A 259,327-nucleotide genomic window follows, 5' to 3' on the forward strand; every position below is an offset into this window, starting at 1 on the left:
ACATACTTTATATTCTTCCACAATTTTAATTGCAGAATTTAGAAAGTATTCAAAAAATAGGAATCAAATTTTTAGATATTTATTAAGTATTCAAGTAACTTCTAATGGAAAAATTAAAAAAATTTTTTCTCATTAAGAGTTTAACATACGAAGCGTGTTTCCAAAATGTTACTTAACGTATTTTATGTTCTTCCACTAAAAATTCAAATCTTAATTTGATATTAGAAAGTTTTAAAAACATCCATTTACATGTAATTATTTTTTTCACAAAAAATATTTTCTTTTTAAACTAGAAATTAAAGTAGCATATATTCTTTCAACTATTAAACCCGGAAATTTCAACTATTGTTTTACTCAAAATAATCTACCTCTTCATTTCTTTGAAATAAAAGGACAATCAATTAATCGTAATAATTAATCAACACAAAAGTTTATTTTAGAATGAAAATTTATTTGGTATATTAATGGTACAGAACTGTAAACAATAACAAATTAAACTTTGAACTCCATCTTATCTATAAAGTTTAAACCAATATTTTAATTATAAAAAAAAGCATTTATTCAATCAAAACTATATAATAATTAAAAACAATACTGAAGACAAGCACATGCTTACATTTTAAAACTAATTGTTGGTAATTCAAACTACAATGAATAAAATATATACTTTCACAATAACAGAGTTTGACATGTAAGCTGATAACTATGGATATGACAAGTTTGAGCAGCTTTTGATAAAACAAATAAATAAAAAGAAATCTCACTTTTTTGATATTCCCTCTTCATACATTAGCAAATATTAAACAAAAGAATGAACTAGAATAAAACCTTTGATTTTCTTTCAATTAGTTACAGTTAGACAAGTTCACATTTTTATTCATTATAAAAAATAACAGTAAAAAACCGCTGTTTATGATTTTATTTTCGCTACTAAAGTATTTGCTGTTAGACTTTTATAAAAATTAGTCCGTAAATTCAAGAAGTTTTTTTGATAAAATATGAAAAAAGAACAAAAACACGTGAGTTATTTCTAGCACCCACTTAAAGCTGTATTCACGTTGTTAACTTCCGAACGGCATCAACTATTTATGTACAGTAAAGTGGCTATGTGCTGCAAGTTGATACCACTAACAGTGCCACCTGGTGGAAAGCAGCAGAGATAGAGATCCTATTTTATTAAACGCGGTACGGGATTAGAGGAAAAAATGAATTAAATTATAGGGCATCATTGATTTGGTCAAACCTTTGTATCGACTTACATTAATTGCTGAGTAATTTTGCTTTGCGACTAGGGCGAAAAATGGCTCAAAATGATCTTAAAGAGATATTATGGGGGGAAAAAACTAATTAGCGCAAGATACCTCTATTTCAATGTACAGAGTTTAAAGGAAGCTTGAACATCAAAAATAAAGGTATCATTTGATAACCGTATGCTTTGTAAATGCAATAGGCTCCTTAACGTTAAGCGATTTTCCCACTCTTCACACATTTCCGTTACCATGATTACGTGAAATCTTCCTTTTAGTAAGAAATAAGAATATACTGACGTGAGGAAAAAGCATGATTTGCAGATACCATAGTAAGGGAAAGAGGAAAAGTATGGAGAATGGGAAAATTGTGTAACCTTGTGAAGCAATTTTTGTTAACAAAGTGTTTAGTTTTCTATCTTTCTGTGATTATTTCGGCACGTAAGACATTGCGCGTTTTTATTTCACCTTTAAGATATACAAAGTGTCTATTTGAACTAAAACGATAATGTTAAACAATTAGTTGATTTACTTTTTCAAAAATCTCTAAGTACCATTTTATTAGACAGGGAAGCTAACTCTGAAGTTTTTCCCCAGGTTATTCAGAAAGTGGTGTTATATCTTGTAGTGCATAAGCCACTATAAAAAAACCGGGACATCTCATTTATAACCGCAGCTGAAGTCGTTAAAAAATTAAGTGTTACATTCTTTAAATTAAGTTACGACTCATGAACATTACTACATAAAAGGTACCTATCATCTATTTTTTTTTTTCTAGAACGAAATTAAAACTTTTATAAAACCTTTCTTTACCCACGGGAATTATTTTTTGGCGTAATTAATTATTATTTAGATAATATTTTAATCGATACCAATGCAAGAAAATATTTTATTATCTCATTGAAGTCTCGCATAATTTCAGATATTGGAAAATTCATGACAGTTTGCTCATTAGCCTAACATTTTACGAATTTTTCAAACAAAACATAACTTAGAAGGGAAAAAAATGCTATTTAGATACTTATGGCAAATTGTATTGTTTGATCAACAAATTTTAAGGCCTTAAAAAGAGGGAGAAGCTATTTGGGGAAAACTAGACAATCAAATCGCAGAGATGCCAACTTGCTCCGGACAGCGAATAAATATTTTCAAGTGGTAGTTTATTAATTGTGATTTTTGGTTTAATAAATTCAATTTAGTAGATTTTTATCCACCACTATTTTTAAATAATTCGTAGGCTTATATAATTCACCACTTATTAGTACATCATTCGCTCTATGCCTTTTAAAAAGTAAATAAAAAAAAATAGTCAAATAATTGCAAAATTTACTTTATAGTTATTTACCGTTTTTTTTTTAATTATTTTGTCGTGTCTGGAGCAGTTGGCATCTCTGAAATCGGTACAGAGGGAGAAATATTAAATAACTTCTGATCTAATAATTGATTTTATTCGGATGTTGTATTTTATTAATTAAAATAGCATAGCTTCAAAATTCTTACCGTACTAAATTTTGAATGAAATTATATAGAATTAAGTGAAGAAAGTTATCGATTCGTTTAAGAATTTTCCAAACTATGGTGAAAGTAAATTAACAATAAGAAGCCTAAACTTTTGTCCGATTTCTATTCGGATAACTTTTCATCTCAAATTTTTGATGGCTAAAAATCCGAATCAGTCGAAAATGAGTACATTTATCCTGACAAAGTGTGTTTTACTTTTTTCAGGGGTGATTGTGAGCCCAAGTCAAAATTCCGGAAAATTTCTTGAGTTAAAAAAAAACAAAAAACAGTTTAAATTGAAAAAAATTTAAACAAGGTTTTTTTCCTATATTTCTTAGTTTACTTAAAATATTACACATACTTATACCATTTACACATAGCTATGATGACCTGGAGAAGTAATTAAAATTTACAAATATGTCTTTCTTTCTTGAGTTTATGATTATAACAACTATTTACTGATAAAAAATGAATATTAATCATGAATATAAGCTTATAAAGTATCTCTCTGGCTCTCCCTTACAAACAAATAAAATAAACTGTGTTTTTAAGTTCCACCTTTGAAAATTTGATTTCCGGAAACTTCTGTGATAAATGATATTTTGAAACGTCTGGACCTTCGATCTCCGGAAACTTCCAGATCACTGTTAGCGAAAATTCCGGAAATCCGGATTTTTTCCGGAGCACAATCACCCCTGTTTATTAGTTATCAGCAATTAATTAGCATGTTTGAGAAGGTTAGGTCTACCAGAGGAGATCAGTTCCCTCGGCACTTTTAACACATGAAAATCCGATCATTATAACTAAAGTTATTTTGGGTGATTTTTCTTTTACTTACTGTTCATACAAAGATTCCTCAATAATATTGAGTTAATTTTTATGATGGCAAAATAAGCATACATTTTAACTTAATTTTAAATAGAAACTTTTTATCTCATTTTCTTAAAACTCAATGATTTTAATGCATTAATTCCTACTCCCATCTCATTTCTTTTTAACGCCATCATGATAATTTGTCGAAGCAGTTAGGCGTCGTATTGCGTAGCCCCTTAAGGGGCGTGGGGTTATGATTTGCTTATTTTTGCAGACCACGGAGAAAGAGTGGTATGAGCAATAGGTACATCAAATACTAAAATCCCCTTATTTATAATTTTTCAATGGAAAAAAATTATACTAGAATTAATTTCAATTTTGAAAATAAAAGCTTAATTTAAGGCAAGATTTTTAAATTTTTATAAAATAAATTAAAACAGTATCATTTTAAAGGGAAATTAAATATTTTATTTGAATTTAATCCTAAAATTTTAAAAAACTAGATCACCACAGTAAGGCCGGCCACACTCTGAGGAGGCAAGCTGGAAGCGAGAGGAATACTCGGAAGGTAAATTTGTTTCCTATAGGTTACCACTAGCAAGCGCACATTGAAGAATTGAAGAGTTTTCTTCCTCCAGGAGGCAAACAATTCCTATAGTTTGTCCATAGAAAGAACTCCCTTCGCCACGAAGTCTACGACTGTCTTCTGCTATGGACACAAGAAATAGTGCACTTCGAAGAAAGGAGCTTCTTTTTCCCCTAATTCCCTTTTTCTCCCCCAGTCAAAACCTATCTTCAATAATGACCCAACACCCCAATTTGAAATAGTTATACCTCATATCCATAGTAACCGCCACCCCCCCAAACGAATGGCAAGGGGAGCTCTTTACATAGACAAACTATATAAACCTCTCAAATAGGTCTGGAGCTATTTTCACCTCTCGTAAAATCTTATCTCCTCTTCGCACGGGATTTTGTTTTGCAAAAAATGAGGGATGATCACGAATTGAATTAACAATATTTGTTATGAATGTAATGCTATGAATATGAATGTAAGTATTTTGTATGTTCTTTCCATCCTCTAAAAAAAAAATTTTTTTTTTTTTAGATTATTTGCAAACAATTTTCTGCAACATTGTTAATCGAATAATAAATTAATAATAGTTTTATATAAGTCAAGAGAACAAAATTCGTTATTGAAAGAAAGTGAATATTTTTCTCTACGTTAATAATTTCAATTGTCGGTAATAAGAAATTCGTACTATTCGTGTATAAAATTGTCGGCAATTTTATTCCAGACATTATTCTAGAGAATATTGTCCTCGAAGTCCCTCACGTTAAAGACACACAAGGAATTTATTTTATATCATTTACAAAAACAAAACAAATACTATCTAGGAAATAAAATTAAGAAATTCGCACTATACTGAATAAAAACCCTAAAAATTGCTCCTTAGAACAATTTCAAGTGCACAAAATTGTTCTTAATTAATATTACATGCATAAATTATGTTATCAAAAATTTATTTTTCAAAATTGATTCTTTAAATTACAAAGAAGACGCTCTTTATTAATTTCAAATCTGAAGCAAAAAAAAAAAGAATAAGTAAATAAAGAGGAGGATTGAGACTTTCTTATGTAAGAGTCTGAAGGGGTTTCAGGGTTCCCACTCTATGATGAGATTGAAATTCAAGGACTTTCCAGGACTTTTCAAGGACCTCAACAAAATTTTCAAGGACCTTAATCTAAGACCAATTTTAAAAATTATTCTCTTCTATTTTACTAGAAGCAACAATGCTTGTTGTGGCAATAATTAATTTCAAATATAATACCTAAATGCTTTGCCTATATAGAGAGAGGAGAGTATATGTATTATGGACTAAAATTTATATTTTTTTAAAAACAACCCTACTGGTTTCACATATTAATTCACAAAATCATTTTCAGCACAATCTATAACTAATGGTAAAGAGGTGTTAATGGCAGGGTTGGGTTTTTGACGTCAAAAAGTGGTTTTTGACGTCAAAAAGTGGTTTTTGACATGACAAGGGTATAATACTGGTTTAAACCGTCAAAAATGTCAAAAACTAAAGTTTGCCAAAAAAATATATAAACTTCAAAACTACCAACAGTTGCCATGCATTATATTGAAATTTAATTATACTATAGGTAATAAGCAGGTTTTAAAATATTTTTTAATTAAAATTAAGGTAAAATAACAGATTTAAAATCTCAGAAATTTATATTCAAATGCATGTGCAGAAAAATTTTGCACAAAATTTTTTTAAATATTTATATTTTGAAAAAAAAATTTTTTTTTGATACTTAAGAAAAATAAAAGTTTATTACTATTCATTTTTGACATATAAGGAACATATAACTAATATTTATAAGGAACTTACAAGTTATGTTGTATAAATACAAACTTGATAAAGTGTATGAAAAAAACTTTTAATGTTATACCGAATATCTTTATTATCCAGATTGTTAATTTGAATTTAAAAGTAGTTATATTTGTGAATAATGATAAATATAATTCATATTGTTTATTATATTTATTTATAATTATTACACTTATCATTTTAAAACAATTTTTACCTCTTAATTTTTTTCCCTCACTTGTATTAAGAATACAAATAATGCATATCTTGAAAGCAAGAAGTAATTATTCAACAGCTGAATATTTAGATATTCAACAAAACTATGTATATAGTATTCAGCAAAATGAAATTCACAAGTATTTGGATAAACTAAATTTTCAGCATAGTAAATGAATAGGCTGAATATACTGTAAATCGACACTAACTATTCTGTGTATTTAACAGAAAGCACTTAAATTTGTATTGTCTTATGTTAAAAAGATTATTAAGAAGATTTAAAAGAATATTAAAAAGATTTTTCTTTAAAAGATGTCTAATGTGCAAAACTGCTAATGTTTATCTTTAAAAATGTCTAATTTTTAGTATAATCTTTACTATACACTAAATTTGGTTATAAATAAATTTCTTAATAATATCACTGAAGATTTTCAATAACACATGAAAATGAATACATAATATTACAAAAGATGTGAGCTTTCAAAAGTACAAGATTTTGGTCACTATTCAAAATATAAGTGTTTCTTCAAAATTTTAAATTTATTTTTTCTAGAACATATTTAGATTGTTGTTGTTGCTCATTTACGTCGCACTAGAGCTACACAATGGGCTATTGGCGACGATCTGGGAAACATCCCTGAGGATGATCCGAAGACATGCCATCACAATTTTGATCCTCTGCAGAGGGGATGGCACCCCCGCTTCGGTAGCCCGACGACCTGCACGCGAAGTCGAGCACCGAACATATTTAGAAACACTATCCTTTATAAAAAATATATAAATTTTATGTATTAATTAAATTTCACATATGAATATAGATTTTTGACATTTTCGACAGTGAGGTTTTTGACGTGACGGTTTAAACCATGGTTTAAACTGTCACATGTCAAAAACCTGCCAACCCTGGTTAATGGTGAAATCCTTTAATCCTGTGTATTTCCATGTGAAGGCTGCATGAAAGACAGAGCTAAATCTTAGGTATTCCATAACCCCCTCCTCTCCTCTATTAAACATCGTTTCTGAGATTATTCATCCATAATTTACACAACCTTCTCTAAATGTTATGCAGCAACAATTCTTTCTGAAAATAAAAATTAGAAGGAACATATCCGAGTTTCACCATGTTTAAAAGCATTATTCGTTATGTGTAATCCACAACTGTCAATGAATATGACCTGGTGGGAATATTTCTCTTTTAATTCACACTGAAGCTTCTAATAGAATTTCCAATTGACATAGGGTCCATCCATGGATAATTGAAGTATTTTAGAGAGCTTTTAATCATCATCCATGCATTTGTAAAAAGAGGACAAAATATTTTCTGCAGTTCCATGACCCATAAATTGGGAGGTAAGAAACTTAGTGCAAACTTTATTATCAATTCCTTACCATAATGTCCATCTGCTTTGATTGTAGAGACTGATTTAACGTCTCATCAAAGAGTACAGTGTAGCAATCAACATTCTGCAGCTCATTTATAAGAATCCCTCTGAAGTATAGTGCCAATCCAAAGGAGCCCAAATAGGCTCACTTTGTGGCACTACAAAAAACTTGTTTTGCTATACAGCTATCAGCAAACATTTTGGAGAACAATTTACTAATCCCTTCACAGGAGTTACATGAATAATTACTGGTGATGCACTTCAGACTCCAGAGAATTTCAGCATCAAGCACATTCCTTTTGACCAGACAATGTTACCTCGGCCACTAAAGTTTCTGTTTCACATGGGGCACACCGTGTTGAAGAAGTATTTACACCAGATGAATTAGATGTTGATGTCTTTGGAAAAAGAGAACTCAGGGCATGAGACTGCTTTTTTGTTTTACCTTTCTTTCATGTGTGATTTCAGAGCAGATTCTTCCATTTTCGCGATATCGATCTCCTTCATGCATAATCGGCACTTGGCTCTAAACTTCTTTTCGGGCATCGATAAAATCCATTCTTTATAAGCTTGATTATCCATCCATTGGGGATTAAAATAGCACTTCCCAGGCATAACTAGTCTAAACTACATAACACAAATACGAAGCCGTGCCTTTGCGAATACGCTTTACAATAAAGTTTTGAAATGACGCAAACGTAAGGACAAGTGCGGATGGTAAAACGGCAAATTTATTGAAAACTACAAGGTACATATTGTTACGAAATTCGAGAGTATTCCAGTTTCGATAAGAAAAAAGAAGATCTAAGCATATGCGACAGAAGATGAAGTGGAATCTCGCCCCGAACGCATTGATTGTCTGCTGTGCTCCGCGCGCTTGGCAAACACCAAGACGCTAGGCCCAGTTAGAAACGGTGGCGTTAAAAACCACGTGAGAGAGCTCGGGAACAAAACAGAAGGAACGAGAAAGATCCGCGGGTGTTTTATAAAAAGGGCCGCCGGCAGTATTGGACAAATTCAAGGACCTATCAAGTTTTTCAAGGACCTAAGACGTTTTTCAAGCACTTTCAAGGACCTAAATTTAGCAAAAAAAAATTCAAGGACTTTCAAGGACTCTCAAGGACCGTGGGAACCCTGGGTTTGTAATTTGCATATTTTTCCTAAGGAAGGATCCAAAATTGCCAAAAACATCTTGATGCAATATTTGAACGGCCCCTTATGTCATGTAAATCATACTTTCCAACTCTTACCCTTGTCAAAAAAAGTTTTTTCCTAAAATGGTAAAGAATTGCCATATCAACGAAGATCGTAAACTAGTGTTTCATCGTAATTTGGTCAACGCTTCATCAGAGAGCCAGCAGGCCTACAATAATTGTGCTTAAATTATGTAAATGGTAGTCAAAATCATTTTAAATCACATTTATTCCAATAAAGCATGAATATATTAAATTCTGCTACCACATTAAATAAGATATAAGCCCTTCCATAAAATCCGGAAGAGTTGGTTGGTATAATGTAATGAATACTTCAATGGTGTTACAAAGCTGCAATTCAACTCTTTTTTTTCCCCAGCTGGTAGAAATAACTTAAAATTTTGTTAAAGAAATTAAGTTTTATTTTTAAATAATATAAATAAGTAACAATCACATGAATTTGAACAAAAATCACATCATTACGCAAGCTTAATTATGAATGGCAAGCTTCTTTTTTTTCCAATAGAAAGTCAATAACATGTAACATTCAAATTTCATTCATTCAAAAATATACGCCATTTTTTTAACAAAGAAGAAAGAGATGGAAATTTGAGATCATTCGTTGATTGAATCAAGTAGTCATTCGTTTCTCATTTCCATGACAAACAAACATTAAAACATGTAGTAAAAATGTACAAAACATGTAATAAAAACACACACACAAAACATTAAATACTTGGAGATACTTTTATTGCTGAGATGTGAACTGAAAATGTAGAATAGTTAAACAACTTCGTTGGCAACAGATTCATTAAATTGGAATTCGACACCACTTATAATTTTTTAAATCTAAATTTTTTGGTGTCCGTTTTTATTCAATTTTATCTTTAATTATGTAAATGGCATAGATGTAATTACGGTTCAGATTTCACCAAAGCTTTCAAACTATTTTTTTATTTTTTTTTTAAATTTTAAACAATAAAATATTTTTTCAAGAAAAAAGAAACTAAAAAAAATTTCTGAAAAGAAACAAATATTTATATTCTTAACTTAGAAAAATTTTTCTGGGGGGGGGGAGGAAAGAACGCACAGAAATTTAATTATTTATGTTATGTATATTTTAATAAATACTTTTTATTTTGTCAATTTTAAATTTAGATTGTCTTTATAATATACATGTATTAATCAAGTTTCATGTTACGTATATTACACTAATATTTTTTTCTGATTTCATTTTTGAATATCTTTATAATTTACAAGTTAGTAATAAAACGCAACATTAGAATGTAATAAAATGAAATACACAAGGCGAACAACATAATTGTTCTTTTTCTTTCATGATTTGAAACATTATCAATATAGTACACATAATAGAATAGGGAAATTATGTCATATAAACAGTTCCAATTTCAATATTAACTCCTCGAATTTACTTCATTTCAAGATGAAATTTAATTTTCATTAACTATCTTAGTTGAATCTATTTTAGAATAATCAAAAATACTTTGTTTAATTATAAAAACTGTTACAAAGTAATGTTTAATACACATCTATAATAAACACAATTTTTAATTTACTTTTAATTTAAAATTTTAATCATTATAAAAGAGGTTTCATTCTTTAAAAAAGGTAATCGGAATATTATAAAACCAATAATAATAATTATCAATTATTTAAATATAATAAAATTTTAATTAGAAAAAAAAAATATTTTTAAAAAATATTTTAAATAAATTCAATAATTTATATAAATATCTAAAGTTTTATAACAGCAATAAATATCTTTAAAAATAAAACAATAACATAAAAGCAATTTAATTTAACTATTCTTTTTTTTATCACAGAAATTGAAAATTTTGTTTAGTTCACAAAATTGACTAGCTTTCTATAACTAAATATACATAAATTTCTAAATGAAAACCTATAATTCTAGCAACATTTACTCTATTAAGTTGTTAAGATGGCTAACTTTAATACTATAATTATTCCCTGTCTATATTTACATAATCAATTAATTAAATTCTATGATTAGTTAATACTTTATTTAAAGCAATCACACAGCTAAAGTGAAGGCCTTATCACTTTTTATCAGGATTCATTATTACATTGCAAAATATTTAAATATGTATCTCCTTCAGGATTGCATTATTAGAAAGTAAAAGTCATAAAAAGTATAAAGTAAATGTGAGCAAAAGGAATGTTGATTGTGAAAGCTAACTTGTAAAAATGTCAAAATTTAATTTATTGTTAATGCAGTAAAATTTATTAAATTTTACATCATAAACAGTTAAATTAAAGTCATAAGTTACAATTATGCTTTGTAACAGTGATGCACAAACTCTCAATCTTAAGCAAGGCATGAAATTAACGATTAGTTTGTAAGGGTCCACTAAAATTTGACTAGAACTACCATGGAATAATTATCAGTGATCTCTTGGATTAACAATCAGTATGGGACATGGTAGCCCTTCCGGCCTGGAGGGATCAGGTTTTGATTCTCGACTCTGCTAAGACCTACCATTTACATGCGATATACGTACTCGTAAAATTTGTGGAATAGAAAGTCCTGTGGTTGGTCGCTGAGCAACACCATGAGTACAAGGATCAGGCGAAAATCTTCTTCCCCTTCAGATCTATGTCTACATTTGAGTAAGGGACTTTGATTGAGTGGCGCTGCCCTCTACCCGTGGAGTTTTGAGCTAGGAAGTACTTTCACTGTTGTGGTGCTCTCTCATCAAACAGAAGGCGCACCTTCCTGACTTAATTCACAAAATGCCAAGGAGTAGCCAAGTGTCATTAGAAACAACATAATCTGTGTAAAGGAGGAGTATTCTGTTTTGGTTATTTGATTTTCAGTTTTGTGTTCTAATTTGCGTAATTGTCCGAAATTCTTTCATCCTAAATGTGAACATTTTATTCTTCGTATTGTAATTTTTCATTTGAATTCAGTTTATCAAAAAAAAAATGTCGAACAGATACACGTTAACAGAGCCATGAAAATGTATAAGGATTAATTATATCTTTCAGTTATTGGTTCTTTAAAATGGTTCTCAAATTTACTTAATTTATATTCCAGCTTTTAAATAATATGTTATGCCCCCTCTTATTTTTCTATTAGTGAGTGAATTAATTTTTCAATTAATAGAGTTGTCTGTCAGATGTCTATTTCAGTAATTTCACCTACTCATTACTCAAATTTTATGCAAGGAAGAAAAATTAGTTCTTTATCTGCATCATACAGTAATAATATAAAATAATTTTCTATAATCTAATATTTTTTACTAAAAAAAACTTATTTATTATTTTTTAAATTATGTTTTACGTTTAAACATCTTAAATTCAAGGAGGAAAGTAGTGCAAAATTTTTTTAAAAAAAATACTAACAGTTCTAGGCACTAAGCCAAAGAGGCATCTAATTTGATGCATAAAGACACTAACCTTAAATTTACAATATTAAATTCGATTTTTTAACAGATAAATATGATACTCAAAAGAAACAGTTGATGAAAAATAAAAGTCAATTTTAAAACGAATTTGATTATGAAGATTTAGGTCATTAAAACTTAAATATTCGTTAGATTCAAGAAAAAGGTAAGAATATTTTGGTGAAACTGAATATTTTTAAATCATAGATTAATTTTCAATTGTATTTACATTAAAAAAAAATGAATTTAAAAAAAGAATTAATTTAAAATAATTTATTTTTTTTCTTTTCTTTTATAATTTCTCCTCTTTCAGGGATAGGGATACATAAGTAAAGAATTTTTCTTCTACGTCATAACACGTCTGCACATTATTGGTTAAAATATTTGATCATTATAACTTAAAATTAATATTAATACAGTTTGATTAGAATAAATATTCATAAATATTCATAAATACACACTGTTGGCTAGATAATTCTGATTCTAATAAGAACAGGTGAGCAACTTTTTCAATAAATTTAATAATTTCATTAAACTTAATTTTATAATTTCATTAACTTTCATTCATTTAAAGTTTTTCAATAATTTTGAGTGGTTTTCAGCGTTAGAAGTTTGTGCATCACTGACTTAGATAATGTCACGTTATCATATCCCTGAGTAAAAGAATATAATGATATAATAGTGATTTGGAGTATTTGTTGCAACATCTATATAGCAAAAACCTTGATGCAATAAATAAATGTTTATATATATTGAAAAGTTCAAAAATCAAAACAAATACATAAGAAATGACTGTGAAAAAAATCAAAATTTCTTGTGGCATAAGGATAGCTAAAACAGCATAATGTTTAATTAAAGCAAAAATTCACAAGTAAAATTTAGTAATTTAGCTGATAAGAAGATAGATAGAAAGATAGATAAAAACTATCAAAATTCATAAAAAAAATTAATAGTTAAAAGAAATATCTAAAGTAATTTCATTTTAAAGGAAGAAATTAATATTATAGCTCTTATGCTTGATTTTTGTTTATCGTTATAATAGTGCAAATCTTTTATTACATTATTATTTTATACATTTAACTCTTTATTATACTTGGCAAAAAAATTTTACGTACAAAAAAAGCAAATATAGTCATTAAGCACTCATTCGAACTATAGCATCAAAGTTTTTGTTTTAAATGAGCTTTAAAGCTATACTTTAATTTCTAATGTATAATATAGAGTATTAGGCAACAAATGTGTACTAAAGATACTCGATATTAGTGATCAAAATTAGAAGGAAAAAGTTATGTCTAAATAATTTTAATTTAATTTTGAGTCACGATTTGTTTGCATTTATATAAGTTTGAAAACTGTGATAAGGTCTTAGTTTTTTTTCCTTATGCATCTAATGAACATCAATACACTGATTTCATTCCGACTTTTAGGTTCAAATCAAAGGAAGTACTTAATGTTTCTAAATGAGAACTAGATATAGTTAGTGCCAGTATATAGTTGGTGCAATGTGACAGAGCTTTAGATCTAGATTAATTAAAACTAATACTAGGTCAGCTATCAAAATAAAAATAGGTACTTGTGTTTTTAGGTATTGCAGTTGTGCTTGAAGCACTGGTTCAAATAACAAGAATAGGTACTAACTTTACCAAATGAGGGGAAAAAACAACGACAACAAGGCACTTAGTATTCATAGATAAAAGTATTAAGCAAGCAATGTGTGCAACAGTGAAACCAATTGAGTTGGACGCCAGGTTACATAGATTTTTTAAATTATTTTAAGCTTCTTTTTTTCTCTCCCCTAATAGTAAGCATAATTAAATGCACTTCACGTCATTCCAAGAAAACATTAAGATTAACAATTTAATTTCAAAATATAACTAAATTGTATTAATAAGTAACACATAAATAAAAGTGCATGTACAAAAGGTAGTGCAATATACAATCTCAGTAGCAATTATAAAACACCTAATGAATTGAAAAATTATCTAAAATATGACATATTTCGAAATAAGAACTTTAAAGCTACATTTTTTAGTAAATTTCTGATTTTTTCTGCAAAATAAATAGATACCGTATATTTTGGTATATAAGTTGACTTTTCAAAACTTCAAAATTTTATGAATATCAGGGGATCGATAGATACACTGGTAATAAAATTGGGCATTCGTTGACTGTGAAATATCGATGAATTATAAGCAGTGAGATATATATGAATGACTCTATCAATTTACCCATTAAAAAATCTATTGTTAATATGCTATATATATATTTAATTTTGTATTTTCCCTCATATTTTTTTACATATAAAGGTTTTTTTTAGAAACAATACTTTGCGTTCAGAAAAAATTATTCTGTTTCACTTGGGGCTTCATAATATCTCAATTTGTGAGCAAATGTATCATATCCAAAAAAAAAAACAAAAAAAAAAAAACATGAGAAATATTTTTAACTTAAGAATTTTTTTGTAGACTTGATAATTTTTTTTTAATTTTAGAAATATTCATACTTAGCTTTCTCAGCACTCGAGTAATACATCTGATGTACCACAGATTTGCTATATCGTAATTGAAAATAGGGGGTCGACTTACATAACAAAATTTACGGTATATTTCAGAATCAATACAGAAAATTTTTTTAAAACTAATATTAGAATTTTACAAATTTATTTAAAAATGCATAAATTATTGAATGAATTTGCATGTTTTGTGAAATATACATGATAGAAAGCTAAATTTTAAACAAGCAATCAATAAAAAATAAAACTAATGTTTTTAACGATGCTTGAGATGCCTTTGCAAAAAGCATGACATGAAACAAATTTAAAGTTTACAAAACAATGCCTCACTAATGTTCACAGCAATATTAAGATAAAAAAAATTACAACGTTTGTGTTTAAAAGTATATAAATAAATTCAACAATGTTAAACTAACAATAGAATTGTATCTCATTAGAAAACATATAAACAATGTAATAGCATGTTAATGTAATAATTCCAATCAAAATGCATAATAATTTTATTAATACAGTAGCCCCTTCTGCATTCAGGCGTGCCCCTTTTTCATCTCCCTAAACTTCTAAATACAATAAAATCAAGCCTTAATGGACCAATACTGCTATATAAGTGGCATAGCACTTCTGCTTACTGTTTGCAATGTTGCATTTCAAAAATCATTTTACAAGTTTTTTATTTATTATTGTTGTCAGATTTACAATGAATTCAATCATAATTAAATATAAAATTATGTTCACCATTATAAACAATTATCATAACTATACCTGGAAAACTTGAAATAGATAAACTTAAATTTTTTCCCGAGCCGTTAAGGGTTTAATGTAAGTCAATTAAAATAATTTTTTTCCAAATGAAAAATGATCAGCTGTACAAGATCCAAAAATGCAACAGTAATTGGATAATATCAGCTGCAATAATGATGAAATGAGAGTCGGAAATCTTTTATCGGATGTTAGAAGGGGTATCAAATAATCAGAGTTTCTCTGTATTGAGGTTTATTCTTGTCCATTGTTATAGAACGAGGGGCTACTGTAGTTTCACATTATCATTTTAACAAAACTTTGGTTATTAAGCATTTGAAAATAGAATGTACAGTAAAATATAAAACAGCAAATTAAAACAGAAAATATGTTTTAAAACAATACTTTTCTTAAGATTTCAAGAAATGAAAGGCATGATTGATATGGATAATAGAAGAAAATATATCTTTGAAAAATTTCATTTCTACTTTGATGTCAAAAAGCAGATCGTTAAAAAATAAAAATAAACAGATTTTTTTTTATTAACGGCTCAAATTTCGATGTATCATCCACACATACAGATAAGCCTATAAGGTAGCAAAATGCACAAAGTGAATGAACTATATACTTAAAAGGCACTTTCAAATTTATCATAACTATTTACAAGCACTGATTAAGAAGTAAAGATCATGTATCATTCAAGAGGAATTTCTTTTTCTTCTTTATACCAGTATTTCAATACAAATGACTTCATTAGGAGTTTGCTTATTTCATATTCCCAACAACACTTATCTTTACACAGTGCCATTTCATTCAAGGCATAATAATCAGGATTACTTCAAGATAAAACTATCTGTACATTATCAACCAAAATACAATAAATCTCATTAATTATAATCAGTTTAAGTGATGCATTATTTCTTACTATCATAGTATATGATTACATTCTTAACCATCCTTACCTTTTTTTGAAATTCTTTAATGTCATGCATATTAAATTGGTTCATTATTTCTTAATACATCCTTCTTTGAAATAATGGAAAAAAATTGAAAATGATGACCTAAAAGATTTTTTTCCTTCCTAATAGTTACTAAAGTGCTTTTTTCGTATCAATTCCGTTTCAAATACATTGAGGTTTGGAGTTAAAATTGCTACTTAGAAACAAAGTCAAAAGATAATAACATATTTTTCAATATTTTAACCCGGGTTAAATTTGAAGCGAAAACTAGAGTTAGAATGAAATGAAATGTAAAAATCCTTTGCCCTATAGTTTTGGCTTACAAAAGAGGTTGTATTTATAAAAACTGCTCACGTTTTTTATAAAAAGTTAAATTTACCACTCAAGTTAAGGGCATGTGAGCAAAAATAAATAAATTAAAAATTTAATAAAACAGTAATAATAAATAAATACTACGAAAAAAATAAATACATAAAATATAACAAAATAAATAACAAAAATAATAGTAACAAAAATAAATTTTGACATAACAAAAATTTAACAAATATTCTAGGGGAACAAAGGCTATTGATTTTCTGCGCTATTAATGTAGAATTGAATTAGATAAATAACTAATAATTGAGCCCAATATCTCAGCCAATTAAAATTATAATTAAATTTCAATTTGCTGAGTTTCATAAGTTCAACAAATTGAATTCATATAAGAAGCACATAGTTTTAAAAAATACATTAAACAGCTATCAATAAGCATATCTATTCAAAATTTCTACCTATTAAATAATTTCTAACATAATTAATGGACAAATGAGCCCATCGCCTTTGTTTTTCATAATAAAATAGATTTTGAGAATTCAGATAAACTGATATTGAAAAAGTTATTGTGAAAATCCTTTAATTATCAGTAGAAATAATGCAGCAACAATTATTTTATGAAAATTCATCCTAAAAAAATATCATACTCTCTTGCCACTTTTCATTGCAGATAACAAGCCTTAAACTGTTTCATTCCTATGCAACACTAGAAACTTTCAATATAGTCATAAAAATATTAACATTTCCCTGAACATTGACAACTTAATGTGCAACTGTATTACAGTGTGTTCACATGCAACGTTAAATAATATTAGCTTTAAATTAGGAATGCCAACCTCGTACAATTGCCATAAAAGCAAATTTCTTTTACAGTGCAGAAAAAAAAGAAAAAAATGTTTAATACATTTTTTAAAATGCTGTTGGTTATTTAAGCTACTTTTAAGTTATGCTTAGATAATTATAAAATGCTCAATATTCTATATGCCAATGATAATAATTTGTCACTGAGACTAGAAAGATGAAAATAAGACAAATAAAAACTATTTAAACTTTAAGGAATAATTTTCAACATTGTTCAAAATAAAACTGCTGACTGAGATAGGATAACAAATTTTTTCGATAACCAGAAAACGGTATCACTAACAGAAAAACAACTATTAATCCTTATGGCAATTGTTTAAAGATTCATTTCCATATTATTCTTTTCATATCATTTCAAGATTCAATTTTATACTATAATATTTCAACATCTAATAAGACTTTTAACGAAAATAAAAAGTTTCCAAACAACTTTTTACCTTTCTTTTTAAAAGAGGAAAAAGAAATACAAAATACATATAAACAAAATACAAACACAAACATATGTATGTAATTTAAATTAAAATTTTGAGTCAAAAATTAGTACCCAAAATAAAGTTTTGTTATTATTTTTAACAAAAATGCTCAATTTTAGAGATTACAATCTTTCTTCCAGCAAATTTAAAAAAATTCCAAGGTTGAAAGAAATCGCATAGTACGATAATTTAAAGAAATTAAAAAAAGCAAGTTATTTATGTAAATAAAATTTTATGAAATCTTCGTAAGTTGGCATTCCTTCAAAAAATCAAAAATAAAGTAACAGACAAAGACGTTAACTAACATAATGCTACAAGGTTATTTACATGATTTTATTAACGTGTTGGTCCATTAAAAAAAAAACACGTTTTTTTTTTAAACTTAACTTTTAAGTACAATCTTTACACTTTTCTTAACCCATATAAGCAGATTCAAAATCTTAACTAAGAATCCACTAAAGCACTTGTTATATAATTAAGAAAACAATACAATATCATTAGCCTGCTCTTTATTATTTTACTCTGTATATATTTAATTAGAGAAAACTGTACATTTTTAAAATTTTTTTTTTTAATTTGTCATGCTCTTGACACTAGTTGGAAATCTCTCATAACTAATGAAAATTAGTAAATACTAAATCTTTCTAAACGAATGAGATTTAAAATGTTTTTATAACTTTGAGTATTCTAGTTTGATTATGAATCAGATATATGCACTAATTCATGAAACAACTATTATTTAATGCAACTGCGCAATAAAAAATTCTATTCTTTCGCATAATGCCTTTTCAAATAGAAACATCATTGCATTATAACAAACAAACAAAAAAAAACAAGCAAACATGAATTATTTATTATTCTATTAATAGTATTTCTTTGATTCGGCAATAATTTGAATCAGTTCTATTCTACTCCTTAATAATTAAGAATACTTATTATTTAGTTGTTAGTTAGTGACAGATTTACTTTGTAAATGAATTTAAACAAATTCTATTACATAAAGATGCATTAAATGCTTTTTAAAAATAAAATAAAAAACTTTTCCCAACCAGAACTTAAAAATGGCAAATGATATTTTTTATTGAAAAAAGGCTAAATAAAAAAAAAAATTTGCAATTATACCAATAAGCTGATAAACAAGTTATCTATACTAGGCTTCTAATCAGGGTAACCTGTTTCATACTCATAGTTTTAATTGTTAAATTAAATTGATTTGCGATCAAGAAATGATTTTGTTGCATTATCATTGGAAAGTTCATTGCATTTTACACACTAGAAAGTTTGCATTAATTATGAAATAAATGCACTTTCTATCTGTTATCAGGTGTAAACTGTAGAGCCTGGTAAAGACAATGCCAAAATTAGGATTCAATCTGCATCTTTCGTCATTTATGATTAACCCTTTAACTGTAAAGCTACTGGAGCAAATTTGTATAAAATTTCCTAGCTTAGCATTTTTTTTTTCTATAGTACAGAGAAAAACTGGTTTGCTGTGCAAGACAGTAAGTATGTCTCACAGCTAAAGGGATCGCACAAATTAGATAACCAAACATCTCTAAAAACAATGCATTTATGGTATTTTGACTAGTCTGTCGCTACAATTAAAAATTGCATAGTCAAGAGCAGTAAGTGAGCACTTTTGCACCAAAAAAAAATTTGTAAAATTAATTATAAACCATCTTTTCATTTAGCCTCACCAAATTCATTAAGGCAAGACATTTCCTCCAATAAAATATACAATAATTATTGAGCTTTCTTAATTTAAGCATAGATCACACTTTACGAATATGTTTACTTGCTGTTAGCCTTTTCAGGCCAGAACAGTTGTCATGAAGACCTGGGATTGTCCCGATTAGGTGATCTTCTCTTTGGAGATGGTGGAGGTCCATATCTTCTACAAATTCCACCACATGGTTCTTTGGTTTTGGTTGTAGCATGATAAATGACGAGTAATTTCTTGCATTCCTTTTCATCGATTTGAAAGGTTTGTTTAGGGTACCGCTCTCTCAAGCGTCGCCTCTCCTTAAAATATAAGGGTTAAATTAAGGATTATATGTTAAAAGTTCAAATGGAATAAAATTTTATTTATTTTGAGGCATGAATGCAGAAAAGGCAAAAACAAAAATGATTTCTCTTTATTTATGTCTAAAAGACTTTATGTTAATAAAGCAAATATGTGAGGGTGACCATCAGCCAAGTTTTCTTCTTTTGGAAACAAAAATTCCTCTGCTATTTTTAGAAATCCTTTCAAACATAATAAAATGTGCCTTTCTTTGACAACATATCCATCAGGAGAGCTTACTGATGAAATCAACTTTTAGTGTTACAAATGCAGTACTTCATTTCATTTGCATTTTGGAAATACAATTTGGTGTTTCCAACATGTTCTGATGAGGGTCTGCAAATTTTAAAGAGGTAAATAGGTCTGTTTAATCTTTTGTGGCCTATGTGGGCAATTCCATACAAATATTATTTTGAGGTAGTTTTAACTTCTTTAAAAAGATCAGATGCTGGGAAGTCATCAGATTAAAAAATCTCAAACTATAGATTTTATACATGAAGTAACCAATACATATAAGACAGAAAATTGGCAAAAATATTTATTAAAAAAAATTGGCAATAATTTATCCAGATTACAGTCTGTATAAATGTAAGAACTCTCTTTTTCTACTATTCAAAAGAGGAAAATAGTTAAATTTTTTGAAAATAATGTTACTAAAATCCCATTAAATAAAATACAATACCTTTTACAATAAAATATGCATTATTTTATGAGTAATATGCTTGAATATAAAGGTCTCTAAAGAAAATGTACTTTCAGATTTTATGTTGCTACAACCTCCTTCTAATCATAATTATTTAATGAATTACTTTTATTTTACATTTGTTTAACTTCTAAGATCACAAACTAAAATGTAGCCAGGCATGAAACTTTTGACATTACATAATACACGACTTTTTTCTAACAATTTTTCTAATATATTAATTTTTAACATAGTAATGCCGATTTTTATTGATATATATTAGTCTGATATGTGCATTTGCTTAAAACGACAAACTGACTTTTGTGAATTGTCATTATAACGGTCTTCATTAAATAAAATAAGGAAAATTAATAAAATAAAAATACTACATGAAATAAGGGGCAGATAATAATAAAAAGTCAGTAAAAAAAATATATGTAAAGCAAAACCTCGGTTAGTCGCTGGAATTCAAACTGATGAAGTTGCTTTTGGAATCCACAATTTGGATTAGCAATGCTCCTCGCACCTCTCAAGATTTTTAAAGAATCCTTGCAAGACAGGGATGTGATGGACATAAGGTAAGCTGTAGCAATTGTCACACTGCGAGAGACACCAGCAAGGCTGTAAACATGAAATCAAAAGTTTATTAAGGATTGAAATAACTAAGTAAGCAGTTAGAAACACAATACTAATAAATAGTAAATAAAATGTTTTGGTGTGTTATACATTTAATTTCACTGACAAATTTTTAAACAAAAAATTATGACATTAAATTATATTTTTCTTTCAATTTCGTTAATCTTATCAACTAAATTTGATGCATTATAATAAAATAAAAAATAATAACATTTGATTACAAAATATTATTCAGCGAGAATGTTTAAAAGTAATGCTCTGAAAAAATAAATAGATTACTACTATAAATAAATTATTGCTACTATGAATAAATAATTAAAAAAAATAATAAATGGATGGAAATAATATCTTCTAATAATATATATATATATGTACAATAGGTTCATCGTTCATAATTTAAAAATGAAATATGTGACCAAATCTGTTTAACACTAACATTTTAATAAGAAAATTAACACAATGACTAGAAAAATAGGAATAAAAAAGTAACTAAGAATTAGAAAAATAAATGTATAACAAAATAATAATTAAAAGTATTAGGCCCTCAACACATCTTTATGACAAATTCATTTACTTTAAGATATGATCATTTTGCTATTAGAATTGTTTTAAAATTATATTCTTCTCTATTCCATATTTATAACTAAAATAAAAAAGAAATAATTGCTTAAAAGTAGCTACCAAGAAAAACTATTTTTAAGTGATTATGCATTTCCAAATATAAGTTCACCTATGTATAAGCCTAGAGTATGCAATTCACTCGAATTGATTTACAGTATACTCTCGGTTTTTCAACGTTGAAAGGACGCTAAAAGAATTTGAGATACCAAGTTTTTAAGGTAGGAAATTCTAAACTAAATATGTTCTAAAATATTACTCTAAAAAGTAGAGCCCTTAAACATAAGAATAACTACTATTAAATAAGTATATATACATATATATATATGTAATGATAGCTGACTATAAATCTAAATATAGAAATGATAATTTTATTTTTAAAAGACAAAAATAATTATGCATTAAATTGAAAAGAATTGGTTTACAATAAACTTACATTATGATTTTTTCGAAAAAATCTTGCATGAAAGAAATGTTCTAAATGCATTTAATAACAACTATTATCCTTTTTTTAGCAGCATATTAAAATACCAAAAGTGCTAAGACACAAACAATTTAAATCCTAGTTCAGGATTTTTTTTGAAATCATAATAAAATAATGAGAAATATCCCGTAATATAAATTTGATATTTTCATCTTATTATAAGTAGAAAAAAAATTCAGACAAGTAATTACATGAAAGTTGTGTTAAATTCAACTATCAGACTTGTTTTCTAGTGTAAAAGTATCAATAGGCAAAATTTTCTTTTCTACATGAAGTAATGGTCCCAAAGGTTTTAGAGTCTGTATTTATATATAGAAAATAAACATTCTGAGGGTTATTCACTCACGGAATGAGTCATTAATTTCATAGCCTCTTGTGAAAATTTAAGTAAAATGAAATACAAAAAAAATTGAATTCCAGACAGGTGAGGTCTCTAAAAAACACTCATTCAAATGCATATAAAAAGTAGAGTCCTAAAAATGGGGCCATGGATGGATGATGATGATAACTAAAAAAAATTTTTAAAAATCATGCACATAAGAAAACACAATTCATATAGCCTTTTATTGAAATTATTGCTCATAAATGTTTCTGTCGATCCAACAAAATGCACAAATATTATTTACAAAAATTAAACTAGATAAAATAATTACAATTAAGACAAAAAAAATATTCATTTACTCCAGTTCATTAGGGTCTTCATGAACTAGATTAAAGTGACGCTAAACACAAATATTATTTTTGGCATAGCTATCATATAAAATTTATTAATTATACTTGACTGAGGACTTAACTAAGAATTTCGATAAATGTAAATATTGTAATTCATTGATGAATTTAAATTTTAAGTTTTTTCTGGCAATATTTACTTAATTATGATTTGTTTGTTAAAACTCAATAACTTTTTATGTGATATTACGCATAAACATATTATTTCTAGTCTGTATTAAATAAAATATATCAATTTCAATTGAATAGAAAAATTTACAATGAAAAATAAATTGGCAAGCCACCAAGTGAGTTTGTTTACAAGTACCTAAGAGACTGTATCTGTCACTTAGTGATCATAAATAAGTTTTTATATCATAAATCTTAAATTTAAACTAAAAAGAAGATTTTATGAATAGAGCTAACTTTTCGCTTATTTCACAAAGAGGGCTGGCTTCAAATGTAAAAGGAATAGAAAATACATGAAAAAATGTTTGTAAAAAGAAAAAAAAAATTATAAGAACTTTTACTTTTGGTACGTGAACTAATAAAAACTACAAAAAGTGCATTTTGCAGAAGTTTTTTTTTCAATCAATGCGAAATAAATAAAAATAAAAGAACTGTGGATTTTGTACCAAAAAAAAAATTTAATGAAACATAATTTTTGAAATTTTTTTTTTAATTTATTAGTAGAATACTTCAAGCCAAAAAATTAAATATTTAAAGATATAAAATCAAATTTATTAATTAAATACTACAATGATAAAAAAGGGGGGGGGAGGAATAATTTAACAAGATTTACACAAGTGTTCAAAAATTAACCATACTTTAATGCTGGATATGTGTCAAAGTACACTTAAGATTTTAACACAAGAGTAATTAGTTTTAAACTTATATTTTATTTCTTAATGAAACTTTGGAGAGAATAAAATCTTTACTTCATTTTTCAATTGTTTATATAACATACCATAAGAGAGGGGGGGTGAAAAGAGGAATTTGCCAAGGACTCTGTTCCGACGACATTTAAAACTTTTTTACACATAGAATATTTATTTTACTATTTCTTTTTCATTTTATAGATAATATAGAAAAGCAATTAATAGTCTAAAGGCTTTGCACAAAAATATTTCCCATAAATCAAAACTACAAAAATTGGAAAATAAGATTTATTTTAACTTCTTTAAAGGGTTATTTATGTGGGCCCATAAAACACAATATTAGATGTTGTGCATATAAAATATAAAAATTAAATGATAGGAAAAATAAAAAGGGAAAAAAATGTTAGGTTAAAAACTGAGGATTTAAGATTCATTTTCTTAGTGATACTGTCGAAAAACATATTAAAAAAACCCAGAAAAAGTTTTAGCTTCAGACCTGAAAATTCAGAAAAACCACTCTGAATGCTAAAAAATATGAGGATCAAAAGTAAAGAGCATCTAAACATCATCTACTGATTCCCTTTGAGCTTTACTTGTTTCATTTACTTATTAATGCTTCATCTTTAGCTTTAATTAGGTTTTTAAATATCAACACCCTAACAACCACCTTGCAAAACAAGCTGATTTTTCTCTAATTGATGTTTTTGAAACTTTACTTGAGGTGTTGCATTTTTAGTTGCTAAATAAAAAATAATTTTTATCTCCAAATACAACAAAAAGGGGCCATGTTTGGGTGATGTTGATGCATAAAAAAAAACCATGCACATAAGAAAACACAATTCATATAGCCCCAAATAGCTCATCAAATTAGAAAACTGTCTGAATTTGTCAAATGTCAAAGTTTTTCCTGGATGGTAAAAATCTTTTGGAGGTCACAATGGTACTTTTTATTTATGCCGGTCGCACTAGAGTTGTACAATGGGCCATTGGCGACATTCTAGAAAGCATCCCTAAAGATGAACCAGAGACAACATACATACGTCACATCCTGTTCTACAGGGATGATGTACACGGACAGATTTTAGAGTGCACCAGCCACCATTTCGCACACAGGAAGTCTTTGGCCAGTGGGAATTGAACTCACGACTTCTTGATCATGGGTCCAACGCCCTACTAAGTCTGCTATCCCGGCCTCTCGAAGGTCACGATGATCCCTCAACATCACACCATGACTATACATAAATAATGATACCTAAAAGATATCAATATTGGTATTAAATTCAAAAGAAATGAATTATTACCAGTGAATGAGTACTCCACCACCATTTGTTCGAGCTCTGTGAATAAAATCATTGCATCGTGAAAAGAACTGCTTGAGATCTTGCCCTGGAGTATCAGCAGCTTGTATACATAGGTATTCTTTATCCTAATAAACACAAACCATATTAGTTTGAAAATAAAAACAAGTTTTATGTCACAGTAAAGTACAATTTTTAGAAGACAATATTTTTAAATAAAAAAAAACTGTATTTATAAAATATAAAACTTTTTTAGATTCAATTTTAATGGCCAAGGACATAACATATAACTAAAATGAAAAGTTTTCAAATAGTCATCTCTTACTATTATAAAACTTTAAGCATTAATTCAAAATAATATGTGAAATGTAGTAGCAGGGCCAGCATTTAACACCTTGCCAAATGCGATAAAATTTTAAATTTGGAGAATAAAATTGTGTTTTGGAAAATGATTTTCTCTACTGAAAAGAAATTAAAATAATGTCAAATCATTATTTTTTATTCAATTACAGTAATTTTTGGTAGATGTGCCGTGTAACCAATTACAATTTGGTCCAAATAATATAAGCCTGAAACAAACTATTGCAAAATAGTTTTCTATGGGAAAAAAAATTAATCATAAGAAATTTTTATGATTTGCATTTGGCAAAAACAGAGTGTGGAAAATTGGCAAATATTTTTGATATTAGGCTAATAATTTTAAATCCTTAACGTGGGCCCTGAGTAGGTAGATGCAATGCATTTAATGAGAAAAAATCAAAAAGATAATATCCTTATATCATAAACTGATGTTAATGATAAACTGATGAAAATAACTCTTGTTGGTTAAGTGTTGTAGACAGATCATTGTTTTCTTTCAATTTTAAAATTTAGTAGTAAGTATTTATCCAATCAAGTAACATTTGGGCAAGATTGAACAGACATTTCTTCTCAATTCATAACCTTCTCTTTAAATAAACAGAGAGAAAACTGATTCTTTTTACTTACTTTAACATTAAAATAGCTTTACTTGTAGTAAGTAACTCTTGCCTTAATAAGGTGAGCTTTTGTTTTTATCAAAAGAATTGTGCATTTTTAATATATAATATCTATTCATACTTTTTGAGACAAGTTGTGATGGATCAGTGGCAAAAAGCACAGAGATGTTATCGTGAAGGACTAGGGTTCGAAACTGAGTAGCGGTTTGAAGCCCACTCAGTTTCAGATCAATGGGTACCACCTTGTCAAGAATGTAAAAGCAGGTTGTTGACCACATCCTCACAGCCATGCTCAAAAAAATTGCGCAAACTTTAATATCCCTCCTACCCACAACGGGCTGTAAGGTGGATGCGTCGCTCTTACATTTTTAAATAATTAAAAAAAAAACAATGAATGATAAATTTTTGTCTTTGTAAAACACATTGCCATACCTTTAACATATGTTTTAGCAGATTTCTCTATGCCTTAGTCTAGTTTATAAAGAGTTAACTTCCTTTAAATAAATCTGAATCTTTAAGAAAGATTAGAAGGATAAAAAGGTAATGGAAGAACAAGCTACTTCCTTTTATAAAATGTAGAAACTATTTTATTATTTTTTAAATTTGTTTAAGATATAGAGGTTTATAACAAAAGTACTTCACAGTAAATAAAAAGAAAAACGCCCTCAAATTTCAAAAATTAAATTAATTTGGCTAGTAGGAAAAAAAAGAAGCAAATCACTTTTTTTTTAAAAAAGTTTATGAGTCAAATATCTTTCTTATAAAAATAAAAAAACTTATAAATATAAAGTTACAAATTCAAAAGTTATTAAAAAAATAGGTTGAATTATTATAAATAGTTTACTCAGAAATTGTAGACAGATATACAGTAGGGAACCGATTATCCGGAACGATCGGGACCATCGCTATTCCGGATAACTGATTTTTCCGGATTTCTGAATCGCAAAAAAAAGCCTTTTTTTTCATTGTCAAACTCAACTAAAAAAAAAAATATTTGGAAATAATCTTAAAAAGAAGAACGATGAAGTAATACACTAATGATTATTTCCAAAATGATGGTAAGGTAAACATCTTTCAAAAAAGAAAGAAAAATCCTAAAATCTTATGAGGAAAAAAAATTTTTTTTTCAAAAAAATAACGGGAATATTTATCGAATTTCGTTCCGGTTTTTTGGTTTTCCGGTTTTCTGATTTCCGGATAATGGGTTCTGTACTGTACTTAATAATTAAATCAATAATGCAATGTTAATATTTGTACTTTGCTCATTGATAGATAATTCATATTAGGAAAAAGAACAAGCTCAAATCACAACAAATCAAGGAGGTTATAATTTTATTCAAACTGAAAATTCTTTTTCATCCTTCTTTTTCTTATGAAAATTTTCACTTGAAATTAAATTACAAACTAGATTTCATATTTTAATATGATGCAACTACAATAGAATCCTAAGTATTAGGGATGACCATTTTCTGATTATACTTATAATATTGTATTTAACTCATTTAAAATCTACGCATATCAATAATGCCAGTGTGTAATGCATTAAGCTTGACTACTCTTAAATATGCATATTTTACAGCAATTCTGCTAGACTTTCGAAACTGCAAGTTCTTATGATCCAAGGACGTCCAAATTTCTTACTGAAAACAGATTCCGATCACTACAGACTGTTTTATCTCTTTATCCATCTATCAATATGCACATTCATAATTATTCTTTGCATTGATTGATAAAACAAAGAATCTTAAAAGAACAAAAACAAGGAGAGTTACATTTGTACAAACAAGGCATTCAATTAGGACCAAAACCACTGATCTAACACTTTCATCAATGATAAGTAACAATGTAATTTGATACTCAGAATTATTCAAATTGTATCCCTCAGCTATAAATAAAATTTCTATCTGGATATAGATTTAAAGTTTGGTTAAAATGTTGCCAACATAAATCTGCCAGTGCGCAATTCTTTTCTCCGAGACAGAGAAGTACTAGTAACAAAGGACTGATTTGATGACTTATTTTTCATTACTTATTTTTCTGGTCCACTCAAGGAATTTTTGCACATATTTGATGCATTATAAATTGTAAGCAGAATCACTGTTTTATGTTAATTGTTAAATCAATCGAAAAGATCAATTGTTAATTTTGAAATGTGAAACATGCTAAATTTAAATACTCTGATATCTAATCCCCCAATACGTACTATTGGTATTTTTACAAAAAAAAAAATTATACCAACTCCACAGTTATTTGACATGATTAGACATTAAAATTATTATGAAGAGATAGACAACCTGTAACTCTTGTTTCATGTTCCGAGCACCATCTAAAGACTCTTTTTTACATCAGACTGTTTCCAACATAAGAAAGTAAAATAAAATTTTAAAAAATATGCTACAGTAGCTTTTCTATAAATGGCACATCATGCCATTACTAATGTCAAAAATAATTCACAAATTACACAACAATACATCAACACAAGTATTATTTCTCCTATAATTTAGGACTGCAATAATCTGGCCTGCCCAAAAAAAATTCAGGTTTTCTAGTAGCATCAGAACAAAATGTAAAAAGAACTACTATCATATAAAATTACTGTTAAATCAAAGACAAATAAATCCCCCCCCCCGAATATTGTTTATGTGTGACTTATTGATTTTCATATATTTTGTGTTTTCTGCCATTAACTTATCAATACCTAATTGCATTTTAGTGGTTCAAAAATAGAATAAAACCTGCATAAATTGACCATTTGTATTGTCTTAGTGGTCAACTTACAAAGTGGGATGAGTCATTGTTGTTTTCTTATATCATGTTATTCTTGAGAGTCTTCATTAGAATAACATATAATAAGAATCTTAATTGTCTCCTCATGTGGTCAACTCACAAAAGGGTTTAGGTTAGCTCTTAACACCATAACATAAATACAATAGTGGTTTAAAAATAAAATAAAATCTGTTTAAATTAACCATTTGCATTGTCTTATTGGCAACTTACAAAGTGGGATGAGTCATTGTTGTTTTCTTATATCATGTTATTTTCGAGAGTCTTCATTAGAATAACATATAATAAGAATATACCTTAATTGCTTCCTTGTGTGATCAACTCACAAAAGGGTTTAGGTTAGCTCTTAACACCACAACATAAATACAATAATGGTTTAAAAATACAATAAAACCTGTATAAATTGACCATTTGCATTGTCTAAGTGGTCAAGTTATAAAGCGGGACGTGTCATTGTTTTTTTCTTATATCATGTTATTCTTGAGTGTCTTTATTAGAATAACATATACCTTAATTGTTTCCTCATGTGGTCAACTCACAAAAGGGTTTAGGTAAGCTCTTGACACCATAACATAAATATAGTATAAAATATTATAAACCTTTATAACATAAAAAACTTACTAAAAAGTTGTTGTTTTTTTCAGTCAACTTATGTAGAGTTTAGAATGGCATTTAATAAAATCCATGAATAGATTTGACTTACTTTACTGGTCAACGTACATGATAAACATGTGGTCAGGTTAAAAAAATGTTGCTCTCTTTTAATATATAGAATAAATTTGGTTCTTGATAAAAATGGTCAACTTAGGCAGACAGTCAACTTGACAGTTTTCACTGCATGTAATACATTACAAAATAATTAAAAAATTGTGATGTAGTATATTCAGTGATTCCGCTAGAGTTTGGAAAGAAAGAAAGATTAAAGAAATCAGGACTTTCATAATTCTAGATTTCCTTTTATTAAAAGCAAGTTCCTATTCATGAGTAAAATCTAAATTTTCAATCTCTTTATTCAACCATTTTTATTCACATTCACTATTCTTCTATCTATTGATAGAAAAAAAACAAAGAATTTAAAATGAAGATGGGTCATATTTGAACTATCATGGCTTTCATTTAGGACTAATCAAACATCTGCATCAAGGAAAGACAAAGATGTAATTTGATACTAAAAGCTATTACAATTTTCTCTTTCAACTATTAATAACAAAATACGATTTTTTTTCCTTTTTTTTTATCCTATATAAAGACACATTTTCATTTCGAATAAATTTTTCTTGTGTTAAAGAATTACACTCCCAGGGGATAGGTCATAACTCAATTTATTTGTCTCCTTTACAATTTTTGGCTTATATGACTTGTTATAACATCAGAGTATAAGAGTCTTATGTAATTACATCCAACTTTTAATACAAGTCTTCTTTTTTGTCTCAAGCATAAGGCGCCTCAAAAATTCTTTCTAGTTGGAAAGATATTTCATTACATATTAAAGATATTGTACTTCCAGGGATTGAAATATGATTGCCCCACTTTGTGTACTAGCCCCGAGAGTCTAGATACACTACTGTATCTTCCTCACATATAAGTCATACAAAAAACGTTTTTTTATTGTCCTAATGTCTTGTAATTTTTATATATCACCACAAATTCAATGCTGAATCAACAATAATATATAATTTAGTCTTTGCCTTAATAAAATGCACACAATTGCAAAGAAGTTTCAAAATTGGGTTTCTTTTGCTCTTGTAATTCATAAACTTCTATAAGTATATAGATTCAATCTCAAAAAAAAAAAAATAAAAAATGTTTATTAAAGACTAAAGCATATAATAATTTATAATAAAATTGGATTTAAAACTATTTTAAAATTGAAATATTTTTCAAGGCAAATAAATTTAAAGACAATATGATAATCATAAATTTAGTCACCAACAAATTTTTATCTTAGCTTTGGAAAAATTTTAGAATATCTAGTAATACATCCTTCTTAGATAAAACAGCACACTATAAAAAAAAATAACATTAAATTAATTTTAAGTGTACTTCTGTAATGTTTGGTTCAGCTTAAAGATTATAAAATACACAACATATAAAAATTGGTAAAATTAATTGTATGGTAAAATTAATTTCACAAAACGATCATGCAATATTTTTTATACCCCAAATGCTAAACATTAAGACAATGAACTGAAGATATATTTAAGTAAATAATTTTCTTACATCATGAACTTTTTTTGCATTGTCGTGGATGGATATAATGTGAGTAATGTTATTGGCTCGGAGTTGTTCCTGGTCTTTTGCATCTCTGAAGTTGCCAACATACAAACCAGGAAGAACCTAAAAATAAATAAAATAAGATAATTACAAATCATGCAGTAAATAATTCACTATTTGGAATTACAAAATATATATATAAGCTACAAAACATTGTTTCTCAAATAGCAACATTTTTAGATAAAATAATAAATTTAAATAAACAATTTGATATATTGAATAAGTTTTAGTATTTTGTATAATGAGTTTACAATAATGGCTGATAATTCTATTTATCACTTATTTTTTAAATGAAGTGAAGTACAGATAAAAAAATATTAAGATTTAATGCCAATTTTAAAAAAAAAATTAAAATAGTATTAAGCAAAATATCAGAATTTTTTTTTTTTTTTTTTTTTGTAAATTACAACTTTCATACTCTTTACACATTTTCTACTTTTCTAAATTAGAAACTTTCGAATATTTTTTTTTTCTTTAAGCATATTCCTTAAATCAAATCAGTGGAGTTAATATTTTAAGTGAAAAATTTACAGAAATTAATTAGCACAATTATCTAAATATTGTAACACATACTATTATTAATTCATCATGAAAAATTAAAGAATTCCTTTGAAATAAGGCATTAATTCCACCATGCATAATTTTGTCCCATGATATTAATAATTCTTTATTTTATTGTTAATACATTAAAATTCACTCATTATCAGTTCATAAGCTATATTCTCAGTTACTAAGTTTTATTTTAATTATTTTTCAACCTTACTCATTTTTTTTCTCTTCTTTTTAATCATTTTAATTGTTTGTGCCAGATAGAAAACAAAGAATTTCTATGCATAACTTTTAAAAATTTCAGCACATAAATATAAGAAGAAAAATGTTCGAATAATGCTTACTTTACATTTCATTCAAAAAGCTATGAGAATTTTTAAACTTTCTGATAACTATGTGATAATAAAAAAATAAAAGAATTTACACGCATATTTTAAAAAGAATTTCGTCTATGATATTATTTTTAATTCCAATCTCTAGATAAAAAATTTATGAAGTTAACACAAACTATCGATTCATATACTATTTGTGAGCCCTTTTATTTTCATTTAAACTGATTCTTATAATGTGTTTAATATTACATGAGGAAACAAAGAATTTCTATAGAAAACCGTACATATATGCCAACATCTCCCATTTAAATGAGACATATTTTAAAAATATTTATAAGTGTCAACATATACAGTAAAACTTACAATTTATAACTTTATTTTTAGTTAAATAGGTAAATTTGATTTACAGAGGTTTTAACCACCACTATATATAATAATTTAAAATAAATTTGTAAGACCTGCAAATCAGGCGATGAAGTTTTCAAATGCTGAGAAAATTAAACAAATTAAAATTATATTTTATTTCACTATCACTATAAACATTGTGAGGCATGACTTCTGTGTCACATCTAACTTTAAGTGCAAGAAAAAGTTGTTCAATTATTCTTACTTAGTATATTTTATTCCTATAGCCAAGGAAATTTTTTAATTTTCTAATGAAATTAAAATTAAAATAAGATTAATGAATAGGAGTGCTTAGTTTAATAAATAAAATTTAAATAAATTTACATGAACATTTTTCAGGGAATTTTGTCTAATAAGATTGATAACTGTTTAATCTATTCTCTAAATATATAATGAAAACAAAACATAAGAGAATTTTCAAGCAAATTTTGAAAGGATTTTTATCCAATAATGGTCAACCTATATTAAAATGCATTATGCTTAACTATCAGTTACTGGGCTATTCCTTAGCCATTAAATTTTACTTCAACTAATTTAAACCATTGCTCATTTTTTACAAACACATGATGAAACTAAGAATTTCTCAACAACTTTTATCTATTCTATAATAACAAAACATACAGGAATTTCCAAGCAAATTTTTATCTGTTAATTGTCAACCTATATTAGAATGAATTATGTCTTACTCTCAGTTATTAGGCTATTCCTTAGCCATTGAATTTTATTTAAACTAATTTAAACCATTGTTCATTATTACAAAACACATGATGAAACTAAGAATTTCTTAATAACTTTTATTTATTTTAAGATAACAAAACATAAAGGAATTTACAAGCAAATTTTTAAAGGATTTTTATCTAATGATTGTCAATCTATATCAAAATGCATCATGCTTTACTATCAGTTATTATGCTATTCCTTAGCCACTGAATTTCATTTAAACTAACTTAAATCATTGTTCATTTTTTACAAACACGTGATAAAACTAAGAATTTCTTAATAACTTAAAAAAAAAAAATCCAATGCATGAATGTATAAAAATGAATTGTCAGAAGTATGCTTACTTTGTTCATTCCATTTCCCATGGCCAATTGTTAGTAGGTTTGGACGTCAAATTCAGTATAGGAATTCTTAAAATAATTTGGCAGCTTAACTTATAGCTTTTAAATGGCAATTATCTTCGACAGATAACATCATTGACTACACTAATGATTGTTTCATACACATACTTTAAATATTTTTGTTTCCCAAACAAAAACAGCAAATGTGCTTTACCAACAGTGTGCTCAGCAAATTAAAAATTACTTTATTTCTTTTTAGGGTTGAGCAAAAATATTTGATTGTTTAGCTGACCATCTATTGAAGCCTGAATATTACCACGTAGGCGTTGGACGCAATATAAATCTGCACAAGCACAATATTTTCAACAACGAATATAATTTATAAACACTTAACAATAACTATTAACACTCACAACTGTGTAAATGACAGTTATGGTTTTTCTTTTTAAACTAGAGCACTAAAGCAAAAATGACACGGAACAGTGGAGGGATTTACATTGTTTGAGGTTCATTTTAAGTTTTAGGAAATATTATACTTAGTTTGAGTTCGGAGAGTTTAGAACCGTGACCATGTGACCCATCCTGATCTACGGATCGAGGAATCATTTTTTTATTTTAAATAAGGATAATATTTGTCCTTGCAGACGTTTTTAATCCACACATTCCAGCTTTTTCCACAGGTTTTCCATGCCGATACAAAAGCGAGAAACTTCAACGCCGATATTGATTAAACACAGCTCGCACGATTTAATATTGAAGATACAGAACCTAAACAAATTCCAAAGAAGCAGACGATTTCTTCTGATTGATATACAAAATAATCACTTCACTTCACGTCAATCATTCTCCACTAATGTTTCGAAATTGAAAAGTGACCTTGAAAATTAAAGACATTCCAAAGGATCGATGATCAGGCAGGTTTTGTCCCATGTGTTCTCCCCTAAACGGGCGTTAGCAAAGGCGCAGGAGTTCCAACGACTTTTCCTGATTTTCCTGAATCCCGGGACCAACCAGAAGGACATGCGCGTTCTCGACCAATGCGGACCTTCTGCGGAAGGGCTTCATGTTATGGAAGTTACTTTTTACTCCATTTTTCAAATTTTCATACAACTAAAAGTCCTTTCGTGTCAGTGCTTAATGATTGTTTTAGTCAACCATTCCGTTAGTCAGTCACACTCTAATGAACTGTTAAGGACCATATGTCATCCTACGAAATGTGAAATTTATTTTATTGAAGAAATGGCTTTTTTTTAAAATTTCATTATGGGCTAGAACTTTTTCCAGATCAAATTCTATGACCTTGATTTTTGTTCTCTTCGAATCTAAACAACTAAGTCTGTTTTCGAGAAATTTTACAAAAATAAAATGGATTTTTAGTATTTAATCTTTTCTGTTTACTGTAAGTAGGAAAAAATTGTTTAATATTTATTTTGGAAAAATAAAAGTGAAAGTTCATGAATATTTTCCAATCCCATGTAAAAATTTATGAAATAAGATTTTGAATTTGTATTAAATATAATAATAAATAAATAATCACTTTAGTTAACAAATTTTATACAGAAAGAGCACCGATATTCATATGAAATACATTTTTGTATGAATATCTCTTATTCATATAGATATCCATATAAAATATTTCTGTATATATCTATATGAATTATCGTTGCTTATCAAAATTATTTTTATTAATTAATTTTTTTTAAATGATTTTCAATCTTTCATGAATAATACGTTTCAAATTTACTTTCAATTTCTAAATTTAGAAAAATGAAATCATAGCTGAAATGAGAAAATATACACTGAATAAAATGACCATAGCGCTCCTCAAAAATTAAATAGCTGTCAAAATATGTTGAGAGATAAATACTGATATTTCATTTTTAACTCTATTTTAAAATCAATGTTATTGCTAGTTTTAGGACTAAATATAAACACTTAAATTATTACTTATATTATTATTTTTTTGGGATATCGAACAATATTAGAAATGGTATTCATTCTTATGTTATACAATATTTCACTACGATATCGAACGATGTTCGAAACTGCGTTTTTACGATATCGTTGTTGAGCTCCGTGCCACTGGGATCATATTCAATATTAGAATGAAAAAAAAATTAGTTATTATGTACTTCTAAATATTGATAAATGTATCCTTAATAATAATAAAATGGGTATTTTATTTGAATAAATAAATTCTTTTTTGAAGTAAATCCTCAAACGAAGACTCAAGATATTGAATAAAATTTCCTGCATGACTCATATTCATGTTCAGAACTTAATCTAAATATGACTTTTTTTAAAAAAAAGGTGAATAGCTAACTTTCTTTGCTCCGAGTATTTTTTTCAAGTTTCGTACGAATTTTTTTAAAAATAAATGTTAACAATGATCTTGAAAATTTTATAAACACTATCTATTAATGTTACGAATGATATAGTTAAATCACCAGATTCAATTATATTATATCATCATTTATCTCGTAAGAACAAGACATTCCTTATCACTATAATGTATTTATAAAGAATATACCTATATTATATCGATATGAGAAATTAGATAAATTATATATTTTTTTAAAAACTCGTAACACACACTAGAAAATATCAAATTATACTTACTATAAATGTGTTACCACTTTTTTTCACAAACGTACTTATCACAGCAAAATTCTGCGTATTCGCAACAGTTATCCAAAATTGGTTAAATCATGCGAACGAAACAAATTTAAGTATTTAAAATATTTGAATTTAAGGAATTCAATTTTTCCACTTTGACTTAAATGAAGTGTTAAGAAAATATCAAAGTATAAAAAATTTGTGAAACAATGGTGTACTTAGGGATTAAAAAACACAAAGACTCGGAGTCATAAACAAAGACAAAGTTTTTGAAATAAAAAATAATAACTAAAATTAAAATTTGAAGAGAATTATTTTAATTTTCTCATTTTAGCTACCAAAATTCTCTTGAAACAAGTATATATATATATATATATATATATATATATATATATATATATATATATATATATATATATATATATATATATATATATATATATATATATATATATATATATATATATATATATATATAATTTGCTGTGATGATCACAAATGCATAAATTCTTTCAAAAATCCACAAATTAAGAAATAAATTTGATGCCACTTTAAAAAAGAGAATTCATATACAATTTTAAAACCATATTTGTAAATTCTATTTTGCGTCTGTAACTATATCTGTTATCATGTAGGTTTTCCTTTATTTTTAAGATGAATGGGAAAAGGGCCGCAAGGCCTCAGATGCTCAATTCTCATGCAAATGATGATGATGATGAAATATTGTATAGAGTTTTTCATTTCTTTTTTGTACAGATTTTATATTTTTTACTGCTGATTTAGGACTTTGCTATCAATCTCCACCCCCCTCCCTATATACATCGAAGAGCCATTACATTATGACCACCCTCCATCTATAACAATGGACTTGCCCAGGTTTTCATGGTTTCTCGCTCAGGAACAATGTTTTCATGGGGCACATTAGGCCCCATAATCCTCATAGAACAATCCCTGACGTCTGCAAGCTACTTGAACATTAATGCAGACCAGGTTCACCCATTCATGGCAACAGTTTTTCCTGCGGGGGATGGTGTTTACCAACAGGATAATGCATGTCATAAGGGTCGAATCGTCGAGGAACATTCCAGTGACTTTCAAGTCATGTCTTGGCCCCCAAATTCACCTGACCTTAATCCAATAGAGTATTTGTGGTCCTACTTGGAAAACCAAATTCGTGCTGCCGCGCTACCCCCTCGCAATGTGAGGGAATTGCAGGAGCAGTTGGTGAGCGCTTGGTACCAGATACCTCAGACTACCTATCAGCACCTTGTGGAATCAATGTCACGGCGGGGTGCTAGCAGTTTTGAGGGCTAAAGGTGGTCCTACATGCTATTAGCAGGGTGGTCATAATGTAATAGCTCTTCGGTATATATATATATATATATATATATATATATATATATATATATATATATATATATATATATATATATATATATATATATATATATATATATATATATATAAACTTATTTTTTCTCAAAATGCTTAAATTACAAACAACATCCTACTTACCGTACAATAGCTCATGTATCAAGTAATGTATAATTTCGTAGGGGGTTTTGCCTCGATAACTACGCCACTAACAAGATTGATGCAAAAACCTTCTAAGAATCATTTTGTAATTACAAATCAAAACTGAAAATTTACAACTTAAGTTTTAAACTTTTGAAAACTTTAAACACAAAAAAAAGTCTGACCTACAACCTATTCTAGTACATTTTTTTTTTTTTTTTGTTAAATAAAAGAAGAGCGATAAATATTAGTACTAAACGAATATAAGCAATTTATTGCAACGAATTAACACGTATAATATGCGTCTTGTTTTTATTTACTTATAGTGTGAACAACTTTTTTAACTAATAATTCAATTATAAAGAAAAAGTGTTTCTGAACTTGCCCCAGACCAAATGCTATATCACAAAGCCCTAAAATAATTTTTTTTTCCTTTTTCCACTTTTGGGAAAGTACCAGAGTTTTCTTTATTGCCTAATTAACGGTAATTACTGAAATTTCTTACTATCGCCAACAACTTTAAAAGAATGTCATTTTTCATTCTGGGATTTTAATGAGGATGCCCGTCTCTTTTACTATTGTTACTGCATTTCTTAAAGACCAGCATAACATATTCCTGCTTTTCCTTAGCGTTAAATTGTAGGGAAAAAAATAATCTTAATTCATATTTTGTGCAAGAAACATGAATAAATTTTGTACAGCTTACAAACTTTTGACTGAAAATTATTCATTGTGGAAAAGCTTGTTGTTATGCTTTCCTTCATTTGAGCGCATTTTTTTAAATCTAAAAATAACGTGTACTACATTCATAGAATACTAGGGTTGTTGCCGATGTTGGATCGATCTTCACTTAAATATATACTTCCTGGAGTAGCGGGTTTTAAAAAACGTTTCTCGGTATCAGAGTTCCTTAGAATAGAGTTCTCAAGGGTTCCAAGAATTCACTTTTGTTTACCTGTACTATTTTTTAAACATGAACATATTTATATTCATATTATGTTTAATATTTCGACTATTTTAATGAACTTAAAACAAATCGCTATTAGAAAAAAAAATACCAATTTTTTTTTAACAAAAATAGTTTGGGTTGCTGTTATCGAGGGTTGGATAGATCTTCACTGCAATATATACTCCCTAGAGTAGCGGTTTCTAAAAGGTGCTCCTCGGTATCAGGGTTCCTTGGAATGAGTTCACAAAGGCTCCAAGAGTTCACTTTTGTTTACCTGTACTAATTTTTTTAAAACGTGAACATATTCACAATTTATTTAATATTGTTATTTTTTTTTAATAAACTTAAAATAAATTGCCTAGGGAAAAGAATAGCAATTTTTTAGAAAAAAATTTAGTGGGTTTGTTGTTCCCGTTGTTGGATATACCTTCCCTTAAATAAATATTTCCTGGAGTAGTGGTTTCTAAAAGGTGTTGCTTTTAATCGGTTCCTTTTAATAGGTTCGCAAGAGTTCACTTTTGTTTACCGGTACTTATTTTAGAAACATGAACATATTTATATTAATAATTTATTTTTTTGATTATTTTAATGTACTTAAAATAAATTGCCAATGGAAAAAATGGCATCTTTTTAAAAAAAAGTTATAAATGTATTAATTTACTTCCATTGTTAGAGACTCTTGACTTGATGTTATAGAATATTCCACGGGGAAGAAATATATAAAAATCTCTTATCTCCCTCTAAAACTCGATAATTGTTGAGCAATTATTTCCACTAAAGTTAAAATTATCCACTTAACATATATGTAGAAAAGGAAATTCTGTTTGCTTACACTTGTGCCTCTACTTCCCGCGTCCAAATATTATTATCTATTAGTAAACAGGGATACTACCCCAATTTCCAGTGCTCATCGACTTGTTAGCCTCATCAAAGAACTTCAAGAATTGATGAGAGATCAAGAAGTGCTAAACCTGCTCACGACTTTAATCAGGAGGTATACCCCTTCCAATTGATGTTTTACTGCCTGCAACGCATGATTCACATCATTAAGGACTTTTAATCTGAACTTTAAACTTAGAACTTTGAATCACATATGATCTTTTAGTTTTATGTCTCAACAGAATCGACGAATCGGTTAGAAGCGCTTCGCACTTAATGCCGAGATTTCACACATAACCATCCAGAGTTTCATAATTTTGATTGACTCAAACTTTCCTTTATTGAAGTATTTGCTAACTATTTTCAATGGTGGTAGGTACAATGAAAATAAAAGATATATATTTACACTTGATACTTTTAAAGTCTGATTAATTGATATACAACACGCTACAGGTGGGAAAAACTGCTACTTCTCCGTCACTGTTACTTCTGCTACTGTGATTCAAAAAGAGCAGTGACTGTGATTATATCAATATAATTACAGTCACTGGGTTTTCTATCAATCAATTCAACTAATCGTTATAATTCTTTTTAAATTTGATATAAATAAATCGATTAAATATTTTTGACAAATAATCGATATAATTAGTTTCTAGTAAAGTTAATCGATGTCATCAATATTTTATGCAATCGATTAAAAACAAGTCGTTATGCTTAATAGTCTTTTTTATTCTAAGTGTCGGGATAGTTCTTATCGGCAATTGATGAAAAGGTGGCAGTCAAAGGAAATCAAACTGTAAAGAAACAACATTTTCACTGTGATTTTTAAAGCAGAGACAGTAGCAGTGAAATTTATCATAGTGAAAGTAGCACTGAAATTTGCCACAGTGACAGTAGCACTGAAATTCGTCACAGTGACAGTATCAGTGATTTTTTTCACAGTGACAACTTTTTGGTTGGAGCAGTGACTTGAGCAGTCACTGTGACAAGTCACTGCTTCGTTACGTTCGACCCATCCCTACATCAAGCATGAATATTTAAATCAAACTGTACGAAATACATACTTATAAACACTTTCTGGTGCAGGAAAAGCTTAATCTAAACTTATTACAAACCATTAGAGTAGTAAATCTATTTTAAACAGTCACTAAATTTTAGCAACCATTATTCTTTTAGCAAAAAACAAATACATGTCTCTTCCCTTGTTGCAGAGTCACCAATTAAATACTACGCGATGAATGGGATACGGGTGTACGACTCCCAATGTACAACTCCGAAACCTTGTAATTTTGAGCCCAATATAGAAGACAAGGGAAATCCTGGATCAAATATTGAGAAGCATTTGCCTTCGCGGACCACTTTTTTTAATGATACTAATCAGAGTTACATGGAGAAAAAACGTTGAAAACTTCCCAAGGTTAAGCTCACGGCTAAGGAACTCTAACACAGGATCCGTCTACACTGAGAATATTTTACGTCAGCACTGTGGTCGGTGCGAGCCGGGTGCAGAACTCGTATCGACCAACCATCGCTAGGATTCAAATACAGTTTACATAATTGGGAGGCGAACACTTTCTGCCCTGAGCTACTACGGATCTGAACGAAATAATTAGGAATAAAATGCATATGTGGAGCTGGTGAAAAAGACCATGCATGTTGGAGCACCAAATTTCGCAACAGAGTGTGTTCTTGCCGTGAGACGCAGAAGCGAAAATACCACAGGCGAGGTCATAAAGAAGAAAATTTATCCGATGAGGCGCAGACTTGGATTGTAGAAGATTAAGAAAATTAGAAATGATGGTGAACTGTTAAAAGTTGAAAAAAAGAGCTTCAGAAAAAAAGTTGTTTGTAGAATTCCAAAAAAAAAAAAAAAAAAAAAATTAAGATCTGAGAACTGGTTATGTATGCGTAAAGCCAAAAAAAGAAACATCCCAAGGATATATACCATGTGGAAGGATTCGCTACAAAAGACCTAAAATCCCACCTTAGAGAAAGTAACAGGGAACTATAAAAGGTGCAGTTGGAAATTTCTTCCTCAAATGACCCTTTGCACTCGAAGTTATTTCAGCTGTTAAGAAGATGAACGCAACCGTTAACATTTTAAAAGTTTTTTTTACAAACTTACCTTACAGTACCCGGAAGTCACTGAATGAAGTGGTAACTAAACATTAGGGTGAAAAAAATTTAGCATTTAGAGTGGCGGGACAGGTGGCAGTGGTGACTGACAGTCACTTCCCGAGTCCAAAGGGTAGATAGTCAAAATAGTACGCACAGGGTCATAGATATAAATCCAAAGAGTTTTGTAAGGATTAGAAGGATCTCGACTGTAAAGTTTCAAACAGATTGCCTTATTTCTAATCAACAGAGAAGAAAATTGTATCAATAAAACTGAAAATTTAATGTAACGTCGAATTTAGATTATTTTTTTTTCTGGCGAAAGATAAAACCGTGTGTTAATAGTACAATGCAATTGGAAAAAAAGCAAATATAAATAAATACTTTGGAAAAAACGAATTCAAAAAACTACTATTTAACTCATAAAGAACATAAATATTTCAATTTAGATGATGAATAACAGTAAGAATTATTTATTGAAAAATACTTCTTTTTTATCAATTTTTATTTGAAGCAGTATTTGAATATATGTAGTTCTTTATTGAAAAAATAAAAATTCATGTTACAGTAAGTTATTAGCTTTAAATAAATCCAAACATATGTCATATTGTCAATTTCCATTTAAATAAATCTCTTAATGTTTTCCTGCACCATTTCTATACAATGCAATAAAGTCGTAAAACTACGCGAAAATTAATTTAATTTTTAAAAAGTAGCAATTTATTGATATATCAACTCATACGTCATTCCTTTGTCACAATTAATTTAAACGTACCCTCCAATGGTATACGTAATGCATATATATACATTTATGTGATTAAGTGCCTACCACCTTAAATTAAAACATATATGTATTATATTTATTTTTAAAACTTTGAATTACGAATGGCAACTCCATTGCCTGCTCACATCATTGCTCAACCAAAACTGTTATAAAATTCCAGATGAATGGGATAGGGGCCGCTTCGCGGCCCAGGTGCCCAATAAATTCAAAACACTAGGACTAGGAATTACGAAGTAGCAGATATTCTATCAAAATTTTATAAAAGTATTTACTAACCATTTTCCGTGGTGGTAGGTACAATGTAAATAAAAAAGACATTAAACTCGTAATGTTTGTTTTCTCGATTTACATCACACACGAATAGTTAAATCAAATGAAACGGAGATCCATATTTTTAGACAATTTCCAATCCAGGAAACGCTTAATATGAAATAATTCCAAACCATTAGAACAGTGAATCTATTTTATTTTAAACATTCACTAAGTTTTAGCAACCACTATTCTTTTAGCAAAAAACAAACGCAGAGTTGCCAACTTGGTCCGGACAGCGGTTAAATATTTTTTAGCCTTTGAATATGAAAGCATAATTTTTAGTTTAGGAAACTCAATTTATAGCATTTTTACCCACCACTGCTTATAAACAAATCATCATCATCTACAACGCCCCTCTATTACAGTTGTAACGTGTTGAACCTTTTGAAAAGTTACTGAAAATCTGCGATTTTTAATAGACTGTTTCTAAAAATGTCGCTGCAAGCTTTTACGGACTTAGAAAAATAGTTTTTTAATGGTAGCAACATTAGGGTTTCGACATAATCTTGCAGCTTGAATTTAAAAAAAAAAAATTTAACATGCCATGACAGTTTACCTCCCAATGAAGTTTATCAGGTTCAAATCCCAGCTGTGGCCTACCCCTGACTCGCGCTGACCACAGTGGTGACGTAAAATATTCCTCCTTGTTGACGAATCATGAGTGAAAATGCCCTTACCGTCGGGCTGACTGAGGAAGGTTGACCTCGCCATGTAAAGGCAGACAAGGGGGACTGTAGATCAAAGAAGACTCACGAAATAAGAACCTTGCGTACTTTTTGTTGTTGTTTTGAATATCATTTTAATTTGATTATTTCAAGCTATAAATTTTTACAGTTTTTAAGATGTGGATGAGAGAGGAAATAGAAGTTCCAGAGGATATATACTATCCTGTTGGGAAGAAGCCTCTCAGGACTGAGCCTGATCTTTGTCTTCCAGAGAGAAAAACTCTTCAAATTAGTAACGCAAAATCAAGAAAAGACAATGAACTTGATTGTGGTACATAGTTATAAAAAATTTCATCAGTGTTTCTTATAGATTTGTTTATTTAAAATAAAATAATTAAATCCAAGAATGTAAATGCTTCTTTGAGAAACTAATCTTAATAGTTTTTCTCCCCTTAAGCCTCAGCGTAAATAGTAGTTTAAGGTAGAGTGCATTCATTAAGACCAGTTAAAGTATAATGTATGGCCTAAAAGTTCTTGTCAAATTGAAGAAGAGATAGCATAACTTAGAGAAGGACATCACGAAGATGCTTTCGATTCTAATCCCCTCCCTTCACCTGTGGTGGGGAGGGGATTAGAATCGAAATTAAGAGGGGTGTCAGGGCTCCTTGGAATCTTAATCTTAATCGAAATCTTAATCGGAATCTTAATCGTCCCTCTTAATCTTAATCGAAATTAAGATTAAATACCGCATCAAATACCGCTTCCCTGCAATATTTGACGCGCTCCTCTTAAATTTAACACAATTTTTGTTTAAAAATTATAATATGAAACAAGAACACAATGAATTGACATTCGGGTATTTATAAATAATCTTTTTATATTAATTTTTATACTTTAATTTTCATATTTTAATTTAATATTAATTAGTAAACGCGATAGAATGGTGGAATTTCAATAAAGAACTAAATTTCAATACTGTATACACACTTACCGACTTACTACTTTGAAATGAAATTGATCTTAAAAGCATACAAAAATAACTCACTATCTTACAATAATTACAGTCAAAGCTTAATAAAGAGTTATTTTTATTTGTTAAGTGAATTAAAAAATACTTTCTTAAGAGAACAATTATTTCTGCACAACCTTTTTTAAACAAAGGGCTGAATGCCCGAATATTTAGACATGTTGACTGCAATTATGATAATTTTTATGTAAACATGAGTATTTCAGACACAATTATTTTTATCAGTCAACTCAGTAATATATTTGTATGAAATTAATACCTTTTTAATAATTATAACTTTTTTTATTAACTTAGTTCCTTTCATTTTCTTTTTTATCAGTCAACTTAGAAATATATTTGCATAAAATTTAATTCTTTTAAATATTATAATTCCTCCTAAACTGAAGAATATCAAACTGATACTTTTTAAAATAAAAACATTTCCTTTTCATCATGAAATATTTTTATCGAAAAAAATATAAATATTTAGAAAAGTGATGTTTTTTTTATCACATCTTGTAAAACAAAAGAGCATTTTAAAATAACCTAACTGTGATATTCTTGAATTAAAGTAAAGAATAAAAAAGGATAAATATTTAATTAAGCGACATAAATACAAATTAATTATTTCAATAAAAGGAATTGTATGAGTTTTAAAATGATTTAAAATAAAACAAACGTTTTATAGCTCAAAATACGATACAATACTCAACTTGGGATTTAATTGAGCTCATTTTTATCTTTAGGACATATATATGTAGTAAATTATGCGAGATTATATGGATGTTAAATCTTAAAACCCTTTTTTAAACTCTTTTTTTAGTCTTTGAAAAATTATAAGCGAAGTTCAAAAACAATAAGAAGTTTAAATAACCCACATTCGTTTTGTAATGATATTATACTAAAAATTTTAAAATTTAAAAAAAAATTAGAAAAAAGATTGAAAAATAATATAGATTGGTGATGAAATCTGAGTAATAAAGCACGTCAAAAGTGATGATTGAAATGTCTGATTCGAAAATTGTAAGTCTGTATAACACCAGGTTAAGATTACCAGGATTTTCGAAATCATGAAAAGCGTATAATTAACTGATAGAAAATGCTTCAAAAAAATACTTAGATTTGCGATGAAATCGCCGCAGGAGAGTAAGAAGGATCGGCGCGTTGAATGTCGATTATTATAAATATCGAGATTTTAAAAACCACGCGGAAATGGTGCCGGAAAAAAAACGATATAAAAATAGCTTGGATTTATGATAAAATTGACATAAATAGAAATAAATCACGTCAAAAGTGATTACTATTTACAAGATTCGAAGTTCGCGAGTCGTTATAATATCGTATAATAAAAATAGCTTGGATTTATGATAGAATTGACATAAATAGAAATAAATCACGTCAAAAGTGATTACTATTTAGAAGATTCGAAACTCGCCACTCGATATAATATCGTAAAAAGAGGATCGAGATTTTATAAGAAACTCGATAAAAGCCTTCCAAAACACGATCGAAAAGTCACTTCTTCACACAAATAAAGAACTTCAAAATTGTTTACTAAAATTCGAAATTCAATCATCATACATTTGTCATAGAAAAATTATTGAGATTTTTAACTTATGGAAATTCGTAGTGATAACAACAGGTCGAAAATCTACAGATATTTAGATTTGGCGCTTTCAAAACTTACAAGCGCAGTTCGAAATTTCCGACTTTTTCTTATTTTCCAAAAAAAGCTGTAATAGTTTTTTCTTCTGCCTATTATTGTAATGCTTAGGTGCACCGACCACAGTGCTCAACAGTTCGCATCCCAGCGATGGCTGGTCAATACGAATTCCGCATCCATCTCGCACCGATCACTGTGCTGATGTAAAATATCCTCAGTAGTTGAAGGATCATGGACTAGAGTCCTCTTGCCATTAGGCTAACCATGGGAGGTTTTCCTATCCATGTAATGCTGGTTAGTTCCATAAAAAAACCTACACGTAGGTAAATTTCTTCCAATACTCGATCCAGGAGTTCCCTTGTCTTCTGGATCGGGTTCAAAATTACAAGGTTACGGAGTTGAACATTAGTAGTCCTAAACCCAAAATTAGGTCAGCTTTTCAACGACGGTTCTAAATTTTTAGGTGCTGCTGCTGGCCGCACATCAAGAGCTGTTGGGCTGCAGGTTGTGCACCCCTATATAGTGTATTATTTCTGGATCAAGCACCCTCAAACCTGGACTGGGAATGTTATTTACTCCACTGCCCTCCACTTTGCAGAGCATATATTGATCTCACCAGACCGCTTGACCAGGGAAGCCCTGATATACATGGTAGTGGCAGTAGTTCATCTACGTTACTTTAGAGCTGCATAATGAGCTTTTGGCGAATTTACGACATGCCATCACAATTTTAACCCACTACAGAGAGGATGCTCCTCCGCCAATTTGGTAAACCATTGATGTGCTCGAAGTCAAGCACTTTATGGTAGAACAATTTAACGAAAACCGATATCACACATCATCGGTTCTATCACTGGATGATCAAAGTGTTCACCCACCCGCTCATTGACAGTTGCTAGCTGCTTGGTGATCTACTCCTGTGAACCGTGTCTTACGAACCTATGTACAAGATAGTGTATTATGTACACTGTCAGACCGATATAAAAGATAGTATTGTTAGAAGTTTACTGACTTCAAAATTCCAAATTAAATTTGGTAGCTATAATGCTAGAAAATATTAGATTTCTCTAAGCATAAAACTCAACTTCTATAACATTTAAGGATCCATCGTAATGTGAAATGATGCTTTTTTGCGAATAATATGTTATTTTTATAACTGCTGCCAGTTTTGCAACTGTTAATCATGACTGTCAGGTAAAGTTTAGCCTATCTGAAGCCAGCTCTGTCTACGCCTACTTTGAAAATGGCGCAAAACGTCGATTTGGAGAAATGCCACAGTTTTGTGAGAATGAAAAGCGCTTGTGGTCTTATTTTTTAATATTTAAAACCTCTACCAATGCTGTATCACCTGGGCTCATAAAAATTAGTAATAACTGAGAATTATGCAGTGACTGTGATAATTTTCTTCCAGGTGGGAGAATTAAGGAAAATATTTTTAGAAAATTTCAATAACTTTTAAAATATTTAAGTTATTTGTCTATTCTAAAGCCCAGATAATTCTTCACGGCAAGTTTAGATATATAGTTTAAAATCACCGCATTGCTTCAAGTATAAAGCACTTAAACTATAGCTTCTTTATTTTCCTTGACGACAGAGCTTCGTAAAACAGCATTAAGTACTTTTTACGTCGCAATAAGATGTTGCGTTTTGGATGATTTAAAAAAATACGATAAGATTAAATATAATTTAGTATTTGATCAAATATAATTTTGTTTGTTTCGACATTAAAATAAATAAAATGACATCTCGTTCTAAAAACAGTAGTGAAATGAAAAGAAATAGCGAAAGATCATCTCTGCTTTAGTAGATTTGAAAGATAGTATTTCGCTTGAAACAGTTTGCTGGATAGAATACTAACGATGCAACGACTTCCTCTGATTTTATTAAATTTATTTGCGAGAACACGATAGTCCAATCTTTATATGGAATATGCTTTGAAATGGGCTCAGCTCCATGCTAATATTTTATCTTGTCATCTTCAATTTGAAAACAGGAAAGACCAAAAGAACTTTCATTTTTATGGTGCGTTGGAATACAATAGCTTGTGATGTAAAGCGGTTCATTTTACATGAGTTTGATGCCGTCATAAAACATGATGACTTTATATGAATAAATAAATTTTAGAAAAACTACTTTCGAACTATTTTCGTTGCCAAACAGTCATTTTATTATTAATATTTGTTCAGGATGGATTTTTTATTTTTTTATCATAAATAAAATATATAACACGCTGATTAAAACATTTAAAATACATATTAGACATTGATTTAAAAAAAAAGTTATTTATTGTGACTTATATAAAATAATTTTAGATGTAGTTGTTGTTGTTGTAGTTACTTTACGTCGCACTAGAGCTGCACAATGGGCTATTGACGACGGTCTGGGAAACATCCCTGAGGATGATCCGAAGACAAGCCATCACAATTTTGATCCTCTGCAGAGGGAATGGCACCCCTGCTTCGGTAGCCCAACGACCTGCACGCGAAGTCGAGCACTTTACGGTAGAACAGTTTAACGAGGACCCATACCGCACACCCTCGGTCCCTACGCAGACTGATCCAAGTGGTCACCCACCCGCACACTTGACTTCGGTGATCTGCTGGGAACCGTGTCTTAACGATCAGTCCACTGCGGGACAATTTTAGATGTAAAAAAATATATCATTAATTACTTGGAAAATGTGTTGCAGAAAGCGCAGTATTTGTCAGATCTGCCAAAATGTGACTCTAATGTATTACGGTTAATAATTAAGAATAATTAGTATTTGTTAAATTATTTAAAAAATTTTTACTACACTTTAAGAGAAATGTTATTATTCTATTTATATACTGGAGAAAAGATAGGAATCCCTATGTTTTTCGCAATGTAGCTTACACATAATGGTTCTTACATTTTGGAAAAGGAAAAAGTGGTGGACATATTCAGTTGAATTGAAGTTATTTATCTAACTTATAACTATAAAAATTATTTGAAAATCAGAATTTAAAAAAAAAAATATGATAGAATTGAATGCTTAAAATCAAAGTGACTTGAAAACGAATGGAGTTAGAATTTATTATAATTTTTTTCTTCTACTGACGTAGCAACTTTTTTAGAAGTAAAAAAATACAAAATCTGAAATTAATGGATGTGTAGATTACTGACTACCAAAGGGATAAAATTTAATAAATCAATGTTTTCCAGCAAAAAAAAAAAAAAAAAAAAGCTTTTTCATAGTATATTATTGATTTACTAATTTAAACCTCCTCTTATTACTGCTATAATAGAAATATTGCTATTTCTGTAAGCTATACTGGAAAACATTTGAATGCTACCCATCAGATAATTTTAATTAAAACTTTTGCGGAATTATGTTCATTAGTTTTATGCGCGATAATGTATCTGTAAGCAACGCGATTTATAAGTAATTTCGACCAAGTAATTTTCTTTTGCAATATGCAACTAAAACAGTTATGCTTGAGGAAGTATTTTGCTGAGCTAAATTCCTTCGCCAAAAATACTTTTGTATTCTTTAGAAAATTCTTCAGCTCGGAACCAAATGACAGCAAACGATAAAATTCTCGTTTAATATCACAAAATTAATTATCTGTTGCGTTGCCAAATATTCAGCAGAAAATAAGCTTTATTTAGGGTTAGACTTACTTATTTCTCGTGTAGGAAAAAAGATAAAATTGAACCTGGGAAATATATAAACCTTAATTAGCAATCGAACAAAGAGTAGTTTAATTAACGTTAGATTGATTAAAAAAACATACATCTTGTCATTACAGATTTTCTTGAAGAAGCTACATAGCAACTATTGAATAGATTAAAGCAGAAACTTCAAACTACTTTAGGCTTTTAATAAGAGCTGGCAATCTATTGTGCATTAGAGATAATTTTTAAATCTATATATATATATAGTGAATGATATTGTAAAACATATTCTCACAATATATCGTTGATATCATGTTTTATTATAAAAATTGAGTACTAGCTGAATACCCGCTCCTCGCACGAGGTGAATAAAAAAAAGGAAAATATTTAGTAAATCAGTACAGAGAAACACTACGAAATCATGCTTTAAACTGAAAGGCAGATGCCGACCTAATTAAAGAGCTTGATGAATCAGAGAAAATTACACAAAATGGTTTCATCAATATGGATATGTTTAATGTAACAAAAAATTTTTTGCCTTCACGTTAACTTTAATATAACTAATCCACATTAGTTTTTAGTATGCTTGCATGATTTTTATTTCAAATTAGGCAGTGGTTTATAAAATAATGCAAAGAATTATCAGTCCAGTTTTCTAATAAATTGGTAATAAAATAGTTTGCATGCAACCTTTTTTTTAAACTCTAAATATGTCACTTACCTGATTCCTTCAGTAAGTTTATCAGTTAATATAACTAAAATAATTTAAATTTTTCAATTTAATATTATTTTTGCCCTTTTCGGTGGCTTTACGTAATTGATGTCAGGAAAATTCGATTGTTGTAGTTCATCCCATTAGATTAAAGATAAAATGTACATCACTCGACATGATTCAAATAGTTTTTTCCGTTACATATTTCTTTCGAGGGGAAGCAAAACACTTATTTTTAAAGTATCGGTATTAAAACTGCTGAGTATTGGAGCAGTATTAATAATCACCAAATTTCAATAAAATATTTTATACCTATTTTAGTATATTTGGAACTTATTACATAAACCTTAAACATTTAAATTTTGTGCGAAATATATTTGTCAGTGGCAGCCAATTAAAGCGCGCATTTCTTTCTGATGTCATAGGATACATGTGTGGGTATGAGTGATCTTCTTCTTCTTGAAGTGCAAGTATCCAATTACCATTGATCTTAAATAATTAATTTTTTTGGAAACACGTTTTAAGAGAATTAATATAAATAAAAAATGCTCATGCTGTCAAACAATTAGAATTTGGTGACGTCGACCACGCGTGCTACCACGTAACGTTGTTCACTGAATTATTCTGACATTTTTACATACTTAGGTTAGTCAGCAATGAATTTATGAGTAATTACATTGTGATCGTAAATATCAGTGACATTGATCAAATTAGGTAATATCTTGATAATTATTGAACATGGATTTTGGTTTTGTAGTTACCTAAAATTTATAAAACACCAATAGTAAAAAAAAATTATGGTGGTAACTAATAAAATAAATTATTATTAACACGTTCACGCCGGGGTGACCCACCGGTGGGTCACGTTAGATTGTCTCATCGGGCGGCGCACCGGAGTAAAAACTGTTAACAAATAAATTTCATTTTTTAGTTTTTTTCCGGGAATTATAAAAATCCATAACTACCAATTGTTTTTAACGGATGCAATTTTTGTATTGAATTGCTTCTTCGCCGTGATGAATTTCCTTACAGTGAATTGTTATTGTTGAGAATAGATTAACTCCTCCCGAATATTATCTAATATGGAAATAGTTCTTCTACCAGTATTTTCTCTTTTCCGTCCCGCTTTCAGGCGCAACACCCGGCGTGAACGTGTTAAGGTTAGTTAGGTTTTAGTGGTTTATTATGTTTCAGCCCATACGCAATATGTAATTTTTTTAATAGTAAAAACGCATATTATGCTTATCCCAACAACAAGAAGGAATTCATTCTTCGAATTTATAACGTACTTAAGACACTTAAAACATTAAGTTTAGCTTTACAGTTTCAAATTAATGAAAATAAAATAATCGATTTATAACATATTTGAGCTGTTCAAAAAATACTAGCATACACTCGAATTTAAAACTAATAAAATTAAAACAACCTATTAATTACGTATTTAAGAGCTCTATGAGAAAATATAATTAACGCACATTACAATTCAAGATTAATAAAAATAAAATAACTGAATTTTAATGTACTTCCAGCTTTTCTAAAATATAAAATAAAACAGAATCAATGTCCTCACATATATTAAAAAAAAATAATAAGATGCGTCAAATTAAGGACCAACGAACCGTGTTAAAGAGAGTTTCTTTATAATATTCTATAAATTCAATTTAATACAGAAGAAGTCTTAGTTTATCTATTTCCAGTGCAGTAACATTTACCCCAACAAAAAGCTCAGGAATCCCGAGACAAACTAATATTTCCGCGGAAATATGTTGGGTGTGGTTCTGTGAACCATGAAGTGAAATACCGTTGTTTTATTTTGGGAAGTAATTATTAATGACGTAATAAAAGGAATCTCATTAACTATTAGCGAACTGTTGAGTTAGATGACCGTACCTTCACAACATAGGAATAAGGAACGACTCCTCGGAATTGTTTTCGTCATTAATCTGCATAAATATTTTGCTGATATTTGAGAAAACACCATTAACAAAAAACTACTTCTAATTCATGAATAGTAAACTACGCGTGAGAGCACTCGTCCATATTTAATTATTCTTTTTCTAATATTTATTGTATCACAATTATTATCCGTAAAGTTAACTTGGTAATGGTCGAAGCTGTAGTTTATTTGTGTTGCAACTAAACATTATAGTATTTTGACATACCAATTTTAATTGTAAGTAATTTTTACTATATTTTTAGGAAAATTTAAAATTTCCATAATAAAACAAAAACGTCAAACTCATACCATAACAAAAGTTTGCCACGAACAACTAAAAATGCAAAAAGTGGTGACTAATCAGGGGTCAGTCCAGGCCGAATTTACTACCGTATAGCGGTACCTTCACAAATTCAACTTTAGGAAAAACGGTAAGGTAGTTTCACAAATTCAATTTTAGGAAAAACGGTAGTTTCACAAAATACTTTTTCTTAAAATTTTATTTTTGTATCCCTTGAGAAACGGTAAATCCATATTTTTGTGTTGATTTTTAAATATAATTTTTAATTTTTCACAAATTATGTCTAAATTTTCACAAAATAGGTACCTCTCAGAAAAACCTAGACAGACCTCTGCTAATAAAATTCAATGTTTTATTAGAAATAATTTAAATTAGCAACCTTTTATAACGTATTTTTTTCAGTTTAATATTGAAAGCAAACACAGAAATTTTTTTTGGTTTAAATTTGAATAGTTAGAAGTCCTAGTAGTAATAAATAAAAATGAGTTGAGTTTCTACCATTTTTTACATTTTTAATCGCCTTTTGCATCGTTGCTTAACACATTCATTACCAACCGAGTGCAGGTAGCTATATAATTACTATACATACCTGCCAACTACGACGGTTTTTGAAAAATATTTTATAGCGTGATAGACATTTAAAAACCAAAGCTTTCATAATTTTTCGTAAATTTGCTGATATTTTAAAACCACACCATGAGATAGCTACAACAAAATGGCGTTTTTATATGAACTTTTTAATCATTTAGATGTGGTGTGGAAAATAAGTTTAAATGAATTAAAAAAATTATACATTAAAACATAAGCACAACTACCACCAGAATAAATTATAGACATACATATTGAAGATCTACTAACAATCGTTAGGTGCATCTAAGAATATAACCACGTCCAGGCCAGCTGCAGACATACACCTAAATGCTTGAAGTGCGGTCAGGAGCACCTAACTCATCTCTGTCAGAAAACCAAAGATACTCCAGCAACATGTGCCAAATGTGGTGGACCACATCCGGCCAACTACAAACAGTGCCCAAAATATCCGACTCTCAAGATCAACAGCTTCAACAATCAAAACAACAGAATTACTCCTGGCAGCACAAACAGCTATGCAAAAATCGTAAAATCAGCATATCAACCAAATACCAGCAATAATCTACAAACAGACATAACCATCATCAATGAAGCAAAATCACTACTATCAGAGCTCAAGCTCTTTGTGAACTTTTTACAAAGCAACGAAAGCTTTAACATGTTCAAGAAAATCCAAAAAGCAGTTTACTCAGAAGAACAAGAAGCAATAGATTCAGAATACTAAGATCAACACTGAAACCAACCATCAATATTTATTTTTGGAACGCTAATGGTATAATCGAAAAACAGCATGAACTAAAAAACTTTATAATAGAACACAATCCTGATATATTCATAATAACAGAAACTCATTTAAATGCAACCCAAAATCTTAAAATAGCCAACTATACAATCTACAGATGTGATAGAAGGTACAGAGGGGGCGGCGTAGCACTTCTAGCAAAAACCAACTTATTAACAACAGAATATAACTCAAAAGATGATAATGGATATGAGCAAATTTCTATTTTATTAAGCTACAGAAACAAGAACATCAAAATCACAGGAATTTATAATTCTCCAAAAAATAAATTAACAGATAATGATATGAACCTCCTATTTCCAGCCACCCTAGATACAATAGTTGCAGGTGACTTTAATTCCAAACATCCAATATGGGGCTGCAACAACTTCAATCACAGTGGTTCGAAATTGAAAGATCTTATTAGCAAATATCAATTAACAGTAGTAGCACCAACAACTCCAAATTACATTCCAAATCGGATTAACCATAGTTCGGACATACTAGACTTCGCAATAACAAACATGCATGTTCCTATGCTCGCCTGCGCTCATAACCATTTGTCATCAGATCATCTGCCAGTTCAACTGCTCGTTGGGGAAACCATAGAACAATCTGAGAAACCAAATTATAAAACTGGCTGGAACCATTTTCAAAATACTCTTACAATCAATGGAATAGACCTACCATCCTTGGAAAACGAAACTGCAATAGAAAACTATATACAGCAAATCCAGAATGAAATAACAGATGCTTTTAAAAACGCTTCCACAGAAACCAAGTATATTGCCCATCATTACAGATTACCACCTGAAATAAAGAAGATAATAAGATTAAGGAACTCGCACAGGAAATGGTACCAAAGAACTTACGACCCAGCACACCTGGACGCAATAAAACAACTCAATAACCAGATTAAAAAACACAGTAAAAAATATAAAAAACAACTGTGGCAGGAAAAAATAGCCTCCCTCTGCACTACCAACAACTCTATATGGAAAATGGCCAAAAAACTGAAAACAACTCCTCAAATAGACAGACCAATAAATGGACCATCAGGCGCAGCTTACACAATATCAGAAAAAATCGAAATATTCGCCGATTCACTTCAAAATCAATTTTCACCAAATATCAACTCTGACCAAAATCATCACAATATCATCACAGAAGAAGTTAATAATTTTCAAACTGAACACCTCATCCCAGAAACAATAAATTCAACCAATAATCAAGAAGTTAGCTGCATCATACAAAAACTGAAAAACAATAAAGCTCCAGGTGAGGACGGGATAAAGAATAAGATGATAAAACTATTACCAAACAACTACATCTGCAAAATCACGCATATTTTTAATGTCTGTCTTGCTCATAATTACTACCCACAAATCTGGAAAAACGCATCAGTCATTCTATTTCTCAAGAAAAATAAGAACCCAAGCTGCCCTGAGAGTTATCGCCCAATCAGTCTATTTAACATACTTGGAAAAATATACGAAAAAATCATCAACAATAGAATAAAACCACTTACAGCCCTCCCCGACGAACAGTATGGATTCCGACAAAAACTAGATACCACCAAACAGTTACTCCGAATAATAGACTATACTGGCAGAGCAATCATAAATAAAGAAACAATAGCCTTCCTGATGATCGACATATCCAAAGCATTTGATAAAGTATGGCACACTGGTACAATATATAAACTCATACATCTGAATTTTCCACCCGCCATAATCAAACTCCTATCCTGCTATCTTTCTAATAGAACATTTCAAATCACCATCAAAAACAAAAAATCTACAAAGAGAAACATCACAGCCGGAGTACCACAGGGCAGCATTCTGGGACCGATATTATACATATTATACACTTATGATTTTCCTATAAACAAAGCCGATTATAACAGCATAACAGCCTATTACGCAGACGACACCGGTATTATTATTAAATCTAGAATACCAAATCATGCTCTTCAAAAACTACAAGACGAAATAGACGAAATAGAAGACCATATAGACGAAATAGAAGACTGGTGCTTAAAATGGAAAACTGCAGTAAATGCTGGAGAATCACAAATATTAATTATACAAAAAAGAAGAATTAAAATACTTCCACAACTTCAACCAAAAATGTTCAACATACCAATACCAATAGTTAAAAAAGCAAATTATCTTGGCCTTATAATCAATAGCAAACTCACCTGGAATGATCACATCAAAAGCACAATAGATAAAGCAAATGCAGCAATAATAGCCATACAACCATTAATATATAATCAGAATATGTCACTTAAACTAAAGAAGCTACTATATACAGCAATGATCCGCCCAATACTTACCTATACCTCACCTGCCTGGACAACGATACCTCAACTTCTACTGAAGAAATTAAACCAATGCCAAAACAAGATCCTTAGAAAAATAACCTGTGCAAGATGGTTCATCCGGAATACCAATATGCATGCAGACCTCAAAATACCAACTCTATCACAGCATATATGCAAGCTAAACGCAGATTTTTTCGATAAAGCCATAGAATGCAAAACAGCAAATTTTAATGAAATCTTTAAATTTGAAAATTATATCAAAGATGAAAACTACAGACCAATAGCTGCACATTTCACCTCCGACGCCTCATATCATAACTATCAAAACAAATAATTTCATCAACCTTTCTGAAAATAGCGTTTACTCATGCTGATACAATTCTGAACAACTCCAAAATCAAACAAACACAGTTTAGAGCAAGCTGCTCAATTTATTTTTGATTCCTTTTTAGTTATTCAAGCAAAGAGCTTGAAACATTCATAAAAGCAACTCCATTGCCTGCTTACCTCATTGCTCAACCAAAACTGTTCTAAAATTCCAGATGAATGGGATAGGGGCCGCTTCGCGGCCCAGGTGCCCAATAAAATCAAAACACTAGGACTAGGACTAGGTACATCTAAGAGGGGTCAAAATATTATTGAAGCGTCTGCTTACAGTGTCCATTCAATTTTTTTTTTTTTTTTTATTTTTTTTTTTACCAGTAGGTGTAAGCTGGCAGGTATGAATTTGCTAGAGTCATGAGGAAACGTCGTATCCTCTGCAAAAATAGTTGAATATGATACAACATATGATTCTGACTGACACCTAGCTGCAATTTAATGCTCATCAGCTCAACAAATGTTTAACTATGAAATAGATATGGTGAGTCTTACTTATCTTATGAGTCTTCATGATTCACCTATATGCCAGTTTGTTAAATAAAAGAATGTTTGTCTTTTTTTTTCACATGTTCTTTAAATTTCATCTTCGAGGCGTATTATGATGATTCTTACAAGGTTCTCGGGATCCTTGAAAAGTTTTAGCAGTGGTAATAAATTTAGGTTAATGCAAGAAGATATTTCTTATTTTAACACGTTCACGCCGGGGTGACCCACCGGTGGGTCACGCTACATTGTCTCATCGGGCTGCGCACCGGAGTAAAAACTGGTAACAAATAAATTTCATTTTTTTAGTTTTTTCCCGGGAATAATAGAAATCCATAACTACCAATTGTTTTTAACGGATGCAATTTTTATATTGAATTGCTTCTTCGCCGTGATAAATTTCCTTACAGTGAATTGTTATTGTTGAGAATAGATTAACTCCTCCCGAATATTATCTAATATTGAAAAAGTTCTTCTACCAGTATTTAATCTTTTTCGTCCCGCTTTCAGGCGCAACACCCGGCGTGAAAGTGTTAATAAACCACTTTATCGTAAAGAGGTTTAGAAGTGTTTTGATTTTTCTGAGCATCAGCTCCTACATCAGAAAGCCTCCACATTGTTTCTTATAAGTGGTTTAAAAAGTGAGCCAGTGGTGCGCATGAAACCAAATTCTTTTTTAAAAGTAATTGGGAGAAACTTATCATATATATTTGAGAATTAAATTTGTGGTGGTTGACAAGTAGATACGACAAATCAATCAAATTCATAAATTTAAAAAAAAATTTAGGCATACATTTATACCACTTTCTTAATTTTGCTAGATTTTCTATTAAGCGGCTCTTTTGTAAAATGGTTTACCCTCATAGTGGTCCGATCGGACTATCTACAGGAAGTCGTGTGGAACCTTTCAGTTATAGGAGGACTCATCATATTTTAGGTTGGACATAGAGGTGAGCAGGCAATGGGGTGGTTTATAACTGACTGATACAATTGTATCGAAGTGCCTAGTCAAGGGGGACATCTGATGCTTTATCGAAAAAAAGATTCAAAACTAACTAACTAATCAAGTTTTTCAGAGTACCTATCCATGAATGGATATCTGATCTTTCATCTAAATTGAATAATATGTGGTGGAAGGGAAGGGAGGCGTTAACATTAAGTTAAATCTCAGAATGAACAATAATTGATCAAGTCTGAGTCATACATAAAAATAAATTGCAAGTTGATACATAATAAAGGGAACAAATTGATGATAAAGATAAAGAAAGAATATTTTCACTATAAAGATTCAAAAGCTGGAACTTTCATGCATATATACTTTTTTTGAAAAAAAATATGAGTGGTGGTTTCACAGAAATTAAAATATCGACATTAGTTTAATTTTCGCTATCGCTTTTTAAAATTTACAAGGCATGCGGGAACCCTATTCTTGGTATTAAAATTCAATATTTAATTCTAACTTACAAAAGAACAAATCTCTGATTTATCTTAAAGTGACGTGTGTATTAATCTTCCCTTTTTATTTAAATAAAAAGAAGGAAAAAAACCAGCAGCCTCTTAAATTAATTTCACTTATTCAAAAGGCAAAAATTTATTTTCATTTTCTTTTCTCACGTAAATTAAGATTAACTTGAAAAAATGACATTATGAAAGGAAAAAAATGAAAATTAAAAAGAAATGAAACCTATTCTTTTATTGTTGAGAATTGGATTTGAAATTAAAAATAGTTTTTTTGACTAATACAATAAAAACAAGATGTTGTGAAATAAGCATTTCTTGTCGTTTTCAATTTTGAAATTTTTACAAATATCTATTTTAACACATTGCATGCCGTCGACTTTTCTAAAAAATGTATTTTAATTAGACTAAAATTTTAAATAAATGTTGGGAAAGATTTCATATAAGTTGGAGCAAACTTGTCACTATAGCTACAAAAAATACATTAAAAAAAATTTACTTCGAACGATTGCAGCACTGATTACATATATACTTATTGTTATCATTATTGTTGTAACTCTTAATGTTAGTTATTGTTGTATTCCTTATAAGTGTAAGTTACTGTTGTTAAAAACAGTTATAACAACTGTTGTTGATAATTAGATTTAGAAATAATTTTTGATAATTGGATTTGGAAGAAAAAATTGCTTTGCCTGATACAATAAAAAATTATGTTTTGAAATAAGTATTTCTTGTAATTTTCAATTCTAAAACTTTTACAAATGTATTTTTTAATTATTAACACGTTGACCGGCATTATTTTTTAATTATGACACCAGTGACCGGCGAAACCAAGATAACTAGAAACACGTAATTCGAGTAAATTTTTAAACTTTTTATATTATTATCGTTATTAAAATGGTTTGAAGAAATTAATGCAATATAGAATACACAAAAGTAGTTTTATTTATATACACAAAGATGCCAGCTTGCTCCGGACAGAACGAATAAATATTTTCTAGTGGTAGTTTATTAATTGTGATTCTTGGTTTAATAAGTTTAATTTGGTAGATTTTTATCCACCACTATATCTAAACAATTCGTAGATTTAGTTAATTCATCATTTTTTTTCAGATTTGTAATGATAAGCCTCTTAAAAAATAGCAAAATCTGTCTTATATATGCTATTTAGTTTGTAGTTATTTATCGAATGGCTAGACGGGCAAGCCATGTAAAATTAGTGTGGCATAACATTCAACGTGTTAAAAACATTGCTTAATGATGCAGGTTTAAAATTTTCAATGGATTATATTATTGCTAGTTATTATTGTAGCTCTTATTATTAGCTATTGTTGTTACCCCTATAAGTGCTAGTTAGTGTTGTTAGTTATAACTGTTAATAACAGCTATAACAAGTGTTGTTAAATGCTGATAATTAGATTTGAAAAAAAAAACTGTTTTTGTCTAATGTAATAAAAAAAGATGTTTTGAAATAAGTATTTCTAGTAATTTTTAATTCTGAAATTTTCACGAATGTGTTTTTTAAATTTTGATTTTTTGATGGAATATATTAGTGGCTGTAAACTGCTATTATTGTTAGCTATTCTAACTCTCATTATAATTAGTTATTTTTGTAACTCTTATAAGCGTCAGTTATTGCTGGCAGTTTTAACTGTTAATAACATCTATAATTAATTGTTGTAAACTGTTGATAATTGGATTTGAAATTTTTTTTGTCTAATGCAATAAAAAATTATGTTTTGAAAAAAGTATTTCTTTTAATTTTCAATTCTGAAATTTTCGCGAATATATTTTTTAAATATAAAAATTACTATATAATGATGCAGGGGTGAAATTTTTGATGGTATATATTTGTGATGGCAAACTTTTGATGCTGTTACTATTGCTAGTTACTGCCGTTTATAATTGTTAATAACAGCTATAACAAACTGTTATCGACAGTTGAGAATTAGATATAAGGGAAAAATATTATTTTATTTGCCTAATGGATTAGAAAATGTTTGTTTGAAAGAAGTATCTATATATATATTTCTCTTACACTGCGACAAAAAAAGCCTTATTACAACTCCCCGAATGGCAACGCTAGAAAATCGACCAATGATTGCCACTAAAAATGTCACATGCCAAATCTAGATGAGGTGGTTCAACATATTGCGCTTTTAAAAACGGAAACGGAAATAACCAGAGAGAGCATTCTCACCGATCTCTTCCGAAATTCACCCTATCAGGTTGTTCAATTCAGCTGCAGCAATCTCATACTATTCAGCTAGGCAGAAGTGAGTAGTCTTTGTCGATAGATCTCTATTTTAGTATTTTGTCGAAAGCGCTTTTTTTCACGAATTTATATCTTACGAATTTATTTGACGATTTTTAATTTATATCACGAATTTATTTGTTTTATTATTGTTATTAGTTACTCATTGAAAAATGAGTCTCAGTTAAATGGATTTGAATGATTGTTTTGAATTCTTAGAATTTTGTGCATTTGCAATGTACCTAAGTTAGTAGCGAGCGAAGCGAGCTTGATTTGCGAAGCAAACCATATAAGATTGCGTAGCAATTTTCGGGTGTTGACGAGCGTCAGCGAGCAGGGGCGCAGGCCCACTAGTTTTTTTATAATTTACAATTTTTAAACATTTACGACTGTATTTTTTAAACATTAGAATTGATCCATTTTCAATTGTTTAAAAATGAATCATTGAGCCTTATTGATTTAAACAGAGATTTGGAAACTCATTGCTCAAATTCTGACACATGCTAGACGAATATTATCTGAATTGAAGTGGTTGTGGTACCATTGAAAGCTGATTTGATGATAAGTTTGCTACCATTTCAATATTATTTTACGGACTTTAGGAAGCTTCGCCTATCGAAAATCGATACGAACGTTCCTTGAAGACTCAATAAAAAATTTTTTTGCCCACTTCTGAATATAATTTAAACAGATATAAAAAAAGGGCAGATTATCATATTCTTAACTTCTGACAAAAGTTTTTATAAAAAATACTCTTTTGTTTCAAAACTTTCTTCTTCAGTTTGCTACCACTTGCAAAATTATTTCGCATAAGTTTCAAATGTTGGGGGATATGTTAATATGTTTTCATGTTGTATATTTGCCCTTCCTTATTCGAATATTCTACGTTATGTTTTTACCACCTTCTATTGTTACTTTATGAGATGAATCGGTAAGGGCTTTCGTGCTCGTGCCAAGCAACAAGACAAAATCCATTGTCCAATTCTAATATTATGTTAGTCTTTCTTTTGCATAAATGGGTGTCTGCACAAATCTGATTAGAGTTTCCACCAAATTTTAGGTGGCAATTGACTTCTAGGAATTCATTCAATTCTAGGAATTGACTTCTAGGCCTATCAACTACTACTCCTTTTGTAAAATGTTTTATTGAATGGTAGACATTTAAGAACCAAAGCTCTCAAGATTCTCGATAATTTTGCCTGCATCTTAAATGGCCTCACCACAAAGGAGCTGGAAAAAGTTGGAGTTGCATATAAATTTTTAAATCATTTACCTGTGGGGGTACAGAAAATATAATTAAATGAATAAAAAAATTACACTAAAACATCCACATAGGTACCACTAGAAAATATTTTTACAAAAAGCGTAGCAAGCTGGCAGCCCGTATCACAGCAGAAGTAAGTACCAGTCGTGAGGATGACCAAATTGTCAGGCTACGAGATCTGCGTACTAATACGTTCCAAAAGTGTTCTACGTGATTTAGATTGTGGCTCAGCCTAGTATTGAACATCTATTTCGTCAAGCCATGGATTCGCAAGTCTTAATGTATGACTGTGAGTTGCACAGTTATTTTGCTGGATGAAATTTTCAGAATATTGTATAGACGTAAGAATCAGCATTGTCAAGAGTTCCTATATCTAATTTTGTTTATGTAGAACATAAACAAATTTATAATGCGTCGAAGTTGCCAGGTACACAAAACAAAAAATATCACGGTCACAATAAAATACACAAACAAATAATAAATCTAAGTTAAGTAAAAGAAGTAGACTAGAAAGAATTATATTTCAACAAATTCGATGTGCTATACAGCTTAGTATTTCATTAACTTAAAGTTAGTTAACATTCTAAGTTATGTTGAGAAACTTAGCTCAACTTTATTATTTCATATTGCTGATAAAGATTATGCTGGTGCTGACCTCATAGGTTACATGCGTAGGTGTGGGTTTTCTTCTTCTTGGAGTGCGAGTACCCAATTGAAAAATTGATAGAACAAAAAAATTATCTTTTGGCCAGAGTTCAAGTTCAACATAATGCTATGAGTTTTATGTAATAATACATATGTTTAATTTTTGCACATTTAGTTGTATTTAAAATCATTCTATATTAAATTTATAGATTCAAGAATGAAATGGAAAAACCTAAGTTTTGCTTTCAATTGAAATTTAAAAAATAAATCCTGAAAATCAAGTAGAATTGGCGGCTATGTCATGACTAGAGCCAAAAGAAGGTACATTTTTGCGTAAAAAATTAATACTCGTAATATTTTTTAACAAAAAGCTGTTTTTTGTGTAATTATTAATGATGTGTGAAATCTTCTATATTCTCCCGTGTACGGTTTTCCCTTTTAAGGGGAATAAGAATGATTTGAGGAAAACGGGAATTGAATTTTTCCTAAGCAAGCAATCGCTATGACATATAAACTATTAATTCGATCTTGTCGAGTTTGCTCTTATTCGATTCGAAGAAATACAACAGAGAATATGCCTTACTTCTTGTCTAGATGAAATTCAATTTTAACCATCCTCATTTCCCACAGAAAAAAGAGGAGGCTCAGAGTGGAGAATAAAGAGTTTTTATTAATCATTTATAACGACATAACAAAAAGCTTTATATGAAAACAAATCTTAAATTTACCTCAAATCTCTTAATTTGCCGCAGAAAGAGTCTAATTTTACTGAACAATATATGGGTGATTCTTTTTAAACATGACAATTCGGACCAAAAAATTTCTTCAAAATAATCTAAAATTTTTTTTGTATACTTCTTTAGTAACATTTATTAATATCTTACAGACAGCAGTGTAGTTTATTGACATTTACTCGAGAAAAAAAATAAAATAGAAATTCACCAAATCTTGAATGCCTGGAAAATGACATATTAGCTTAGAAGTTTAAAAAACAGTCATTTTAAGTTAATAGTAAGTAACTCAACTTATGCCTTTATTTTAGATCAGGGGTCTCCAAACCTTCCAGCCTTAGGGCCATACTGATTACTTCAGTAAGTTCCGAGGGCCAAAACCATATTATCATTGTTGCCGTTGGTAAAAAGTGAAATAGTCCACTGATGAAAAAAAAAAAGTCCGAAAAAGTACGCAACGTTTAAAAAAGGCTGCAAATCGGACTAAAGTCCGCAAAACGGCAACACTGCATATTATTAATTTTCCTGTCATTATCTGTAATTTCTAGATTAGTCGTAGAGTACGAACCATGAGGAGTAATGTGACACGACATTTGGTGGACACAAGCGGAAATAGGTAGTACCTTTTATCGCTAACAGATGGCGCTAATAGCACGTACAGAATAATCTCGTTGGTTCGAGAAAGTTCTGGTGTCTTCCACTCACTTCTAGATGGCAGTAATTGGAATATATAAGAAGGCTAGTGGCGCAACCACAAGTCAGTTCCTATGACACTGTTGTGAAATAAAATAGTGCGTTCCTCCTTAAAACGTGTTTGTGCGTGTTTAAGTTTAAGACATCTTTGTAACAGTATTTTGATTTGAATTGTTGCTTTTGTGTGTGATTTAGTAGTATGGAAAAAGAGCGAAAAATTGATAGTGAATGCAGAAAATTCAAACATCAGTGGAACATTCAGTATTTCGTAATTGAGTCCAGTAACAAGGCGCTATTTTTGATATGCAATGAAAGCATAGCCGTTCTCAAAGAATATAACATTAAACGTCATTATGAAGCAAAACATTTTCAAAATTACTCAAAATATACAGGAAGTTTGCGGACAGAAAAATTCGAAGCTATGAAGCGCGGATTGAAATCGCAGCAATCTTCATTTACAAAACTCAAAACTGAACAAGAGGCTGCAACTCGTGCCAGCTTTCGTGTGGCTCTTGAAATTGCAAAACGTGGAAAACCATTCACCGATGGAGAAATGATCAAAGAATGCATAATTGCAGTAGCCGAAGAAATGTGCCCTGAAAAGGTAAATTTATTAAAAACTGTCAGTATGTCAGCAAACACTGTGGCTCGAAGGGTAGAAAACATCGCTGAAAATATATCCTCTCAACTGTTCGACAAAAATGGACATGTTGAGTGGTTTTCTTTGGCCTTGGATGAGTCAACGGATGTGTCAGATACTGCTCAGGTGTTGATTTATATTCGAGGAGTAGATAAAAGCTAGGAAGTGCATGAAGAACTTCTTGATATGAATAGTATTCATGGCACAACTACTGGTACAGATATTTTTAAAGGAGTTGAAATGGCCATTAATCAAAAGAACCTTCGATGGAAAAACTTGAAATGTATTACAACTGATGGAGGCAAAAACATGAGTGGGAAAGATAAAGGAGTGGTCGCTCTTGTGTCAAAGGCTGTGGAAAATGACGGTGGTTCAAAACCATTAGTCTTACATTGTATCATTCATCAACAGTCTTTGTGCGGAAAATGTTTGGATATGTCTGAAGTTCTGAAACCAGTCATATCAACTGTTAATTTTATCAGATCTTTTGGGCTGAATCACCGACAATTCCGACAATTTATTGCAGAGATTGGAGAAAATGACTTACCTTATCATACTGCCGTACGTTGGCTTAGTTGTGGGAAAGTCCATCAGCGCTTTTTTGAACTTCGAGCAGTGATCGAAATTTTTTTGAATGAAAAGCATCGCCCTCTTACTGAATTACAAAACAACGCATGGCTGTGGAAGTTAGCATTCTATGTTGATTTGACAAAGCATGTGAACGAACTGAATTTGAGATTGCAAGGAGAAAACCAGCATCTTCCTGATTTATACACTAATATCAAATCATTCCGGAAGAAATTGATACTGTTTCAATCACAACTACGAAGTAAATGTTTTTCACATTTTAAATCATGTGAAATATTCAGCCACACCACTGAGATTGAGTTTCCTATCGATTTTGCAATCGAAACTTTGAGTGCTTTGAAAATAAATTTTGATACTCGTTTCTCGGACTTTGATGCCATTGCGAATCAAATTAAGATTTTTCAGAATCCTTTTGATACTGACATTGAAACCCTAGCCCCGGAACTTCAAATGGAAATGATTGATCTACAGTGCAGTGATATAATTAAGAACAAATATCAAAACTCATCTTTGTTGGAATTTTATAAGAGTCTTCCACTGACGAAATTTGATAATTTGCATAAATTTGCTCGTGGGCTGTTTTCTGTTTTTGGTACTACTTATTTGTGTGAGAAGACCTTCTCCAAAATGAAGTACACAAAAAATGTTTACAGATCTAAATTAACTGACGAGCATCTTAAATCTCTTTTAATAATTGGTACAAGTAAAATTAGTCCACAACTACAAACTATTGTCAGTGGAAAATCTCAATTACATAAATCTCATTAGTATTTCATATGTCATTATGCTTGTTATAAGTTATGTTTTTATTTAAAATGTATAAAATGTTAGTTGGATTCATTTCAATAATTTGTTAGTTATTATATACTGAAGTTAAATTTTCTGCATATTATACATGTCTTTACTCATTACAATTCTGTGTTTCTTTATCCAACTTATCACAAAAACAATAACAATAAGCCTACAACAATGTTATGAGTAGTTAGCCCATGACCATATCAATGTAGATGTCATATTAATAATTATTCAACATAAAATTAGAACACTTCAGTAAACTAAATTTAATTTGCTATAAAAAATATGTTCTCTAAAAGGAGTTTTCAAGTATGCTAGCTCTCCGCGGGCCGGATGTGGCCCTCGGGCCGTAGTTTGGATACCCCTGTTTAGATGAACCATAAATTGCTTTAATTACTTCTTTTTAGCCACTGTAGAAAGAATCAAATTTTTTTGTTGTTGCTGATATGTACTGAATAAAATTGTGTATAATAATCAATCATTAAATAAATAAATAACTTTGATGACATCCAAACATATTACAATCATACATAAACTTGGTATTAGGATAATATTTGATTTTCTCCTTACAGTATTAGCAGTTAAAAAGAATTTCTGGTAACACTTCAATGTCCTGGCATTCATAAGCCAGGAAAATGACAGCCAGGATAATGACAAATTCGCCATTTTATAGCATATAACTTTACTTTAATTTAATATTTCGGCCTAAAACGTTTACATTCTGCAGAAAACAACCGGATTTCTTAAAATAACTCTGATAAATCTATGTAGTTTATGTTAGTAATGATTTCAAGAAGCCAGGAAAATGACAACACAAAAACCTACTCATCTTGAAAAAATTTTTGAAATAGATTTTGATCCAGAAAATTGGTTTTTTATTCATGCAACAAGACATGTTTATATAGGAAGGTATCTAATCAATCTATTAACATAAGATATTGATTGCTGACTCTATCTATTTTGGTTATAAACCGCTAAATAAAAGTAGCCAGGAAAATGACAGATTTTCTTGGGACAAACAAATTATTGACAGAAAAAATTATTTTGAACGAAGTTTTTGTAAATAATACCCTCTGCGTATATTTATTGGAAACATTGTTTGGGACATGCCAGGAAAATGACATTTTGAAGTTCAATTAAATTTTTTATCTATACAAAGCAGTCAATGCTAGTGCAAAGTCATTTTAAAAAGCTAACAGCAATGTAATTTATTAATTTTTTTTTTAAAAAAAAGTTCTTTTAGAATTATAGTATGTATTAGATCTTGGAGAAAGGGACAGTGAATTGTCATATTTCGTGAGAATCACCCATATAACACCACTTTGTTCCAGAATCTCGTGGTGAGCGTTTTAGAGTGGCACCAAGATTACCTGTAATTCTGCGAGTTTTAGAGTTTAATTGGCCACCACTAGCTAAACTTTTTTGCAGAAGGTGGATATTCTAATTTTTTTTCCGATGTCCGATGGGTCGGCCAACTTCCCAACTCCCATTCATCTTTGATTTTTAACCAAGCAACTTTGCTATACGTTACTGTGAATGTTGACAATCAATTTGTCGCTTTGGTAAATGTCCGAAATATATACTAGGTCTAGTTAAATTTCACTGCCCGGTATGCCCTACATCGTTTTATTTAAGGTTCAGTGCCACTGCCCATTTAACCGGTATTTCGAACACTGACGTTTCTTCTAATCTAACATCAGCAGATATTAAAATATCGAATAAATGTAATAATATCAACACATAAATTAATTTCACTTCAGACATTCACCAAAGCCACGATGTAATTGTTGACATTCACAGGCGAAAGTCGACATTCCCTTGATTTCGGTCACTCACGTTCACACATAAACCCAATAACACATACTTTCATTGAAAAGACAGAAAAAACTTTTAAATTTGTTCAAAACATATATAGTTATTTATGCGTATTATTGATGAGAATAGTTTGCAAAGGTTAAAATATAAATTTTGCTACCACTTTAAATCTAAAATGACACTTTTCCGACTAATAAAAAGATAAAAAATTACTTAAAATTGAAAAATTCTAATAAACTTTTGTTTATATAAGGAACAATTGTTTTCTGAATTCTGAAAACAGAGTTGCTACAGTTTGAAAAAAAAGCTGAAAGGTGGTGACAAATAATTTATAAAATTATCGTAGCTTTAACCCTTTCGCGCCGACTGTCACAAATACGTGACAGCAAAAAACCGTATCAATCAGGGTAAGAAGATAAAACTGGTAATCATAGTATTTCTTTAGCAGTTTATTTGTGGGCGGAGTTATAATTTTTTGATTTATTTAATTCACCATTACTTTGTTCAAAATAAAACTATTTAGTTATACTTTGAATTAACATTGATTATATATATGATTAAACTAACAATAATTAAAATAAAAGCAAAGTAAGTCTGTCAAATTAGTAACGACTACATTTAAGTTACCGTTTTTTATTTAATTGCAACTTGATTCTGATTTTGTACGAATGCTTTTCTGAATCACCCGTCCCCAAGGGGTTAACAGTCTACAATTTTACATGAAATTTTACATTTTTAATTTTCAAATATTTTTCATGATGGTATCTAGTTAAAACATTTTGGTTCCTCAATATATTACTGCCAGTTTTTAAATTATTCTGAAAAGTGACAACCCTGTAAAACATATGCTTATTGAGAATATTTGTTGCCTTTCTATTACTTTCTTTTATTTTTTCGTAAACGTGCTTTTAAAACTAAAACATTCCAAAAAAAGACTTTTTTTTTCAATGTCAAGAAATCTTTTCGTGTTAAAAGTCCCAACACTAATCAACATCTAAAGCCCTCAAATAAAACCAAAATAAATTACTTTTAAAGATAAAGTTACCTAAAATGCTTCGGCTTTGTTCTTCTTAAATTTACTTCATTAACTCAAATCCCCGTGGATTGCATTTCCTAGACAGCTGAAATAAGCATTATGTTTCCTCCTCTTAATGCTTTTGAAAAAACTCGCACCTAATTAAAGCTAAAAAAGATTTTTTTCCGTCGATTTAAGTAGATTAGTTACTATTTTTTTTTTAACCTTTCATATCATTTTTTCCCAAGATTATAAATGACTTAGTTTTTCCCCGCAGAGAAAAATATGAAGGAAAATAAAAACATTTATCACATTAAATTATGTAAGAGTCTGGGTTTTGTTTACTGAAAAGGACTTCATTTAATACTTCTTTTCATCACAATCAAAACGAAGTAAAATAATTTTTTCTTTTGAATAATTACGTTTCTGTTGTGGAAATTATTTCCGGTTAGAATTATTAAAATTTAACTTATAATATCATACCTGCCAACTTTTATGCTCTTTAAGGAAACTTTTAACTAGGAGGTAGTAAAATTAAAATTTAATTCATATTACTAGCAAATTTTTCATTCCGTTTTAGCCCACTCATCTAAACTTGTAATGATGAGTTATCAGGGTTGCCACAGGTTATTAAAATACAAAAAGTGGTAAAAATTAGTGGTATCTTTGAACATGAAGATCCGTTCATTGGATCAAAAGTTATTCAGGATGGTTCGTTTTTTTTTCTACTTTTTTTGCGCTCTATACATTTTTCCATTGTTTGCGTACTATAGGTTCAAAATTTCTGCCCCAGGTAATTTTGAATACAAAAAACGGTAAGAATAAGACATTAATGTAAACACTGTTCTTTCATTCGCTTATACGTAATCATAAAAAATCGAACTTTTTGCATTTTCATCAAAAGTAATAGTATATAAGTAAGAAAAACAATTCCAAGAAGTCGACAAGAAAAGTTTTTTGTTTCTAATTAACTAAATTGCTTTGAGTGAAAAAAGTTCTGTTGGAAATCAATGCGTAGCGTCTATTCCTATCCTTTTACTGACTAGTACTTGTTCTTTATAAGAAGAGAATATCTCTTAGTTCTTTTATTCGGGTTCTTATTATCTTTAACATAAAACAACACAAACTACTAAAAATAGCCACAGCAAGATATCCTTAACGTAGTTCCGCCTTTATTGCAAGTTTCCTATTCCGCCTTTATTGCAAGTAACAATCCATAGCAAACAATCAATAATTAATGCAATAAATGGATAAAACTTTTTCTCTTATGGTTTTAATGAACTTTTTTAACATAACTGAACTTTTTTTTTGTAAAATATGCCGTATTCGTAAAAATTACTCATTATGTCTTGCAATCTATTATTTTTTTTATATGTTTGATATTTATCTGCGATACGAATCTTAATCCATTCGCACACAAATTTATCCACTTGAATAATAATCCATCGGAAATAATACAGAATTGTTCTAATAAATAAAAGGAATCTATATTTCGTATTTCTGGTTTGACTTTTTTTTTTAATTCCAAACTATTGCTTCGTTTATGAAATTCATGATCTTGATTTTATAGATTACTAGCTGAATTCTTCGTATTTGGGGGAAATATCAATAAATTAGTATAGAACAAAACTACAAAATCATGCACGGAATTGAAAGATTTATACCGACAATAATAATAAAGCTAAAATAATACCAATGTTATTTATTTATTATTATTTGTTGCCCTTCCCGGTGGTTTTGCGTTATTAAATTAAGCAAAAAACGTATTTAGTAATAATCATCAAAATAACGATTATCTCTACTAAGTATCAACTGGCAACTTATATTTAAAATTTACCGCAAACAAACAACTTTCTCCGGTACTTTTATCTTCTAGGAGCTGAAAAAAGTATCTATCATAAAACTGCACCGAACTGGAGCAACTGTAATTAACACCAAATTAACTCAAATTTGTACCTATGTAATACTTTGTACCTATAGAAAAGTATATTTGTTACATATTAAAACAGCATCATTTTCCATAATACCAATAGTGCCAATTCCCAAAATTAAACATAGTTGGTGTCAATAACGGCTAACTACCTCATCTTGTAAAAAACTACTAGTTTCGAAACCTACCTAAGATACCTGATAAATTCTCGAAAACTGTTGCGAGTGCCATTTTTTTTTAGCACGATGAGCCTTGATTTCTGTTCTACAATTTATCTTTATAATATTTGCAGTTCTGCAAAATCAAAAACAAACATTGAACTTCAAAAAATAACGTTTTTCTAATTAGGGTTAAAAATGACCACTTTTGGCCGTTTTAGGTATTTCCTTGATTATTTATTTTACTCATAAACAGAAAGGAGAATACTTGGAAACGATTTAGAAGAAATAAAAAAAAATATGAGCTTTGAAGCTCACGTTATCTTCAAAAATAATATAAGAATTGGCAAAAAAAAAAAAAAAAAAAAGATCGAAATGACCCCTACGACACTTCTAGTGTTAATCTCGAAAACTCATTGATTATTAAAAAAAGTAAAATTGGTATAAAATAAATTTTAAATAAGACCTCTAAAATTTCTTGATTAAATGAAAAGTTGTGTGAAAATAAATCCTAAATTAAATTACAAAAAATTATTATTTTATAAAAAAAGTTAAGTCGCAACAGAACAAATTTTTAATTAAATCTGAAAAACTTTTCATTAAATAAAAATAAAAAACTTTCCTACTGATTTGATCTTGGAACATTTTTATCTTTTGTAAAATCAAATATAAAACAATGGCATACGTTATCAGATTTATTTATATTTCAACTCAACATACCGAATCAAAACGTAACCAGAACTTTCAAACATTCCTCTATTTAGTTTCTTCAACAAACAAACATAAAACAAACTTTCCTTAAACAGTCAGAAACAATAAAATTTATTACATTTCGGGTGATCATTTCAATCTCTCCTGGCAGACGAAATAGCTCAGAGACCATCAGTTTCTTTTTCAAGATGGAGTTCCTCGCCAATAAACTTCCGCCAAAACTCCTTTGAGTACTTATTTCGATGCAAATTACTAGTGATTACCACGGTAGAAAAGTAATTTACTTTTGGCTGTAAAAATATATATTTTCAATACCAGGCCAAATGTTTAGTTTTCAATTTTATCTTACGCGACTTGAGGAAAGGAATTATGACTTTTTAATATTCTATAATGGTTTTTAGATTTCATTTAAAGAATCGAAATTCGATTTTGCGAAAGGTTTAATTAAGAGATACTATATTGAAAGAAGTTGAAAGTAGTGATGTAAGATATTGATTTTTAAATTATTACCTCTCTGATTATTTTCTTGAGTTTATATTTCGTCGAAGATAAAATAATTATCCGCATTCGTGGAGTAATTATCGGAGAATGGATTGTGGTTTTAATAAAAACTTGGATAATTTCTTTTGATTTGTGCTTTATGTATTTAAATTGTTTTTATTAGTTATGTTATAAATTACTGAAAAATTGTGGGCTACACTGCTCAAAACAGTTAAAGGATATTGAGGTTGTGGGTTGATCTTGCCCATGGAGAATTGGTTGAATGATTGACTCATTATCGACAGACGTAGTAGGCTATACGAGATAAAAATGACATTTGTTTGACAGAAAAAATGCGGTTTTTTTTTAGGATTTGGGTTCAAAAGGAAGAAAACACAATTTTTGCGTAAGAGAAAAACAAATAAATAAAGGTATCTCCTTACAAGAAAGCCGTTCTTAGTAGGGGACATAGATTCTCCAGACGGCCAGCATACAGTCAATGAGGTTATTCATGAAGGGCTGGGGTATTCTGTCCCCCTCCTCCAGAAGAGCTCTTTTCAATTCTTGAAGAGTTTGTGGGAGTGGTAGGCGTTCAGCAATTCGTCTGCCTAGTATGTCCCAAACATGCTCAATTGGGTTCATGTCCGGAAAACACACTGGTCAACCCTTTCGTATGATTCCTTTCTCTAAAAGGAAATCATTCACCAAGTTAGCATGATGTGGCCTGCAATTGTCGTCCATTAACATGAAGTCATCTCCAGTTACTGTAGTGTAAGGAACTACCATAGGTCTCAGGATCTCATCTCTATATCGGCGACCAATCAGAAATGGCATGATATGGAGATCGGTGAGCTTATCAATGGAGATGCTAGCATAGATCCCCACTCCCCCACTGCCAAATCCTACTCTTTCGTGCACTAACGCAGGATTGTTTCTAGCGCCATGTTCCCACCAGATGAAAATATGCCTATTATCAGGACGAACAGAAAAAAAGGACTCGTCTGAGAAAGGAATATGGCGCCATTAATTTCTCCTCGAGTTCACGTGCTCTGCTGTTCACTCCCTACGGGCGCGACGGTGCCTTGCTGTTACCGTGACACACACCATTGGTCGGCGAGCATACAGACCTACAACTTGAAGGTGGTTTCGGACTGATTATGTCGAAACTGTGGTTCCAGTAGTCGAGGGAACGTGTTCTCGAAGAAGAGTGGCATTCATATTTCAGTGTCTCCGAGCCATTAACGTTAAATAATGGTCTTCATCGGGCGTTGTTGCACGTCTACGTCATTGCCCTGATCTTTGCCATGCATTTTCAGTCTCCAAAAAACTATCACACTTCGTGAAACTCCAAAGGCTTCTGCTATTTCGGTTTTTTCCCCCAGCTAATCGGTCAACAACTCTCCAAGCTTCTGAATCCTTTAAATGACTTCGTTGAAACGTTAATTAGCATTAACTTAACGTTATTAACATTCTAACTTATGTAGAGAAACTTAGCTCAACTTTAACACTCGGTTTTGCTATTTTCTGTCTTAATGGTTCTGAACCATCTCTAGTGTTATCTCCTCAATTGTTTTGTCCGTTGAACAGTGTCATGTTGCTGCCAGTTGATTGCTGCCATCATCTAAATGTGATCTAAGCTCTGGTAGTGTAGTAAGCACCAGCGCTAATAATGTTGTTGGATTATCATTAAAGATGTCGCCAATAGTTTATTCATGTAGTTCTACTGCGATGTTAACATAAAACCAACCCAAATAAACCAAAAAAGATATAACAATTTTTATTAAAATTTAATAAACTTTAATAGTATAAAATTTACATTCTACTTTGAGTCATAATTTAAATTATAATTTGCAACTTTCTTGCTGAAAGATCTTGGTGGGGCGGTGTTAATCGACAATACCAACCGCATACCTGCCAACTCTTCCGGATTTTCCCGAAGATTTTATTTTTATATTTAAAGTGGTAGTAAATATATACTATTTTTTCTTTTATAAACTTAATTTTTAAATGATTTTGATCACCACTATTCTTACAAAAATTAAGCACATATATCAATATGCGTTACTATCATGGTTGTCAACTTAAGTTTTTTCAAATGCAACGTATTTGTTTGCTTAAAATTGAAGTTTTAATTCCATTTTTAATACCACTGGGAAAAATGATAATGGAGGGGATTAAAAGTTGGCAGGTGTGCAACCGTCATCGATCAAATGGTACCTCATGGTACATTCAAGTTAGCATGATTTATATACTAGTTAATGATGTTAAACTTTTGTAGTGGTAGTTACGTCACATTACTTTTATGGACAAAAATGAAATAATAATTATAAAAAATTGTACTTTTCTCCAAAAATAATTTTTAAAATTTAAATTCTCATTCTTGCGTTCTTTATGGATAAAAATCTCCAGAAAAAAGAAAACCGTAATGCTTGCGCTATGCCTTCTATTTTAAAAATTTGAAGAAAAAAAACTGGTGTCGTGTGTTCAATTAATTATGTGAAAGAAAGTGTGCAAATTTTGATTTAAAAACGAAAAGACAAATTGTTTCAATTTTATATAGATTAGCATATATAAAATTAATCTACATCTTGAACGCATATTGATAGTTATTACTCAAATCTTTTTTTTCCTAATAATGATCATTTTTCTAATCATCGTTTGTTTTAACTAGAAAACGCCCTTTAAGCTTGCGACTCACTCTTCGATTCTGAATAAAACTAGAACGACATTTCTAACTCTAATGACTCATGATCACGAATATCGTCTGCAAATATTAAATAAAAGAAATCGTCTGAAACGCAAAAAGGTACGAAATGAAATGAAATCAATTATTTTTAGTATTTTGGCACAGCATAATCCAGATTGAACATTATTGCAAAAATCTAGCACGATGAACCAGGATATGAAAAGAAATGAAAGAAATCGGTATCTTGGATACGGTAAAAAATGTTCATCAAACAAACCGGAGAATACTTTTCAAATGATGGGGAAAAGATTCTAATTCATTTGAGTAACAAAACTAAGGTAACTAAAACGTTCGTGAACTCTTTATGCCCTGGGAAAATATCAATAACATCTGTCTTTGATTAACTTTGCCATGGGAAACGAAACGAAAAGAATAAACAAACAGACGTAGAAAGGTTTGAATATATTTTAACTGCAATATCGAAAAATAAAAGAGAATTTGTAAAATCGATTTTTAAATAATTTTTCTTTTTCGCTAAGTGATGTTATTGACTGAAACGTCAATAAAAAATTGGTATAGATTTTAAATCCACGAATAACGATTAATCCACGAATAACGATTAATCACAATATAAGTTCATTTATTTCAGTAATGGTACAGGTGTTGAACGAAATAATATAAACACTTCTGCAGTAAATTTATAAAAACAGTTCTTTTAGTTAAAAATGTAATAGAAATTGGGGCGTAATAGCAAATATTGGAGCATATTGAAATTTTCTAATTATAATTACTGTCCATATCACGGCACCTGTCGCCGAAGACAATAGCAGTTAACCCATCGATGGAAATCAATTATTATTTAAACTGCCACATCGAATATATAGTTACATATTAAATCCATCATTATCGTTAACATTTATCTGGAGGACTGAGGCCATTTAAGGCTCTTTTGTCCTCCATATTGAATATTTTGGCAAAAAGGAGGTGCTTTCTAATAACTGGAATGCGATATGGAATAAAAAGAAAATATTTCGTATTCTAAATAAGGATGCATCGCTACAAAACTAAGCAGGCATTGGCCTGAGCTCTATGTCTTCTTTCAAGCTTTAAAATTTAAAAATTTCCTTAACTGCAGCATCATCACAAGTTTATGTTGCTGTTTTTTTTTATAGTTTTTCTTTAATGCAAGTAACCCTTTTATTAGAAGCACCGTATTTAGCCGGGGTCAGCCTGCATAGATTCCTATTCTTAGTAGTTTGTTTTTTCTGGGCACTTAGGCCGAGAAGCGGCGCTTATCCCACTCAACTTGGAATTTTAGCTCTGTTTTAAGTTGGACATTGAAGTTAGATTGAAACTACTAGGGATCCTCCGCAATTTCAGAAAATATTTTTCGTAGTGGTAGCCAGTGTAATCTACTTATATTTTAATAAATTAGAAATTTAAGAATTTCGCCCCCTCCGAATATAAACTGCTGTTTGTAGAAAATGCAACACCATGAAAGAATCATCAGAATCAAATGAAATTTAATGCAGAAACGACTTGTACTGATACAAATAAATGATGAAATTTTCAAAACAAAAGAAACAAATTAAGCGTCCGAAATCAGTATTTGGTGCAGCCACCACGCGCTGCAATAAGTGCTGCTATACGACGTGGCATGGAGTCAAACAGATGTTGAATATCTGCTTGAGGAAGAGAATTCCATATCGCTTGTATGCGCAACCAAAGTTCGTCTTTGGAAACTGCAGGACGCGGATCACGAGTGAGACGCCGACCAACCATATCCCACACGTGCTCAATAGGCGACATATCCGGCGAATAAGCAGGCCAAGGAAGAAGTTGCATGCGTTGTGCTGAACAGAAGTCTCTAACAGTCCGCGCAACATGTGGGCGTGCATTATCCTGCTGAAAGATAGCTCCAGGGATGCCTTGAAGGAAAGGAACGACTTCGGGCTGTAGCACTTCACGGACGTATCTGTTGCTATTGAGATTACCCTCAATTCGTATCAAATTGGATCGTCCATGATACGAAATCGCACCCCAGACCATAACTCCGGGTGTTCGACCACTATGTCGTTCAATAATACACTCAGGAAGGCAGCGTTGACCGGCATAACGTCTAACACGAACACGGCCATCATGGGTCCACAAATTGAAGCGTGATTCATCTGAAAAGACAACTTGGTGCCAATCAGCTCGCCAGTCTCTGTGCTCAAGAGCCCACTGCCGACGCAGCCGTCGATGATCCGCCGTGAGGGGAATCCTGTATAATGGCACCCTTGCACGCAATCCACGGCGCAGCAGACGACGACGAATTGACGAAGCCGACAATTGTACACCTGTAGCAGTAGACCAATGTGCTGCCAGCTGCCTGGAGGAAGCTGTGCGATCATTCACCGCCATGCGGAGCAGGTGTCGATCATCGCGCTCTGACGTCACCTTCTGTCGTCCAGTGCCTGTTTTTCGAGTTGTTCGGTGCTCGTCGGTCCACTGCTTCCAAACTCGCATCACTGTGGAACTGTTCCGCTGCATACGAGCTGCTATTGCGCGATAGGAAAATCCTCCTTCTCGAAGGCCGATTATCCTCCCTCGTTCAAACTCCGTAAGTTGCTTGAATTTCTTATTCTTCCGTCGTGGAGGCATACTCAGGTCTCACTAAACGTTTGCCACTAACAAATAATCATAGACTATTTTCAACGTCCCGCTACAGCACTTTATTTATACGCTTTCAGCATCAATTCAGAGGGCGCTGCGCGCGCCACGCACGCGCGATGGCTCTGAAACTTTATTAATTTGCATAATATCCTATAATTGACATTTGCTGCGAATTTCATTTGATTCTGATGATTCCTTCATGGTGTTGCATTTTCTACAAACAGCAGTTTAAGTTCTGATTTTAAGTTCTACTACCCTCTATACATTGCAAGTTCAATTTTCTTTTTAAAAAAACCCCGCTTGTTTCTAAAAAATTCTGCTTTAGTCCTCTACCACTAAGGAAAAAAAAAATCTGCAATGACTTAAATAAACCGGATCCAATCTGCTTGAAATTGCCACTGACCAGTGTTTCATTGACCTTTATTGGATTAATGCCACTAAAAATATAAAATGCTTCATATGTGACAAGTTTCCATAACGTGAAATATTTCGGAGTGAAATGTTTGTTAGACACAAACGTTAAATGAAATACGAAATCTTAACATGAAATGTGCACACATCACTGTTCGTTAAACAGCGTCGCTTCAATGGAGCCAGCTGCCGTGACGAAATAGTCAATCGTTGCAATAATGACCTAAACAATGAATACAAACCTGCCAACTACAACGGTAGACATTTAAAAACCAAAGCTTTAAGATTTTTCGACTGTTTTGCCACCATTTTAAAAACTTCACTACGTGAGAGCAGGAACTAAGTGGCGTTGCATATGAACTTTTAATTATTTGTATGCAGTGGTGTAGAAAATAAGTTTAATTGAACAAAAAATAATACATTAAAACATCATCAACGTTTCATCTTTTGTATGAGTGTCAAAATTTCTCAACCGCCACAGGAAAGACCTAAAGATTTTATTCCAGGAAGCTATTTGCATTAATACGCTCTAACGCAGGGGTTGCCAAACTTTTTTGATCATCGACCCCTACATAATTTTTCGAAATCTCCATCGACCCCCATAAAAGTAATTTTCTGTTAATTAAAATAAAACTCTATTAGATACTGTGTTTGTACATTTATTTTATGATTTTGAACATTTATTAAAGTAACAGTACATAGTGTAACAATAGTTTTATGAAAAATATATTAATGTTGAAATATAAATACCTTAATATTTATGAAATAATAAGTAATTATAAGTAAGTAGAAATAATAAGTAAAGTAACTACGGATTTATTGCTTCTTAATCAATGACATGGGTGTGCTTGGTGTTTTTTTCCTGCAAGGTTCGTTATATTGGGTTCAAAATTGGTCAATTTTAATCTCAAATCCCCTCGAAACTCCACATTTAATTTATTTCTGTTCTCAGTTAAGATTGAATTTACGTGACTGAAACCGGCTTCAACCATATAGGAACTTGGAAAGGCTATCATAAATGGCTGAGCTATTTCGTAAAGTCTGACATATTTTTGCGTTATATTTATGTTTGTCCAAAATTTGCTTATTGTTAAATTTTTAAAAAGCGTCTTTGCTTCAAAACCCCATAATAATTCAGCAAGCTCATCTTGCAGGTTGATGTCCACGTTTTCAATTTGAGCAGAAAATGGCACAATAATACAATCAGGGATGTCAATGTTTTCCAAATCAACAAAACGCAGTTTAAAATCGTCACTCAATTTTTGAAGATTACCTGTATATATTTCCTAGTCTTCTTCTTTTATCTCTAATTGTCACATATCTGAAAAATACTGATAGTCCTTCGACCAATCGACCCTTCCGGTTCGGATCGACCCCCATTCGACCCCCTGGCTCAGATCGACCCCCGCTTATGTTAAATAGACCCCTGGGGGTCTATATAGACCACTTTGGCGACCTCTGCTCTAACGTATACTGTCAGCCAATAAGTAATTGGACACCAGTGATAAAAGAGATCACAATTTATTCATATTCATTACTTGGTTGAGCTTTCATATGAGACAATTAACCTCCTTAACCCTCTGGAGCATGTTTTCCACAAGTTTGTGGATGATGGTTAGGTGTATTTCCTTCCATTTGGCTTGGAGAATACAAGCAAATTCTTTCACCGATTTCGGACTATTGCCTCACGCTTTAATCCAGTGACATATCATTTCTTAATATCGAAATGATCTTTGATTGCACTGTAAACAACAACTCACAACGGAATGTTAGTTGAAGACGTCTGAGACACGTCAATTATTGTTTTGGCATAAGAAGCAAATGACGTCTCCCATCGGTCGGCCATCGAACTCGTCCTTAAGGTTCTCTATAGGACTCAGGTCTGTATTATAAGCAGGCTAGTCCATACAGTTCACTCCATTGTCATCATTTCGAGCCACGGTGAGCCGTTGTGGATCAGGAGATAGAGCGCTCCCCTACCAATGAGGTGAATCGGGTTCAATCTCAGCAATAACTAGTCGATTCGAATTCCGTACGCGGCTTGCACTGATCACATTGCCAGCGTAAAATATCCTTAGTGGAAGACGGATCATTTGATAAAAATCCCCTTTCGGTCAGGCTAACAGTGGGAGGTTTTCGTGGTTTTCCTCTCTATGTAACGCAATTATGGGTTAGTTTCATCAAAAAGTCTACCATGCAGTCAATTTTCTCCCAATACTTGATCCAGGAACAAATTTGATACCAATTGTTAATTTTTACCAGATGCGTACGGACCCTGGTTCAAATATTTTAAGGTCGAAATTTTAATATTATTTACGTAAATACTTGCAATAATTGCTACAGCATCCCAAAATATGCATAAAATTCGTGTACTTGAATAGCTTAAGCTTTTTTTTACATTTGTTTACAATGTTACATTTTTTCGACAACTAAATTAAAATTTTAGCTATTATTTTTGGGCCACTTAATCATAGCCGGCATGAACCCTATATTTAACTAACTGGTGATTTTTTTGAACATTTTTTTAGCTCATGGAACACACAAAAGCCTAATGCCTATAATTTCGTACAAAGTTATTTATTTCGGGTTTTTTTCAGTTACAGTTGAGAAATTTATATACATGGGTAAAAATGAAACTATTTCTAAAAGCTTTAATTATGATCTTTCAAAATGGAAGCCTCTAATTTATATCTTCGATGATCCTGTTGTAATATGATTCCGATTCAAAATATTAGAATATTTTTCTGCTCCGATGAAAATTATTTTTAGTGTTATATAATGCACATTTGCAAACGATATCGTAAGTATTTATTTTCAATCAAATGATGACACGCGCTTAAAATTTGCTAACTTTTTTTTTTTTAAAAAAGATAATATTTTAAAAAAGTATTCTTATTTCTTAAAATATTAGAATAATTTATTTTGTTTAAATTATTAGAGCATGTTGCGATAATATTTGTTTTTATTAATTTTACCTTTAACATGTGAGAATTTTAAATTTATCACAGACGATTATTTAAAACTTCTTTTCTGTATTTTCTGTTCGGAATAAGTTTCAAAATGCGGCGTTTACATGGTATTTTAGAATCAATATAAGTGCCAGTTGTCGATTTTCATCGTCAAGGAGGAATTTCAGAAAAGCGTTAACAGAATCTTACAACTGTATCGGAAGAATGAAATGTTGAGAAATAATCGTTGCAGTAGTGATCGAAAACCGAAAACTTTGTCAAGGGATGACATAAAACTGAAAACTCTAGTTAAAATCGATCGAGTGGTGCACGATGTTTCAATTGAAAATGGAATGTTGAAGGAATTAATGTTTCCTTATCGGCAATATTAACCCTTTGCACTCGGATGTCCCCACGGTGGCACCATCAAGAGTCACCACTTAAAAATTAAGAAATTATACACTGAATAATTAGTAACCACATTATTTTTAAGAATTTTAAAAGTCTATAATAATACTATATTATGTATTTTAAATGCTATAGTGCTGATATTAAATCAAACAGCATTTAAAAGGACTCGGAGTGCAAAGGGTTAAGGCGTTTTCATTAATTTAAGTTTCAGTCTTATGTTCCAAGCTCAAAATAACTAATGACTATAAAACCAGGATTGCCAACTTTCTAAAAATTTTTTTTTGAAAATTTGTTCTAGTGATAGCTAATATAAGGTTTTTATGTATTATTTTTAAATTAGTTTAATTGATTTTCTCCACCACTACATATAAATGAATCAAAAGTTCCTATTCAACGCCACTTTGTACCTGGAGTGATGGGGCCTCTCTGGCCGAGCGGTATCGCCCGCCAAGCGCTCTGTTAAGCGTGGAGGTGGCGGGTTCGAATCGCGCCGTAACCCTGGATGTATTCTTAGTGATGTCTTTAGTCCCGCAATGGACTGATCGTTAAGACACGGTTCCCAGCAGATCACCGATGTCAAGCATCATTGTCTGCGGTCAGTGTGCGGGTGGGTGACCATTTGGATCTGTCTGCGTAGGGACCGAGGGTGTGCGGTATGGGTCCTCGTTAATCTGTGCTACCGTAAAGTGCTCGATTTCGCGTGCAGGTCGTTGGGCTACCGAAGCAGGGGTGCCATCCCCTCCGCAGAGGATCAAAATTGAGATGGCATGTCTTCGGATCATCCTCAGGGATGTTTCCCAGACCGTCGCCAATAGCCCATTGTGCAGCTCTAGTGCGACGTAAATGAATTACAACAACAGCAACATTGTGATGTCTTTCTCTATATTGTGCTATCCGTTCTTCTACTTGACAAAGGTTTATAAGCCTTAATTGAGCACACAAGCCTGCAAATGTATGTTGTATATCAATAAACCTGGGGTGAGGATCTTAAAATGTTGGCAAAATTACCAAAAAAGAAAGCGTTTTCTAAAAATATATGCCACTCCATAAAATATTTTACAGAAAGAGTAGTAGTTAGCAGGCCTGTAAAACCAGCAACAATGAAATGGTGTAGATTAAGAATAAAGTAGGGCTTGGAGGATTGAAAAAAGATATACCACAGAATATTGGAAAATATAGAAAAACGAAAATAATTTCTGTAAGTTTCATGGGTCATTCCTGCTGCACAAAATGACGTTTGGTAGATGGGGGAAACACAGCCAGGATTAATACTGTCCCCAATACTGTGCGTCTTATGGCAATCAAAGCATTTCATATTGGAGGATGAAACAAGAAACGTTTATTAAAAAATAGCTGAAACGTTTGGTAAAATTTGAAGCTAGTTTGATAGTATGGAGTTGCATCAGTACAAACGCATCTGGAATAATATGCATTCTTAAGGAGATTCTCTTCTTCATTCTTCTCTTGCTTATTTTGATATTTATTAAGATATTCTACATTAATGCATGATTCCGATGCCATAAGACTTGTTCGAGAAAGACTTTATTTTTCAGTAAGATTTAGTTTCACGTCATTCACCAAAATCAACTATGATCTAGCTAGAGCAACCCAAAATTAAAGTGCGACAGCTGCCAGGTAATTCTCCAGACCTTATCCGATTGAAAATTTATGTAGATATTAAAGGAAAAACTACAAAAAGTTGCTCCAGAAACAAAGAGAACATTTAGATCTACCTGGGCTAATGTGGACACAAAAGACTACCACAAGCCTGCAATGCAAGATCCCTTACATGCATGATCAAAGCTAAAGGTGATGCTACAAAACATTAAATAACTTTTTTATTCATTTATAATTTTAGTGTTTATAATGAACTTTCTTTTTTGAAAATCCATTTTGCTTTGCCTTTTACATTTTTATATATCATATTTTAAAAACATGTATGTGAAGGTGAACTGTTGAAACTTTTTTTCCTCCCTATTCATGATGAGTCTCACATGTCTAAAAAAAAAATTCTAAGTAAAAAAAAAAAAAAAAACTTGGTTATAAAACAAAACGAACAAATGTATGGATTTTCTTCCATCTAGCATTGGAGCACTTAAGAGAAACGTAACAGAAATTTTCTCGAAAGAAAAATGATATAATGTACCGGTAATGAAAGATTGCATTCAAGTTAGCGTGTAAGTCTGCGATGAGATAGAAAACAAAAGATGTGTGCGTGTTGAAACAAAAAACCCTTTCTTGTGGGGGTGATGGATGGGGGGATTTGAAAATATAAATATACATATCGGTAACAGATAGTATACGCTACGATTGCAGAATTGAATAAAAATGAAATAGTAGAAACCAAAAAATGAATGTATTTTTTACTAAAATAAATTGCACAAAAGTTAAAAATCACAACTGGCTGTTGACACCACTAATTATTAACTGTTAACTCTTCAAAAAATAGCCAATAGAAAAATACGTAATCGTAAGTTTTCATGACTAGCTTTGTTTCAAACTAAAATTTTTTGAAATTTTTGTTTGTTGCAAGATATTTTGCATAACAGCGCGTACCCCCGCTAAACTGTTCCCGTACCCCTGGGGGGTACGCGTACCACACTTTGGGAAACACTGCGGTAACAGATAGTATGTGCAGTGGTTTCATAATTGAAAATAAATTAAATAGTAGAAACCAATTTGTGAAGTAACCAACAAATACACTGGATATCAGTAACAGATAGTAATTGCAGTGGTTTCATAATTGAATAAAAATTAAATAGTAGAAACCAATTTGTGAAGTAAGCCAACATACATACAGGATATCGGCGACAGAGAGTATATGCAGTGGTTTAATAATTGAATAAAAATTATATAGTAGAAACAAATTTGTGAAGTAAGCCAACATACATACAGGATATCGGTGACAGAGAGTATATGCAGTGGTTTCATAATTGACTAAAAATTATATAGTAGAAACAAATTTGTGAAGTAAGCCAACATACATACAGGATATCGGTGACAGAGAGTATATGCAGTGGTTTAATAATTGAATAAAAATTAAATAGTTGAAACCAATTTGTGAAGTAAGTCAACATACATACAGGATATCGATGACAGAGAGTATATGCAGTGGTTTAATAATTGAATAAAAATTATAAGTAGAAACTGGTAGATACGCAGGATATCGGTAACAGATAGTATATGCAGTGATTGCAGAATTGAATAAAAATTACATAGTAAAAACCAATTTGTGAAATTAGCCAAAAAATAAACAGGGTCGGTTGTTTACCGGTAAAGTCTGTAATAAAATCAAATTGAAAAAAAAAGAATATTTCACTGTGCTTGAAAGGTATTAAATGATATTACTCACCTGAGAGAATATCGAATTTTTCGGTTGTTCCTCCGAGCTTCCGGCCTCTTGGGAACTAGCTTCACCAAAATCTTTTTGTTTACTGGTATAAGAAGTTGGAGATGTTGGTGCAGAAGCAGACATGTTTGAAATGCAAGAAAGGATTTCGTTAGGTGAAGTAAATGCACTTATCCATGCTTTTCAAAAACTCTCTTAACAGAAGCAGTACATCTTCGTTGTCATGAACAACTAGTTACCATTTTACGAACGCGCAATCACCAAAAATATTACACTTTGAATCGATTCGTTGTTTCAGTTCAATCACAGTCAGTCTTTTTAGTTATTGCTTGATTTATGAACGTAACACTCGTTTGTCATTGGAAGCACCAAAGCAGTTTATTTCGTTTCTTTTTATAATTTTTCTCGTAATTAAAATTTGTACTAGTTACATTCTATCCTTCTACTTTCTTGAGTTATAAATCTAAAAAATGGTGAATCTAGTTCAGACTAAGTGATATAAAAGTTCAAAACAATCACTACGTCTCCATACAATATGAAACGTAAAAGCAAGTGGCAGATTATAAAACGAAGTACAAATCACATCAACTGTAAAAGAAAAAATAAGAAATATTAGCAAATGTTATATTGCAATCATTTTCACGTAATAAAATAATAAATAATAACACTCTGATAAAGTGGGGGGGGGGGTATGAGCTTTAGAATTACCAAGTAGCAGTTTGTAATTGAAAAAAATTCTTCTGAATTTTCATTAAAAATGATATTCAACTTTTTTTAGAGTTAGTGATAATTGTGAAAGTCCTGAAAGTATCAATTTTCATAGAGAAAAACTTTGTGGCCAATTTAATTTTGAAAGATACTGTTCCGATTGAGAAATTTCCAATCCAGTGGCTTTTAACGGCCCGCTCTCCTGTTTGGTATTATCTAAAAATAAATGGAAAAAAAAAAGATTCTTAATTTTTTTTTAGATTAGGAAACATATTTTAAAAGGAATTATATTTCAATTCCTCAGAGAAACCTGCAGATGCTTCGAAATTATATTATATTGAAGAAGCAGTTTCCTGCTTGAAGTGTACATTTTTGAAGAGTTTCACTGACAGCACAAGGCAGTCAATAGACGAGTTAATGGTCAAATTCAAGGGAAGGAGCAGCCTGAAACAGTACCAACCCATGAAACCAGTAAAGGGAGGTATCGCAGTTTGAGAGCGCTGCGATTCTAAGACTTGATACGTAATACGGCTTCAACATTTACACTGGGAAAGAATCTTCAGTGACTGAAGGAACTCCAGGAGAACGCGTTGTAAAAATGCTTATTTCTACAGTGAAGATTCCCCAAATCGTTCTCTCTTTCGATCGATTCTTCACTTCAGTTAATTTGATGTACACCCTGCCCCATGGATGTGTCGGCACCTACATGAAAGGAAGAATATTTCCAGATGCGAGAAGACGAGAATTACAGCCAGGGGATTCGGTTTTCAAAACTACAAGAGAGGGAATAATTGCTGTCAAATGGATGGACACAAAGGAAGTTTTTGCCATGTCGAATTGCTATAGCACTGAATTAATTAACTACTACGATTAGAACTCTAAAAGATGGATCTAAGAAGGAGTTCCCCTACCCGTCAACGGTAACGTTTTACTACGAGTTCATGGGTGGAGTTGAAGGATTTCCCAATTGAGGAAAAAACGCGCAGAAGATGTGCATGGTGAGTTGGTGAGCATAAATTAAGCGCTCGAAAATAGTGTGCACCTCTTGCAACGTAGCACTGTGCAAGAACTGTTTCCAGCTCTACCACACCCTCAAGAAACACAGACTTCAAATACTGTTGCTCCTCCACTACTTTCAATTTGTTACCGTTCTTATTTTATAAATGTTAATTCTGAAAAGTGTTTTTAAATAAATATGTTAATAAAAATGTTAACGAAAATGTACATTAAAATGTTAAAAAGCGTTGCCTAAAATAATCATCAAAATGTCAATGAAAATGAGTTATTGACTCTAGAATTCTCGCCGGGACATACCCTGTCCCGGGGTTTAGATGTTTTGGGTTTACGGCGGGAGATATGCTGTCCCATCAATGAAGCTTGTGAAATCATTGTCGTTGATGGTGCGCTGTTATGGGGCAGCTTATGCGTCTCCAAGACCTTCAACCCTTTAGGCACAAAAGTAATTTTTATCTAATAATCGCTTGGAGGAGATACCGGGCAATAGGGCGCACTCGGACTGATTTTTCGACGTATTGAAAAAGTTAAATGAAATTTACTAACTCAAAAATTAACACAGATTTTTCCACCACTAGAAATATAATTTCGTGGCATTCCTGAAAAAAGAGAATTTATAAACATATTTGACTATTTTTTATATAATAGTGATTAATATTTGTTTCTTTAAATGCCATGATCAAAAATCAAATATTAAACTACCACTGGAAAATATTTCCTTAAAACGGAGTAAGTTGGTATCTTTGTTCTTGGGTCCCTGAAAGTGTTAAGTGATAGCTAAATTTTAATGAAACACAATATAAACTTAATTGAACAGGCATTTCCCTTCAATTGAAAAAAAAACTTTTTTTGAAAAGCTTAAAAGTTAGTAGAAAGCAATGAATATAAGAACAGAGCTGCCAACCTTCAACGCTTTTTGTAAAAATTTGTGGTAGTTTAAGTTTGCGTTTTAAAGTATTATTTTTTATTAATTTGAACTCATTTTCCACGCTACTACATATGAATGACTTAAAAGTTCATATGCAAAGGCACTTGTTCCAGTGTTCTCGTTTTAAAACTTTTAGAATGTTGGCAAAATTACAAAAAATTCTGAATATTTTTGTTTTTAAATGCTTACCACTTTATAAAATATTTTGCAAAAAGCGTAGTAGTTGACAGGCCTGTACGAATAATGTTCATTCCGACCGATTTGGGTTAGATATTACGAACATGTAATGAAACAAGCTAGCATAAAATTTTAACAGCATAATTCTAATTATTCCGATTATCTCAGAATATGCCGCCGAAAGCAACATCAACTGATGTATCGGCAGGAATGTCACAAGCTACGAAAATTGTAAAAAGTTGTAAAAACTCAACTTATTAAATGAATGCAATATTAAAAACCATACATTATTATTTTGACACCGTTCATAAAACAATTTCAGATCTAATTATTAAAACTGAAATTTATGAGCAGATATGTTGCTTCCAGTTAGAGATTTTTTTCTCAATGAACGTTTAAGTTGGTACCAAAAAGAATTTATCTACGCAGGGCTGCAAGTGAGACGGTATGGAGAGAAAACTGGTGACTAAACTAGTTCATTAATAACTTATTTTTGAGAGGAGTAAGATCACTTTCTCTATTTTAAATTATAAAACATTTTTGGGTAGTTGGAAAGATACGCATGTTAAATAATCTTGGTAGTTATGTATAGTGATGTGAGAAAAACGAACGAATCGATATTTTAATCAACTCTTTTTTGAGAATCGATTCATAAAGTTTGTTTTGAAAAAAAAAGAATCGATTATTTTTCTTTCTTTTTTTTGTCCTTTAAAAGTATTCTTTACTGTATAGGCATATTCAGTGTTAATATTAGATATAGTCGGATCTTTGAATCGGTTTATTAGAATGGTTGAGTACCTTAACCATTTGATTGTGCTTTAACCATCTGATAAACTGATATTCTGCTTGCTAATATTTTACCGTCGAAATCGACTCTTCTTCTTTTTTTTCGAAGTCGTATATTTCTTTTGAGGGTCTCATATTTGTTTTGAGACGTATTTCAAACTACCCCTAAAATTAATTTCGCTTTATTAAATTTAAATTTCATGTTTTATAAAACGTGATATTATTTGTATATAAATTTTAAAAAACATTTTAAAAGAAATTTTAAAATTAATAAAAAAACTGTAAAATTGTCAAAAAGGAAGAGTTTTATTAAAAAATCAGGGAGTTTGCTACTACCCCAAGTACCCTTTCCACTACACCCCTACACTCGCAAAGTATATGTAGTAAAGAGAAAATTGTCATGGAACTTTTTTTTAGTTCATAAAAAAAAAGAAAAAAGAATCGATTCAGTTAAATGAATTGATCAGTACATCTCTAGTCATATATATTTTTTACGCTTTGAAAGCGGGCTAGAATAAAACAACCACCTTACTAACATTCGGTCTAGATCAGTGGTTACCAACTGGCTGCCCGCGGGCCACTTCCGACCCATTTTTGTGGCCAGTGAACTAAAATATATTTGTTATTCGTTTTTTGCGGACAGTTTTCGAAAAAACGCTCTATGGGTTTAAAATACTTTTCTTTCGTTAAAAAAAGGCCTAATTTCTTCGTTTCTGTGAAATTTAACATGCAAACTAATTAGTGAAATTAACAAAAAAAAATTTTCTCGGGTTAAAATCTACTTTGTATTTTGATTTGTAAAACTTGATAAAAATCTGCCAGTAATATTTAATGTTCCTTCAAACATAAAAAGAGTCCTATATAAAATTTTGAAGAAATTGCGGCCCCGGAATTGTAAGTTGGAAACCCCTGGTCTAGATACATAGAGAAATTTTTAGCATACCAGAGATGCCAACTGCTCCGGAGACGCCAAGAAAACGGTAAATAACTTCAAACTAAATTTTGAAAATATTTGACTATTTTGGCTTGCTTTTAAAAATTTATAGCATGAAGTAACTACCTAGTCCTAAAATTTGATTTTATTGGGCACCTGGGCCGCGAAGCGGCCCCTATCCCATTCATCTGGAATTTTATAACAGTTTTGGTTGAGCAATGATGTGAGCAGGCAATGGAGTTGCTTTTATGAATGTTTCAAGCTCTTTGCTTGAATAACTAAAAAGGAATCAAAAATAAATTGAGCAGCTTGCTCTAAACTGTGTTTGTTTGATTTTGGAGTTGTTCAGAATTGTATCAGCATGAGTAAACGTTATTTTCAGAAAAATTGATGAAATTATTTGTTTTGATAGTTATGATATGAGGCGTCGGAGGTGAAATGTGCAGCTATTGGTCTGTAGTTTTTATCTTTGATATAATTTTCAAATTTAAAGATTTCATTAAAATTTGCTGTTTTACATTCTATGGCTTTATCGAAAAAATCTGCATTTAGCTTGTATATATGCTGTGATAGAGTTGGTATTTTGAGATCTGCATGTATATTGGCATACCCTCCAACTTATGAGGATTTTGAAAATAATTCTTTCTAGTGGTAGCGAACCAAAGTAGAAATTTTTAAAGCAAATGGATCTCTCATAAAACTTTTATCAGAACTTAAGAATCTAGCCATATGGCCTGCACTTTTATAAGTAATAGTGGACAAGTTACGCTAAAATTAATTTTTTTTAAATATTAAGACATTAATTTTGCTACCGTCTGAAAAGAAGATTTCTGAAACTACGGAAATTCCGTAGCAGTTGGAGGGTATGTATTGGTATTCCGGATGAACCATCTTGCACAGGTTATTTTTCTAAGGATCTTGTTTTGGCATTGGTTTAATTTCTTCAGTAGATGTTGAGGTATCGTTGTCCAGGCAGGTGAGGCATAGGTAAGTATTGGGCGGATCATTGCTGTATATAGTAGCTTCTTTAGTTTAAGTGACATATTCTGATTATATATTAATGGTTGTATGGCTATTATTGCTGCATTTGCTTTATCTATTGTGCTTTTGATGTGATCATTCCAGGTGAGTTTGCTATTGATTATAAGGCCAAGATAATTTGCTTTTTTAACTATTGGTATTGGTATGTTGAACATTTTTGGTTGAAGTTGTGGAAGTATTTTAATTCTTCTTTTTTGTATAATTAATATTTGTGATTTTCCAGCATTTACTGCAGTTTTCCATTTTAAGCACCAGTCTTCTATTTCGTCTATATGGTCTTGTAGTTTTTGAAGAGCATGATTTGGGTTTCTGGATTTAATAATAATACCGGTATCGTCTGCGTAATAGGCTGTTATAATCGGCTTTGTTTATAGGAAAATCATAAGTGTATAATATGTATAATATCGGTCCCAGAATGCTGCCCTGTGGTACATGAAGTAACTACCATAAAGTGGTGAATTATATAATCCTACGAATTATTTAGAAATAGTGGTGGATAAAAATCTACTAAACTGAATTTATTAAACCAAGAATCACAATTGATAAACTACCACTTTAAAATATTTATTTGCTATCCGGAGCGAATTGGCATCTCTGACATACATCAGTGCGATCTTGAAATGGGAATTCAATGTTAAACAATTACTACGACGATCTGTGCTTGATAAGGTACCTGCCCGCGTCAGCGTGCACCAGACCTCTTAACCTAAGTTATGTGCTAGGGCAGGGGTGGCGAACTTTTCTACACCAACGTGCCATTTTTTCTAAAAAAATTGTTTAATGAGGTCATAGACTTGCCGTCAAATAATTTTGACTTCGTGATTATTGAGAAAATAATAATACTAAATACTATCAACTCAAAACTCTTTATTTACATTGAAAAAAAAAAAACATTTTGCTATGTCTCAGTTATACGCGTAATTCAACTTAAAGTAACACCAGTGTGACTTCTGTTGTAGCAGATTAGATGACAAATAACTTATATTAGGTTGTAAGATATTAGTTTAAGCAGGACTGTTAATTTTTTTCTAGTTATTTATTGTTAACTTGTTTTTATGGTTATTAATTGCTTCATTAGCATTAATTGTTAATTTTTTTATTAATAATTGTTCATTATTTTGACTGCTTTTTGTGATTTTTAATTTAATTGTTACACATGCTTCATATTGTAATAACAAATATTGTGTCGGGTGCCATAAATGGCACGCGTGCCTTTGTTTCGCCATCCCTGTCCTAGGGCGACTGGAGCTAATGGCGTAGATAAGAGCATGAGTAAAAGCCCTTATATAGCAAGACGGAAAAGAGAAAAACCTGGTACGTAAAACATTTTATTCCAGCATTTTTTTCGAAAAAAATGAAATATCTGTAACTATCAAGATTTCTTTTATAATTCTGGCATATATATAAAACTGCTTCTTTTCCAAGATAAAGTAGATATTGTTAAAAAATTTTAAAAAAGAATAAGTAAACTCCTCCTTAAAACTAGCTATAACTGAAATGGTTTTACTACCAACCTTTCCTCTTTTCCGTCTCTCTTTCACCCCTGGATAAGAGAAGGATTAAGAGGCAGTTGGCGGCTGAGATAACTTGCTGGATGGGCAGCTCAAATCATGATTTATAGATAAAAACAAATACTTGCTTGCTTGCTTTATTTAAACAACTGGGTGCCTAGGCCACGCAGTGGCCCCTAACCCATCCATCTTAAAAATATTATTACAGTGAATATAACATTTTGATTTATGTAACAGTATGGTAACATAAAAATAACCATGATTAGAAATTTGTACAACTTGATCGATGATTTACATAAATTGCCTTTAAAAAAGAAGTGAATACAGCCATGATTAGGTCGGGGGAAAAAACAAATACTTTCTTCTTTATTTAAACAAAACTAGGTGCCTAGGCCGCGCAGCGGCCTCTACCCCATTCACATTCGTGCCAACTCTCCCGGATTTTGCGGGAGATTTTATTTTCATATTTAAAGTGGTAGTAAATATATACTATTTTTCCTTTTATAAATTTAATTTTTAAATCATTTTGATCACCAATATTCTTACAAAAATTAAGCTTATATATTAATATGCGTTACTATCATGGTTGTTAACTTAATTTTATTCAAATACAACGTATTTGTTTGCTTAAAATTGAAGTTTTAATTCCATTTTAGTACCATTGGGAAAAATGATAATGGAAGGGATTAAAAGTTGGCAGGTCTGCATTCATCATGAAAATTATATACAGTGAATAAAACATTTTGAATTATGTAACAATGTGGTAACATTATAGTAAAGTGACCATGATTAGAAGTATGTACAAACTTGATCGCAGATTTACATTAATTGCCATTGAAAAATGAATACAGCCATGATCAGATGGATATACATGAAATACGAGCTTAATATGTGATGAAGAAACAAATACTAGATGAATTTTTGAATTAAAATAAGATTTCTCTTAATATTTATTGTGGTAGCAAATTTTATATAATTTTTATTCTCTTTTAAATAAATGCTATTGATAATGATTTTGACTACCATTAAATTTAAATACATATTTAGTTGTCTGCTAGCTCAAATGTTTATAAATGTCAGTTAAATTTTAACGAAACGCAAGCGCAGATGCACTGACTACTCCGTTTTTTTAAAAAAAAAAAAGGCGATGTTTAATTTATTTTTAGTTTAGTACGGTTCATTGATTTTAAAATATTTTTACGCCACAGCATATCAAACACACAAAGCCTGATATAAATTGTGCTTTTGTTGATATCATCTCGTGGTTAGACTTTTAAGAGTTGGCGAATATGTCCATTATTCTGGAACTTTTATTTTTTAACCCTTTCGCGCCGACTGTCACAAATACGTGCCAGCATAAAACCGTATCAATCAGGGAGAAAATATAAAACTGGTAATCAAAGTATTTCTTTAGCAGTTTATTTGTGGGCGGAGTTATGATTGTTTGATTTATTTAATTCACCATTACTTTGTTCAAAATAAAACTATTTAGTTGTAATTTGAATTAACATTGATTATATGTATGATTAAACTAACAATAATTAAAGTAAAAGCAAAATAAGTCTGTCAAATTAGAAACGACTACATTTAAGTTACCGTTTTTTACTTAATTACTACTTGATTCTGATTTTGTAGGAATGCTTTTCTGAATCACCCGTCCCCAAGGGGTTAATCCTTAACAAATTTGTAAAAGCTTTTGTAGAAAGCTGAGCAGTTGGCATACCTGTGCACCAGCTGACAATCCCCACTGAATTGGTTTTTTCCCTATCACTAGGGAAAAACTCTTTTGAAAAGGGTAAACGTCGGCAGATATGGTATTTTCAAAATTCTGTCGGCAATGAAACATAACACAGGTAACACCAAATCGTTTTATATTGTAACCAGTGCAATCTGAAGCAGATTAAAATTAAAACGAAAAGTTAATTTTTTTTTAAAAAAATATGTTTAAATTAAATGTGCAAATGATTAAAAAAAATTGTTTTGCAGTTTATTTGCAAAAATAACTAAGCATAAAAGTACTTTAAATTCATTACATTAAGACAACAAAAAAGGTTACTTCAAAGAAAACCTCGAAAAGAACAACCACTTATTTGAAGTACAGCTTTAAACCGTTGGGCGACATTTTTTGGCTTTGCCAAAATTGATGGGCTAAATGGATTCTTAAATTTTTCCAGATGATCATAAGCCAGACATACAAACTACTCCACTTTCTGTAAAAGTTTCAATAAATTGGCAGCGAATTAAATAGCAAATTTGTAGAATAAAGGTACTTACGCCTACTCTGTATGAGTGTCTCCACAAGAAAATTGATAGATAGAATGCATTATTTTGTGATACTTCGAATTTTTGATTTGTAGTGGTGGAAAAATTATTTTAAATAAAGAATACTAAAAAAAAATATCTTAGTGGTAAAGTAATTTAAGGATCTTTTGAGCCTAAATTACTTTACCGCTGAGAAATTTTTCTTTAAAGAAGAACAAGTTGGCATCTCTCAGGGTTCCCGTGGTCCTTTAAAAAATTTAGCAGTAAGAGCAAATTAAGGTTTATGTTAAAATATAGCTCGTAATTAAACATACCATTTTGTCGTTAAGTGGTTTCGAAGGTTGAATTTTCATGCATATATACTTTCTTTGGAAAACAATTTTTTGTGGTGGTTACATAGAAATTAAATTATCGACATTTGCTTAATTTTCGTAACCACTTTTTAAAATTTACAAGACCCGCAGGAGCTCTGATCACTGTAACTGTAACAAATTGTCTTATACCACCACTAGAAAATATTTATCCGCACTCCGGAGCAAGTTAGCATTTCTGTATCATATTCGCTGTTACTAAGGAAAACATTTTCTTAAACTACCAAAATTACGTAGCATTCAGAGAGCAATATATCGAAGGGGGAACGCCCAGAGCAATATTGGCAACTTATCAAAAATACTTGTTTTCAACCACTATGGTAACATTATTTAACCATGGCCCCCACCCGTTAAAAGAGTCACCAAAAATTAATTGAACTCATATGTGATGGTTATCTTAGCATCAGCCCCGCTAGGGGCTCTAACTAATTCATCTAAAAGAATTAATTGAAATACAGTTACAAATCATTATGATACTTTGAATATTTGGTATGTAGTGGTGGAAAAACTAATTAAAGTGAAATATACTAAGCTAAAAATAACCACTAGAAATTATTTTTTACAAAGTGGAGTAAGTTAGAATCTCCTCATAACCACACATTTACCTATAAGTTTTCGTTATTCATCTGTTGTATTGATTAAAATCATTCTTAATTAAATTTCAAAGTATTACCAAAGCTATTCATTACTACGCTTTCTGCGAATTATTTTATTCATTGTTAGACACATGAAAATTAAAGTTTTCAGCTAAACCTGCGCTAGCAAACAAGCTCTTCTTTCAAAAAGACTTATCAACCATAGAGTGTAATTACACTTTAATTACGACAATTAAAATTTGCGGTGTAAACACGCCGTTAATTATGCATTAACGAATAAAGTGATATATTAATGACGCTATGAACATTCCCTTAATTGCCTTACAGCCTTTCACTATAAAAGAGGGACGCATTCTAAAGTCTTTTTATAAGGCATGCGATATTTTAAAACTTTAAAGTACACCTCGAATATCTTTGAAAAGGCTTTGAAATATGTGCGGTAAAATGTGTGTAAATAAGTATTTTATTTTAACATTGTACTTTAACTATTTCGAATCGATATACACTTGCACATCGGTATACACTTTCGGTATGAACTTTGCGATATCTGTATACACTTTAACTATTTCGAATCGGTATATCGATTCAAAAGAAGAATATATGAGTGTAGCACACATTTTTATCTCTATATGAAAAGTAATAAAGCTTTAAAACTGAATCTGAAAGTTATAAGTACGTATTCTTTTTTCTTCCTTTTTTAAAATTTAATTTTACAAATCTATTAGAATTAGATTCATAACAATTACTATACTATACCAAACTATTATACCAGATACGAAAAAATCTTGTTTACAATATATAACTGTCGACAAGATGTAAGACCTACTAACCTGGGATATTTTATTCCTTCAAAAAACAAGATACATCTAAGCTGGTTTTATTACCAGGTTTCCCTTTTATTCGGGATACAAATATAGATATGGGTCGGATAGATACCCTGTGGGTAGGGTATTATAAATGAGTATTTACCAGGTATATTCTCTTGCTCAGAGAGTCCCCAAAACCAGGGTTTTTATTACTCTTTGTTCTTTTTAAAACAAATAACCATGATTTGTCTTGCTTATAGCTCTGAGAATAAAATAATTTTATCTTTAATTTCCCGAAATGAACTTTAAACTATATATATATATATATATATATATATATATATATATATATATATATATATATATATATATATATATATATATATATATATATATATATATAACTTATATTCGATTCAAGCTATAAGCAATATTTTACATCTTCGCGATTTTTGTTAACTGTTTTATTATTGTACTTTTAAACCTAAACTGCGTTTTAATTCACGCCGGTAAGTTTGATTTCCTTTTACATTTTTCTTTTATTTCATGATTTTTTACAACAATAGGTTTTTTTTGCGATATCGACACATATAAAGAATAATTTTTATCTTAGGATAATTATTCTTTATTCAGAAATATCGCATTATTTATGGCAATTAGATGTGTCTTGACAACGACTATTTGCTTTTACCATTCTTGTTTCTCTACCATTTAGTTTTTTATTTTTATTTTATTCATGTTTTTCATGTTAATTTGTGTATATATATATATATATATATATATTATGCTAAGTGCGTGATACTTTGTTGCTTTAAAAAAGTAATGTAAAAATGTGTAAGGTAATTAAATAGACATTATATTAAGCCATTTAAATTGAAGTTTGCGCATTTTTCACGAAGCAATATTTTCTTTCAATGCAATGGAATAGTCTGAACCAAATGGAAGAGATCCTAATTATGTGCAAAGAATAAGATTAAAAATGTGAGGTAGTTAAATTTTTAAACAGGTTTTATTTATTTAGAGTTTGTAAATTTAACATAAGTGATAAAAATTAAATCTATAGATTTCATACCTAAATTTTAGAAGAAATTCATTCATAAAACTATTTTATTCTAACCAAATTTGTCTTAAAAACAGTAATTAGTTTAAACTACTTCAATATTTTGTTTAGTTTCCTTCTGTATTGATTATATTTTACTATAAATAATAAAGAATAATTTTATTTTTAAAAATAAGTCATATGTTTGTAATTTCATAATTTCATTTTAGTCAAAAGAAATATCGAATTATGCAATTTAACTTTTATATTGATGAGTTAGTTTTCAAACTTTCTCAAACAAGACGATGCAGACAATCAAACAAAAGTAGTTCTGTCCTTTAAAATCTTACTTACTGTTTTTTGCTCTATACAAAATATTCATTGTTCCTAGCATATTGTTCCCAAACATTGTTCTATATATTAAATTAACAATATTAAATTATAATTAGATATTTCTATTTAATTATAGATATTTCTAGTTTTCTGTAAATTAAAATATTTTGTGATTTGTATTAAAAATACATCTCGTTATCGGAAATATGAAATACTTCTTAAGTTCTTAGAGGTAAGTTTTTTCACTAGAAAAATTAGTTTAAGTATAAAAAAAATAAAAAAAGTGAACGTGTATCTCATTTGTTTGTATTTTGCTTCATTAAATAAAATTTCATGATTCTGTTTATTTATAAAAAAAATTAGAGGAAATAAACTTTATGAATGCTAAATCTATAAAACATTATTTTATAGTTTAACAATTAGAAATAAAAGATATTTAATGCAAATAAAATTTGTTTCAATTGATTATTATTTATTTGCATCCTTTTTTTATATAAATTTTCACTTTTTATACTCTTATCAGAGTAAAGCTTAAAGCATTTAATTTAGGAAAAACATTTTTTCTTTTCAATAAGAAAAATATGAAATGTATTTAATTATCAAAAAAAATCATATTTTTACTCCATCCTTATTCCTGTAAGAATTATTAAATTTCAGTTCTCTCAAATAGTAGAAATCAAATGGATCAAAAGGATTTATGCATTTAGGAAGGAAGACCGGGATAGCCAGGCTGGTAGGACGTTAGGATCGTGTTCGTGAGTTCGAATCCTGCCGGCGGAAGAATCTCCGTGTGATGGTGACTGGCGTATGTTAAATCTGTAGGGGTCACAAAATCTTCCAAGTTCCCATAACAAATCAATGCCTCTGAGAGTACTAAATTGGAGATCGTTCGCTTGTTCATGTCAAAATTACGATCTACAGATGAATGAATGGAGTATGAATGGGTCCTCCGTGTAAAATTAGCTGTGACGTATGTGTAGATGAAGTCGTATTCTTGGCAAGAGATGGAGCCACTGAAAAACAAGAAACCCACTATCTGCCTTAAAAATTCGATAGGATTCCTATAGCAGGCTTGCTCATATTGGCAAGTGGCATTAGTAAAGACAACAACAACTAAGAAATTATGCATTATTCACATTTTGGAAAAGTTTTGTGAAATAAATTTTTTTAAATAAATTATTTAAAGCCTGAATAAATTTTTGCATTTCAAAAATATATTTGTGGCAAAACTTTCCTTATTTAGATGTTACTTTTAAAACCACAAGTACAAAGAATTATGATTACAAATGTGAATTTAAAGGGGTTTAAACCATAACAAGGGTTTAAACCAAACTCTCAAATAAAGAAAATTTTAAAAAATTATGATCTTAATAATTTACATGTTTAATTAGAGGAATTTTTCTTCATAGTAAATGACAAATTAACTGTTGACAATGGCAAGAAAAACTTAATTGTGCCTTAAATATACACCCTTTTGTGAAGCTTTGAAGAAAAACATGACCATTGAATTTGCAATAAAATTAATAAATACTCAGGTATTTATGAAATTTGGATATTCTTCCAAAGTTATTAAAACCCGGATATTTTACATCTGTAGGTACAACTTGGCTGTCAACTACTAAATTTTTCTTGCAAAATATTGAGTAGTAAGCTGTTTGAGTGTAAGCTATTGAGTGTAAGCTATTGAGCTAAAGCTTGGAGTAAGCCGGCATCTCTGCATTCAAAAGAAGCAAAAATTTCCGGGTAGGTAGCTATGAATCATCATCTGGGTTCCTGAGGCCGCTCTAGATGAGCCTGAAGTCTCATCCATTTTGAAATTTTAACTTATATGACTCTTTCTGGAGACTGGAATGCAAATTGAAGTTAAGGTAGCTAAGCAATCCATAATACTTAAGCTATACATAACACATTGTATGTGCGGAGCTTCCAAATGCAAAGTTCTAAAAAATTAGTAGCGAATTAAATATGAAATTTGTAAAATAAGTCCTTTTGAGAGATAACTGTAATAAAGTTACATTTTGTGTGATACTTGAATAATTTCATATGATTTATTTTTTATATGCAGTGATGGAAAAATTACTTAAATTAAAAAATACTAAACTGGAAATAACTTAAATTTTGTTACCACTAGAAAATATTTTTTGCAAGGCGATGCAGTTGACATCTCTGTTTATGTTTCAGTTACCGAATTATCGAAGTGATCAGGGGTGTTGTCTGATATTTTTTTTAAAATATGAAATAAATTTAATGACAAAATCTATAAATCAATAATCTATAATTTTGTCGCAGTTTTTTGTAAAAGATTTTAATGGATTTTTGTTAATGCGGCGACAAAACGCTTACATTCATATTTGGTTTTTGTTTTAATAAATTTATAAACTAATTCTGACTGCCATTACATTTTAACAGTTAAAATATACTTATGACAGACCTGCTAGTGTCCTTATCGTGCTGTGAGTATTAGATAAATTTAAGTTGAATGTGAAACTGCTTTCATTATCCCTTTCATAAGTATTTCACTACCGCTAGAAAAATACTTCTTTGTGGAGCATAAAAGCTGGCATGCTAATCTGAGCGGATTTGAGAACAACTGGATTCGTGAATAACTGGATTATGGTCATTCGGCGGTCAACTTGAGTAATGGAATGGAAAAATGATGATATGATACCTGACCAGATGTCGAGTGTTACACAAGGTGTCAGATTCTGAGCTCCGGTCAGCCAATTTGATGTTCCTGACGAGGAAAAAATTTTGATGTTTTGAGTTATTGATGTTTAATCCTTTTGGTGAGTAGTTCTTAATAATTCTCTCGAAATTATGTCTGGACGTGGCAAAGTTTGAAGCTCGTAGTTTAAAGTAAAGTGCAAAAATTAAGTTTAAGTTTATTCAATTCAATTTTTAAAGTACTGCAAAGTGAGTCTTCGACGTTGCGGACGTGGTGGAAAGACAAGCACGCCTACCGGGCGTCAAAACCTCAGTGACTCTACGACGGATGAGGAATCCACAGAATTCGACAACAAAATCAAATCACGCAATATGGCTACATATCAAAATCATCCACGTGGCGGAAAATGGCAAACCGAAAAGACTTCACGAGAACCAACGGTCAATGTGGAAAGCATGAGTCCAGGTGAACGAAAGTTATATGAAGAATGGATGGAAATGATAAGGATGACCAACGAAGAAATTGAAACAGCAGCGAAAGAGCTCCAGGATTGCTCGCAACTCAAAACTCAACTTATCGAAACTCAAGATGCAGGCCAAAATTTTGAACAGAAAAGCGAAATGACAACCGATACAGAAAATATAGCTAAAAATAATGCAGAGCCTCCTACAAAAAAGCGAAAAAGGAAGAAGAAAAAGCAAAACAAAGCCAAAAATATTGAGGATACACAAATCATGATTACAGAAAGCACCTCTTCTTCACCAATAGATGCCGCCACCTCCTTGCTACTATCTGAAACAATAGTCAACTCTGACGTAGCTCCACCCATGGAAGTTCCCAATGAAGAAACAGACACACCCATAACCTCTGCACAAGCACATCCAACCATACATATTAAAGTATTACTCCGTGGACTATCAACAGAATACAAAACAGATGAGATCTCCCATCAACTGGCAAAAACAGGCATTACAACTCATAAAGTCATACAGTTTAAGAGAAAAGTGGGCGAGGCCTATAGGCTCCTCCCACTTTTTCTCATAATTCTTAAAAATACAGTGCAAAATCATCAAATTAACTCCATCACCACTATTCAAAGTATTCCAGTCAGAATAGAGAGATTTAGGGGGGGGGTCGTGGACCAATTCAATGTTTTAATTGTCAAGCATTCCACCACACTCAAAGATCATGCAACGCTGCCTCAAGATGTGTGAAATGCGCTGGCAATCATCGCTCCCATGAATGCAGAAAGGACAGACACACTCCACCAAAATGTTGCAACTGTAGTGAATCCCACACCGCAAACTACACTGGGTGCATAGCCCGTCCCACTAGGAAGGGCTCTCGCCCGATTCCCACAACAACAGCCGGTATGGCTCGCAGACTTGTCATAATAATAAAAGAACTGCAAGAACTCATAAAGAATGAAGAGGTACTCCAATTACTGCAAAGAATCATTAGAGATAATGCTCCATAATGTCATAGTCATGCCCAATTCCGGACTATTCATTCGGAACTCTTGCATTAGTGTAATATGTAGATTATCAAACTCTTCTTCAATGAAAAAAGTAAAACAGCTCAATTAAATAGCAAACTGTGTCCGATAGATGTCGACACCAATATTAAACAAAACTTCTGTAAATTTATCATATATCATGTTATATTTGTTTTACAACTTAAAATTACACAATTCTAACTTTATTCAATGCTAAATTGTCAATCGCATTTGCATATATTCTAATTTTACTCATAATTTATCATAACTTATGAATGCATCAAATTTAAATTCCATTCAATGCTAAAATATCAATTGTAATTGTTTATACATTAATTTAATTCATATTTTAATCACAACCTATGATTGCATCAAATTTAATACCAATCAATGCTTAAATATCTATTGTGCTTTTTATATTCACGAAAATTTCTGATTATTGCATAAATCATGACTTATATTAAATATCAAATCATGTTTAATTTATCAAGCAAATATGCTTGATCTTCTGTAATGCTACCTAAATGCTGCATAATTCAAAATGTTTTTTAATTCAACTTGTAAATACTTCATGATGAATGGGTTAGGGGCCGCTGCGCGGCCCAGGCACCCAGTTTTAGTTAAATAAAGAGAAAGAGAAGCGGATTTGGAAAGATAACACAGATGTCAACTTGTTGCGGACAGCGAATAAATATTTACGAGTGGTAGCATTTCAATGAGTTTTTTTAGTTTAGAGAATTTGATTTATTGGGTTTTTGCTCACCATTACTTTTAAAAATTAACAGGTAAATATGATATACCACTGTTTTAGACTTTATCAGTGTTGACCTTTGTAAAATGTGATTAAAATTAAACTAAAATCTGCAACTTTTAGTTTGTAGTTCTCTACCATTTTTTAACCCTTTAACGGGCCCTTTATTTCTAGTAAAGGTAAATTAAAGTATTTTTGGAATTAAAATTGTTTTAAGAACAGTAATTGATATAAAAAGGGAAAAACTCATTTAATTTATAAAAATGCCACTTTTTTGGTGGTAAATATATTTAACATGACCTATTAGTAACTTACTGACTTTTATTTTTCTTTATTTATAAAATAAATTCCTTAAATGCTACAAACTTCAAAAGGAATTATGTATTTTATAACTTTTATACGTTTTTTAAAAGTGACAAATATTTACCAATTTTATACAAACTCACTTCAAGAAAGCTGAAGTTATTGAAAAATGGAAACCTAAATTAAAAGTGGTAAAACGTGGTAGTAAGTATACTTACCACGGCCTTCAAAAGGGTTAAAATATTTTATTGAATCCGGAGCAGTTGGCATCTCTGCGATAATGATGACCCTTCAGTAAGTATTTCACTACCACTAGAAAAACATTTCGTTGAGGGGAGCAAAAATAAACAAGTATTCCAATCTAAGCGCAGTTGGAAATATAATGCTACATTACCATACCTGCCAACTTTTAATCCTTTCGAGGATGATTTTCCTCAGTGGTAGTAAACTGGAATTTAAATTAGAAATTTAGGCAGAAACATATGCTGTGTTTTGAGAAAGCTTCTGAGGACTAAACCGATAGTATTACATATTAATATATATGTTTATTTTTTTTAAAAATAGTGGTGGTCAAAAAGATTATAAATTAAGTTTATAAATGCAAGGAATATATCGAAAGCATCCATTTTACTACCACTTTAAATATAGAAATAAAATTTTACGCCAAATGCGTAAAAGTTCGCAGGCATGCATTACCCCTTCTATAAGTATTTCACTACCACTAGAAAAACACTTCTTTGTGGGGCATTAAAGTAAGCATGTATGTCAATCTGAGCGGAGTTGGAAATCACACGCTCCATTATCCCTTCTATAAGTATTTCCCTACCACTAGAAAAACATTTTATAGGGCGTAAAAGTAAGCATATGTGCCAATCTGAGCGGAATTGGAAATATAACGCATCTTCAAACATCGTAACATGTGTATTTATTTATTCATCGAGAAAGATTTTTAATTAAAAGAAGCAACAAAGCGAAAATATCAAATCCTCTCCTCTCAATAGTCTGTGGTAAACCAGACCAACTGTAAAAACTCCATTTATTTCAATTTCAGTGCTTTTTTTATTGATGGTAAACTTTCCATTCTTGTAAAAAAAGAAGCCAATTTTGGAGAAGAAAAAAATGCATGTAAAAGAAAAAAATGCATTTTAAGTCCGTGACTAGAAATTTTTTGGCGAAATTCCAGAGAGGGAGAGAGAGTTTTGTCTCGAGTCAAAGGATGCATTTTTCACTATCAGATTTATTTTTTTCACTCCAGGTATGTTTACATGCAGTATTGATGTCAGATAGGATGCAATAAAAAGCATAGTTTTTTGGGTTCGTTTGATTTTATAACAATTTTTTCACGATTCTAGTCCTGCATTTTTTTTCTATAAAATCTTATTCGCTGAGGAAGTTGTTTTTTTAAAAAAAAAAAATGCTATCGCATATGAGCTATAAGAAAAAAAAAGTTTAGAGGGAATGTATTTGTGAAATATCGTGAAACCTGGATTGTTGCTTTTTGAATATAGTTTTCTTTTTAGGTATAGGTAATGGTCAGACATAAGTTGAACATAAAGTTTCTTGGTTTAAATTGGCTTAATAGTTTTTCAGTTGTAAAATATTTTATTAGGGAGATTTCTCATATTTTCGTTTGGTTCCGTATTCTCCTGTACGTAAGATTTTAAGCATTTGCGCATGCTCACTTCTCGTGCTTCAGTTCAGGTATAAGAAGTTCAGGTGAAACGCGCATGCACCCGTGAAAAATATCAAATTTACGAAATAAAAATAGGAGATTTTGTAAAAACTCGTAAGTTAAAAACACTAACGTTGTGTAATATCATTTTAACTTTGACCACAAAATCAAAACAAGCATTTACATAAGACGTAGACTATCTCTTTAAAGCTGTGGCACACGATTCAATATGCTTTACTCCAGATAAAACTGCAATGGTTCTGTGAGCAGAAAAATTTTGTAGATAGTAGATTTTGATTCATTCGTCGACAAAAAATGCATCTTTTTGTTATTATTAATATTTAAAAATATATTATTGATCTTCTATTGATTATTCAACATCTTTTAACTAAATTTTATTGCTAAAATAAATATAATTTATGATTTTAAAATAGCAAAAATATATTTAGTTTCTTATGGAACTATTGGATTTAGACAAACATGAAGTGAAACAAAAACCCATAAAAATATTTATTTATTGAATAAACCAATGGTTGTAAAATCATTCGATTGATTTCAAAATTTCCTCAATATATTTCTTCAACTTCGTTTCAACATTTAACAACTGTAGACAGCGTGCTTCTAGCTTTGTCCCTGTAGCGTAAATCATGCCATCATAACGTAAAGTTATATAGTATCTAAAATAAATGCGAGAATGCGCTACTTACGGGGACGTACGGAAGTAAAAGATCGAAATCTCCCCATTGTCTGCACAGATTAATTAGCATATTTATGGTTAAGTCTAAGTGCCACTGTTGGCATGCATTTAACCCTTTAATGGTCTATTTATTTCTAGTAAAGGTAAATTAAAGTATTTTTGAAATTGAAATTGATATAAGAATCGTAATTGATATAAAAAGAGAAAAAACTAATTTATCTTATAAAAAATTAATCTAAATTTTAATGCCATTTTTTGGGGTGGTAAGTATATTTACCGTGACCTATTAGGAACTTAGTGACTTTTATTTTCGTTACTTATAAAATAAATTTTATAAATGCTACAAACTTCAAAAGGAATTATGTATTTTACAACTTTTACACGTTTTCTTAAACTAACAAATGGTTACCAAATTTATTCATTCCCACTTCAAGAAAGCTGAAGTTATTAACAAATGGAAACCTAAATTAAAAGTGATAAAAAAGTTTACCATGGAGTTTAAAAAGTGGTGGTAAGTATACTTACCACGGCCTTCGAAAGGGTTAGCCGGTACTCCGAACACTGATGATTCTCCTAATCTATCCTCAACAGATATTAAAATATCGAATAAATATAATAATACCAACGAATAAATTAATATAAAATCGGGTATAATAAATATTTTGGACATTCACCAAAGCGACTACGTGATTGTTGACATTCACCGGTGAAAGTCGACATTCTCTTGATTTCGGTAATTACCGGTAACAAAACTGTACATTTGTAAAAAAAAAAAGAGAAAAAAACGCGAAATAATTGTTTTGTATTGTTTTATAACTGCAAAAATTCATTTGAATAAGCATGAAATGTTAACAAAACGAGATACTCATTAAATAAAGAGAAAGGATAATATTAATCAAAACAGACCATCCTCCAAATATTAATTCATTTAAAAGTAAAACATTCACACCAGCGTGTGATGAATCGTCCTTCAGTTAATTTCACTTAATCACAGCTACTCAGTATCTTTTTTATCATAATTCATTGCGACAGTTTTTTTAATTAAAAATCCTTATTCGAGTTAACTGTAATTGTGTCCGGAAGTATTGAAGAATCGTTCCTCACAAAGCCTTCTCCGCGTTATTGATTGGACTATCCGAAGTGCTGACTCGACACTGTAACGGGAAAATGTCTAACCTTGAAAACGATAGCTTCATTTCTGAGGCCAAATGGAATTTGAAATCTGCTTTCTGCCCACCCTTTCACGTTAATTAACTTCAATAGTTTGCGGGATTTGAAGTTTCGAAGACTTTAACTAATCCTCTCTTGAGTGACGCAGCAATTTTCGATTGCCGCTGGCGGCTTTGAGTCTTCAGAACAGAAATAGAGTTAACCCTTTCGCGCCGACTGTCACAAATACGTGACAGCAAAAAACCGTATCAATCAGGGTAAGAAGATAAAACTGGTAATCATAGTATTTCTTTAGCAGTTTATTTGTGGGCGGAGTTATAATTTTTTGATTTATTTAATTCACCATTACTTTGTTCAAAATAAAACTATTTAGTTATACTTTGAATTAACATTGATTATATATATGATTAAACTAACAATAATTAAAATAAAAGCAAAGTAAGTCTGTCAAATTAGTAACGACTACATTTAAGTTACCGTTTTTTATTTAATTGCAACTTGATTCTGATTTTGTACGAATGCTTTTCTGAATCACCCGTCCCCAAGGGGTTAAAGAGAGCATCGGTTTACCGATGGCTGATTTTAAAGATTAGAGATACAGTGTAACTGGTATTTTATCTGTTACATATTCACTTTGATTCTCAACTAAAATATGTTACGAAATAGTTAAAAAATACAGGTCTGCTAACTACTACGCTTTTTACAAACTATTTTATAGAGTGGTAGACATTTAAAAACCAAAGAATTCGGAACTTTTGTTAATTTTGCCAGCATTTTAAGAGCCGCAACAAGAAATAGGTAGAAAAAAATGGCGTTGCACATGAACTTTTAAATCAATTACGTGTAGTGGTGTGGGAAATAAATTCAAATGAATAAAAAATAATACATTGAAACATAAATTTAGGTGCTACTTTATTCAAATTTTACATTAGGTACGACTTTGTTCAAACTACTTTTCTCTTAAAACGGCTTTAAATGAAAAATAAACAAAAAGAACAGACTTAAGGCACCAAAAGTTCTGCTTTATGACATAACAATATTTAGTGAATAATATGCAAATGTTATTAATTGAAATTTTGAGTGATGGAGAGACTGTCTATGACTTGCTGCTGCGACATGATCTTCTGGACTTGGTCTAGGGCTCTAGACCAAGGGGATGAGCAACAACAACAACTAATTGAAATTTTATGTTTGGCAGAGTAAAGATAATTTACAATGACTCGACAATTATATATATATATATATATATATATATATATATATATATATATATATATATATATATATATATATATACACACTCCTCACACTATTGTATTAATAAATTTTGCTTTGGCTATATTGATGCAATATCAGAAAGCACTCTTTTTTTCGGATATAATCGTGTGGGCTGATGAAAAGATTATATCTTTTATTTTACGGTTTTTTTTAAAAAATTTCATCCTTTGTTTTTCATTATTATTCCCCCCCCCCTCTTTTTCATATGTCTATAATTTTCCTTTGTTTTATCTTCATTTTGAATGATATATATATATAAATATATATATATATATATATATATATATATATATATATATATATATATATATATATATATATATATATATATATATATACCATACAATGAACCTAAAAGTTGAGCCCACCTCTTTCCTGGGTATTCTAGTCCATCCCTGAACACTGGCATACATTCTTTATGGTTTGACCATCATAGCAGTGAGTTAACATATTCCATCATAAAGTGATGGAAATTATTGAACCAACAATACGAAAGATATCTCATGAGTTGACTATTAAATCAGTAAAACATTATCTTCCAACTTATGTATGAAATAATGTATGTTATTGGTCCAACAGTACCAAACATAATATAATGGGATACCATCATACCAATGAAATAACATCCTCCATCATTCGGTGTTGAATTTGGTGAAAGCCTAACATCTCTTGATTGATAATCCTTATAGTGATAAAGTAACATTTTACAACATGGAATGATCGAAATTTGTTGACATATCAAAAACCCTGAATACAATCTAACAAAAAAGTCTACAGTGGGACGCAAAAGAAGAAAACTAAAAATTTCCCATCTCAGAAATCTTACTTCATTGTATTGCAATCCGGAGGTGAAAATAAAGAAAATTATGTTATGACAGCATCATAACATATTTTTCACAGTTTTTTTTTTCGTCCAGCTGGCTACAGTGCCCTCTAGCAGCACTAAAAAAAATTTTTTTCACTTAAAATTTAAATAGTTGCCACTCTGAAGTTAATGGTTTGGTTATTAATTTCTCTGTCATATTTTTATATACTTCTGCGCGATCACATCCACAGCATGAACGAATACTTCCAAATATGATTTAAAATTTTAAATGTTTTTTTTATTTCTATTTGGTTCTTTTGACTAAATTTCACAAATTAAAATGTTACGCGAATTATGTTAACGTTATATAATTTTTTCCATATCTTGAAGAGCAAACAGAAAATAAAATATTTAAATGAAACTGGAATTTAATTTAATATGCTGCGACGAAGCACAATAATTATTTGTCTTCATTACTATTCGATATTCTTCAAATATCCAAGCATTTTGTAACATTAAAATAAAACAAAGTAACCAAACGATTTAGGAAAATTTCATTCAGTTCAATTGAAAAATAAAATAAAACGATTAACTTATCTATTACTTAGTAGTTACATTTATTACCACAACCGGGCGCTCTCCTCTATCAATCAGAAAGTGTTGCCATTGTGCTGCTCATTAAAATATGCAGGGCCTTTTTACATGCATTAGAAAGAAAACTCTTGATTTATCTCTCTCTGGTTCAAACATTACTTCCAAAGTAATTAGTGAGAACAAAACGGAAGGATGATAAAATATCAATCGTAACATAAAAACCATTAAAAAGAAATAATAATTTTAGAACTTGTTTTCCATTAATTAAATACGTTTGAAGTTAATACTTTCCTAAACTGACATACTAATTACTGATCGTTAAGACACTGTTCTCAGCAGATCACCGAAGTCAAGCATCACTGGCTGCGGTCAGTGTGCGGGTGGGTGATCACTTGGATCGGTCTGCGTAGGGACCGAGGGTGTGCGGTATGGGTCCTCGTTAAACTGTGCTACCATAAAATGCTCGACTTCGCACGCAGATCGTCGGGCTACCGAAGCAGGGGTGCCATCCCCTCCGCAGAGGATCAAAATTGTGATAGCATGTCTTCGGATCATCCTCAGGGATGTTTCCCAGACCGTCGCCAATAGCCCACTGTGCAGCTCTAGTGCGACGTAAATTAACAACAACAACAGCAACAACTAATTAGGGAAAAAATAGTTAAATACCATGGAAATAAACTACCCTTTTTATTCTTGCTTATTTTCCGCAGTTTACCCCTATCTTTTCTCAAAACCGTAGCTGAAATCCTCTAAATAATATACCAATAATGGAAGCGAAAATAAAACACACGAAATAAAATAACTCCAACTTTAACTAATCAACCTATAAAAGAGTTTTCTTTTTTAACGCTTTCGTTGCCGCAATGAAAGCGATTATTTTCGAAAGTCATCGACGTCTATGATATCAACAAAACTTTCTCTCTGATCCTCCTTCAAACTTTGTCACCCGAAGCCAGAAAATTATTGGTGCGAGGCATTCGTATCAAAAGGCTTTCAAACTAATGGGCAATGGGTGGGAGAAAAAGTAAGAGCGTTATGCACCGAGATTTATAGAAGGGAGACTTTCGGCGTCATTTTTATGCTGCAGGTAAGAAGAGACGACTCTGTAATCCCAGAGGAATGACGTCAAAAGGTGAATAGAGAGTTACGGTATAAATCGGCAAAATGGCGAGGACACAAATTATTTTGACAAAGTGAATATTTCTTTTCGGTGCATGTTACGGGAAGCTAATTCTAACTTCCTTTGCTTCCCGTAACATGCTTCCTTGTTAAAATAAAGTTAATCTTGTTAAAATAAAGCTGAGAAAGAAGTAAAAATGTAGCGATATTTTGAAATAAATCAATATGTCGTTTAAATAAATAAATTACAGATCCAGCACTCAAAAGGGAATATGAACTTGTAGTGAAACTTATTGCTAAGTATTGACATGTTAATTTTCGAAGTTAACTTAAGCATAAAATGCTGAAGTTTATTTCACGTGCAATTAATGATATAACTATGAATCTTATCGGTGGGGGGGGGGTCAGGGAACTGGCATTGCATCAGATTGGTTCTAGGTTCGGATGCCAGACAAGGCATGGGTGTTCTTTCATTCTCTGTCCTTATGTGGGAGCAACGTTGGTTCACCTAGTAGGGTGCCCCAGTAAGAGTGGCCAATAAATCTGTTCAAATTTGCCTGAATTGACGAAATGTCAACAAAGGTGGGCAGAGCCGGATTATACCTTTCGTAGGCCCTAGGCATAGGCGTTTTTGGGCCTTCCCCTCCTTCCCCCACTCCTCCCCTCTTTTCAAAATATAAGCTAAAATTTTCATGCATATTTTTTTTTTACATTTTTATTAATATGGATTTTAATTTACATATATTTGTTTATCGAACTTGATCTGCCATACCGACATACTGCCGATATTGCAGTTGATATCGATAATACCATTATGATTAGTTCGATCGATAACTATGTAAACACTTCACGTCAACAATACAACAACAAACCAGCAAAGAAAACAGTGGAATTGATAGTGATATTAAAGTTTTCATGATACTACTTTGATAACTAAGTGAAGGAAATTAACATTGTCAAAGTAAATCTTTTGAAATTATTTATAAATAAATTTGCAAGGTAGGTTAAATTTTTACTAATAGAAAAAAATTCGACAGCATAATACAAGATTTCGTTGAATCCAAAAATCGCAAAAAAGTAATATATTAGATCATAAGATTCTGCAAAATAATTTATTAGAGAAAAATATTATATTTTTATTTGTATCTTCATAATTTTGTGCAAAATACACTTGTTGTTTTTAAAGCTAAATTATTTTTGTCAAAAATTTTTTTTCTCCCAAGTTTTTCGTAGGCCCCTGAATTTCGTAGGCCCTAGGCACGTGCCATAGTGTGCCTATAGGTTAATCCGGCACTGCAGGTGGGCATTGGAAAGAAAAACTATGATTATGATGTCGCTTGAAATAATCTCTGGATTATACATGCCTGTGTCTCTTGAAATATATTCTCTGTACTTTGTAAATAAACTGTGCATAGTTTTATAATCTTTTTTTTTTTTTTTTTTTTTTTGGTGCTTATGTATTCCATTTCGTCATCATTCTGGTATCTTTCAAATTTATTTTAATGTAGTTATTGACTATAATATATTGAGAAAACGCAAATATTGTAATATTGTAAAAAATGAGATGCAAAAAAATGAGATATTATAAAAGATGAAATGCAATAAAATGAGATATTATTTAAATTTGAAATAATTTCTAATTTATTTTCAGATTTGGTGAAAATGGTCAACGGGATAATGCATAAGTATACTTTTTTTTAACTATTGCGACACTTAGCTAGAATGACAAGATTATTTATTTAAAAAAAGCGCCTTTTTTTGAAGTATTCCCGCAACTACCAGTTGCATATTATCAGCAATGCGGTTGAGATGGCGCATCCGCTGCATTTTCTTCTCAGACAAGCTATTATGCATTGATCTGAGACTACACTCTGTTTAGAGAAAACTGGTAATGAAAGTAAACAAAGCAAACTTTAACTTGGCAATACTTTTGACTCATTGGCTCTAATCTTGTGACCAGCAGCATAACTGACAATACGAAGAGAAAGCCAAATCAGCCAATCAAACCGGAAATCAGATGTAATGTTGCAAGAAAAAAAGGCGGTAAGCCGTTAAGTTCCGTCCGCTATAAATTTTTCGTGATTTTCGAGATTTTCTTTTCCATGTAGCGTAAATGATGGGTTAGTTCCATCAAAAAGTCCTCCACGAAGACAAGTTTTTCCCAATACTTGATCCAGGAGTTCCCTAGTCTTCTGGATTGAGTTCAGAATTACAAGGCTACGAAGTTGAACATTATTCGTCGTAAACTCAAAATTGGGTGAGTTGCTCAACGACGGTTATAAGATAAAATAAAAATGGGTCAGTAGAGACGATCTTGGAAACATCCCTAAAGATGATCCGAAAATAAACCAATCACAATTCTGATCATCGACAGAGGGTATGTCTCCTCCGCTTTGGTAACCCGACAACCTGCGCTTGAAGTCGAGCACTTCAGGGTAAAACAATTTAACGAGGAAAGATACCATGTAAATTTATATAATCCCTTAGCATGCTTATAAATCGCCCATCACTGACCGCTGCTAATGATTCTTAACTTCGGTGATCTACTGGGAACCGTGTCTTATGATCTGGGACTATTTCTGTTAGGCAGGTCACACAATGAGGAGGCAAGTGGTTAGAAAGAAGCAATTAGGGAGCGAATTCCTCTACTTTTGCGTTAGGAAGTGCAAGAGGTGATGTGCGCAACCTACTGCGAAAGTATGGCAGCTTGCTTCTCATACGTCTCCTACTTAATGCTTGCCTCCTCAGTGTGTGACCTGCCTAAGAGAAGCTCTGGCAAGGATTACTGCCATCAGAATATTAAGTTAAAATGGCAAAGCAGTGAATTTTCGAATGTCCTCGCAGGAATTTTGCCTCCAATTTATTTTAAATTTCCCCAGGACCCTGACCTGTTTATCAGCAACCGATTATTGGATCGGCCGAATTTTCAAGTATATTATTGGAACATCCACTATTGTTGGAATGTCATTTGATAAGTCAAATTTTTGATTAAAAAAAACTGCGTAAATCCAATACCACTAGAAAAAATATTTCTCCAAGATCTCAAGTGTTGGAAGGTATATACAGGGTGTCTCAGTTAAGCGTTTCAGAACTTCTAAGAGGGGTAGGGGGCATCCTGACGACTGGAAATCATATAGCAATGTGGGGTCGGAAATGCTTTCCTGAAGCGGTGACGTACACAGACGCACCATAAAAAAAAGAGACCGTAAGTGAAAAATCGCTATAATAATATATCTAAAAAATTATCTGGTACATGGGCCAAAGTAAGTGTTCGAAGTTTCTGCCACCGGCTACAATGTACACTTACATCTCTGGCGCATGGACATTCGAACATTCTGCAATACTCCAGGCATATTTCGCAGGCAGCTACTGCGATTCTTGCAACCAGCATTATCAGCAGGGGTGTCATAAACCAGTGTTTTCATATGACTCCAGAAATCAAGACATGATAGGTCGGGTGACCGAGGAGGCCATATAATTTTTTCAATGTATTGTTATAGCGATTTTTCACTAACGGTCTCTTTTCTTTATGGTGCTTCTGTGTACGTCACCGCTTCAGGAAAGTATTTCCGACCCCACATTGCTATATGATTTCGAGTCGTCAGGATGCCCCCTACCCCTCATAGAAGTTCTGAAACGCTTAACTGAGACACCCTGTATAATATATATCACCCATAATCCTAACGATTTCACGAACTTTTCTTCTTGCTTTGCAAAACGTTTGAAACGCAAATGAATCTAACTATTCCGAATCATAAAAACCTATTATAGCTGCCATTATGTTAATTAAATAAATTACGTAATATGTAATCATTATATTCCTCTTCTAAATTCTTTGTAATTTTTTGCTTTTATTTGAGTATACAAAGAATAAATGATATTTTTTCTCTTTCAATTTTGTTTCCAACATTTTATTTCCATTTCTTTCGAGGAAATATTAATGTATTCAGCAATGCGAAAGAAAAAAGTTTTTATGATTTCTACACGAAAAGTTTTTTTCATCTATTTTATCTTTTTTTAATGCAATAAAATAGATAAATCGGGTGCATTCAGTCTAATGGCCTATAAATATTTTCTACAGAATATTCGACAGTAACTGAGATTAGAATTGTTTTTTTTAAGATATTAGCGAAAGTATGCTGACTTATTTTGGGATTTAGAAACTATTTTTGGAGTTCTGAACATAAATATTTTACAAAAATTAAATAACAATTTTATAGGCATGACCCAGGGAGCAAGTTTCAATACTTTTTTTTCTATTTTCTTTTCATAATGTTTTATTTATTTAATTCTTACGAAGAAATTTATAGCTTAATGGTTTCAAAAAATAGTCATAAATCACTATTTTTTGAGAGTGGTAAGTGACTTTTAAATCAATAATCCATTTCGCAAATTAACGGAACATTTTTATCCTTAAATAAAATTTATAAACCTAACAATTTCAAATTCTTTCAAGTATTTTTCGATTAAATAATAACAAAAATGAAATGATGAAAAATATTATATTTTGGGGGAAATTATATTTTGATAAACAACTTTCATATTTGTAAATGAAAGTAATGAAAATATTGCGATTAGCTTTAATAATTCTAGATAATTTCGTAAAAATGAATGCAATTAACAATAAGGAGACCCAGGTTTCGACCATGTTCTTGATTAAATCAATTTTTTTTTTTTTTTTTGTCGTATGCCTGTTTAGGCAGTGCGGGTGCGATTGTTCCTGTTTTTCATTGGCGCCATCTACAGCCAAGAATTCGACTTCTGCCACGCCATTCACACAACCACAACCCGTTTATAGGGCGGGTCACATTCACACACAAAGGAGAGAGGACATAGAACACAGAGAGAGAGAGAGAAAGAAACATCCATGCCTTGCCCGAGATTCGAACCCAGGACCTTTCTGATGCAAAGACAGTACCCTGCCCCCTACACAGGCCAGTCGGCGATTAAATCAATGATACCATTATTAAACCAGCCACAGCTAGCATTCGCTGTACATTTTTTACAACCGTCGTCGAACAGCCGAATCAGCTTTTTAGGTTTACGACTACCGATGTTCAACTCCGTAGCCTTGTAATTTTGAACCCCATCCAGAAGACAAGGGAACTTCTGAGGCAAGTATTGGGAGAATTTTGCTTTGTAGGACTTTTTGAAAAAACTAACCCTCATTTGTATTACATAGAGAGGAAAACCACGAAAGCCTCCCACGGTTAGCCTAATAGCAAGAGGACTCTAACCCATGTTAACCACTAAGGATGTTTTACGTCAGCACTGTGATTGGTTTCGAACCTGGTGCGGATTTCGTATCGATCAGCCATCGCTGGGATTCGAAGATGTTATACGTCATTCAAAGTAGTTCATATTTGATTTTTCCAATTATATTTTATTCAAATGTAATAAAAAATAAATTTCAATCGCATTTCCCACATGAATTTCAAAACTGCAATTAGGTGAAAATACTCTTTTTTAAAAATTAATAATATGTTTACATTTGAGCAAAGTGAACATTTGCAACCACTTTAAAATACAAAAAAGAACATCCTGATTCGGGAAATCAAGTTGATGCCACTATTTACTTTTCGTTTTAATAAAACTTCCGCCCATCCAGAAAGCTGGGCTGCAACTTTTTTATGCCTAATGGAGAAATTTCTTTTAGTGGTAGTTAATTGTAATTCTAAGTATTATTCTTGAATATAATTCTTCATTTTATAATCTTCATTTAAAGTTATTTTCCACTCCACTTCTAAACGATACACAAGTTCACATGAAACACTCTGTTCCAGATCTTTCGTCGTTTTTAAATTCTTGGAAAAATTCTAAATGTTTTAGTTTTTAATTGCCTACCACTGTATAAAATATTTTGCTGAAACAGCAATATTTGACAGGCGCATTCCTACTATTATGCCAATTGTTCATTTGTCTTTATAACCCCCCCCCCCCATTTGTCGGAATTTTACGAAGTTCGGTTTCAGGGTATGTTTTGAGTAATAAATTTACGCAATGAATATCCTGTAAGTAGCACGATTCCCGTGTGAGGCATTATATAAATATGTTTCTACCAATGATCGAAACCAGCCACAATCTGATGCTGGTGCCAAATGCTCCTTTGTCTTTGTACACCTCGACCCCCTCCCCTCTAAATTGATGAATTGTGAAAAATTTGGTTTCAGGAGATGCTTTTTGCCCGCTAAATCGAATGCCAAAATTATTTTTATGCTTCTGCAAAAAAAGCGTTTGTTTTGCCAAAATAAGAACATTTGGCAACGGTTACAATTATGTATAATTTAAAAGATTTCTTTGAGATATTGCCATAACGTTTTACAGAACGAAAAACCGACATACTGTTCAAAAGTCATAAGAATAGTCATTTCTTTTTACTGTACATATTTGTTTATACCAGTGATTCCCAAAGTGGTCGATATCGATCCCCAGGGGTCGATGACAACCTGCAAGGGGTCCATGTCAAGTGAAAAAAAGATAGGGGCTCCATGAAATGAAAATGGAGGTCAACGATAGTAGATCTCATGTAAGCAGGTCGTGACTTTTAATTTTGACATTTAATGAATGGACTAATCAACAAACACTGATAGTACCTATTTAATTACATTACACTATATATCTATCTACATATATCTATCTACATTCTACATAATTTATAAAAGTAGCTATGAAGTAAAAATTTTACTAAAATTTGAGTTATTTGGATTATTTTTTGATATATGAAACTGAATTATTATAAACTAGCAATTGCCTGCAGCTCCAACCGCGTACGTTTTAATTTTCTCTGCGTGTAATGTTTTATTTTGTAACAAAAAAGTATTTTTACGCGGTAAATTGTAGTCTAGCCTGTGCTAACTCTTTTGCTAGTTAGACCTCCAATTTTATCTGCGCACAAGATCATGGAGATTTGTTGCTTAGTTTTTACGTGAAAACGTAATAAACAGACCGACAATACACTACTATGGTTTTGTATACAAACTTATTTCCGGAATTATATTATTAGTATCGGAGTACGGGTTTTATAGTACACTATTTTATTCAATTTACATATCAATCCAATTACATTAGCAATTAAATTAGTTTGAATTTAATTAATAAATGTATAAAATTAACATTCGTTTTTTTCTTAAGTTTTTCACACTACACTTCATTACAGTTAGAAATTTAAATCTTTCACAGTGAGTAGCTCTGTACCATCCGTCAAAAATACATTTAAAGTTGATGAATTTACAAAAAATCATATCAGGTAAACAAACCGAAAAACATGGCAAGGTGTCTACGAGATAAAAAAAGTTCAGAAATCACTGGTTTATATCAATTATTTTATACTTCCACTTTAACTTTAAATGAGAATTTGTACTTTTACTTCTGATATAAATATTTGCATCATTAATGCAATGCTGCCAACTTTCTACACTATTTGTAAAAAATTATTCTAGTGATAGCTTAGTTAATATTTTAATGTATTATTTTATCAAAGTTAGCTTTTTTTCCACACCACTACAGATAAATGACTTGAAGTTCATATGCAATGCCACTTTGTACTAGATCCTTCGTGAGGCCAACTGCTTCCCTTTATGCAAGTGTTATAATAAATTGGTAGTGAATTAAATCCTAAAATTTGTGGAATAAGGATAGTTACGCCTACTCTTTAAAGGTGTAACCACGAAATAGTAACTCATACCTGCAAACTTTTACGCATTTGGCGTAAAATTTTATTTCTATACTTAAAGTGGTAGTAAAATGTTTGTTTTCTATACATTCCTTGCATTCATAAATTTATTTTATAATCTTTTTGACCACCACTACTTTTTTTTCAAAAATTAAACATATATATAAATATGAGTTAACCGCACAATTCCTATTCAAAATAACGCGAATGAATCTGCTTGAAATTGTGACTTAAATTCTATATCACTACCACTTATGAAAATCATCTTCGAAGGGACGTAAAATAAAAAGTTGTAATTCATATGATACTTTAAATTTTTGATATGCTGTGGTGGAAAATTAAATAAAAAATACTAAACTAAAAGTAACTTAAATTTCGTTACCACTAGAAAATACTATTTTCTAAGGCGGAGGAAGTTGGCATCTCTGTGAGGCTTTAAAAATGCAGGCCAAATTACCTAAAATTTTGTAAGCTTTTGCTTTTAAATGCCTACCACTCTGTAAAATATTTTGCAAAACACATAGTAATTGGTAGACCTGTTAATAATTTATGGTTTAAAAAATACCAATAGTTATGTTAATAATTTGTTGTGTTTTCTACAAAGTTTGCCATGGTGCGGTAAAGAATCAAACTCTGTAACTTAGAGAAATTTGACTATTTTCGAAATCCCCTGAAAAGTCTCAAAACTGTATAATTAGAACAAAATATTTTTATGTAAACTTATGAATTATTTACATGAAAGTGAAAATCAAAATAATTATTAATCATATCCATTAATTAAAAATATCATGTTGAAATCAAAACTGCACAAATTTACCTACAAAGTGGAGCAAGTTATCATCTATTTACTACTGACCGTCCTATTTTTTTGCTTATTCTTCCATTAAAAAAGGGGAACGTCTTTCTATAAGGACGCTAGGCAGCAATTATCATGTCCCTAGCTCTTAGAAAAACATTCTTTAAGAAATGCAGATTATGTCAGCTATACAGCTATTGCTAGATATTTTACAAGTATGATACTAAACAATGTCTTTCAGGTGTTCAAAACTCTTAGAGAAGCAATGAATATCGTAAATCAAACACTGTATTTTAAGAGTGGAAACACGATAAAAATTATCCAAATAATCAGCTGAATCAAATAAATATTTCTAAGCAAATTTATTTTCTAATATTCTAATGCAGCGAAAGAACGCCATTTCTATGTCAAAAATGCATTTGGATTGCACAATAAAACAATAAGAGTGACAAACATAACCTTGGAAATATATTTGTAGAAGTAAATCATTTGTAACAAATAAAATTCTCACGGAACAGTGTTTTATTTTGAAGAGCAGAGAGCGGTGAGTAGGTTCAAGACCATTAAGCCTAATGACGAAAAGGAAGAGCGGCAATTTTTCAGACACTGTTGCCACAAGAGAGTGATCGAATACATAATCTAAAGAGAAAACTCTCCCATCATCCAAATTGGAAACGGCGTCGGAGAAACATTCTATTTATTATTTTTATTTTGAAAGCATGAAAGTTTATTTCTTCAGTATTTTTTGTAACTCTATTTCAGAGACAGTTTCTTTCTTGCTGCGAAACTTTGATGAATAATAGCACAAACTTTTTTCAGGAAAAGTAAAAGAAATGCATCATAGAAATAATAATGATGAAACATGTCAGTTAAACAAAGCAAAGTAACTCATTAAAAAGTTGTTTGAATTCAAAGTTATACAGTACATTTAATTTCGAAGTATATTGGATTAAATTTTAATTTTTTAATCTCTTTATTTATGTTGAAATCCATTTGAATAGGGACCAAATAACACTTTGAAAAAATTTTCAAGCTGCATTAGATTTTTTAACAGATTTAGATCACTTTTGAATCGCTGATTTCAAATCTGCAATCAGCTTATCTATACAATAAGACACAGTTTTTATGCAATTTAGTAATGCAGTCAGAACCATGAATTTTAGAAGTCACATAAGTGACTAATAAGTGTTTCCATTTCTTTTCTGCGGAAGGAGTGGTTGGAAGAAATTGATAATACATTTCGGTTTATGCTGCATTACGCTGTTGTCATATGCTCAGTGTAATTATTAGCAAGTATATAGACGATTCAATGCATTCCTATTCGCCATAAACTATGTATACATATATAAGGGCAATTCTATTAAAAAACACCAGACATTTTGCTGTAATCAAAAGAAAAGGATAAAAGAAATCAAAATACCTGACGCTTTCAAATTGGACAATAAATGAAACTTAGTTTGGGAATCGTTTATTGAATACTTATTAACTGTCATATAATTTTTTTTTTACTTGACTAATTTTAAAAGCAGCTAAAATAAAAATGAAAACTTACTGAACATTAAATACCTGAACTGTAATCATGAATAAGATAATCATTCATGATTACTGTCCAGGCCAGGGCTCGAAAAAACTCAGAAATTTTACCCGTCCCCGAGGACGGCTTGTCCAACAATGCACCCGTCCTCCGTTGAAACTAACCCGTCGCTTTTAAATAAATAAAATATAATTTTCTCCTATTTATTACAAACATTTATATAAATTGCACAATGAATTAGTCGTTACTAGGATTACATTATACAGTAATAAAACAAATACTAGGTTACTAATAGTAACCTAGTATATTTCTTTTATGAAATAATTTAAATGACAAGGGTCAAGTTATCTGGAATGTCAAGTTATCCGAGGGTACTGCGTTTTTTAAACGAATCAAATGTGACGTTTGCCAGTTCCACAATCAAGCCAATGATTTACAGAGGTTTCTGAACAGAAATCTGAAAGGGGTTTTCCATTTAGGTAGATGTTCATTACTGCTTTTAAAGCTTCTTGTTTAAGACCAGTACGTATTGTGTTTTTTTGTAAGTTTATTGCTGCAAAGCCCCTTTCAACCGCTGCAGTACTCCCAGACAGAGAAAACATCAATATATGCGCAGTATGTTGCTGTATTGTGGGTCATTTTGCTGCCTTGTAACTTACAAGACTCTTGTAAGATAACAAAAATTGAAAATGTATCACGAACATTAATGGGAAAATGACCGTCCACGCGGACGTCGGATTCGAGAAATTCGTTGTCAGCGGAGAATTTTTGACCGTCGAGGACGGGCGGACGGGCTGTTTTTCGAGCCCTGGTCCAGGCAAAAAACATAAGAATACTTTAAATTGATATTATGTAAAAACAATAAAAATGCACAATGTTGAAAAAAAAATTCAGTTTGAAAAACAATCAATGGCATACTTGTAGTGACGTAGTGTGGGTATCTAGATCCTGATTAGTTGTGGAAACGTGACATTTGTTTACGTTATCAATCGTTCTTTTCATTCTATTTCAAGTAAGCCAAGCCCATCAAGTATCAATTCTCTTAAGTGTCATATTCTATTTTCTTTCACAACATTTTAATTCTTTCGCTGAAATTTTCTTACAAAGACAGGCACGAAACCATGTAGACTATAAACAAATTAACTATGCATCGAAGTTGCCAGGTACACAAAGCAAAAAGATATCACTGTTGCAACGAAGTACAAAAACAAGTAATAAATCTAAGCTAAGTAAGAGATGCAGACGAGAAAGAATTGTATTTTAACAAATTAGATATGTGATACGGAGTCTCATTTAAATAACTTCACGTTAATTAACATTCTAACTTATGCAGAGAAACTTAGTTCAGCTTTAACACAACCATTTTGCTGATAAACGATCAGCTGGTGATGACGTCGATGGATGGGTTTCCGTGATCTTTTTCTTCTTGAAGAGAAAGTACCCGATTCCAAAGCTTTTGGGGGCTGCCTTTTTAGTTGATCTTGTTGCACTGCTTTTTAATAATGCTTATGCAAGCCTGATTTCTTATGACTCTTTCAACTATTTGTGATTACTTTCATTCGAATTTCGAATATGCATGCAATTACTTTTTTCAGCTATAGACTCTGCGTCTCTTTAAGCTAGATAATAACCATTGAGTTAGAGCAGTGTTTCCCAAAGTGTGCTACGCGTACCCCCTGGGGTACGAGAATAGTTTAGCGGGGGTACGTGTTCTTATGCGAAATATCTTGCAACAAACGAAAAATTTTTTTTAATGTTTTATTTAAAAACAAAGCTAGCCATGAAAATTTACGATTGCGTATTTTTCTATTGGCTATTTTTTGCAAAATTAACAATTAATAATTAGTGGTGTCAACAGCCGGCTGTGATTTTTAACTTTTGTGCAATTTCTTATAGTAAAAAATACATTCATTTTTGTATTAGTGGTACACAGGGTTACGAAAAATTTAGAAAGGGTACACAAAAGTCATAAGTTTGGGAAACTCTGAGTTAGACGATAAATGAAGAGGTTAACCTCTTTCCCTTATAAAATAACATTTTGCATGATATTTAAAAAAATTAAGTATTTTCACGGACAGAATTTTCCAGTAGACCGAATAATTTAAGCATTTTAAATTAAAAAGGAACGTAGTTATTATTAAGTTCCGTATAATGTTTATTTACGTGTAACAACATTTAATTATTAGATGTGGAGAGAAAGCAATATTACTGTTACAACAAAATTTATTATTTACAGTTAAAAATATAATTTTATAAATAAAACGGAAAATTCTCATTGCATTCATGATTGATCATCGCATGAGTTTTTTGGAGTAATTGTTTTTGTTCTCCTGTGTTTCATCGAAAAAAGGATGAAAATAAATCGCCACAACAATGAAGCACAAAATAAATCGAAATATACCTCTAAAAGGATCTCGTTTGAAGATCTCTTCCTCCCCCCCCCCTTCTGTTTTCAACAATAAATATCTTAGAGACATATAATAAGTTAGAGAGTCACGTTTTTTATTTCCCCCTTTGAAATAGTTTTAGTTTTCTTTATTCCGTGAAAAGGATTCTGTTTTTTCTTAAATTTATAACTTTTATCGAATATCAGCAGTTGTGACAAATCGTGTTGTTAAAAATGTAAAAGTAAGCACGAAAAAGTTTTTGAAACAATAGATTGTACTTGATACAACGTATTCGTTTCTTTTTTTAATTTTTTAAATAATTTTCATTAGCAAAATGTATTGCTATGCTGAGGAGATTCTATTAAGAAAAGCTGGATTTTTAAGAACTCATCTCGAAATAAGGCATTTTCAAGAAAAGCGTTGGCAATTTATCATATTTTCGGATTGTGATTTTTCTTAAATTAATTTGGATTATCGAAGATTTTTTGAAAAATTGTACTAGTAGTAAAAAAACTGTTTTGCATTGCTCTCAAAACAAGTATATCAACCAGTGCTACTATTCGTCAAGAAAAGATTAGAAAAAGTGACAGTAATAACATTTATTTTTTGTTTTCTCTAAGGGCGAAGTAAACTTTCCATGTCTATCATTTTTTAAGGCCTATAATTACTTGAATGTATCTTCACTACCACGTTTGATATTGTTGAACTGCTGCCTTGTAGGCAGATCAGTCGTCTATTTAAAAGAATGCTTGTCACCATTAATGTGTTAAAATATGTAACCATTAGGGTCTACTGGAATATTCATTCTTCGAAAAATCCTCATCCTAGAACATTAGAAAATAGCTCAAATCTCAGTGCGCTGATTCGTTAACTGATTCGTCGGATTTTTGAGACATATAATGGAGGAATGTGTGAGGTGGGAGTAAAAATGGGGATGCCAAGCACCAAATAGTTATGAGTGGGAAACCTGTCGGTCGAACATATCATACCTGCCAACTTTCACTCTTTCCGAAATTGGATTTTCAGAGTGGTTGTAAAACAATAAACGATAAACAATTTGACTCAAAAATATATTTATATTTTGATCCCGTGGAAATTCGCTTGAGCAGGGATTATTATGCTCTGATATATTTATTATAATTATTTATATGTAGTGGTGGTCAAACTCATTTATAATTATCCTTATAATTCAAAAAGTTAATTGGAATAACCTGAGTACTGCTACCACTTTAAATATGAAAATAAAATCTTCCGGAAAATCCGGAAGAGTTGGCAGGTATGACATATGATAAAATCGATAGGAAATTAAACATAATTGAGATTAAATTAAATTAAAATCTAATAATATTTACAAGGGTCAGAATAATATAAACATATACGCAGGTGTGGTAAAATAGAAAATAAATATTTACATATTTACACGAGATCGACAAAAATCTGCCTACGTCAAATAAAAGTTTATATAAAGGGAATGACAGTCCGGTAACTACCTTGTCTGTTGCAGTGATGACCCAGGCGTCCGGTTAATACCACTCGTTTCTCACACTAAAGGAACCAAAGTATCGTCCTCATGATGACGACCCATTTAGGTTGAATCCATAATACAAGAAAGCTTAAGTGTGTTTTATTAAAAAAAATAATTAAAAAAACCGGTGGAGGATTAACTTTTGAATGAATCGATCAGTTGTGCCGCTTATTTCCGTCACAAGTTTCAATACGTATGCGCATGCTCATTTGCGGCATGTATGAACATTACCATTGAGTTAAAGGGTAAATGCCATACCACTTTCTTCCATAAAAGATCCTTTTGCACTTCTGCAAAAAGAGGGGTGTACTTTCGCTGGCAGATTTTTCCGATTAATTTAAACATTATAAATTTAGAATAACACATTAAAAGTATTAAGTATTATACACTGTTTACTTACGTGTAATGGTATTTAATTTATTTTATTTTATTTTATTTCATAACCGGCGTTTAACATACGGTCCAATTGTGAGTTTACGACTACCAATGTTCAACTCCGTAGCATTGTAATTCTTAGTTCAATCCAGAAGACAAGGGAACTCCTGGATCAAGAGTTGGGGGGAACTAGCTTTCCTGGAGGATTCTTTGATGGAACTTACCCAAATTTACTTTATGTGGAGAGGAAAACCACGAAAACCTCTCCCGGTTAGCTTGACGGCAAAGGAATTCTAGCGCATAATCCGTTTATTACTCTAGATATATTACGTCAGCATAGTGGTCGGTGCGAGCCAGGTGCAGAATTCGCGCCAACAAGCCGCTGCTGGGATTCGAACCTGGGTTATCTCACTGGGAGGCGAGCCACCACGGCTTACTAACGACATTTAGTAATCAAATTTGAAGAAGTGGCATCACTGTTACAGCAAAATTCATTCTTTACAGCTAAAAATATAATTTTATAAATGAAACGTCGACTTCCGACTGCCTGAATGAATGAGGTTTTTGAAATAATTGTCTTTGTACTCCTGACTTTCTTCAAAGTAATAACGATAATAAATTGCCGCAACAATGAAGCACAAAAGAAATAGAAATCAACCCTCGAAACGATCTCATTTAAAGGTCTCTTCCCCTCCCCCTCTTCTGCCTTCAATGATAAATATCTTTGAGACGCATAATAAGACGGACTTTACTTTTATTTCTTCCTTTGAAATGCTTTACTTTTCTTATTCCGTAAAAATGATTATGTTTTTTTTCTTCAAAATTTATAGCTTTTATCGAACATAAGAAGTTGTGACAAATCACGATTTTAAAAATGTAGAAACAAGCAGAAAAAGTCTATAAAATAATAAATTGTACAGTTCGCAAAATAAAAAACGAACTGTCCTGAATAAATTTTGATCTAATGATCTGATCTTCATATTCTAGGACTCAATCTTAATGGTTCGAGAAGGTGACCTTGAATATGCTAATTAATTAGTGCAGACGATATTTTAAATTACGTGATTAGACGCAAAAGTATACTTTATCTGAATAAACATACTTTTTTCGACAGATTTGGAATTCTGACCCCGAAATATTAGGGTGGCCGCACAAAACTTTAACTCTTTAATGTTAGTTTTAATTTCTGCGTATTTTGCAGGGATCTTGAGAATTTTCAAAGCAAATAGAATTTTTTTTAAAAATTTAAAAGTTTTAAGTTTTAAATTTACCATGACTTTTAAAGTTTTCATGAACAGAAGGTGGCAATTTACCAAAGATTTTTAGATCGTAATTTTTTTTTTATTTCCTTCGGATTACCCACTTTTTTTTTGGGGGGGGGGGGAATTGTACAAGAAATAAAATTTATCAGTTCCACATTTATTTCAAAATTTCTTTTTTTATTTACAAAAAACTGGGCACCTGGAACCTCGCAGTTCCCATACATCATGAAAATATATATACACTTGGATTACAGACATTTTGTTTAGCAACATTGTGGTAGCTAATTCTAGAGGTCAAGCTCTTTGCTTGATAAATTAAAAGCATTTCATAGTTTTTAAAAAGTACAAACAATTTGAATTTAATCGTTATATACAAACATGATTAGAGAAATACACATTAGTCATTGTATACAACCATGATTATAGAAAATTATTTCTAAATAAGTAAATCAACTGGGTTAATGCACGCTTGAAAAAAATTAATAACTGGTATCAATTTTGTTATAAAGAGGCTGAAATGTTCTTAATATTAGCTTCAGAAATCGAATTAAAATTTGTATATCTGCTACCCTCGGTATTTACGTGGAGAAAATAAAATATACAGATAACTACAAAGAGGATAATATAAAAAATTATGCTAATTCTACTACCACTTTTTAATTTTTTCCAGATGTGAATATATTACCTGATCAACCGGGTTTTATTTCATGATAAAGTGGTAGTAAGAACATTTTTTTTTGTTATTTCTTCGGGTGAAATAAACTTTCCATGTCTGCCATGTTATTTATTGATTATCATTTATCACATCCGTTAACTTGTGAAAGATCAAACTTATAGACGTAGATTGTTAATGAATGACACTGGAAAAAATAATTTTGTTATACTGATGCAAGTATTTGATCTTTCCTAATCCAGATGTGAGGATTTCAAATCTGAAAATAATATAGTATGGTTCCAAAAATAATATAGTATGGTTCCAAAAGTTACCTTTTTTTTTTTCTTGCAAAATTATAGTTTTAATTTTGGAGTTAATCAAGTTAATTTTCAAGTCAATTCTTGTGTAATTGTTATGTATTATTTTTCATAAATTAAGCAAAGTATAGTTTCTCTATAGAAAGAACTCCCTTGGTCTCAAAGTGTAAGGCCACCAGCTGCTATGGAAACAAGAAATAGCACATTCCAAAGAGGGGAGCTTCTCTCTTCCCGATTCAAAACCTGTCCTAAATATTGACCCAACACCCCGACTTGAAATAGTTAAATCTTGTAACCATAGTGACTATGGTTACGAGATTACCGCTACTGCTCCGTATGAATGACGAGAGACTATATATCATATTCATAGACAGACTATATATCATATTAGAGGGATCTAGATTTGGCTCAATCTTAGAACTTTTGCAATATTCTTTTAAGAGAATTAATCGTACCAACCAGAAATGCCCACTTGCTCCGGAGAGAGGATAACTATTCTATAGTGGTAGCAAAATTGATGTTTTAACACGTTCACGTCGCGAAAAGTGAAAATTCTGGTAGAACAACTATTTCAATATTCGATAATATTCGGGAGGAGTTAGACTAATCTCAACAATAACAATTCACTGTAAGGAAATTTATCACGTTCGTTCGTTCGTTGTTGTAGAACTGGGTATCTGAGGCTTAAATGGCCCTTTGCAATTTATCACGGCGAAGAAGCAATTCAATATAAAAATTGCATCCGTTAAAAACAATTGGTAGTTATGGATTTTTATTATTCCCGGAAAAAAAACTGAAAAATGAAATTTATTGTTACCAGCTTTTACTCCGGTGCGCTGCCAAGATGAGACAATCTAGCGCGAACGTGTTAATGAATAGTTATTACTTTAACAAATTTGATTTATAGTGTTTTTACCTACCATTACTCTTAAATAAATCAAATGCTTACATGAAAAGGCCCTCTGTGTTTATTATTATTGCGCAATTTTGCGTTACGTAAGTCTCTTATTCCCTCATTTCATTAATTCCGCTCATTTTATGAACAAGCCTGTCAACTACTACGATTTTTGCAAAATATTTTATTGAGTGGTCGACATTTTAAAACCAAAGCATTCAGAATTTTTAGTAATTTTGCTACGTTTTTAAAAGCCTCACCACGAAAGAGCTGAGACAGAGTGGCGTTGCTTTAAAATCATATACATGTGTGTAAAATAAGTTTAAGTGAATAAAAAGTAATACAATGTAACATAAACATAGATCCCAAACGAATAAAGTTTAACAAAAAGCGTTGAAAGTTGGAAGGCTTACATTAATATCATTTCACCCTCCCATCATTTAATATTATTCAATTTAGATGAAAGAGCAGCTAGCCCTTAGGGCTAATTGCTCCCTGCCCTGTGTTTTAACCGGTTACAGTTACCGAAAGGCCAACTGAAGTTTTAATTATCTGGTAGCGAATTAAATAGTAATACGAGTAGAATAAGGATAATTACGCCTACTCTTTAAAAGTGTCATCAAGAGATAACTATAATAAAGTTGCATTTCGTATGATATCGTGAATTTTTGACATGTACAGGTGAAAAAATAAAACACACTAAACTAAAAATGACTTAAACTTCGTTACCACTAGAAAATATATTTTTACAATGCCGAGAAAGTTGGCATCTCTGCAGTTAGTTCGTGTATAACCCTTAAGAAATTAACTGTTTTTATTTATTTATTGTACAACATTCCTTTGCTGGCATAAAAAGTTTTGTCAAATAGAAGGGCAGATAGCACAGTACCGAAAGATATATCGAGGGTAACATCGGGTTTCAAACCCGCTTTGGTGGGCGATATCGCTCGGTCAGAGAGGCCCTATAGCTTATAGAGCTCTACCGTTTTTTAAAATATTTTGTAGAAACCAGAGAAGTTAGCATCTCCGTATAAACTACTGAAATAGTTTGAAAACCGGTTTTATTTTTTTCACACTGAGACTGCATAAAAGTCTTACCCGTCCAGAGTGTCTATATAGCGCATCCATCTTAAGTGAAATTTTTCACTCACAACGCTACGGAGATAAATATACAGTGATACAAAAAATTTTTATCAGCTGCAGCCCTCTCTCGCAGTGCTACGCAGACAAAAACACATAAATACACCAATACTTTATTAATTCTTCGACGCAGAATTTTTTAAACTACATTTTTCAGACTTTTTTCATTGTTTTGTATTTATTTAAGTCAAAATAAGGAAAATTATTATATTTGAAATTTAATATTTTTCGGCTATGAAATAGAGCATGAAACACCTGTGTCTTATTCTGCGTTAAAACTAAAATCCTCCAAACAATCATTTTTCAATCTTGCCCTTATTTGTAGCTATTTTGGTTTAAGGGGAAACAGTAATTCATTACTGAAATTTCTTTAAATTTCAAAATCAATTATTATTTTTTTTTTTTTTACATGAATGAAAAGAAAATGATTTTAGAAAAAAATTTATTCTAATAATCTAACCGAGTTTCTTTAGTAACTATTATATTGTTTTTTATAATTAAAAATACCAAGATATATTTTTGCTTTTAATTAAAGCGTCAGAAAATAATATATACTTAAGAGACACAGATGTCTTAAAGCGTTCCACCTAAGAATATACATAGAGGAAGAAGGCTAGCTTCCGTAGGCATAATGTAAAGCAGTACCCAAATGTTTGGTGTGGTTCCTGTGCATAAAGGGAAAAAAAATATTTAGAGGCATAGCAGCTGAAGTTTTTGTAACGGGTTTCCACCCTACTCTCTTCTCAACCACTGCAGGGGTAGGGGAGAAATTTTTTCTCTCTTCATTTATTACTAGCCGCCTAAGGCGGCCCAGCTGTCCGCCACGCTAAAGGTTTTCACAAATAAAGTTTTTTAAAACATAGCAGGAAATCTGAAGATTAGTGGACAATTAAAGTGTTCCTGTTCTGCAATTTTGTCTTCATGTCCAGTTCTGCTGCAGATGTGTTATATTCAGTCATGTTCCATCCTTCTTTGACGTTCCACAGACGTTTCTTGGGCCCTTCTTCTTATTTGAGAATCTCTTAACCCTTTGACGGTCAGGGAAATGAGCAGTTTTCGTTTCATTAATTCGCGCAGTATTACGAGCAAACAGTAGTCGAAAGTGGCAGCTGTTTTACCCAGCCGTTCTTCCGAAAATGTCACCCTTCTCTGGCGAAGTCACCTGTTCCGCTTTCCGGAATTGTTATAATAGAGTGGTAGCAAATTATGTAGTAAAATTCGTTGGAGAAGGACAGTTACGCCTACTTTTTAAAAGAGTAACCAGTATATCCATTGTTTAACGTTGCATTTTCATATGATACTTATAATTTTTGATATTTAGTGGTGAAAAAATTACTTAAAAGAAAAATACTAAACTGAAAGTAACTTAAATTTCGCAACCTCTAGAAAATACTATTTTACAAAGCGGTGCCGTAGATAGCTCGCCTCACGTGTTTTAAAAATTTCTTAAAGTATTTGTAGTACACAAATAACAGTTTTTACGTACTTTAAAATAATAAATGATAATTACTAATAGTAAATTATAAATGATTATAATCAATTATATAAATAATAGTTAATTATAAATATAAGACAAATATTAAATTGAAAGGACTAAATAAATACAACTAATGTAAAACTTTATGAAGCATTTAAATACAGTAATTACCTAAATACTCTGAACAAAGTCTACATCAGAATCAAAACTTGATAATCTATCTGTATCACAATCATAATTATCTAACTTTCGCTTTTCACCCATTTTACTTTACAAACACCCTAAAAAACGCATAAAAGGAACAAGGTAAAAAAATAAATTCCCCCTTCATTATGAAAAGAAATTCATGGAACCCGTACTGCCTTCGGTAGGCAGTAAAACTAACTACGTTTCGAGAGTAGGATTCATTTTTACACAGTTAATACAGAATAATAATGGCAAACGAGCTCAGCTCGTCAGCGCGTATTGGGGAGAAATTTCACTACGCAAGTAGTGCTCGTTACTAACCATTACGGTCGAAATCTTGCTCCCGAGCAGAACTCGTTTGCGCGCATTATGAAGCACGATTCGATTGCGAGCTGAACTCGTTCATAACCGTCAAAGGGTTAATATCTTTTTCTTTGACAAAATACAAAGTTTTTTGGAAGGCGGTTCTGCCATGTCAGTAATCGGGTTTTTAAGAAGTCAACGAATACTTTAGAGCAACAATTACTATGAAAGCAAATCATGAAACTTCAATATTTAAATCTAAGTGCTTACCTGCAAACTGAAACTTTCTGAAAATAACTAATTACATTTAATAAAAACTGTTAAAATAAAGAATAGAAAAACCAAAGAGATCCAAGGTAAGTGTGATCGTTCCTTCAAAAACAATTAAATTCCTATTTTATATATTATGTAGCTACCACGCTTAAGAAAAAAAAAACTAAAATGATAAATACATGAAAAGAACACGAAAACGAATTACTTTTTTATGGTATCAATTTCTATTTCTATATTATTTTTTATGGTATCTATTTCTATATCGTTACGAAAATTATCGTCTTCGCTTAAGAAAAAAAAAATAGAGCGTGGAAAGAAGAAGAAAAACTTATTATAACAATTATGAACAGCGACAAATATATCAAAGCGAAGCGTTCTATTTACGTATCGAATATGTTGCCACATTTTTAATACAAAAGTTAATCTTTTCTCCACTTTGATAAATGTAAACTAATGCGAACCTTACAATTAAATTATTAATTCCTTCGTATATTATTGGTTTTTATCGAAAATTAATATTTCAATTGTAAAGTTCGCATTAGCATACATTTATAAGAGTGGAGAAAAGTATAAGCATTTTTTAATTCGCGATCGCAACGAACTATAGGGGGCGTTGTTGTATGAGACTAATACCTGCGATTTCTATATGAACAGTCATTCAGTTACTCTAGAGACGTGGTTAATGTAGCATTGCAACGTTCCTTCTTTATTGTGGCTAATTAAATTTAAAAAAGAAAACTGCTTGATATTCTTTCTTATGCAAACGAAAACAAAATGGTATCTCTTTTTATTAGAGAAGGAATATCCAAAACACATCGGAAAAATATTTGTACATTAACAGAAAAAAATATGTATATTCTTATAAGAGTTAAAACCTAATGCCCGAGAAATAGTTTTACTAAATTTAATGATATAACATGAAAGGCCCATTTAAACTTTACATTCTATAGTTTTAAGAATCATATTACTTCAAAAATTAAAATGTACAAAAAGTATACATAAGCCTCATAATTTTATGAAATTTAATTTTGTGAACAAAGTTTTTTGACAACAATTTTTATCAAAAAATTTCAAGTTTCAATAAAAATAATTATTTAGAAACTAAGAAACGTAAAATAAAGAATGCTGACGAAACAAAAACAAAAAAAAACAATTCTTTTTTTGTCGCCATTTTTAGTGCTACAAAAATTCGTCTTTGGGATTTGCCAAAAACAAAACAAGATGCAATTTTATTTTTTCAGGAGGGAAATATTTTACCGAAAAAACGAAAATGTACCAATTCCCACAACATAAAACTTTATCTTGGTAAACGTACGTTTTGGAAATGTTATTTCATTTGGAATCTTATTTATCAGAGTTCATATGGCGATATGATTGTTTTGAATCTATGCTAAACTCTATATCGGCTCATTTTCCACCGAAATCCGATTGATTATTTTGATTTTAAATAAAGTGTTTTATTTTATGAATTGTCGTAAAAATTTTAAGCGTAGATTAGCGGCACTTAAAAACCGCCAAATCTGTAGCGGCGGTGGCGTTAATACGTAAGTACCGAATTTTTATTCCATATTTTTCTGAATCATATTACTTCAAACATTGGAATATACAAGAAGTATACATAAACACATAATGTTATACCATTTAATTTTTCAAAAAAAGTATTTTGAAAACAATTTTTATCAAAAAATTATAAACTAAAAAACGGAAAATAAAGAATTCTTAGGATAAAAAAACGATTTTAAGAATTCTTTACATTGAAATAAAAACTTTCATATTGTTTCTTTTTTTATTATTCTTATAGTTCTTAATCAGACGTAAAAAACCATTCTGTAGAGAACCATCATCAAATGAAAAAAAAATATTTACAAGCAAATTTTTTATTGTAAAAATCATTGCACTTACCTGATTTATAATTCCCGGAGAATTCCAAAATGATAAGTTCCTTGTTTGAAAACTTTATTCTCAAATAATAGATACATAGTTTATCTCTTCATTACTTTTAGATAACATACTACACAGCAAAATTTTATAATATATATGAATTTGAATATGTAGCTAAAAACAGAATAGCTGAATTCTAGTTGAACTTATTCTTTCAAAACTAAAAAATACTTACCAAGAAAACGATTAAAATTAATTAAGAATCAGCACAAATGGCACTATTTCAAGTAACTTGGATAATTTTTTATTGTGGTTTTCCGAATTATATGGATACAGAAATATATACTATTCTATAACGAAGAAGAATATGCTATAACTATTACAATTCTGTATGTTCTGAATTCATATTTATTCACTGGAATGACGAAAGCAATGTTGACTTCACTTTAATTCGTAATGAATTGAAGACAGAAGAAATGCATTTTACCTTTATACACACATCTGTAACAGTATCCGAAATCGGAAGTCATCAGTTGCAAGTTTGTTGATAATAGAAATTAAAAATTATTGAGGAATTTTTCTTCAAATGTTTGGCGTGTTCTGTTCCTGAAAGATTTACTAATATTCTGGAGATTTTTTTCAAGTTCTTCGGCCTTTTCCTTAGGGAAATTTGTTTATTATTTGCTGCTAAAAAATGGCGTCTGATTCTGTCAATGATTTCGATGGAACTAAATGAAAACGTGATAAATTAATGTCTGATATTTACAGGCTCCCGCTAGACGGCGTACTCGAGCGTTGCGATCGCGAATAGTTTTTTGAATATGGCTCTCAGAAGACGAAAAAGCATAGATTTTCTTACAAAATGACTGATTACTAAAACACTAATCCAAATTTTTGAAAAAGAAAAAAAATACTTCTTCATTATGTCAAAACACAATTATGTGCCGAGTTTCGTGCCTGGGCGAGGCTTCTGGGGCGATATATTGTGATTACAGACAGACAGACAAACAGACACACACACACAGACGCGTTTATTATTATGTATAGATTAGTCTGCTCTATATTTTTACACTATTGACAAACGGTGCTCTACTGTTGATAAAGATATTTCGTTGAGAAACCATTTATGTGATCCATATTGATTAAATCTGCTCTAACACATTTTGACAAAGAAAAAAAACAATAAAACAGCGGTTGGCTGAAAGCAGCTTCCTCAACCATACATTTGAGTTACCCAATTACCAGTTCACAGGTAACGTTCTTTCTAACAGTCACTTTGCCTCTTATGCGCATGCGTTGATCTTAGTATACATATGAACATATGATGCTCTGCTGAATATGAGTTGCATACTCAACGTTTCTGTTACAAAGACACACAGATGCACACATTCTTTTATTACGCTCTATGTCTTCTCCCAAGAATACGGAGGTAACCACACACAGGCATGCATAGTTTGTCTATAGAAAGAACTCCCCTAGCCACGATGTCTGTGGCCGTCTGCTGCTATGGAAACAAGAACTAACTCTCTCTCCGATCCGAGTCAAAACCTGTCTTAAATAATGCCCAATCACCCCTACTTGAAATAGTTAAACCTCGTAATCATAGTCGTCACCACCACTCCTATGATAGTCTATGACTATGAGAGTCTTTACATAGACATACTATTAGGCCGGGATAGACTGGTTGAAAGGGCACTAGGCCCATGTCCAAGAGGTCGTGAGTTCGATTCCCGCCGGCCGAAGACTCCCCGTCCAGTAAATGGTGGCAGATGCACGTTAAATCTGTGGAGTCACAAAGTCCTCCATGTTCCCATAACTAATCAATGCTTCCGGGGGTACTTATCCAGGAGATTCCTGGATCCTTCAGAATTACAAGGCTACGGAGTTGAACATTAGTAGTCGTAAACCCAAAATTGGGTCGACTGTTCAACAACGGTTATGAATTAAAATAGACAAACTATAAGCAAATCGATGTAAATATTACTACATCTAATCTATGTACAAACTCTAAATCGTTATATGGCTAATTTCGTATGAATACTGAACTCCGCAAACGTGTTAAGTGTATATTAAATGTCTACATTTTAAGGACTTAACAAAGGATAAAATAAAATAAAAATTCAATTGAAAACAATATAAATATGTTTTTATGTCGCATGAAAGTGAAGCAGATGACTATACATTTGAAGGAATAAAAAGCTCTTAAGAAGTTAATCTTCAATCCTTATAACGATGTCATAAAACATTAACATCAATTACGAGATACCTATTTTTTCCTCGAAACCATCGAGTGGACATTTTTATAGCCAACAAGGCATTTGATTTCAGACAAGAAAAAAAAATGAGATAAATGTTCTTTATGGCTTTTTGTTATTGTTTTAAACTTCTCCAGTTACAATCAAAGTTACGGAATAAAACTATTTCTAACCCCATTCTGTCTGAAAGCAAAAATATCGAACACTTCCCGATGCAGTTTTAAAACTCAAAATATGCCCCATGAGAGTTACAAGCGACCACATAAGTGCTAGGAAGTATGCACAGGAGTGTTGGCCTCAGGCCAAAAAGTCGAAAGGATACATACACACACCCCTGTAAAAGTTATTTTTTGATGGAATTCTAATGTTGTTCGATAAGGAAGAACTTTTTTGTCTTCGCCAAATAGTTCCTGAATTAGTTCTATGTAATCAAATTAATAGCGCTTGATGTTCCATGCTGTTTTTATCTTCTGGACTAATGTGTTGAGAATAATATTCTTTGTGAAAGAAAGAAAAATGGTTCTGTTTTTCTGTCGAACTTTCGAAATCTCTGCAACGCGGTTATGGGATGTATTTTAGTTTAAAAGAGAGCCTAGTGGAAGATTTAATAAATTTCAAAAAATCGACTTAAAAATAATTAGAAATGTCGTGTTCTAATTTGAAAATCCAGTTCTTTGCAAATGTTGATGCAGTTTGTAACGTACTTAAAACAGTCATCTGTATTTTTCCAATTGCAAAATATTTTTAGACGTATTACAATCAACTTTCATGCAACTTTCAAGGCAAGACTGGCGAGATTCGTGTGGTTTTCCTCTTTATGTAACGCAAATGCGGGTTAATCCCGCCAAAAAATCCTCCATAAAGGCAAATTTCTTCTAATACTTGATTCAGGAGTTCCCTTGTCTTTTGTGTTGGTTCAAAATTGCAAAGCAACGGAGTTGAACATTGGTAGTCGTAAACTTAAAAAATTGGGTCTGCTGTTCAACAACGGTAATAAAATAAATTGAGTCTTCACTAGTCCTGGCTTATTGCAAACTGTAAATCAGGTAAATTTATCAATATATGTATGGCTACTATAAGAAAACTGTTAAAAAGGGTTGTAAATTAAGTATGGTCTTCAGATGTAGTGGATATTATTTATTCTTCTAAATTTAGAAAAATTGTCGATAATTTAAGAAGTATTCTAAACTAAAAAAAAGTTAGTTTAAGAAAAAGAAAAAAAAAACTGATTCGGATAATAAGGGTTCGGATAATCGGCGCTTTACTGTAATAACGATAATGATATCAATGATAATTTTAGGGCTCAGATTGTCTAATGAGGGATTTTCAGGCTTTTAAACAAAGTTAACTTTGAGTCCTTTAAAGATCCCGTTAATATTGATAATCACTGTTGTATTTACCGCATATCTCGCACTGTATCGGGAAAACCAGAAACTGTTTGAAATTTACATTAAGGAGATATGACAGTCTGCTCCATACGTCATTTATTATTACCCATAGATCATCAAGAACGCTATATATGATCTATTGCCTCTCATTGTTGGGATCTGGAGCATAAATTTGACCTCGATATCACCAAAATTCATTCTACGCCAGCCATGAATCTCATACCATTTATATGGCTACATAACGAATTGAGTGCTTTGCAGTTCCATACAGCTTGGAAATGTATTCCGCCCTGACTTGTCCTTTTATGCTACCGCGGTTTTTCTTTTTTACTATGGTTTTTCTTTTTATGTTTTCCCCTTAATTTAATTTTCCATATTTTCGTCAGAAAATTGGCGTTTACTTTTTTTTTTTTTTAATTATTTTTTCTCTTTCGTGTCTGATGGGTCTTGAGAATGTGTGCCTTACTTTCGTGCACTAGAAGCATGTCGACATTTTCCACCTAGATATTTTTTTAAGTTAGGGAAATTTTAATTTATGAAGCAGAAACAGTAGGTTTAAAAATACAATGAGGCATTGAAAACATATTTGAAAAATCATAGATAGAGAAATTTCAGAAACTTCTTCTGCCAGGGGAAACTTTCTAATCCAAAAGAATCACAGTATAAACAGAAATGTATTACAGTATTAAATAAATGGAAAGATTTTAAACAAATATTTCAAAGGCTAAACGATTTTGTGTCGTCCAAAGATTCGAGTTCAGTCATTTTTTAGAAAAAAATTTCGACATGGTTGAAATGTTATTTTTAATAATATGAATGCAAACCACGAATCAAAAACAGTAATAAAATTATTTTGTAAATTATCCATAGAAAAATAGAATAAGATAATGATTTAGACAAATTGCACAATCTGTCTAAAAACGGTCTGGCTTTCAAAAACGATACTACGATACAACAGGCTCTTTTGAAATCAAAGACAGTTTATTACTCAAAAGGGATTTCGTTGAGACACGCAACTTGCAACTTCATTGCAACATGCAACTGTGTAGTATGTATCAATCAACTGTGTAGGCTTGAATTCAATTTTAAAAACACCTGAACAAGATTTCCTATTTCTAAGATAGTGTGATAGAACTGACGAAAACCGATTTCAAGAATAGAAATGGAAAAATCTAGACAACCCTAATAGAATTCATCAGAAACATTGTCGATTTTATCTCTTTTCGATGTTGATAAACAAGAGAAATAAAAAAATATAAATCTGGACCAGAAGTGTGAAGGAATGAAACAGAGAGAGAAAGGCGACTGATTTGGTAAATTTTATTATTACTTCTATTATATTTTTTGTAATTACTCTGTAAAGGCATGCTTTCTCTATGACTGTTTTATTTACAAAACACAGGATGATATTTGCAGCCGTGATGGTTCAGTGCATAGTTCGTTTGCCTTGCGAAGTGGTTAGCCGGGTTCGTATCCCAGCGATGGCTGTTCAATACGAATTCCACATTCGGCTTTCACTGCCACAGTGCTGACGTAAAATATCCTCGGTGGTAGACGGATCATGGGTAAGAGCCCCCTTGCCGTCAGGCTAACCGTGAGAGGTTTTCGTGGTTTTCCTCTCTATCTGACACAAATGCAAGTTAATTCCATCGAAAAGTTCTCCTCGGAAACAAATGTTACCCGATACTAGATCCAGGAGTTCCCTTGTCTTCTGAATTGAGTTCAAAATTACAAGTCTACGCAGTTGAATATTAGTAGTCGTAAACGCAAAAAATTAGATCATCTGCTCAACGACTGTAATAAAATAAAAACATTGCATGATCCTCGGTGGGGGAGCTCCCTATCTGGTGACGCTGGTTCGAATCTCACTGGTTAATAAAAAATATACTCCCGTCTCGCACTGAACACACAGCTGACGTAAAAAAGACTCAGTGGTAGACAGGTCATGGGTCTGAATCCTCTTGGCTTCAGGCTAATCGTGGTAGGTTTTCGTCTTTTTCCTCTCCATGTAACGAAATTCTGTGCTAGTTCCATCAAAAAGTCCTCCACGAAGTAAAATTTTATTCTAGTAGTTCATATGTATATGTCATACCTGCCAACTTTTAATCCCTTCCCTTATCATTTTTCCCAGTGGTATTAAAATGGAATTAAAACTTCAATTTAATGCAAACAAATACTTTGTATTTGAGAAAACTTAAGTTGACAACCATGATAGTAACGCATAGTAATATATGTGCTTAATTTTTGTAAGAATAGTGGTGATCAAAATCATCTAAAAATTAAGTTTATAAAAGAAAAAATAGTATATACTTACTACCACTTTAAATAAGAAAATAAAATCTTCCGGAAAATCCGGAAGAGTTGGCAGTTATCATATGTATTAAAGCAGTGTTCTCCAACCTTTTTGTCACCGCAGACCTGTCAACGTTTGATAATTTTGTCGCAGCCCGCTGGGGGAGGGGGACGTTGATTGTTTATATTTTAGATTAATTGATTTATTAATTTTAATTTAATTGTATTCAAACATGCCTTCAAAATAAAATACAGTTACACTATAAAAATAAATATTAAGTGATTTAACTTACTAGAACGTTAAATCAATGAGAACCCTGAATTTGTGTCTTTGCAATAAGACGGTTCCATCTGGGCGTAATCGGAGACAATGATACATTACAAATATTAAAAAAATTATGTCACCACCTTCGGGGCCCCTTTTTTTTAAAATAAATAAAATTTTAGTGGAACACAGATATTTTTTATTTGGGGTATAAACCTAGGAATTTAAATTCAGTTTCAATGAAATGCGCGGCCCGTTACCGTTTGATCCACGGACCGGGGATTGGGGAACACTGTTTTATTCATTTAAATTTATTTAAAACACCACTACATATAAAGGATTTAGAAGTTCATACGGAAAGCCATTTTGTTTCAGCTCATTTGTAGTGAGACTTTCAGAATGTTGGCAAAGTTACCAAGCAATCTGGTTATGAAGTGTCTACCAGACTACAAAATATTTTGCAAAGAGCTTAGTTGGCAAGCCTGTGCATCTGTTTAACCTCTTCGAGGCGGGCGAGTCATATATGGATTCTCAGGGTGTCGATAATGTGGGTAAAAAAAGATAAAACTGGTAGCCAAACTATTTTTATATAGCAGTTTATTTATGGGTGGAGTAAGAATAGTTTGCTTTATTTAACTCGCCACTACTTGGTTCGAATGCGATTGTTTTAAAGCGAAAGCAGAAATAAATCTGACAAATTAACTATGCCCAAACTTAACCGGTTAACGCCCAGCGTCATATATTTGGGACAGTTCCTTTCTTCAAAGGCATTTACTGTGGTGGGAAACTTTTTTCAGCATTTTCATTTATCTGGGTGAATTAAAGGATTCTCAGATACCACAATAATTTAGTTATTTCTGATTAGATCTAGAATTATAAGGAGCAAGTACTTTTTGATCTATCAAAGACTTTTTGAATGCCCTAACAGTAGAAAAAAAACAATTAATTTCGATAATATATTTTACCACTTTTTCCATAAAACCACTTTTTGTATCATTTCAATATATAAATTCGGGACAAAACGGGTTAAGCTACTGCTTTTTAGTTTTTACCATCCCAATTCAGTACGAATACATTTATGACTCATAACACTTAGCACAACGAGTACTTTAAAATATTGTTAGTACTAATGGAGGGTTTCCACGGGAGACCGAAATTGCAAAAAGTGGTGTTGAATAAAATTCAGAACTTTATTAAAATTAGGAATTTTTTCAAGCATATTTTTTAAAGTTTAATATTAAAAAATTTATGCTGAAATTGCTTTTGATTTAAATATCAATAAATCGAAATGTAAGTCATAGTGGTAGTTACGATAAATTGATTAAATGGATTATGAATGAATAATTACTCATAATTTTCTGAAAGTAAAAGGTACAGGGCTGCCAACCTTCTTTTGTAAAACTTTATTTCAGTGGTAGCTATATTTATGGTTCAATTTAGTATTTTTTATTCATTTAAATTTATTTTCCACACCACTACATACAAATGATTTAAGAATTCATACGCCCCATGCATCGAGTTCTCACTTGGTGATACTTTTAAAATGCTGGAAAAATTGTCAAAAATTCTGAAAGTTTCATTTTTAAATGTCTACCACTCTATAAAATTTGTAAAATTTGGCAAGCCTCACAGTACTAGCCGAATTGTTTGGACATCCTTCAATTTCTGAAAGATATAATGCAGTGATAACTTTCACATCTTATGAATGACAATAGATTGAGTGAAGGCCGGAATAGCCTGGTCGGTAGGGCGCTGGGCCCATGTCCAAGAGTTCGTGGGCTCGATCCTCGGTAGCCGAAGACTCCCCGTGTAGTAAATGGTGACTGATGCACGTTAATTCTTCTAGTCTGAAAGTCCTCCATGTTCCTATAACAAATCAATAAGTCTGGGGGTACTGATCCAGGAGTTTCCTTGTCTTCTGGATTGGTTCAAAATTACAAGGCTACGGCGTTGAACATTAGTAGTCGTAAACCCAAAAATTGGTCGGCTGTTCCACGACGGTTATAAAATAAAATAAAATATGCAGGTATCAAGCTAAATTTGGTAACTGAACTGTTCAACGAAAAAAAAAAATTTTTAATTTTAACCAGAAACTTACTTGAAAGTTTTAGTTTCAAAGTCCCGTCTTAGTTCAAAATTGGAGTAAACCGAATTCCAACAGATAAATGAAAAATTCAGTACATTACATTAAATTCAGTACATCTTAACTATCTGTACTTACTGTGGGCTCCACGATGACCCCACCTAATAATCTGAACGTGAAAAAATGGCCAACACATCTGCCCTAATACGCCTGAATTAAAAAACGTCAACACGACCAAAAAAACATCATTACATATATTGGCTTAAAGTATTCTTTTAGAAAAGATAAATTCGAAAAGAGTATAGAAACTGTATCATTTTTTAGAACTCCTGAATATTCTTATCGCTTTTTATAATGAGGACATCAAAGTTTCTTTTTTTTTTTCGTTAGATACGATTTTCTGTTTAATACTTGGAAACGAGTGTAAAAAACTTTCAAAGAGAGAGAAAAGTACAGAAAAATCACCCAACAGTTACGGTTTCGATAAACCATCTATTGATCCACTGGAGAAAGTTCATTTTTGCTCTTACTTCTTTTTTACTTACTCTTTCGATTTTTTTTTTCACTTTTTTTTTGCACGAAAAGAGAAATTCGTGTTATAAAAGCAGATAACAACGATTCCAGAAACAGGAAGAATAAAAGGATTTCATTCGAAATATCCTAAAGAAGAACGCTTTTAAAACTTCGCATTCAACTTTTGAGGAGATGACGAAAGTTATTTGGATTTTTTTCTGACAATCCTTCAAGAAGATTTTTGATTCCAGTAATTGCATTGCATTTTCTAAGTGTGCCCATCTGTTCATAAAAGAGAACCGTCTAAAAACTGGTTAATTTTTTTTTCAGACATAAGAAAAAATGCATAACTATGCTAAAGTTTAATGACATTTTATTTTATTTTAAAACCATCGTTGAACTGCCGATCCAGTTTTGGATTTACGACGACTAATCTTCAACTCAGCAGCCTTGTCATTTTGAACCCAATCCAGAAGACAAGGAAACTCCTGAATCAAGTATTGAGAGAAGTTTACCATCGTTGAGGACTTCAATGGAACGAAGCCATATTTGCGTTACACGACGAGGAAAACAACGAACTCTCACTCTAATTCACGATTCCGTCTGCAACTGAGAATATTTTACGTCAGCACTTCGTATCGATCAGCCATCACTGGGGATTCGAGCCCGGTTCACCTCATTGGAAGGCTCTATACCCTGGGCCACCACGGCTCATTTTAATAACATTTCTTCTTATAAAATTGTTGACTAACAAAGTTGTTTCATCATTTGTTTATTCCTGAGAAAATCTGAATATCCGTGATTAGCCAACTAATATAAACAATAATTCATTTGAGCATGGACCTAATTTTAGATGACAAGAAAAGCATAATTAAAATCAAGCAAGTTGTGTACATGTCGCTGTGAATGTGTGGTTGTTGACTTTCACTGGTGAATGTTGACAATCATTTAGTCGCTTTGGTAAATATCCGAGGCACTTAACTAGACCGGGCAAGGTCTAGTTAAGTGCCTATACATTTGCCTGGTATGTCCTACATCCATGTTTTTTCAAGGTTCAGTGCCACTGCCCGGTATGTCCTGTGTCAGTGATATTTTAAGGTCTGCATTTAACCGGTACTCCGAACACTCAAGTTTCTCCTAATCTATCCTCAGCAGATATTAAAATTTCGAATCAATATTAATGACATCAATTAATAAATTAACATCAATTCGGATATAAGAAATATTTCTGACATTCACCAAAGTGATTGTTGACATTCATCGGTGAAAGTCGACATTCTCTTGATTTCGGTCATTCACGGTAGCATATACACATCGAAAGCAAGGTAAATAAATAGTAGCCCACTTTTACCCATTTTGCGTAAAATTTTATTTTTAAGTTTATAGAAGTAGCAAAATGTATGCATTATATATATTCCTTGCGTTTATTATTAATAAAAAAATGATTTTGATCATTATTACTTTTAAATAAATTAAGCATTCATAATGTGTGATTATACTACAATCATAGCTGCAGATTATCTGAAAACAAAAATCCAGGCAGAAATAATTTTCTTTCAGAAATAATTTTTTTTTAAATTATTGGGGAAGGAGGAAATATGGAAACACATCTTTACTTACTCTATGTGAACAATATTTCATTTTGCAGTAAATGTTTTGGAGGGTTTTATAGGACAAAACTGTTGAGACAATTTGAAGCTTTTAGAAATGGGGTTCGTTTTACTCATGCAAATTTGCATTGACCAAAATGAGTGTAAGTAGTTTTTTTCTTTTACCAAAACCACTATAATTTTATTATTTTTATAAACGTCGTTAAACAGCGGACCCACATTTGAGTTACTTTTACCAATGTTCAGATTTTACTTACACTAATCACCATTCAATGCACAGGGATGCTTCAGCCGTCTGGATTCGAATTCCAGTTCTCACGAACACGAGTCCGACGCCCTACCCACCAGGCTATCCCGGCCCAAATATCTATAATCATTTTATGTTAAGCAATCGACCCAAATTTTGGTTCTCAATCACCCTGGGACACATTTCAGATGAAGGAGTGAAGCGTCCTCACTCTTTCATCTTTAAATTATTGTTTTTAAGATTACTGCTATTAACCCGTTTTGTCCCGAATTTATAAATTGAAATGATACAAAAAGTGGTTTTATGGAAAAAGTGGCATAATATATTATCGAAATTAATTGGTTTTTTCTACTGTTAGGGCATTCAAAAAGTCTTTGATGGATCAAGAGGTACTTGTTCCTCAGAATTCTAGATCTAATCAGAAATAACTAAATCCTTGTGGTATCTGAGCATCCTTTAATTCACCCAGACAAATGAAAATTCTGAAAAAAGTTTCCCACCACAATGAATGTCTTTGAAAAAAGGAACTGTGCTAAATATATGACGCTGGGCGTTAACCGGTTAAAGCTAAGGAGAAGCTTTTAACTTCTTCTCTTCATTTTTGTCCATACGAATTTGGCATGGTTAAAAAGTGATACCATTTCTGAAATCTTCAAGTATGATCTTTTAAATTGTGCCTACAGTATTGCCATGCAAGATCTTCCATAGCATTTGCAGCCGAAAGAAAGATTGTTTATCCTTTACAAAAATTTAAGGTGTTTATGAGGTTGCTTTGAGGTGTCAAAGATTATTTAAGGTTTATTTGAAGTTGACTTCGAAAACAACGTTAAAAGATCAACCAAGGTGTATAATCAAGATGTATGATGTTGTTTTTATTCACACTTGAGGATGTTGGAAATCTACTTTAGACCAGCAAGCTTAAAAAGTTTATTTTTAAAGCGTACAGGTTATTTTTTCTACACTTCAAGAGAATAGGTATGCTTGAGGTATGAATAATTTCACCCAATCTCAACTAAAAATATTGCTGAGTTATTTATGAGGATTGTTTTATGAGGTGTAATGAGGTTGAAATTGAGGTTTATTAATGAGGTTATTTTGGGTGTATTTTTTATTAGGTGTATTTTTTTTACATTTGTCTACCTCAAAACAACTTTAAAAAAAACTTTACATTTTTGTAAGGGTACACACAATTAGCATCTAAGTTTTTTTTTTTAAAAAAAATACTTTGATACACCCCTATTAAAAGTACGAAAGAAAAACACAATAAGTTCAGCTGTCTTTTAATTTTTTTTTAAATATTTTCTAATTAACAAAACTCTAACAATGAATTTTAATCTCTTATTTTCTTAGAGTTTTTCTTTTTATATCTCATAAATAGTGAAAATTAGTCAATATTTTATATAATTTTGAGATCAGTTTATGATTCAGAATGAATTCGATATGCATTATTAAATATTAACATTTTAAAACAAAAATATTTATTTATTTATTAGATTTTCCCAGAATGTAAGTGAAAAATCTTGATCCCACTTCCGAGCAATTTTCAGTTATTAGTTAATCTCTTTTGGCAAAACTTGGAACTAAGCCACGTCTTTATTACTAGAAACATATCTGTTTGGAATGTCGTGACGGAGAATGTTGACGGTGAATGATAAATGTTACAGTCAGATATATATTAAGTTTGTTGGAACAGAAACTCTTATCTTAATCCTTACAGGCTTAGGACTGTGAAATGCGTAGAATGACTCGGAATTACTAAACCATCCGTGAGTTCATTAATTCGAAACTAGGCTGCTAATGGAAGTGGTAACACCCGCTTTGTTTTGAGAGGAAGCATATACGATTTAAAAGTGGTTCCCTAAATAAATATTTTTTTAATTTTTATTTTACCTCGTGCTTTGGATTATTTGAAGTATCGAAAAAGATGGAAAATTAAAAGAATGGGTAAAAAATGTCTAGGAAACTATATGTTATAACTGATTCCTAGCTACCAGAATTATTTGCAAATTTAATAAAAACGTGTCTTATTTGCAAAAGGTTTAACAGTTCATTTATTAAAAGGATTAACAGTTCATTCATTTCTAGTAAGGGTATGTTAAAATGGAGAAACGAAACTCAATTATCTTATTTGATTAAATTTATTTGAATTATTTTTTGCAGTAAATGTGTCTTCACTATCCCATAAATGATTTAAAAAAGGTAGGAAACTTATTAAAATTAAATATGCAATTGTATAATAGCGAATTGTTCTGATTTATGGAAGAATTTCCTTTTGAATATTTAGAGTGGTAAAAAATTTATTTCAGAATCATTTTGTTCACAATTTCATACCAACGCCTCCTATAAGTGATAGCCTCCACACGTTTTTTTGTGGGTAGTCCGATTCGACCACTATGAAGGTAAGCCAGTTTACGAAAGAGCCATTTAATAATCTATCATAAATTATGAAGCGGTAGCAAATATATGTCCAAATATTTGTTTAATTTGTGAATATGATTGGTTTGTCTTATTCAGTAGACAACAACCACTACAGATTCAATTCTCAAATATATATGATTTTTTTCTCTCAATTTGCTTTTAAAATAGAATCTAGGTTCATGCGCCCAACTTGCTCACTTTTTCAATAGTCTGCGCAGACTACAAATGAAAAACCGTGTGGGGGCTTTCTGATGTAGGAGGTGATGTTTCATACGAACAACTAAAACATATCAATCAAACCCATCACATTCTACACCAGAAAGACTCCACACGGTTTTTCATAAGTAGTCTGCGCAGACTATTTAAAAAGTAAACAAGTTGGGCGCATGATCCTAGATCCTATTTTATAAGCAAATTGAGAGAAATTTATCATATATATATTTGAGAATTGAATCTGTAGTGGTTGTTCACTAGTGAATAAGACACAACAATCATATTCATAAACTAAACAAATTTTCAGGCATATATTTTGTCCTTTATAATGGTCAGATCGAACTACGTATGAGAAACCGTATAGCAGTTTTCAGTTATAGGAGGCGTTGGACAAGCAGTGCTACTGATCTACCAAGTGTTTTATAGGTAGCCTATGTCGAATATCACAGTTACAATTGGATTACATTCAAAAGATGCATTTTTTAAGCCATACTTGGCAACCTCTAAGCTCTTCAAAAAAGCTTTTATCCAGTGGTAGAGAAATTACTTAATTGATTTTAAAGATGATTACTTTATTTACTTTTTGACATCACTTTAATCACTAAATAATATACAACACAGATCTTCTTTATGAATGGTTAAACTATTTAAATGTAGTGTTAGTTAAAAGTATGTCAAATAAATTTTTTTAAAACAGAATCAAACGTAAATGCAAAATTTTGCCGACGCATTAAGGAAATAAAATCCTTCTGCAGATCTATCTGGAAGAGTTGGCAGGCAGGGTTGTCACAGACGACTAAAATTGCAAGAAGTGCTGACCAATAAAATTCAAAATTTTAATAAAAGAAATTAAAATTAGCAACTTTTTATAACACATATTTTTTTCAGTTTACTATTGAAAAGGAACTGTAGTATTTGAATAATATCAAATGTAAGTCATAGTAGTAGATGACAGTGAATAATTAAAGTGATTATAAATAAGATGAATTGAGTTTTTACCTCTTTTCACATAAATAGTCGCTTGTGCCTTTCCTGTTGGCAAGTATGCAGAGATGTTCAATTGCTCCCAACAACGCTGAAATATTTTCGAATGGTAGTTTTTTAATGTATGATTCCTGGTTCAGTAAATTTGCTTTGTAGGGTTTTTACTCATCACTATTTTTGAATAATTCAGTCTTATATGATACCCCATTTTATAACAGATAAACTACATTAAGCTTTTTAAAAATTTGTCAAAATTAACCGAAAATGTGCAAATTTTAGTTAAAAGTTTAAAATATTTTGTCGAATCCGGAGCATTTGACATCTCTGGGATGTCCTTCTATCAACTGCACTATCTGTTCTTCTACTTAAAAAGGGGCTTGTATGCCTTCTTTATAATGAATACACCAGTCTACATATGTATGTTTAACAATAATTAAATAAAATATATAAATTAGATATATTAGAATTAAAGTGAGAAAACAGAAGTTTGTGATTCATCAGAGAATCCAACTTTCTACGCTTTTTGTAAAACATATTCTAGAGTTAGCTTTGTTATTGTTTTAATGTAATATTTCTTACTCATTTAAACTTATTTTCCGCACCACAACATATAAATGATTTAAAAGTTCATATGCAACGTCATTTTGTACCAGGTATATCTCGGAGAGGCTTTTAAAATATTGGCAAAATTATGAAAGCTAGGGTTTTAACTCTAGGTTTACGGACGTTTCCTACATACCTATATCATACCTGCCAACTTTCACTCTTTCCGAGAATGGATTTTTAGAGTGGTTGCAAAACAATAAACGAAAAACAATCTGACTCAAAAATATATTTATATTTTGATCCCGTTGAAATTCGCTTGCGAAAGTGATGTGATGTGAACAGGTGAGATCTCGGCGTTAAGCGCTTCTAACCGATTCGTCATATCTGAGTTGACATAAGCCAGTAAGTCATAAGTTACTAGTCTTACATACCTGCCAACTCTTCCGGAAGATTTTATTTTCATATTTAAAGTGGTAGCAATATTCAGGTTATTCCAATTAACTTTTTGAATTATAATGATAATTATAAATGAGTTTGACCACCACTACATATAAATAATTACAATAAATATATGAAAGCATAATAATCCTTGCGCAAGCGAATTTCAACGGGATCAAAATATAAATATATATTTGAGTCAGATTGTTTTTCGTTTATTGTTTTACAACCACTCTGAAAATCCATTTTCGGAAAGAGTGAAAGTTGGCAGGTATGGTCTTATATGATATGAAGTATTAAGTTGAGTCGCTTGCGAAAGGATTAGTATGCTTTTATATATTTAATGTAATTATTTATATATAGTGGTGGTCAAATTCATTTATAATTATCATTATAATTCAAAAAGTTAATTGGAATAACCTGAGTATTGCTACCACTTTAAATATGAAAATAAAATCTTCCGGAAGAGTTGGTAGGTATGCTATCTCTACGAACACATCTCAATTTGACGCATGAACAAATACATATAATAGCACTTACAGAGATGCCAACTTGCACCGGACAGCAAGTATAGATTTTAAAGTGGCAGTGATTCTTGGTTTAATAAATTCATTTTAGTAGATTTTTATCCACCACTATCTTTAAATAATTCGTAGCCTTATATAATTCACCACTTTATGTTTGTAAAATTTACATAGTAATTTACCGTTTTTTAAATTATTTTGGCGTGTTCGGAGCAGTTGGTATCTCTGCACTTAGAAGGCAATGTAATTATATACTATAAAAAAATTAAAATAAGATACATATATGTATTTATGAAATATTCTAGTATTTTATTTTTCCATACTCGAACAAAGAAACTGAAACCTTCAAAATCTGACATCAATTGACATTCTGCGTTTGTTCTTTCTATTATTACTTATCGGCAGCAGTTGCTTATTTCATTTGAGATGACGATATCGGATAACGAATCAAACTAGTGTCGGTACATTCCTGTTTATTATTGATGTGATGTTTGTATGTTTACTCAAAATTTGGTCTAAGTTACGATCGCGTCAAATTGACGCATATCCGTAGAGTGAATTTCAATATTTCAACGCTGTTGAAGAAAATAGATTTCAATATTCATTTACCTCTATCAATGGATAAAAGTCATTACAAGATATTAAAAAAAAATGCAAACGGGTTTTGTAATTTTCATTATAAAATTCGAAATGCGTCAAAATGACGCTTCCCGTAAACTTAAGTGTTCAGTATGAGTTGGTGCGGATGCTCTTATTCATGGAAATCTAAGATTTTCCCCACTTTTTTTCCCGCAACCGCTGAGTCTGCAACACTCAAGTTTATAGAAACTGTAACTATAGATAAATTCAGAACCTGTGAGTTAAACGAGTTATAGCTACCACCATATTTTATGGTAGCTATTTAATCTAATATTAAAGAAATTTTAAGAACTGCATAACATCAATTGATGACAACTATATTATTTATAAACAATCATTTAAAATGAAAGCTGGTAGTCACACACTGTGTTAATTCATATTATGAATATTTATTCAGAATGACAATTGTAATTTTCAATTACATATCATTTATATACTAGCCTCACCAACACCTTTTTCTTTAAATAAATTACCTGAACCCTTTGATTACGGAGCTCTATGCTGTACAAATGATATCCATATGTCGTATCAGCCTGTAAACAGAATCATTTGTCATTCTATAAAATTCTTAGGTATTATATACCATGCCTAGATATTATAAATAGCGAAAGTATGTATTAATTCGCATATTTTATACTTTGACAAAAAATGTTTGTTAGTATATACAATGCATATTATAAAATGCCTGCGTTTCATACATTCCGGTAACATATATTCTACATCCAGGGATGAAATTAAAATGGAAAAGAGAATGAGTGGTTGAAAAAAAAAAATTTTATATCTATTGTTTGGACTAGAAAGTTTATAAGCTCTAACTGTTCTTCTAGTCTAGTCTTTCTGTTGTAACTGGGCCGCGGAGATGCCCCTATCCCGTCCATCATATGTTTACTGTTTGTAAGCATTCGCTATGGTTAGCAGTAGGACTGGGCTATAAATCGATATATCGCGACATATCGATTTAACGCCTATATCGGCAAACCGATACAGCAACTTTCATTCCAAGCGATGCATCAGAAATCTGATTTAAGCCGTAGAGCGACGAAGACGATATAACGATATAGCGATACACGCAAGGACTTTCTCTTTCGTTCCGATGCCAACTCGCGCTGTGGAAGACGATATTGTTTCGTTATGTTGAGACGGCCTTGACTGATGAGCGGTAGAATCAGAATCACTTTTGAGACCTTATATCGTTATATCACATGTTCGTTTTCGCACCTTCGCGATTTGAAATCGTTTCTTGTAGATTATTTTCAATGGGATTAACTTCGTGATCGCCGTCGTAACCTTGTTCTGAACGCAATCTATTATTGAAAAGAATTTATAAAGAAAAGTTTCTTCATTAATTAGGTAAGTTTTTTATTTATTTTCTGACATAACTTTTTTTATATTTTTAAATGTGAAAATTATCGGAAATCTAATTTAAGGCACCCATAAGGAATTAAATTACAAAGTAAATAAATTTGTTAGGTTATTTTTTTACTTTCTTTTAATTTATTAAAAACCTTTCGGATAAAACTTCTAATAATTTAATGGGCTTCTATTACTCTGATTTTAAATTTATAAATCTTGAGTTGTTTTTATTTTTAGAAATAAAGTTAAAACAAAACTTATTTTTTTGGCATAAGTCAATAAACTTTATTTGTTCAAAAGAATTTGAAAAGTTTGCGAATTTTATTCATTTCTTTTTTTTTTTATCAATTACTACTTCGTTTTATTAGAGAGTAAAATCATTATTTTTTTTTAATTTTCGTTTTATATTATTAGTTAATTAGCTAAATATATTACCGAATATCACAATTCTTTTGTTTTTATTTTTAAGAATTTAATTAAGAAACTTTGCCTTACTTTGTTTTTCGTTCATAATTCGGTCATTATTTAATTTAATTTAATTATTTATATGAAATAATAATAAAAATAGTGTTTAAGAAGCATTTTTTTTCTAAAATTTATTTAGCTCTTTGTTTTAAGCATACAAATAATTTTTTAACGAGCTTATTTTTTAAATTTTGTTCCTATGCTGTTAGGTAAATATATTGATAAATTTCACTTTCATTTATTTTTTTATTTTTAAACTAAGAAATCTTTTGTTATTTGCGTCATTTTTAGAAAATATAACAAAACTTGTGCTTACTTCTTCATTAAGAATTTGAACATTACGATCGAACTTAATAATTCTGTAATTATTTACGCATAATAGTACAAGCAAATATTGATTTGTTAAAAAAGTTTCTTTTTTAAAAAAAAAAAAAAAAATTTAACACTTTGTTTTAAGTGTATAATGAATTTCTTAACAAACTTTTTTTTTAATTTTTTAAATTTTCTTTCAATAATTTCAGCTAGATATCTTTATAAAATTCCTTGAGCTAGATATCTTTATAAACTGAGAAATCTTTCAGAGAACGAAAATTTTAAGAAATTATTACAAATCTTATGTTTACTTTTTAGTTTAAAATTCGAACATTTTTAATTTTAAACTTCGGCTTTTAGTCAATCTAACTTTTATTTTAATTAAAATATATTTTGAAATTTTAAAATCAGCTTTTGTTTAATAACAATATTTTTTTTCATTAAGGGTGTTTTAGGGGTTAACTTAAATTAAGACTGCTTATACCTTATAAACGATAAAGAAGTGCAAATATTTCATTCTGTATCTACACACATTTTTTCAATAAATATTTTAAGTAAGATTTGTTCATCTTAGTCAATTTATTTAATATCTTTCTTTAGCAAAACATATATATTTTCAAATTTATAAATTGATTTAAATCAATATGCGAATGAAGTCTTGATAGAAATCTGACTTTCTGTGCCTTACAAGTAAATGAAATTAAATAATACTATATCGCGATACATCGCTATATCGCGATGCAAAACTGACGATATATCACGATATATAATTTCTAATATCGCCCAGTCCTAGTTAGCAGTCGTTGTGGTTAGCTTTAAAAGATGCAAGCACTTTGCTTGAATACTAACTGTTCTTACTCATACTCATATGTGGTAATTATCTTAGCATCAGGGGCTCTAACTAATTCATCTGAATACGAATGTATAATAAATCGCCGAAGCGCTATTGAATGGTGAAAGTTGGGGTTGAGTAATATTAACTGAGAGAAAATTAAAATAAGGTAGCGAAACAAACAAATTTAAGAGAGAGAAGAGATTTTTGTGGCCTGGTTCATATTCTTGAAAAAAATCATTCTCAAATAAGTCTTCTGGCACCGGAATCATGCATTACCGTAGAATATCTTCTATCTAATCTATCTATTATCTTTAAGAATGCATATTCTTCCAGATGAGTTTGTTCTGATGTGGATATTATCAAACTAGCTGCAAATTTTACCAAACGCTTCTGCTATTATTAAATGTTTCTTGTTTCATCCTCCAATTTAAAATGCTTTAATTGCCATAAGACACACAGTATTAGGGACAGAATTAATCCTGGCTGTGTTTTCGCATGGACCGCATACAAACGGACCGCAACCATCTATATTTTCCAATATTCCATGGAATATCTTTCTTCAATACTTCAAGCCCTACTTAACACTTAATCTGTACCATTTCATTGTTGCTTGTTTTACACGTCTGCTACTTACTACGCCTTTTGTAAAATATTTTCTAGAGGGGTAGGTATTTAAAAAAAAAGAGCTTTCTTTCTTTGGTAATTTTGCCGACATTTTAAAAGCCTCACCACGAAACTACAGGAACAAAGTGGCGTTGCATATTAACTTTTGAATCGCTTATATGTAGTGTTGAAAAAAATAAGTTAAACTGAATTAAAAAAAAATACATGAAAACCTTGACTTAGCTATAACTAGAATAAATGTTTACAAAAAGCTTAGAAAGTTTGCAATCCTGGTATAATAGTCATAAGTTATTTTGTATTTGCAACACAAGACTGAAACTTAAATTCACGAAGGCGCCTTATTATTGCCGATAAGGAAAAATTAATTCCTTCACTTTTCCATTTTCAGTCAAAACATTGTGCAGCACTCCATCGATTTTAACTTTAGTTTTCTGTCATCCCTTGACAAAGTTTTCGGTTTTCGGTCACCAGTTCAACGATTATTTCTCAACTCTTCATTCTTTCGATACTGTTGATGCTTTTGTGAAATTCTTCCTTGGCGATGAAAATCGTCAACTGGTACTTATATTGATTCTTAAATGCCACGTAAATGCCGAATTTCGAAACTTATTCCAAACAGAAAATACAGAAAAGAAGTTTACTTTAAATTAATCGTCTGCGATAAATTTAAAATTCTCATATGTTACTCGTAAAATTATTTTTTAAAAAAAAAAAATATTATCGCAACACGTTCTAATAATTTAAACAAAATAAATTCTTTTAATATTTTGAGAAATAAAAATATTTTTTGAAAATATTTTTAAAAAATATTTTTTAAAAATATTCTTTTTTTTTAAAGAAAAAAAAACAAGTCAGCAAATTTTAAGCGAGTGTCACAGTTTGATTACAAATAAATCCTTAACAAAATATTGTTTGCAGATATGCCTTTTATAATACTAAAAATAATTTTCATCGAGGCAGAAAAATGTATTATTCTAATATCTTGAATCAGAATCGTATTACAACAGGATCATCGAAGACGTAAATTAGAAGTTTCTATTTTGAAAGATCATAGTTAAAGCTTTTAGAAATAGAGTCATTTTTACCCATATATACATATTTCTCGACTATAACTGAAAAAAAAACGAATTAAATAACTCTGTATGAAGTTGTAGGCAATAGGCTCTTGTGTGTTTCATGAGCCAAAAAAGTGTTCAAAAAAGTCACCATTTAGTTAAATATAGGGTTAATTTTATTTTATTTTATAGCCGTCGTTGAACAGCCGACCCAATTCTTGTTCTTACGACTACTAATGTTCTACTCCGTAGCCTTGTAATTTTGAACTCATTCCAGGAGACAAGGGAACTCCTGGATCAAGTATTGGCAGAAATTTCCCTTTGTGGAGGACTTTTTAATGAAACTAACCCGCATTTGCGCTACATGGAGAGGAACATCGCGAGAACCTACCACGGTTAGCCTGATGGCAAGTGGACTCTAACCCATGATCCGTCTACACTGAGGATATTTCACGTCAGCACTGTGATTGGTGCAAACCGGATGCGGAATTCGTATCGACCAGCCATCACCGGGATCGAAGCCCGGTTCACCTCATTGGAAAGTGAACGCTCTATCCCCTGAGCCATCGCGGCTCTCGCGAGACAAATTAGGATGATTAACTTCTTCAAGACGAACGAGTCGTATATGCATTCTTAGGGTGTCGATAATCAGGATAAAAAGAAAAAGGATGAAACTGGTAACCAATCTATTTTTATATCAGTTTATTTGTGGGCGGGGTAATAATATTTTGCTTTATTTAATTCACCACTATTTAGTTCGAATTAAAAATTTTATAGTTACACTTTCAACACAAATGATTGGGTGTGTTAGATTTAAAGTAAAAGCAAAAACAAATCAATCAATTTAGCTATGCCAAAACTTAAGCTAAATTATATAATCTGGAAAACGGCTCTTTTATAAAATATTTTATCCTAAAAACAGGCCGTTCATACTATTTTCCATTTCAAAAACTGACTCTTTACAAAACATTTTCTTGGAAAAACGAGTTGTTACGTCATTTATGAATGTTTTGAGTGTAATAGAATTATATGTAAAAAAATGTATAGATCTATACTATTTACAGAGCAACATTTACTAACCCCTACATAATAATAAGTTTTGTATGTGTTTTGTATTCTTAGCCTGAATATGACAGTTGCAAAATTCTGAGTACGAATTCAAATAATTCAGAGATTTTTCACAAAAATGGAAATTCACAAATATGGAACTTTCCATAATAAATCCGAGCTGACTTTCGAAAGCATAGGCATGCACTCCTTCCAGACTAAAATTACTAATCCCTACATAATAACGAACCGAAACTTAAAACTTGAAATTCACAAAAATCTAAAAAAGAAAAAAAAATTCTCTTTTAATTTTTTAATTCCTTAAAGGCTTTAATTTGTTTACTTTTTCTAGATCATATTTAACAAAATTATCAGCACGAAAAAAAGGAAGTTAAAAAAAAATATTCCTTCTAGCAAAATGTTCCATTCCTCCCAAATGAGAAGTAATATTTCATTAATGAAAAATTAAATCTTTATACAGCAAGTAAATAGTGTTTCTTAAAGTTTCAATATTTACTTTAAATAAGTATCGTAAGAGTCTTAGTAAAGATGAATCATAAAATATTTTACATCGTTGAATCTTCTAAGGGCCATTAAGTCACGAAGACTGATGTGTTTAAAAAGTTTTTTCCTTTTATCCTTTTCAATTCTCTTTCATGCACAAAATGGTGCCACTTTATGAATCAACGTACTTTTCTCCAAGACTATTCAGATGTTATAAGCTTCGAAGGTGGTACGTAAGGAATTTTCGAACGCATTCCCATTTCAGTGTTCCATTTTCGGGATAAAGGAAATAAACCCTTTTAAGTAAGTGTTTCTTAAAGAAGGAATTTCAGTATTAATCTTTGTTTTCCTAAAGCGTTCGAGAAGGAATTTGAACGAGAAACATACGCACAGATAAAGAACAAGCCTGAAAATAAGACAGAAAAGAGGAAAAAAATTGCAGTCAAACCATAATTATATTTTTCGTGAGAAGTAATTTTCTATAAATCATAACTGCCTTGACTTGTATTTCGATGTGGGTGCCTGGGATGCGAAGCTCCCCCTATCCCATTCATCATGTAGTATTTGTCATTGTATGAGCTCATTGAGGTTAGCATTCTATGTGGTAGCTGTCAGGGGATTCAAGCACTTTGCTTGAATAAATAATAAGAAGAAATATTAAACGAAGCAGCTTGCTCTAAACAGTGACTTTAGTTTTGGATGCTGGTTGATGGTCAGCGGGGAGAAACGCTTGATGCAATTTTCAATGTGGTAGTGGTTGAAGCTGATGTTATAGGTGGATCTGTCATTAAGAAAATTGTTAAAGCTTTTATTTATTTTGATGATTGTGATATGAGGCGTCGGATGTACAGTGAGCGGCTATTGGTCTGTATTTTATATCTTTTTTGCAGTTTTCAAACTTAAATATAAGTCATAACTGCCTTCTTCTTTTGCTTTAGTTATGCAGCTGAGCACCTGGACCACGAAGTGACCCTTATCCCATCCATAGTGAGTTATTTAGCATTGTGTAAGTTCTTTATGGTCAGCAGGCAGTGTGGTAGGAATGTGCAGGATTCAAGCACCCTGCTTGAAGAAATAAAAATGATGAAAATAAAACAAAGCAGCTTGCTTTAAATTATGTGTGGCTATAGAACTGGATGCAGGTTGATGGTCTACGTGGGGAAAGCTTTTCATGAGGAATTCTGGTATGGTTGTCCACGCAGGTGAGGCGCAGGGGAAAATTGGTCTATCATCGATTTTTTATAACATTTTTCTTAGTTTTAATGATACATTATGGTTGTTGATGAGTGGTTGGATTATTAATGTTGCTGAATTTGCTTTATCTATTATATTTTAAATATGATCATTCAAGGTGAGTTTGCTGTTTATTATAAAGCCGAGGTAGTTTGCTTTTTTGACTATTGGTATTTGTATGTTGAACATTTTTGGTTTTCATTGTGATAGTATTTTTATTCTTCTTTGCTGCATGATAAGGATTTGAGATTTGTCTGCATTTACAGCTACTTTCCCTTTAACACACCAGTCTTCTATTCCATATATTTGATCTTGTAATTTCTGTAATGCTATATATTTGGGTTTCTGGATTTAATGATGATTCCTGTATCGTCTGCGTAGAAGGCTGTAATACTATTTATTGTAGTCTGCTTTATTAATTTGAAAATCACAAGTGTATAATATATATGATTTCATGCCTGCCAACTTTTACAGATTTGGCGTAAAATTTTATTTCTATATTTGAAGTGGTAGTAAAGTATATGCTTTCTATATACTCCTTGCATGCTTTTTATCTTTGTATACTCTTTGTAAATCATTTGTAAACTTAATTTATAAACTTTTTGACAACCACTATTTTTTAAAAAATTGAAAATATATAAAATATTTAATACTTTCGCAGAGATGCCAACTACTCCGGACATGCCAAAATTATTAAGAAAAACGGTAAATACTTACGAAGTATATTTTGCAAATATTTGACTATTTTTGCTTGCTTTTTAAAAGGCATAGCATGACGTGAATATTGTAAGCCTACGAATAATTTGGAAATAGTGGTAGATAAAAATCTTCTAAATTTAATTTATTAAACCAAGAATTACAATTGATAAACTATCACTTTAAAAAATATATTTGCTGTCCGGAGCAAGTTGGCATCTCTGCTTTCGTAGCAGTACTAAGTACACAAAAGCATTTTTAATATATAGCGTATGTTTCTGCTTAAATTTTTAACTTAAATTCAATTATACTATCACTGGAAAAAATCATCCTCGACAGGATTAAAAGTTGGCAAGTATGCGGTCGGTGAAAAAGATTTTACGATGCGATAGTAAAACGACAATTAAAGTTGGAAACGTTTCTGTTATAATTGAGCTGCTTAAACACATAAGAGCTAACCAATACATGGAAGCCAACTGCTCCAATTTCTGTAAAAGTTTTAAGAAATTGGTAGGGAGAATTGGTATCAGTTGTAATGTAAGGATATTTACTCCCACTATACGGAGACAGTATTAAAGTTGCATTTCATATGATACTTTGAATTTTTGTTATGTATCGGTGGAAAAATTTCTTTAATAAGAAATCTTCTAAACTAAAAATAACTTAACATTTTTCACTTCTCGAAAGAATGATTTTACTAGGCAGACCATATTGGCAGCTCTGCAAATCGCATCTCGGCGTCTGCCTTCGAAGGCGTCAATACTGTCATACCTGTCAACTTTTAATCCTTTCGACGAGGATTGTTCCCAGGGGTAGTAAAATGGAATTTAAATTACAATTTTACGCAAAACCATACGCTGTAATTTTGAGAAGTTTAAACGATGCTAAAATAGTATTATATTTATATATATGCTTAATTTTTTAAAAAATAGTGGTGGTTTAAAAGATTATAAATCAAGTTTATAAATGCAAGGAATATATAGAAAGCATACATTTTACTACCACTTTAAATATCGAAATAAAATTTTACGCCAAATGCGTAAAAGTTGGCAGGTATGTAAATTGATTCGTAGGAATTAGAAGTTGATGGATTGATGGCCAAATAGAAAGCGCAATTTTTTAAATTACTGATTTGTCCTGTTAGGTTGAAAATTCTTAAGTTTTAAATCTAAGATTTAATAAGTCAAAACGTATTAATGTTGCTTCCAGTGAGAAAAATTTTTCTCAACGGCCGTACAAGTTGGCGGCTATGTATTCGCCATGTATTCAGAAAGAATGCATTTCTGATTGCATTTTTAAAAAATTAAAATAGTGAAATTGTTGCTTATATACTGCATTCATATGTGGGCCTATTTCGTCTCTTAATATTAACCCATAATATTCAAATTTGGTCAGACATTAGATTATAACATACTACCATACCAAAGTAAATAATTATACACAAATTAAGGAGCTTGGGGAATAATTAAAGAAAAAAGTAGTACTTTAAAAGCTGTACATATGACTCTTATCGCCCTTTAATATTAGGACATATTCAAACTCGGTCAGGTATTATACTATACAAGCATACCAAAAGGAATAATTATGCGCAAATTAGAGGGTCCACAATGTGCTATAATATGTATGTATGCATATTTATTTCTAACTGCGTTTTAAAGGGTCAAATGGAGAAATTTATGCTCATATACTGCATATATACATGCTACTATATCTTTTTTTTTAATATTAATCTATAATATTCAAACTTAGTCAGCTATTACATTATAACGTACTATCAAAGGAAATAATTATTGACAAATTAGAGGGCTCACAAAGTGGCAAAATATTTACGAATGTCTGTATTTTTTTAAAAGTGCCTTAAATAGCGCTGAAATGAGAGAAAAAATTAGAACTTGTCCTTTCTGAACATGCCTTTGTGAAATGAAAAAAATTAGAACTGTTCTTTTAAACACCTAGATTCTGAATACCCCATCTGCATCGCTGAATTATGCCTCATTTGAAGTTGCTAAATTTGTGTGCAACTTCAAATCACTGTCCAGTTTTTCTGCAATTGCTCATAATCTGACAATCACGCACCAAAAAATTCAAATTATAAACTGGCAATTATACCCTGATATTCTGATACGAAATTATATAATTGAACTCCAACAAGCAAATACAGAAGATGTAAATAACACAATCTCTGGGCACAATATTTAATTTATAGGGATTTTACTCACCACTACTTTTAAATAAATCAAAGGCTTATGTGATACTCCATTTTGTTACAGTTAAGTTCAAAAAGCAACTCCATTTCCTGCTTACCTCATTGCTCATTACTTGGAAAGTAAAAATAGCTTGAATGATAATCAATATGGCTTCAGATCTGGTAGGGGGACGGATGACGCATTGAAGGCTGTAGTGGATTTTATTGGTGAGGCTAAACAATCCAGCAAACATACAATTGGAGTGGCCCTAGACATCAAGGGTGCTTTTAACAACGCGAGATGGGCTATACTCAGGGAGAGACTTAACAACCTGGATCTTCCAATCAACATACTCAAGATTCTTTTCAGTTTTTTAAACGACAGAAGTGTTTTATATGAAAACAGTGCTGGTCACATTTTAACTCGAAGAGCTTTTAACGTTGGTGTTCCTCAGGGTTCTTCCCTCGGGCCCATTTTATGGCTGATCCTTATTGATCAAGTTTTTAATATCTTTAACGAGGAATATTTTAGCCGTTTTAATAATTTTAATTCTACTGATTTTAAACTTATCATTTTTGCTGATGACATGTTTTTACTTTTGAGGCGAACCATCTTGTATCACTTTGACTCTCTGGCTACACAAATTCTCGGCACGATCTTGACCTGGGCTGAAACCCAGCATCTCAACTTTAGCAAGGAAAAAACCAAATTAATCACTTTTCCGAAATCTAACGAAAGAATTGCTAGACTTCCTTGTGTCAAGATGGATCTTCCGGATAACGCTAATATAAAGAATGTGAAAACACTAAAGTATCTAGGTGTTATCTTGGATCCACAACTCACCTGGATTCCCCATCTTGACGAAGTTAAGGATCGTGTACAAATGTTCAATCACAAATTAAAGAGGATTGCTAGAGTCACCTGGGGTCTCAACCATTATGTTCTAAAAAAGATCTACCTCCAGGCAACCGAGAGAATCATCATCTATGCGGCCTGTGTCTGGTTTAGAAACACAGTCAAAATAAGAGAAAAACTAAAATCAATTCAAAGAATTCCGCTTATTACCATTACCAAATCTTATAGGACTGTCAGTACTGATGCACTCCAGATACTGGCCGGGGTAAAACCAATCTACTTTAAAATAATTGACGAGATTTACATTAAAAGAAATATCTGGAAATGGAGGATAGAAGACATCAATTGGCTTGAAAATCATATGTACTTTCCTGATCACCTCTTACTACCTCCCAAACTGGTTCATCCCTCAAACTCTCTCGCGTTGCCCTGGGGGAAATTTCTTCCAACTAACCATGGCATTGAAATCTTCACAGACGGGTCGAGAATTCAAACTGAGAACAATGGTAGACTTATAAATAAATCTGCATATGGTGTTGTAATGAAGATAAATGGCAAAACCATCAGTACCATCTCGGCGCGTTTAAATAACAACTGCAGTATTTATCTGGCTGAGCTCCTTGCGATACAGACAGCGCTCCAATGGCTTAAAAACCAGGGTTCTCCAATGGCAAGCATTTACACAGATTCCCTTTCTTCACTTATGAGCCTGGAGGACCCACGTAAACACCTCAAACTTATAGAAGACACCAAAGTCATGTGGAGTAGCAACTATAATATAAATTGGATTAAAGCACACTCAGGCATTGAAGGGAATGAAAAGGCCGACTGGGTTGCTAAGGAAGCCACTAAGCTTGGCCAGATTGATTTTGAGATCCCGGGTGAAAAATGCGAAATTAAATCTTACATTAAGAACATTACTTTTAACCGCTGGAGAAATGACTGGAGGTCTAGTGGCAAGGGAAGACAAACCTATACATTTTTTAAAGACCCAATCATAAAGCGCCTGCAGGCCAATTTTTATTTAAACCAGCTCCTTACTGGCCACGGAGTGTTCGGGACCTATCAACAAAAATATTTCAAAAAATCAGCTTCATGCAATTACTGTGGAGTGAGACAGGACATTGATCATCTACTTAAGCACTGTCCAAGATTCCGGGCACTTCGTGGAACCCACATGAATAATTGCGAAGAGGAACATCAATTCTTCGCTATATTGACCTGCGGGAAAATTGTGACTCAAATTATTAAACAAACCCTCGAGGACATTCTAGCCCCAGATCAACTGACCCCAGTCATGAACCAACAATAGAACATGTCATCGTTAATTTTTACTAATCAACTTTTAGCCTTACATTTTGAATTTTTATCTACTTTTGATTTTAGACTTCATAGACTTCTAGTCAGACTTTTACTTTTAGACATTTACTATTTGGACTTTTAGCTTTCATTGATTTTAGTTTTGAGATTTTTTATCTCTTGTTTCCTTATTATTATAATCATTTAATTCTCGACATTTACACCGGCGCTATTGGGTTTCATTGCCTTTAACACATGTTTTCAATTGTCAAACTTTATTGTTAATCCACTTTTAACTGATCACCATCACTGTCATTTGGCGAAATTTTACTGTAACTTTAGTTTTTAGAGAAATTTTATTGTAATAATTTTACTTTTATCTCCGTATACCCCCCTGGGGTGGGTCGGAGTTCAACCTTCTTACCTCATTGCTCAACCAAAACTGTTCTAAAATTCCAGATGAATGGGATAGGGGCCGCTTCGCGACCCAGGTGCCCAATAAAATCAAAACACTAGGAAACACTAGGACAGTTAAGTTCAATAGCCCAATACAATGTTATAACTGCCAGAATTTCGGCCACACACAACGAATGTGCAAATCTCAACCAAGATGTCTAAAATGTGCTGCCGACCACCGTTCCTATCAGTGCCATAAGGATAAAACTTCACCACCTAAATGCTGCAACTGTGGAGAGGCACATACTGCAAATTACACAGGTTGCAGCAACCGTCCCCCCAGGGGAGGCCTTCGTGCAACTCCTGCTACAATCCCATCAACAACGGCAGGTCAAGCCCATAGACTTGCATCAATTATCAAAGAACTTAAAGAACTCTTAAAAAACTGAGATGTATTTCAACTGCTGCAAACAATTATGAGGGAGGCTACTCCGGAATAATTTCACTTAAGGACTAAAACTGAACTCTTCTCTGACTTTAAATATGCATCTCTATAATTTACAATTTAATAATCTTGAATGTTTCACACTAGATGGCGCCACTAAGGCTTCGCAAAATTTGTAATTTCTTCCTGATTCTGATTACCGATCTTGTATATTCTTATGCTATCATCAACTCTGATTCCTGGCTCTGTAAATATTTATGCTTTCATCAATTTTGTCTCCCAATTTTGTATATACTTACGCTATCATCAACATTAAACACTCAATTTCAAATTTCTACTGATCATCAATGTAAATATCACAGATTAAGTTTGTATATCATGTTTTCATATCTAATCATGGCTATTTTCAATTTTCTTTGCAATTCATGTAAATCTTCGACCTAGTTGTACTTTCTAATCATGGCAATATTATTATGTAACCATACTGTCACATAACTCAAAATGTCTGTACACACTGTATTATTTTCATGATGGATGGGTTAGAGGCCGCTGCGAGGCCTAGGCACCCAATTTATTTTAAATAAAGGAAAGGCAGTTAAGTTCAACGACAGTACTACAGGCGCCTGCGGTATCACGATGAAGGATTGGAGTGTCCGCTTTGCGGATAGGTACTCCGAATATTACATCAGTCAGACACAAAGTATAAACCTGCGTCTCTAAAGCTTCTGGTACTCTGCTACAGTTAAGTTCGAGCCAAGCAAAAAAATATCTTAATTGGCAAAAATGGCTGCCAAATAAGAAGGAAGTGCTATATCTCATCTTTAACACGTTCACGCCAGGAAAAGGGAAAATACTGGTAGAAGAACTATTTCAATATTAGATACTATTCGGGAGGAATTAAGCTATTCTCAACAATAACAATTCACTGTAAGGAAATTTATCACGGCGAAGAAGCAATGCAATATAATAATTGTATCCGTTAAATTATACAATTAAGCAATTGGTAGTTACGGATTTTTATTATTCCCGAAAAAAAACTAAAAAATGAAATTTTTTGTTACCAGTATTTACTCCGGTGCGCTGCCAAGATGAGACAATCTAGCGTGACCCACCGGTGGGTCACCTCGGCGTGAAAGTGTTAAACACCGAGTTTCTGAATACCCTATCTACAGCCAAGTCTGAAGAGAATATAAGGGCTAGTTCACTCCTTTGAAGAAACTCTCGCCGCCTCAAACCTCTGATTTTCGCCTGTGACGTCACAGTGGCGCAAACGTTGAACTTTTACTTCAAGAACGGAGAGTTCGATCTAACTAATATTGGAGCATTTCTTTTTGTGACATGTTCAGAGACATTGGTTGTTTTCTATAACGATTTCCCTCAGTTTTTTGAAGTGAATTGCAAAAATTTTAAATTATAAACGAAATGCCAGTTAGTGCGATTGAAACTTACGAAAATTCTGATAGAAGCACAAAAGGAAAAAAATATAATTTTCCACGTGCACACGAACAACTATATAAAGAATGGCTTCAAACTTGCAAACGAAATGACCCAGTTAATATAAAATATGCACGAATATGTAGCAAGCATTTCTTGAAACAAGATTATGAACATGATATGAGAAATCGTTTGCTTGAATTGCCGATTAGATTTATTTTAAATGATTTTAAAACTGCTCTAACTCTACCAAGTGTTCTCTTATCTAAGGGAGGATTATAAGGGGGTTTAGTTAGCAGCATGGATGGAAGTGTGTCAAAAATTTGAGAACATTTTTCAAAGTGTGCATGGGACAGAAAATCGAAAAATTGTCATGAAGGAATTTATAAATGAATTAGAGGGACGATATCCCGCAGTGCTTAAAACAGTAATACGCTTATTTCGCATTTCAGAACTTTTATAAGAATTCGCCATCTAAATTGAAACCACCCAGCTACTTAAAAAAGAAAAGCAGACGAAAAAAATGAATAATTCAAAAAAAAAGAAAAACTTAAATGAAAAATGTAGATAATTAATAATTAAAATTCTCCTAATTTCATGACGTAGTACTTAATGTAGCTATTCAAAATATTTATGATTTTTTTTTTAAATTATATTCCTTTAAATTTTAAATATCTATAAGCAATTGTAAAATTTCTAATCTTATTATGAACATAAATTATTATTTTTTTGGATAGATGGGATAGGGAAACACCTCTTACAGCTGAAAGTGCCCACACGGTATTTTATAAGTAGTCTGATCAGGCCACTAGGAAGGTAAACCAATTAGTGAAAGAACCATTTAACATGAAATATATTAAAAATTAAAAAGTGGAAGCAAATATATGTCTAAAAATTTTTTTAATTTATGAATATAATTGGTTTGTTTTATTTACTTGTCAACCACTACAGATTCAATTCTGAAATATATATGATAAATTTCTCTCAAGTTCTTTTAAAATAGAATTTGGTTCTTGCGCACAAGTGGTTCGCTTTTTAAACAATATGCGCAAACTAATTATAATAAACCGTGTGGAGGCTTTCTGATGTAAGAGGCGGTGCCCAGTAACAACTGCAGGACTAGACCAGAAGAACAGTTAGAGCTTAAAAACTTTCTAGTCGAAACAGCAGATATAAATGAAATATTTTTTCAACCCCTAATTCTCCTTTCCATTTTATCATAATTTCATCTCTGAATGTAGAATATATCTTACCGGAATGTATGAAACGCAAGCATTTTATAATATGCATTGTATATACTAACAAACATTTTTAGGCAAAGTATAAATTATGCGAATTATTACTTACTTTCGCTATATATAATACACAGGAATTTTATAGAATGACAAATGATTCTGCTTACGGTCTGATACAACATGTGGACCACAAGTCATTTGCACAGCATAGTGCTCCGTAAGCAAAGGGTTCATGCAATTTATTTTTTAAAAAAAAAAGGTGCTGATGAGGCTATTGTATAAATTACATGCATTCCTCAAAATTACAATTGTTATTCTGAATAAATATTCATAATATAAATGAACACATTTTGTGACTACCAGCTTTCATTTTAAACGATCGTTTATATACAATTGTTGTCATCATGGTAGTGTTGTCCATTCTTTACTCGTTATTCATAAATTAAGTGAAATAGCCACCAGATAATATAGTGGTAGCTATATCTTATTTAAAGTCACAGATTCTGAAGTTATTCACAAATACGTTATAGAAGCAGGTTTCTATAAACTTACGTGATGTAGACTTATCGGTTACGGGAAAAAAAGTGAAGCACTTTACTAAAGTACAAAATTAATGGGGGAAAATCTTAGATTTCCATGAACAAGAGCATCGGCACCAACTGATACTGAACACTAGGTTTACGGGACGCGTCATTTTGACGCATTTCGAATTTTATAATGAAAATTACAAAACTCGTTTTCATTTTTATTTTATCTCTTGTAATGTCTTTGTAAAGAGACCGTTCAAATTGGAAGAAATAGCTGTCAAATAAATGTGGTGGCTATATCTCATTTAAACACCTAGATTCTGTCTCATTTATAGGTGCTAAATTTGTGTGCAACTTCAGTGCCAGTATTAGCTGCTCATAATCTGACAATCACCCAACAAATAATTAAAATAACAAACTGGTAATTATACCCTACTATTCTCACACAAAATAATATAATTGACTAACAAATACAGAAGATGTGGATAACACAATCTCTGATCGTAATCGCTGACAGCGCCTTTGATGAAGCAACACATGAAAAAAATAATCCCAAATTAAAGGAAATGTTAATCTTTCCCACATCAAATCTTACCCACAACTAAAAATACAAATGAATAAATTAAATGAGCAAATAAAAAAAACTCTGCCTTTTACACAGGAATGAAACATGGATAAAAAAAAAGTTGAAGCCCTCAACATAGCAGACCACTAATTATATAAATTGACCAAAGACTCTAAAACCTGAAAAGATAATTAATATTCCAATAAATAGCAAAAGGGCTATAGTTTATACACCCCAAGAAAAGGCAGAAGCATTTGCAGATACGATGGATGGGAAATTCTCTGAGAACAATGAAAATACGAATGATGATTTTAAAGAAATAATTCTCAGAGAAAATCACACATACTTTAGCATTTCCACTCCACTGTTCATCCTCACTCATATGGATGCATATAAACTTAACAACATTATTAAAACTTAAACAAGCACCAGGAGGAAATAAAATAACAAGTAAAATTATCAGAGCCCCTCCCTCATAATTATTTAATCCTTTTATTACATATTATTAATTCTTGTCTCAAAATATTTCACTTTCCTGACCAATGAAAAGTCTCTACTATTATATTATTCCCAAAACCACTAAAAAATTCTGTAAAGTTTTACAATCATACCATAAGCTAATTTATTACCCACACTAAATATGATTTATGAAATAATTATCTATAATGGGACACAAGCCAAAACTGCGCCTGCTCCCTGATGAACAGTATGGGTTCAGGGGGGAGCTAAACGCCATGGAACAATTTCTCGATTTATTGAATTTATAGAGCAGGGGCTCAAAAATAAGCAGTATTCGGCCTACTTAATGTAACTAAAGCATTTGACAGAGTCTGTCACACCGGTCTCATAAATAAGTTCATTAAATTAAACTTTGTAATATACATAATTGAGCCGTGATGGTCAGGTCATGGGTCCACTCTAATATCAGCGGTGCATAATTTACCCGTGATATTAGAGTGTTCGTCTTCTAATGAATTGAACTGGGTTCGAATCCAAGCTATGGCTAGTCGATATGAATACCGCATCCGGCTTTCAGCACGCACAGTGCTGACGTAAAATGTTCTCAGTGACAGACGAATCATGGGTTAGAGTCTCCTTGCCGTCAGGCTCACCATGGGAGGTTTTCGTGGTTTTCCTCTCCATATAGTGCAAATGCGGGTTAGTTTCCTCAAAAAGTCCTTCACGAAGGCAAAATTTTCCCAATCTGGATTGGGTTCAAAATTACAAGGCTACGGAGTTGAACATTAGTTGAAACCCTAAAAATTGGGTCGACTGTTCAACGATAAAAAGAAACACTTTATAATACTTCAAAAGTAGAACCTTTAAAACTAGATCAATGACATGCTCTTAACCAAAAGAAGTCTAAGGGCTGGTGTACATCAAGGTAGTATATTTTGCCCGATCCTTTACATATTTTACACATATGATTTTTCTATAAATCAAGATGACTAGAGTAACCTGATAGCATTTTTTGCTGATCACACAGGTCTTATTATCAAATCTATATCTATTCCTAATGTCATTAACAGACTACAAGCTAAAATAAATAGTTATGAAGCCTGGTGTCCTAACTGGAAGGTCAAATTAAATGCACAAAAATCCAATTTACTTAGAATAAAAAAATGCAAGAGGCCTTAATATTCAAAATACTAACTTTTTTGTAATAATAATATTCCTATCGCGAACGAAGATCTCTTAGTATCAATAAAGATTTAAACTGGAAAAGCCATTGCAAAAGCCTCTGGGACTTAAAATAAATTAAAAAAGCTCACTGCATTCCTACTCGAAATAAACTTTGCATTTACATAACTTACCACTAATAATGACACATGCATCCCCCACCTGATGCAACATAATTAAATCACAAGCTGGAAAATTCAATACATTCCAAAATAGAATGCTTCGCAGAATGAGTGGACTACTATATTTTATGCGAAAAAAAAGCCATACACTCTGATTTTAGATTAAAAACTTTAACCGAAACAACTATGACCTTAAATCCTCAAATTTTATTTATTTATTTTTTTAAAAATTACAATAAAATCATAGATGCTGAAGTACTCAAAGATTCAAACACTAGATCAGTAGCTCACCTAGCAGCAAAATAACTTCGGACTTCATTGGGCAAATATTCATCGATCTTAGCTCAGCCTTTATTCTTTCAATATTAGCCCTATATAGAATTTTCCGATTCAGCCGATATTTTACAGCCACTTTACAACCCATATCGGTCCCATATAGAATTGTCAGATTCACCCAACTTTTCGTTTCCATTATTTAGCCAATGTAGGTTCTATATCGGCCAATGCAAACCTTATATAGGTCATTTTAGGACCAATATTAAAAAAAATCTATACATCACAAAATGGGTCCCTCGGTTATGCTCTTACAGGAACCATATCGAGCCAATTTCGAACCCAACTGGGACATGGTAAAATTGTTGCTAGGGTCACTTTTTCACAAGTAATGCAATTCTATCAAATAAATTTTGAAATAAATTTTACTTTAATAAGTAAATTTTTTTAAAAAAAAGCCTTCTCCCGGGCCAAATAACTTCACTATTTTATCACTACATCCCCATATCACTGTAATTAATTCTAATCGAGGATTTTATGGCCGCTGCAGTTGCTTTCTTGATTCTAATATTCACACCCTAATAATTATCGGTATATGGCCCTTCAGTTACGACACGGTAGCTAATTATTTTTTTGCCTCTTTTATAGTATTTTGCAACCAATCTTTTTTATTAATTTTTTTCTTTTTTTTCTTCTTTTAATTCGTGATTAAAATTACTACAAGACTAAGTATCACATGATGAAAGACCCCCACACGATGAAAGTCCCCCACGCTGCTCGAACAACCGAATGACGATTAATGCAGTTAAGCCTTATAAACAATTGGCAAAAGTAACAGAAAATCGGCAAATTTTAGTTTTCAGATGTTCTCTACTGTTTTTTCAAATACTTTATGGAATCCAGAGCAAATGGTAACTCGGCATTAGCCCATTTACAGAGGAACACAACACTTTAACTTACTTTATTTAAAAAATTTGGACACCTGGGCCGCGCAGAAGGCCCATAACGCATACATCATGAAATTCAAGGAAAATTATAATGAAAAACATTTTGAGTTCAGCAGTCTGTGTGGTGGCTGGTGTTGAAGAACACACCACTCGGGACAGCCAATTACTACGCTTTTAGCAACAACAAAAAAAATTTTTGAGTGGTGGACATTAAAACTTTACACAATTTAAACAATTGTGATGATAGTTTAGAAGCTTCATAGGTATTGAATTCATAGGTATTATTTATGATTGAAATATGAATAATTTGAAATTTACGTCATAGTAGTAGTTACGCTTGAATAATTAAAGGAATAATACATAAATAAGAAAAAGAATTAAATATCTACCTCTTTTAGTCGAATTTGGCATCCTTGCAAATGGAATTTATATAAAGCTTTCATTAAGACTTAAAAATATTAACATGTTTTATCAGACATTTTATCGTATCTGCAGAAAACATTTAAATGTAGTGGTGTACGAAATTCTTTCAATTCTTATTTATTGATATATTATCTTTGCTATCACTCGGGAAAATATCTTTTGAAATAACGGATATTCCTTAGTAATTGGAGGTGTATGTTAACACGTTAAATGCATGCTAATGTTACAACAATCTAAATTTGCAAATATTAGACAGATTTTGCTTGTTTTTTAGAAAGTTTATCACTGTATACGTGGTGAATTATATAAGCCTACGAATTGTTTAGAAATAGTGGTGGATAAAAATCTACTAAATTGAATTTATTAAACCAAGAATCGCAATTAATAAACTACCACTTGAAAATATTTATTCACTGTCCGGAGCAATATGGCATCGCTGTGTATATAAATAAAACTATTTTTGTGTTTTCTATACTGCATTAATTTCTTCAAACCATTTTAGTAACGATAATAATATCAAAACATTAAAAAATTTACTCGAATTATATGTTTCTAATAATCTTGGCTTCGCTGGTTGCCGGTGACCCCCATGGCATCCAACGTGTTAAACTAAGCATTTATACTCGCCAAGTTAACCAAGATTAAGACATTTCTAACGTTTCTATGAAATGTTGCGTTTTCGTTAAAATAGTGGGAAGTATGTTTAGAAATCTTCAAACATGTCTAATATACACTTTTCAATTTTTTCTCTCTTGGAAATAAAAAATTTCATCACCTTAGACGTTAAAATTTCGTTGATACGGGAGAAGAAAGAACAAAAAAAAAGAGAACTTTTTCTTCCTTCGAATATTTTAACAGAAATAATCAATTCCCTTTTTAAATCTTTCGATTCCAAAATGGAAGTTTTTTATAACACTTGTGAATAATGTCCCACGAAACATTTAAGATTTAGATTAAATATGAATTTTATCGATTTTTCTAAAAACTCTCTCATAGAATATTCAACATCGTTTGATTTTATTATTACCTTCAAGTCACGAGGAGTTGATTTATCAAACTTTCTCTCTCCCCCCCCCCCAACTTTAATCCTCTTTTCTTGCACAAAGTGGTGACATTTTTGAATAAACGCACTTTTCTTCAAGGTTGTGTAGATGTTCTATGAGAATGTGAAGAATTCTGGGACATCTTTCGTGCCTCTCTTTTGTTCCAAAGAAGCGCAAAAAGGTTTAGAGTTTCTTTGCTGAGGAATTTCCGCTGCCATTTTTGTTTTCATAAGATGTTAGGGAAAGAATTTCCGAGGAAAAAAATATTTCTTAAATTTTAATAACAGTCTTAGAGGTTCTTTTGAAAATAGTTTGATTATTTTATGTACAGTGGAATAAGAAAAGTATTGGTTTTATATTTTATAAAAAAATTCCAATCGACTGTGTATCCGTATTTATATTTTCCTGCGCAGTGGGAACTTATATTCCAAAAAAATAAATTGCAAATCATTAAAAATGTAAAGCTGTTTGTATTTAAATGTCAATCGCACGGCAGTGATTGTAGAAAAGAACAAAGAATAGTAGTGTTTATGGATGGTTGGTTGAAGGTAAACTATAGCAATCTTTAATAAAGTGGTTTTCCACGCCAATACATAAAAAGGATTTAAAATTTAAATGAAAAGCTCTTTTATTCTATCTCGATTGTGATGAGGATTTTAAAATGTTAGCAAAATACCAACATATGCGCAAGTCCACATTAATACGAAATTTGATTAATAACCCAGCTATTAATATGAGCAAAAATGTCTTTATGGTTTGTGAAATTGAGTTTATTTACAAATGAAAAAATGACTTTAAATTCAAATTTTTTCAAAATGTTAGCGATTCTAGAACTGATTTTCAGACAATAAGCTTGTTACGACTTTTAAGAATAATACATAGCAAGGCGGGCAAACGCAAGAAAACTAACATGCAACCCCAATATCAAAAACATCGCGTGTGAATTTTATTTTTAATTTTTTTTTCTACATCGGAAGAAAACTGTCTTTTGTTTAAGAGATTTCAAATTGTTTTTAGATAAAGCGGTTTAATATATTTTTTAATATGAATATATTTTTAATTATCTCTCATTTTCAATTACACCAAATCAAATTTTTAATTAAATCACTGGTTATTCTTCTAGCCTAGACACGGACCGCTCGCCCAATGAAATACCTACTAGTAACGTAGTGTGGGTATCTCGATACTGATTGGTTGCTGAAACGTGGTATTTGTTTACGTTATTAACTGCTCTTTCTATTTTATTTCCAGTAAGCTAATCCTCCACATTGTTTCTTATAGGTAGTCCGATCAGACCAATATGAAAGTAAACCATTTTACGAAAGAGCCATTTAATAGAAAATCTAGTAAAAATAAGAAAGTGATAGCAAATATATGTCTAAAAATTTTTTTAATTTTTGAATATGATTAGTTTGTCTCATTTACTTGTCAACCACTACAGATTCAATTCTCAAATATGTATGATAAATTTCTCTCAAGTACTTTTAAAAAAGAATTTGGAATCATGCGCACCACTGGTTCACTTTTTAAATAGTCTGCGCAGACTACTTATAAAGGACCGTGTGTTGGCTTTCTGATGTAGGAGGTGATGGCCAAGTCCTTCAAATACCAATTCTGTTAAGTAACACAGCCTATATTCTTTCACAAAGATTTCAATTCTTTGATTAGGTATTTACACAATGACAGGCACGAAGCCATGTAGAACATAAACAAACTTATTATAGATCGAAGTTGCCAGGTACACGTAACAAAAATTATAACACGGTTACAATAAAATACATAAACAAACAATAAATCTAGGTTAAGTAAAAGAAGTAGACGAGAAAAAATTATATTTCAAAACATTCGATGTGCGATACGGCTCTTTATTTACTTAACTTTACGTTAATTAACATTCTAAGTTATGCAGAGAAACCTAGCTCAACTTTGGTAAGCCATTTTGCTGATAGATGGCTCTGACGTTATAGGTCACATGTGTGGGTATCGGTTATATTCTTTTTATAGCGCAAGTACCCAATTCCCTGACTAGGGCAAATCAAATTGTTAAAATTCGAAATGGATAGTTTGGTGGAATGGGAGATTAATTTTCTATATATAGAATAAAAATATTAGAATGAAAACTTATGTCTGCAGCTATAGCTTTAAGGTTAATTATTTTAGGATTCAGATTAAGATGAATTGTTTTAGGATAGTTTTGAGGACAATGGATGGGATAGGGGCCATTTTGCGGCTCAGGTGCCCAGTTTAAACTGCAAGACTAGACTAGAAGAACAGTTAGAGCTTATAACTTTCTAGTCCTAGCACCAGGTATAAATGAAATAATTTTTCAACCACTAATTCTATTTTCCATTTTATTTTCATTCCTGGATATAGATAATTTATTACCAGAATGTATGAAACACCCGCATTTTATAAAGTGCCTAGGCATTGTATATACTAGCAGACATTTTCAGGCGAAGTATAAAATATACGAATTATTATATACTTTCGCTATAGCCATGGTGTATAATACCTAAGAATTTTATAAAATGACAAATGCTTTTGCTTACTGGCTGATACAACATATGGACCACAGGTTATTTGTACAGCATAGTGACCCGTCAGCAAAGGGTTCAGGTAATTTATTTTTTAAAAAAAAAGGTGCTGATGCGGCTATTACATAAATGAGATGCATTCCTTAAAAATACAATTGTTCTTCTGAAAAATGTTTATAATATAAATTTACACATTTTGTGACTACCAGTTTTCGTTTTAAACGACTGTTTATATAGTACATTTGTCATTATGTAGTAAAATGATGTTTAAAACTAATTTAATGACGTAGATGAAATAGCTACCAAATAAATAAGCGGTAGCTATATCTCATTTAAACTCACAGATTCTGAATTTGTTTATAATTATGTTATGTAGACTCAGCGGTAACGGGAAAAAAGTGAAGCAATATACTAAAGTACAAAATTTATGATTCCATGTACCAACTGATACTTAACACTAAGTTTACGGGACGCGTCATTTTGACGCATTTCGAATTTTATAAGGAAAATTACAAAACCCGTTTGCATTTTTATTTTATCTCCTGTAATGACTTTTATCCATTGATCCAGGTAAATATATATTAAAATCTATTTTCTTCAAAACCGTTGAAATATTGAAATTCTCTTAGTGGTTTACCTATCTTTACTGATATGCGTCATTTTGACGCGATCGTAATTTAGACAAAATTTTGAGTAAACATGCAAATATTACATCAATAATAAATAGAAATGTACCGACAATACTTCGATCCGATATCGTTATCTCAAATGAAACAAGCGATAAACAACTGTTGTCGACAAGAAATAATAGAAAGAACAAACGCAGAATGTCAATTGATGTCAGAGTGTCAAATTTTGAAGGTTTCGGTTGCTTAGTTCGAGTATTAGAAAATAAAATACTAGTATATTTCATAAATATATATCTCATATTTTCATTTATTTTTCCTTATAGTATGTACAGAGATGCCAACTTGCTCTGCTTTGTAAAATAGTTATTTTTAGTGGTAGCGAAATTTAAGTTACTTTTAGTTTAGTATTTTTCATTATAAGTAATTTTTTCACCACTAAATATCAAAAATTATAAGTTTGATATAAAATGCAACATTAAAGCTTCAAGCTACTGCTTACTATAATAAAAAGTAGGCTTAATTATCTTTCTTTAACGAATTTTACTATATAATTTGCCACCCTTTTTATTAATAGTATTCCTGAAAGCGGAGCAGCTGGCATCCCTGTATATAATTACATTGCTTTCTAAGTGCTAAGATGCCAACTGCTCCGGACACGCCAAAATAATTTTAAAAAAACGGTACGTGACTACTATGTATATTTTGCAATATTAAGTGGTAAATTATGTAAGCCTACGACTGATGTAGAAATAGTGGTGGATAAAAATCTACTAAATTGAATTTATTAAGTTAAGAATCACAATTGATAAACTACCAATTTCAAATATATATTTGCTGTCCGGGACAGGTTGACATCTCTGTAAGTGCTGTTAAATGTATTCGTTCATGCGTCAAATTATCGCGTGTTCGTAGAGATGGATAGATAAAAAACGTCCGTAAGCCTAGTGTTAATAAAGTTAATGTTTATATTGGGGATTAAATTATTTTTAAAACGTGCTTGATCTGATAACGCCAAGCCAGCGGAAAGTTCAACAAATAATAATAAAAAAATATTTTAAAATTTTTTTATTGTAACTATCCAAATTTCCAGACGATTCTGGAGTAACTTTTTATTCTATAACTGGCGTTTAATAACCGATATCTAGGGACAACCGACATCTTGCTTTAAAATCTAGGGATTAGCATCTATGTTGAAATTCAACTAAAATGTGAGGGATAATTTGGAATAGTACTCTCTTTTTATAAAAGCTACTAAATGCCATTTAACAAAATTTTAGTTTTAAATAAAAGTATGTCTTTCATCGTAATTTATGAAGGAAAAATCATCACGATTGAAATTAATATTCTTTAAATTATTTAAAATTTTTACTATTAAATATTGATTTTAAATAACTATTCCATATAATATTCTTGAAAGGAAATAAAACTTCTTACATGTAATCATTTATTGCAAGAGATATGTCTGTTTCAGAAATGTATTTTTTGTTTGTTGTATTTTTATACGTTTTATACGTTTTGTCCAAAATTTTCTATCAATTAGACGTGTGAAGCAAATTTACTATTACATTTTACCTACTTTTAAGCGACTTTCTTATTTAGAGAGATTACTTTAGAAATAGTCCTACAAACTTTGTTTTTTTAAAAAATTAAATATGTTACGTAGCAATACCTGAGTGCGTCTTGTTTATAAATATAGGTAGCAATTTTTGAGTGTTTCTTGTTTATAAGTACAGGTAGCAGTAGTTGAGTGCATCTTGTTTATAAGCATGGGTAGCAATATTTGAGTGTGTCTTGTATATTAGTATGGGTGGCAATAGTTGAGTGTGAAGGGAAGTATGGCTGGCAATAGTTGAGTGTGTCTTGTTTATAAGTATAGGTAGCAATAGTTGAGTGCATCTTGTTTATAAGCATGGGTAGCAATATTTGAGTGTGTCTTGTATATAAGTATGGGTGGCAATAGTTGAGTGTGAAGTGAAGTATGGCTGGCAATAGTTGAGTGTGTCTTGTTTATAAGTATAGGTAGCAATAGTTGAGTGCATCTTGTTTATAAGCATGGGTAGCAATATTTGAGTGTGTCTTGTATATAAGTATGGGTGGCAATAGTTGAGTGTGAAGTGAAGTATGGCTGGCAATAGTTGAGTGTGTCTTGTTTATAAGTATAGGTAGCAATAGTTGAGTGCATCTTGTTTATAAGCATGGGTAGCAATATTTGAGTGAGTCTTGTTTTGTTTATAAGTATAGGTAGCAAAAGTTGAGTGAATGTTGTTTGTAAGCATAAATAGCAATAGTTGAAAATTAAATTTGTTTTAGGCTCGGGAGCTGTTAGAACTTCTGAATTACAGAAAAGTCTTATGGTAAAATTAAGCACAAATTTAAACACAAATCACAATAATACTTACTGGAATATTAATCTTATTCATACATTGTCTTGTAAGCATAATATAAACGGAAGGTTAAACCGGAAGTTTTCTAAATTTCTTCCGGTTTTAGAAAACTTATTGTTTGCGTTCAGTCAACCATCCTTATAGAATTGTCCGATTCACCCGAAATGTTACAGCCTCTTTACAACAAATATCTGCTTAATATGGAATTTTCAGATTCAACGGATATTTTATATTCATTATTTATACAATATAAGCCATTTTAGGACCATAATTGAGAAATCATGGTGTCCCACTATTGGTGGTAAATACGATTGAATGGTTAAAGAAATAATAAATAAATGTAAGGAAATTGGTTTTCTACCACTTTTTACACAAATAGTCGACTGTGGCATTCCTGAGTTGATAACTAAGAACAGTTAGTATTAAAGCAAAGTGCTTATATCCTTTAACCCTTTCGCGCCGACTGTCACAAATACGTGCCAGCATAAAACCGTATCAACCAGGGTAAAAAGATAAAACTGGTAATCAAAGGGTCCAGGTAATTTATTTTAAGAAAAGGTGCTGATGAGGCTATTATATAAATGACATGTAGTCCTCAAACTTAAAATTGTTATTCTGAAAAAATATTCGTAATACAAATTTACACATTTCGTGACTACCAGCTTTCGTTTTAAACGATTATTTATATAAAATATTTTTCAACACTCTAAGGTGACAAATGATTAGTTTATAATAGTAAAAGTACATAAAATAGCTACCAAATAATATAGTGGTAGCTATATCTCATTAAAAGGCACGGATTCTGAAATATGTTTTGTTTATTTGATTCCCGTTTCTATTGTAGAGTCAGCGGTTACGGGGGAAAAAAAGTCACGAATGCTCTATCAACTGAGCCACCGAGGCTCATACTGGAGTTACAGAGGGAATTACACACAAACCTCTTATTTTATTGTGATAGTTCAAGTAAAACTAATAATTAAAATTTATATTAGTATTAATCTTGATTATAGTAGTGTATTATTATATATTGTCCAGTATTATAGTAGTCTTAAATTCATATTAGACTAATAAGAAAATATAATATTCAAAAATATAATTATAACATAATAAATAAAATTTCCATACACGCCAGCTTCTTTATTTTCTAATGTTTAAAGAATTATTAAATTTTAATATTTCATTTTTGATTTAGTATATTTAGTTTACAGTGATGTAGTACACAGCTACATACAATTAGTTTAAACATGTATGACAATCAAGCAACAACGACTGTTTAAACAACAGTCAAAAATGAAAAAATTGTGAATCAATACTTTAATTGTTATTTCGTTCCTGGTTTCAAAATTGTATAACGTTAGGACTTCTTGCATTAACCCTTTGGGGACAGGTGATTCAGAAAAGTATTCGTACAAAATCGGAATCAAGTTGTAATTAAACAAAAAACGGTAACTTAAATGTGGTCGTTGCTAATTTGACAGAGTTACTTTGCTTTTACTTTAATTCTTTTTAGTTTAATCATATAGTATATAATCAATGTTAATTCAAAGTATAACTAAATAGTTTTATAAAATATATAATATCTTTCGAAAATATCTTTCAGATTGCTTGACGCTTAAAGAGTTCCAGATTTATGTTCAGGAATCGTAATGATTTTTTTTTATATCATGAATCATTTTTTAGCATCTTTGACAGACAGCCAATTATATTTGTGAATATAACGAGATGCTCTTTATATTTTTTTATTTATATTTATAACTCATCCCAAAAATCAAAGTAACTCGCAATTTAAGTATCGGCGAATAACAATGTTTATAAAAGTTACAAAAATAATTTATTTTAACCATGATTAAGTTGAAATTAAAATGATCAAATTTTGCGTTACACGCAGAGAAAAACTACGAAAATGTTTTTCAGATTGGCTTTACTCAGTAGTAATGGCAGAAAACAGCGCCATTTTGATCACTAAAATAAACAAACTCCTATCGGAATTTAGATTTCGCCTCTAAACCTTCCGGAATCGGATTCGTAATTATTTCGCATCGGAATTTAGTTCCGAGCGGAATCAATAGCTCGTAATACGGCCTAACTGACATTCACGGATTTATGACGTCACGAGCGCTTCATTTCGATTGGAATCAGATTCCGTGAAGCTGGTAATAGGGCGACTGGGCTGCGAAGCGACCTTTATCTCATTCGTCTGGACTTTTAACCAGGGATGCCAACTGCTCCGCTTTCGGGAATAGTTTTAATAAAGTGGTAGCAAATTATGTCGTAAAATTCGGTAAAGAAGGATAATTACGCCTACTTTTTTATAGAGTAACCAGTAGATTTATATTTAAACGTTACATTTTATATGATACTTATAATTTTTGTTACTTAGTGGTGAAAAAATTACTTAAAATGAAAAGTACTAAATTAAAAGTAACTTAAATTTCGCTACCACTGGAAAATACTATTTTACAAAGCGGAGCAAGTTGGCATCTCTGCTTTAACACTGCTTTGTTTAAGCATTGAACTATTGACAGTGAAAGCAAAAAATTTTATGAAAATAATTTAAAATTCAAGTCACAGTGGTAAATACGATTGAATAGTTAAAGAGATGATAAATAAATAAAAGGGAATTGAGTTTCTACCACTTTTTACATAAATAGTCGCCAGGGGTGTTCCCTGTTATATTGGGCCTGAGGACCAAATATTAAAAATCAGCTGAATAACTTTATCAAAAGTTTAAAGAAGCAAATAGATCAATTTAAAAAAGATACCTGGAATGAAAAGGTTAAGAGTCTTGCCCTAAACAAAACCTCTTGGAACATGGTACGATCTCTAAAGTCAAATAAGACCACTAACATGCCGCTAAATGACCCAAATGACAAGACTTATTCCGATGCTGATAAATGCGAAATTTTCTCAGGCACAATGGAAGGACATATTTCGCTCAATAATGATCCTATTGATGCAAATTCCGATGACATTATCATTAATGCTGTTAATAATTTCTTGACAAATGACTATCAGTTAACCTCAGATCCAGCCGGAGGAGATCACCAGTATCATCACCAAATTTCAGAATATCAAAGCTCCCGGTACTGATAATAAAAATAACCTCATATTTAAAAACCTCCCTCCCAACATCATCCAGCAGTTGCTAAACATCATCAATGCTTGCCTCAAACTAAAATATCCCCCCCCCCAAATGGAAATTCGCTCAGGTTATGCTCTTCCCCAAGTAGAGGGGGGAAATCCGCTAAATTCTGAAAGCTACAGACATATTACCTAGCTGACTGAATTTTCAAGAATTTTTGAGAAGATAATCCTCAACATACTAAACCTCCATCTCAGTTTTATCCTGGATGAACAATTCGGTTTTCGAGACTAGTGACCACCACTAAACAACTAGTGAGAACTATTGAGAATAAAAGCCAAGGATTCTTCAAAAAAGGAACAGCAGCGCTCTTGATGTTAGATGTGGCCAAAGCCTTTGATCGCATCTGGCATCAGGGCCTGATATACAAGCTCATAAATTTCAATATCCCCAAAGATCTAGTATTATATCTGACAAACAGAACTTTTAATATAAAAATCAATACAGCCATTTCTACCACTAGATGCATTAGAGCGGGAGTTCCGCAAGGATCAATCCTCAGCCCTGTGCTCTACCTAAATTAATCAGCAGACTTTCCAAATTTTAAGAATATGAGAAACATCACCTCAGCCTTCTACACGGATGATACTGTCCTTATGAGCAAATCCATAAATCCTAAGAAGTTAGTTACTAATCTCAGCAATATCATACCTCATATCGAAGACTGGTGCACAAAATGGAAGGTAGCCATCAACACCACCAAATCTTTACTACTAATTATTAGAAAATCAAGTAAAAATAAAGTCATCTATCCAATTATTACCCTATTCAATGATACAATACCACGAGTTCGAAAAGTCACCTACCTAGGCGTCACCGTTACGAGTACTTTAAACTGGAATTCCCATATTAATAATATTATTAGTAAGGCGCAAGGAGCCTATCGAGCCATGAAGCCGATATTAAACTATAACTCAAAACTTGCACTCAAAACAAAAGGAACGCTATACCTCCAATGCATTCGATCGTTCATCAGCTATGCAGCTCCTGCATGGAGCACAACCACTGCTATTCAAAAGAAGAAGTTAGAGAGTACTTGTAGTATGGTATACTACATATTAAGTAAAATCATTTGTTAATTCTAATTTCATTATCTAATCATCTTAATTTATTTAATCATCATCATTCATCTAATTTAATAATCATTTGTTAATTGTTAATTTGTTAATAATGTATTAAACGCTTAAATAATTGTAACTGTTAAATTTGTGATAAACTTTTAATTGTATGTTTTTTTAATTTCCTTTTTTTTACACTTGTAATTAATGTTATTTATTTATCAGTATTCAATAATTCTTTGCAATATATTTCATGTAATATTTAAGTTTTAAGCCTCAATTTGTTTTGTAACCTTGGGAAAGTAATCTTTCTCTGCATTTATGTTCTTCCTTTAAAAGAAGATTCCTCCTTTTGTTATTTGCTGACAGCAAGATGTATGTCCAGTCAGCAAAAACCCTTTTGTTGGATCGAGAAGGAGTGACACCAAGTCCGCTTTCCCACGATTCGGCTTGCATCAAATGCAAAGCGCCCCTTTTGATCTTATGATGGCGCCAAGAATGTTCCAGAACATTCCACAAAATTCTTTACCGGGTGTGTCACCACTTTAGACAACCCTGCTTCATGTTTGGCATGGAGCTTAACAATTAATTTCGCCAGTTGGCCAATATTTGCAGCTCTGTGATTTGCCCCTCTGATCCTTCTCCAACCAACCAAGGCGATATTCGTAAAAGTTTAATTTTTTGGCGAGAGTTTTCTCCCCTATCCTTATAACGAAGAAATAGTCAGTAGTTGCTTTGTTTTCAATTTACTGTATGTTTGTCCTTGTACTCGGCTGAAGCCGATTTATTTTTTGTTGGCATGTTTGCTAAGTTGTCCAGTTTTTTTAATAATGTCTTCAGTTGTGAAATAAATGGTATTTTGCATCTTAGAGAATGTATCTGGTGAGTAATTTTACAGTATAAGTTGTTTTCTCTTCCCTTTTTTTCAGCATGTTCCATTGTCGCTCTTACCTGAAATTTTGCACCCACTTCCAAAGTTCGCCACTATCACCTTTTCGGCCTTTACATAACTACTTTCTAAATTCAATTCAATCTTAATTTGACTTAATGTTAGTCACCCCCCTTTTTTGATTTAGCCACACCACAGTACTCAAAATAAATTTCTGAGGTATATCAATGGGGCCCCCGGATCAATGAGAATGAAAGATCTAAGAAAAGATTTAAAAATCAACAAAATAGATGAGCATATAGCTGAACTATGTGAAAATTTCTTCAGAGATGCACTCTCCTGTCATACGAGCAACTACTTTAAAAACTTTGATTTTGAGCTCATCAAAGACAATAAAAAATACTGCCCGCAACCGTCTTTTTCCTATCCGATGGGGTACTGTCCCGTAAATTTTGTAAATACTTGAATATAATTTTTCATTCGATATTCACCTGTATATTTTTGCGCATTTATCATCGTGTATTTTTTCCTATTTCTCTGAGGCTATGTGGCTATTGTGCACCTGCGAAGCTCGGGGGAATACATCGGGGGGAGGCGAGGCAGTCTGCCACAAAAACCTCGTCTTTCTCTTAAATTTGTTTGCTTAATCTCTCCACTTTATTTTAATTTTCTCTCAGTAAATGTTATTGAACGCCAACTTTCCCCATTCAATTGCGCTTCGGCGATTTATTATGCATTCCCATTCAGATGAATTAGTTGGAGCCCCTGATGCAAAGATAACTACCACATATGAGTATGAGTAAAGAACAGTAAGTATTCAAGCAAAGTATCTTTCAAAGCCACCACAACGACTGCTAACCATAGCGAATGCTTACAAACAGTAAACATATGATGGACGGGATAGGGGCATCTCCGCGGCCCAGTTGCAACTGCAAGACTAGACTGGAAGAACAGTTAGAGCTTATGAACTTTCTAGTCCAAACAGCAGATATAAATGAAATATTTTTTCAACCACACATTCTCTTTTCCATTTTAATTTCATCCCTGGATGTAGAATATATGTTACAGAAATGAATGAAACGCAGGCATTTTATAATATGCATTGTATATACTAACAAACATTTTTTGTCAAAGTATAAAATTTGCGAATTATTTCATACTTTCGCCATATATAACACCTAGGCATGGTATGTATACCTAGGAATTTTATAGAATAACAAATGCTTCTGCTTTCTAGTTGATACGAAGTGTGGATCACAAGTCCTTTGTACAGCACAGTGCTCCGTAAGCAGAGGGTTCAGGTAATTTATTAAAAAAGGAGAACGGATAAGGCTATTATATAAATGACATTTATTCCTCAAAATTACAATTGTTATTCAGAAAAAATATTCATAATAAAAATTTAAACATTTTTTAACTACCAGCTTTCGTTTTAAACGATTGTATATAAAATATATGTCATCTATGGATTGCTGTAATTAAATCACAATCACAAAAAGTTAAATAAAATAGCTATCAGATAATATAGTGGTAGTTATATCTCATTTAAACTGACAGATTCTAACTTATTTATAATTACGGTATTGAAGCCCGTATCTATAAACTTACGTGATTTAGTCTCAGTGCTTACGGGAAAAAAAGGAGAAGTAATGTACTAAAGTACAAAATTAATGGGGAAAATCTTAAACTTCCATGAACAAGAGCGTCGGCACCAATTGATACTTAATAAAGTTTATTTCGGGATGGCAAAATTTTTAAATCGAGCTTGATATGATAACGCCAAATACACTTGTCGGACGGATTGTTTAAAAAACTTTGTAAAAATTCTTAGGAATGGAACTGCATTTAAATTGTACGCCCCGGCCTAGTTTCAAATACCCATAACAAACAGTTCTGAGTAAAACTAGTAGCAAAATAAAACTTTAAGTTTTACCAAAGCTGTGACAACTTGTTTAAACCATTTTCCAATCATTTCGCTCAATAACACTTTTTCATAAAATTTTGCGACATTTTAAATTTGAAAAAAGAACAAGCAAAATATACTTAACTAGAATCAGGGATGCCAACTGTTCGCAAACGTTTTAATGAATGAGTAGCGAATTAAATAGTAAAACTTGCAGAATAAAGATAATCACGCTTACGCTTTAAAAGAGTCGAGAGAGTTTTTGATATACAGTGGTGGAAAAAAATACTTAAAATGAAACATGCTAAACTAAAAATAACTTAAATTTCTTTTTATTAGAAAATGCATGATTTTCCTAAAGTGGAGCAAGTTGGCATCTCAGAAATTGAATTGAATGTAACTTTAACTGAATGTAATCAAATATAAATCAATATTCGCTGCTAACATTTATTTATAACAGTTATTAAACAGCAGATCCAATTTTGAGTTGACGACTGCTAATGTTCATCTCCGTAGCCTTGCAATTTCGAGCCCGATCCAGTAAACAAGGGAAATCCTAGATGAAGCATTGGAAGAAATTTACCTTTGTGAAGGACTTTTTTGAGGGAACTAACACATGGAGAAGAAAACCACCCACGGTTAGCCTGAGGGAAAGAGGACTCTAACCGATGATCTGTCTGCTACTGAGGATATTTTACGTTAACAATGTGACCAGTACTAGCAAGATGCGTAATTCATATAGACCAGCCATCGCTTGATTCGACCCTGTTCACCTGATGCTACTAACATTTATGAAGATTCAATAAAAGCTACAAATTTTTATTTGTACCTGACGGTAGTTCTCTACATTATTAGCAGCTGTCAGTACAATTAGAGGCCTTTGTTAAATAATACGAATGCATTGACTTACACTAATCTGAACTTCTATGACGTCAGAGTAGAACTTGCAAGATTCCGTTTTGATTATTTTTTCAGGATACTGGGTAAATAGGTTTTTGGTAAATTTATAAGCAGCGCGAGAGCTTAAGCTGCATTTACAATCCACAAACAAAACCATCCATTATAAAATGACCCCATCCCCTTATATGTACAGCAATATCATTAACTTCTTCCTAGTTTTGAAAAGTACTAAAATTAAAACGGGTAAAAATTAGTTTAGAAATAAATTTTTGATGAATGTAAATGAAAAGTTTCACTTTAAAGAATAACATAAAAGCACAATGGAAGAGCACGTACAGAGCGCAAAAAAAAAAAATACCTGACCACGATGAATATTTTGTGATCTAATGATCAGATCTTCACGTTCGAGGACTCAATGGCTCAAGAGGTACTTATTTAAATGTTAATTGACCGCAATTACGCTAATTTATTAGTGCTGACGATATTTAAGTTACAAAATCGTACTTTCTCTGAATAAACATACCTTTTTTTCTGACGCATTTGAATTACTGACTCCCAAAATATAGGGGTTAACCACAATCAGGGAATTTGTTCAGGAGAGAGATTCACTGTTTGGACCAGTTAATATAAATTTTATTTTGTAAGTATTTCGACATGAACTTTTGAAGCGAATTGAGAAATTTTTAACAAGTAATTATAAAATCCCTTAATCCAAAGATGGTTTCATGAAGAAAAAACATTTTTAGCTAATATTTATTAATTTTTATTAACTTATCTAATAACAATCAGAAGCAATTTGAATTGTAAGGCATGCAGTTTTTGCATAATTTCAAAGAATGCAATTTACGTGGCAAAATAAAAAATTTGAGTGAAATCAGTTGAGCAGTTCCTGAGAAATCAAATATGTCGTTGTGTCCGGGTGATGTACAATGTCACCCTAATAAGTTTATGCTGTATAAAGTGTTATTTCAGTTGCGTGATGCAACAAGGTGGTTCTGTATTTCATGAAAATATTAAAATATTTATCATATGTGTTACCACATTAACTCACTATCTATTGTGGGCGCTCTGCCACCCATGAACAATATTAATACGAGCTTTTCTAAAATGATGGAACTTTAGAAAACGTACTATACATAATACTTTAATCTCAGACAATGCTTAAATTAAGTTCTTTTAACATCTGTTTCTTCGAAATTTCCCAATCTCAAAAGGTGATAATATTAAAATAAAAATGTATCGATACGTTTGTTAAGCGTATATCAAATTTCGTTAGCGTTATGCTGATATATCTAAATAAATGGAATTCCTCAAATTTCTTTTTCAAGCAAAATAATAATCTGACTTATTATTCGGTTAAGTAGAATTTATTTATTTGCATCAAAAATTCGTAATTTCTTCAGCAAGAAAAAAAAATACAAAGTTTCAGTTTATATATAGATTATTGAAGAACAGTATTGTATAAATAAAACTTGTTCATGTTTTTTAAATCATTCGGAACTACTATCTTCTACAGTTTCCATTCCATTGTTGGGTTCCTTTCGTTAGGCGACGAAAAGGAAATGAAAACGATTTATTTGTTACTTTATGTTCTTCCTAAGTGGCATCAGTTTTTGTTCCATTCATCTAAATGCAATGAATGGCGGTCCATTTAGTGGCTCCTGAAAGATTCAATGTAAGAGAATAGGTGACAATCTTGTCGTCAATAATGTCAGCCATTACAATGGGCGATCAGTATAAACTTTCCGGCTCTTTGTGTCATCATTATTAGTGATAGCGAATTCATAGGGATTGATGATTTGTATCGTAATGGCATTTGTTATGCCAATATATCATCGGTGAACTATTTGTTTGGAACTTAGTTCATGAAAATAGGCATAACTTAAAATACTCATATGAAATATTTGATTTAGCTCAAAACGCAGGATAGAAGAAATGGATATTTTAGAAACGTCGTTAACCAGCCGATCAGGGTTTTTTTGGGTTTACGACAACTAATGTTCGATAACACAATTAAACTTAGTTCAAAGTGTGTGAGTATGCAAATGGACGTAACTGGAAATATGCATTTGAAATTATTTATTTAGCTCAAAACGAGGGCTTGAAATAATGAATGCATGTCTTAAAAAAATGAATGTACAGTGCACTCCCGATTATCCGGGCTAATCACCGGGACAGGTCACACGGACAATCGAAAAACACGGATAATCCGAAAACTCCTTTTATTAAAGAAAAAATCAATATCAGTACAAAAAATATAAAAATTACTGACATTTGCATGCTGTATAACATCAAACTAGGAATTTTCCTTTTAAAAAAATGTGTAATGCGTCTTCGCCATATATCGATACGCATATTTTACGAACCGCAGTAATGTCACCGTAATCAAATCCTCCCATATAATCTAATAAAGTTTTTACAGAGCAGCAGAATGAGAAATTGTATTTCCCTCATTTACTATATCTTCTGCATCAGTTTCTATCATCACTATTTGATTTAACAACATAACGATGTCTTCATTTGTCAAATGCTGGAAGTCAGGCTCACATGCATCACTTTGAAACCAATCATCGAAATTTTCTTCATCAAGAATTTCGAAACCTTAGATTTTTTTGCTTGTTCGAGAATACTGTTATCATATTTTTCTTGAACATCTGAAGAAGATTGTTCATCAAGCGATATGATCTTTTTCCAAGATCGTGATAATGTAGACGATTTTACCTTTGACCATGCTGCTGATATTCCATATACTGCAATCCAACAACGATTGCTTCCAAAAATTTGGTAGTGTCATAACTTCACGAATCAAATTTTTTTAATCCTGAAAATGATTATCTTTATATTTTTCGTGTGACCCTGGAATGAGCACGGATAATCCGCAAACCGGATAATCCGCGAACGGATAATTGAGAGTGTACTGTAGTTCCATTTACTTAATGCGTACTTAAGAAAATAGACATAGATTAATATGTGCTATTCAAAAAGCAGACATAGCTCCTCTTAATGAGTTATTTGGTCGAAAACGTAGCAGTTCCTACCTATGCATGGTAATTAATAATTTGATTTCCTTTCATCTGCTACTGATCTTTTCTTAACCTCTTAATGCTCACGTGATTTTAAATAGAACGGCTATAAAGTGTCTATTTTTTTTAAGCAAGACATTATATAAAACTAAGTGTATGTAAGAGATAATTCATTTTTAATTTTTGGGTTAATTTTTAGCTTACATGTTTGATGGGTGCTGACATCTAGTTTGAAATAAATCAACTCTTTCTAAGCACTTTACAAATAGCTTGGTACTGCCATTTGATGTATGAATTGAGAAACAAAGATCTGATTCCGGGCACAAGATATAGATTCTTCTAATCTTTTTAGGTGCTATGTTGCAACAATCTAGTTTGGAAATATTACGGCCACGAGAAATAGAGGGCGCAATTTCCCGGGAATGAGATGGAAAACGTTAAAAATACGATAGTTTCCTTTTTTAAAAAACTTGTTTGGTATTCAGTTTTTCGTTTAATTTGTTGATTGTTGGGGTACTCATTCAATTAAATAAGAAGCAAGCAAACTATAAAGATACTTTGTCGCAGCTATTAAGTTGAAAAGATCAACTGTATTAATTCATCAAAACAGCTACAACCCTTGTAATACTATGTAAATTTTCGCATAAGCAGATTCTTGAGCCAAAATAGTTTCATTAGTTTAATGTAAAACTGCGTAATCTAACAAAAATAGATATCTCCGGTCTTTACCTTAATTATTCATTCCTGGTCAGGTACTGATGAAAAAAATATATATAAATCTAGTCAAATATTGGAATTCTTCCAAAAAAGAACTTTCAATTTTATGAAATGACATCGAACTATCAGCTGTGTTTCGAATGATTGATGAACCCAGAAAAATGTCATTTCCCGAGATAAATTTTTTTCTCTAAAACTATGTATTTAATGAAGTATTATTATACTTTATCAAAAATACAAAATCCTTAAATTTCTGCAAACGATTTATTAAATGGAATTGAACTTTTATTTATTAATTTAATTTATTGATTATCAATTGATATTATTCGAAATATTGTTCTATATACATATTTCTCTTACACGGCGACAAAAAAAGCCTCATTACAACTCCCCGATTGGCAACGCTAGAAAATCGACCAATGATTGCCGCTAAAAATGTCACATGCCAAAACATATAGCGCTCAACATATAGCGCTTTTAAAATCTTAAACTGAAATAACCTTAAGCTAGGCAGAAATGAGTAGTCTTTGTCGATAGATCTCAATTTCAGTATTTTGTCGAAAGCGCTTTTCTTTACGCATTTATATATAACGAATTTATTTGACGATTTTTGATTTATATCACGAATTTATTTGTTTTATTATTGTTATTAGTTATTCATTGAAAAATCAGTCTCAGTCGTGCTGTTACGCTTTAAATTTTATACTATAGCACATTTCTGATACGTTTAACGAATTACATGTCATTTATTTGAATTCAAATTTATTTTAATGACTTAGTATTTACTAAAAAGATGTAATTTTTTTTTAAAAAATTGTTGTTATATGGATTTGAATTATTGTTTTGAATTCTTAGAATTTTTTGTATTTGCAATGTACCTAAGTTAGTAGCGAGCGGAGAACCATATAAGATTGCGTAGCAATTTTCGGGGGATGGCGAGCGTTAGCGAGCAGGGGGCGCAGCCCACTAGTTTGATTTTAATATTTCGAAATTCAAAATAAGCCTGTAATCAAATTGTTTAAACTTTGTTTGTACAGTAATTCTTTTATGACTTTTGCTCCCCCCCCCCAACTCAAACTGCAAAAAATAACTTACAGTATACCTATCTGTTCATTTTCTGTGGAAAAAAAAATCTCGATCATTTTGTAGCAGTTTCTCCAAAAAAGCTCGTGCTTTAAGAGATTAAGTACACAAAAAAGTAAAGCATAATTTCATAAAATAATAGTGTTATTTATCGATTTTTCTCGTTGAAAACTTTTTTTTTCTTTCAGTTTCAATTAATTTTCTTCGTGCAAAAGTCACTTTGACATTCATTTAACTATAATTCAATCTTAATAAAAACTTCTCTCAACGCCGTAAAACAGCTTACTCGTCAATAAACTTAAATTACACTCTGGTTTCTCATTCGATATGAATTGCGCGCTCAGCAGTCATTTCTACTTTACGAATTCCGTCATGAATATCAGAATCTGAGAAAGATTGAATTTACGACTCTCTTCTTTTCAAAGTTTTCAACTTTTTCTTTTATCCAGTTTTTTTTTTCCAGTTCTGTACTGACAGTTTCAATAAAGTTATATTTACTTTTTTAGATAAAGAAGGAAGAACTTCAAAAGAAAAATAGTTTTACAGTAATATCGTATATTTCATTAAGTTTTTTTTATTATTATTATTTCGTACTTAACAAGGATGTAAGAAATAGTTTTAGTTTTTCGTATGTAGATATTGGTTGAATTCGATATTATTCCTTATTAACACAGTTGCTAACTTTTACGTTTAAGTCTATGATCTATCTATTTTTTTTTCTATGATAAAAATGTATACTTTAACCTTTTCAGTACGGGCGAATCATAAATGTATTCGTACGGAACCAGAATCAGAATGGAAAAAAGTAAAAAGTGGTAGCTTAAGTTTGGATAAGGCTTATTTTTTAATAATTTAACAGTCTCATTTTTGCCTTCTCTTTAATTCTAGCAATGTTCGTTCGTTGTAGTGGAACTGGGCGTCTTATTTGTGTTAGCTCAAAGTGCAACTATATAATTTTAATTTTGAATTAACCTAAGTAATGCATATACCCGTCTCGAGAAGGTTAACCATTTACTTGCCGGACTCGTATTTTGTAGGCATCGGAAAAGCGCTTTTCAGAAGAAAAAAAACTGGTCAGCTTTGCATATAATTCAAATGGAAATTTTTAGCTGTCGTCTGCCAACAACATAAAAACTGCTTGATTTCAAAACAAAATTTATGTTTTTATACCATTCATATATTTTAGTTGATATGAGTTTACTATCACGGAAAGGTTCGGGATACTAGTCTTTAACCTTTTTTTTATATAACCGTTGTTGAACAGCCCACCCCAATTTGTACGGTTTTACGACTACTAATGTTAAATTCCGTAGCCTTGTCATTTTGAACCCAATCCAGAAAACAAGGGAACTCCTAGATCGAGTATTGAGAGAAATTTGCCTTCGTGGAGGACATTTTGATGAAGCTAAACCGCATTTGCGTTACAAGGAGAAGAAGACCACGTGAACCTCCCACGGTTAGCCTGACGACAAGGAGCCTCTAACCCATGATCCGTCTAACACTGAGGATATTTTATGTTAGCACTGTGGTCGGTGCAAACTGGTTGCGGAATTCGTATCGACTGGGATTCGAACCCGGTTCGCCTCACTGGAAGACGAATGCTCTATCCCCTGAGCCATCTCATATCTGCCAAATTTTACGCACTTCAAAAAAAAGATTCTTTTCCCAGTGTTAGAGAAATAACTACTGAAATGATATCATAAACAAATACTTATTTTTTTCGCCATCCCTTAAAACACAAAAAACAAGAACTACCAGGTTATCTTTATGAATGTTTAAACTCTTTAAATGCACTGGCAGTTAAATGTACATTAAATTAAATTTGGTAAAACAGGAAACAAGCATAAATGCAAAACATTTGCTGCCATATTAACTGTAAAAAAAAATTTGCTGGAAAATCCGCAATTGTTAGCATTAATACATAATTCCATGTGTATAACAAAATGGCGTGTGTATAATAGTAAAAATGTATAATAGTAATGTTTAATAGGGTCGGGATTCACAGTCGTGAGAACTGGAGTTCGAATCCAGTCCCCCGAAGACTGGCCGTGTAATAAATGGTAACTGGTGCACGTTAAATCTGTCGGGTCACAAAGCTCTCCATGTTTCAATAACAAATTATACATCTGGGAGAACTAAACAGGAGATTGATCACTCTCTGGCTCATTACGTTCTGTGGGTAAATGAATGAATGTATTAATGAATCTGCCCGGTAAACGCTTGTGACATAAATCGAATTCCGCAGATGGAGCCACTGGAAAACAAGGACCCCTCGCCTTAATGGTATATGACAACAACACCAGCAATAATATATAATAACGGAAGTAAATATGCGTTAATAAACAGATTTTTCGTCTCAATAGTTTTATGTTTTTTGAAACGCTAGCCTTTAACGATAGTATGATTTACAAATAAATTTTCGTGCACACGCTTTGCAGCTGGTTAACAGAAAAATCTATTAATATTCAAAAATTGATTTATACTAATAAGAATTACCTAAGGAATTTCCTGTACATATCTCTACAGAACTGATGACTTTAATGTCTGAAACATCATAGGTGAAAGCCCTTATATAGCAAGACGGAAAAGAGAAAAACCTGATACGTAAAACATTTCATTCCAGCATTTTTTTCGAAAAAAATGAAATATCTGTAACTATCAAGATTTCTTTTATAATTCTGGCATATATATAAAACTGCTTCTTTTCCAAGATAAAGTAGATATTGTTGAAAAATTTAAAAAAAGAGTAAGTAAACTCCTCCCCAAAACTAGCTATAACTGAAATGGTTTTACTACCAGCCTTTCCTCTTTTCCGTCTCGCTTTCACCCCTGTGAAACATACATATTTTCTTTTAAAATAATTTTATGGTTGAGTGGACAATAATGCATTCAATTCGATTTTCGAAATTTGTAAGACTCGTGGTCACCCTCAGTTAAATATTAGCTAAGTTAAAAACTTTACTAACACTTATTCAGCCCCAACGCTAAGAATTCGCTACCACGCCAAATGCGATAAATTCCTAAATTTGGTGAATAAAACTGTGTTTTGACTAACGTGTTGATAAATGATTTTCTCCACTGGAAAGAAATAAAAGTTACGTCAAAATAATTTTTTCTGAAGAAATCAGTATTTTTTATTCAATTACAGCAATTTTCGGTAGATGCGCCGATTTACCAATTAGATTTGGATTCAAATAATATAAGCCTGAAACAAACTACCGTACTTGGGAAAAAAATGAAACATAAAAAATGTTAATATTTGCATTTGGCAAAGACTTTCGAAGTTGGTGAATACTTTTGATATTTGACTAATTTACTGGCTTATAATTTGAAATTCTTATCGCGAGCCCAGTCCATTGCTCCTTTCATACAACTTTAAATATTATTAGTCCCGCAGTGGACTGATCGTTAAGACACGGTTCCCAGCAGATCACCAAAGTCAAGCATCACTGGCTACGGTCAGTGAGCGGGTGGGTGACCACTTGGATCAGTCTGAGTAGGGACCGAGGGTGTGCGGTATGGGTCCTCGTTAAACTGTGCTACCGTAAAGTGCTCGACTTCGCTCGCAGGTCGTCGGGCTACCGAAGTGGGGGTGCCATCCCATCCGCAGAGGATCAAAATTGTGATGGCATGTCTTCGGATCATCCTCCGGGATGTTTCCCAGACCGTCGCCAATAGCCCATTGTGCAGCTCTAGTGCGACGTAAATTAACAACAACAACAACAAATATTATTAAAACATATAATTTTAGACATATTATTATTAAATAGGAACAAGGTTATTATTAAAATAAGACTAGGGTTGCCAATTACTAGGCTCTTTACAAAAAAGTTTTTTAGATTGGTGAACAAATAACAATTAAGGCTTTTGGTAACTTTGACGTCATTCTGGGCATCATTTCGAAAGCCTCACCACGAAAATGCAGGTATAAACTGGCGTTAAGTCTTTTGAATTATTTACATGAATTAGTGTGAAAAACAATTTTAAATCAAATTTATAAGTCAAAGAATCATACATTCAAACATAAACTTACCAACTACTAGAAGAAAGTTTTTTTAAAAAACTAAAAATGATAGCAGCCTTATCTAAGTTCCTCCTACTCTTCTACGTTTAGCATTTGTTTTTAGTGTGGTAGCACATTCTATACATTCGAAAGTGATTCTTGTTTTAACAAAAATAGTTTAAACTGGTTTTGACTACCAATAAATTTAGGTATAAATATCGAAGGCCAACAATAGTTGTGAGAAATATATAGGTTTAGTTTTTACCTGAAGTTAAATATGTATAATTAAAAGAAGGAAAAGATGTTCTGATTATTTTTTAAAAATATTTAGACGATTTATATATTTATATATATATATATATATATATATATATATATATATATATATATATATATATATATATATATATATATATATATATATATATATATATATATATATATATATATATATATATATATATATATATATATATATATATACATATATATATATATATATATAATAAATAAATAAATACAAGAAAACACTAAGAAAGTTAAGAAAAACAATAAGTTTCATTTATTGCGCTTAATATAAATATATTTTGCTTTGGCTTTATTGATACAATATCAGAAAGCACTCTGTTTTACGGATATAATCGTGTGGACTGAGAAAAGATGATATTTTTTTTCCGGCTTTTTTTCCGGTTTTTTAATTAACATTTCATTATTTTTTTTTAATAAAATGTTGTTTGTTATTTTTTTTACTTATTATTTCCCACCCCCCTTTTTTCATATGTCTATAATTTTTCTTTGTTTTATTCTTCATTTTGAACTATATATATATATATATATATATATATATATACATACCCTCCAACTTATGAGGATTTTGAAAATAATTCTTTCTAGTGGTAGCGAACCAAAGTAGAAATTTTTAAAGCAAATGGATCTCTCATAAAACATTTATCAGAACTTAAGAATCTAGCCATATGGCCTGCACTTTTATAAGTAATAGTGGACAAGTTATGCTAAAATTAATTTTTTTTTAAATATTAAGACATTAATTTTGACTGAAATTGATTTTGAATTGAAATTAATTTTGAATAAAACTGTAAGCATCTATCCAGGAGCTCTGCTCCAATAGTATATAAATTGTAAATAGAATTCCTTATTCTTTTCCTCAATAAAAGCATAGAAAAATCACTATGTTGTCATCCTTATAGAAAAGGATATTAAAAATATTAAAATATAACTGCAAATATTATAAACTGCAATATTATGATAAATTAAAGGCCACGGCTCAAGAGTTTACGAGAAAACACGAGAAGGAGTACTACATATAGTATATATATTACGCATTACACATTTTTGTACAAAACTGAATATTTCATTTTGTTACCTACCATTTTGGATTTAGAAAAGCACTATGCTTCGACTTTAAATGAGCTATTTATATTTTTAAATTGAAGATGGCAAAACTACACTGTTTCTGTAATATAAATCCTAATATAATGTTCATTAATGCTCAGGGCCCGTAGTGTTGCTAAATAATTCGAAAGAAGGTAACGAAATTTATAAAATCAAATGTATTTTTATAAATTCGTGTCTACCACTAAGCTTATTTTAGCCTCCACACGGTTTCTTATAAGTAGTCCGATCAGACCACAGTGAAGGTAAAGTAGTTAACCACTTAATACAATATCTATTAAAAATAAGAAAGTGGTAGTAAATATATGTCTAAAATTTTGTTTAATTTATTAATATGATTGGTTTGTCTTATTTAGTTGTCAACCATACAGATTCAATTCTCAAATATATATGATAACTTTCTCTCAATTACTTTTGAAATAGAATTTGGTTTCATGCGCATCACTGATTCACTTTTTAAATAGTCTGAGCAGACTACTTGTAAGAAACCGTATAGAGGCTTTCTGATGTAGGAGGTGATCAATAAACACACATAATTACAAAATGGCATTTTTTTGAACTTTTAATATTAAACTGAAAGCATTTTTAATTTTTTTGAGGACAGTTCGAGCCTAGTATGTTGCAACTTTTTACCCTTTTAGAGGATGCTGGCCCAAAAGCTTTAAAAAAAGCTTGCTTTCTGAACGATATCTCAGTAAGCGTGTCATTACTCTCGAAAGCCGTCATGAATGTCTGAAACTTTCAATTTAAAACTCTCCTCTTATCTATTCTTTCTATAGTCTATATCTTTTCTCCCATTTTGACATCTTCAAGGAGAATTATATTATCTTTCATTGATAGACGAAGATAAAAGTTGGAGCAGATTATTCCCTTTTTTAAAAGCCATTTCAATATGAGTTTTACCTTACATTGTTGACCGTAAATGTCAGATTACTGCCCTTCATAATTGAATGTAATTTTTGGGGTATTTCAAAATTTTAATCGTAATAATGTAATTTTGCGCGTTTATATATAAAGTGGTAGTAACATTTATACCATTTTTCTATTTTTTCGGATTTATATATTTAATTTACCCTTTTCTGCATACCCTCCAACTTATGATGATTTTGAAAATAATTCTTTCTAGTGGTAGCGAACCAAAGTAGAAATTTTTAAAACAAATGGATCTCTCATAAAACTTTTATCAGAACTTAAGAATCTAGCCATATGGCCTGCGCTTTTATAAGTAATAGTGGACAAGTTACGCTAAAATTAATTTTTTTTAAATATTAAGACATTAATTTTGCTACCGTCTGAAAAGAAGATTTCTGAAACTACGGAAATTCCGTAGCAGTTGGAGGGTATGCTTTTCTGGGACATCAAATTTCGATCGAAAATTTCAATCAGGCAGAACATAAGCGAGTGAAGCGACATACTTTATCCATACCTGCCAATTTTTACGCATTTGGCGTAAAATGTTATTTCTATATTCAAAGTGGTAATAAAGTGTATGCTTTCTATATAACCCTTGCATTTATAAACTTAATTTATAATCTTTTTGATCCACCACTATTTAAAAAGAAATAAGTATATATATCAGTCTGTAATACTGTCGTGGAAGTCTGTACAAGCATTTTCAAAATACAGCGCATGATTAGCCTAAAATTGAAATTTAAATTCAGTTACTATCAGTGGGGAAACTCATCCTCGAAAGGAATAAAAGTTGGCAGGTATGTTTATCTGATTTCTTTTCTAAGAATGGTGATATTAAGCGCTCAAAAGAAATTAATTTTACTATACTTCCAGAGATACCAACTTGATCCAAACAGCTGATAAATAATTTCGAGTGGTACTGTTTTAATACAGGATTCTTGGTTTAGCGATTTCGATTTATAGGGGTTTTACTCACCTTTACATCGAAATAATTCAATAACTTATGCGTTACGCCATTTTTTTCCAGATGCATCAGAAAAAACTGACAAAATTAACCGAAAATCTGCATATTTTAGTTTGAAGTTTTCTATCGTTTTGTAAAATATTTAGTCGAATCCGGTGTGGTTGGCACCTCTGTATTTCTAGTGGTTTGTAACATGTGTGGAGTAAGTAAGTGCAATGATGCCAACTTATCCGAATTCGAATACAATATTTTAAATATCGATCGAGAAATACGAGCTAAAATTTGTAAATTTCGATTAATTATGACAACTTTTGAAAGGCTCAACACGGCTAGACTATACCTGGGTTGGATGTAGAAAAGGATCTTGGCTCTTCGTTTTTGTACTCTGTGCTGTGAGAGAATTTTCTAATGAACTTAATTGTATTTCCAGATTTCACGAAGATTGCAATATCTCGGTGTCTGCTGCAGAAGGCGGCAATAAACTGATTCGTCGGAATTAAGAGACGATGAATAAAGGCGAAATTAGAATTCCAAATTGATATATATATATATATATATATATATATATATATATATATATATATATATATATATATATATATATATATATATATATATATATAGATCAAAATGAAGAATAAAACAAAGAAAAATTATAGACATATGAAAAAAAGGGGGGTGGGAAATAATAAGTAAAAAAAATAACACCCAACATTTTATTTTGGGGGGGGGGAATGAAATGTTAATTAAAAAACCGGAAAGAAAGCCGGAAAAAAAATATATAATCTTTTCTTCAGCCCACACGATTATATCCGCAAAACAGAGTGCTTTCTGATATTGTATCAATAAATGTATTGTTTTTCTTAACTTTCTTAGTGTTTTCTTGTATTTATTTATATATATATATATATATATATATATATATATATATATATATATATATATATATATATATATATATATATATATATATATATATATATATATATATATAATAGTAGAGGTCGAAACCCGATTGTCATAATTATAAGTAATGGTGAGATACAATTAAAAAGTGAAGTAAAAAAATCCGAGTAAATAATAAGATAAACAATCAATGGAGGCCCGGGATAGCCTGGTTAGTAGGGCCCTGTGCCTATGTCCAAAAGTTCGTGATTTCTATTTAATTTATTACAAAATTTATTAGCAAATTTAATTAAATGAAAGGTGCTGATGAGGCTATTATATAAATGACATGTATTCCTGAGAAATACAATTGTTATTCTGAAAAAATGTTTATAATATAAATTTACACTTTTTGTGACTACCAGATTTCGTTTTAAACGACTGTTTATATTAATTATTTGTCATTATGTAGTAAAATAATGTTTAAAACTTATTTAATGAAGTAGATGAAATAGCTACCAAATAATTAAGTGGTAGCTACATACCTGCCAACTTTTAAGCCTTGCGATGATGATTTTCCCCAGTGGTAAAGATATGGAATGTAATTTACAATTTTAGGCAGAAACATTTGTTGTGTTTTGAGGTGGCTACTGCGGACTTTCCTTAAAGTATTCCATATTATTATACATACTTAATTTTTTTAAAAATAGTGGTGATTAAAAAGATTATAAATTTAGTTTATAAATGCAAGGAATATATAAGAAGCATACATTTTACTACCACTTTAAATATAAAAATAAAATTTTCCGCTAAATGCGTAAAAGTTGGCAGGTATGTAGCTATATCTCTTTAATATTCGCGGCTTTTTAATGTGTCTGATTTATAATTAAGTTATTGAAACCCGTTTCTATGAACTTACGTGATGCAAACTCAGCGATTACGGGAAAGAAGTGACGTAATGAACTGAAGTACAAAATTAATGGTGAAAATCTCTTAAATTTCTATGAACAAGAGCTGTTGTTGTTGTTGTTTCTAATCCCCAAGAGGTCCATCCCAATTAGACCAAATCCATAAGTCCAGAAAGTCTAAAAACAGATGAGGTTTTGAAAAAACCTCGTCGATCCTAAAATCGATACAGTTTAGAATATGCTCGGGCGAAGCCTGAGCAGTCCTACATTTAGTGCAAAGTCCAAAAGTCTTCTGCCCCTGAACATACGAGAGACACCTCAAGTGACCACTTGCAAACTGAGATAAACAAGTCTGCTGGCTTCTAGGGTCCCTCAAAAAGCAAGACACTTCCAGGTCGTTTTCTGAAATACCAACTATGCGGAGGTGGAACCCTCCAGAGGTCCATAAACATTTTTTTGCACTCTGTAAAGACCTCATTGAAAGTGGAAGGTAAATCTGGCTGTAAAGGTTCCAAAGAAGCATCATTGAGTCCGCCATCTCGTTACCTTTGATTCCAACGTGTGATGGAATCCATTGGAAGTGTACCCCAAAGTCCGCTGAGAGCCTGAAGAGCATCCCCAAAATTGAAGCCGCAGCCCTGTCTCCAACATTCATCCAGTTGCTAAGGTGTTGGATTGAAGATTTGCTATCCGTCAGTATCCATATTAGCTTAAAAAGTCAGGCTCAGCAATATTCTCAACATGTCTTAGGCCATATGAACAAGAGCATCGGCACCAAATGATTTTGAATAAAGTTAATGCTTATTTTGAGAGGACAAAATGTTAAAAACGACCTTGATCTGATAACGCAACGCCAGTGGAAAGTACTACAAATAATAATAGAAAATTATTTTAATATTTTTCTATTCTAACTACCCAAATTTTCAGACGATTCTGGAGTTATTTTTTATTCTAAAACAGGGGTTCAATAACCGACTCAATCAATCGACGATTATCAATGCCTAACTCTGTACCCTTGTAATTTTTAACCTTAGTCAAATGATCACAAACCTCCCATGGTTAGCCCGATGGTAAGGGAATCCTAACTCATACTCCGTTTACCACAGAGGATATTTCACCACTGTGGTCGGTGTTAGCCGGGAGCAGAATTCGTGTCAACGAGTCACATTTTGGATTCGAACCTGAGCCACATCATTTGGAGGCGAATACTCCATCCCCTGATCCACCGAAGCTCATAATTGAGTTATCGGAGGGAATTACGCACAAACCTCTTATATTTATTGTGATACATCAAGTAAGACAAATAATTAAAATTAATATTAGTATTAATCCTAATTAAAATTAATATTAGTATTAATCCTAATTATGGTAATCTAGTAGTCGTTATAGTCATGCATTATAGTAGTCTTAAATTAATATTAGATTAATAAGATAATATTGCATGATAATTAAAAACATAATAATAACGTAATAATTAACATTTCCATACACGGCAGCTTCTTTATTTTTTTAAAGTTTAAAGAATTATGAAATTGTAATCTTTGACTTTTTTTTTTGGTTAGGTGTGTTTGGTTTACAGTGATTTCGGACACAACTACGTGTAATCAGTTTAAACATGTAAGACAGTTAAACACCAACACAACAACGACTATTTAAACAGCAGTCAAAAATGTAAGACTTCCGCATCTATATTAAAAATTGATATATCGTTACCGCTTTCAAGATAATGGATTTGTCGTGAGAGAAACAGTACCCACACGCACAAATGAGTTAACATGTTATATATGCTGGTAAATTGAAACTATATTTTTGTAGTGGTAGATACACTACAGACCGTTAGTACTTCTTGCATTATCATCTAGGGATTAGCATCTATGTTGAAATTCAACTAAATTGTGAGAGATAATTTGGAATAATACTCACCTTTTACTAAAGCTATTAAATGTCATTTAATTTTCTTTAAACTGCTACAACGTATAGATATGACTGTTTTTTTCTCGATAGACTGTAAATACTGAAGTACAGGTAACAGGCGACTAAAAATGCAAAAAGTGCTGACTTAATTTAAAATTTACGTAAAAAATCAATATTGGCAAATTATTATGGCGTATTTTTTCAGTTTACTATTCAAAGCGAATGCAAAAAATTTCATATAAATAATCTAAAGTACAAGTAATAACGGTAAATACGATTGAATAGTTAAAGATATGATAAATTTTAAAAAAAGGGAATTGAGTTTCTACCACTTTTTACATAAATAGTCACCAATGCCATTCCTGAGTTGATAACAAAGAACAGTTAGTTCATACTTGCCAACTTTTACGCATTTGGAGTGAAATTTTATTTTTATATTTAAAGTGGTAGTAAAATGCATGCTATCTATATATTCCTTGCATTTTTGAACTTAATTTATAATCTTCTTAACCACCACTATTTTTAAAAAAATTATGTGTATATAAATATATTTAATAGTGTCATGGTAGTCTGCATAAGTTGCTTAAAATTACAGCTTATGAAAATACTGGTGGAAAAACTATTTCAATATTAGATAATATTCGGGGGGAGTTAATCTATTCTCAATAATAATAATTCATTGTAAGGAAATTTATCACGGCGAAGAAGCAATTCAATATAAATATTGCATCCGTTAAAAACAATTAGTAGTTAGGGATTTTTATTATTCCCGGAAAAAAACTAAAAAAAGAAATTTATTGTTACCAGTTTTTACTTCGGTGCGCAGCCAAGATGAGACAATCTAGCGTGAAACGTGTTAAAAGAATATTGAAACGCGTTAAATGTACGTGAAACGTGTTAAATATACGTGTTAAAAGCAACCACAATGACTGCTAACCACAGCGAATGCTTACAAACAGTAAACATATGATGGATGGTATAGGGGCAGCTTCGCGGCCCAGGAGCCTAGTTTCAACTGCAAGACTAGACTAGAAGAACAGTGAGAGCTTATAAACTTTCTAGTTCAAACAGATATAACAGAAATATTTTTTTCATCCACCAATTCTCTTTTCCATTTTAATTTCATCCCTGAATGTAGAATATATGTTACCAGAGTACATGAAACGCAGTAATTTTATTATATGCATTGTATATACTTACAAACATTTTTAGGCAAAGTACAAAATATGCGAATTATTACATACTTTCACTATACATAATATCATACCTGCCAGCACTTCCGGATTTTGCGGAAGATTTTATTTTCATATTTAAAGTGGTAGTAAGTATATACTATTTTTTCTTTTATAAACTTAATTTTTAGATGATTTTGATCACCACTATTCTTACAAAAATTAAGCACATACATTAATATGCGTTACTATCATGGTTGTTAACTTAAGTTTTCTCAAATACAACGTATTTGTTTGCTTAAAATTGAAGTTTTAATACCACTGGGAAAAATGATAATGGAAGGGATTAAAAGTTGGCAGGTATGTAATATCTACACATGGTACATAATATCTAGGAATTTTATAGAATGACAAATGCTTCTGCTTACGGGCTGATACAACATGTGGACCACAAGTAATTTGTGCAGCATAGTGCTCCGTAAGCAAAGGGTTCAGGTAATTTATTTAAGAAAAAGGTGCTGATGAGGCTATTATATAAATGACATGTAATCCTCAAAATTACAATTGTTATTCTGAAAAAATATTCATAATACAAATTTAAACATTTTAAGATTACCAGCTTTTGTTTTAAAAAAAAATTTATATAGAATACTTGTCATCAATGACTTGTTGGATCTAGCAAGAAGTTCATAAAATTAAATGAAATAGCTTCCAGATCATATGGTGGTAGCTATATCTCAATTAAAAAGACAGATTCTGAATTTATGCATAATTACGTTATTGATACCCGTTTCTATAAACTTACGTGATTTAGATTCAGCGGTTGCGAGAAAAAAAGTGGGGGAAATCTTAGATTTCTATTAACAAGAGCATCGGCACCAACTGATACTTAATAAAGTTAATGTTTATTTTGGGGGTTAAAATGTTTAAAACGAGCTGGATCTGATAACTCCAAGAAAGCGGAAAATCCAACAAATAATAAATATATTTTTCTATTGTAACTATCCAAATTTTCAACCGATTCTGGAGCAAATATTTATTCTAAAACTGGCGTTGAATAACCGATATCTAGGGATAACCGACATTTTGCATTAACATCTAGGGATTAGCTTCTATGTTGAAATTCAACTGAAATGTGAGGGGTAATTTGGAATAGTACTCACCTTTTATAAAAGATATTAAATGTCATTCAACAAAATTTTAGTTTTAAATAAAAGTATGCCTTTCATCGTAATTTATGAATGAAAAATTATCACGATTGAAATTAATATTCTTTAAATTCTTTAAAATTATTAGTGTTAAATATTGAATTCAAATAACTATTCCATCTAATATTCTTGAAAGGAAATAAAACTTCTTACATGTAATCATTTATTGCAAGAGTCCTATTGTCTGCTTCAGAAATGTATTTTTTGTTGTATTTTTATACGTTAGTTATATCGTTCTGTCCAAAATGTTCCATCAATTAGACGTGTGAAACAAATTTACAATTATATTTTACCTACTTTTAAGCGAATTTCTTATTTAAACAGTTTACTTTAAAGATAGTCTTACAAAGTTTCTATTTTTTTTAATTAAATATATTACGTAGCAATAATTGAGTGCATCTGGTTTATAAATATAGGTAGCAATAGTTGAGTGCGTCTTATTCATAAGTTTAAGTAGCAATAGTTGCGTGAGTCTTGTTTATAAGCTGTTACAAACTTGAATGTGTCTGGTTTATAAATACGTTATTGAAACCCGTTTCTTAAACTTACGTGATGCAGACTCAGCGGTTACGGGAAAGAAATGAAGTAATGAACTAAAGTACAAAATTAATGGAGAGAATTGTTCGATAGTGTGAAATTTTAAAAATCCTTAAATTTCCATGAGCAAGAGCATCGGCACCAAATGATACTGAATAAAGTTAATATTTATTTTGCGAGGTTTAAATTTTAAATATGAAAATTATTTGTATTGAATTTTGAGTATATTTTACGTCACCACTGTGGTCGTTGTTAGTCTAGAATGGATTCATATCGGCAAGCCATCAGTGGGATTCGAACCCAGTGCGCCACATTGTTAGGCAAACGCTCTATCCGCTGAGCCACCACGGATCTCTATTAACCCCTTAGCGCATTTGTCCGTATCTGACACGGGTGAAAGTTACCACATGCCCGTCGTACGGACAATCTTGTAATTCGCGTTATTTTATTTCGAATACCCGAATGAAATCCGTTCTCGCAGAAATGGATAGCCTGGATTAGAATTATATTTATTCACTATAGATGACACAACTATGCAGCATTTTTCTTGTGTAAACCACGTGCTTCATTTGGATGATTAGATATTTTCATTTATAAATTTAATTTATTGATTATCAATTGACTTTTTCGAAATATTAATTTGATTTTAATATTTCGAAATTCAAAATAGACCTGTTATCAAATTGTTTCAACTTTGCTTGTACATTTTTTCTTTGGCTTTTTACACAACCCCCGCTCCCTAGTCACCCTCTAAAACTGAAATTGATAAAAAAATAACTTACACTATACCTATCTATTCATTTTCTGTCGGGGAACTGTCCTTGCATCAGAAAGGTTCTGGGTTTGAACCCCGGGTAAGGCATGGATGTTTTTTCCTTCTCTGTACTATCTGTCCTTACTGTGGGAGCCAACTAATATGGTGCCCCTGTAAGAGAGGTCAACAAATGACGGGTGTTAACACTGGCGGACATTAGAAAAAGAAGAAGAAAAATTTCTGTCCAAAAAAATCTCGATCATTTTTCTTCAAGAAAGCTCGTGCTTTAAGAGATTAGGTACATGAAGAAAATAAAGCATAATTTCATAACGTAATAGTGTTATTTATCTATTTTTCCCGTTAATTTTTTTTTTAAAGTTTCAATTAATTTTCTTACTTCAAAAGTCACTCTTGGCATTCATTTAACTATAATTCAATCTTAATAAAAACTTCTCTCAACGCCGTAAAACAGCTTACTCGTCAATAAACTTAAATAACACTCTGGTTTCTCATTCGATAGGAATAGCGCGCTCAGCAGTCATTTCTACTTTACGAATTCCATCATGAATATCAGAATCTGAGAAAGATTGAATTTACGACTCTCTTCTTTTCAACGTTTTCAACTTTTTCTTTTATCCAGTTTTTTTTTTCAGTTCTGTACTGACAGTTTCAATAAAGTTATATTTACTTTTTTTAGATAAAGAAGGAAGAACTTCAAAAGAAAAATAGTTTTACAGTAATATCGTATATTTCATTAGTTTTTTTTTTATTATTATTATTATTTCGTACTTAACAAGGATGTAAGAAATAATTTTAATTTTTCCTTTGTAGATATTGGTTGAATTCGATATTATTCCCTATTAACATAGTTGCCAACTTTTACGTTTAAGCCATAAGGATTTTTCTTGTTTTATCAAAACGTATACTTTAACCTTTTCGGGACGGACGAGTCATAAATGTATTCGTACGGAATCAGAATGGAACAAAATAACAAGCGGTAGCTTAAGTTTGGACAAGGCTTAATTTTTATAATTTAACAGTCTTGTTTTTGCCTTCTCTTTAATTCTAACATATCTTATTAATGATTTGTTCAAAGTGGAACTATATAAGTTTTATTTTGAATTAAGTAGTGATATATTAAGTAAATCAAACTCCTCCCCCAAATAAACTGCTATAAAAAAATTTGCCAACCAGTTACTTTTTTCTTTTTTTTTTACCCTGATAAACGTCACCCTGAGTAATGCATAATTACTCTCCCGTCTCGAAGAGGTTAACCGTTTGCTTGCCGGACTTTTATTTTGCAGGCATGGGAAAAGCACCTTTCAGAAGAAAATAAGGTAGTAGCAGCTTTGCATATAAACTGATGTTTGTAGAAAATGCAACACCATGAAGGAATCATCAGAATCAAATGAAATTCGCAGCAAATGTCAATTATAGGATATTATGCAAATTAATAAAGTTTCAGAGCCATCGCGCTTGCGTGGCGCGCGCAGCGCCTTCTGAATTGATGCTGAAAGCGTATAAATAAAGTGCTGTAGCGGGACGTTGAAAATAGTCTATGATTATTTGTTAGTGGCAAACTTTTAGTGAGACCTGAGTATGCCTCCACGACGGAAGAATAAGAAATTCAAGCAACTTACGGAGTTTGAACGAGGGAGGATAATCGGCCTTCGAGAAGGAGGATTTTCCTATCGCGCAATAGCAGCTCGTATGCAGCGGAACAGTTCCACAGTGATGCGAGTTTGGAAGCAGTGGACCGACGAGCACCGAACAACTCGAAAAACAGGCACTGGACGACAGAAGGTGACGTCAGAGCGCGATGATCGACACCTGCTCCGCATGGCGGTGAATGATCGCACAGCTTCCTCCAGGCAGCTGGCAGCACATTGGTCTACTGCTACAGGTGTACAATTGTCGGCTTCGTCAATTCGTCGTCTGCTGCGCCGTGGATTGCGTGCAAGGGTGCCATTATACAGGATTCCCCTCACGGCGGATCATCGACGGCTGCGTCGGCAGTGGGCTCTTGAGCACAGAGACTGGCGAGCTGATTGGCACCAAGTTGTCTTTTCAGATGAATCACGCTTCAATTTGTGGACCCATGATGGCCGTGTTCGTGTTAGACGTTATGCCGGTCAACGCTGCCTTCCTGAGTGTATTATTGAACGACATAGTGGTCGAACACCCGGAGTTATGGTCTGGGGTGCGATTTCGTATCATGGACGATCCAATTTGATACGAATTGAGGGTAATCTCAATAGCAACAGATACGTCCGTGAAGTGCTACAGCCCGAAGTCGTTCCTTTCCTTCAAGGCATCCCTGGAGCTATCTTTCAGCAGGATAATGCACGCCCACATGTTGCGCGGACTGTTAGAGACTTCTGTTCAGCACAACGCATGCAACTTCTTCCTTGGCCTGCTTATTCGCCGGATATGTCGCCTATTGAGCACGTGTGGGATATGGTTGGTCGGCGTCTCACTCGTGATCCGCGTCCTGCAGTTTCCAAAGACGAACTTTGGTTGCGCATACAAGCGATATGGAATTCTCTTCCTCAAGCAGATATTCAACATCTGTTTGACTCCATGCCACGTCGTATAGCAGCACTTATTGCAGCGCGTGGTTGCTGCACCAAATACTGATTTCGGACGCTTAATTTGTTTCTTTTGTTTTGAAAATTTCATCATTTATTTGTATCAGTACAAGTCGTTTCTGAATTAAATTTCATTTGATTCTGATGATTCTTTCATGGTGTTGCATTTTCTACAAACAGCAGTTTAATTAAAAAGGAAATTTTCAGCTGTTGTCTACCAACTTAGTTAAACAACATAAAAACTGTTTGATTTCAGAACAAAATTTATATTTTTATACCATTCATATATTTCAGTTGATAAGAGTTTACTATCAAGGAAAGTTTTGAGATACTAGACTTTGGAAAAAGAAACCTGTTCCAAAAATGAAATATTAGTATTTAAACGGTTTATATTTGTTTTTCTTTTTTCGTTATTTAAATTTGAACTAAAAAGTTGTGTATATATATATATATATATATATATATATATATATATATATATATATATATATATATATATATATATATATATATATATATATATATATATATATATATATATATATATAAAAGGAGGAAGAAGAGCGTGCTTAAGAACATAATCGTAGAGGTCGACCCACGAGTGCCATAATTATAAACATCCAAAGAGCTAAGGTAATGAAGAGATACAATAAAAGAGTGAAGTAAAAAAATCCAAGTAAATAATACGATAAACAATCAATGGGAGGCCGGGATAGCCTAGTTAGTAGGGCACTGGGGCATGTCCAACAGTTCATGGGTTCGATCCCCGCCGACCGAAGACTCCCGGTGTAGAAAATGGTGACTGACGCACGTTAAATCTGTCTAGTCGCAAAGTCCTCCATGTTCCCATAACAAATCAATACCTCTGGGGGTACTGACAAAGGAGTTTCCTTGTCTTCTGGATTGGTTCAAAATTACAAGGCAACGAAGTTGAACATTAGTAGTCGTAAACCAGGGCTAAAGAGAATAGAAGAGCTAGTTCATTCCGCTCTTAGAGCTGAAGCTACGATTTCCCTCCTCATGACGTCACGTTACACACAGATCTCGGAGATCACACGCAAAGATAATATGAAAACTTTGTATCATTCTCTCTATAAAAATAAGTTGACTTTTTCTTGATATTAGCTTTCAAACTTTAAGCAATTAACATATTATGTCCTTTCAAAAACATATAGTTTTAAAAAAACTTTTTGGCCAAAATATTAAATTAAATACCATTTTAAACTAATAAAAATATTTTAATAGTTGTCGTAAATGACGCTATAAATGCTTTATTTTAAAATTTTCAGTTTTAACTTTTATTATTAAAAGAAAATAATGCATATATCGACACTTTTTTAGCTACTTATTGTTCTATAACAATAACTCGTAAAGTTAGGTTAAATTTAAAATCTTGGTTTAAAATATGCTGTCAATGACAATTTGTTTATACTTAATCATTAGGAAACAACAACTTTAAGCACTAATTATTCTAACAAAATAATAATTTAGGTTTATAAAAATATTAGAAATTTTAATTTTAATTAATTTTTTATCTTAATTTTTTATTTAAATTTAAAAGAATATAATTATATTAAGAAAATAATTATATTATAATTTAAAAAAATAATAAATATTTAGAATAACTACGTTAAAAACTATGTTATGAAACTAGGAGAACTTTAACTATTAATTATCTATACTTTTCATTTAAGTTTTTATTTTCTTTGACTTATTCATTTTTTAATTTTTTCATCTGCCTTTTTTTTAGAAGTAGCTGGGAGTTTCGATCAAGATGGTGAATTCTTATAAAATTTCTGAAATGCAAAATAAGCGCATTGCTGTTTTATTCACTGCGGCGGGATATCGTCCCTCTATTTCACTTATAAATTCTTTGATGACACTTTTTGATTTTCTGTCCCATGCACACTTTGAAAAATTATCTCAAGTTCCTGACACATTTCTATCCATGCTGCTGACTGAACAATTAGATAAGAGAGCACTTGGTAGAGTTAAAGCAATTTTAAAATCATTCTAATCGGCCATCTAAGCAAACGATTTCTCATATCATCTTCATAATCTTGTTTTAAGAAATGCTTACTGCATATTCGTTCATATTTAATATTAACTGGGTCATTTCGTTTACAATGTTGAACTTACTTTAGGGAACACGTGGAAAATTATATTTTTTCCTTTTGTGTTTCTATCAGAATTTTTGTAAGTTTCAATTGCACAAACTGGCATTTCATAAATAATTTCAAATTTTTGTAATTCACTTCACAAAACTAAAAAAATCATTGTAGGAAACAAAGAATGTCTTGGAATATGTCACAAAATGGAATGCTCCAATATTAGTTAAAGTTAGTTAGACCAAACGCTTCGTTCTTGAAGTAAAAGCTCAAGGTTTGCGCCACCGTGACGTCACAGGCAAAAATCGGAGGTTTGTCAAAGCGAGAGTTTCTTCAAAAGAGTGAACTAGCCCTTCTATTCTCTTTAGTCCTGGTCGTAAACCCAATAATGGATCGGTTGTTCAACGACTGATATAAATCTTGCACATACACATCAGAAAGGAAAAGAGGTAAAAAATCTCCTAGCTTCAAGAACAGAAAAACATCCAAGACAACCAGAGTTTTTTTTTTTTAAACTGATATAGCGTAAAGATATAATTGCTCCTTACTCGATAAGAAGTTAATACTTATGTACAGTTAACCGGGTGGCCACGGTGATTAAAAATGCAAAAAGTGCTGAAGAATAAAATTCAAAATTTTATTTAAAAACTTTAAAATTAGAGTAAACCTTTTATAGCATATTATTTTCAGTTTATTTTTGAAAGTGAATGCAAAAAAATTCATGTGAATAATCTAAATTACAAGTCATAATAGTAAATACGATTGAATGGTCAAAGGGATTATAAATAAATAAAAGCGAATTGAGTCCTGCTACCACTTTTTACAAAAACAGTCACTTGTGGCATTCCTGAGTTGATAACTAAGAAAGTTAGTATTCAAGCAAAGTGCTTGTATCTTTTTAAAGGAATCATAACGACTGCTATTCATATAATGATGGATGGGACAGGGGCCGCTTTGCAGCTCACGTGTCCAGATAAAACTGCCAGACTAGACTAGAAGAACAGTTACAGCTTATAACTTTCTAGTCCTAACACCAGGTATAAATGAAATAATTTTTCAATCACTAATTCTATTTTCCATTTTATTTTCATCCCTGGATGTAGAATACATGTTACCGAAATGTACGGAACTGCGGCATTTTATAATATGCTAAGGCATTGTATATACTAACAGATATTTTTAGTATAAAAATATACAATATGCGAAGCTTTTAGATTTTTTAGAACAATATTTAGTACAAAATATGCGAATTATAACATACTTTCGCTATAGGCATGGTATATAATACCTATGAATTTTATACAGTGACAAATCCTTCTGCACACTTGCTGATACAACATGTGGACCACAAGTCATTTGTACAGCATCGTGCTCCGTAAGCAAAGGGTTCAGGTAATTTATTTAAGAAAAAGGTGCTGATGAGGCTATTATATAAATGACATGTAATCCTCAAAATTACAATTGTTATTCTGAAAAGATATTCATAACATAAATTTACACTTTTTAAGACTACCAGCTTTTGTTTTAAAAAATAGTTTATATAATACTTAACATCACGTACTTGTTGGAATAATCGTAGAATAATCATAAAATTTAAAGAAATAGCTTCCAGATGATATATTGGTAGCTATATCTCGATTAAAATAACAGATTCTGAATTTATGTGTAATTACGTTATTGAAACCCGTTTCTATAAACTTACATGATTTAGATTCAGCGGTTGAGCGAAAAAAAGTGAAGCAATGTACTAACGTACAAAATAAATGGGGAAAATCTTAGATTTCTATTAACAAGAGCATCGGCACCAACTGATACAAAGTTATAAAGTTAATGTTTATTTTGGGGGTTAAAATTTTTAAAACGAGCTTGATCTGATAACTCCAAGAAAGCGGAAAGTCCAACAAATAATAAATATATTTAATATTTTTCTATTGCAACTATCCAAATTTTCAAACGATTCTGGAGCAAATATTTATTCTAAAACTGGCGTTGAAGAACCGATATCTAGGGATAACCGACATTTTGCATTAACATCTAGGGTTTAGCATCTATGTTGAAACTCAACTGAAATGTGAGGGATAATTTGGAATAGAACTCACCTTTTACAAAAGATATTAAATGTCATTCAACAAAATTTTAGTTTTAAATAAAAGTATGCCTTTCATCGTAATTTATGAATGAAAAATTATCACGATTGAAATTAATATTCTGTAAAATTATTTGATTTCATTTATTGAAATTACATACATTTGCTGACTTGTGTGCTCAATATAGGCTTATAAGTCATTGTCAAGTAGAAAATACAGATAGAACAATTCAGAGAAAGACATCACACAGAATACATCCAGGGTTACGGCGGGATTCGAACCCGCTACCTCCACGCTTAACAGAGCGCTTGGACCGGCGATACCGCTCGGCCAGGGAGGCCCCTCTGTAAAATTATTACAATTATGATTTGATATATTTGTTGTAATTATTTAAACGTAGTGGTGGTCAAACTTATTTATAATTATTATTATAATTCAAAAATTTTAATGACATGACATGAGTTTCGGTGCCACTTTAAATACAAAATTTAAATCTTCCGGAAAAACCGGAAGAGTTGGCAGGTATGTATTTGATTGCATATTCATAATTAATTTGTTTTCTAAACTAGGTGAAGTAGCTACCAAATAATGAAGTGGTAGCTATATCTCATTTAAACTCATAGATTCTGAATTGTGTCTTGTTAATAATTACGCTATTGAAAACCGTTTCTATAAACTTAGGTGATGTAGACTCAGCGGTTACGGGGAAAAAAGTGAAGCAATGTACTAAAGTACAAAATTAATGGGGAAAATTGTTCGATAGTGGTAAATTTTGACAATCCTTAAATTTCCATGAACAAGAGCATCAGCACCAAATGATGCTGAATAAAGCTAATGTTTATTTTGGGAGATTAAAATTTTAAAAACGAGCTTGATCTGATAACGCAACGCCAGCGGAAAGTACAACAAATAATCTAATATATATAATTCTCTTACGCGGCTCCCAAATTTTGGCTGTATTTCTTTTCCGCTGGTGGCAACAGTTTTCATTTTTAAAGAAGTACTTTGTACAACTAAATAAGATTCTTTTTACAACACTTAAATATTTACTTTATTTTCTTCATATATACAGAGAACAGTCGGCAAAGAATTCTGTTAGGTTAAAAAACATTTCGCTAAAAAAAAAAAACGAATTCTAAAATAAATAAAAATAAACAACTTAAAAAATAAAAGTGCTGTTGCCAGCCGTAGAATTTTTTGAAAGTAACTTAGCAACATAAATCAAAATGACATAGAAGAGCAACTAGATCAAAATTATGATACCTGAGCGCTTAACGTAACAAATCCTTCAATTCTATAAGTGCTGTATCGCCAAATGCCCAGATTAACAATTGTGTTCTTAAAGAAATTCTATAAAAAGTTTTAAATAAAAAAAAACTTCTATCCAGCTACTTCTACAACTGCTTCTTGAAGAACTTGGCTCATTGATTAAAAATATTGTTTTAATTTTACAGTACTAACTTTACTTCTACTTACATTATTGCTATGACCCTCTTTCATTACATTTTACAACTTCATGCTAAATTTGAGGACTTTAAGTTGTTTTGTGGTTGAATACTGACATTTAGAGATGTGTACATAAAAAAAATAATATTTAGAGGTTAAGAGTTGCCTCAGAAAAATTTGAATTGTTGACACTGAACTTAACAATGAAAACAATCGTTTTTGTGAAAAATTGAATTGTATTGCTGACATCAAAACTAAAAATTTTGTGTTTCAACTTAACAATACTACCTTAATTTTACTGACATTTTGAACAAAATTAAGGTTTAGAATTGCATCGGAGAAATTTGAATTGTTAACAATGACTTAAACAAAAAGTTTTATTTTAACTGACAAATACTATATTATAATTTTAACTTTTTCTATGACTATACTCATTTTCTTACTCTTTTCTTTGTTTTTTATACATTTTATATTTTTGTGATAAAATAAGAAACTTATAATTGTTCTGCTTCTGAACACTGATGAAAACGCAGAATGATGGGCTTCATCAACAATCAAAAATATATACATTTATTTTACAAATTCCATATTATTAGGGTGGCGCCCTTCAGAGAATTAAAAATACAAAATTATCTTCATCGAAGCCGATGCTTTACATCCGGCGTTCAGTGGCAGACTACTATTTCATATTGTTTTACAACACATGACTTTAGCCCTCTGGTGGGAAAGACTTTAAAACAAAACTTACAACAGTTACTTTTCTCAACAACATAAATTTAGAATAGTGTGATTAAACAAAATATGTGAACTGTTTGCAATTTCAAATTAATATTGAAATGTACAGGTTTAGAATTTTCTACAGTGAAAAGTTTTTGGAACTTCAGTATTCAAAACAGTATACAAAAGCTAGACGTTAAGAACGTATCCAATGAGCGAGCAAAGCGAGCATTGGATTGCGAAGCAATCCGAAATGAACTGCGAAAGCAGTTCCGGGGGGTGGCGAGCGGCAGGGGGCGAAGCCTCCTAGTAATAATAAATTATTTTTATATTGTAATTATCCAAATTTTTTGGCGATTCTCGAGTTATTTTTCATTTTAAAACAGACGTGTTGAATAACCGAGTCATGCATCAGAAAGTAAAAAGGCAGAGTTACTGGGCTAATATTTTCGTTCATGAGATCAATATTAAAATCGGAATTAAAGTTAATTTAGTATTCAAAGATACCAACTGCTCAGGACACGCCAAAATAATTCGAAAACGATAAGTATAGTTCGTTCACCAGGAGTTGGCACTTGGCTCCACCTCCTCGGACGCAGAATTCATTTCAGCGCGGGGAAGTAAGAGGGAAAACATTTCCCCGCTTGAAATCGAGATAACCTGTAATGCGCGCAAAGCCTCCACGCGGTTTTTTATAGGTAGTCCAATCAGACCTCTATCAAAGCAAACCAGTTTACGAAAGAGCCCTTTAATAGAAAATCTAGTAAAAAATAAGAAAGTGGTACCAAATATATGTCTACGAATTTGTTTAATTTTTGAATATGATTAATTTGTATTATTTACTTGTCTACCGCTACAGATTCAATTCTCAAATATATATGACAAATTCCTCTCAGTCACTTTTAAAATAGAATTTGGTTTCATGTTCTCAAACTTCTCACTTTTTTAATAGTCTGCGCAGACTACTTATAAGAAACCGTGTGGAGACTTTTTGATGTAGAAGGTGAGGGCCAAACACAAACAGAGAATTCGTTTTCAGTCACTTATTTCGCTTTATCATCAGCTATTATACCTTTCGTTATTCTAGCTAATTTATATTTAAAAACTTTTTCCCAGCAAAATATTCCATAAAAAAAGAGAGAAATATCAACAAGTTTATGAAATAAAATGCACATGTTCAAAATATACACATGAAGATAGCTAAATAAACATTTTTGTCATACGATCGCCAAATAGCAGCCTTGTTCACATCCTTCTCCCCAAAATAGCGAAATAGTATCATCCGATACCACGTGATGAAGGCGGAGCCAAGTGCCAACTCCTGGTGAACGAACTATAACTACAAACTACATTTTGCAAATGTTCGATTATTTTTGCTTGCTTTTTAAAAGGTATAGTATGACTCGGCTACTAAAAAGTGGAGAATGATATAAGCCTACGAATTATTTAGAAATAGTGGTGGATAAAAATCTACTAAACTGAATTTATTAAACCAAGAATCACAATTGATAAACGACCACTTTAAAATATTTATTTGCTGTCCGGAACAAGTTGGCATCTCTGAGTAGTTAGTGAGAAGAAGCTGATGGTATTTTGGACCTTGAAATGAAAAAATACCTGAATAACATCTAAACAAAGTTCTCAATAAAGTTATTTATATCTATATTTTACGGATTTTCACTTTTAAAGAAAATTGTCGGCCACATGCTTCTAAGAAAAAGGGGAAAAAAACGAACAACAATTTGTTAAAAGAGTGGTTCAACCCTCATTGACGTTAAATTCTTCTACATCTGAAAAGTTAAAACGAAATATTCAACTCAGAATAACCGCAAACGCACTCTATAATGCAACATTTTAAAATACCAAAAGTGAAATTCTATAATAAACTACGGCATTCTCAGTATTAGGCAATTTTTTGTATATTTATAGAAAGAAACAACTGAGATGGCCTAAAGTATTTTGGTATTTAAACTGCTCCAAGCTTTATCAACAACTTCCTTTCTAATATCTTTAAAAAAAAAATAACACTTTAACGATAACTTGGATAAATAAAAATTGGCAATGTACAGCTGGATGGAATCCAAATGCCTTTTCAACAAAAATAAGAGCTGACAACAAAAGCAAAGAAAAATGAGAAAAATAAATGCCTTAACAGAAACATGTTGCATACGTAAAAGACAAAGTTTGCCAAGAAATTCTATCAACTTGACTTGTTACGCGTTGCTTATATTGTTTTACTGTAATTTTATATTCCGGAAAATGATTAAATAACTTTTATTATTCTTATCGTCATATAATAAAATACAACATGGTAGCTATGAACTAATTTAAAAGGCTCTCTACTTTTATATTTGATATTCTTAAAATATGAAGTTTATAATCATGCTAGGCTACTGTTGCAAAAATGCAACATAATAGAGAGATTTTGCAAAGCGTTATGGTTCCCCATAACTCTAACTTCAACACTATTTGAAATACCTACAGCATGTGCAAAATTTCCCTACATCACACTCTTGTTAAGAAGTAGAGAATAAGGTTATCGTTAGGGTTAAAGTAAAGCAAACACTATGCATAATCTCACCATTGTTAGGTGTTTGTCAGTTATGGATGGTTTTATTTTTATTTCATAACAGTCGTTGGACAGCCGACCCAATTTTGGGTTTACGACTACCAATGCTCAACTCTGTATCCTTGTAATTTTGATCCAAATCCAGAAAACAAGGGAACTCCTGGATCAAGTATTGGGAGAATTTTGCCTCTGTGGCGGACTTTTTGATGGAACTAACCCGCATTTGCGTTACATAAAGAGGAAGACCGCGAGAACCTCCCACGGTTAGCCTGACGGCAAAGAGACTCGAAATCATGATCTGTCTACCACTGAGGATATTTCACGTCAGCACAGTGGTCGATGCAAGCCGGATGCGGAATTCGTATCGAACAGCCCTCGCCGGGATCGAACCCCGGTTCACCTGATTGGAAGACGAATGCTCTATAACCTGGACCATCGCGGCTCCGTTATGGATGGTTGATCATGTACAGCTAAGCACAGGTAGCTCTAGGGCAGTGGTTCTTAACCTTTTTAAGCCGCGACCCAAATTTGAGAAATATGTTCATGTCGCGACCCAAAAAAAAGTCAAAATTAAGCTGAGTAAGCCACAATGACTTCTTCTAGGAGGTGTTGGTATTACTTATTATTTGGTGTATTAATAACTTTTTTGGTTCGACTCAGCGCGACCCAAGAAATATGCTTCGCGACCCAATTTTGATTCGCGACCCATAGGTTAAGAACCGCTGCTCTAGGGGTTGAAATTCGTCGTAAGACTTCCGGTTTCCTACTTCCGATTGATTTTTACGCTTAAGCTTGAAAAGCATCCAATATGATTACATTTGAAGTGTTTACAAAATAACGAGTTCTTTCAATTTAAATTTCAACGAAACAAATAACAAAGGCATTCGGAAAACTCCGCAAACATGCTGTGCCGCAACCAGAATAATTACAAACGGTGATATTTTGCACAATTATAGCCAAATAAGGGATAACACTCAAAACATGACAAACCTTACCTTCATTCATCCTTTGATATTAATTTTCTTAAATTTCTTTTAGGCTCACAGCCAGTTAAAATTTTTAAAATTACAAGGAACTCTCCTGAATGATAAAATTACGTGTAAATTTAAACACAAGTTACAATAGTAAAACTCTCTACAAAATTAAGCCTTGTCGTAAGCATATCACAAGGGGAGTGATACACCGGAAATTTTCTAAATTTCTTCCGGTTTTAGGAAACTTGTTATTGTTTATCCACCATCCACTCGAACTTCGATCTCTCGAAAACCACGTGATGTCAAGAAAATATTTTTTTCCCTTTGCATTACATATTCACCTACTGTTAATTTGAATTCCTTATGTTGAAGAGTTTCTTTCAAAACCTTGTTGTGTCGAATTTTTTTCGAAATAGAAAATTAATTTTTTCGGGGAAATCACAATATAAATTTATTGTAAACCAATTATTTTCTATTTAATTCATAATTATTTTTGTCCTTTCAAAAATAAAATTATCATTGCTGCATTTCGTCTTATAGTCGACTATCATTACATGCATATTTATTAGTAGTTATTGCTATGTTTCATAACTCTTCTTTTTAGAGTAATATTTTACAATATATTGTTCTACTTTTGAGATCACATTTACAGACGTGCCAACTTTTAATCCCTTCCATTATTATTTTTCCCAGTGGTATTAAAATGGAATTAAAACTTCAATTTTAAGCAAACAAATGCGTTGTATTTGAAAAAAATTAAGTTGACAACCATGATAGTAACTCATATTAATATATATAAGCTTAATTTTTGTAAGAATAGTGGTGATCAAAATCATTTAAAAATTAAATTTATAGAAGAAAAAATAGTATATATTTACTACCACTTTAAATATGAAAATAAAATCTCCCACAAAATGCGGGAGAGTTGGCAGGTATGCATTTAGTTGGGAACTTGTCATCTCGGAAACTAGCTATCTCGAAAATCTCTTGGCGTCCCTTCAACTTTGAGTATTTTGTAGTATGCAAGACATGATACAAGTAAACGAATGAATAATCAAGCAGACAAAACGAATTAAGTTTCTCTCCCTTTTTCCACATTTTTAGATTCCTTATTATCATTAAAAGGTAGTAAGTGTAATAAAATATGATACGTTTTTACAAAATCGTATTTTTATCATGCGCTTATTAATTTTAAATAAATTCTATTAGTCGTAAAATATTTATTATAGAATTTTTAATCTTAAACTGAAAGCTAATGAAAAAGTTTTTTAACTTTTTTATAACAATGCAGGGATTGTACGAACCCTGGATAATCTTTAAGGTGTAATAAAATTAAAATTATTCTTTTCTTTTCTTTTCTTTTAAATCTACATTTAAAACGTAGTTTTTAAAATTTTATTTTATTTTATTTTATTTTATTTTATTTTATTTTATTTTATTTTATTTCATTTTATTACTAAACCTTACGCAAGTCGCCTGCCTGACTTACGTGCTACGAATTTCATTAAACCATAGAAACAATTCTTCGCCAAGTAAAATTCTAAGTCGCAAAACGCCTTATTTGGCAGAGGTGGTCATTTTGCATCCATTCATTGACCTAGACATTGCGGCAGTTTGACCATTACTTAAAAGAACCTATCCGCACGGAATGTTAAAAACTTATCTGCACGCCTGCACGCAGTTTAAAACGACCTGACAAATTTTATACTTTCATTAACAGCTGGAAGAGAATTATTCCAATTGTTATGCAAATTGTTAAGTCATAAACTCGGTAGAGCATAATTAAATCGAAGATTTTACTACTTTTAGTCATTTTGAAGACAATAACAAAAACCTAGAATTTCCGATGAAACCTTTTATTGCTAACAGTGGTGACATTACTGTGGGAGTTCTATGCTTCAGTAATTTGTTCTGCTGTCGAATCGAGACATGACTTACAACATGAATAACATACTGTTTCCATGGCAACATATTATGATCATTTCGAGATGGAACAAAAATAAAAGTACTGGAACTACGTTTGTTCATATTAGATTATAAAAGAAAACAGAAATATAATATCTATTGAATCGTGTTAGATGTAACATTCATGTTAAATGTTATAAAGTAAATATTTGAATGTTTTATTTTTGCGGGTCTTATACCACATATTTACTCTGAAAATATAAATCTAGCGGCTATTTTCATATATTTTATTCAATTGAAATAGCTCTAATATTAAAAATTTAATAAATTAATTTCTGTAAACTGCCACATTTATTTTGTTAAACAAAAACTACGATTTAATTTGATTCAGTTCTATTCTTCTTTTTTTTTTCTCTGCAAAACTAATAAATAACATGGTTGACAGATATGTTTCGTTGATCTAAGATAATAAAAAAGAAGAAAAAACGGTGCAAAAATAGGTATTTCTTTACATATATTTTAATGTTAAAGATATGTTCTTTTGGACGAAAATGCTTACCAGTTAACTCATAAATGATCACATTTTGATAATGAAATTATGACAAAAGTGCAAGCAAATTAATTCCTAGACTTCAGTTTATTAAGAAAATTCATAATTTCATATTCATATTCAAATATATAACTTCATACTCAATTCCTAATTTCAATAATTAGTAACATTGTATTTCTAGGATATTATGGAGGAGCAGAACCACTGCTACTTAAAAGAAGAAACTTAGAGAATACTCAAAATAAATTTCTGAGATATATCACTGGGGCCCCCGGATCCATGAGAATGAAAAATCTAAGAAAAGATTCAAAAATCAACAAAAGAGATGAACACATAGCTAAACTAAGTGAAAATTTCTTCATTTCCCGTATCACTCGCCTGTGATACGGGCAACTTCTTTAAAAGCTTTGATTTTGAGCTCATCAAAGACACTATAAAAAATAGCCCGGTAACAGCCTTTTTCCTATCCGATGAGGTACAGTCCCTTAAATTTTGTAAATAGCTGTGAATAATTGTACATAATTTTTTACTCGATATTCATCGGTATATTTTTGTTCAGTTATTATCATGTTCCTATTTCTCAGAGGTCATGTGGCTACTGTGCACTTGCGAAGCTCGGGGGGAGGCGAGGCAGTCTGCCACAAAAACCTCTTCTCTCTCTTAAATTTGTTTGTTTAATCTCGCTACTTTCTTTCAATTTTCTCTCAGTAAATGTTACTGAACCCCAACAATTGCGCTTCGGTGATTTATTATACATTCCCAATCAGATGAATTAGTTAGAGTCCCTAATGCTAAGATAACTACCACATATGCATACCTGCCAACTTTTAATCCCTTCCATTATCATTTTTCCCAGTGGTATTAAAATGGAATTAAAACTTCAATTTTAAGCAAACAAATACGTTGCATTTGAAAAATCTTAAGTTGACAACCATGATAGTAACGCATACTAATATATGTGCTTCATTTTTGTAAGAATAGTGGTGATCAAAATCATTTAAAAATTAAGTTTATAAAGAAAAAATAGTATATATTTACTACCACTTTAAATATCAAAATAAAATCTTCCAGAAAATCCGGAAGAGTTAGCAGGTATGCATATGAGTAAACAACAGTAAGTATTCAAGCAAGGTGTTAGCATCTTTTAAAGCAACCACAATGACTGCAAACATAGTGAATGCTTACAAACAGTAAACATATTACATGGGTGAAAGCCCTTATATAGCAAGACGGAAAAGAGAAAAACCTGGTACGTAAAACATTTTTTTCGAAAAAAATGAAATATCTGTATGTATCAAGATTTCTTTTATAATTCTGGCATATATATAAAACTGCTTCTTTTCCAAGATAAAGTAGATATTGTTGAAAAATTTAAAAAAAGAATAAGTAAACTCCTCCCCGAAATTAGCTATAACTGAAATGGTTTTACATACCTGCCAACTCCCCCCATTTTTCGGGAGATTTTATTTTCATATTTAAAGTGGTAGTAAATATATACTATTTTTTCTTTTATAAATTTAATTTTTAAATGATTTTGATCACCACTATTCTTACAAAAATTAAGCTTATATATTAATATGCGTTACTATCATGGTTGACAACTTAATTTTTTTTCACATACAACGTCATACCTGCCAACTCTTCTGGATTTTCCGGAAGATTTTCTTTTTATATTTAAAGTGGTAGTAAATATATACTTTTTTTTCTTTTATAAATTTAATTTTTAAATGATTTTGATCACCACTATTCTTACAAAAATTAAGCACATATATTAATATGCGTTACTATCATGGTTGTCAACTTAAGGTTTCTCAAATACAACGTATTTTTTTGCTTAAAATTGAAGTTTTAATTCCATTTTAATACCACTGGGAAAAATGATAATGGAAAGGATTAAAAGTTGGCACGTCTGGTTTTACTACCAGCCTTTCCTCTTTTCCGTCTCGCTTTCACCCCTGACATATGATGGATGGGATAGGGGCAGCTTCGCGGTGCTGGTGCCCAGTCGAACAGTTAGAGCTTATAAACTTTCTAGTCCAAACAACAGATGTAAAAGAAATATTTTTTCAACCACTCATTCTCTTTTCCATTTTAATTTCATCCCTGGATGTAGAATATATGTTACTGGAATACATGAAACGTAGGCATTTTATAATATGCATTGTATATAGATATACTAACAAACATTTTTAGGCTATGTACAAAATATGCGAATTATTACATACTTTCGCTATATATAATACCTAGGCATGGTATACAATACCTAGGAATTTTATAGAATGACAAATGATTCTGTTTACGGGCTGATACAACATGTGGACCACAAGTCATTTGTACAGCATAGTGCTCCGTAAGTAAAGGGTTCAGGTAATTAATTTTTTAAAAAAAAGGTGCTGATGCGGCTAGTATATAAATTATATGTATTCCTCAAAATTACAATTGTCATTCTTAAAAAAAATTTTATAATAAAAATTAAAACATTTTGCGACTACCAGCTCTCATTTTAAACGATTGTTTATATATAATATTTGTCATCACTTATGTTGATCAATTCTTGGACCCATATTATTTATATAATTTACCCACAACTTTCCTGTCGACAAACAAGACTTTAACAGCATCACAGCACTTTTCGCAGATGACACTGCAATCGTAGTGAAGTCAAAAAACTCCAAGGAAATCGAAGTAAACGGACAAAAATCAAAACTACTAATCATTCAGCATAAAAGAAAAACCATCCTCCCCAAAAACCAAATTGTTCTCTTTAACCCGTTTTATCCCGAATATATATATTGAAATGATACAAAAAGTGGTAAAATATAGTAACGAAATTAATTGGTTTTTCTACAGTAAGAGCATTCAAAAAGTCTTTGATAGATCAAAAAGTACTTGCTCCTTATAATTCTAGATCTAATCAGAAATAACTAAATCATTGTGGTATCTGAGAATCTTTTAATTCGCCCAGATAAATGAAAATACTGAAAAAAGTTTCCCACCACAATGAATGTCTTTGAAAAAAGGAACTGTCCTAAATATATGACGCTGGGCGTTAACCGGTTAATGAAATTATTCCCATAGTCAAAAGAGCAAAATACCTTGGTCTGGTCATTAACAGTAAATTTAATTGGAAAGATCACATCAAAACAGTTATCAACAAAGCACATGCAGCCTGCCACAGATTACAAATCCTTCTTCAGAACCCCAAAATGGAACTTAGACTTAAACGTATACTCTACATCTCAATGATCCGTCCCATCCTGACTTATGCATCTCCAGCTTGGTGCAACATCACCACATCACTCCTTAAAAAACTCAAAACATGCCAGAACAAAATCCTCAGGAAAATAACAAAAGCAAGATGGTTTATCAGAAATAAAAACATACATCGCGACCTCAACATAGATTCTTTAGATCATCACATTGCAAACCTAAATTTCAGATTTTTTTTGAAAAAACCATAAATTGTGACACCGCAGGATTCAACGAAATTTTTACTTTTGAAAACTTAAGAGAAGACTTAAACCTCAGGCCGATGGCAGCTTACTTTTGTAGTGACGTAATTTTATCTAAAATTCAAAATATTTAAATTCCTTTTACTACAATTGCATTCCAATCTACCAGAAAGAACCACCCTAAAGATCACAATTCAAGATGAATGGGGAAAAGACCGCTAACGGCCCCAGGCGCCCAGATAGGTATTGATGATGATGATACGTTGATCAACTTTATCTTATTATTAAATTAAATAAACTAGCTACCACATATTATAGTGGTAGCTATATCTCATTTAAACTCACAGATTCTGAATTTATTTATAATTACGCTATACACGCCGGTTTCTATAAACTTCCGTGATGTAGACTCAGCAGTTACGGGAAAAAAAGTGTAGAAGTGTACAAAAGTAATGTATGGGGAGAACCTTAGATTTCCATGAACAAGAGCATGGGTACCAACCGATACTGAACACTAGGTTTACGGGAAGCGTCATTTTGACGCATTTCGAATTTTATAAGGAAACTTACAAAACCCGTTTGCATTTTTATTTTATCTCCTGTAATGACTTTTATCCATTGATCGAGGTAAAAATACATTGAAGATTGCGTCAATTTGACGCGATCGTAATTTAGACAAAATTTTGAGTAGACATGCAAACATCACATCTGTAATAAATAGGAATGTCCCGACAATACTTCGATCCGATATCGTTATCTCAAATGAAGCAAGCGATAAACAACTGTTGCCGATAAGCAATAATAGAAAGAACAAACGCAGAATGTCAATTGATGTGAGAGAGTCCGATTTTGAAGGATTCAGTTGCTTACTTCGAGTATTGAAATATAAAATACTAGAATATTTCATAAATAAATATTTCATATTTTCATTTTTTTTCTTATTGTATGTAATTACATTGCTTTCTAAGTGCAAAAATGCTAGCTGCTCCGGACACGCCAAAATAATTTATAAAAAACGGTCAATAACTACTAAGTAAATTTTGCAATAATAAAGTGGTGAATTATATAAACCTACAAATTATTTAAAAATAGTGGTGGATAAAAATCTACTAAATTAAATTTATGAAACCAAGAATCACAATTGATAAACTACCACTTTAAAATATATATCTGCTGTCCGGAGCAAGTTGGCATCTCTGCAATTAGATGAGTGGGAAGTTTTGAAGAGGAAATTTATCTGTCTTCGTGGTCGTGGTTGCAAATGTGCTGCCTGTCCAAAATTTTATGTACCGAAAAGGGTTATGTTCTGCTTAACAAGTTTCACTGCCAGCCCCATACCTGCCAACTTGTACGGTCGTTGAAAAAGATTTTACTAAGTGGTAGTAAAACAACGAATGGAAGAAACTTCTAAAAGCAAATCTAATAAGATATATATAACCATAGTTATCGAACAAATAGATCTCATGTACATATGTTTCTTAATTGTTGATTTGTCGAGGTAGTTTAAAAACATTTTTTGAAACTTTAAACTTCAGGATTTAATACATCAAAACGCTAATGTTGGCTAAGAAAATATTTTCTCAACTACCATTCAAGTTGACAGCGATGCAGCCCGGAAGTTTTCCAAAATAGTAGCATAACTACAAAATAACAACGGTTAACCCAATAACAATTTGAGATATATTTAATTTTTCTCGCACTACACATGACTGCTAGGTTTCATACCTATATGTTTAAGTTATTTGTAGGTAAAGGAGGAAAAATCATTTTAAATTTAAATTATTACATCAAATATAAAATATTAAATCATAAAATTTTCTGCCACTCAAAATATATTCAAATTATTATATTCTAATAAATCGGAACAAGCTGTCAATAATGGAATGGTACTGTAGAACTAGAACTTAATCGAAACAAACAAAACATCCCTATAAACTCAATGACAACTTTTTTTAAAGGTAACATAGAGCTAAAGGCATATCTACTAACTTCAAATTCAAGATCAACAGTCACAGTTAATGTACCGCCTGTTCAAAATGTACAATAAGTTCTAAAATACCATAAATATACAATGAAATATGATTCATAATTAATTATATTTTTCTTCCATACAATCTGTTAAAAAATTACTTAGATTGATACATCTTTTTGATGCATATAATTTTTAGTAAGTGCACTAGGGACTTTAACCCACCAATCCTTTTATATCTTTAACCCTTTCGAGAATGGTGAGTCATAAATGTATTCGTAAGGAATCAGGATGCTAAAAAATAAAAAGCAGTAGCTTAAGTTTGGGTATAGCTAATTTGGCAGATATATTTTTGCTTTCACTATAAATTTCTAACACATCCAATGCATGCATGTTAAAAGTGTAACTGTACAATTTTTAATTCGAACTAAGTAGTGGTGAATTAAATAAAGCAAGCTATCATTACCCCGCCCACAAATAAACTGCTATAAAAATAGTTTGGCTACGAGTTCTTTTCTTTTTTACCCTGAGTTTCGACACCCTGAGAATGCACATATAATTCGCCGTATCGAAAAGGTTAAACTAATTATTGCATGAATCGTTCACTGCTACATTAACATTCCACGGATTTAGTGACTGATTCTATTGTAATAAAATTTAACCATAATAATCGTGCTCTGTTGCCATTGCAAGTTCAGCTATGAATATTTTATTAAATTCGTAGGTGGCTGTGACACAACTACAGTAAACCAAATTTATTTAAAAATATATATAAGTGTCAACCAATTTAATAATTAACTGTTGTACTTTTATATATTTGTTGTAGTTATTTATATGAAGTGGTGATCAAACTCATTTATAATCATTATTCGAAAAGTTCAATGGAGTAACATGAGTTTCGCTACCACTTTAGATATAGAGATAAAATCTACCTGAAAACCCGGCAAAGTTAGCAGCTGAGCAATAGTGAATCCATATCAAAACGAAAAAGAATAAAAATTGGTAACCAATGTATCTCATTTTTAGCTTTTCTTCGGGAATAATAAAATATCCATAAGTACCAAATTCTTTTAACGGATGCAATTCATATGCAGAGCTGCTTCTTCTCCGAAAAAAAATTTATAGCAATGATTTGTTAATTGTTAAGAATATATTTACTCCTCCTGTAAATTATCTATTATTGAAATAGTTTTACTACCAGTTTTTTTCTCTTTTTCAGACCTGTTCAGAATTCCGTTGGAAATTTCCATTGTTTACATTGCATGCGTAGAGTGAATACAGTTTTGCCTGAACTCTTAATCGAAATTATGATTCATTAAAATGGAAATATAGCTTAATTAGCGCTTAACAATTGTAAAATGGTGACAAAATATTTTTATCATAATAAAATACTATCATGCAATTACTCCTTCAGATAATAAATAAACAATACTTTAATATTTAATCATTTAATTTTAAATATAACTAGTAAAATTGGGCAGCATAATGTAACTAGTAAAAATAGGGAACATAATATAAAAACATAAATTAACAACTGTTCTGCTTTTTAATAAATTTATAAACTGATTTATTAAGTGCTTATTTAGCGTTTAACAATTGCAAAATGTTTCTAAAATGGTTTGAAGAAATTAATGCAATATGGAACACACAAAAATAGTTTTATTTATATTTGGCAACTTGCTCCGGACAGCGGATAAATATTTTCACGTGGTAGTTCATTAATGGTGATTCTTAATATTTGCAATTTAGTTAGTAGTTATTTTCCGTTTGGGCAGACGGGCAAGTCATGTAAAATTAGCGTGGCATTCAACGCGTTAAAACCTAGCTTATAAATTCTCCTTCCTACCTCTTATTATTATCAAGTTAGATGAAGGTGAAAATAACCCACTGGGAAAGGTACTCCTATTTAAATGTTATCAGTCACTCATGAAGAGCATGTTGAATGAAGTTGCGTTCTATTTTTTACGTTACCCATGCTATTTATTAGCATGTTTTGACAATTTGAAATAGATTCGCTGTTGAACAAGGTGCAATGGAAAAAATATTTAATAAAATATTTATTTAGTTTCACATACTGGTAGAAGTTTTAAAACTACAAAAATTTTTTTTTACATACAAACATAGGTACAAAAATAACATATGTACAAGTGAAAAAATAATTTACGAATAAAGAGATGACTCCTTCACCTGCCCCGGTAGTCAGGCTTCGCTGTGCAGAGTGTTCAATCTGTCTATTAGCAGAGATGCCAACTTGCTCCGGACAGCGAATAAATACTTTCAAGTAGTAGTTTATAAATTGTGATTCTTGGTTTAATAAATTCAATTTAGTAGATTTTTATCCACCACTATTTCTAAATAATTCGTAGGCTTATACAATTTACCACTTTTTTTCAGATACATCAGTGTAAACCTTTTAAAAAAAACTAGCATAACTTGTCTAATTTTGCAAATTTAGTTTATATAGTTATTTAACGTTGTGGCCGGACAGGCAAGCCAAGTAAAATTACTGTCGTGGCATTCAACATGTTAATTTTAAATAATAAGTAAAAATAGGAACATACTAGAAACATAAATTTATTAAGTGATAAAGACTAATCCTAAGAAAAATTTTATAATATTTTCAAAGTTCAGGAATCATCAATAGAAAGTGCCTCAATTCCGAATTCATACATGCGACATTCCGAATGCATACCTGCCAACTTTTAATCCTTTCCATTATAATTTTTCCCAGTGGTATTAAAATGGAATTAAAACTTCAATTTTAAGTAAACAAATAACGTTGTATTTGAGAAAACTTAAGTTGACAAAATTGATAGTAACGCATATTGATATATGTGCTTAATTTTTGTAAGAATAGTGGTGATCAAAATCATTTAAAAATTGAAATTATAAAAGAAAAAAAATAGTATATATTTACTACCACTTTAAATATGAAAATAAAATCTTCCGGAAGAGTTGGCAGGTATGCGAATGTGTTACTTGAGGCATTTTTTATTGATACATTTGTTTTTTTAATAATAGTGGTAAACTAAAGCAGTTTTAAATTAATTATATTGAAGTAAACATTATAGGTTGAAACAAAGATTTTGTTCTCACTAGAAATAATTTTCTAACTAAGCGGAACAAGCTGACATCTCTGATAATATTAAGAAGTATTGATAAGTAAATATTACAACTTAATGTATTAAATTATGGATAAATTAAGCGGTAAATACCGTTATAAATAGTGTTATTTTTTAATTATAAAACGGCAAAAAAAAAATTTTCCTTAACACCATATCATATGATTTTTTTTCTGTGCATTGAGATTACCCGAAACGGTCATCGTCATTAAAATTTTTTTTGCATTGTTAGAAAAATGACGGCCGAAACTAAAATGGGTTACATTTATTAACTTTTAAAGACAGCCACGTAATCACTAACATAAATCAAAGCTGCAATCGTTTTTATTTCCATCATAAAAACCACATAATAATATTTACTATCACTAACAATCAATAGTTACCTCTACAAAAAAAAGTAACTAAAACTAAAAAAAAAGACAATTGTTTCATAGCAACCATTTACTTAGCAACGATCTACGGACGATACCGTCCCGCGCCAATAATTTCCCTAAAACTTTCCCAAACCTGCCCGGGTACACCACGCAAGTGCCCCAAAAATATAATCTGCAGTTTTACTCCCAAAGCTACGACAAAGGAATCAGACCAACTCAGTTCTTGACCTTGGAACTTAATAAAACTCATGCACACATTCCTAGAGTGTTCTAAATCCTTACCTGTTTTACACGTTGAAAGAGAACAAACTATCCGACAGGAGAACGGCTGAGAAACTGGAGAAATAATCCCTCGTTTGCGCTGGGGATTCTGGGAACGGGATGGATCCACATCCTCCCGTTTTTCCTTATTTTCTCCCGTTCTGTCCCTCCCCCGTTTCTTTCCTGAGAGTTTTAGAACTGTTATAAGATGCGGATGTTGCAAAAGAGTGCCCCCTGGTGACGATTTAGCTAATCAACTGAGGAAGGTATAAAACTTAGCGTGTTAGCGTTGGGTGAGGAAAATTAGGATAATTAAAATGGAAAATGGGAGACTAATTGAGTGTGTTGATTCGGTGAATGGGATGTCTAAATGTTACAAATGGGAGAGAACTTTTTGAATAAATAATGATGCTGGTAATATGGTATTTCTTTACATTTTCATTGGGCTACTGGCAATTGTCGAGGAAAAATTATTTGAATTGTAAATGTGGACTTTTCATTTTTCATGATGTTTTTCATTAGAGGAATTGTGTTGTTATCTTTACTCCTGAGACCCGATCATAAAATAGTGGTACAAAATACGAGTTTTACATAGAAATATGTAGCTCAAAAAAAGCGAGTTCATAAATATGATAAAATATTTTCATAAAAATTAAAGTGAGTTATTTTTTTCAATTTCGTTCCTTCTATCGCATAATAACTGGGGGAAAATTTTTTTATTCTTTTTGCAAATTATATAATATTTTTGTTGGATAGTTCTTTGCATTTTGAACATGGAATAAAATTTAGCAGACTCATATAATAAATTAGTTATGAACCACAAAACTGTTCAAACGTTTATTTTAATCGAGTTTCTTATTTTCCTCATAATTTTTCATTATGTTTGACCTTATTAAATTGCCACTAGCCATTAAAAGGTTTTATTTTGTTTTATAAAGTCGTTGAACAACCGACCCAACTTTTGGGTATACGACTGCTAATGTTCAACGCCAATTTTGAACCCAATCCAGAAGACAAGGGAACTCCTGGATCAAGTATTGGGGAAAATTTGCCTGCGTGGAGGATTTTTTGATGGAATTAACCCGCAGTTGCGTTACATGGAGAAGAAAACCACGAAAACCCCCCACGGTTAGCTTGATGACAAGGGAACGCTAATCCATGATCCGTCTACCACTGAAGATATTTTACGTCAGCACTGTGATCTGTGCAAGACGGATACGGCATTGACTTACCGTTGCTGGGATTCGAACCCAGGTCACCTCACTGGAGGGCGAACGCCCTGAGCCATTGCAGCTCAACTGCTCATTTGTGTAATTAAAAGTTATATATATATTCAAGTGAGTTATCGAAGCTACTATGACTTCGAGATATTGAACTTTATTTATTAATACTTCTCCGCATTCACCATTGTTTTAAAAAACGGGCAAATGCTGTTTTTTACAGAATCGAGGAAAACTCAGAAACATCAAATTAAAACATACCTGCCAACTCTTCCGGATTTTCCGGAAGATTTTGTTTTCATATTTAAAGTGGTAGTAAATATATAATATTTTTTCTTTTATAAACTTAATTTTTAAATGATTTTGATCACCACTATTCTTACAAAAATTAAGCGCATATATTAATATGCGTTACTATCATAGTTGTCAACTTAAGTTTGCTCATATATAACGTGTTTGTTTGCTTAAAATTGAAGTTTTAATTCCATTTTAATACCACTGAGAAAAATGATAATGGAAGGGATGCCAACGTGCTCCGGACAGCGAATAAATATTTTCCGGTGGTAGTTTAATAATTGTGATTCTTGGTTTAATAAATTCAATTTATTAGATTTTAATCTACCGCTATTTCTAAATAATTCGTGGGTTTATGTAATTCACCACTTCATTATAGTTATGTCATGCTAAACCTTTCAAAAAGCAAGCATATTTAGTCAGATATTTGCAAAATTTAGTTTGTAGTTATTTACCGTTTTTTAAATTATTTTGGTGCGTCCGGAGCAGTTGGCATCTATGGGTATGTTAAAAGCAACAATATGCAACAATTATTTTTGATTATTTTTATTTAATGTAACGGTAACTTAAAATATTTCAAATCCCATTAAAATGTCGTAAATAACATTTGTGACCAGTTTTTTTTCTTCTTTTTTTTCCAAATTTAAAATCGATTTATCTCTACAACGTACAGTTATTATGCAGTGCAATAAGAAAAATTCATAAAAATTTTTAAAATTCACTTGAGTGGACAATAAATGTCCCCACTATTATTTGGCAGGAAGAAGATAATAATACGTTTTAGTTTATGATGTGATAAGGTAAGGTCGTACGTTTTCTTGCCTTAATTGTTATTTTCAATACAGCAGACAATAGTATATGCATACCCTCCAACTTATGAGGAATTTGAAAATAATTCTTTCTAGTGGTAGCGAACCAAAGTAGAAAGTTTTGAAGCAAATGGATCTCTGATAAGACTTTTATCAGAACTTAAGAATCTAGCCATATGGCCTGCACTTTTATAAGTAATAGTGGACAAGTTACGCTAAAATTAATTTTTTTTTAAATATTAAGACATTAATTTTGCTACCGTCAGAAAAGAAGATTTCTGAAACTACGGAAATTCCGTAGCAGTTGGAGGGTATGTATATGTATCTTACACGTTTTTTTATATGCTTCAAGTATATAAAAAAAATTTCCTCTTGAATGACTTTTGTTCTAATAATCGGATTTTCTCCTACTAAGTGTTGATCTTAATGGTTTGAGAGGGTTACCTCAAATATGTTAATTATTTAGAGTCAACTATAAATTAAGTTACGAATTCAGACTCAAAAACGTATTTTCCATCAATAAGCATATAAAAGTTTTTGCATATTTGGTTTCCTGACTGAGATAGGGGGTAGGCAAAATTGGGGGTCGATAAAATTGGATATTTATTATTATTCCTTATTATTAACGTATAGTGCGCAAAAAACTGTCTTGACGGTGATTTCAATATAAATATGAATACTGAAGAAGGAGAGGTATTTTGTGACGTCTTGAAACACGTACATAGGCAGGATATGAAAATCAATCAGACGACAAACATCAATTGAGACAGTTTTTGCAACCCATGATTTGAAATGTTGTGGCGTTTAACGGAGTCAATCCGGAAACAAAACGGATTTGACAGCTGGGTAACCAGTCATCGTAATAAGGCGATCACAACTTTTTTGTTGATTTTTTTTAGCTGATTTCTGACCAAAACACAAAGATTGTTTTCTTCACGATCTCCTTTGAAAATAAAATTTGAATTTATTAATAAATTGTATGTGATTTTCAAAGATTTTAGAATTTGAACACATGAACTTTCCTCTGACATTATGTGTGTTTTTTACGTTGTTTTTACTTTATTTATATGAAGATTCTAAACTAGAATCAAATTTACATAACTTATTATAATTACGTACAAAATTTTAGGGCAAATCATTTTTGCAACTTTTATGGTATTTTCTAGGCAAGAAAGTTTAAGGAAACAAAAAAAAATTGACTGAAAAAGTCTACTTTGTTAAAAATTGGATTAACTGCAACTACTTTTTTTTAAATGTCAACACCCTTTCAGATAATCATTGCTGGTGTCACAAGCATTCGGTTCAAACAGTGGTTGAAAAAAACTGCATTATTTTTGTAGTTTACTACAATTACTACTACTTTTCTAAAAATGCAGTTAACTACAACCACTTTTTTTAAATGTCAACACCCTTTCAGATAATCATTGCTGGTGTCACAAGCATTCGGTTCAAACAGTGGTTGAAAAAAACTGCATTATTTTTGTAGTTTACTACAATTACTACTACTTTTCTAAAAATGCAGTTAACTACAACCACTTTTTTTAAATGTCAACACCCTTTCAGATAATCATTGCTGGTGTCACAAGCATTCGGTTCAAACAGTGGTTGAAAAAAACTGCATTATTTTTGTAGTTTACTACAATTACTACTACTTTTCTAAAAATGCAGTTAACTACAACCACTTTTTTTAAATGTCAACACCCTTTCAGATAATCATTGCTGGTGTCACAAGCATTCGGTTCAAACAGTGGTTGAAAAAAACTGCATTATTTTTGTAGTTTACTACAATTACTACTACTTTTCTAAAAATGCAGTTAACTACAACCACTTTTTTTAAATGTCAACACCCTTTCAGATAATCATTGCTGGTGTCACAAGCATTCGGTTCAAACAGTGGTTGAAAAAAACTGCATTATTTTTGTAGTTTACTACAATTACTACTACTTTTCTAAAAATGCAGTTAACTACAACTACATTTTTTAAATGTAGTTGTAGTTAAGTACATTTTTACTACATTTACATACATTTTTAAACTACATTTTTTAAATGTAGTGACTGCAAACTTATTTGGAATTTAATAACTACTTCCCTATTTTAAGGAGACGAGCTTGAATGGAGAACTTAATTTGGACCAATATTCAAAATGGTAATGAATTAAAAATTGGCTTGCATTAAAAATGAAGGAATAATTAAGAAAAGAAATCAAAATTATTAAAGCAATTAAAAGCTACACTTCCAGTGGAAAAACGCGCAACGAAGCAGAAATTCCAAAAGGAAATTGAAACCAAAAAAGAATAAATAAAGAAAAACAATGAAAAATATGACAACCGAAGCTGACGTCATCAGGGGGTACCAGCCCCGGAAGTCATAAATGCAAAACCTTTTCTATCGAGAGAGCATGACAAATGTCTAAAATTGCTCTCTCTGTACCCACCCAAAAGGTTTTGCCAAAGTCCAGGTTGAGAAAATATAATACAAAACACATATACAAAAGTATGAAATCTAAACTAATACATAAGAATATAATGTTTAAAAACTTACTTGAAAACAAATCCCAAAATCAAATTACACAACTGACTACCAAGCATTAACTGAGTTGAAATAAATGAAAAGACAACGCCCCCTAATTTAATCCGCAGAAAGAATTTATTGGCCCCTTTACCACTACCTCCTTTATATCTATATTTTGAATTAAGAGATTCAGGAAAATTAAAAACTTTAAATTTGTCATAAATACTAAAAGCATCACTATTAATAGTTCCTTCACCATTTAATTTACTATTTAAACCATAAGGAAAAAGAGTTTTAAGACTGCTAATATAAATATTTTCTAAATCAAGCCTATTTTATTATCTAAATTTTCTATAAAATCGAAAATAGAAAGAGTAACATTGTCAAAATCATGAAATTGAAAATGTAAAATTTCATAATCTGTAGTACCATTACTATTATTGATAAAAAAAATTTATATAAAATCTGTGAGATATAATTCTCAATAAGCCTGCTTACCCCAATGCTCAACCAAAACAGTGTTAAAATTCCAGATGAAAGGGAAAGGGAAAGGGGTCGCTTCGCGGCCCAGGTGCCCAATAAAATCAAAACACTAGGAATTCTCAAAGAAATTCTAAACTAGTTTGTCCAATCTAACACAAATTGCATTAATTACGTTGAATTAAATAAATTATATTAAAACATTTACAAAAAATACATAAATGGCAATCAATTTGTGAATTGTCAGCTAAAGGACAAGTTTTACAATTTTTATTTTTTAAACTCTTTAAATTTTTTAATTTATTTAAACAGAAAATTTGACTTAGTATCTTTTTACCGAAATAATCCCCAAGACAAAATTAACATTAGTGCTCCTTGTATGGGAGCGCGACGAGCCATGCGCCATGAAATAATTATTGTACTTTCATTAAAATTAAATTCAACCTGAAAGGCAACCAATCAATCAGACAAAAATTTACTCCAAACCTAGACAAGGAGCAAAACCCCTATGAAGTTTAATGATTTAAAACTTTAAAAAAAAAAACATTTTAAAAATGCGAAAGTATCAAATACTTGCGATTTTTTAATTGTTTAACCCTTTCGCGCCGACTGTCACAAATACGTGACAGCAAAAAATCGTATCAATCAGGGTGAAAAGATAAAACTGGTAATCAAAGTATTTCTTTAGCAGTTTATTTGTGGGCGGAGTTATAATTTTTTGATTTATTTAATTCACCATTACTTTGTTCAAAATAAAACTATTTAGTTATACTTTGAATTAACATTGATTATATATATGATTAAACTAACAATAATTAAAATAAAAGCAAAGTAAGTCTGTCAAATTAGTAACGACTACATTTAAGTTACCGTTTTTTATTTAATTGCAACTTGATTCTGATTTTGTACGAATGCTTTTCTGAATCACCCGTCCCCAAGGGGTTAATGCTCTTTTACTTCCTCTGAGAAATTAAGTACATCAAAAATACGTTCCCTTTATTTGAAATAACATTAATGTTTCGCGACAGAAGTGATTAATTATCTATATTTCGTTTATGTATTAGTTATACGTGATTTTAAATTCATAATTTCTGTTAACACTCGTCTCGCAGTTGGACTGATCGTAGAGACACGGTTAACAGTGGAACACCGAATGCAAGCATCCCTGGCTGTCGTCAGAAAGCGGGTGGGTAACCACCTTAATCAGCCTGAGTAGGGACCGAGGGTGCACGGAATCTGTGATAATGTTATTTATCACAAGTTCATACTCTCCTTAATTTTTTTTTTTAATTTGCTTTACTTTTGCCTTTTAACTCCAATTTTTTTGTATATGGGTTTCTGCCCTTCACTTCATTTTTTTTTTTTGGTCGTATGCCTGTTTAGGCAGTCGGGGTGCGATTGTTCCTGTTTTTCAGTGGCGCCATCTATGGCCAGGAATTCGACTTCTGCCACGCCACAATCCGTTTATTGGGCGGGTCACATTCACACACAAAGGAGAAAGGACATAGAACACACAGAGAGGGAAAGAAACATTCATGCCTTGCCCGGGATTCGTACCCAGGACCGTTCTGATCCATGAACAGTTTCTTGCCCCCTACACAGGCCGGTTGGCCTTAACTTCATTAACTTTCAATTTTGAAACTCAAACCTATTGTCAATTTGTGTAATTTACGATGTATATGTCCAACTACTGCACAATTTATTATTAATTATTAACATTTACAGATTATTATTATGTTTTAATTACAAGCTTGATAATGTATATTTTCATTGGGCGATATGAATTTATTTTATAATTGCTTATTACTGCATTTTGCCCTTCCTTTTCAGTCATGCAGTCCCTTATTTTCTTTAGATATCTTCCCCCACTTTTATATTTTTATTTTTTGTAATCTAAAACCATTTCCAACATCCCTCTTCCTTCTTTTCCTGTCTTTCCTGTTTTCCTGTCTTTCTGCAGATGACACCTGCATCCGCTCTGGTCAGTTTGGTTTGCGTGAGAGTCAGTGTTTTATGTGTATTTCCCTTGTTCCCCAGCTATCTGCAGCTGCGTGAGTTCTCTTCACTTAAAAATATAAATTTTTTATCTCAGTCCCCTCAACCTATGCGAAATTTTTAATTTTTCTCATAGATCTTTTTAATGCCTCTGGGACGGAACTTTAGTCTCTTCCCTTCTGGACCTTATTCCCCTTTCACACTGGAGTGTCATGGTCACGTGTTGTTACTTTACTATCTCTAGCTAATTTCTTTCTACGGTCAATAATTTCTTACGGGGTTCGGTGTAAACTGTCCACTTTTTTTCCATTGGCAATTCTGGTAGCATTTTCTTCCTTTTTGTTCCTGATTGGTTATTTTACCGATGACCCTTGGATTCTTTTAAGGCACTTCAGTACTGAGGAAAACAACAACTTTTTTTTTACGAAATTATGATGTGTGTCTTTGGTGTTGAAATTTAATGAGTATATTTTCGTGTCCTGTGGAATTACTTATTTATTTATTTATTAAAAAGCATCAAAGAGTAACATTACATATTATCAGATTAAAATAAATATCAAATAACGTATTACTACGCAAAAGTTAAACGTTTAATGAGTAAAACTTAAATGTTTATAAATAAAGTTTCTACACACACACGCACACACAGATATATATATATATATATATATATATATATATATATATATATATATATATATATATATATATATATATATATATATATATATATATATATATATATATATATATATATATATATATATAGTGCAGCAAAAAGTGACTTATGGTTTACTATAATCCATAGTGCACAAGTTTAAAAAGATTATTATACAGAATAATATTGATTCATCTAATTACAAACTGACTCCTTTAAACTACATTTCGAAGATTTGTATTGTTTTATTCCGTAAAATTGTATGATGATTAAAATAATAAAGCAAAAATTAAAATACTTTCAATGAAACTTTTTAATCCAATTTTGCTTCTGAATACTGTAAGTATTAAATCTTTTTAAATATCAAATATATTATTTGGGGAAAAAGGCTAATATTTTCTAAGAGTTTTAAATAAGGAAGATTCCAATGTTCAACAGCCCACTGATATATTCTTCTTTAAATATATTTTAAGAGTTACTTACTATTCCTTTTGTGAATTCAGTATAATATTTTGATAAACTTCAGTTCAGAGCTTTTGATATAATAGATTTTTTTTCAGCTTTATTTTTCGTTTCGTTTATTATAAGTGCAGCAAAACATCTCGCCAAATTGGTGATTCTTTTTTATCTTTAAAGTTATCAAATATATATGCTGTATTATAGTTCTTCCCTTAATTTATTCTTTTTTAATTTTCAGATTTGCGAATGAACAGATTGCCTTATCAATTATCAACTATCAATTACCTATCAACTAGACAGTGTGAGATGAACTATCTCAAATTCTATTGCGAATCAGGACTTTCCTATGGGACTTTAATTAAATTCATCTCTCATGGCGTAACTCCCGATTGGTTTAATTATCCAGAAACTTACAAACAATCAGTAGTTAAAGAATCTATATCTATTTATTATCAAAATATAAATAAATTTACTTTACTATAGTATAAATATATAATTACATTTATATTATACACCATAGTATAAATATAATTTTATTTTAAATGTAACAAAATGGCCGTGATCGTATGTCAGTACATTGCGTTGCGTCATCACCTCCTACATCAGAAAGCCTCCACACGGTTGCTTATAAGTAGTCTGCGCAGATTATTTAAAAAACCCCACTCCCCCCCCCAAAAAAATAATAAAAATCTCTACCGATCAAAATCTGTAAATCTAACTATCAAAATCTTTAACTTAATGTAATCCGGTACTTGTTTTCTCGTCAAAAATAGAACAACATATTTTTTAATTATTGCTATATTAGGGAATAAACCAAAAACCCTCATGGATATAACTTCACCCTCAAATCCCCCACCCCCCACCTCACCCCCCCCCAAAAAAATCTACTGATCAAATCCTGTAAATCTAACCAACAAAACCTTTAACTTAATGTAAACCGGTACTAGTTTTCTCGCCAAAAATAGAACAACATATTTTTCAATTATTGCTATATTAGGGAATAAACCAAAAACCCTCATGGATATAACTTCACCCTCAAATCCCCCCCCCCAAAAAAAAAAATTCTACTGATCAAATTCTGTAAATCTAACCATCAAAATCTTTAACTTAATGTAAACCGGTACTAGTTTTCTCGCCAAAAATAGAACAACATATTTTGTAATTATTGCTATTTTAAGGAATAAACCAAAAACTCCCACGGATATAACTTCACCCTCACAAACCCCCCCCCACTTAACCCCCCACTCCCCCTCCCCCAAAAAAAATACTACTTATCAAAATATCTATCATAATGCAAATCGGCACTTGTCTTCTTGCCAAAAATAGATCAACTCACTTTTTTAATTTTGCCACTCTTAAGAATTAACCAAAAACCCCCACCGATATAACTTCACCCTCATTCCCCCCCCCCACTTAACCCCCCCCCACTCCCCCCCCCCCCCCCCAAAAAAAATAACCCAAACTAACACTTTTTCACACCCCCAAACCCAAAACACCTCCTGGTACTTCTTTTATCGCCATTAAATTACTTTCTTGTTTATATCAAAATAACCATCAAAAAACTCAATTCATTCTCCTTCAATATTCTACAACTTCTTTAAATAATTTCTTCTTTTCTAATACTGACGATGGTTACACTCAAATCAATGGGACGTCATATTGTGGTCACAACTAAATATTCAACCTTTAACAAACATCCTAATTTCCAATTCACTTCCAACAAACTCAACGTAATACACATGGTTTCTTTCACGGGACCCGGAGTGGACTCACCACAGCCTCTCTTTAGTAAATAAATTACTTAAACTTCTGGCACTTCTTTATTGCCATTGAACTCATCTTTCCTCAATCAACTAAATCATGGACAACACACCAGAATTCGATATAAACTCTACACCAGCAAAATCTACACGCTCACATACTACGTCACAAATGTCACAAAGAAAATCCCATCTCGATAAGGAGAGCACTCAACAATCGACATCTACTACAACGAAAAACGCATCAAAAATACCAAGTTTATCTAGACTAATTAACCAACTTCAAAACCATCAAACTGGAAACAATCCAACAGGAGCGATCATGAAACTTTTCCAACAACAATCTCAAAACCTCGACTCAACAGATGAATCACCACCTGAGCCAGAACAAGAGCATTGTTCCATACCTCCATCATCGAACCAAGCATTTATTGACAACATCATTTTATTGGAAACACTCATAGAACGGAAAACTCAAACCAAATATGACCCTCCATTTGAAACTCGTAATGAATGCAAAAACGCCTTGAACAACCTAAAGACATTGATGAATACTACATGCCCTCAGACAACACACGATCTTCCTAACATAGCATCGACAACGACTAACCTTATTCCTAGAGATAATGTTCCATCATCTAATGCCACGACAGATCCAAATCAAATATCGTCCTTATTAATCTCGATAGTGGAAAAATTATCAAATATAGACAAAAGGTTGCAGAAAATCGAACACGACAGTCATCAACATCCAAACGCAGAAATTTCAGATATAGTAACCATAATAGAAGACAAATTACAAACCATTGACAACAGACTAAAAACTTTGGAAACAATGAATATATCCACGAATAACAATCCGAAATCACCAACCCCACTAATCATTGAAGAGACACCAGAAAAAACCACAGACTCAATGCTAGAAGAACTACAGAAAAATCAACCTAAACTCAAAGTCAAGCGTGTATACAAAAACAAAAACTACCTTGAACTTAAATTCCATAACGTACAAAATAGAGAACAAGCTTACTCAAGCCTCCAGACCTCAGGTTTTCCAGTCAAAAGTAAAGAGCAAAGACAATACTCGTTGATTCTGTTGAATGCACCTCAATCTTTCACTAACGAAGAGATCCTATTGATAATCAAAGACTCAACAAACTTCGATGAAACTTCTGACAATCTAACATATGTAAAAGATATTCAGCACAGACAGAACGCAAACAAAAGACACATAGTTCTCAAAGCTAGCAGACAACTATCATTAAATCTGCTCAAACAACACACCATCTTCATTGGAATGTTCAAATGTATAATAAAAAAAAGGCTTATTCTCTTAAGATGTCGCAAATGTCAACGTTTAGAACATCATCAGGATGACTGCCCCAACGAAGAAATGTGCGAGAAATGTGGCTATGTGGGCCACTCTATCCAACAATGTCAAGAACATTTCGATTACTGCATCAATTGTCATGAAAGCAACGACAAGCACAACCTAAACATAGATTGCAACCACAAAGCTTCCAGTGCCACTTGCCCTACCTACCTCCAAAAACTACAACAACTTCGGAAAGAAAATTCTAGTCTCCCATCGACGACAATCCACAGATGTCGCAACTGCCAAAATTTTGGACATCATGAAAGCAACTGCAACGATACCAAATACTGTGAGAAATGCGGTCATGAAGGTCACTCTATACATCAATGCACGCGAGATACAGAATTCTGCATAAACTGCTTCTTCAGCAACAAAAATCATCACCAGAACTTCAACTGTAACCATAAAGCCTCCAGCTCAGCATGCCCCACTTACACCCACGAAGTTCAACAGCATCGGAAATACAAATCTAGTAATTATCTGTATTAGTTTGTCAACAACAAAAACTCTCTCTTTTTAGACTTTAAAGTTTAATTAACTGCAATCTCCTTAAAAATTCTTTTCTTTTACCTTTCTTGATATTTTAAGTCCATTTTCTAAGTTCATATTTATATTTAATTCTCTGGAAGAGATGAAATCCTTTCCTTCTAACATTCTTTTCTTTAAAAGTTCATATTTTCAGAAGTACAATCTTATCTCTTGTTCTTTCAAGCAAATTATGTTTTTAGCTTTACTTTCATTTTCTTTTTTCTTTATTATTCTAACTCTATTTTTTCCTTTTCCAATTTCTCCCTTGAGCCTTAATATTTTACATCTCCTTATAACTTCTCACATATTTTCATAACTCAAAATGCTATTCCCATTCTATTATACTTTTCTTTTCCCTCATCATAAGTCAATAATATTTTTTTCACTTTTTTTCAAAATATGTTTCAGTACTGTTTTCTTTTTTTTTTTTTTTTTTTATATATAATGTTTATATTATTTGTGAATTCCTTTTTAAATTTAATTAATGGATAATCCATACGTTAATGATATAAAACAATTCACAATCTCTACCGATCTTTATAAACTTAATATATTACAAATAAATCTTCAAAGGAGCAAAGCCGCCATTTTTTTATTGCAAAAAACTGTTGTTGATCATGACATTGACATAATCTGTTTTCAGGAAAAATACAAACCAAAAGGCTCCATAATTGGATATCCAAGTTCCTGGAAATTATTTTCATCAGTAAACGGAAAATCTGGTATTTTTATACCCAATAAATCAATAAGCCCTCTACAGATAGATTCTCTTCAGGATTCAGTTTCGATTTCAATAAACTCTTCAAATAATTCCCCCTTGATTCTAATCTCATTTTATAATTCTCCAACAGATACAGACTTGAATCTAATGAAAGATCTAATTTACTACAGTAATAAAAACTTCTACAATTATCCAACAATAATTTGTGGAGACTTCAATTCGCATCACAGTTTTTGGGGTTATTCCAACAACAACGCAAGAGGAGATGTATTATTAGATTTTATTATATCCAACAACTTGAAAATTTTAAATTCACAACCAGCATTACCGACTTTCGTAACAACTTTATGCTCATCTTTTCCAGATCTTACTCTTACTAATAACCTAGATATTTTAACTTTTTCTAATTGGAATGTACTAGATATAGAAAGTAATTCAGACCACAAATATATCTTATTACAAATTAATAACAAGTATACGTTCTCCTCTTTCACAAGGTTTAAAACTAAGTTTGGAAATCATAATAAATTTAAAAAACATTTCTTGAACTTCATTCCAGATCTAAACATTGAGCTAAACAACGTACAAAATCCTATGGATCTTAACATTTTCACAAATAATCTCATAAGTAAAATTTTCTTAAGCTGCAAAAACTCCTACAAACTTAAACTTTTCAATCGTCCTACAAACACTTCTTGGTGGACAGCACAGCTTTCAATCCACAAAAAAGAATTACAAGCAATTAAAAGACGTTTTCAGAGATCAAATATTGATGAAGAAATAAAAAAATACAAAACTATTTACAAGCAAAAAAGAGCACAATACAAGAAACTAATTATCAAAGCAAAGTACGACAGTTGGCAATATCTCTGTGAAAGTACTAAAAACCCCCATGGAGCTCATTATAAATCTTCCTTTAAAACTAACTCCTATCCGACCATCTTAACACAGATTTATGACACGAACTGTCCAATAGAAGAGGCCAAGAATGTTCTTCAAAATCTTTTTCCGGATGACAATGTCATCCAACAAAATAAATACAACTATCAAAATAAAAGTCCAGATCCTCCCTTCAACCACAACGAACTTCAACGTCTACTTAATACACTAAACAACAAAAACGCACCAGGCATAGATGGCATTGATTATATAATAGTAAAAAACTTATTCATATTTTTCGGTCCACTCATCCTAAATTTTTTCAACAAATGCCTCACCCTAGAAGTCTTCCCTGACCATTTCAAAAAAGGGCAAGTTATACTTTTTCTTAAAAAAGGCAAAAATCCCAATGTCTTGACCTCTTATCGTCCTATAACTTTACTCCCTTGCTTGGGCAAATTCTTAGAGAAATTAATCATTAAGAGACTAACTTTTCATTTAGAGAAACTCAACGCACTGTCTGATTTACAATACGGTTTTAGATTTGGTAAATCAGTCAATATTGCACTAGAAAATTTCAAAGATAACCTAACTCATCTAAAAAATAATCACAAACACGTCGCCGCAATCTCGCTCGACATCAAAGGGGCGTTTGACAATATCCAGTACGATCTAATTAATAGAGAATTATCAATGTACCAAATCCCATCCAATCTTTGTTTTATAATAGAGAGCATCAATATGAACAGGCAAGCCATCTTAGCAACAAATCAGGGATATGTAACAAAAACAATTAAAAAAGGCTGTCCCCAAGGGTCTTGCATAGGACCGACTGCGTGGAATTTAGTAATTAATAACCTTTTGAAAATTCAGTTTGAAGATTCCATAATACAAGCCTTTGCAGACGACTTGATAATTCTTTCATATGCCAACTCTAGGAGGCAATTAGAACAAGTATCGAATCTAACTCTAAATCGTATTCACAATTGGCTCACCAACAATTCTTTAACTCTTTCAATAGATAAAACAGCCTATATACATTTTTACAACACCAAAAGGGGAGCAATCTTCAAAATTAACAACGAAAAAATTAAGCAAACAAATCATTTTAGGTACCTTGGAGTTGTAATCGATAAGAAATTAAACTGGGGTCCTCATGTCAATATCCTCAAAGAAAAAGCAAACTCTCTTCTCAAATCTCTCTACAAAATCAATAATAAATCTTGGGGAATAAATCAAAAAGCAAGAAAGCTCATTTATAACACAGTAATAGTCCCTTCTCTGGCACACGGTTGCAATATTTGGGCAAAAAACATCTCACCTCGTATATCTAGAACATTAATTTCGATTCAACGCAAATTCCTTTTGAATATTACCAGAGCTTACCACTCTACCCCCACCGCAGCTCTTCATGTTTTAACAAATATTCTCCCTCTTCCAGACCAGATTATGCTCTTGTCATGCTCAACAACATTAACTCAAATAAAAAAAAATGCAATCTTCAATCATATAAGTTATAATCATCAGGACTATGAAAATAAATTAAAAAGGCCAATTTATCACCCATCTTATTATATTAAAAACAAAATCTCTTTAACTGAACAAGGTAACTACGATTTTAGAAAAGAAACTAACTACTTCACTGACGGTTCCAAAACTAAAACAGGCACTGCATTCGCATTTCTTAACAAAGCTCATTCAAAAATTTTCACCTTGGATATTAGCAATTCTATTTTCCAAGCCGAACAATTGGCAATATTAGAATGTGTAAAACACATCAAAAATAACTTAAACTTTAATAGACAAATAAAATACATAATCTGGTCAGATTCTAAAGCCTCAATAACATCAATTAAAGACGCAGGATCAACCAACCTCATAACCAAAGACATTCAACATGCACTAATGGACACCGCCATTCAAATCTCTTGGATTAAAGCGCATAACAATAGAGAAGGTAATGAGAGAGCGGATGAATTGGCCAAAAAAGCAACAGAAAACATTAAAAATTACTCCTTTCCTCTCCCTGTTTCACACCTAAAACAATCTCTTAAAAAATCTTTATCAAGTAATTGGCAAAATCAATGGAATAATTCCGATAGAGGACGACGTCTGTTTAGCATCATCAATAATGTCAACTTCTTCAAATCAATTCCAATTAAACAAGTCATCTGGTTCCTAACAGGTCACGGTCCCTTCCCTTCTTTTTTTCATTACCTGCAAATCTCGGATACAAACCTTTGTACCTGTGGTCATCCAGGTACACCAGAGCATTACTTATCAACTTGTCTTTACACAATATCTTGGCATACACGCCTTCCAAACATTAATAATTTATATATTTGGCAAAAAAACTTTCTTACAAATAAAACATTAAAATCTAAATTAATTAACGTAATGAACTTTCTAGCAGAAAATGACTCCTTATTAAAATTTTAATCAAATCGGACTTTTTAAGTAATCTTGATAGTGTTTATAACCTCTTAAACTTTTTTGATATAGTATTCAACCTCAGTTTCTGTATACAAAAAAGCAAAGAAAAAGAGAAGGGGGGGATCTCTTTCAAAATTGTTTATTTAGTTAAGGCAATAACAAAAAGTTTATGGCCTTTAAGTTTTTTTCCTTTTATACTTCTTTTATTATTTTTGTTATTATGTGTTATTAACTTGCACCATATTTAATCTTTGTATTTTTTTAAAATAGTGTGACTTTGTACAGATCTAAATTCTTAATAAATTCTTGCTGAATGGGCTCGTTCCTAGGCTGGAGTGGAGCCGGACCAGTAGCCAAGCTTTGGGCTATATGGTAAAGGGTCCATAATGACCTAGGTACATGTCCAAAGCTTGGAGAAAAGAAAAAAAAAAAAAAAGATTATTTAAAAAGCGAACCACTTGTGCGCATAAACCCAAATTTTATTTTAAAAGTACTTGAAAGAAATTTATCATATATATTTGAGAATTGAATCTGTAGTGGTTGACAAGTAAATAAAACAAACCAATTATATTCATAAATTAAACAAATTTTTAGACATATATTTGCTACCAATTTCTAATTTTTAATAGATTTCATATTAAACGGTTCTTTTACTAATTGGTTACCAGCTACAGAAGAGATAAAAGTCAGAGCCAATTATAAAATTATACCAAATTATATTAAGGAACAAATTAAACAGGGGTGAAAGTGAGACGGAAAAGAGGAAAGGCTGGTAGTAAAACCTTTTAGGTTATAGTTAGTTTTGGGGAGGAGCTTACTTATTCTTTTTTTTTAAACTATTCAGCGGAAAAATTTATGCAGACAAAGACAAGACAGAAATATTTGCAAACTCAATCGAAGAACAATTTTCTCCAAATAAAGAACCAAATGATAAATCCTCAGATCAACAAATTATATCTACCTATAATACCTACTTCAGTAAAAATCAAATTAATAACTCAATGAGTTATACGGATAATGACGAAATCAAAAACATCATCAAAAAACTAAATAAGAAGAAAGCCCCCGGCTACGATAACATCACCAATATCATGATTAAAAATTTACCCCCCTTAAGACTGAACCAACTCACTGATATAATTAACGCAAGCATCAAACAGTGTTATTTTCCAAATCACTGGAAGCATGCTACTATCATCTTATTCCCAAAACCAGGGGAAAATCATTTAAACGCAGAAAATTACAGACCAATTAGTCTTTTATCCTCACTATCTAAAATCATGGAAAGAATTTTATTAAATCGAATTTACCCACTATTAAGCTTTCTCCCGAACGAACAATTCGGTTTTCGGAAAAACCTCTCCACAACTAAACAGTTGATTCGAATACTTGAATTTATTAGTGAAGGATTCTTCAAAAAACAAGCCACTGCCTTACTCATGTTGGACATCGCTAAAGCGTTCAACAGAGTATGGCATACTGGTCTTATATATAAAATGATACAGCAAAATATTCCTGATGATCTTGTTCATATTATTAATAATTATTTAATCAATAGAACATTTCAAATTAAAATTAATGACCATTTCTCTAAAAGGAGAAAAATACAAGCAGGCGTACCACAAGGCTCTATTCTGGGGCCCATTCTCTTCCTAATATACTGCTCAGACTTCCCAGTTAACAGGGGAGATATAAATATTCAAACAGCCTTCTATGCGGATGATACCGCGATACTCAGCAGATCCTTAAATGTAAATAATGCAATTAAAAGACTACAAAACAATGTAAAAGATATTGAAACCTGGTGCAGCAGGTGGGAGGTTAAAATCAATAGCTCCAAATCAAACCTACTCATTATTCTCAAAACATATATAAAGAAAATTATCAACTACGAAAAAATTTTATTATTCAACGAAGAAGTTCCCAAAGTCTCTAAAGCAAACTATTTGGGTATCACTATAAACTGCACCCTAAATTGGAAATACCACGTCTCTAATATACTTAAAAAAGCTGAAGCTGCTTATCAAGCTTTGAAACCCATTTTAAATAGCAATAGCAAAATGGCTTTAAACACGAAAAGGCACATTTATCTAATGTGCATAAGACCAATCCTCAGCTATGCATCCCCGGCATGGGGGACGCTTACAAATACACAAAGAAAGAGACTCAGAGTCTTCGAACACAAAACCCTAAGACGAATCACGGGGGCTCCCTGGTTTGTCAGAAATAACACCCTCTATAATGACCTCAAAATCGACAAAATAGACGAGTGCCTTTTTAAACTCAATGCATCCTTTTTTAAAGGTGCCAAAAATTGTTCAACATGTAAATTCAATAAGTTATTAGACATTGATTTCATAGATGACAATAAAAATTTCAGCCCGATAACCGCTTTTTTCTTAAGCGACTGTGTTCTCTCTAAGCATTTCAGATAATCATGACTAGGACTGGGCTTTAAATCGATGTATCGAGACATATCGATTTAGCGCATATATCGGCAAGACGATACTGTTGGAGTGGTTTGTTACTCCTCTGAATACATTAAGTTAGCAGAATTAAGTTTCGGTCGTGTGGTGGCAACAGACATTTTCTTTTCAGATAACGTAAGTGACGTCGTGAAACTTTTATAAAGCGTAGTCACAGAGTGCCGTGTATTCGAGTTTTGGCAGGTTGGAGTTTTCAATTGGATATTGATGTTTTCCGAAGCTTTTTCATGAAGTCAGTTGGTTAATAACTAGGTTTTAGAGAGAGTAATGTGACTAAAGAAAAGCCACGTTTAAGTTCTATTTCTAATTTTTATTATTTTCTGAATATCATTTTTTTTGTTGGATAATAAGCGAACATCCATGAATTTATAGTTAGATGTTAAAAATCTCCCTCCTTATTTCAGGATTACCAAAAAAACAGGTAAGCCACTTTTACTCTTTACCTTTTGGGGGCCATCTGGTTAAAATGACCAATCTCCTAGACTACCAGTGGTGCTCCAAGGAGCCCATAGAAGATATTTTGGCTCAAGCTAAAAACAACGGCTCAGCAGACTTTTGGTTTAATATTGAAGCAAAAGAAAAATCTAGTGCTATACCTCAGACCTCACCAGTACGCCTTAAAGCAGACCTAAATGCTTCTGTACCGACAAAAAAAATTAAAAGTAATAGATTCCAAAAAAGCGGGTCGCTCCTTATTCAATGTGACGACTTAGAAACTGCAAAATACATCTTAAAGATAAAAACAATCCTAGAGATTCCTGTAGCAGCTAAATGCCTTCTAGAATGCATTTCTTCCAAATTTATTCTCCGGAACTTTCCTGTTGAAACTTCGGTTTCGGACATTAGTCGGGAGTTCAATTTAGAAAGCAAGACACAAGCTCTAGAAATTCGTCGGTTCTTAAAACAAGGGAAACCGACAACCACAATCCTTTTCAATATCTTAGGTACTGTTGTCCCTGAGAAAATCCGTCTCTGGTATCAATACTATGAGACTAAACTGTTCCAAGATAGCGTTACCTTATGCAAAAACTGCTGGAGTTTTGGCCACCCCCATAAATACTGTAAATCCCCAACCAGATGCCACAATTGTGGAGGCCTTTCCTCTGAACATCAGGCCCGTGTACTAGGGTCCAGTGCTGCAGAAATTGTAACGGCAACCATAATCCAATTCAGCGTGATTGTCCTGCATTTTTAAATTTTGAGAAACTAATGAGAATTAAGTCTACCCATCATAGCGTATTTGAAAAAGCCCTCATACGCAGAAATAACTCAGTCTGTGCCAGGAGAATACATTACCCGAGCAGAGTTAAAATCGGAACTTAACAAGTTCGCGGGTTCCATGCAACAGCTAGTCGAGAATACCTGCGCAAAACAAGTTTCTATACTGGCAGCCCAAATTGAGAATTTGACTACCTCTATAAATAATATTCTTATCCCCGCAATAACTAACATCCAACGAAGCACCACTACCCAGGGTGCAATCACAGAAACAAAAATCTCAACCTACTCGTCCGACTTCTCTCCAGAACGGGCAAAAAAGAAGAAGAAATCGAACACACCCCCAACTTATGTGCAATTCACTACAAATCCTCTCCTAACAGCTGATCACCCTGTAGTCCAAGATCTGCCTATGCCTATGGACAACTCCTTATCAATGCCTCTAATACCGTTGAACAACGATGAGGATGAATTATCTCTTGTGCCTTAAGAAAAGGCTTTATTTAAAAATAAAAAAAAACTCTTACCTTACTACATACATACTCTGTCCCAGGCGTTTAGAAAAACTTTAAAAAAAAAACTTTTATTTTTATTTCTTATAAACTATGTCAATTCCGATATTTAATATAGTGCAATGGATTGCTCGCAGTCTTAGAAATAAACGCTACTGGCTGAGTCAAAACATATTTTCAGAAGCCGATATTATCGCAATTCAGGAAACCTTCCTTCAATCCGATGATCAAATTAACTTTAAAAATAAAATTACTCTCCGACATGATCGCGACCCCCCTAACCATAGAGGTGGTGCCACCCTCTTAGCTATTTCAAAACAGATCCCATTTCAAAGAATTTATTTCCATAATCTCCCCCCTTCCCGAATTGAGACCCTCGGTGTAAAAATTCAAGTTAATAATAGACAAATCACGGTAGTAAATATCTATTCACCAGACGGTAATTTTTCCTCACAATGGTTGGAAAATTTCTTCTCAAATATTGGGAAACCCTTCATCATCGTCGGAGATTTTAACGTAAGACACCGAACCCTCGGCTCTGTCTCGTGCTCCCAAACTGCTAATATCTTTCTCGACTGGATCCTATCAAATAACATTACTATCTTGAATACAAATACTCCCACCCATTTTGGCGGCCCACATCATCAACAGTCATTATTAGATCTTACCCTAGTTTCCCCTGAACTTTACCAGAAATCTTCTTACTCTGTCTTCCCAGACCCTTTTGATAGTGACCATTTTCCAATTATTACCAAAGTTAAATTCTCCTTAAACAACCCTAACATACCACGCCCGTACCTCCATTTGCAAAACGCACAAAATGAAATCACTCAAGCTCTGTCAAATAATAACTTCAACGCAAGGAACATAGAAGATACTTGCAATTCCGTAGTCAAAGATAATACCCGATTTACAAAATTTTCCCCGCATCCCACGACTCCGTGGTGGGATAAAAAATGCGCGTTTCTGCTAGGTCAAAAGCGCAAATTTTTGCGTAAGGCTAAAAAACAAGTCTCATCCACATTTTGGCTTAAATACAAACACTACTCCGCTCAACTCCGCCAATACATTAAAATCAGAAAAAGAATCTATTGGGACAAAATTTGTTCCAATTTAGGTTCCTCAAAAAACATTTTTAAAATCTTAAAAAGTATCTCAACTCGAAATTCCTCTGCTCCCTCCGAAAACCTGATTTTAACCCACCAAGCGACAGCTATCACCTGCCCACTCGACCAAGCGAACCTTTTTGGGGAGCACCTTTTTCATGCTCAAAGCCCCTGTCCAATCCCTTTCTCATTCTGGGGTACAGGCTACAGCCACTTGGATACCCCTTTCTCGTCTACCGAACTGGAAGCAGCTATTCATCGAACAAAGAACACGGCACCCGGGCCAGACCGCATTCCGGCTATTCTCATTAAATTTATTCACTCCCGTTACCCAACTACGCTCCTTAACTTCTTTAATGTCGTTCAAGATACAGCCCAACCTCCATATTCATGGACCCAAGCAAAAATCGTTCCGATCTTAAAACCAGGAAAAAACCCATCAAAAATTCTCAGCTACAGACCTATTGCTCTCACCTCGACTTTCGCCAAGGTCTACGAACGTATGCTTTTACAAAGGCTCCTTAATTTTTGCCTTCAACAAAATATCTTCCCCCCCTCCCACACTGGCTTCCTCCCCTTTCGTGACAGTAATACAACTCACTCAATACTCTACCATGACATACGAGAAGCACGTGAACGGAGAAAATTTATCGTTTGTGTTGCACTCGATCGTGTCTCGGCATACGACAACGTATGGATTAATGGTCTCCTCACCAAACTCCTCTCGGTCGGCATATCTGGAAAAACAGCGCTTTTCTTACAAAACTTTCTCTCCAATAGAACCTTCTACATCTCTTGGCGCAACACCCGGTCTAAAGATTTCCAGCAACCCCAGGGCCTCCCGCAGGGCAGTGTCCTCTCCCCCCTTCTTTTTATGTTTTACCTTAAAGACATTCACAAACACCTTCCCACTGGAGTTCAAATTCTTGTGTTCGCTGATGACATCTACATTTACTATGCTGCAAAATCTTTTGACAGGGTTATTGCTAAACTTCAAGATGCCCTCATCACCATTCAAACTTGGTGCACAGAGTGGAAAATGGCTATTTCACCCTCAAAAAGTGCAACTATTAATTTCTCTAACAAACGTCTCTCACCTACAATTCAGTTAACAATTTTTAACGAACGAATTCCCCAAGTTAATTCCATCAAAATTCTCGGCATCCATTACACTGCAAACATTTCTTTCCTCTGTCATTTTCAATAAAAAAAGAAATGTTTAAAAAAAATTAATGCACTCCGCTGCATCTCTAGCACTCAGTGGGGGTCTCGAACCTACCACCTCATTCAGATTGTAAATGCCACAATCAGAAGTATCTTAGAGTATGGCAGTCCAATCCTCTTCTCTGCGCCAAAATCTCATCTCCGAGTAATTGAAACAATCTACAACTCTAGCCTCCGCGCAGCAACGGGCCTCCCACGATGGACTCCAATTCATATCCTCCACAGAGAAGCCGGCACTACCTCAATCTCACACAGACTTGTTTTAGCAGCTAAAAAATTCTACCTCCGTCACTGTTCCCTTGGCTCTCACTCCCCAATAAATCGCCTTTTGCATAAATTCCATTTTACTAGACTTAAAAAGAAACCCCACCTTTTCCTCAAATTTCAGGACATCTTCAGCCAAAAAGGCATAAGTAAATTCAAATTCAATATCATCCTCTTCCACATTCCAGTTTTCCTCACAGATCTCCCGAACCTCTGTCTTTTTGTACACGATCTTCCTTTTCAAACTACGAAAAATCCCAACGAAATCCTCCCTCTCTATCAGGAAACCCTCCACACCCTTTGGAAAGACTTTGTCATCCTGGCTACCGATGCCTCAAAATCCAGTACGAACACTGGTATTGCGGCTATTAACTCAGGGAACAACATGTCTTATATCTCTCAAATCCATCCTATTAACTCAGTTTTCACCGGAGAAGTTTTAGCGATTTGGTTAGCAGTCACAAAATTCACTACGGAGTATCTAGATTACGTTATTTTATCGGGCAGTAAGTCCGCAATCACTGCCCTCATCTCAGCCACCCATAAATCCCCTCACAGCATCCTCCTCTTACAAAATAAGATAGTTTCAGCAAGTGCAAAAGCGAAATCAATTACGATCGCCTGGACACCAGCACACGTTGGCATACCCCCCCCCCAATTAAACCGCTGATAAGCTGGCCAAACACGCCACCAATGCCCCTCGAGCCATCCCTTTTATCTCACCTGAAGACTTGTCATATTCAGCAGTTTTAGACTCAAACCGCGAACTCAGTAACCTCCGGACTAATTCAAAATACCACAAGCGTTTCCCCTTTGATCACCCTGTTAATAAAACTTCCCTCAATCAACTCCCAAACCGAAAATACGATATCTTAATCTCGCGTCTCCGAAGCAACACAATCCAACTTAACGAAATTTATGCAAAAATAGGGCACGTAGACTCCCTTTTGTGCAATCATTGTCAACTCCCAGAATCTGCTATCCACCTTCTCTTTGAATGCAAAAAGTTTGAACATCAGAGACAAACACTGCGCGCCTCAATCGGAATTTTCCCACTCTCCCTTCACCGTCTTCTTAGTTATAACCAATATGACAATCTTCTCAAAAATTTAGTGGATTTTTTAATTTCAACTAAGCGTTTCTAGTCTCCAGTTTTCAAATCCCTAATTAAATGCAGTTACAAATTTTTAAGTTTTAGTTTAAGCCTCTCTGAGTGCCTGGGAAAAAGAGTATGTTTTTTTTTTATTTATTAAGAATTTTGTTTTGATGAACGTGTTTCTCCAAAAGTATTGGAACCACCAAATGCTAGTTTTTAATTTTTTCTAATCTACCTCTCCAAAAGTGTTTTGGAAAAATATTTAATTTTGATCTCTACTGTAAACTTGTTTCGCTTCTTCAAGAACAGCGTGCACTCTCACCACCTCATCGTCATCATCTTCAGCATCAACAACTCAACTCACAAAAATACACCTTACAGCAAGGGGGATAAAAGCAAGTAGCAGAGATCCCCCCCACATCATCATCAACAGTTAAGTGACGTCGTCCGTGCATATAATTATGGAATCTGTATATAATGCATGCATTGTTGTAAGCATGGCATCAGTCGAGTTCTTGTCTTGTCTCTTCACTATGTCACGTCACTGTGTTGTTGTTTCCGGTGACGTACCAACATTTTTGTTAAGATGTATTTATGTTTAATATCTTCAGTTGTACGATGTATCGAGATGGTACTGTATGAAATAAAGAAATGTTTAAATCTTCAAGTTTCTTTATGTGAGTTAACACTTTCACTCACTACAGTGCTACTCCGCTAACGCCTCAACAGTTGGTTATAGGCCTTCGAACCCGCAAATCTTTGGACTGGAATATGGAATAAATAGACTAATAAGGAGTGAAAAGTGGAAATAAGTCTTCAATTTTCAATATGGCTGAGTCTACTGATGGAACAGTTTTTGCCTTTCCAAAGCTCGGAGATTTTAATTATGGAAGCTGGAAAATTGATATGAAAGTTTTGCTAATGGAAAAAGGATGTTGGGACTTTATAACTGGAAAAGAATTACCACTTGATGATACAGCAGCTGAGAGAGACAAATTAGCCTATCTTCTACGAAAACAACGAGCCTATACGACAATTTACATGGGAATCGAGCGAAAATACCAATCCCTGATTGCTGATACCGAAGACGGGAAGACAGCTTGGGAAACGCTGAAAGTAAACTTTGAACCTACGTCGAGAGCTCGTCTGGCTGGTTTAGTCGATGATTTCTTTAGCACAAGATTTTCACCCGACGAAGAAACGATCGGAATATACAGCAAAAGAATGTTGGAGAAGAATAAACAAATTGAGGATGCTGGATTTAAATTGCCTTCAATATTAGTGTGTTTTCAGCTGATAAGATATCTGCCTTCTGAATATGATAACTTAGTACAGATTCTTTACAGAGTAAAAGATGAAGAATTTACGATCGATTCAATTACTATAATATAATGAGTAAAAATAATGTAGTAAAAGGTATTGAAAACTTAAGTAAAAGTAAAAACGAAAATTGTACTAGTTGTAAAATTGCCAAATCGACTAGGGTATCTTTAAAACGAAATTGTATTTATCATAGAACTACTAAAACTTGTTTAGAAAGAGTGCATTGTGATTTATGGGGACCTTCTCCCGTAAACTCTTTAGGTGATAACAAATATTTCTTATCTTGTATTGATGATTTTTCTCGTAAAGTTGATGTATATGTTATAAAAAGTAAAACCGAAGTTTTCGAATGTTTTAAGAAATATTTAGCTAAGTGTGAAAGGGAAACTAATCTTAAGTTAAAATGTGTCAGAACTGATAACGGGCTAGAGTTTTGCCATAAAGAATTTGAAAAGTTCTTAAGCAATCTCGGAATTAGAATAGAAAGGACTAATGTATATACTCCAGAAATGAACGGGATAGCAGAAAAGTTTAATAGAAGTGCAATGGACGCGGTAAGAGCAATGTTACATGATAGTGGGTTACAACCCAAATTTTGGAGGGAAGCTTTGTTAGCTTTCGTGCATACCAAAAACAGATGCGAGCATAAACTAACTAATCATTTAAGTCCAATTGAAATATGGTCAGGTTTTAAACCTTCAGTAAGACACTTTAAAATTTTTGGATCACTAGCTTATGTATATATTCCCAAAATTAATAGAAATAAACTTCAACCTAGAGCTAAACTTGGAATTGTTGTAGGATATGCTGTACGAACCAAAGGGTACAGAATTTTTATTCCGAACGATAGGAGAGTAATTGAAACAATTCATGTTAGTATTGATGAAACCAAAAAGGGTGTAGAAACTTTATTTGGGAAAAATAAATCATTTGAATATGTTAAATTCGACCTAAATTTGAAAAACGAGCTAGATAACTTTGATAATGAATCTAGTAATGATAAAGCAGCGTTAGATAAATTAAGTCCTATCGAAAAGTGGGAAAGGAAAGAATGTCCAAGAACTAAAAGTAAAAGAATAGATGTATTTTATTATCCTCCTTCAAGTAAACTAAGACTTAGATCTTTAAATGATGTTAAAAAGTATTGTGAGAAAAACAAACTCTCTTTTGAACCTGAGAAATTTTCATTTAAAGCAAAAAGTAAACATCCTAATAACGTAACTAAAAGTTCAAGTAGTGAGGAAGATTTAAATTCAAATGAAGATTTCGAATACGAGTGTCATTTTTCTGAATTTCCCAAAACTTTTGAGGATACACAAATTTGCAAATATAAAGAAAAATGGGATTTTGCTATGAGTGAAGTACTCAAAATGATAGAAAAACGCAAAGTGTGGGAATTAGTAGAGCTTCCTAAAAACACTAAAGTGATAGGCACTAAATGGGTTTACACTGTTAAACGTGATGAAAATAATAAACCTAAGAAATATAAAGCTAGACTTGTTGCTTTGGGATTTAAACAAAGAGCAGGTATTGATTATGGAGAAACATTTTCTCCTGTTGTTAACTTTTCAATTATTAAATTGTTATTTATTTTATTAGTATCAATGTTAAACTGGTGTCATTATCAAGTCGATGTAAAGTCTGCATACTTGTATGGTAATTTACCGGAATCTGTATATGTTAAACAACCTCCAGGATATATTGTTAAAGGTCATGAAGGTAAAGTTTATTTATTGCATAAATCCTTATACGGGCTACATCAAAGTAGTCGATATTGGAACTTTGAACTTGATAGTATATTTAAAGATTTAGAATTTGAGAAATTAAAATGGTTAAATTGTGTTTATAAACGTAAGAATACTATTTTAATTGTGCATGTTGATGATATTGTAATTTTTTATAAAACACAAATTGATGTTAATAATGCTATTTCACTAATTAAAAGTAAATTAGAATTAACTGAATTAGGTCAGGTAAAATATTTGTTAGGTGTAAATTTTGATATGAACAATGGTGCTTTATTAATGCATCAAAATACGTATATTGAGAAATTAAAGATAAAATTTAAAGAACTTCCAAAGTCTAATGTTAGTCTTCCGATAAAACTAGGATGTAAACTTCCTAAAAAAAAAAAAAAAAATGAAAGTGATATTGTTGAAAACGACTTAATGAAACGATTTCCATATCGAACATTAATCGGCTGTTTAACCTTTTTAGCTGATCGTACGAGACCTGATATTAGTTTTTCAGTAAATTTGATGTCTCAATTATCAAATGGTTATACGTTCGAACATTGGAAAATCGTGGTTGATTTAATGAATTATGTATTTAACACTAAGGATTACAAACTTAATTTAAGTAAAGCTAATAATTTAAATTTAATTTGTTTTTCTGATGCTAATTGGGGCTGTAGTTTAAGTAATCGCCATTCAACTAGTGGATATTTAATAAAATTTGGAGATGTAGTTTTTAGTTGGCGTTCAAGTAAACAAAAATTTATTGCCCTTAGCTCAATGGAATCTGAATTTGTTGCCTTATGTGAAAGTATGAAAGAAACAGTTTGGTTCTCTAGAGTAATTAATGAACTTAGTATTCTGCCTGACAAAATTGTACCAAAAGTGTTTTGTGATAATCAGGCTGCTATACATTTCTCTAGAAATAATTGTGAAAACTTTAAGACCAAACATATAGATATTCGATATAAATTTATTCGACAACTTATTGAAGAAAATCTAGTAGAATTAGCTTTTATTCATTCTAAGAATAACTTAGCAGATTTCCTAACAAAACCATTAATGGGTAATAAATTTAAAGAAGTTGTGAATAATATATTTTTCTCTGATATAGATCACACGACCGTGGGGCCGTATGTTGGAGTGGTTTGTTACTCCTCTGAATACATCAAGTTAACAGAATTAAGTTTCGGTCGTGTGGTGGCAACAGCCATTTTCTTTTCAGATAACGTAAGTGACGTCATCCGTGCATATAATTATGGAATCTGTATATAATGCATGCATTGTTGTAAGCATGGGATCAGTCGACTTCTTGTCTTGTCTCTTCACTATGTCACGTCACTGTGTTGTTGTTTCCGGTGACGTACCAACATTTTTGTTAAGATGTATTTATGTTTAATATCTTCAGTTGTACGATGTATCGAGATGGTACTGTATGAAATAAAGAAATGTTTAAATCTTCAAGTTTCTTTATGTGAGTTAACACTTTCACTCACTACTGTGCTACTCCGCTAACGCCTCAACAGATACAGCGACTTTCATTCAAGGCGATGCATCAGAAATCTGATTTAAGCCGACGAGTAAAGACAACGAGCGCAAAACGATATAGCGCAAGGATATAAGGTAAAGATATAGCGATATAAGACTCTTCTCTTACGTTCCGATGTCGACTCGCGCTGTGGAAGACGATGTTCGTTTCGTTATGTTGAAATGACCTTGATTGGCGAGCTGTAGAATCAGAATCAGAGTTTTGAGAACACATATCGTTATATCGCATGTTCCTTTTCGCACCTCTTAGCTTTTTTTTTTCTTTGTCGCGACTTTTCTTGTAGATTATTTTCAGTGGGACTAACTTCCGTGATCGCCGATGCTACCCTGTTCTGAAGGCAATCTATTATTGAAAAGAATATATAAAGAAAAGTTTCTTCATTAATTAGTTAAGTTTTTGTTTAAAAAAACTTCTTTTTATTTTTAAATGTGAAAATTATCGGCAATCTAATTTAGGCGCCCATAAAGAATTGAATATGTTAGGTTATTTTTTTACTTTCTTTTAATTTATTAAAAACTTTTTGGATGAAACCTCTAATAATTTAATGCGTTTTTATTACTGATTTTTAATTTATAAATCATGTTGTTTTTATTTTTAGAAAAAAAGTTAAAACAAAATTTATTTTTGTCATTTGGATTTGGACATAAGTCAATCAACTTTGCTTATGCAAAAAAAATTGAAAGGTTTGCGTATTTTATTCATTTTTTTAAATCACTTAGCACTTCGTTTTATTAGAGAGTATAATAATTTTTTTTTAAAAATATTCTTTTCATATTATTTGTTAATTAGCTAAATATATTATCGAATATCACAATTTTTTTATTTTTAAGAAATTAAATCTTACTTTGTTTTTCGTTCATAATTCGGTCATTATATAATTTAATTTAATTATTTATCTGAAATGTTAAGGTCCCGCAGTGGACTGATCGTTAAGACGTGGTTCCCTGCAGATCACCGAAGTCAAGCATCACTGGCTACGGTAAGTGTGCGGGTGAGTGACCACTTGGATCAGTCTACCCAGGGACCGAGGGTGTGCGGTATTGGTCCTCGTTAAACTGTTCTACCGTAAAGTGCTCGACTTCGCGTGCAGGTCGTCGAGCTACCGAAGCAGGGGGTGCCATCCCATCTGCAGAGGATCAAAATTGTGATGACATGTCTTCGGATCATCCTCAGGGACGTTTTCCAGACCGTCGCCAATAGCCCATTGTGCAGCTCTACTGTGACGTAAATGAACTATAATAGAACTATAATAACTGAAATGATAATAATGAAAAATAGTATTTTAAAAGCGTTTTTCTTTTCTTTTAAAATTTATATAGCACTTTGTTTTAAACACACAAATAACTTTTAACGTTTAATTTAGAAATTGAACATTACGATCGAACTTAATAATTATGTAATTATTTATGCATAATAGTACAAAAAAATATTAATTTGTAAGAAACGCTTCAAAAAAAGTTTTAAACACTTTGTTTTACGCGTATTATGAATTTCTAAACAAACATTTCAATAAATATTTTAAGTAAGATTTGTACATTGTAGTCAATTTATTTAATATCTTTCCTAAGCAAACATCTTCAAATTTATAAATTGATTTAAATCAATCTCAGTATGAAGTTTTGATAGAAATCTGACTTTCTGTGCCTTACAAGTAAATGAAATTCAAAAATACTATATCGCGATACATCGCTATATCGTTAAGCAAAACTGACGATGCATCACGATATATAATTTCTAATATCGCCCAGTCCTAATCATGACTATCCCCACTGCCCTAGACAAACTGTGTTCTCTGCACCAATGAAGCCCGGCTATACCGGAGGGAGGCGAGAGAGTGCACAGGGAGTCTTCCCCTTTTGTAAATTTGTAAATAGTGTAAATATTCTTTCTTTATCTTTATCTTCAATTTGTCCCCTTTATTATGTATCAACTTGCGATTTATTTTTATGTATGACCCAGACTTGATTTTATCAATTATTGTTCATTCTGAGATTTAACTTAATGTTAACGCACCACCTCCCTTCCCTTCCACCACATATTATTCAATTTAGATGAAAGAGCAGATATCCATACATGGATAGGTACTCTGAAAAAACTTGATGAGTTAGTTAGTAATTGGTTACCTTCATAGTGGTCTAATCGGACTACCTGTAAAAAAGCGTGTGGAGACTTTCAGTTATAGGAGGCGTTGGTTGTGTCCGCTTTTCTCGAAAGTTAACGGCATAATAAGTGTTGATGATTGTTTCTCAAAAGTACGTCTGTATATCATCCATTTTGCAAATGTGTTACCTCAATAAGAAAAATAAAATAAAAGTATATCATAGATGAACTCTTATTTTTCCATACATTCGATGCCGCAATGCTGTATCGTTCGTCATGTTGGGTGAGTTGGGTAACACTGTCACAAGAATGCCTTTACCTTAGTTTCTAATATGAATTTCTCTTATATATTTATGTTTGTTTTCTTGTTTCACTTCTAAATTTTTCTATTTTGTTTTGTGACCCAATGGTCCTATTGGGTCATTCGGGTTTATCGATGCTTTTACTTCCACTATTTGGCTACTTTAAATGCAACTTAAGAAGTAATATGTAGCTTTGTTAAGATGATTTATTCATTAATTTGCTTTCCATCCCTCATATAGTCTTGTGGGTTTACCTCGCCACACTCTCCCCCTGTTTTTGTTATTTTCTCGAATTTCACATGCTTAAAAAGAATTAAATATTCAATTTCCTAAATCATGTTAAACTAAACCTGTAATTATATAATTCTGAGAATTCTTTAAAACTTTTAAAAGTGTAGAGTATCAGTCTTCGTTCTACCGTAAAGTGATCGATTTCGCGCTCAGGTCGTCGTTCTACCAAAAAAAGGGGAGCCATCCCCTCTGCAGAG

At 31.6% G+C, this 259,327-nt stretch overlaps 2 protein-coding genes across 3 annotated transcripts; one reads left to right on the top strand and one right to left on the bottom strand.

Moving 5' to 3' along the window:
- Positions 1-19,049: 19,049 nt before the first annotated feature.
- Positions 19,050-227,989, bottom strand: LOC107440544 (dual specificity protein phosphatase 22-B). Of its 2 annotated transcripts, XM_087160544.1 has the most exons (6): positions 227,826-227,989; positions 85,052-85,636; positions 31,360-31,476; positions 25,382-25,506; positions 21,206-21,377; positions 19,050-20,034 (listed from the first exon to the last, which is right to left on the bottom strand). In XM_087160544.1, the coding sequence occupies exons 2-6, from the start codon at positions 85,172-85,174 to the stop codon at positions 19,840-19,842; spliced, it is 732 nt and encodes a 243-aa protein (XP_087016670.1). In that variant the 5' UTR covers positions 85,175-85,636; positions 227,826-227,989; the 3' UTR covers positions 19,050-19,839. The 2 variants fall into 2 exon arrangements, with proteins under 2 accessions (XP_087016670.1, XP_015908990.1); XM_016053504.3 differs by lacking the exons at positions 85,052-85,636; positions 227,826-227,989 and adding an exon at positions 33,764-34,810.
- LOC147810230 (uncharacterized) lies at positions 100,591-236,526 on the top strand. The gene is made up of 4 exons (XM_087160439.1): positions 100,591-101,185; positions 159,605-161,242; positions 235,079-235,169; positions 236,469-236,526. Exons 1-4 carry the CDS (start codon positions 100,591-100,593, stop codon positions 236,524-236,526), a joined length of 2,382 nt encoding a protein of 793 aa, XP_087016565.1.
- The last annotated feature ends 22,801 nt before the right edge of the window (positions 236,527-259,327 follow it).

The sequence above is a fragment of the Parasteatoda tepidariorum genome, chromosome 4, assembly GCF_982258835.1.
Source record: "Parasteatoda tepidariorum strain Cologne lab strain chromosome 4, Ptep-v5.0, whole genome shotgun sequence".
NCBI lineage: Eukaryota > Metazoa > Arthropoda > Arachnida > Araneae > Theridiidae > Parasteatoda > Parasteatoda tepidariorum.

What these genes read in the sequence shown, in the direction of transcription:
- LOC107440544 (XM_087160544.1), bottom strand. Translation starts at nt 85,174, where the DNA reads ATGTCTGCTTCTGCACCAACATCTCCAACTTCTTATACCAGTAAACAA. An exon ending in AAAATTCGATATTCTCTCAG is followed by an intron (nt 31,477 to 85,051) that starts GTGAGTAATATC and finishes ATTTATTTTTAG; the next exon opens with GTTCTTCCTGGTTTGTATGT. An exon ending in AATTCCAGCGACTAACCGAG is followed by an intron (nt 20,035 to 21,205) that starts GTTTTGCTTTAC and finishes TTATATTTTAAG; the next exon opens with GAGAGGCGACGCTTGAGAGA.
- LOC147810230 (XM_087160439.1), top strand. Translation starts at nt 100,591, where the DNA reads ATGGCTACATATCAAAATCATCCACGTGGCGGAAAATGGCAAACCGAA. An exon ending in CCATCAACTGGCAAAAACAG is followed by an intron (nt 101,186 to 159,604) that starts GCATTACAACTC and finishes AAGTTCAAAAAG; the next exon opens with CAACTCCATTTCCTGCTTAC. An exon ending in CCCCAGCTATCTGCAGCTGC is followed by an intron (nt 235,170 to 236,468) that starts GTGAGTTCTCTT and finishes TTTAATTTTCAG; the next exon opens with ATTTGCGAATGAACAGATTG.